The sequence below is a fragment of the Melopsittacus undulatus genome, chromosome 12 (assembly GCF_012275295.1).
Source record: "Melopsittacus undulatus isolate bMelUnd1 chromosome 12, bMelUnd1.mat.Z, whole genome shotgun sequence".
In the NCBI taxonomy this organism is placed as follows: Eukaryota; Metazoa; Chordata; class Aves; order Psittaciformes; family Psittaculidae; genus Melopsittacus; species Melopsittacus undulatus.
The window spans coordinates 10,158,491-10,446,848 of NC_047538.1; the positions used below are offsets into that span (position 1 = coordinate 10,158,491).

At 41.5% G+C, this 288,358-nt stretch overlaps 1 protein-coding gene across 1 annotated transcript; it reads left to right on the forward strand.

Moving 5' to 3' along the window:
• The first annotated feature begins 8,379 nt into the window (after positions 1 to 8,379).
• Positions 8,380 to 191,540, forward strand: MED13L (mediator complex subunit 13L). Its single transcript, XM_005147830.3, has 31 exons — positions 8,380 to 8,476; positions 27,929 to 28,166; positions 95,452 to 95,536; positions 100,133 to 100,216; positions 140,503 to 140,648; positions 141,942 to 142,136; positions 142,498 to 142,689; positions 147,005 to 147,167; positions 147,967 to 148,071; positions 150,947 to 151,675; positions 152,834 to 153,056; positions 153,939 to 154,044; positions 154,436 to 154,560; positions 155,937 to 156,036; positions 159,289 to 159,509; positions 162,643 to 162,848; positions 164,639 to 165,585; positions 166,575 to 166,754; positions 167,994 to 168,217; positions 168,821 to 169,013; positions 170,917 to 171,361; positions 172,811 to 173,030; positions 175,483 to 175,671; positions 177,605 to 177,828; positions 178,296 to 178,438; positions 179,006 to 179,164; positions 180,203 to 180,379; positions 182,548 to 182,702; positions 185,680 to 185,841; positions 187,761 to 187,873; positions 188,580 to 191,540. Exons 1-31 carry the CDS (start codon positions 8,405 to 8,407, stop codon positions 188,710 to 188,712), a joined length of 6,654 nt encoding a protein of 2,217 aa, XP_005147887.2. The 5' UTR covers positions 8,380 to 8,404; the 3' UTR covers positions 188,713 to 191,540.
• Positions 191,541 to 288,358: the final 96,818 nt, after the last annotated feature.

Below are 288,358 nucleotides of genomic sequence, written 5' to 3' on the forward strand. Positions count from 1 at the left end.
AATGTACAGTGAAATATTAAAGTTATCCTTTTCTTGCGAAGAATCTGCACCCTGGTTGCTAAAGGCATGAAGTTCTAGAGCTGTCATCTAGAAAGAGTTTCTCATACTTTTTCAGATAGTGGTATTTCATTCCATATATCCATCTAGGAATGCTCTAGCCAAGGCTTTGAGAGCATGGAGATTGTTCTGTCTTCTAAAGGATCCTGGTTTTCTTTCCTCCAACAGTGTGTGAAAGTACTTACACCAGAGCTCAATCAACCCCCCAAACAATGGTAAGGATGTGCTAAAGTCAACTCTCAAAGAACTTTTATGTGCTTATAACTGCAGGATCAGACCCCCTGTCATCAGTATAAAAGCCAAATAACCTGTAGCTGAGAGTTACCAGCTCCTTCTTCTAGATCATAGTGGTAACATAACATTTTAAATTCAAATCTGTTTGGGTTTTGCTTTAAGCTTCTTCATAGTGTTTCACTTTATAGGACTGTGGAATCTATTGGATGGACTTAAAACTGCAGCTGGGAAATGGCACAGTTTGCAACAGGAAGAACAATAACTACAGAAGAAAGGATTAGTATGAGCGGAGGAGAGCTGGAAGATAACAGAAGACAGAGAGAGCTACAGGCTCTAACGTGGTCAGTGATCACAGACCATAAACCATTGTTTTTATTTATCTTTTGTCACACAACTTGAGCATGACTTAAAAAAGTAAAGATTTCTTAGGACTTAGAAGAAGAACTTGATCTTTTCTCACCATAAAGCAAAATGACTTCAAAAAGAAATTTTGGAGTGATCTAGTTGATGTGCCATTTGCCCACACTTTATCTAGAAAGGCCACACTGTCCCTGGCAGAGATTTTCTGCTTTAATTTGGAGCTGCAAAGTAAACCTCGTCAGTTTGGCAGCAGAAATGCATCTATATTTCAAGGCAGTATTTTGCAATTCTTGTTTTTACAGCCATAAACACCTTCTAATGCCAAGGGGGAAGAGGACTTTAATCCAGATAAAATAAGATTCTTAAACACTGAAAACTCTACTCAGATTTATGAGGCAATTTGAATATTGGAGCTCCCATGCCAAGAGCTGCACATTCCACTTGTGCAGCATGGGGTGTTGCCCGACTGGCTGCTTCCAAGGTCACAGCACCTCGAGCTGCATCTCCCATCCAGAGTTACCCTCTAATCTGTTCCAATAAATAAACTTGGAGTTTTGTTCCCAGAATGTCTTTGCCAAATGTTATTTCCATATTTACTTTGCCTTTTAGCCTTAAATCTTTTCTTTTTTTTTCCCTCTTGTAGTATTTTTATCCTGTATCTTATTTAACACCTTTTAATAAGCTGAATTCTTACCAAGCGAGCACAACAACATCTGAAAGATGAAATCTATCTCTTTGATGGTATGAAACCATGACCCAACAGGCCTATCCTCTGCCTGGAGGGCTAGTAGGAGCTTCATGTTAGATTATTAAATCCTTCAGAAACTCAAGTATGTTTATTCATAATGCAAGGTATTGAGCCAACATCACAATTCTTCCCTCTTCTGAGTGCAAAAATAACTTACAATTAAAAAGCATTTGCTGTTTTGCTCTGCCTAAGTCCCTCTCCCCTTTTATTCCTGAAGAGTTTCAGTTGTCATTTGCTTCCTTCTGGTTTTCCAAGCAGCTCATTTGCTTTGGTTCTCTGGAGTATTTAAATGAGCATTTCTGTGTCTCACAGGAGCCAAGAGGGCATGCTGGTGCACAGAAGCACTCCTCACCTCCAACTGAAAATAAACATGCTCCCTTTGTCTCCCTTTGGTAGCTGCCTTTGCAAGAGTCTGCTGCCCAGCTGTACTGAGATTTAGACCTCGTACACCTTGAGTGCTCAAAGGTCTCTGTGGCACAGAGGGCCTTTAAAATGCACAAGTGAAAACTTGCTATCACAGCAATAGTGTTTGACTGTCAAATGGGACATCATCTACGGGACTGCCTAAAGCTTTAGTTTTGAATCTTATCTACTATGATTTTCAACAACTTTTCTTTTTAGCATTACATTTTCTTGAAAGTAACAGTTTGCATTTTGCTGTTTGCTTCATCCCTACCAGTTATACCTGAAATGTCATCTAAATATCACCATGATGTAGGAAAGAAATCAATCTACTCTGCTCCTGAACTGGTTTTATCCTCCCATCCACAGCCCCGTTTCTAGCAACCTTCCTTGTCTCTTTTGGAATTAGTTGCTGGCAATTTAAACTTGAAACAGGCAAATTTAGGCATCCTTTTTTCCTGACCCCCTCACACTTCTATCACTAGTAAAGGCACCATGCTACCAGTATTACTGTCTGTAACGAGTCAGGCACCTTTGACTCCTTCCTTCCTTTCACTGCTCATTCCTCTGTTCATACCACTCTCCACCACTCTCACTCAACTCCTGCTGCTACTTCATCCGTACAGTAAGAGGTGACCTTTTCTCTTTCTAGATGGCAAAAGACCTTGTATAGGCTCCTCTTACCTACCACTGCTTCCTTTCCTGCCTCTCTTCTGTCTTTTACGATCCAGAGAACAAGGAGCTACTGAGGTAATTTGTCTGTTTTTTGATAAAGATACAGGAGCACTTTTAGGTCCATTACAGCTTTACATCTGCTTCACCAGGGTAAGCTTAAACTTCTCATTCTTGTCATTATGACTCGCCTATTAACTTGAACTTTTTCTCTCTTCCCTTCCCTAATGATATGACCTGCAGTTGATCTAAGTCCTCTACAACAGTTTGCAGATTTCTTTCAATACTATCTTGTAGGTGGGAAAGCTTCCCCAAATCAGCCTTCCAGGTCATTAATCTTTCCTCAAACTGCTCCTTTATAGATATTGGTAATACAGTATTCATATGAGCAAATATAATAGTTTTCAGGGGATTTTTATGTGGGTAACTCTCAAGAGACACATTGAAACATTGACCTCTACCATGTGTGTGCTTTTCTGACCCCCACGTCCTGACCCTAAAACAGTTACGCCTTGTGAGAAGCTCCTTCCTCTAAGTGCTCGCAGTGACATCAACAGATGTCGTCAACTGAAGCTGTTTACTTGGGAAAGGCATTTGGAAATCCCTGCAGTGTAACTACAGTGGGCTCTGGCCTCACATCTGGCAGCAGCCTGCATTTGGTATCCTCTTCATCCTGAAAAGGAAAAGAAACAGAAACTTGGGGAAGTCCCAGCAGACACCTCCTGCTGCTGCTGTCAGGATGATGCTGAGATGCTGATGAATGATAGAGCTCTCAAAACCCCAGCTACCATCACCTGGGAAGGTTTGGAATCACATGGGCTGTGCTTGACTTGCTTTTGTGCACTATATAATAGTCCATGTTACTAATTTTGATTACAAATATCCTTGGTTTCTATAGCTATTTCTATAGTAAGGGACAGTGTAAACACATTACATGGGTCTCTTTTGCAGTATTATTTGATACTGAAGGTGAGCGAGGATGACTAATTCAAAAACCCACAATCTAATCACTAGCAGGGCTTAAACTATGGGCCTTACAAACAGGTCTTCTACTTATGTATCTATTTTCCTCTTCAATAGAATTACCCGTCCCTTCAGAAAATCAATATCCTATTTTAAAACTCAGGGAATTTGTTATCTTTACCAGGAATAAATAAGCTTACTAATGGAGCCATTGCTGTGTCTTAATAAAATGAAAATATTCGGTTACAGGCAATCTGTAGATTATCAGTGTTTAAAAAAACCCCTCACTAAACAGTATGGATTTAATGTGTGAAAATCTCTAGTCATGTTTTGTGTTAAAATTAGATGCTGTTTATTTCTTTATGCCAGTGAACTACTTTGGTTGTTTGGGATATTTTTGCCTCTTACATCTTCAGTTTGTGGAAGGAAAGGGTTTTAGTTTAAAACCAAAATGAGTTTTCATTTATAAACTTGACCAAAAAATGTAATTACTGGATGAATTAAAAAACACTTAAGAAATTAATGCAACAATATAAGAAATTAATGCAACGGCATGAGAAGCAGACAGTGAGAGCACTGGAAGCGCACATGAAATGGGGCTGTTCATCTGTACTGTAGTACAAGAACATGCAATAACAAAATACATAAATCATAGAATTATAGAATAATAAGGGTTGGAAAGGACCTTAAGATCATCCAGTTCCAACCCCCCTGCCATGGGCAGGGACAGCTCACACTAAACTGTACCACCCAAGGCTCGCTCTTTATCATAGATAAAGAACTTGCAAAGTTCTTCCAGTTTTATTAATCACCAATGAAATTGCTACCTTGAGTAGAATGCATTAAAGAGCAACTCAGGAGCAGGGGGTATTGTATTCTATTCATAATCTGGGGCTCAGATCATTCTCCTCCACCCTGTCCTTTCCCTTACTGGCAATTGTAGGCAACTGGGGAGGAAACTTTAGACACCAGTAAAAATGACACTAAATGAGATGCTGTGGCTAACTCAAACACATGGAAAAATTGGTTTTACCTAGCAATGAGATGCCTTTGACGTGAAATGTCAAACGCTGTTTTGTTTTGACAATAGCAGAACTTGGCTGAGTTCCACTTCTGCTACTGGTGGAAGAAAGGCCAAACTCTCCATGTGCAGAGCTGGAAGAGCCCTGTCTGAATCTGGTGCTCAACCCACTTGGATACCCCAAGTGAATATTCCTTTCGTGACTTGGAGGTACATGAAAGTAGAGCAAAGTGGTTGTACATGAAGACAGAATCAACCCAAGAAACTGCTTGGCATTCTAGCTTTGCTTTAGCCTCCTGACATCTTTGTTCCTCCCTCCATGTTTAGTTTGAAGCATAAGCAACACCTGCTGGTAAAAACACAGTCTAGGGAACTTCTGAGCCATCCTCCTGGCAGAACAGGTTTGATCATGACTGCAAGCCCTGAGTGAGTTGTTCTAGAATGCAATAACTGGCCTATCACCCTTTGGAATGATTTTGTAAGGGGAGGTAACCAGCTCCTTCCCAGAGTATGTACCAGCTCTGTGTGGTGAATGCTAAGTGGGATCCAGAGATCTCCAGGAGCCTGGAAACTCCGTTCTGCGTCTCAGCTTTGGAATTGCAGCTTCTCAGTCATATCATGATACATTGGCAGAATTAAGTAGGAAGTTCCTGTATATTGCTACTGTGGGAAAATGGTCATTTTGTTAAAGCACAAACCCCAATGTTATTGGTCATATTCATGGACTGATTCTTTAAAAGAAGTAGAAGACAACAGGGAACAAAGCTTGAATACCCTGAGCTGGGAAACACGTTCTGCCACATACCATCTAGGATGTGCATGAGGAAGTGTCACTTGTATGAGATATTTGTAAGTGGAACAATTTGTGTTTTAAATAACACTGTTGTCAGAGGACAGCCAGGGAGCTTTTCCTTTCTTACTGTGAGGTGAATGATTAGAGCGTAATGATTCCTCCTGCCTGTGATAACTGAACATAATATAACATCAAGTAACTGGCAAACCACTTGAGATGCCATCTGTTTTCAGTTTAAAACCAACATGAACTTTGCAATGCAGGGATGTGGTCAACACGTTTGACTGGTAGCCCTTCATGACTGCAAGCAGCAACTCCTCAGCTTCATTGACAGGTAATTTAATTGTACTAAAAGGTTTTTAATTTCAAGAATAGCTAATGCTTATGAGAAGCCTGGAGAACGGCACTCCTGACGAGTGTGAGCATATCGACATTTCTCCCCATGCAAACAGCTCTGAATCATGTGTTAGACCCCACATTTTTGTGAGAAAATTAAGCATAATAAGTCATCCCTACTTGGAAGACCCAGAAGAGGAATGCTGACAACTGGAAATACCAGTTGGAGGGTAAGCAGCATATGGAGGAAGCAGGAATTCTGCAGCGTCTAATTCTCAATTTCAAAATATTTCTATAATAAGAAAATATTTATCTATTTTTTTTTCATGATGGGGGATATTCCTTTATCCCAGAAATTGACTGGATACCTCCTCAAAGGTTTGTTGTACCCTGGTGTAGTGATCAGACAGACAGCTGGCACTGCAGTGTGTTTACGAAGAGCTTGGTTTGCTGCGGAAGGATGTGGGGTTTGGGTTGGTTAATACATACTGCTAGACACATTTCAAGTGTCAGATTGTGGTCTCTGTTTAGAAGACATGTTGACAAAAGGAAAGGGAGTAACATGGTCCAAAGCACTGCCCTGGCTGGGGATTGCCAGGCTGCAGCAATGGCAGTTTGGCTCCTTGGTGAGCTTTGGTCGTCGCTTTTACAGCATCTTCATGCTGCTTTGGTTCTCCTGGATGGACTGAAGGAGGGGGAAAGTCTCCCCTTGGGGTGAGTCCGGGCTTTACTTGGCCAAGCAATAGGTGTAAAAAACTAAGCAGTTTGAGGTTGTAACTGAAAGGGAATATTTGTGTTTGAAAACACTGTTCCTCCTACTGCTACCAGCCCAGTCTTTGCCAGACAGAATTCCTGCTCAGTGTGATGGGGAAGGGAATGGAGTGAATTAGTCAAATGAGGAGTGTGAGTGGTGAGAACACTGGTCGTGGCGGATGTTTTCTTTTGGCCCAAGTGCTAACTGTCACTCTGTGTATATAGTTCATGTAAATGCTGTGACCCTGGCTTGTGTTAGAGAGCTGGTGCTGTGAGGGAAGGCAGAGCAAATGCTGTTCAGTTGTTAGGATAAACGCTAATCTGAAATTACCACAAAGAAAAAAGTAAATTGCAGAAAAGCTGCCTGAATAAGATTAAAATCACGCAGGGAAAGCTGCGGCGGAGCACAGGCTTTCCCCACCGAATCAGATCACTGAGAACGTGAATTTCACAGCTGAACTGGAGCCGGATTGCTAAAGAATCTTCATCTTTAAGCAGCAAAGTTGGGACGTTTGCTTTGTGTCACCTGCGGAGCATCCTGTCAGCGAGCGGTGCCTGCTCCCAGGAGGAGGGCTGTGGGCAGGGGAAGCACCGGTCTGGTCCGGTACGGTTCCGTCTTTGAACGTGTTTAATGTTTACCTTTTCTTTCCTGTCTGTCCCTTCCTCTTCTCCCCACCGGCACTATGGATGGATGAATCTCACTCGTTTAACTCCAGTATTTTTGAGTTCCTTTCGTTCAACCCACCGCTGCCGGTGCTTGTGCGGCTGTTTCAGCCGATACCGGTGCGGAACCATCCGCGCTGTCGGTGTAGCCGTGTTCCAGGCGCTGTGCGGAGCTTGAACTCGACCTTTCAAGGGGCGCTCGGTGGGGCTGCCCCGCGGTTACATTGCGCAAACCGGCAGGTGCAGCGGGAGCACGGCCGCCGTGGGCAACGCGGGGAGAAGCGGAGGCGATAGCGGCGGCTACGGGGGGCCAGGACTGGTGACCTGGACAGGGAATGGGACCGGGATAGAGACCTGGATAAGGACTGGGACCAGCCCCGCCCCTCCAAGCCCCGCCCCGCCCCTCCAAGCCCCGCCCCACAGCAGCGCGCGCCCTCCCGCTCCCGCGCGCCCCCAGCGGCCCGGCGGGCGCCGCCGCGGCGGAGGGAGGGGCCTTGGGGAGGGGGAGCCCCAAAGCCGGGCCCCCGCCCTCCGCCTCGCGTCACGTGGTGTGCCGGCGGCCAATGGCGAGGCGAGCTGCTGCTGGCGGCCGCCATTGCTGTCAGAGTGGAGAGAGGCAGAGGCGGGTGTGTGAGGAGCAGCGGGTGAGCGGGGCCGCGGGGCGGGCAGCGCCGGGCGCGGCGGGGCGAGGACGGGCACGGACACCGCTCCCTCCCTGGGCCGGGGCTGCCGCCCGCCGCCCGCAGCGCCGGGAGCCCCGCACGGAGCGTAAACAAGGCAGCGGCGGCGGCAGCAGCAGCAGCAGCGGCAGCAGCAGGAGGAGGAGGAAAACACCATCCACCCACAGCCAGCGGCGGCAGCAGCGAGGGGCGGCCGGGCAGGGAGGGGAGGGGACGGCCTCCGCCGGCACGCGAGACAGCGCCCCCCGCCCGCCGCCGCCGCCACTGCCCGGGGCCGGGACCCTCCCCCGCCCCGCCCGTGCCCCGCGGGAGGAGACCCTCCCCTCTCCTTCCCCTCCGCCGCAACGTGTGCCCTGGCCGGGGGGGGGCCAAACCTGGACGCGGAAGGAGGGCCCCAGGCCCCCCCCCCCCGCTCCGTTCTTCTTGCTGAGGCGGCCTGGAGGACCGGAGGAGGCTCGTTCTGAGCGTGCTGAGGGGCTCGGACCGAGACGCCGCCGCTCCCCGCTGGACCGGGCCCCGCGGCGTGAGGAGCCCCCCTCCCGCCGGGCGCCCTCTGCCGGCTGCGCCGCCCCGACCCGCGAGCCCGTACCGGGACCCGCACCCGGAGCGCGGCGGCCGCCCCGTCCGACGGAGGCCCCTTGGAGCGGCTGCGGCTGCTCCCCCCGCGCCGCGCCCGTCTGCCCAGACATGCCCCGCTTTGGCGGCCGGGCTCGCCGAGGATCATGACCGCAGCGGCCAACTGGGTGGCGAACGGGGCCAGCCTGGAGGACTGCCACTCCAACCTCTTCTCGCTGGTGAGTGCCTGGGGGGAGGCGGCTTTACCGGCTGCGTGCAGCTGCCGGGGGCTTTATAGCCGGGGCCCGCGGGGCTGCTCCTCCGCTGGCCCCTCCCCCGGCCCGGCTCCCCGTGTTTATTTTCCTCTTTAACGTGGTTCGCCGCCAGTGTGTGCGGGGCTTGGGCTGTTGCGTTCCTCTGAGCCGGGGATCGCCTCTGGCGTCCCCCCCGCTGGTGCTGCCTGCTCATCCGACTGTCTTCCCTAGTAAACAGCATTCTCCCCGCCTCCCCTGGCACTCCGTGCCCTGCCTGCTTTGTGCCTACCCGACTGCGGGGTTTTTCTCTCCTTCCACAATGACAAACGCCATTTCAGCAGCGGTAGACAGTCATGTAGTGTGATTGTCTGTCGGACTTGGGCTCGGGGCTCTCCTGCCTGCACGTCAGTCGTTGTTACAGCGTGGTCTCGGCATCGATTGTACTTGGGGGCGAGAGGTAAAAAAAAAAACTCAAAACCTTTTAATTTTTGATTCTCTGAAGAAATCAGTGGTTGGAAATGTAGTGTGATGCAGAGCTTGTTTGCATAGATGCTGTCTGCCCATCTTCCTGGTGACTGACAACTTCCTACGCGTATCTTGTGGTTTGATGTTGTGGAAAGTACGGTATCAGTTTTGGCTAGCTATGGAGTTGTGATTTCAAACAAGAAAACAACTTGTTTCTGTGTAAGGGCAGAGTCGTTGGGAGATACTTTGCTTCAGTTTACCTGACACATACAGGGACGTTATCCCTTCCAGCAGGGCAGCAGCTGTGTGAGGGAGAGGACAAGTTGATCATCAAGAGCCTTATAAGTGCTCTGTGTGCAGGGATAATGTTGGAGGGAAGGAGGGACTTTTGTGGGGCATGGAATGGTACAGGTAGATCAAAAACTTGTAGTGCAAGTTTGTGGATAGTGCATGCATAGATACCCCCACCTTGCATCAGAGCTCTGCCAGTTGGAGGTGGGTGCATGTGTTGTGTTTTTTGTAACAGAAAGAAGGAGATCTGTTTTTACAGGAGTTCAGAGGGAAAAAAAGGTACTTAGAACTTGACCGTTTGTATTTTTAATTGTTTTATGCTTTTTAAACCTTTATTGTTGTATGTTTGTTATTTTGCCCTTTTGTTTGGTGTATTTTTATTATATGTATGTTTGGGTTTTATTATACCTTTTAAGAATCTGGGGCAAGAGCTGTAGTCACTGTTAGATACTGGCCTGGAGATTCCTCCTCTTCCATTAGAATAAATGCAGTTCATATTTGACTGTTCATTGAACTGTTACATTAGATAAAGCTGTATCTGTGCTTTTCTGCCTGATAGCATTTTGTCATAATTAGAAGTTGATAGCAGTGCTGTTTGTATTGAGGTACAGGAGTTGTTACAGTGATTATGCTGCTCTTAGTAAGAGAAATAAAGCAGTAAGTGTGAGGGAGACAATTGTCTTTGGCTGTCAGAGCAAGGGAGTGAGTGGCTTGTCCTTTACAGGAAGGTTGTGAAGTCCCCATTTATTAATGCAGAATTGAGTGGTGTGTTCTGGAGAAGTGAAACTCTCCATGCAGTTGCATCTGCAAGTCTGTCACTGGTAAAAATACTTGATGGTGTGGAGTGAGCATAAATCATACAGTGAAGTTGTTTCATAGCTGTTGTGGTTAGAGCTTCTTGTTATTTGTTCCTACCTTACCGAACCAGGGAAGTGTTACATTGGAACTGGGTGTGTAATATCATTGAAATAGGTTTAGCAAAATTCTTTTGCAAGTGGGTTTAATAATGAGTTTAATGTGCAACCCTTTCATCTCCCATGTAATTTAGTGGGAGGAATCCATACCTGTAATGTGGTGCTGTGTATGAAACTGTCGTGTTTTGTTGTGTTTTGGCTCTACTTGCAAAAAAAAAAGGCAACAAAATAGTTTTTAAATACAACAGGTATGTAATTTATTAGGTGATTTATTTTAGATGATGTTAGTATTTGTGAGGATTTATGCTCCAGTGACACATATTGAGAAAGGAAATAGTGAATGGGAATATGTGGCTAGCACCACTGACCCTGTCACCTCACCTTGTCATATTCCTCTCAGGATTTATGAAGTATTAGGGGTACAGTAGTCTGGATTACTAATGAGAGAGGCTGGTGCTGATCATTTCCTTTCTCAGTGTAACAAAACCAAAACCTGCACAAACTGAATCAACTGTTGCAGGGAATTCACTCAGTCTTTGGAAGTGAGGTGGATCACGAAGCTTTTAAACTCTTCTGCTATTAGAAGTTGACAGTTTTTTAGTCACAGGCTTTGTTTTGGGTGGGAATTGCAGATGTTCTTGACTGGAGGGTTACTGTTCTGAAGTAGCTGTGATCCACTGTGATTCTGTTTGGCTTTGGTTAAATGGTGCTTCTCCTCACAGCCATTCGTTTTGTTCCACAAGGAACACTATCTCCTCACCCCGGAGAAGCAGAGCTCTGCCTGTTGTGTTACTGAATTCACGTTGGTTTAATAGTTCATGACTTGGAGCTTATTTTCCTGCTGACTGTAGGCAGTCTTTAGAGAGTTGTCAGGCGCCACTGTTGCCTCTGAATCCTTTTACAGAAAATACTTCCTAAAAGCATTTTAGCAACCGATACTCTCTTATCAGTGATGTCCAGAAAGTGTTCTTTGCCTTCCCCTCACCTGGAATACTTAGAGTTCAATCTAAAGTTAAGGTTTTAAAGTTAGCTTGAAATATCCAGATGCTTAATGGGATCTTGCTTCCATAGCTGTGTTTCATGGAGTGTCCTTCTGGACTTAGAGATGCAAAGGGCTGTTGCTTGTGTTGTGCATTGCTCAGAACTGCAGTGGGAAGCCAGTGCTGTTCCAGAAAATGGGGTACTGTCTGTGTGCTCTGTCAGGGGAAGCTGCCACAGGCAGCTCGTAATATAAAGCATCAGTAGGATGTTATCGGGGCTATTTAGGCATTAGGCAGGAGTTCTTCCCTGTGAGGGTGCTGAGGCGCTGGCACAGGGTGCCCAGAGAAGCTGTGGCTGCCCCATCCCTGGCAGTGTTCAAGGGCAGGTTGGACACAGGGGCTTGGAGCAGCTGCTCCAGTGGAAGATTCCCTGCCCGTGGCAGGGGTTGGAGCTGGGTCACCTTTAAGGTCCCTTCCAACAGAAACCAGGCTGGGATTCTGTGATTCTACTTTGCCTGTTTGTCATCAGAATACAGCTCAGTTACAAACTTGCTTCTCCTGGCATGCTCAGCAGGTAACAGGCTTGCTCATTAAAACCACACTTCTATCTGAAATGGCTACATTTCTAGCACAGCGGTAGAAGCAAGTGTATCCATCCTGACTCTGTCCTTCCAGTAGTCAAAATGTCTGCTGTGGCTTCTGAAAAACAATGTCTGTTGATCAAAACAGTATTTAATAAGCAATTGTGGAGGGGCAGTTTTATTTAAATACTAATTAAGAGTTGTCTAATAACTATTTAGAGACAAAATGTTCTGAGGCGATATGCTTTGTATTAAAACTTCAGGCCCAGCTGGCAAACAGTCTTCCAGTGAATAATCCTGCATCATAGAAGTAGCCTTACTGAAATTAATTGGACTTTTCCTGTGAGTAAGGGTTAATCATATGATGGTGAGGGCTTTGTGAAATGTGGAGAAGCTTCCTCCACTGTCTGGCTTAGCTGCTGTGGTGGGAGCAAGGGCACGAGGCAGTCTCTGAAATTGGGATGAAGTTGCGTAACATTTCATATGCTGGAGCTGGAAAAATGAGTACAGCAAAGGGTGTCAGGAATGACCTAAAATTTGGAGTAGCTTGCATGTGGTGAAAGATGAGATACTGTAGGAGTCTTCAGCCTGGGAAAGACATGATTGTGTTCTTGGAGAGTGAGACCTATTTATAGAGGTCTTTACAGAAACTGGTGTGGAAGGTGTCGTGAGAACTTGTTTGAATGTGTTCTTACAGAAACCTGCTGCCAGGAAGGTCTGGTTAGTAGAAGTTCTGTCTTTGTTCCAGTTCATGTCAAAGGCAAATTTACAAACTGTAAAGGTCACTGCTGCTGTTAGTTCTTTCTGTTCACAAACAGGAGCAGAAGTTGTTGCCTTCCGTCAGTGAGTTTTGTTGCTGTTTTCAGAATGAAGCTGAAAGGAGTCAAGGAGGTGTGAGATAGCAGTGGAATTATGTTCTTAAAAGGTTTTTCATGGCAGTATGGAGTGAAGAATGCAGAGGGTGCTGCTGAGGTACCCTTTGGTGTTGCATAATTGTCGGTCAGGGACTTGGTTGGGCAATCGACCATTTACTATCAAATCCTGGAGTAGTAGTAAATTAACCAGTAGTTGTTCTTGCTTGTTGTATTTTCATAAGTGCAGTGCTCTGAGCAGTAGCTGTCACTTTGGCATGCAGGATGTTACCTCACTACGTAGTGTAGATACCTTGCTTGTTTGGAATTTTATGTAGGTGTGAATTTACATGGATATGTGTATATATATGCAAAAATGGAATTAACCTCTCAAGTTTTCTAAAAGTATTTGATCCTTTAGTTATCTTTATCCTCAATTTTATTAGGTAACAAGATAGTAGTAGAAAAATGACATTAGAAAGCTTGCTCGCTTCCTGCTAATAAAAGGTTATTTCAGGTTTTAAATCACCTCACAGTAGGTTTTTATGATGTCTTGTTGGAGTATTTGACAGTTTAATGGCATCTGCTTGGGTGTGAGCCTGAAGAAAATAGACCCAGATATGCTGAGAGGCTGGGTTGGAGCGACACTCAGAGAGCAGGCCCAGCCTTGTGGTGCAGTTAGTGGATCTGTGCTGGGGAGCTGACCTTTCTGAGCCACACAGAGAAATGGGATGGGGGGAATGATGCTCCCAGGTCAGGACAGAGCATGCTGAACAATCCCAGGCTAGCCACTGGGAAACACTGGAGTGAGGTTTCCTTCAAATCCCAGTGATCTCAATGTACCCATGCACTGGGGCCATGTATAATCCTGGGTAAGTACATCTTAATCATAATTTCCACTTGCTGTAATACTATAAAAAATCTGCATAGTCTTTGTGCAGTGTTGACATCATAACCCCAGTTCTCAAACCCCCAGGTTGAATTCATTTTGACTTTCTCCCCGCTTCTGCGAGCACTTGTGAAATTCCTGTGAAAGAGCAAAGAAAGAACTCTTTAATCCCATATGTGGACCTTTTTTTCTGTTATTTTCCTTCTTGATAATGCAATTCTTCTGAGCCCCATTCCTTCTTTGCCTTTTATTTTTCACTCGGCACTGACTGTCAGCTGATTCCAGTATGCACCAGGATCATCAAATTAGAAAGCAGTATCTCTTGAGTTTTGTTTTCCTAGTTATTCCTTTGTTCCTGTGGAAGGTTACTGGTTGATGTCCACAGTCTTATTGTGTTGCTGTCCTGCAAACCCTTTTCCCAAAGTTGTTTGTGGGATCCTGCAGACAACCTACTAATACTGAGTAAATAACTGGTTGCTCTTCACAGACTGGTGTTGGGAAGGCTTACAAGTGTAGTTTGATGTCCTTTCAAGTCCATGTGTGTTCATTTAGTATTCTTTGTTCTGTAGGTGAGTAGTGTACTTTGTGTAGAGTATCACAGTGGGATTTGTGAGTTGTTGGTGCTGTGGTAGAACAAATCATATGGAAAAAACTACTCCTGTCTAGAAGCAAGCTCTGCTTAGTATTCACTTGCCAGTGGCAAAAGTGCACAAGTGTTCTCAACCCAAGGTCCCAAATCAAATCCAGAAGCTTTGTTTATATGGTGTAGGTATTTACACAAGGGCATCCTTCTTCCTCAGAACAAGGTTTTTATACCACTTTCATTTTAAACTCTTAAGCTCTGCTTTAAAAATAGATCCTTTTTCCCTGAGTTTCCTGACATCAACTAAATTCCAAAGAGAAACCAGATAATAAAAATATCTTCTGCTCTAACAGGCCTCAAAATCTTACTAACCCATTACTTTAGGTTCCCCTTGCACCTAGCAGTGAAGGGATACCACAGGGATAACAGGGCTGTGATACTCAGAGTGACAGCTTGCATCAGCTCCTGCTGGGGCTGCAGCTCCTCACAGGCGTTCGCATTAGTCTGAGCACTGTACTGTAAAATGATAATGACATCTGAACATAAACCCCTTGAATAGCAGACAGTAAGTTCAACTTTTCACTTTAGGAGGGTTCTTAGCATTTTACTTGATGCGATGATGCCTGGTTTCTGGGTTTTGGTATCTCACAAGTTTGAAAGGTTTGAGCAGTCTTTCCCTTTGCTTGTGCTGTGAATTTGGATTCATTTTGGTAAATCCTGCCTTTCCCTACTGCAGTCTGTTAGCAACTGTTAGTTCTCATTGAGTCATGTGTGGCTGAATTCACTTGCCTGAGCAGAATTGCAGTAGTGTGTATGGAGATGTGACTGGAACTTCTAGTGGCATTCCCTCTTTTGTTTCTTTGAGACAGGACATTTTATTGTGTGTTGCTGTTGGATAAGGTGCCCCTAGGCAATATTTCCATGTATTTGACTAACACAGATGAGCTCAAACATACACAAAGGCCTTGTCCCTGTACTAAGAAATGTGTTTAATCAGCTTAGGAAAGCGGAGAGAAATGGTGAGTCTTCTAAAAATCATTTTTAGCATGAGATATGACACATATTTCTGTATCACTTCTTATTAGGCACTTTGCTTTCTTTAGCCAGCGCTGCAGTGTAATGAACTACTCTTGTATATGAGAAGAAAACAGTAATTACAGAGGAAAAGGTGTGGGGTTTTTTCCTTCTTTCATTTTTATCCATGCCTTGATGCCCCCCAAAAGATTTACAAGCTCACATCTAAGCCTGGATCATGGAACTGACCTAGTGAAAAGCTTTTCCCTCCTTCTCTCTCCTTTGTCAGCTCTGTGTGCCCCTTATTCCTCTCTTTCCCCACCAAGTTTTGGCAGCAGCATGGATTGAAGCGAGATCAAAGTGGCTGTGTAACCACAATCCATGTCTCGGAGAAGGAAATTCAAAGCTTATTCAGTACAACTTTGATTCATCTTTTAGCTTTAAAGAGCTATGCTGTGGTCAGTGCTTTGTTGTTTCCTCCTCTTATAGCTCCATATTTGCCCATAAAATAAAGTATTTTGTGAGAACAGAGGGTTGAAAACCAAACTGTTCTGTACCTACTGACCAGGCAGAGGCAACCTTCTGCTTTTTGGTGCGGAAGCATTCATAGCTGACAGGTATGAGGCATGAGTTTCAAAGTGTGGTGGTTTGTTACAGTATAAAACTATTATGTATGTTCTTACTGGACTCTGGTTTACTGAAGTTTTCCCGTCTAGTCTAGAAACTAAACTTGAAAGTCTGCAGTCTCCTAGTGTCATGTTTTTGAGTCTCATTTCATGCATCTCACTTGCACATGGACAATAAGGAGGTCACTGGTGACATGCAATGTGGCTTCACTAAGGGCAAATTGTGCCTGAGAATTTGGTGGCCTACTGCAACAGGGCTATGGTCTTGGTGGATAAGGGAAGAGTGAGTGACTCATGTCATCTACCTGGGCTTCTACAAGGCATTTAACATGACATCTTTGTCTCTAAACTGGAGAGGCATGGATCTGATGGGTGGACCACTTAGATAAGGAATTGGCTGGGAGGTCACGCTCAAAGAGTTGTGGTCAGCATCTCCATGGAGATGGAGAGGCCACTGAGATCCTGCAAGGGCTGGAGCAGCTCTGCTCTGGAGCCAGGCTGAGAGAGCTGGGCTGGGGCAGCCTGGACAAGAGAAGGCTCCTGAAGGGGAGACCTGAGAGCAGCTCCAGTGCCTAAAGGGGCTGCAGGAAACCTGGAGAGGGGCTTGGGACAAGGGCCTGTAGGGACAGGCCAAGGGGAATGGCTTTAACCTGACAGAACAGGGGAGACTGAGATGAGCTCTTAGGCAGAAGCTGTTCCCTGTGAGGGTGCTGAGGCGCTGGCACAGGGTGCCCAGAGAAGCTGTGGCTGCCCCATCCCTGGCAGTGTTCAAGGCCAGGTTGGACACAGGGGCTTGGAGCAGCTGCTCCAGTGGAAGGTGTCCCTGCCCGTGGCAGGGGTTGGGACTGGAGGAGCTCTAAGGTCCCTTGCAGCCAAACCAGGCTGGGATTTTGCTTATGTCCACAATCTTGAACTTGTAGGTGTTCTGGGTGAGTTATAAAATTAATTCCAGGAACACCTTGTAGTGACCTTGTCAAATATTTTTATACAAAACTAATTCCTTTGCTGACAGGACAGGTTACTTGGTTAAATTACCTTTTTCTGACTTGGCTGGATACCTTTTTAGCCCAGTGTTTCTGGATATTTAATTGCATGTGTATTTTAATAACATTTTATCTTGCGTGCTCTGTGAATTTCCATAATTTCCTTCTGGCAGGAGCTGCTGGATTCTTCTTGCAGGAATTACTGTAAGAAAGCTGGCAGAGTGGATCTACATGACCAGTCATGTCGTGGATTTATTTACTACTTTCTACATTAAGGAAGATTCATACAAAAGAACCTTCGGGTGGTGGTTTCTGCAAGGGCTGAGGGATTTTGGCAGCCTGCCTGTGCAGTTTGAGCTGTATCGGATGTCAGTGGTCAAGACAATGTTGATGTTAAAGAGCTAGGGCTGGCCGATGGTTCTTGTGCACTGTGCCCACCTTCCTAGCTTGGAGTCGGGGATGTGGGCCAGGGCCGCTCTGGGCAGGCAGGGATGGACACGTGGAAAAGGACAGCGTGAGCCATCGCTGGTATTCGCTGAGCAGCTCTGCTTATGTGTGGTGTACAGAAACGTTCTAGTGCTGAGCTCTTCAATGGTTTTGTGTGGAAGGGAAGAAAAGAAACTGCATTCTTTAACTCAGTGTGCCAAAGTTTACTCTGCTCGGGTTGTTACTTCCTCCAGCCTGTGCTCTCCCCCCTCTTATTTTTCCTGCCCATATGTCAGATTGCTCGGTTTGGGAAACATCTGATAGTTCATTGTATGACTCTGATGTTTGACATTTCCTTCCTCCTTCAGTTCAAAAACATATAAAAGTGCTAAAGCTGGGCAAAGAGAGAAGTGCGTTGTTTACTGCAGGTTTATTTTCATGTGTTGGATTACTTTGCTGTAAGAGGGGATTTATTTTGCTTTTTCAGTTTGGAAAATGAGCAGTTAGTTCTGCTTCTGTCTTTCCCAAGGCCAATCGTAAACCTCATCATTCACCCTGCTTTAGAACAAGGGAGGGATTCTTTGGCTAGCAAGTTGCCCCCTTCTCCGATTCCTTTTGTGTGCTACCTGAAATTGCAGTGGTAGCTTTAATTTTATGATCTGTTCTCAACCAGCTACTCAGAAGTTAAAATATAAATGATTCCCTATTGTAAAGAATCTATCTGAAGTGTGATGGAATTCAGAGGTACGTTGAAGCATGCTCTGTGAAATAGTGTCCATAGCCTGACCTGCAGGGTAGCTCACTACCTAAACACAGGGTTTGGTAAAATGAAAGAAGGTCTTTAATTCCTTTTGTCATTGATCATGGGGATGGCAGCAAAGTCGGACAAGCAACCTGCTTTAGTGGAAGGTGTCCTTGCCTGTGCAGGGGGTTGGAACTGGATGAGCTTTAAGGTCCCTTCTAGTCAAACCATTGCTTCTGTTGTATACAGCTTACAGTGGTGTGCATTCATTTCTGACATAGGTAAATATCATTTGGTTTCTTCCCTATAAAAACACCCAGACCAAATCAAACCCTACCATGTCTTGTTTGTAAATGCTTTTGTCTGTCTTGCCTTTTATTGGGTGGGTATATTCTCCAAGTATATAGATAGCTCTGGTGTAGTAGCATCATCTGACACCTAGATTCCTATGTATTTGATACCTGTTTTGTTGCTGAGGTTGGCGTTTCCTTCTCCTTTTCTCCTGTTTGGTGGTGAGACTCTAGCATGACATCTTCCCATTTCATGTGTCTGTCCTCGTGCACAAGCCAGTAAGTACAAGTGTGTGACAGTGCCTGAGTGTGGGAGCTGTGCTCGCCTGCTTATCTTGGAGGATGCTGCTGCCATCTTCGGTCCTTACATTTGTCTTTTGAATATTTTAGACCCAAAAGCATCTTCTGAAGGAAAGACTGAGGCTTCCAGCCATGCTTATCATGTCACCCTTTTACATCTCTGTCTGATGAACTTGGTTACAGCCTTTGCAGTGGGAGAGAGCTGACAAGCCAGGTGTTTATTTGGAACCATGTACTGAGATTTGCTGAATCAGTGAAGGGACTGGAGGTTTGCTAACCCAAGCCATTCACTGAAGGTGGAAGACAGTGATGTAACTCAAAGGTCTTCTCTCAAATTCCTTCTTTCGTTCTTTTTATTTTGTTGTTGTTTTATAATGACTTCTTTTAAGAGTTCCTGGAGTTGGTTGCGAATTACTGTTATTGTTTCATAGATGGATGTTTGCTACTGACTCCAGGCCTGAGAGTTTAGAGGGTGGGTGTTCATTGATGCTGCTCCTCATGTGCTGAGAAAGATTTCCAAGATGCCAGTTTGATACCTAGATAAACAACATGGCATGGAACAGAAGTCCATCAGCGTGTCCTGTCTCCATCATGGCCAGTGATGGTTTGACCTGCTGCGTTTCCGGCAGCATCTTGTATTACATGGCATTTTTATACTTGGGCAGTCCCCTAGAGGCTTGCTATAGCCTCTTCTAGCAGTGCTGCAGTCTTCTGGGAGAAGAACCCAAAGAATCTATTGCAAAAGTGCACTCTTCACAGTAAACATTAGCAGTCACCTGGAGAAAGACACAGGAGTAGGTCAAAGACTTAGTCATTACTCCCTTGAGTAGTCTCCAAGGTATGCTGGGTTTGCTTGAGAGATATTTTGAACTATGTAGGTATTTAACACACAGATTTTAAACTAGTACCCAACTCTTTATCCTGATACAAGGAGTTCAGTTCTAATATTGGGTCTGCATCCTGCACATTTACTTCGATATCTGGAAGACCCACCAGCAGCTCTTCTCTAGAGACCCTCATAGTTGCCCTCTCTTAGACTAGACAGTTTTAATCCTTGAGCACATTTTGTCCTATGGGATATATATTTTTGGACCATTCATGTAATGTTTCGGTTTTCTCTCCTTTTTGATGGGGTGATGCAGGTGAATCCTGATCTCCTAATGATCACTGTGTCACCTTCTGTTTCTTTGGTATGAATTTGTAGCACTGGGTTTTGTTTTGCCAGCCTGTTCTTGCAGCAGACTCTAGGAAGACACAGTATGTCAGTGTGTGCTCCTTTTCCTTCCTTCTTTTTCCTTCCTTCCCCTGTGTTTCATTTTAGTCTTCTACTACTTAACCTTGAAATTGTGTTCATGTTGGGTTATATACCAGCATTTTGGGCCCTTTTATCAGATTACTCTTTCTTTTATGCTTGCCACTGAAAACTTCTTTGTTGGGAGCTGCTGCATCTGCCAGAACTGTTGGAATTCGAATGTTAATATTTGAGTCCTTTTATATCTTCTACTGGATGATGGTCCTTAGTTGCCACTTCAAATAGTCTTCTGAGACTAGTCTGACTTTTGTTTCTTTGAAAGAATCTATTTGTCTTCTTGGCTGCCTCCTTATCCACAAAGGTGGAATCACAGTGTTGCCTGGGAGAGTGGAAAAAGGAGCTCATTTCTGTCAGTACTATGTACTTTCTAGGCATAGCAGCTCATGCTATTAGTTTGTGGCTTTTAGTAATGGTGTATATGGACTTCTATTATTTTAGAAGGATCTTGTTTTTCTGGTCCTCACTACTATTATGTAGTGTCTCAGATGTTTCCAGGTACACAGGTCCATCAGAAAAGATACCTGATAATAGGGTTTTGGTTACAGCTGCATCATTCACTGGTACTCGGCAACGATAAAAGATGACAAACAAAAGCCCTGATGCTGTTGCTAGTCACAAGCAGCTCTGAAGTAGTAGCATTTAGATAATGTGTTCCAGGGGGTCTGAAGTGAGAAGGCAGCATGGTATGGAGGGAAGGGATCGATCCAGCAGAAAGCCAGTTTGACCTCATGTGCTGCATGCAGGGTGTGCTCAGTGCTGGATTTGTGAATAAATGAACCACAAGAATCACAGAAAAGGTTTTTTATTTTAATTCTTCATTTTTACAAGGTTGTTTGTGTCTGTCAGTACCCCTTTTTTTTTTCCCAGCCACTTGACTGTGTGCTTATCCAGGGAAAGGATTAAAGTCCAACATGTCATTCTGCTGTTCATCAGTTGCATATTAAGAAAAATGATGCTCAGCTCTGCTGGTCGTTCACCTCTGTGGGGCTCTAAGCATGACACAGTTTTTCTGTTGGCCACATGAGGCCCATTTCATTGTTTTTTCCATGCTTGAATTTGGAATATGAAGTTTGAAGAACTTTGTTAGTGCAGTCACTGTCTGCCAGTAGCTTGGCCTCAGCTTCACATCAATTTGAAGCTGAGCCACAGCTCTTGGTGCACGATAAGACCTCTTCTCCCTGCCATATGGTTCTTCCCTTCTTAAGGGAAGGGATAAGCCCTGAGGGAAGGGAACACAAACCATTCCCTGCTTATTTGAGATGGGCAGGATGAAGAGGGGAATGTTAATGTGTAGTTTTGTAGGTTATCTGATTGCAGCAGTCTGCACAGGGTTGAGATGGTTTAAAAAGATGGACCAAAAAACAACCCAAGAGAGTTACAGATGTGGGAACACAAGGTCAGAGAATGGCTGCTGCTTCAGCCCTACTGTAGGAAGTTGTGCTATCCAAATAGAAACCTTTATCAGGGTGTAGGAAAGGTATTTAGCTATGAAGAAAACTTCTTAGTTAAGCAGTCCCTTCTGTTCCTCTATGTGTTTCTTGCCTCTCTGTCAATTCACTTGATGGGACTTGGGCAGATGTTGCTAAATACTTAATTTTAGTGGGAGCAGGGAACAAGAGCTGTTGTAAGCTGTTTGCCTCCCCTATAAGCACATACTGTTACAGGGTATTTCTCAGTCCTCCTGTATTTGTCCTTTTGTCCTTCCCAGTGAGGTGTATCAAGATGACATAAATTTTATCTGGGATTTAAGTGGCTGGAGTGGAGTGTGAAATGCTGTTTTGTTGCTGTGTGAGGACGTTGTAGTGAAATGAAACACTGCAACCAAAACAGATGGTGCTAATCTTGAGTCTGTCTGCAAGATCTTATAGCATTTAATTAAAATGGTGGTGTAATTCCCATGACACCTTTAACTACAGTTTAAATTCTTGGACTATGAACTAAGAGCTTTCTTATGCAGATTTTTACTCATGTGAGTAGTCCTTAGTATGAGTCTCCAGTGGCTTCAGAATAGCTACTTACTTGAATGAAGCTCTCTTAGATGAGACTCTATTAAAACTAGAAAATATATGGCATTTACATTTCTGATGTTTGAATTTGAAGCATAAATTGCAGACTAAAGATAACTTGACAACTACAGCATCCTAGAGAGAAGCAAACACAAATCTACATTACAGAAATGGCTTAGACTGCTCCTGACTTCAGAGGCTGGTGAATACAGGTACCCTGGGCACCTTAACATCTTCCCATTGGTTTGAAGGGCATATGATGAAAACAGTTTTATACTCCCTTTAGTTAACTGAAGCTGGCTTGTGGAAGTATCTGACTTAAGTGATGAGATGTGGCTAGTTTCTTACATTACTTGCTTCTTTTCCTAAGGGAGTTTGAAAAGCTCACATCTGAAGCAGTGCACACACCTGAATTTGAGTAGCACCTTTTGGACAGTTGGGAAGTGTTTTTTATATCAGGTTTATGATTTGGCTTGTTTCTGACAGGAGAAGTGAGAAAGGTAACTTGACCTGATCAGTGCCATGCTGGAAGTCTTTGAGAAAGGCAGGGCTGGAGCTGAGGGCCTGTGTGATGGATATCTTGGTCTCTGCTCATGAGACCTGTCGAGCCTTTTCTGTCGACTTTTTGCCTCTTTTTCAAGTATATCCTTCCTCTCTTGGAAGTAATTCTCCACACTCTGGGGCCTTGTTCTGTCTTAGCTTTTCTCACTTTCCTGTACTGCATGAAGCAGGAAAAATAACATGAGATGATATGATCTGAGCCATTCTTTTACATATAGAGAAGTAAAATAATAAATAGCTGCACTTGACACTTGGTGTGGCCAAATAATCTCCTCAAACTGCTGATGTCCTGCCTTTTTCTGGTTCTGCTGTGTCTGTATTCTTGTTTAATCCCTGCAAGGGAGCTTTGTGTATTAAAATGGGTTGAATTACTCAAGTTTTCTGGAGAAGTTAATTTACAATTGCCCAGTTCATTTCCTATACAACATATATATTCCAAAACCATTTGGTGGAGATGAGGAAAAGCTAAAAGAGGAGGTGGAAGATGTGTTTTGTTTGTGTTCCATCTGTGAGGACTGCAGATGAGGAAGATGGTCACAGTGGCTACACAGCACTAATTATATCTTCAGGCTTGCTGGGTTCATGCCAGAATCAAGTTGTGCGGTGTGAAGTGTTGCTGGGGAATTGTGATTTTTAGCATCCTAAACTCTGCCAAGTTGAATGGAGTGCTGTGAGGTCAGCATAAGACCCTTTCTGCCTGTCTAATACTCTGTTTTAAGCCTGAGGAGGGTGAAAGAATCAGAGCTTATAGTGTTTTCTCTCCTAGGAATTCACAGTTCTGGATGTTGTCCTGAAGTTAAACTGGTTACAGCCCTCAGCTATTGCGGCTACATGTGAAGGTGTCTGTATTTAGGGCAGCAGATTAATGGTTGTAAAAGAAAGTGCTAATTTGCTTTCTCTGTCTCTTCTTGCATGTGTGCATTGGTTTGAATGCTCATAGTTTGTTTCTCTGCAGAGTGTAATTGTGTTAAGACCCAGGAGAAGAGAACCCTGTGTTAGAGCTCCTTCTTGAAGGGCTGTGTATGACATTCTGTGGCCATGTTTTTGAATGGAAGCATTGGCCTGGGGATGTTTTCCCACTGATGACTATTTCTTAGGTGTGTTTTGGATGGTTTTGGACGCCTACATGGAATTTTGGCTTTGAATGTACTCTTGTACTCTGATGCCTGCTTTTGGATACATCAGAAATGGATCTTAATGTGTCCTGGGAATTTTACTATCTAAAGTTGAATGTTAGTAAAGATTTTGGGTATTACTGTTAGCCACAGAGATCTGATTTCTCTGTTTCCTTTCAGGCTTGGTCCAGTGCATTTAGAACAGGCAACGTACAAACAGTTTATTCTGTGCTCCAATTGCAGTTAACTGGATTTAGAAAAAAGTACTTTTAGAAAGTCCCTCTTATATGGAAAGTTGAACTCTTCACAGCATAGTCCTCCAAAACATATGTTTCCTATAAACCAAAGCAAGAATCTTTTGCTTAATCACAGAATCATTGAATCATAGTATAGTTTGGGTTGGAAGGGACCTTAAAGCTCATCCAGTTCCAAGCCCCGTCCAACCTGGCCTCAAATGTAGACAGGGATGGGATGGCCATGGCTTCTCTGGGCATTCTGTTTGAGGATGTCAGCACTCACAGTGTTAATGTAGGGTTTACTATTGTTGTTTAATCATAAGTGTTTGTAAATTCCTTTTTTTTTTGTCAGGCTTTTTGGTGTTAAGAAATTGTAGCAACCACAATAAGCCAAGACTATGCATATGGGAAAAGATGCAAGGGACACAGTAGATTACATCACCTGGCAAGAGGATTGCTTTGTTCTGCATTCATTTCTAAGCAGTTGTGAGTAAGCCAGCCTGTTTGTGGTGTTGTCCTGGGATTGGCAATGCTGGTTTCTATCTCGGTGAGCATTTCAGGCTGCTTTAAAACCAGTAGCCTTACCAAAAGGAGCAGCTCTGCCCTCCCTGACCTGCTTTGTTGTTCTGTCTTACTGGTGCAAGCATCTCTGTGGCTGTTTAATGAATGAGGTTTGGGGACTGATGTGAGAAGGGGAAATAAACCTGTTTTATATTAGCCTTCTGATGTCCAGTCAGTTAATCTCAGTCTGAATCTGTACAAGCAGCAGCACTCCTGCTGAGTGGGAGCGCTGGTTATGGCAGGAGTGAGTGATGGAGGGAAGGCAGGCCAGTCCAGGACTACTGTTGGCACGAGTGCTTGCCTGAGTTGGTTCGAAGTGTACATAGTGTACACTAACAACAGTCTCTGTGTGCAGTTTAATGTTCTGTTTTATCTGATGGGAGCTGTCACTGAAAGGCAAGATCCCACTCACTGCTCCGAGCTGTGTGTTCTCTCTCCAGCTCTTCTGCCTGCAGTGGTGAGTATGTGGCTGCAGGGGAAGCTGTCAGTGGGTTGATGATAAACACTTTCCTTTTTGTTTCTCATCTTTAACTTGGTGAACTGATTGATTCACCTGATGATAGCCTGATCGCTAGATGTGATGTTGGACTGGGAGATGGGAATGCATGGCTGGGGATGTGGAAGAGGCTCCTGTTCTGGTAGCAGCTTGTGTTCACTGCTGATTGAGCATAAATGAAACTGATTTTTAGGTCTTCAGTGCAGTCAGCAGAATCATAGGCTGTGGCTGTCTTGCCTGTAAAAACCCTGCTTTAGATTAAGACCTTTGAAAACTACTGATGGTTGTTTAAATAAATGGATTTAAAAATAATCCATGTGGATGTGGATAGTTTCCTTATAGTGTTAAATACTTTACATGAAGCATCTGTAGAGGCCTAGAATATACGTAAGTGTTCCTGATGCACTCATGTGTACTAATTCTGGACTCAGATTTTCTGAATTCAGTTTCAACATGAGGACTACATTGAGAAGTTCTAAGGGATTAGTATTGTTGCTTATCTATTAAATGTTTAAGCAGAAGCAGATGTAGAATCCCAGACTGGTTTGGGTTGGAAGGGCCCTTAAAGCTCATGCAGTTCCAACCCCTGCCATGGGCAGACACCTTCCACTAGAGCAGCTTGCTCCGTGCCCTGTCCAACCTGGCCTTGAATACTGCCAGGGATAGGGCATACTCCAACAAATGCACTGAGCCATATCTCTGCACCTTTGACTGGGAAATGATGTGAGAGGTCTAATTTTATCATGCTACTAAGTCCAAAATCCCCAGCACTTGTCTCACCTTTGTGTTGGGAGTCACTTTCTGGATGGGTGATCTGGACTGGTGATCCAGGTTAGCTCTGGTAGTTTGTCATTCCTCACAGACTGGAATTAGACACCCTAGAAGTTCATTAGTATAGAATTAAATTGGATGCATCTCTGATGATTTCCCTGTGCTTTTCTTGCCTATATTTCATCCATCATATGGATGGGCTATTACGGGTTGATACCTCAGAGCTGCCAGAAAGCTGCAAGAGCTTGTTTGCTGTTTGAGGCAGCTGATCTCTAGTTGTTGCTGTGTTCATCAAGTTGAGTAACCCTTTTTGTTCCACTGGGTTTTTTGGTTTTGTCTTTGTCATGCTCCTGTCCCACATGGAGACTTACCAGATGTTCCTAGTTGATTATGACATAAACATGTAACATGATTTTATTCCTAGGTTGCCTGTGCTGGCACTGATCTCTGGTGTTTCATTATTTTATCTCAAACTCTGCACGCTCCTTTCCCAAGCTATAGATACAGAAGCCTGTAGAACAGATGTACATGTTTTGAAGGAGCATGTGTAAGTACTTTCTCCTAGAGTATGATGTGCTGTGTGAGGTATTCCAGCAGCCTGCAGCAGCCTTTCCCTGTAGAGCTCAACTACTGTATTCCTGTGTGCCCAGTGAGGCCTCTTCAGAGGTCAGTTAAATAGGGAATCTGGATAATCAGTATTTGGTGAAATAGTCCTTGAGGTATGGGCACAGGAACATTAGTCATGGCCAGAACTCTGCTGTGCTGGGCAATCTGCTGGCCAAGAGAGAGGCAGAGTGAGGTGAAACTGTTTTAGGGGATACATTTATAAGAACAAACAAATACAGGTGTATTCTGCATGTGCTGTTGGTGTGTTGAACGTCACCTTTAGCTCCTCAGCAGTGAAGCAGGTAGCTCTTGAACAGGTAACAGCCTACTGCCAGTTACTGTAGTGAAGGCAAGTAGACTGTAGAGTTTAAACTTCTAAATTAATCAAGTTAGCAGACTTGAAAAGGGAGCTCCTTCTGTATGTGACACATAGGGTGTGTTTTGGAAAAGCAGTGACAGCCAGTAGGTTAAATGTCCTTGTGCAGATGATGCAAATGGGAGGAATCCGTGATGCTAGTCTCTTACTTTCTTTAGGAGTAAACATGCACTCTTTCTTGGTGGTACTTGGTGATTTTTCATGTTGTTGCTGTGGACCAGCTGGCTTTTCCTGCTGGCTTTTCTGCTTTAGAGCTGAGCACACTGGCTATTGCTGAGCAGCAAAGTGAGGGTGTGAATACTGCAAATGAAGCAGTAGAGGGAATAACAGGAGTGAGAACATAGTAACAAGGGTTAGAAACCAGAACACAAGCCCAGTGTGTACAAGGACTATAGACATACTGCTTTCTGTATCTGGTAATGATACTTATGCTAGCTAGACTAAAAGTCACATGGGTCTTCCCCCTTTTCTCTTGGGTAGGCTCTGAGAGCTGGTGGACGGATGATGAGGGTGAATTGGGAGTGGAGGTAAAGCTGGAGGTGAAACCAGGCAGGGGATATGAAGAGGGGGGCAAGGAAGAGAGTGATGGGCTGGTAATGGAAGTCGATGAAAAGGCAGAGACAGGGCATCACGGAGAAGAAGGGAAACGGGATGTGACAGCTGTGAGTATCTGCCATTTAAGGTGAAAAGCAACAAAATAAATTGGAACCATTGCTGACCTGGCTGTAGCTGCAGCTCTTTCATGGGTTCAGTACTTCATCAGCTTCTTCCTGACAATTCCTTGGTTCCACTGCACCTACACTCCTTCAGGTTTTGCAGCCTGGGTAGAAGAAAATCTTTCCCAAATATCTGAGTAGCCATTTTCCTGTTCCCATTCCCATTCCAGAGTTCTGTCTGCTTGAGACAGGAAACAGCAATGTTCCTTATTCTGCTTTAGTTCATTCGTGTAAAATAAAAAGTATGTCTGGTAAACCTAACAGGACAATGTGGAACTGGATTTCACCATTTGCACTAAGTCACTTGTTTTCTTACGTCCCAGAGTACTGTTTGTGACATTCAATTGGTCAGCTTTTAGCCTGATGCTGCACTCATCTGATCACCAAACAGCATGTAGGGAATGGGCCTTACTCCCTCTCTCTGTTGGCTTGTTTGTGTTGTTCCTTCTAATTTATAAGATTCCAATAAGATTACAGTAAGATCAGAAATGATTGAATCTGCTGGAAGTGAGTCAAACTGGGGTAAAATATCTAAATGCGTGGGTAAGGCAGGTTTGTTCTAACATTTTTGTTCCTTGGGGGTGGGGGGAAGAGGAAAATATGGGAATAGGAGTACTTGGGAACTGCAAGAATAGGGAAAAAGAGTAACTTTGGCTGCTTAGAGCTCAATTCTAGGAATTAAACAATGAAAATGAAACAAATCTGTACAATGAATACAACTCAAGGTGCTTTTTTTCTCCCCACAGGCTGAACTCACAGGCATCAAATGGCGTAGGTACAACTTCGAAGGTCATGGGGACTGTGGCCCTATCATTTCAGCCCCAGCACAGGATGATCCAATTCTGCTCAGCTTCATCCGCTGCTTGCAGGCCAACTTGCTCTGTGTGTGGCGCCGGGACGTCAAACCGGATTGTAAGGAGCTATGGATATTCTGGTGGGGAGATGAACCCAACCTTGTGGATGTGATACATCGTGAACTGCACAGTAAGTTACTGTCTTTGTTTCTTGATTTATTCGTATTTTTGTCCATTGAAGAAGGAACTTTGTCATTAAAGGCTGTAACTTGCTACCATGTGTGATTTTGTCAGTTTCTGTTTTAAGACCTAAAGGGGAAAAAAAAAACAGGTTGTAAATTGACTTTTCTGTTGCAAATGATCTGCAGATAAAGTGCAAGATGAAATGTGAAATGAACTTAGAGCTATACCTGGTATCATGACTTAGGTTTTTGTGGAGTCTCAGATGTGCTGTAAAAATCAGAGTAAATTCTAGTTCAAAGGATGATAATAATCAATGAATTCTAGCATAAGGTAGTAGTTGATGGGATAAAACCACTTTGCTGTGGAGTCATATGAATTCCGTGGCACCACAGGTACATCTGCAAGGCTGGAACTTGCCATGCTGGTGTTGCTACGGGATTTGACTGTAAATTCAGGCAAGTTGCAACAACTGAATGTAATAAAAGAAAGGAAGGAAGTGGAAGGTGGTACAAAGGTGTGGCAATGATAAGTTCATGTGATTCCAAGTTTTACACAACTTGGATGTCCTTGGTGTTTCCAGAGTATGTAGCCTTGGAATGATACAAAACTGTGTTGTGATCCTTTTTGGATTTGACTATGTCCATTATATATAAACATATTTTCACTGGTGTATTTTTTGCTGGGAGTAGACTATTTGTTTGTAGTGTTGCTGTATTAAACTGCATTAATTTTATCCTGTTTTACCTTTAGTATCTTGAGTAAAAGCAACTACAATTTGCTGATCTCGGAGTAACAATAATAGTAACTAATCCCCCCCCATCCAAATCAGTAATAAGGATCAGTTCCTTGGGGTTTGCAATCAGTTTTCATCCTGGTAGTCTTTAGACTTACTGGCTACTTGTGATAAATGTGCATTCCAGTTCAAAGATATAGGATACTGTATTTGTCAGATGTGCTTTAGCTGTCCTTTACCTTCCCACCTCTACCCCACACAGTTTTGCTCCTGGGTTACGGTGTGTTCATTTGCTTGGTTGTTATTCTGTTCTGACCACCTACAGACTTCATACTTCATGAATAGCAGATTGTTTATTAGGTAATGCACCCTGTGAAATCACAGATCTGCAACACTGTGTATCTTGAGGCGTATTTCATGCAGGTAGCTGTGTGATCATGTATAATTAAAGAGATGGCTCAGAAGTGCTGCACCAAACCATTCCACTAACATCCATTTTTTATGAGGCACCTGTTTTGAATGAAGGCATGGGTAATATTTCCACTTACCCAGCAAAGCTTTAATAACATGTGCTTTTCTCTTTGTGAGAGTTTATTTAATATTTCAAATGCAGTATATGGGACTTAAGTGTCTTTTTATTTGAGGGGAGTTGCAGGTGCTAGCTGTTTTCGGTTGGAAATTGATACAGCTTGTTTATATCTAATGTCTTGGTTACAACAATATGATGCTACTTCCAGTGGTAATGGTAAGGTGAAGCATTTAAATGTAAGAATAGCCGAACCTGCCTGAGTGTAGCATGGGACAGAGTATAGCAAGTGGAGGGTAGCAGCACTTTGATGCTATTTACTTATTATCCAATATTTTATGAAGCACTGGGGCTGGAGCCTTCAGTACAGTAACTTTTAAGTGGAATTAAATCTGAAAGCTGTCTGCAAGAGCACTGTTTTGCAAGTGTCAATAGCAGCAATATCACAAGCCTAGAAAACACTGAGCATGGTGTGTGTCACAGCACTATGGTGCAGCCGGCTGTACTGGAGAGACACATTTACCCTGGTACAATGGCAGTGTCACCGAGTGATCCCTATGTGCAGTGCTCCCTCAAATTAAACCTGTCTGGGAGGAAAAGATTGTACAGAGGGATGTGATGAGACAGAAAGTTGAGTTTGGAGGTGGAGAAAGGAGGACAACATGTAACACCTTAAAGGGAATGAAGTCCATAGTAGCTGGAAGCAGAAATATGCTCTTGCTAAGTGTCAGCACCCTGCAGAAATTTGGCAAGTTCTCTCCCTTTCTGTTCCCTTCCACTGAAGGCTTTGGAATTCCTTTGTAATGGGTATAAATCCCATGATGATAGGTTTACTTGCTCTATATTGAAAGCACATTGGAACGTTTGTAATGACTTATCAGATAATAGTTCAAAGAGGTGTAAATTGTTAGTGTTATAAATTTCACTGCTGATAGGGCTGCCTTGCTCTCTTCTTTTAGAGTTCAAACATCAATATTGACAAAGTATTGAACATCACATTCAGTCAGAATTGAGGCATTTATGTACATTGATTCCTTGAAATAGAGCAAAGGTCATAGTGTTCAAGGCTTCATGCAGCAGCAAGGCAAAAGAAGGCTGTTTTGCTTCTTATTGTATAAACAGATCACAGGACTGAAATGTTTGGTAGCTGAAATTAGTTTCCTGAGTTTACATGCTCCTGCAAATAGAGGGGACTTTGCATGTGGGCATAGGTACGTACTGAAGCATTAGTAACTTACTGTTCCCCAAGCCACCATAGTGGGTGTGGTTTGATGTACTCTGGTCATGGAATCAGCTGCATGGGCTGAAAGTCTGGTTTGTAGGAGCTGGCTTATTACTATAGTCAGTAGCTTATAGTTCAATGACCAGAGCTTTGGTTTTGTGTTTGTACTTGTAGTTAGGAGCACAAGTCCCAGAATTCTGACACTACAAATCCAAGCGGGAGACTTGAGTCTATCTGAAACATTTCCAGCTTGGTAGATCCTATCTCTGGAGATGTATGAGCTTTAGGGAATAACGGCTGTGGATAAGATCGTGGCTTCGCACCAATGTGAGGTTGCGCACAGTGGTTTGGATTTCTCTTTTCCTGCCTAGGACTTGGGCTTTAAAAGTGAATTTTTCATTAGGCTAATAAATATTTAGTGGCAGTTTAAATACAAGTCTTGATCTTTCATGCATTCAAGTAGAAATGAGAATTATTGCTTTTTTTCTGACTAACAGTCACTCAAATACTGTTGTATGACATCTAGTACTGCCGTTAAAGTGCAAACCGAGCCTTTTCCTTCAGAAGCACTACTTAGTTTTGCCTGGGAGCTGTGTGGGTTGCCTTATCTGAGAACATTCAAGATAGATGCTTTTGGAAACACCAGTCTGCCTTTAATAAAAGAATTGCAAACAGTCCTAGGGAAAACAACTCAGTAGTTATAAACAGGAGGTAGTAGGAACTGTTGTTTATGTAGTAGCTTTCCAAAACTGTGTAGATAATTAAATGCTGTCATGGGAGATTAAGTAAACCCAGTTATTTGCAGCACAGTTACAGCTCAGTTAGAAGCAGTCAGATCAGCTGGATGGCTGTGGCTTTCATAGGGCAACACGTACATACTCCGATAGTTCTTTTTCCTGCCAGCCTCAGCTGCTGTGCGCTGGTTTTATTCTGATTGGATTTTAAATGGACAGAAAGATAGAAGTTCTTTCTTCTGTCCCAAGTGGAATAACCCAACTGCCACGGGAGAAAATCCCAACCGAGTGGGAGGAAAATATGGAGTGGTTTAATGTGTTGGACAAAGTTGGGAGTGTTTTAGTTTGTTTTCTCAAGGGTAAATGCTATTTAATGACATGACTGCCTGAAGAGGCTTGATAAGTGTTCCAGCTGCTGTGGCACCTTAAAATAGGGTTTTGTAAATTCTACAGACAAAATGTTGTGGAGGGGAGGTCGTATCTTCCTGTTGGCAGGGTTTTTGACAGGGAAGCTGTAGATTTGCAAGTTGCAGTGATCTCATTTGCATTTGGTGGCCAGATACCATCTGGAGAACCATAGGGAATTTATACTTGACTCCTGGGTTTTTTTCTCCCCTCCCACCCCCTGCCTTGCACCCCAGGCATTCCAGGTAGGTTAGCAGCAGGTGATGCCTGTTCCTGACTTGCCTTTGCTTTTGCAAATAATCCCCACGTCTGACACTTAACCTTTTTGTCCTACAGTTTTGTCTATAAACTTGCAATCTGCTTATTGAGTTCATGGCAATATTCAGCTGCTTTGCATCTGTGGTACAGAACACTTGAATTACTAGGAATAATGCAGGGGTTATGATTTGTACTGCAACTGGGAATAGAGTTTTGATGACTGTAAGCATGACCCTGGAGGTGGACTCTGGAAGGCTGAAGGAATGTCAGACAGTATCTTCAAAATGAGTAAGGCTCTGGGCATACAAGGATGCAGATGATGCTGAGGCTCTGGCACAGGGTGCCCAGAGAAGCTGTGGCTGCCCCATCCCTGGCAGTGTTCAAGGCCAGGTTGGACACAGGGGCTTGGAGCAGCTGCTCCAGTGGAAGGGGTCCCTGTTTGTGGCAGGGGTTGGAGCTGGAGGAGCTTTAAGGTCCCTTCCAGCATAAATCAGTCTGTGAATCTATGATGCTATAACTTAACTGCTTGTTTGTCTGAAATCACTGATTCTGGTTGGTATTTGGGATTACAATCACATGTGCTCCTCTGAAGCTGTAAGGACAAGACAAATGAATATGAGGAACTTTAGCATCCATGAGGAAGCCCAGACACCCATCTGTGTCTTCCAGCCGTTGATGCTGGCCTAAGCAATGAGTGACAGGAAATGAAACCTCTGTATTGTGACAGGCTCTTCATCATATGGCTTGAAAATAGCAGCTGAACAGTACAAAGCTCCTTGAGAGAAAATAGACAACATTTTGCTATTCTTGGGACAGTCATCGTTAAAGTGCTGGTAAAATTGCAGTTCAGTCTTGAATCACTTTGACCTAAAATTCACTTTAAAGCCCTTTTGCCCTCAAACAGACCAGGTTGACAGTTCTTTCAGTGCGAAGGGCAAGTGCTATCTGTCAGGTTATGATTTATCTGTGAGCTGAATTCCTTTGAGCCAAACCCTTTGGATTTTATGTCTTGTCTGGCAGAGTGCACTTGATCCATTAACTGCTGGAGGTGCTTCCCCCCCAGAAATGCTTATACTCTTGGTACTATATTGCACATGGAACATCGGGTTTTTGAGGGAAGCTCTTCTGAAGAATAGATGAGCTTGGATTAGATCACTTAATTAAGGAACTCTGTCCTGAAATATTATTGTTCATGACATTCACAGCTTGGGAAGTTTAAAAATGCATTAAATATTGATCCGTGACAAGATAAACATGGAGCTGCAGTTCATTCCTGTGCCTCAACTCATGGCATATTGGGCTGATGCAGTTGTAATCCCACATGTGCTGATAAATGTTGAGAGGAAAAGGACTTTCCTGCAAGGACTTATTGTATGTTCCATGTTAGACCATGGAGTAGTGGCCCAGACTGAATTTCTCTATTGTTTCCCTACCTGCAAATAGCTGATTTTTCTGATTTTTGCTTAGAGCAAAGCAGAGCTTGTCAGCTATGTTCTCCAGGATGTTTCCTGAGAGGAGTAACTTCCCACATCTCCATTTAGGTGTTTTCATTACAGGCAGGTTGGGTTCTTGATGTTCACTTGCTAACCTCCAGATTTCAAAGTTTATTTTACCAGTTTAGTCTTCTAAATAAAGTATGTGTTTAACCTGTAAATGATGGTTTTCAATATTCATTAAGGAGTTAGAGAAAAATGATGAAAAACTTGAACTTTGAAAGAAATATGTAATTTCTATATTGTTCTGCTAATGTAAAAGAGGATGAAAATGGAGGAAAAAGTCCTTTACTTACAGCTTCAATTTGAAGCAGTCTATTTAAGGTTCTTTCAAGGTGCTGTGTTTGATTTACTGCAATTGTAAAGAGCTGGGAGCTCTTTCAGGAGATAGGAAATACGTTCTTAGCTGCTGTGTAGTGAGACATGTTAATTAAGGAAGACGATGTTCCTGTCTGCTACACCATATCTGAAATGTGTGAAGCAATGTGTAAAATCAAGAGTAAGCCCCCCTTCCTGTGCCATGGGTATACAAACTAACAGTGTTGCTTTTAATGAAGGTGCTCTTACATCTTCCCTTCTATTGTAAGATCATGAAAGTGGGGAAGAAGGGAGTGTTTTGCTGCCACAATTGCATTATGAGTGGCTTTGATACTTCCTTGAAATTACCAAAGGGTTATCTCCTTGTTTCCTGCTTTGATAGGCTTAGCTGAAGCGTGTGCAGGCATGGACTGTGTATTACAGCAACGTGCTTTATATACTCTAGAGAACTACATAAACCCCGTAACTATTGTCATGCTCAGCGTTGTTTAGAGTGAGGGCAGCTGATACAGGGGAAAGCAGTTCACAAAGAAGGAGTAAAAGGAGTCTCCCAGGAGCTGAAATGGAAGCCTTTCGGAAGGCTTTCAGTTCCAACAGAAGCTACGAATATCAAGCAGCTGAGTACCACTTATTAATAATTTGAAGGGAAATCTGAAAATGGTTAATTGCTGGTTCTTGTGTTACGAGTGGAATTAGCAAGTCGGGTCCTATGACAGAAGACTTTACTGGAATATTAAGTTACTGAAAAGTCTGTTTCTGGCTTGATTACTTTCAATAAGAGAAGTCATTTGCATTTTCTTAATTGCCTTGTAGAGATTATTTCCAAAGGCAGGAAAGCAAAGTTAAGTTTTTCCATTCTTTTGGCAAGAAGATGGGATTTAAAAGGGAATTCATACTGCCTCAGCTTGCAGAATTGGTCTGTGACCCTTATATTTGACACTGTTAATTGGTGGCCAGTGATTGCCAGGTGAAGTTTAGCTTCAACCAAATAAACTTCTTCTTTTCAGGAGGCATCTTAAATGAGGTTATTATGCCATCATTTGGGATTAAGGAATTGCTTCATGGGAAAATGCCAACTCCTTTTATACACATGGAGTTGACAAGAACCTTACTGTGTCTGGGCAAGATTTCCTCATTTTATTTTGTTTTCTTTCTAAAATAAATATTCTTCCCACCACCCGACTTCTTCCCTGGTTTTACTTGGAAAGTTCTTTGTGGCTCTGGACAATGTGGCTGTGAGTTGGTTAGGGTTTTGTTTAAAGAAAATCAAATCGGAGTCTCCATTTAGATGTCAGGTTGCACTTCCCTTTTCCATAAGTCTTCAGCAGTTTTTCTCTCAGCATTAACAGTGAATATCATTATTGAGAGCAGGCTCAGATGAATACATGTGGCATTCTTGAGTTCCTTATCAAATCTAGTCAGTGATGTGCCATTCTTTCGTACTGCATTTTGCTCCCTTTTTATACTCCTCAAAAGTCTAAAAGGTAACAAAAGTGACATCTACTTGGATATAAAACTATATGAAATCTAGTTTTCATATAGAAACATAGTGCTTTCTATTTTCTATTATGTTTATCTACCAAGAATTTACATTTTATGTCTTTTCATACTTGTAAATTTGAAGGGTTTACTACTAATTGCAACAAATTGCCTTCTGCAAACAGCCCGAAGGAAAGACCCTGATGGACGGTGAAGCCAAGAAATTCTCTACTGAGCACCATATCTTTTCCTTTTCATCTTCCTGCTTTCTAAGTATAAGCTTAGATCAATTGAAATAGTTGAAATGCTGAGTAATGAATCTCTAAGTTTTATTGGCCACCCAATAGTTATTGTTTTTCTGTTGTGGTTTTTGTGGCAAACACAAATGACATTCATTGTGTAACGTTAATAGCTGCTTTCTGTGGGGACTGTTACTGGTTCTATTGCAGAACCATTGTAATAAGCCTGGCTTAAGTCTGGACTTGATAGCAAACCACATAGGTTTAAGGTGCTGCACAAGTGGTAGTGCACAGAAGGGGCAGGAAATACAAACCAGGATTGTAATAGCTCAGAATCCATTCTGAATAAAAGCTAGAGTGAGGTATTATTAATTAATTGAGAGAACTATTGTATAAAATGTGCTTGGAATTAACTGGAGTGTTGAGCCCAAACTGAAGTCCAACTTCTGAATGTAAATAAAATTGATGTATTACCACAGGCAACTTGGTGAACCACGTAATGAGGTTTTTTTCCATGAAAAATGAGACATTCTGCTGCAGCTGCAGCGACGCAGCATGTAAAGGATTTATATTCCAGTTATAGGAGAATTAAACAGTCATTAAAAGGCTGTGTTTTTAAAAGTGCTGCTTGGGGGGGGGGATGTGAAAAAATCCAATCAGTAGCATTTATTTTTCAGCAGTGTGTTGGGCAATAGCATCCACAGTAGTTGATGTGTTTTGCTTCAGGGAATCTCTTTTTCTCCCAGTGCAATGAACTCAGTTAACAGTGTGAAGTAAATCTGAGTTAGCTTGAGGTGAAATCTGCATTAAAAGAGCTCATTCCCGATGTTGGTATTTTCATGTAATCCTGAGAACACAGAGGGAGCTTGGCTGGGGCATTTCATCTTCAAAAGCAGATGAAAAGCCACCCTCAAATAATAATGCTGAGAAATACAATTCACATCCAGTTGCACTTTGGTAATGCCATTTTTAGTGAATGAACTTCTAGTGACAAGCAGATGCTACTGAATTGCAAATAGGAAACACAGACACATGACTCTTGTGAAGTTAAGCCATAGTGTCTTTTCAGAGAGGTATGGTTTTCATTACATAAAAGTTACTTTCTGTATTTGAATGTTGCTCTAAAAGGTTATAAATCTGGATACAAAGTTCTTACACCCCAATTCTGAAACTAATTTAATCTTGAGTGGACTTATTATACACATGCACTTAGGTGATGATTTGCCGGTAATCTGCATTAGCAGAACATTGAACGTGTAGAATAGACGTAGGTATGGCAATGGTAAGATTTAATCTATGGTTCCATGTGTCGGGGATCAGCCATGAAACCTGAGCAGCAGCGTGGTACACTGAGAAGGAAGGGTTTGAAACATGAAGTCTGTTTCTTAATGCTCATTTGAAAGTCCAGGGGATGCTGAAGTTGGAATATGTCATCTCCAAGCCAGCATACCGTAAATATGTGACCAAGAAAATAGCATGGAGCAAAGAGAAGGATCAAGTGCCAGAGAATTGAGCTAGTAGTACATGAGTAGTACATAAAATTCAGCCTTGTTCTTAAGCTAGTCTTACTTCTGCTATTTGCCCGTGGGGATTATGGATTTCAGTAAGAAAAGGGAGGAGTTTTGCTGTTGCTTAAATATTAGTTTGTTGTCTAAAACACTCAAACAACTGTGTGTTGCAGTCACTCCGTAAGACCAGCTGAAACTGGAACTCCCAGGGAGACAGGCCTAAACTGAATTTGCTTCTGTACTTAACATGTAAGCAGTTTGAAGGAAAAGTGCATGCTAGATGAAAGGCACAGTACCAAAATGCTTCTGTGTTCTTCTGGATTCCAACCAGACTTCCAATTTTTGCCACTTTCATCTGAGCAGTCTAAGCTTAACTTGTAGCAAAGCCACCTATGATCAGTTTGATATTGGAAAATTGACTGGTGTGTTGTCTTTGGTTGTACAAATGCACCTCAGTTGTCTTTGTATTTCCTTAGAGCAAGCAGGGACAGGACAAGGGGAATGGCTTGAACCTGCCAGAACAGGGGAGACTGAGATGAGCTCTTAGGCAGAAGCTGTTCCCTGTGAGGGTGCTGAGGCGCTGGCACAGGGTGCCCAGAGAAGCTGTGTCTGCCCCATCCCTGGCAGTGTTCAAGGCCAGGTTGGACACAGGGGCTTGGAGCAGCTGCTGCAGTGGAAGGGGTCCCTGCCCGTGGCAGGGGTTGGAGCTGGAGAAGCTGCAAGGTCCCTTCCAACCAAACCAGCCTGGGATTCTGTGCAGGCTAGCACTTGAAATTTCTACAGAAATCTTCAGTGTTCCCATATTAAAGAGTACATACTGGGAAACCTGATCTCAGAAGGAAGAAAAGAAGGTGGCAGGTATCACAGTTTTTAAGCAGGACTCCAGGAAATAAATCTCTTTTTTCCAAGAAACCATTTCTTTTTCATAGTTCAACTTGTTCCATGACATTCTGGTTGCTCTGTCCTTTCTGAAAGATAAGTAACACCTTTTTTACAGCCAAAGGAAAATTCGCATCAGATGTGATGCAAGTATCATTGTACAGTGTTGGGTTTTTCCGTTACTTGGATGACTTTAAGAATTTCATTTGAATTCTTTCAAGTTTTCTAAAGAGATTTAAAGTATGGACATTTTTATTGTGTTGCCAGGAGGAACAGGAGGGCCCTGCAGTCTGATGTGTTTATGGGTCTGAAGGTTTGGGGATTGGAAGGAACTGACTGGGGCATGGAAGGTCAATTTCTGGGCCCCTTCCGAGTTCAGTAAAATTTATTCTATGCAATATTTTGCAATATATGTCAACAAAATTCACTGAAATCTGTTCTCAAAGGCAAATGAGAGGGAAGTGTGTGGGCCTTGTTTCCCCACTCATTTTTTTTTGCTCTTCTGTAGGAGAAGGATGCTGCTTCTGATAACATGATGCTGAGCAGTGTGATTCTAAAGCAAGTATGGCTTCTGTGTCCAGCTGGTGTTCTCTGCTGTGGTACAGCAATGAGTCAAATTTTGGGCTAGGTTGGGTTGGGATGGAATGATGAGAGCTTTACTTGAAAATCCTGCTCTTACCAGTGATATACCTGAATGTGCCTGGAAATTCTGCCACATTAAAAAGCTGCTTATCAAGAGGAATATGTGTTTGTGACAGAAGTTTTACACATTTGCTTTAATGTGCAATTGGCTTATTGAAAGACAATGTGTTATTTTTACTTTGGACTCACATTGTATTCTCAATAACTTGAAAACAACTTCAGGATTCTGCTGCCATCCTTCGCAGCCCTCAGCTCAGAGTCCAGGGCTGATTTTCTTTAAAAGCAAACATTTTGATGGCTGCTCTGTATTGGCAATTATAAAATGAGGTGTTTGTTACTGATGCAAAAGGAATAGCTGCAGTTGTTCAGAACCTGGTGGATCTTTCCTTGTCTGTGTGAGTAATAAGTGGAAAGAATACATATGCTGCGGCTCCTCAGTGGCTCGTGTGGGCAGTTACCTCCTTTTCGTGGTAAAAGTCACTTCAGAACAAATGGAAAATAGAAGTGGAAGAGCCTGGTACATTCTGCCTCCTGGGAAAAGGAAGTGCGCTTCCATTTCAAGCCTGACAAGCCATTTAAACCTTCAGGTCATTCACCTTTGTGTTGTGTATCGTGTTGAATGTTGCCATAGTCTTCATGTGGGGAACTCTACCTCTTTATGTATATTGGAGCATTATGTTACATATGCAGAAAGAATATATTTGGGGTGAAATGTTGTAATTCAGCAGTGTGAAAAAGGATTAAGTGAGGGGCTATGTTATTTAATAGGACGCACTAAAAGTGTGAAGTGTTATCCTGAAGTGATACCAGTGTTTTTGCTGCCTTTTATCTGCTGGTTCATTGGTGCTTCCAGCTTAAGTAAGATCCTTCAGTCTCCTCTTGTAGACTCTGCAGACACTTAGAGGTACAGCTTAGACTGAGAGAAGTTTAGAGTCTAAATGGAGCTGCTCCTGCTTGTCTGTTCCCTTTCCCATTCATGGGGAAATGATTTTTTCAGGAGCTGATAAGCAGGTAAGTTAAAGTTGAGAGTACTAGACAGCAATGTGTGCCAGTGATCTCCCTAGAGAGACTTTGTACCTGGAGAAGCTATCCATTGCAATGGGTAACATCTGGGCAGAAACCCAATGTCCCAAATGTGTGTAGAGTTCTTGCTCAGTGTTTTCATCCTCTTCTTCCTTTTTCCTAAACTAACCAGCCTGTAGTAAGCACTAATATTTGTATTATTAATTTGCTGTAAACCACAGTTAAGGCATGGAAAGTGGGAAGGAAAATGTTTTGCCTGTGAGACTGTTCCTGCTTAGTTTCAAAAGAAACACACCATGATGCTCAGATTCCTAATGCCTCCGTTGCTGGTACATGGCTTCCTGCCCATGGAAGTTTCTCAGTAAGCCCAAAAGTAAGCGGTGAGCAAACACTGCACATAGGCACTCTTCACTGTTTGCTTGTGTGTCCTGTCCAAGACAGCTGCCTCACCTCTGTGCCACGGAGCGATGATCCTTAACCTTTAGTATGGCTGATGTGTGTTTTAATAACTTCCCAAGTTAAAGTACTCAGATTCTTGTGTGTTAACAGCCTAGCCAAGAGATCACAATGCTTGTAGATACATTAAATATATACATGCATTTAAACCCCCCGTTACTGTCTTTGAGGAAGTAACTTTTGAACTGAATGGGAGCCTACATGAGTTCAGGTTTCATTTATTTATTTACTCCCAAAAGTAAACTTACCAGCAAACCTGTGTATTTATCCTCTAGGGTAGATGCTTGTTTGCTTTTTCTTTCTCTCCTGGGTAACTGAGTACATGTTATATCTTGTCTGTTAACATAATTGAGTAGGAGATAAAAACAAGTTCTTGGACTCCAAACTGGCCAAAATACAAACTCTGTGGGAGGGCCATAGTAGCTGTATTAAAAGGAAAAAAACAAGCCCATATGACCACTTGCTGTCTCTGTTGACCTTTTGCTCCCCTGTTCTCCCCAAATACCAGAAGACTTTTTAGTGTTTGCATCTGAATTTAATTGCTTGATTCAATTGACATGTAATCACTATGCTGAGAAAATAGAGACCTTGGATTACTCCTCTTTTGGAAAATCTATGATAGCTATTCATTATTAAAGATACCATTTTATATAGCTGAATGGTATATACAAGAAACATGATGCTGATTTAGCTAAAATACCAGAGGGATGTGGAAGGAGCTGCACACTGATAAGGCTGCATGATTCATTACAATGTTAGTTCTGAGGCTTTCATTGCTCAAAGTGCTGAGCTCTGTAGTTTTGTGCTGTCATTTGTCTTTGTTTTAATGGGATTAAGTAATTATGTGTGCATTTTCTTTGCACTAACTAGCCTGATAAAAGCATGCAAAACTGAATAGCCCATAAATTGTCAGCTCTTCTGTTCTCGAAAAAGTGCTTTGATTGCACTGCAGTTTTTAAATCTTGGGGCATATATTTAGATGACCTGCTGAGGTGAGTAAGACTATAGAAGCAGTTTATGTAACTAATTGACTGAGGGTCTTCCCTTGGGAATGTGGTTAATGGAATGCTTTCAGCCTGCAGTACTGAAGATGGAAAAGATGAATCCAGAGCGTTGTAAAGCCGAAGTAGCAGACATGTAACCTCAGGCAGTGTCAGAAGTGACTCTTCAGCTGGTCTCCCAAACAGTGGAATCACTCTTAATTGGAACTAATCATATTTGGTATTGACATTTGTACTTTGGCTATATCAGTGGTAGCTTCAGATAATTTCACTGCTCCTTTGCAAAATCCCTGTCTCTGTCCTGCAACTGTTAAGATGTTCACTAGCTTTTTGCTGGCTTGATACCTGAGTTTTGAGGGAGTAACTGCTGCTCATGTATCATATCATCTGAAAAGGGGAGTATGTTTGTTCAATGAAATCATCAGGTGTTTGGTACGTGATAGCATCAACCCCCTTGATTTTTTTATCCTTAGCTTATTCTTTCTGTATGGCATGTTTATGCAGTCAGTGGTATCTTTACTGTTAATTCAAATTAAATCTTGTTTTGAGAGTTTATGTGATCACATTAGTGAAGTGGTTGTGTTTGCTGCTTGTTTAAGTGCTGGTCTGGGGAAGCAGAGGTTTTGCTGTGTTCAAAATGCCAACTAGTAACTATGAAATACTGCTCTTTCATTCATTTGCAAGTGATCTGCATAGAAGAAGGTTTTGGTGCTATTATGTTGTCTCATTTCATGCTAGAAAACACTTGTGTTAATTGGCTGCAGTGTTGTCCATATGGGGCAGAGCTGTAGCTTTTCATTCCTCTCCTGGCTTGAAGTTGTGTTGTCAGCAGATCCAGTTCTGCTCGTCTGGAGTTTAACTATTCCACTTGACAGTGGGGCTTTGGAGTTTCGTGGAGTTGTGTCTCCCTAGTCCCAGGTAGCCACTGAAATTCACCTGTTCCTGTGCAGTCTGTCAGAAGGCTTCCTATGAGTGTCATTGTCAGCACTGCACATACTAAGTGGTTTTGGTTTAAGTACAACAGCATGACGGAAATGGACAACTTTCCCACCCCCTGTCTTGACATCTGTGGAGGAAAATAAACCAGTTCAGGCCACCTTGTTTGTCTGTCTTAAAAATAGGCTTGTTCATATCCTGGTTGCCTAATGGAATGGATAGGTTCTGCCTGAATGTTGAATCTCTCGTATTTGTATTTTAGCCTCATCTGGCTACTTACAGGGGTTAGTAAACTGTAAAGCCAAGCTGGATGTAACCAGGAACATGAAGCCAAGCCAAGGTGCCTGCTTTTGTATTTAACATTTCCCCCTTGCCACCCAATCTAAGTTTCGCCAGCACTTTAACTTGGGAAGTTACGGAGGATGTGTATCAAGGATGTGAGGCTGAGGAGGAGTCTGGTCTATGATCTCTTATACACTGTGATAAACAAGTAGGCAAGGCAAACGATAATGGAAAAATAAGGCTTGCTTGCTTGGTTATCACTTCACCTTGTCTTTCTGTGGTCTGGTAGCAGGGGCAAATTCGGAAGAGGAGGAGAGGTGTTGTGGAGCTGTTTAAAAATAGCAGCCACCCAGCTGTTGCTCACACCACTCCCAGCCTAAGTCTCCATGCTAATCCTTGTGTGGTTAAGCGTGTTGAAAGACCTCTACACAGTAATGCCTAAGGAAGATACCCCCCTGGGTGCATGTGATGCCACATCTAGGGTGAGATTATAAGGAAAGAAAATACAACTCTGAAATCCCACACACTGGAGCTTGTTAAAAGCCTTTGGGTATCTGTAGCTTGAAGAAAGTGGAAAGAGTTGTTTTGTATAAATAAATAAGAATACAGAGTGCCTTCAGTACAAAGACTCAGGTTTTATTTGCCATGGTTGTTGTCAATATGTAGCAAGCCACTTGTGAGTATTACCTCAGTCTGTCACTGTGATGTGTTAAGCATTTGCAGTTGTAAATCCTCATCATACGTCACAAATACAGGATTTTGCAACCAAATCAAAACATGGAGCAACTTTGGATTCACAAGGCTTTGTGCCATCTGCCATGACTTTGGTTGCAGTTTCTGGTCAGTGTATAAAGGGAGTTACAGAAATGTATGTACTCTGATAATGTTTACGTATTGATAGTTTATTTAATGGAGGCTTTGCACACATTTTGACTACCCAGTGCAGTGGCTGAGGGAAGAGAGTGAGACACCATGGAAGGGCTGGGGCACAGTCATCTTAAGCAGAATCCACATTACCAGAGCTTTGTGGAAGTAAGTTAAGTTTATCAGAGGTGATAAACTTAATCTATGTTAGTAATTCAGTGATATAAAGCAGTTCTGGAGGTCAGAGCAGTTGAGTTGGAGGTCCTGTAGCCCACACTGTATGAAGTTTGGGAGTTTGTTTGAGCTGGACCAGAAGCCCTTACCATGCACAGATACAAAATTAGTTTAAGTAATGAATCTGTGTTCAAAAATGGTGTAGATGAGACATGGCTTAGTGGTGGCCTTGGCAGTCCTGGAGTAAAGGTTGGATCTTAGAAGTCTTTCCTGTCCGAGCTGATTCTGTGATTAAGTTCAGACCCTCTTGTCCCATTTTGGCATTGGGGTCTATCTCAGCATGTGTGAAACAGATCTGGGCTTTGTTGCTGCCAAAAGGAACCTGATTTGCATATCTGGAGTTGGCAGAGTGATAAGATAATAGGTGACCAGAGGGCTCTGGTGTTTATGCTAAATACTGCAGTGGTAAGTTGGGTCATTATTTGTCTGGAGTGGGTGGATTGCATGGGTGGCACTAGTTCCTGTTCCTCAAGAGATAGTATTTGTCGTGACAACATGTACCTGTGTCGCATACATACATGAGCCTGTAAGAGAGTTGCTGCATCTTGGACTTTGTGTGCAGGTGAAGTCTGTTCATGGTGTGTACAATAAACCTGGTGACCCCAGGATGGGTTGGATTGATTGTATGTGTGTTATTGTGCAGGGTTGGTTTGTGGCTGCTTATGTAGGCTGCCAGATGTGTGGAAATAACATCCAAATGCTGGAAGTGCTCATGTTGCAGGCACAGCTGCTCGGTGTAATGAGGGAATGTGGGCACTGAAGGTGTGCAGATGGTTAGTGTGGAGGTGTTCCCTCCATCACACCACAGATGCTTCTCTACTCTTAACATCAAACTGTAACATCAACTCCCCTCTACTTCTAAAGTTACTAAATATTTTGATGGATTTTTATTAATAAAATAATTTAAATCAAACTTTAAATACATTTTTATTCAATATTAAAAAAAGGGCAATACTACTGAATTAAAATGTAAAGGATCTTATATGGTCAATTGAAGTAGAGTTGGGAAAAGCAGTTGTAAGGGCTTCTTGTCCTCTTGGATTTAGTTGTGTAAGTAATGTGGTAATGGTTTCATGTTGTTCTGGGTTCAAAGGAAAACATCAGCTTATGTGACTGACATAGTTTAGATGATTTTGCTGTTATATTTATATTAGCTGTCCCTTATATTTTTGTCAGGCAGAATGATTCCTTGCTAAATATTTGTGAAGGACTTCAAACTGCTGTGATTAGCTCTTTTCTTTTGAAAGAGTTAACAAATAGGGAAAGGCTTTGGGAGCGCTGAGTTTCTGGCAAGTACCCTCAGTACAGAGTGTACTGAACTGTAAATGTTGCAGAGTTAGCACAAACTGTCTGATAGAAAAAGCACGTTTTTGTTATAAACACTGGCTGCTGAGCAGAGCTGTTGGTCTTATGGAACAGCTTTAACCAGTGACTGTTGCTTTTGAGTGATATTAAATATTTGTCCTGTGGTGAATGTTGTCTTGGGAAAAATCACTGTTGATAACACAGAAACCAGTTGTTTATTATGCAGTATAAGTGCATTTGAACTTCCTTGGGTTTATCTAGACTGCTTCACTTTCATTTAGATGTTGTTTTGGGGGGTTGGAAAGGTTCTGGGTTTGGTTTAAGGTTTTTTTCCTTTAAAAAAAAGTATATTGGTGTCTTGTGACTTCAAAATGTTCTTTCTAAGCTTTGTCTTGTTTTCTTTCTGGCTTTGTATCCACACTTTGTCTGTTACTGTTCCAAGTGACAGGAGTTGCAACAGTAATGGCTAATATCAACTTCAGGAAGGATAAGGCAGTGGGAATGTGTAAACCTTTCCCAGCTTCAACTCTGTAGACCTATTCCCTAGAGTCCCACCCTGGGAATGATGGGCTGTACATTTACTCTGTAACTCTTTCCTATTAAATGCCATGAAGGTCTGACATGTAGCGTGTCTCTAAACACGGCCTTTGTGAATGTGTGTGCCTGTATTTCAGTAGCTAATGAGAGTCTGGAAAAATTGACTAAACCTCCTAAGCAAACACTATGAAGCAAGCAGAGATGAAGAATCAGGCTGCAACTGTGTGTAAAGAGCTATTCTGATCAATCTGATGGTGCCTGTAGCAGTGCTCACTAATGCTGTGTGTTACCTCATTTGAAGTCCTTTTGCACTTCTGTCGTTTGGTTGTTTTGTGGTTTTGTTGTTGTTGCTTTTTGTTTGTTTGGGGTTTTCTCATTATTATCATTATTATTCTGTGAGTGTCAGTGTCCTGCTTCCTGTTCTTGGAATTCTGTTATAGTGGGATGCTGTGCAGCCAAACCCTGTTAGAGTGAGGGAAGAATGAACTTGTTTCTTGCTGATAATCTATCCAGACACCAAGGGAAGAAAATATTGAAAGGAAACTTATTTGAACTGAACAGATTTTGATTGGAAAGTCAGGATTTCCACCACTAACAACCTGCTCTAGTGGAAGGTGTCCCTACCCATAGAAGGGAGTTGGTACTGAATGAGCTTTAAGGTACCTTCCAACCCAAACTGCTGTGTGATCCTGTGATTTGCAAATACAAGGCCAGAATGAAAGGAAGTTGGGAACTTGACAGCCTTCCTGTAAAATACATCCTTTTTCCTCTTCTCATGCTAAGTTTTGGGAGCCTCTGAGCCTTGCTTGGTTTTCCATGTGCACTTACCATGTCTAGACTTGTTGCTTATAGAACATCTGAATGTGCTTTGTCACTGGGTAAATGATTAGCAATGGGAGAACTTTAAACAAGAAGTGCTTTGGAATGTTAATTGTAAATCTAATGACTTCCTTTGAAAATGAACCTGAAGCAGAACTTAAGTAACTGTGATTATGAGGAAAGAAATGTGGGAGTACAAACTAGATGAAGCTTCTGATAGTTTAAAGGGGATCTGGTGATTTGGACATGGAGGGGGCTTTCCACTGGCAGTTTGGGGATATTTTGCAGTTTGTAATGGAACTGCTGCATGGGATAAGGTTTTGGAGCTGATGCATTCCTCAGAAATAGTTTTAGTTTCAAGGCTTGAGCTTTGGATAAGAATCTCTGTTAGGATAATTGAAGGAAATTCAGTTATGGATTACTGAGTCTTAGTAAAATATGTTGGCAGCAGTGGCTCTTGTATGTAAGTGGTTAGTTGTGTGAGTGTAGGTGGTTTAGAAATTCGTTACCTCTCATGACACCTTGTTCAAAATGCAAAAAGCTCCCCAGACCAACAGCAAACACTGTTCTTCCCCTGCCCCTGGCACACCTGGCTTTAAGTTCCCAGCTCCTATGTATTTTAAGTCTCTTCAATTTTAAGGCCACCATCATTTGATTTCAATTCTGACTGTGATTCTGTGTGTGGCTGTGAGAAACATCTCCCAGAAGAACAAAGGGAAACTATAAAGTTAATAATGAAGGTGAAAAATAAATAGTCTGAGCAGTGTGTTCTGTGAAAAACCTAAATTGTGTATTTTTACTCTAAATGCTTTTGTTTTGCTACTAATAATATTGATAGTCTCATTCGCTGTTTTCTAATATGGATGAGAAATGACACAAGTGAGGACTTGACAAAATAGATGAGCTATTCTGCCAGAACATCCCCAATATTGTATTTGTGTCTGTGAATTTGGGAAGTGAGGATTATTCTCCCTAGATAGAGTAGAACGTAAAACTTAGACTGGGGGGCAAATTGCTGGCTCATTCTTGGTGTGAGGATCTGGACTAGTGTGTGTTGGCACAAGCATGTAGTAAGAAGTGCTGGTAACCGAGAGGACTAAAGGTTTTTCTGACTTGGGTTTGAAATGACTCCTTTGAACCCCCTTTGAGTACTTGATACCTCAGAAAACCATGGTAGAAGTTCCCTTCACTCATTCTGCCCCAGCAAGCCACAAGAGATGCTTTAACCTACATGACATGTTTAGTAGCTGCCTTGCCAAAGAACCTTTCCCCTTTCAAACTGTAAATAGCTTTTCCTTTGGAAATAACAATCTTTTTATCTGCCTTGTGTTGTTCTCCACAGCTCATCCCTCATCTGAAGAAGTTTATTTTTTGTGAGGCTTTTCCAGATTTAGGAACTGCACTTGATGACTCGCAGTATTTTGGGGTTTTTCCTTTGCTTTATGCCAGGTATGAGCAGCTGTGTGCTTGGTAAGCAGCTTACTCCCTGCCTGTGCTTAAGCACTGCATTCTTCTCGCTGTGTTCTGGCTGAGAGGGGGGGAAATGCTGAATGTTTCTCCTGTTGGCTTTTTGTGCTCAGCCCACAAAAGCCAGTTCTACTGTTGTTGGAGCAGCCAGAATATTTAAATAGAGCATCGAGGTAAAAAAGAGGACTATGGAAGTGATTGTAAATAATCCTTTTTTCCCCTTCGTGTTCACTTTGTACATCATAATACTGGATAGCACTTGAGAAGTACAGAGGCAACAGAAAGCAGATGGTTACTATAGTTTCAGTGAATGTAGGCAGTTTTACTTGGCTGAAAGTATTTTCTAATTTCTCTTGTCTTGCCTGACGTTCTAGAAAGGCTTTTATAAACGCCTTGAAGCACCGACTGTTTTCATACAGCATTTGATCTTTTTTTACCTATAAAAGCGGAAGTGCTATCTCTGATGTTTTTAAATACATCCTTATGCTAACGGCTTTATTGCCACTGTGGTTTACTCATAACTGCCTTCAGTCCTTCTGAACAGCACAACTGGTTTCCTTACACTGTATCAGTCACAGTCCTCTTGTAGTAACTACCTCCCCCATCAGGTAAGAGGCAGCTGTAACTACAGGCCCAGTGTTACTCACTTGAACTTGAGAACAGAAGACAGCAGCCAGAGCTTCCCTGTGCTGAGGGGAGGTTGTGGTATGGGAAATGATAACCATCAGAACTGTGGAGGAAGTGATTAGATGGCGTTTCTATCCATCTACAGTATCTGTATGTCTGTGGTTATCTATTAAATTATAATGTTATTCATAGGATCAACCAGGTTGAAAAAGCCCTTTAAGCTCATCCAGTCCAACCATTCCCCAGCACTGCCAAGGCCACCACTAACCTATGGCACTGAGGGCCTTGTCTGTACCGTTTGTGAACACTTGCAGGGATGGTGACTGCAGTCCTGCCCTGGGCAGCCTGTTCCAATGCCTGAGCACCCTCTGGAGAAGGAATTGTTCCTTATCTCCAGTCCACAAACGCAGTACAAGGCCTGTTTTGTGGTTTAAGTTTGGTCAGATTTCTGCCCTAAGTTGCCCTTTGGAGATATTGTGCTGCTTTTACACACCCAGGGCCTTTTCCAAAACCTCTTGTCAGGAGTTTGGCACCAAGGGGCAAGGAGAAGGTGTTTTACAGGGCCTCTGACATCTCTGCAGATGTGAGGAGTCTGTAGGGTGGTGGGTTTTTGGGGGGGTTTATTTGCTCTCTCTGTTCCCAGACTCCTCTCATTGCCTGATAGCTACTCCTCTAACTAAATAACTCCAGAATAGTGTTTTCTGGCCCCAAGCCCACAACATTCTGTACGACAGAACATAGAGTAACATTTTACACGCTGTAGTAGTTGGCAGCCTCTCATGAAAGAGCTCTGTTGTGCAGAAGCCATACTCCAAATCAAAATATTTTTCAACTTTCTAAAAGCTTTCATTATAAGTTCAGGTGTTTCAGTCAGAAATGGTGTTTACTGTGGGATCAGGGAAGTGTTTCCTCTCTGGAATTGCTGAGATTCTTAGCTCATGGCTTAAATACTTACATTTGGGGAAGCAGAAACCCTTTGGCTGATCTTTTAGAGTTACTTTGGAGAGTATGTATATATACAAATATGTACACTTAATATATACAAACCCCAGCATTTGAATGGAACACGAAGCGCCTTCTCTGCTTCAAATTCAATTAGCAACTCAACAGCTTCATAAAGATACACAGGACTGTTTGCATTTAATGAGTATTTGATTGTGTTAAAGTGCACACGTGATAGGGATGTGAATGTGAATCCGGAACGTACTTGGAGTTTGCTGATAGCACCCTGTTCATACTGAATTATAAAGAGTGATCTTAGGATTTTTGTCCTGTACATGGTGACTTTGGTGTTTGTGAGGTGCTCATTTTGGCAGCATTCTTGGCTTCCTCCTGGCATGCAGAACTGAGGAGGAGTAAACAATCCCAACTATTTTAAACTACACTTAACATTTGGGTTTGAAGATTGAACGAAATTCAGCTTAAACTTCCTTTGTGCCAATGTTGGCTTAGGAAGGAAGAAAAGAATGGACCATTGCTGAAAAAGTGTGAAGAATCTGCTTCTTTTGCTCTATTGATACCACTCTGAGCTGATGGGATTTTATGGTAAGATTATCCCATATTTTAGGAAATAGCTATTTCCTTGGTTGGTATTACTGTGACTGTAGCAGTAGCTTTGCTTTAGAGAATGGTCTGTATTGTCTTCTATGCACTCTGTAGAATGCCTGTGTAATTTAGTGTTAAGCCACCTTGATCTCTGTATTTTCTTACTCTGTTAGAAAAGATGAAGCAACAGGAGCAGTCATAAATGTGGGAAAGGTTGCTGCTCCATAGGAGAACATAAGGTGGGAGCAGAGAATCACAGCAAGACAGACAGAAGCAGTGGGCTCACCAGCAAGGTCACACTGTCCCAGTAGTGGATCAGGAAAAACAGATGATCCATGAGGTGGTGATCAGCCAACAGTTCAGACCACCAGACAAATCCATAGTGATGGAGCAGCCTAGTGTTGAGCCAGGATCAGAACTGGAGCAGTACAACACCAGGCATAGGTAGGCACAGACCTACCTGTAGCTTAAGTTTAGCCTCCCACCCTTAGGCTCTGCCTGAGCTACAAGCAGCAGAAGGGTACAAGCCCCTGCTGAGGTTTCTTATGAAGCTTATGAGGCTTCTTATGAAGCCCAGGCAGGGGCCTGGGAGCTTTTGGTTTCATGCTTGGATGGCTGCACTGTCAGGGTTGGCCTGAGCTCAAGTATTTGAGCCCCTGGGAGCAGGGGGATTTGTTCAGGGATCTGACAGGTTTATGGAGGATCAAAGATCCATTTAATATCATTCAAGTGATAATGACCTAGCAAATATCTAGGGGAAGGATGCTAGAGGAGAGCAAGGGTACAGTGGAGTGTCCTCCAGTTAATCTCCAAAGTTCCAGCAACCTCCAACTTAATGATAGTTCATAGCCAGAGGCAGTTTCTTTATGTTTCAAGTCCTTGCTTGTTCTGCCCTCCCAAATTTCAGACCTATTTCTTGAAACCCCATTAACTGCTGACATTAACTGCACTCAGTTGTGAAGTGTTCCCCATCCGAACCAGCTTCTCCTTGAGTATACTGCCTGTAGGTTTGGCTGGGATCCCTCTCACCAGGGTGGTCTGAGTCACAGGTAGCTGTAGGAAAGAGAAGGTTCTGTCCCTCATTGCTTTGTGCTAGCAAAAATAGTTCAGTCATCTGTTGAACTAGATTGAGGAACTGGCTGGGATAAAATGGGAGGAGAGGGCCTGGACAACCGGATGGGGATCAGTTTTTGGGAAGAGTTGCTGTATTTTATCTTCTTTCATGTATGAATTGAAGGATGGAACTTTCAAGTTGCAGACCTTTTGCTGGTTGGTTTAATTTTTTTGTCCCCCCCCTGCTAAATACAGCTGAACCATGGAGAGAGAGAGGGTGATTGCAACCAAATCTGCCACCCTTGAACTGGGACTAATAAAGGTAGCATCTTTATGGCCTAATGTTTCTTTACTTAGATTCCTATTTCATATGTTTTGGCTATCTAGAAAGATTGCATTTATTTGCTAGACTCACAATTGTTCCTTTGCTTTGGGTCTTTTCACTTGGCTAAAATTTAAGTTAAAGAAGTGAAACAGAATTTTTAACCCTACAACTGATTCTATGTTAAATCTGTTTAAGGATTTACAAAATAAATCAAGTTCATTTAAACCTCTTTTGCCTTGAGGCTTTACCAGCTACATTTGTAACATTTACCCATTTCTGGCAGTCATGTCTTAGTACTACCAGTCTGCAAGTGTCTTTTATTTTGCATCTAATGATTTATATGGTGAATGAATGTATATGAATAATTGTGTCTGCTAATACAGTAGATAGGAAGCAACCATCTTCTCTGGGGCACTAGAGGCATGACCGGGGAGCTGGCAGGAGAACCAAAGCAGATGCATCTATGAAAGCCAATAGAAACCATTTTTTTGATGTAAAGAATCAGTGTTCAAGTCCCAGGCTGGAATGGGAAGATGTGGGGAGAACAAATGATGTTTCTGAACTGGGGAAAGGAGAAGACCCCGTTGTAGGTAAAAACCATTAGATTTTGGTGGTTGGCTTAAATTTTCCACCCACCCCTTCCCCTATCTCACAAAACTTGGGTTTAATAAATGCCTTTTATAGCTTTGGCTAGAAGCCACATGGACACTTCTAAAAGAAACTAGAGCCAGGACAGGAAAATCTCAATAAGGATTACTATTTCTAGTTAAAAGGTTAGTTAGGCTTGAGCACCACGCAGGCTTCACGCAATCTGTTGTGAGGAAAAGGAATGATTCAACAGTGTTTCCATTTAGGAAAGTTATTAACTATTCCTGGCCTGGTCCCTTCATCTGCAGGGAGCAGCTGTGCAAATGGAACAGGCAAAGCTTCAGCAGTTTATCTAAACCAGGTGGCATAAAAGTTACTGCAATCTGTAGAAGAGAATAAGCTTTGTCTCTAGGCAAGCAGATTGTTGCTGGCTTTATCTGTGACTGTGTTGCTGTAGACACTGATATCAGGTAGGTTCATGTATTCTGATAACTATCAGGGTTGGAACAGAGTCATGAAGCCTGTTAATAGCGAAACAACAGCATAAGGCTTCATCCCAGATGAAAATTTGATATGGCTGTTGAATAATAGACCTCAATAATTCTGCTTTAGCACCAGCCCTTTCTTTTGAGGGAATCTAAAGTCATTGATAATCAGAATTTGTTCTTTTACTTTAGAGATACTCAGACCTTATTCCTGGCAGGCTGGGGCAGGGTGGAGAAGGAAAGGCTAATGTGACTATGGCTGTGTAATGCTGTGTGGGAACTACACTTAAACCTTGCCAGCCTGGCTTAGAGTTGTACACCCCAGTCCTAATGCACAGAAATGAATCAAATGTGTTTAGTCTGCTTGAGCAACCAGCATTCCTGGGGTCAAATAAAAATTCTCCATGAAGCAGATGGAGCACTTCAGCCTCCAATGGGCCAGCTCGCTCCTGCCTTCTACATTGAATTTATTGGTGTAACTGCTGTTCAAAAAGGACAAAAAGAGAAAAGGAAATGAATAGGTATTAACTAGATTGATAAAAAGCCAAGACACTGAAATAACACTGCTTTGTTTGTATCATGGTACCCAGAAGGAAAAAGATTATTGAGGGAAAGTCTAACATCTGCAGGAGCTTCAGCTTTTTTCCTACTTAGCTGTGCAATGGCCATGTTCACACCCTAATTTTAACCTCTTATAGGGTGACACAGGATTTTCCCTATTATTAAAGCCTGGAAGACTTTGATTTTTATTAACATAAGAGGGAATAATTTCAAGATACTGTAGTGTATGTATATTGGTCTTTTAATACACATATATTAAATAGATAGTTGTATATATATTTATAAACATAATATAAACGTATGACATGAAAATAACTTGCTGCAGGAAAAAATCCCCAGGACACCCAATTATTTCCAATATCTACTGCTATAATTTAGTAGGGGAAACTGTACGCCAGGCCCTGTCTGATGTGAATGCTCTGCCTCTCCCAGAGTCTACCCTTTAAAGATCTGTGATTTGAAAACTGAAACCATTTTAAAAGCTATTTTGCTTCCCATGTCAGAGGAGGTTTAAAGCTGTGCAGGGATTGGGGTGTTTAAGAGGCTGTCATTGCCTGTAATTTTTGGAGTGTCTATTCGTAAAAACCATTTTATGGTATAATCCTTTTTTTAGATTTAAATTATATTCAGAACAGGTTTAGAGATGCAGAATACTCAGTGTACTTTTCTGATCACTTTCTGTGTTCATCTAATTGGTGCTAGGAAATCAGTATCAGAATATAAATGAAAGAGCCAAATAAGCTGGTGTTTCTCCCCCTGACTTCTTGAACATCAGCTGCACAAATGCAAGGGTAGGGTTTATGTACTGCCTCAGAGCTGTGAACAGTTCAGGTTTAGCAGGGAGAATACTTTGAAAGGAAAGTTGCTAAACCCTGTTGGGGTTTGTGTTTCTGCTTTGCCACCTAACAGCAGTTCTTCCTGCTCACTAGCTCAGTCTCACCTGTGAGAGGCACAGGTAGATGCAAGAGAAATCTCTCCGCTTCCCATATTTCTAAGCCCTTGGCTTTCTCTCACTAAGACTTCCTGGGTTTTGCATGGGATTCAGTGCATGCTGCCTTGTGTAATAATAATTGTGAACTTCCCCTTTGGTTTTCTGTTGGTTTTTTTTTAGATTTCTGTGACTCCATCACCTCTGGATTGCTTTTACATCTTCATCTGACTGTCTTTACTGTTGCTTACTATGAATTACAGAATTCATAGAAGCAAATAGAGCTGAGCAGTCTAGGAAAGTGATCAAACATGAGTTGATTTATGATATTTTTTTACCTTACTATTTTTCCTAAACTTCCACTTTCTTCAATGAAAATGTGTGTGAATTATTCACAAACAGATGAAAAATACAGATTGTGCTGCTTAAAACTCTGAATTGCCAAAACAGCGTTGGACTTTCAAATACACTTTGCAGTCAGAAGAGCCCTACCTCCTGGTGACCTTATTATTTAGCATCTTCTCCCCGCCAAGGGCAGCCCAAGTCATTTTCTCTGCAGACAAAGCACAAAACCTTGTATTTAAGAAAAATCCTCTTGTTGAAGCCCAAAAGTTACCTTTTAAAGAAAAGCTATAATAGTGAAAACCAATTTCCTTTACCTTTGGTTCCATTAGATGAAAGTCTTTACTTCAGCCCAGGTTTTCCTGCTGTGTTATTCTGTGCTCTCTGTTATTCAAAGTATTATTACTGTAGGTAAATTGCATCCTGTTCTCGCATGTGAGGATTAAGCTGATGAAGGTGTTTGGGACTTCAGTTCATAGGGGAACTTTTTTTTTCCCCTGTAATAAAATCATTGGCCACCCCTGAAGGCCTTTTTCAAAGCTCACCAGAAATGTGAGCATTAAAATATTCCCACTTTTATGGAGTGGACTAATGGATGTTTCCTCATCCCACACCAAAAGAGAGATGATGGTTGGATATTGTTCAAGAAGTTGCTTTCAAGTATTGAGCCTGGCAGGAGATTATTTACAGTGAGAAGCTGGTAGCAATAAATACCCTGCTGCATTCCCACTGCTCCTCTGCGTTTGTGTTTGTGTGTCTCGGCATTGTTCAGCTTCCCTGACACTTCTGAAATGAAAAGGAATTCCTTGGGCAGCATAAATATTGACTTCTCTCAGGATGAAATATTGTATATTGGTTTTCCAGCTGATCCTCACAACTTCTGTGGTCTTCATCCTGTTCCACAGCCCCTGTGATGTGCACTTCAAGCAAACCTGTTGCTGCTCAGCGGCTGCTGCTGTTTGGATCTGGGTTGCTAATAAATATTCCATCAGCACTGTCTGATTGTACTGTGGTCTCAAAGAATGTTCTGGCAGCTTTCCCTGTCCTCATGACTGTTTCTTCCCTTCAGTAAATTTGATCAACCCTCTAAACTGCTTTAGAAAGAGTTTTCCTGGTTGTTTTATTGCTTTGAATGTATTAAATATGTATTTTGTCACGCTGTTGTTCCCAATTTGCCTTTCATCTGAGCCTACAGTACTCTCCAGCGTGTACCCCCCGAGCTCTAACCCTGCTGTTAGCCTGGTCTTTATTTTCCAGTGCTGATGAAGTGAGGTTACCCAGACAGAAAACCAGCTTTGGTGAGTGCTTTCTGTTTGCCTTACCCCGAGTTTACAGGTTTCCCATCAGTAAGAGGTGATACACTCCAATGCTAAATTTCTATTTGTTATTGCAGGGATTGGAACACATATTGCTTAAGCATGGGCTGCTTTGTAGATCTGTTTATGTAGTTTAGTGTGTGTGGGGATTCTGTTGGCTGCTGGTGCTCCTCACCTAACGCAGGGCACAGTTGATGCACTTTCTCTCTATATCCTAACTGGGTATTTGTTTTCCCTGTTGGGTTGCATGCTGAGGGAGGGAAGAACTCTGTCAGCTGTACAAATATTTGACTGTACTTTGAGAATATGTTTGTTTGTTTAAGCTCAGAAATACTGTCAGCAGAAAAAACCCGAGTGGAAGCTGGTGAGCGCTAGTGATCTAATGTGGTGTGCAGTCACATTAGGGAGCTTTATTTGTGTTAAGTGAGGCCAAAACTCTACGTTATTTAGCTTATGAAGTTTGTAGATCCTATTAAAAGGTCTGCTTTATTTCAGCACTTTGGTTTGGAAACACATTAATGTGTTAGTGTTAGAATGAGATAAATGTATTTGATTGGTACAGGATGACAGTTATTGCAGGGAGGCTGGGGTTGGTGTCTTTGAACAGACAAATACACAAGGTCTGTGGGGTTTGTTAGGGTCTCCTCTTTCCTGTGACATGGCTCCATCTCTGTTCTGAATCCCCTGGCCACAGAGCCATGTAGAATAGATTCAGTTCCTGGCAGCAGTAGGACTTCTGACTTTTAGTGTGATGGAGCTGGTGGAAAACTGCTGCTGAGGAGTGCAGGTGCTGCGCTGGGCTCAAGGTGTGTGCCCGGGTCCACTGATGTGTTTGTGGGTAGGGATTCTGGACTGGGAAGTGTGGGAATTTTTGAGTCTTTGTTTGATCCAAGCTCACTGAAGTGCTGCCGCTCGCTGCCTCAGTGAAGCAGAGGGAGATTCCACATCCTCTGGCATGTCTTCCAGGGAGGAATTGACACTCCTGAAGTGAGCCCAGGCTGAAATGGCAGCAGCTTTATTTGCAGTTCCAGTAATCTGTAGTAATCTCTGGATTATGGAATCACCATATTCGTCTGAAGTGGACTCAGCTTTCAGCATTTAACTACTACCTGGTAACTTGTAGTGGGTGATTAATACCCTGAATCTATTGGGTGTTAGGGATCCCTGCCTCCCTAATCTCCATTACTTTAAAGGGTAGGAGAACTGATTCTGTATATAACATCAGTCTCCATAGGTTTCCTACTACTGCTGGCACTTGCTAGTCTCTTAGGGCTCCTGTATTTAATCTGTTAATTCTCAGTTAGCTGGTACTTAGCACTGTATCTACCTATGTAGTGCACATATATATATATATATATATATATACATACACACACCTATATAGCAGTCTTTCTACCTAATGAAGACTGAGCTACCTGGGTGAGCTGTCTGATGCACTTAAAATGCCAACAGGCAGGGATTTATTAAAAGCTCTCTTTAAAAACGAGGTAAAAATAAAGAGTAAACCCTCAAAATAGAAATTCTTTGATCATAGTCATTGTTTGAGGTTACACCTCGCTGCAGCTCACATGTATAAATCCAGAGATAGCATGTAAGGGAAAACTGGATGAGAACATGCTACTTAAAACAAGAAAAATATGTTGGTACTTGTATTCTAATAACACTTGTGAGTTCAGCCTCGGCAGTAAAGCCTCAGGGATGGTGTAAGGCACTCTACTAAAAAGGAATTAATACAGTCTTTGTACTGAATAACAGCCTCTAGAATTGCATTAAATGGTTTTTTTTGTAATCTGCATAATTCCTGTGTTAGATTGATCTTGTATTCTTGGCCAAGAATTAACGACACTGATTTGAAGGGATTCACTCAATAGAGTAGATACCTGATAGTAGTGGTTATAGGTGCACGAATTGTGATTTGCCCACCAATTTTGGATAACATCTGATGGCAGACTTTTTGAGTAGTTGTTTTTCCCCTCTAGGACAACACACATTGGTGGGTCGCTGATGCTGTAAACTGTTCTGAAATGCATCTTATCCAAAAGGCACTGCCAGGTCACCGTCAGAACAAGAGCATTGGCATAAATAGCTACTTCTTGATGTAAATGGAGTCATTTGAAATTCAGTTCAAAGGATGCCCTGGATGTTAATGGTCAGGGCAGCACTAGGTAACTTTTTTTTGAGACTATATTTATTGAATAAGCATTCGTTACCTGCTTTTCACTAGGTATTCTCACTGTTTATTGTATTCAAACCATTACAAGTGTTCTCTGAGGAATCCCTTCATTAGCTCAGACCAAGTAATATCATCTTACATGGGATGAATTTGGCTCATAATTATAAATGAAATTGCCGAGATTTGGAGTGTTTTGGCCAAGGTGAGACCAAGATGTGATCACCACACCTGCTCAAGGACTTCTCGGGCAGACAGTTACCAATTATTGGGCTTAATGGGATCACTTTAGTAGAGTGAACAGTAAGTGCAAACATCTGGAACTCATTCCCTTCACAGCCCATGTCAGGTTTATTTGAGTGTATCAGTTGTGAACCACTTCCATTGGCACTAGTGCTGTGACTTTGCTTTTGTTTATTATTTTCTGCTCTTTCCAGCCTTCTCTTATTGTTCTGGGCCAGATGTGGGATTAGATACACATATTTTTATCAAAGCTGTGTGGAACATTCTTGCCTCACTGAAAGTCCATCAGGCTAACTCCTTGCTGATCACTGAAGTGCAATGCTTTTCTTACAGTTAAATGGTGTTGTCCATACTTCCATGCAGGCCCAAAGCTTACTCTCACACATAACACACTAGTTAATAAATATATGCCCCGTTCAGGAAGGGACATTAAAAAATCAGGATTATTTATTTCTAAATTATTGTTCCTTTCTTATGAAGGGATGACACAGTCTCACATTCTCATTCACGATGAGGCATTCCTGGAAGCTGTCATCAGTCAGATATTTTGGATGCAAACCAAACTGATGACCTTTCTCAAAAATGAGTCTTTGTGGAAGCAGAGGTGTTGGTGAATGAGATTCGTAGTTATGGCGTTGGTTTTTGTAATTCTTTCTTATTTTAAAGAGGACAGATTAACTAGAAACCAGAGGGCTTGTAAGGAACGTTCTTCGATCCAAGTATCTGAGATCAGCATAACCTCAGAGGTATTCTTTACATCTTGGATAGCTTTGATCGGGAAAATGAAAGACAATTGTGTTGTTACCCCTTAGTTCCCACTTGCATTTCCCAAGCATCTGCAAAACCTTCACCAATATAAAGACATGCAGTGCCATTTAGGCAATCCATACTAATCAGGGCTCCTGCCAGGTTTCTGTTCCTAAAACCCTTTCAGACTTGGTGGCATCTTTGCTCTGAACATCATCTCCTGTCTCAGTCTGAAGAGTGCTGTGCTAGTAAGTCTGCCTCTCTTGCAGAGATAATTTCAGTTGAAATCATACTTAATGAAGCTTTTTCTATATTGACATTGGCAGTGGTAACACTAATGCTGAGCTCAGTATGAACCTGTGTTTGGGCTGGCATTAGAGGTAATGATCTGCATTTGGCTTCTATGCCAGAAAGACTTGTTCTCACAAGGCTGGAGGATGCCAGCAGGCTTTCGAGGCAGGTAGGAGTTGCAGGCAGGTACACTGGGTTTTGAAGCAGTCATTGGATTGGAAAGCTTTTAGAGTTCCTGAGTGCAGAGAGGCTTCAGAATAGTGCAAGGTTTCACCTAACATGTCAGTGGGTGAATCCCATCATTGGGGAAAGCCCTTAGGAATGGCACTGCTTTCCTGCTGTGACTTCACTAGTTAACACAGAAATACCCTCTTTGTCTTCTGTTCTGAGGTGATTAAAAAGTAAAGCTAATTAATTTGCTGTTTGTTTTAAATGTATTAATTCTACATCCCTTCTCCCCCTCCAGTGCTCCCTAATTTCATGTTGCTCACACCATTTAATTGCCTTTTTAGTTTGCTGCTGACACAAACTTGCATTTGAAGAATGAAAAAGGCAGCTTTCTGTGTAGAGCAAACTCAGTTTTGCACTACTGGAATGGCAATCCAGAGCTTCAGTGGAAGGATTTGACAGGATTAAACACTGCTGGCTGAGGTGCAAATTCATTAGCTAAACTGCCCTTAGTGTGACACAGAATAACCTATTATTCAATGCAGTCTTGGCAGTGCTTTATTTGGGAGCTGTTACTTTATTTTTATTGCACTGAGCTCACGTTGTCTGGTGAGTGTTACTTAAGGGTTTTCAGCATGGCAAATTGCTTCCCTGGCCCTGAGAGCAGGATCTGTAGCTCCTGTTGCCAGGATTCCTGTCCCAATTTCTTGAAACTCAGAAATTCTGCTGCCATTATTTGGCTGCAAAAAAAACCCCAAATATAATCCTGGGGATGAAAGTGGGTACACTGTTATTTCACTGTAGGTTTCCAGGAGAAGCCACATATTGAACTGTTATACTATTTCATAATATATAAACTATTGGTTTATTATGCCCCATTCCTGGCAGTGTTCAAGGCCAGGCTTGGATGGGGCTTGGAGCAACCTACTCTAGTGGAAGGTATCCCTGTGGGAGGGGGTTGGAATTGGATGAGCTGGAAGGCCCCTTCTGACCCAAACTACTCTGTCTAACCTGGCCTTGAGCACTGTCAGGGATAGGGAAGAGCTTCTGCCTAAGATCTCATCTCAGTCTCCCCTCTGGCAGGTTCAAACCATTCCCTTTGGCCTGTCCCTACAGGCCCTTGTCAGAAACTCCTCTCCAGCTTTCTTGCCAGTCCCTTTAGGTATTGGAAGGTTGAGTAAGATACCCTAGTCCTTTTTTATGCGCTCTTCTATTTTACTAGGTTATCTGCGGTGCTTCGAAGAGTGGAAATGCATCAGTAACACTCGTTTAGTTTTTTCCCGTCCACTGGCACATCACAGATGAATCTAAATCTCTTGTGGGTTTAGGGTTAGCAAGAGAAAAGTGTTCATAGAAACATCATTTGTCTGAAGGATGCCTATGTATTCCCAAGCTGTTGATTGAATAATGTTTGTGGGGGGGAAAATGAAATGGCTTACCTGTAATAAATGCAATGATATCATTTACTAGGCATATTTTAGGTGTTGCTCAGTGCTAAAACTGAAAAGCTGAGTTTGAACAGGCGTGGACTTGATTAAAACAGTTGGATCATCTTTCAGAGCTAGCAGATACTGGTCATGTGTAGGTGGACGCTTTAAAATGTAAATCAGGGTAAAATGAGCTGTTAAAAGCATACTGTGAGTAGGTTTTGTTGGATTTGTTTGTGATCAAATAATGCAGGCAGGGATTTGTCAAACATGAGAAGCAAAAATTCCTTCTTTATGGGTAGGTTTTTGATAAGCAACAACAAAGAAACATCTACTCACATCTAAGCCTCCCCCTCCTGGAGCTTTCCATATTGCACACCTGTAGTTCAGTCAGAGCTGTAATCCAGCACAGGTATCCATATGGAAACCAAATCATGTTTTAAAGGCTGAGGGGGAAGGAAAACAGTTTTGCATTTTGTTTCTCCTCATGAAAAGTCAAGTTTTATGTGCAATGATCTCACAGTTAGGGAAGAAGCCACGTTGAGAGGGGGCTTGGATTTCATAATGAAGCTGTTTAGTTACTTGACTTTCTCCCACCTTTGTGGGCTCAGGGTGGGAGAGTTTTAAGGTATTTAGTATTTGTTAGACTGACTGTCATTAATGGTGTTGCCTGTTAGTCAGTGCTTCTAGATCAAATTTGCGGGTTTCCCAGTAGCTGTACTTAGTGCTTTAGAAAAGGGGAATGAGGTGACGCTAAGGATAAAACCTTAGTCAGTCTTGAAACAGTATCATTGGTTAGGTAAGAGGTAGTAAGGTGTAGTAAGGCTGGTACTGAAGCACTCTTGGAAAACCTGCACGTGTTGAGCTGAACAATAACCCAAATATCTCTGCTGTAATATTAGCTATTAAAGGAGACTTGAGTGTTCTTAGGAGCATTGTATGTTCACGTGCTCATACAGGAGATGATGTGCTTCATATGGAGTTGAAATAACTGCTTGCAGTGCTTTGTCTTAGAAGAGGTGTACACTTGTTACTTGTTAAAGGGTTTCCAGTGACCTTACTTGAGTGGCTGCCAATAAATCTTGATTTGGGGGCTTTTGTTACCGCAAGGATTCTATTTTTTTGGTGGCAAATAGTGGTAATTTGTGAATGTCAGGTGTTAATGGTCACCTGTGTCGCTGCTTCTCTTTATGAACCTCTGTTTACAGACACTCTTTATGTGGTTCTTTTAAAACTATGTTTTATTAGAATAGTCACAGCATTTCAAAGAGTTTCTTGCCAAGATGGGATTGATCTTCTGCTCTGCTGTACCATGTCAGCTGCAGTAATTCAGACACCCTTGGCTGCTTCTGTTTCAAACTAACTTAGCAAAGCTTCCGTTTTCCACAGTGTGTTTGCAAATACTGGTTTGTGTTGAACAAACACCATAATTGCATTGGGTAGTGGGTTTTTGACAGAACTCTCCATGAAACAATTGAGGAAGGGGTGAAAGTTGGAGTATTCATGCTGTCCAGAGCAAGCAGTTCCCTGTGAATTGCAATCGAATGGAAAGAGTATCTGAGTTCCATGAACTGTTTTGAGAAGTCAAGCTAAAAATCTCTTCCAACCTGTAATAATAATCTAATAATAACATTAAAGCACAGTGTAATAATTTCATTTTTATTGAAATTCTCTATAGCAGGTGTTGCTTTGTGCACAAGAGTAATTCCTGCATAGTAATCCAGCTTTAATGTTCTCCTGATAAAGAGCCTTTTTATAGGTGCATCAACTGAACTCTTTGCTCCTGGGTTGTATCTTGTTTGCTTTATCCACTACTGCTTAAGCGCATCTTTTTGGGTCTCCAAGTTTCAGAAGTGTTTTTGTCTCCCTGACAAAAGAATCAAGACATGAGCATTTGCATTTTCTATTTAAACAATAGGAATGTGACTGCAGACAGGAAAATATTAAAGCATCACAGAATCATTAAATGCCTCTTTTGTTGTCAGGGCAGACTATGTGGAAGTGTTAGAAACTCTGCCTTTCCTAGCAGGGCTGGTTTGTGTATGATTTCTGTCTGTGCCATAGACAGTGCAAGATAAAGTAGTTCATGAACTGTACAAAATGCCATCATTCTTCTGGCTTTGTGCTTCTGGGCACAAAATGCTTCTTTTTCATACATCTGCAGTGGAGCCTGTTGAGTTTGGAACTGCCAGGTCTGCTTTCCTGTTTGCTGCTACCTGATCTGGGAACTGGAGTCAGGACTTGTGGAGAAAGCAACTTGTGTTCCCTTATGTAGCTCTTAATGGAGATGTAAGCTTCCCAGTGCTTGATGATCAAAGTTCTTCTGCCTGTCTTAGTGTCTGATAGTTTTAGGGAATGTGTATTTGGATCAGTCAAGGTTGAGTTTCTTCTCCAGTGAGCCCTGGAATTCCAGTAACTCATTTCTCAAGTAGCAGAGGCTGCACAGCACAGCATCCTTTGCAGTCCTTGTCCTGTAGCTAATCACTGCTTTAAATATTTCTTCCTTGAAAGCTTAAATCTTCATGTGTGAAATTTGGTTGGTTCATAGCAACGTACTAAAGAAACTTCTGCAGCTGTGGGCTTTGCTGTTTTGAGATGTCCTTTGCCCATTCCATTGACTTGTACTTGACTGCTGAGGTTTGGATACACACGTTGAGCTAATGCAGGACTGGTGAAAATGATTTCTAATGTTGTAGCTATCATACCCTGCTTCTCTGGGGTAAAGCCGTAGTAGCAGTTTTTCAGTGTAAGTATGATACCTTCCAGTAAACTGGTGGTCTGTAACCTCACTTCCACCTTCTTCTGTTTGTGGCCTTATAGAGAATGACAAAGGAGATGCATGGAATGTACTCAAACAATAGAAGACCCTGAAGGCATTCATTTATTCATTGGTGATTTATGGGCTTGGAAACAAAGGTCTCACCTGCCTCCAGAAGTGAAAGAAAACAAAATGCACACAAGAGCCAGAAAGCAAACAGCAGCATATTCCTGCTTTGAAATCAAGTTACAAATCAAGAAAACAAACCATTTAGCACTAATCTATACAATGGAGTTTCAGCCATTCCTAGATAGCCCATTTATTATGCTTCTGTTGTTGTTCTTGTGCTCTTATTTATTATGCTCTATGAATCAGTGCAAAAATTATTTTCTCTTTGTGGATTTTTTTATTAAGCTGCTAGAATCTATTTTTTTTCCTTTTCTCCCAAAATTTCTTAGGACAAGAAGACTTTAACTTGTTGGTTTGGTTGAGTTTGAGCTTGTTTTGTGGCACAAGTGCACCAGCCTTTCCACTTCTTTGTCCTTCTTTAGGCAGTGCTTAAAAAAGTAAACCTGTTATTGTTTGGAGTGTTGGAGCTGGGGGGGGGGGGGGTATTTCTGGCAGAGAATGGGCCTCCTCCACCAGCCTGCATCTGCTGCTCTGGAGCTGTTTCCTGTCGAAGGCCTGATCCGTGAGCTCCTTCCTCCCTGGTCCTTGGGGAATTCAGGGAATGGGAACTATTGCCAGAGTCCGCATGACAGGCAACATGAAATAGATGCAAACAAATCCATCAGCCAATGCAAGTAGTACTTGCACACTGTATTAAGAGCCACCCTCATAGCTGGCTGAGCTACCAGGCAGGTAGATTACCTGATCACTGAGGAAGAAGAGGCACATTGTGATTCCCAGTTCTGTTAGCATCCCAGATGAGGGATCTGGAGCTCCTCCCATATGAAGACAGGCTGAGAACACTGGGGCTGTTCAGCCGGGAGAAGAGAAGCTGCGTGGAGACCTCAGAGCAGCTTCCAGTGTCTGAAGGGAGCTACAATGATGCTGGAGAGGGGCTCTTCATTAGGGACTGCAATGATAGGACAAGGGGTGATGGGTTCAGACTGAAACAGGGGAAGTTCAGGTTAGATCTAAGGAAGAACTACTTCCTTATGTCTAGGTGAGGCGCTGGCACAGGGTGCCCAGAGAAGCTGTGGCTGCCCCATCCCTGGTAGTGTTCAAGGCCAGGTTGGACACAGGGGCTTGGAGCAGCTGCTCCAGTGGAAGGGGTCCCTGCCTGTGGTAGGGGTTGGAACTGAATGAGCTTTAAGCTCCCTTCCAACCCAAACCATTCTATGATTCAGAAAGCCTGGTTACAGCACAGCTGCAGTTCACTGCAGGTACTGAATTTGTAGTATTGATGTGCTGCAGTTTAGGTACTGAAAAGTGTTAGTAATGTGGTGCAACATGTAGGTGGGAGCTCCATGGGAAGATCTGAACCAGGCTTTATTCTCAGGCTTGAAGCTGTAAGAAGCAGCTGAGGACAGGGACCCCTGCCACAATGCGTGGATGTGCAGCCTCTGTGACAGTGGGAAATACAAGGGAAGGGGGGTTAAAGCATCTAGAATAGAAAAATAACTGTCATAGGAAATGATTGTACTATCCAGTTGCTTGGAGCAGCTTCAGCTGGCTTTGCCCAGCTGTGTTACCTTCAGCATGGAGCACCACTCTCATACCTGCTCTTCTTGAATGGCTCTGGCAGGTTTTTTTCTCTTCCTTTCTTCTGCAGCAACATGTGGTTCTAATATAATGGAGGATCAAGCTGAATGCTTCAGAGCTCTACACTGGTACAAATCCCTTAAGAAATTTCCACTGTTCCATAAGAAAATGTTTGTCTGGTTTAATACAAAACTTGAAGAGGAATTTTTCGGTAATCAAATCCTGACGGATAAATCTGAGAGTCAGGATAGTCCTGTTCTGTGTGAGCTATTTTTACTGGTTATTCTTCCAGGAATTAGGCAATGATTATTACTCATTATGGGAAGGTCTTTCCATAGCCAAAAAAAAATTATAGTATGTATTTTTACTGTAATTCTGAGATAATAAATCTCTTACTGGACTTTTTTTTGCCTAAATTAGGAATAACGGGCTGTGGTGGTACTTGTCCTTTTAATGATCCCTAAAAAGGTTGTACATGGAATGAGGACATCCCTAAGAGGTGCACTGGCCATCTGAACTGGTGCACTTGTGTATGGTAAGCATTTTGTGTGGAAAGCAATAGGCTGGAGCTAGAAGTGTTGTAAATGATTCCCAACATGAAAAAGCCATTAAATACAATGACTGTGTGAGAAATGTGGCACTATTCTTGGCTCTCTCCTGTTCTGCAGACTTCCATATAGACAGGACAGACGTCTATTGCTGTTTTCAAGAGGCCATTTGCTGGTCTTTGTCAAAAGGAGAAGCCTTCTTTTCCTCCTTTCCTCCTTTCCTCCTTTCCTCCTTTCCTCCTTTCCTCCTTTCCTCCTTTCCTCCTTTCCTCCTTTCCTCCTTTCCTCCTTTCCTCCTTTCCTCCTTTCCTCCTTTCCTCCTTTCCTCCTTTCCTCCTTTCCTCCTTTCCTCCTTTCCTCCTTTCCTCCTTTCCTCCTTTCCTCCTTTCCTCCTTTCCTCCTTTCCTCCTTCCCTCCTTCCCTCCTTCCCTCCTTCCCTCCTTCCCTCCTTCCCTCCTTCCCTCCTTCCCTCCTTCCCTCCTTCCCTCCTTCCCTCCTTCCCTCCTTCCCTCCTTCCCTCCTTCCCTCCTTCCCTCCTTCCCTCCTTCCCTCCTTCCCTCCCATTTTTCTTAAGCAAAAGCTCTCCAGGCCCTGTGAATTATTAAGACCTGTTAGCACAGTTGCTCTTTCTTTAGGAAATTGGCTGTCAGAAGGAGCAAGAGAGCTCTTAGAAGTCTCTTTGCTTTTGATGAAGTGGAACAGTTGGATCGGGAACAGATTCCAGATTTTATGTGACAGTTCCTCATTTCTACACAACCTGTGTGATCAGAACAGATTCCCTGGTCTTCCCATGCATATGCGTATGGAAATGTAAGAATTTGCCCTTGTCACAGGCATTGTGTGTGTCTATGCCCACAAACACAAAATGAGGTTCTCTTTGCTTTGAGCGCAAAATGTTCAAAAGTGTATGTGGAGATGGATTTCATACCGGCTGTTTTCTTCCTAAGTGGAATCAACAGTGATATGATAAATATTGCATCACTCAGTGAAACCTAATTTGGATTTGCTACCTATGAGTAATGTTAAATAGTTCATATCCTTTAAATCCTGGTTTTGAAAATAATCTTTGGAAGAATTGAAATACACAGCTTGCTTTCTAGACCTAGGCAAGCACATGGAATCATAGAATGGTTTGGGTTGGAAGGGACCTTAAAGCTCGTCCAATCCCAACCCCTGCCACGGGCAGGGATACCTTCCACTAGAGCAGCTTGCTCCAAGCCCTGTCCAACCTGACCTTGAACACTGCCAGGGATGGGGCATTTGCATATTCCTTGGGCAGCTTGTTTCAGTCTTTCTGTTTTCTTTATCTTCTCTGAGAAGAGGATTTCTCCTCAACAAGTCTACCTTGTCCGTCAGCTATGGACAAATGGATGCACTCGATTCAGTCTTCTGTTGAGCTTGTTTGCAATGTACTGTCTGTGGGACATTCAGGTCTGGGAAGGTGATGAATACATATTTCAGTGGAAAGCTTCTTTTTGCTACATGTTTGAAAGTTTATCTCTTCATGAAGCAGGTTTTCAGCTCTGAGGATTTTCCTGTAGTAGCTGACTCCTAAAGAAACAAGAGTTCTGTGAACTGAAAAATCCAGTTTGCTATTGAGAGCAGTTTGAACATTCATCGGTGGTGATGCATTGTGCTCTGACCCCTTTCCATATCCTGAAAAGCATTTAGTTACCATTCTGTAACACAGCCTTAAAAGAAGAATACAGTATTTGCCATCTCTCAGTCCTTTCACACTTGTTTCCTTCCTTTTTCATGGACCAGAGTTGCTCTCTGTTTGAATTTCGAGTTGTAATTTCCTGAAATAGAGCAGTCAAGCCTCAAGATGATGTAAATTGAACAAAAAGAGTATTTGTAGGTTGAATTGTACAAAAGACATCAGAATTCAAAGACTTGGGGCATTGACAACCTTCTGTATCTAACTGCATGAGCCAGTCCTGGGCTGTCTTGTGGATTTGACACAATCATTGCCTGATGGGGATGTGTGTGCTGTGCTGAAACTTTTCCTGTCCAAGAATGTATGCTGTAGCTGCTTGTAGGTGCCTGCTGCCTTCCTTTTCTGTCTTGTAATACAGACATCAGAATATTCTGTGAGTTTCTAATGGTACTTACTAAAGATGCAAGAAGTCATTGAGGGGATCTTATTCTTGCTGAAGGTGTGCTGGTGGCCTGGGTGAGATCCTGGGCCTGGCTATGCAGAGGAACCCATTCACCTAGAAATCACATTGTAGAAAATGGGAGGAAGTTGGTAAAAGGGAGTGAATAATTGGTGAGATAGAATCAAGCCTTTTTTCATAGCGTGTTATCTGCTTCCTCTGTTAGGAAAATATTTCCTCCAAATTATCATCACGTAAAGGTCCATGGTGTGACTTTGAGCTCTGAAACTCAAGGCTGCTGCTGGGGAAGTTGCTAATTAGGCAGAAATGGGATTTAACCTGCTTTATCTTAAAAGGCCAGTTCATCCTGTTGTATCTACACTCAGTCCTGCGAGCACAGGAGTAGTATCTTTTTAATGCACAAAGTCTTGGCTTTGTTGTGGTGAACAATATTTTCACCCATTTCCATGGGCCAGAACTTGTTCCTTCTTTTCAGAGCATTGAGTATCCGAGGAAAAGCTCCAGAATGCTTCCTTGGCACACATCTTTGTGTTGAAAACTTCTTGAAATTGGTAAAGAAGTGGGGCTGGGTTTCTGTAATAGCAGCCCCAGAATTTAAATGAAGGCAAGAGTAAATAAAGCCATATTTATGTATTAATAAAACTGGATCTGCAGCTACCCAAAACATAAAGGTTTTGGAAAGGCCCAGCAAAAGCTACACCAGGCAAGGTGAAAGGTTTCCCATGAAGTAACATTGCAATTGCCAAAGCAAGAGGACTGATCAGTGAATGGCATGTTTATGTTGGAGAAGCAGGAGAAGTGATCAGAGAAGTCGGGTCAGGAAAACTGGAGCCGCGATCAGAATAAACTTTGGAATGGAGCCGAAAGAAAACCTCAGAAACTGTTTAGATCATTTGTTGTGTGGAGGGAAACTTGGAGCTGTGACCAGAAATGCTATTTCTTGCTGTTTAATTTCAGCTCTGTTCAAGTAACTGGAAAGAATCGAAGGATGTAGCTTTAATCTCAGTGAATAAATCTCTGAAGATGGTGTGCCTTGATTTCATTCTGGTAGACAGTGTGCTTTTGGGGAAAAGCATACAAATAAAGCTCGACTCGAGCTTCGGCTCCATATTGCTGTGATGGATTGAATAGGAAAGCTCTTGTTCAATTCTGTGGTTATTTGTATATCCTTTTGTGCCTTGAGGAAGTTGGCATGGTTTGTTGGGTAAAGCAGAAGATGGAAACCCAAGGAAATGTTGGGTTTCATTGTTGGCCACTTCCCAGGAGGAGCTGGGGCATCTTGCAGTCTTCCTGGGGTTTACGTTCTTGCTCACAACTAAAAACCAAAACTCAAGATGCTTTCTTCCTTCCAGGAGGGCTGTTTCAAAGCTTTGATGTCCTTCTGAAGCCATTTGAAGGACTGTGTATGTGAAAGCATTAGTAACATGTAGAGCTAAACCATTACAAATAAAAAGGGTTAAAAGATGATTATTTTATGTAGGTGTAGTGTTTTGAGTTCAAATCAGATGACCTTATAAGTGGGTAAGGGCAACAACCATCTAAGCAAGAAGGATATTTTACTCTGTGGTGTGACCCACAGAACAGCTCCAAACAGTTCTGAAACCTTCAGCAGTATTATATGTTGAGTAATAATAGTAATTAAAGTCCCTTTACTTCCATTAATGCATTGATAGTCTTCCAGAAAACTCTGAGGGGTGGTACCATGAGTAGTGTTTAAAGTGGAATTTCCATTCCAAGAGCACAGAACACAGTAAATACATGTAGTATTTAATATGAGCCCTTCCCCCTCTGTTTCAGCTTTCTTGACCAATTCTGTGTCCCAGAATGAGTTTTTCATTATAACATTGTGAAACTCCACTGAAATATAGTAAAATGTGAGTGCTGTGCCTGGTTTTTGGACCCAAAGGCAGGGCAAAACTGGAAATGTAAATGTGGGTAATAACCCCCCTCAATCTTACCCTTAGAAGAATTTGGATGTACACAGTGGCAGGAGGTCATGGTGATGATTTACACGTTGCTTATTTATCTTACTCTTTCCTTTAGGTAAGCTTTAAATGAGGTACATAGGGAATATTTCTTCTATAGATGAGACACATGTGCTTGTTTTATGACCCAGGGGTAGTGTCTACACTAAGTGCTCCTTTGATTATAGAAAAGGATGTGAAGACCTCATGAGTTAAAATAAGGAGTAGAAAACACCGAGTAAATACAATGGCAAACCCTCAAAATAATAGATGAATAACATAAATCTCAGCTCATTGACTAGTCCATGCCTATGTAAATGACAGGTTTGAGAGCAATGGTGAAAGGGTGAAGTTATAAACTCATGAGCAATTATTTTCTTGCTCTAATTTACCATCACCTGAGACTTGGGTAAAACTCTTTGGTTGATGTCACCTGGTTGGTGAAGTGAAGTGGCCTTTGGTGTCATTGTAGGTGGAATTGTTGCATGTTTGCCTGACAGCCACCCGAAGTGCAAGCAGTTGGTGTTCTCTTAAGGTTCAGCAAAGAAAATGCATGGTTCAAGAGGTGAAACCAAGATGTAGAATGTAGTTATGTTTTTAAAGGATCACTGGCTGTAACTGGGTTGCTGACAGGTAGAAAAGAGAATGATAACACAAAGTCTTTGTAAATGTAGCTTTTGATTTGCACCATGTGGGAAGGAGCATCTCTGCTGCTGCCTTCTACGAGCTTGCTTTCTTACATTTAGTAGTGAGAAACATTATTTTATCAGTGCCTTCTTTCTCTAAACAACAGATCAGTGTAAATTAATCACAGTTAATGGTTGCTTCTGAAGAAAGCACTTCTAGGATGTATGGCTTTGTGTGTTTAATATGTTGATGCTTCTTGTCGAATAGACTTCCTCATACTGTGTGTTCTGTCAGTAATGGAAGATGAGAGCGTAAGGGAATTAAATATCCATTTATTCAGTGCCTTATTGTTTCTCTGTTTCATCCTTGAAAACCTCTTACAGATTAATTAATGGATGACAAACATCTCGGCTTCACATATCCATCTGAAACCCTGGATCTTGGAGCTCATCATAAATTTGTTATTACAGTAGCAGTAAAAGATAAGAAATAATGCAGAAGTAACAAAAGCCCCCAGTTCTCCAGCCTAATATTGATGAAGGGACAAAGCATTGTTCTGAAGCTGTGATATTCCTTTACTAATGTGGAGTTTAGCTTTCAGTCATGGTCATGGCAGCAACCATGTGCAGGGATTTCCAGGAGGAAGGCAAGGTAAAGGGGGGAGAGTGGCTGGTTCTTTTGTTTTGTCCTTGTAACAGCAGCAACACAGTTTGTTCTTACAAAGCACTACAAAATGTCATCACAGCAAATGTCCTTTTCAGGCCTCTGTGGATTCTGTGGGGAAATGTTATTTATGCATTGCAGCTTTTGGCCACTGGGACGGGGTTACAGTTTTACATAGTCAGGCCGTTGTTCTTAAGCACTTGAGGCTATACTGAGACCCAGCGTGGTGTTTGTAATTATTGTGTGTGTTACATGTGTAGATTGTTTAGATGTTTTAGACAGGGACATGTTGTTTATGGCATGTGAACTCTGCAATCATGTACATTGCAGAAACTCTGTTTAAACAATAATTAATCATGCAGTTTCTTGCCTGTTTCCAGAAATATTTCCCCTTTAGCCTGTACTGTGAGTGGTACTGGCAATCTTGGGTGCTCTTTACTCTAGGAAACACTTCCAGCTCTGTTTTGGGGATCATCTTGATTTGAATTTGATCCGTTTCCAAAAGAAACAGCTAATGCAATCCCCCTTGCCTCCAGATGTGCTCTTCTGCCCCCATCGTTGTCATTGGTAGTGATTTCAAGGTCTGGGTGGTTATGGGCTGTGAGAGAAGCTGGAAAATAGTTTGGGGAAAAGATGGGAATGACAGAATGGAGGAGAAATAGGGGGAGGAACAAATGAGAGAGGGGTCAGGCTGTAGAAGCCAGGGAGCAGATGTGCCACGCAGTGATAAAAATTCATAGCCAGCCTGTGTTGTGGCATGGATATTAAGCTGTAAAGTTGTAGAGCTTGAAACACCCTACGGGCAACCTGTGTCAGTGTCCTACAACTCTCATAGGGAAGATTTAGGTTAGATATAAGGAGGAAGCTGTTCCCTGTGAGGGTGCTGAGGCGCTGGCACAGGGTGCACAGAGAAGCTGTGGCTGCCCCATCCCTGGCAGTGTTCAAGGCCAGGTTGGACACAGGGGCTTGGAGTAGCTGCTCCTGTGGAAGGGGTCCCTGCCTGTGGCAGGGGTTGGAGCTGGAGGAGCTTTAAGGTCCCTTCCAACACAAACCAGGCTGGGAGTCTATGAATAAGGGTTCCTGGAGGGCTGGGTGCTGTGCAGGGTCTCTCACTCAGCAGTGATGTGTCCTGGCTGCAGAGCATGGCTGAGCTGTCCCCTGAAGAGCTGAGTAAGCACAGCTTGGTCACGTTCCCATATGCATGAGGCTAAGGCATGTCTCCGAAATATTCAGTCATAACTTTAGCACAGATTAAATCAGCAGCTGATCACAGTGCACACCTCTACTGAGGTACACAATTTCTCTGCTCACAGGGTGGCATTGGGAGCTGCCATTATCAGATTGTGTGCCCACATGAAGGCGGAGATGAATTCTGTTCACTAGGAATCTGTTGTTATTGCTCCTGATCTACAAGCTAGCTACAGCTGGGGGGTTTTACAGCCTCTGGAAGAGAGCCAGAACAGGAATGGGCAACATTAGCTCTGTGGTTATACAGTCGAGCATTGGCTTTCTGTCTAATTTGTCAGAGAGCGTGTAGCTGGATTTAGGGTGTATCTGAAATTCATGGAAGGAATTTAGCACTGGAGATGTAAAGCACCTGATGATAGGACATGTTTTAGAGTGTTTTCATAAGAGAGGAGCTATTTTCCTTTCTCTGGCATAAGCAGAGACCTGACTCTTGTAATTATGTTTTTGAGGCTTATTTTCATGGCCATTCCCTTCAAGGTTTGAAACAATTGGTGGTGCTTTGTGCAGAATTGTCACTCACCACGCGTCTGAAGTGCTCTAAACTGAATTTTTTGACACCTTTGTGGCTCCGTGAATGAGGACTGGTTTTCTGCCTGACAAAAAGCCCCTCTGCTCTAGCAGTAACTACACAGGTACTTGGGTCTGTTTTGGGTGTCGGGTGTTGTGGATGCCGTGGTGTACAAGCGATGACCAGCAGCGGAGAGCTCAGCAGTTGACAGTGCTTCTGGCTCCTGTCACTTGTTGCAGTCAAACTGGAATCTGTTCTTTAACCACACAAAACCTTTAGTCCTGATTTTTCTGAATGATCCCATCATGTCTTTAATGACTTCAGTCTGTTACGTGTGTGTTTGTCATGGATGGGAAAGACTGGGGGGGGATATTCCTTTTTAAGATGAATGAACGCATGCTGTTTGGTCTTCATGGATGATAGTGCTAAAGCACAAATATTGAATTACTTAAAAGCATCACTTTGCAAATAAGAAGAAAAGGAATAAAAGACAGGATTTTTCATTTCTGTTTATTCTTAGTCTTATCCATTGCTTCCTGTCTTTTTTTTTGTCTCCTAAAGGAATGTCTTGTACAGTAAGCTTTGTTTTCTACATCTTGATTATTTCCTTGAACAGTTACCCTAAGGAGAAAATACTCCATTGCTTTTATTGAAAAACAAACCCCAAACCACACCACCAACAGAAACCCCACCTAAAGAAACCCTTCTCAAACCAAAGCCCCACAAAAACCCTCTCACAAATCACAAGGCAAAACCAAGCCAAACTGTTTTGATTTGAAGCATTAGGTTCTATTTCCTTGTGGCTCTAGCTTAAAGACGTTGATGGATCGGGATAGCCAATGTGGGTTTGGGGGAACTGGCAGCATAAGATTTCCCAGTATTTTCTTGGAAACCATATTGTCTGCTCATAAATGTTACAGTATTTAAACCCCGTTTTGGTTTACTTTACTCTCCCTCCTCAGATGTGGGTATTTTGCTGCACACTAAATGCAAGCTTGTATAAAAACCCTGCTTTTGAATTCTAAAGAGTTATAAAGGTCTTTTTCAACAAGGCAACCATTGCAGATCAGTCTTAACCCAGATATTTCAACTGTGATTTGGTTTGAGAGGAGCAGTTCTGTGAATGCTAACAGAAAATACATCATCCCTCTGGGCAGATGCCATTAAATAAACATGTGTTCACTACTACATAAGAACATTATTTTTTCTAATGTGGCATATGCATGACAAGCACAGAAGGCTGAACTGTCAAACTTGAAAAAAATATCTGTATAGCTAATTCTGTGCTTGCTCTTAAACTGGCTTTTGCATATGCTGCAAGTGTTGTTTTTCTGCATAATATCTTTCCCTTTTGCTTTTAAATATCCATTATAATACTGGGGCTATAATAAGCCGTGAAGTAATAGAACATTACTGAACACCTTTCAGGGAAGAGATTTAAAAGCGAATACATGCTGGTATAACTTAGATGGTATTAAAACACCTGACACATGTCAATAGAATTTGTGATTAATTTGGTTTTATTGAGTAGTTTTGGAGAACTTTCTCTTCTTCAGACATTTTGAATAGGCTGAAGAGAATGGAACAGGCAAAAAAATCCTGCCTGCTTCTGTGAAGATGAGCTCAGTTGAACTGCATCATGGAGAATGTAAATTCTCATCTTTGTCACCCATCTTTAAAGGGAAGTTCTGCAGGTGTGAGAGTAAAATGCATTTTACTGGGCATAATGATTAAAATAAGAAAATAACCCCCCCTGTCTTTTAAAATGAAACCTTCAGATTTCTCCTGTAGATCTCCTGGCCTGAATAAAGAAGACAGAAGGAGTGGGAGGTTTGCTGGATAGAAAGACATCATGTTCTAATAACTAATAAACCCATCCTAACTCTAAACCCAGGCTTTTTAATTATCCTCTATGAAGGGTATCCGCAGCCTGCCAGAGTGAGAACAGTGCAGGAATTCCTCATGGTTAAAGAATCACATTCTCCTAGTTTAACTTCTGAAAATGGGCTGCTCCCCACTCAGAGTTCCTGGGTTAAGCTGTTGTGTTGTGCATACTGATGAAGGTATGTGGTAGTGCTCTGCTGCAATGTGTTTATAATGTTAATGCTGCAGAAGTGGTGTGATTTATACTGAAATTCCTGAGATTAAAGCTCCCGTTTATTTCAGCTGCATGGATAAGGCCGGTTGCAGGTGGTGTTTTTCTGATACTGTTCTGTTCTGGAGTTTTCTTACTTGGGTTCTGGAGGAAATGAGAGATCTTATTTCTTTCTCCTCCTCCTCTGAGTCCTTTGAGTCAAAATGAGGGTAACTGTAGAACGTGGGAAGGTTTGAGCTTGGAGCACCCACAGGATGATGTTGGGATGCTGAACCCGGGGGTTTATCCTGCCAGGAGGCGATGAAGGAGCCCTGTGAAGGTTGTGTTCTGCGCTTGTGCCTTATACCTCACCTCCTCTTGCCACCCCCTTCAAACTTACTTTCTCTGGTGAAGCCAAATGTAACATTTACTGTGGGCCCGTGGGAATAAGAACCCTTACTATGAACATAAGTGCAAGAAATGTGTTTGACTTGAGTGTTTCCTCAAGGGAATAGGGGTAGGGAATTGAAGGATAGGGAATAGGTTAGCTGGACTGTTCTGTAAGCTGTGAGAAGCTGGTAGATACCTGAGTACTTGAGAAAAGCTAAGAGAGGCAAGTGGTTCCAGAAGAAATTCTGCATGAGATGTGGAAAGTTTTTGTTGCTTCCAGACTTTTTGTTTATTAATTCCTTTTTTTGTCATTTAGAATATAGTTTGCTTTGTGTCCTTGAACTAGCAACCTCTTGGATACAAAGTTCAGCAGCAAATAGTAGTTTTGTCTGGTTTTTGGATGGAGAGAGAATGAGGGGGTTCAGTGTGTCCTGAGAAATGGTCAGGATTAGTTTGTGGAATTAGGCGGGCCAGAGACCTCAGAAAGCTTGGTACAGGACATGCGCTTTCTGCTGACAGCTGCCGATAAATGTCGTGAGGTCTCTGCAGGTGATGGCCTGTGTGAGCTCCTGGGATCACAACATGGAGCACCTCTGCTCGGGCAGTTCAAGAGGAACAAGGCCAAAGGGAATGGCTTGAACCTGCCAGAACAGGGGAGACTGAGCTGAGCTCTTAGGCAGAAGCTGTTCTCTGTGAGGGTGCTGAGGCGCTGGCACAGGGTGCCCAGAGAAGCTGTGGCTGCCCCATCCCTGGCAGTGTTCAAGGCCAGTTTGGACACAGGGGCTTGGAGCAGCTGCTCCAGTGGAAGGGGTCCCTGCCTGTGGCAGGGGTTGGAGCTGGAGGAGTTCTTTCCAACCAAAACCAGGCTGGGATTCTAAGTGTTTACTAAAAATGATGTGTAAAAATAAATACAGCACATTGTCCCTCTGTTCAGGTACTTGTCAAGAGTCCCACTTATAAAATTCACTGCATCTTTTTGATAAATGAAAACTCAGTGCTCATTGATATTCTAGATATGGTACTTTTCAATGGTTTAGAAAATGGAAGCTTGATAATGATAATGCTGAGAATTGTCAGAGAATCTGTATGTTAGAGATTCCTCTCAGTGGTAATCACAGAGCCTACTTAACTAACTCCATATGGCCAAAAGCATGGAGTCAGCTTTTAAGTGGGACAAGGAGTGTTGGAGTCCTAATGAAATATGCAATAATCACCAGGGCTGTGTGAGCTCTTTACATTATTTCACACTGCTGCTTGGAAACAAAGAGCAGGATGTGGCACATTTAGTGCTTTCCCCTTGAGGATCAGTTGGAGTAAAGTTCATTTTTTAATTCAAAAGGCAAGGGAAGCTGTTACAGAATTGAAGATGTGGATACAGCCCAGATAAGCTATAAATAACTGATCCTTGAATGGCAAAACCTCTCTAATAGTCATGAAAAGATAAATGTACACCCCTCAAACAGGCATATTCATCCTAATCCTCCTCTCTGGTGCCCAGTTTGTATAGCCAATGGTATGGGTAGATTTGAAGGAGGTGTTGAAATTTCTCCTGTCTCTAGCTGATGAGCATACCAAACTGTTACACACACTGAGACTTCCCGATGTCCAAACTCATCTTGTTTCAGGAATCTAGAAGCCTGAAATAGGTGAGTAGGTCTGTATTCTGTGAAGGTGCTTCTTGGGCCGTATGCCACGGGCAAGGGAAGGGTATTCCCATACTTTCTGACTGGTGAGTCTGTAGTTCTCAACCAGTTCTTTAATCTCATGGAAGGACGGTTCTTGTCAGCAACCTGCAGTGGGATCCTTCTGACACATCTGCCATTCTTGGTGACATTGGCTGCTACCATGTGTTTGTAGCTGTTAAGAAGATGCTCAGCACAGCTAAGGCACATGTGCTTCTGCAGGGGCTTCCTGGCTAGAAATACCATACCAGGGAGGGACTACAGGGCAAGGGTTCTTTTTGGGCACAACTCCCAGAGTGAAAATGTTGCTGTTGCATTGGGGCTGTATTTCAACCTGGATGGATAGGGAATTGCTTTGGAGCTTCTTCCATCCTATTCCCTTCTGTGGATTAAAACGTATTCTGGGATCCGCTGGGTAGCACGCCAGCACCAAATGAACAGCTTCCACTGACAAGCCTTTGTGCTCCAAGGTTTTGCTGTGCACTTGTTTGATGTGGGTATCTGGGAGTTTGGAAGCTGTTGTTCCTGAGCATTCTGAGTTTGTGATATGTTATGTGCGTCCCCTTCCCCCCCCCCCCCCCCCTTTTTTTTTTCTTCCTCCTTTTTTCTGTTTTTCTTATTAATTTAATTTTTTAATACTTCTTTTTCTCCTCCTCCTTTTCTTTCCTTTCCCTGTCCCATTTTAAACTCAGTTCTGTGTTAAAATGTGCCTGTGGAGCTTCCTGTAATATTTTATTGAGCAATGAATATATCTGAAATTTGATTTAGTGGGTTTTGAAGGATGTTGAAGAATAAGACCCTTTTAATTTATATATACACACACACATGCATATATCTTCCTTGATACACCAAAGTAAGGGTTTATGAAAGAGCTATGGGATGATGCCTGTCCCTTCCATTTCTCTTTCCTAATTTATAGTTTAAAAATGAGCCAAATAAAAAGTTAATTCCTATTTTTTCATTAGTTGAGTTTGCATGGATTTGATTCTGTAACTTTTACCAAAGTAGCTTATTGACAAGTACTTATCTGCACTCTGTAGCATCTCCTGTCCTTCTGTAAGCTCTGCTTTCAGTGTTCTCTTCGTGTATTCAGCAAAGCGTGTGAAGATCCCATCCTTTGGCATGTCGCTGGAGCACATACCTAAACCCTTCTCTCAGTTACTATGGAATTTCATACTGGTTTGGAATGGGGTCTGTCATTCAGGAATACTGCTCCTGCCCCATAGGCAGGGGTGGGCTGGGAGTGGTTCAGGACGCAGTCACTGATGTTTGGAACCAATCGCTTGGATGTAAGAGTTGCTGAGAATTAAGCAAGCAGTAGGTTCAATGAAACTTCCATGAATCTTGCCTGCACTCATTTTGTCATCCTCCTTCCTTACTGGTTTGGTGTTGGGGAGCAATCTCTCCTGACAGATGCCGTGCACTGTTCTGAATGCAACTTCAGCTGTGGAGTCTGATCCTGGACTCCTGACACAGAAATAGTGCAGAGGGTATGTGTCTGTCTGTCTTGAGAGGCTAAAATGGTGATTTAATCTCTTTCTATTTCATGAACATCTGCCTCTGGTATAATCCTTTAATATTAATGTTCATATATTGTATGAGGGTTTTTTTTCCCTAAATCTCTCTGATGTAAATTAATATCTGCACATTGATGTTGTTAATCTAAGGTGTCCTTGGCTGAGGATACATGGCAGGGAGAAGGTGTAGTCATCTCTATAGTTCTGTGCTTCTGCAGCGGTTGGAATAAGGAGAAGCTGTCAGTTAATGAGGATCTTAGCACTACCAACGTAATGAAGTGTGAGTCTGAGGACAGCTTACGAGCTTGCTATGTATGTGGAAGTGCTAAACGTTGTCTTTAACCTTGTCCTCAAAGCCAGCAGATGCAGCAGTACATGTCTGAGAGAAGCATGTTGTAGTAGTGCTGGCTGAATGCAGTGAGCAGGAGGAAATGATGCAATAACTTCTAAGTCTTTTGGTCTAGATTGTACCTGATGTCATGATAAAACACGTTTTAAAATACAGAGACCAAGAGGAAGCTGAGTGGGGTAGATTTTCTTTCCTGAAATGCAGAGTAATTATAGCATTGCAATGGTAATGTTCTGTCAAAAGAAAAGACATTCAAAATGGGCTTTGTGAAATGCAAAAGCTGACAGCAGTGAGAACAAGTATCCATTGCCTTGCAGACTTACTGAGAATCCTTTGGGAGTTTGTTGGGAATGAGAAGAATTTTAGGTATAAGCCACTGCTTACCAATCTCGCTTTCCCATTGCGGTGTGAATCTCTTGCTGCGTGCTGAAAGATCTGGTGGAAATGAGCTACTTGTTAAATAATTTGTCTGTCTCTTGCTGTTCTGTCTTGGAAAAGATCCTCTTGTAGGGTGGAATTATGTCTTGGGAATTATTTCTTACACATAACTTGATTGATGTAAATATTGCATAAATGATAAACATCAATAAATTACCCCCACTGACCTGATTTTTATTCCTGTCTGAAGTCACAGGTAAACCCCACCACTTTGATGGCTGAAAGTAAGTTCTGGAGATAAATGCCGGCAGTACTGACCTTTATCTAAAACAGAGGTGGTGCAATTACTTAGACAGTAGATCCCCTCTTATACTTGTTAGGAGAAGCTGCATATTGACAAGTTGAATGTGCTAATGCTTCAGTGTAATAAGGAATTGAACCCCAAAGTGCCACAGAACATAGATATTGGTTATTATTTGTGAAATAAAGATGTGTTTTGCTTCTTGTGATAGTTTCTGCAGAGCACTGGGTCAGTCTTTGTCTGCAGAATTAATTGTATGGGAAATCAGTGCCATGATTATATTGAAAGCTGATTCCAAGAGATACCCAACCAATGTGGCACTGATGATGGTAAATTGAGGGGCCAAGTACAGCTGGGTTGCAGATAGAGCTGGGATCAGACAAGAAGGAGCACAAAGATTGATGCAGTGGATGTTTTTTATGTAAGACAGCTTAAGATGCTCAGAGCAATTACATCTAGAGTTATTAAACTGGGATTATCTCCCTATTTGCTACCCGCTTGAAACAGCCTAGATATGCTTTGTAGAAACTTAAATGTATTACGTCTGGATTTTTATGCCAGCAAAATAATATATGGAGGAATTGTGATGTTTGGTGCTTAAACGCAGGGGACTCTTGCAGGCTGTAATGGGTATCAAAGAAACAAGGAAGGCTACAGGAAAATGAATGAAACTGTCAGTACCATCAGGCACTGATCTGTTGGGTACATTTGATCATTGCTTTTGATCAGGATAAATGCTATATAATTTAGCAAATTTCCACCAGGATATGTTTCCAGCTTGTTCATATCCTGCTTGGGGAAGAAGGGAGAAGGAAAGCACAGCCCAGCCCTTATAGGGATTTTCAGTTGGAAGTTTCATTTGCTGTCAGATTACATTTAAATGGTACAAGCTAATGCAATTCTTTGGCCCAGGGAGCTCAGGCTGAGCAGGGCTGCCAGCTGGAGGTGGGATTCCAGAGGGGGATTTCTCATTGTTAATTTGCAGCTTAAACTTGAGCACTGTGATTTCTATTTAGCAATGCAGGAGCGTGTATGTGGTTTGTGGTAGTTGGGAGCTGCTTTTTCCAGCCCTAGCGTGACAAAGTCAATTAAATATGGCTTTTCTGCGCCTGTTGGAAGTAGGTGAGAACTTGTGTGTGGTTGTAGGCGTTCTGAAGTGGAGGATTTATCGTATCTGTACAATCAGCTTGTTTTTGCTTGCATGAAGAACAACCACAGCTCTTGCTGCGTCTTTTGGGTATATAGCTGCATGTGTGCTTACTTTCTGACACAAATTGTTGACAGAAAGGTAAAATTAGGATGTCCATTATAGTATCTAAATGTTAAAACAGCCTGACAACACATTTCTTCTCCCCCTCCTGCACTGTATTTGATAAAGATCCCATGGATTCCCTGTCACACGCAGTCAGGCTCCTGCAATTCCTTGTTACATTTCAGGAGTGGCCGCTGGGTGGGTTTGATGTACATGGGAGGAGGCTGTGGCCTGAGGCAAGCACAAAAGGACGAAACACTTCACTGCTGTGCAAGTGCTGGCTGAAGCTAATGCACAGTGACGTGGGCTGCATGGTCAGCCAGAACTGGGATTCAGCTCAGGGCGCATGGGGATTGCTGGGATCACAGTGTCAGCTTGGATTTCAATTAAGTCTTCCCAAAGAGTTCTGTGCGTAGGTCCTTCTGCTTGACAGCAAAGGTCTTTCTTCTGGGATGCATAAATATACAGTTGTAATTTAGCAAAATGCTAGGAAAAATGTAGGTAAACTGAGCTATAATCTTAGAGCTGTGTTTTTAAATAGGATTACATTTAAATAAAATAAACCCTCAATTTTTTGTATTTTTTAATGCATATAGAATGAGTCTGATTTGGGTTGGAAGGGGACCTTAAAGCTCCTCCAGCTCCAACCCCTGCCACGGGCAGGGACCCCTTCCACTGGAGCAGCTGCTCCAAGCCCCTGTGTCCAACCTGGCCTTGAACACTGCCAGGGATGGGGCAGCCACAGCTTCTCTGGGCACCCTGTGCCAGCGCCTCAGCACCCTCACAGGGAACAGCTTCTGCCTAAGAGCTCAGCTCAGTCTCCCCTGCTCTGGCAGGTTAAAGCCATTCCTCTTGACCTGTCCCTACAGGCACTCATCCAAAGCCCCTCTTCAGGTTTCATGTAGCCCCTTTAGGCACCGGGAGCTGCTCTAAGGTCCCCTGGAGCCTTCGACACATCAAGCTGGAGGCTGGCATGTGGAGGATAACACACCCTGTTCCCCAATTATTTTCTTGCTGTGACACTTCTTTTCCTCTGTCTGGTTTCCAATATCCAGAGGAAGACATCGACCAGGATGATGTCAGCTTGTGGCTGGTTTGCCCTTTAAGCTACTGAATTAAAAATAGGCATGGAAACACTGTAGGTGACCCTTTGTGAACAGATATTCCAGAACACCTCATGCATGTGTGTATCTGCTGTAACTGATGCTGATGCAACCACAGAGAAATGCAGCTTGCTTGGAGCAATTGTGCTTTCAGTGTAATGGGAGGGTTATTGTTTGTCATTCATTGTAGTAGTAGTAGCAGACCTTGTAAGCAAGGGAATTAAACAGGTTGAGACAAGGAGTCAGAACATCTTCCAAACATTGTGAAGCTCAGTCTCTTTTAAAAATATATTAAGGAACTCTTGATTTTCTATTTGGTCAGCCCTTCAGTAGCCATCTGAGTGTCAGAGATTGGAATGGCAAGTGCTTCTTTTCCTTTATATTATTCTCTTTATATGTGCTTCTTCCCCCCAGATAGGTGAGGGCACAGCAACAAAAAGGAATTTAATGAATTACAGTTGAAAGCCAAGTAGTGACAGACTTGGAGGAAAGCTGAAGACTCCTCATTATGTTGAATGGGAAAGCAGAAGAGGGAAAGTCCTCTTCAGTTGTGAAAGATGAGATCTGTTCTGTTGTCTGAACTTGCTGGGTCAATGTTGGGTGGCTGATTTGAATGGGAGGACTTGTATTTTCTCCATTTCATATGCAGTTCAGGTAGGTTTGAAAAGGGGAAGAGCACTTTACACAGTGTTTAAAGTAGTATGTGAGTTACTCATCACTGAGCTGGTAGACTTGGGTAGAGGTGCCACTTGATCTCTGAAACCTAGATCAGGGTTGAGGTGTTTTCAGTTGTTTGAGCTGATAAAGGGAATACTCTGTAGTGGTGGACAAAGAACTTGGTTTCACAGCAGGCTGGGAGCATCACAGTAGTAGAGTGGGTAAGACAGGTAAGAACTCTCCTTGCAATAGTGCTGCCTCCATCTTTGGGTGGATGTTTGGTGTCTTGGTGCCTGTGAAGGCAGGAAATGGGTAGATGTTGATCCCTGCCTCATGTGAACGGTCTGATTCGTCGGCAGGTCTGGGCAGGCAGAAGTGCCCATTCATTCCCCAGTTGCTGTGGGTCTTTTGAGTTAATTAAATACACTTTCAGAAAAGCTGAACTGTTGGGAAAAAGATTAAACAAGACAGTTTTAACTAATTGAAAATGAGAGAAATGCTGGATTCTCCTCATTCTGAAAGCTGTAAATTGGCTGTGAACACTGGGTGTGCTTTATAGTATATGGCACTTCAAATTAAACTAAATTACTCTTCTCTCTTTGGGTATATCTACAGATAAAGCAGACTAACCTATTATAATCTTAACTACTTCTTAATAGGCAAAAGCAGGTTTTGTTGCTACTTATTCCTGGAGTCCTTAGAGAGCAGAAGTTCAGAACTGTGTGTAAGTAATAATTTATAAGGGGAAATCACAACCCGGTTTAGAAATGAAGTACTTGCAATTGCCACTTGCTGAGGTGTTCCATGTGCAGTCAGTGGAATTGGCAAGACCAGAAGTAGCTGGAATAGAAGGAAAAGGAGGTAAGAGTCGTGTAGACATTGCTGTGATGGGTCATCGCTGCCTGATATGTGAGGTGAGAGTTCAGAAGCAACGAAGATGTTTTCAACCAGGGTGAAAAGCTAAATCACAGAAGAGCTGTTACAGTAGTTGCTGAGGAGGTTACAATCTAAGAAAATAAGAATAAAACCAGCTAATTTGTATTATGTTAATTACTTATATAGAGAAATATCCAACAACACCAAAAATACAAATTGTGGTGGGTTTTTTCTGTTTGTGATTTGTACAACAGTTGCTGATTCCTTGATGTGCTTTCTTAGATGAGTTCCTATTCTTGTCCTGCTTACCAGACCCTTCATTTTGTGCCTGCAATGAAGATGTAAGGATTTATGACATCACGTCAATATCCATGGCAACAGGCTGCAGAGTGAACAACATTTGCATTGCAGAATCAGTGGTGCGGGAGAGGGCTCCTGTTGAAACACAGGGATGTGAAATAGCTCCAACAGTGAACGCAGGAGGTGCCTCGGAAGGGGGGTTGTTTTATAGATGTGTTCTCTCAAATTTCATAAACAGGAGCCTCAAAGGAGCTCCAAGTACAAAGAAGTGGGAAGTTGTGTCACTTTTTTGATAGAATAGAAAGTCATTGTCTTTTTCTGAGCTGTTCCTGTCTGTGCTTCTCATCCAGGGATCATTCTCAGTTGGGTCTTCTGTCTGCAGTAACTCTCCTGGAAGAGATCCTTATGGAACAAGACTTGTTTTAAGTTAATAATTGTTACCTTAGGGTCATATTTGGTGGTTCCAGGTAAAGTCTGGATGCACAGGTTGTTTCTGTGCATGGAGTTCTAGGATGGCTCTCCTGTCCTTCACTAACGTTTTTCCATCCCCACTGTTGTACATCATGTTGTGTCATCTTCATTCTATTTCTTTTCCCTGTTTATAAATGAGAATATGCTGATTAGGAAATGGCTTTTCTGTCCTCTTCTAGAAGAGCACCTGCAGTCTTCCCTGCTTGAAGAGGCAGATTGGCATAGGTTGGTTAAGGAAGGAAGGGCAGTTGTGTTCCGGTGATGAGTTTTTAGGATCATGGATTGCGGCCATGTGGTGCCTGTACCCCTGCTGTGCCTGGCCAGCCATACCAACCAGTGTGTGCTGGGCTTCTCTGGTAGCTCTGTGAAGGGGGAGGAGGAATCTGAGCACATCCACAGATACCGATTTTATAGCTGAAGGTTCCAGTGTTGAAGGATGCTGCCAACACAGTCATTATAGTAAAAGGTAGTGCTAGTGAAGCTCAGCATTACAAAACACCACCTCAGTGTAGCCCAGTCCCTGATCATTGTGGCAGCCAGATTAAGTGTGGCCGTAAAACCTCAGAATCATAGAATTATTTGGATTGAAGGGACCTTAACGGTGACCCAGCTCCAACCCCTACCACGGGCAGGGACCCCTTCCACTGGAGCAGCTGTTCCAAGCCCCTGTGTCCAACCTGGCCTTGAACACTGCCAGGGATGGGGCAGCCACAGCTTCTCTGGGCACCCTGTGCCAGCACCTCAGCACCCTCACAGGGAACAGCTTCTGCCTAAGAGCTCATCTCAGTCTCCCCTGTTCTGGCAGGTTCAAGCCATTCCCCTTGGCCTGTCCCTACAGGCCCTTGTCCCAAGCCACTCTCCAGGTTTCCTGCAGCCCCTTTAGGCACTGGAGCTGCTCTCAGGTCTCCCCTTCAGGAGCCTTCTCTTGTCCAGGCTGCCCCAGCCCAGCTCTCTCAGCCTGGCTCCAGAGCAGAGCTGCTCCAGCCCTCGCAGCAGCTCCATGGCCTCCTCTGCACTCGCTCCAACAGCTCCAGGTCCCTCTTGTGCTGCTGCCCCAGAGCTGGATCAGGGCTGCAGGGGGGGTCTCCCCAGAGCACAGCAGAGGGGCAGGATCCCCTCCCTGAGCTGCTGCTCATGCTCTGGGGGTGCAGCCCAGCACATGGGGGGGTTCTGGGCTCAAGCATAAAGATTAGGAAACTTTCCAGGAAAAACTGAATGTATGGAACAGTATTAGGTAGAAATCAAAGATAACTGAAGTCTGTGAGTTTCAGTTCAAACAACAGAACTAATGGACACAGAGATTTTCAAAGGTCTGATTTAGCCTTTCTCAAGGTATTATTACACAGATTGAAATACGGGACACTGATTCGATTATTTTTCAAGGAAGTTATTCCGCTTTTTAAGTTGTTTCATATTGAGGATTTTACTTTAAAAGCAGGAACTGTTCCTACTCAAACCTGCCCTATTCTAATGTGTTTATGATTGAATGTGGTCTTTCTTTTTTCTCCGGAAGGTTTATTTTTAGCATGTGTGATCTTGTAGCCTTTTCTTAATCTGAAAACCAGACCCTAGTGCTCAGCGCAGCCCGGCTCCATGCGGCTCCCTCTGCTGGCAGGCTCTCGGGAGATGACCAAGGTATATTGCCAACCTGCTCCACGTTCTGCTTCCCAAATATCAGGCCACTTCCTTGGTGGAACTCAAAGCCCAGAGGTGTTTCTCAAAAGCTGATATTTCACTTCTGTGTCACTTTAAATAGTGGCAAACACCGGGATTTGCTTGCAGAGGAGCACTGAGTATTGTCATGTGCTACATAGGGAGCACTGAAATCCAGTCAAGAACAAACAAAATGGGACAACTGGGGGTGTCTTGTCTCTGAAGTCTTTTCTAGGCTTGTATTTTGTGGCTTTGAAAGTCTCCTATTCTCTAAGAAAGACGTGTATATGAGGGAAATGGGTTACATGTCACTTGTTGAAAGGACTTCTTTAAGGCTCTTCTTTATACCTACATTTTAAGACGTGTTTTGAATTCTTTTCCCAAAACCTAGTAGCAGAACTGAGAGGCTGGAAGCTTCCCTGTCGTTTTAAGAACGCAGAACTTCATTTGCAAATCTGACCATACACATTTTTGCAGTGATATTCATTACTGCCGAAGCCTGACCCTCTGCTTTGAAAGGTGTGTATAAGCATTATAAGCTGAAATTTATTGCTTACTCAAAAAACCTGCCAGCAATATTACATTGGGTTCTTCCTATTGCTTCTACTTCCTATTTGAAGTTGGGTGATTGGTAGGTGGGGTTTGATATGGCTTCAACGTGTGTTCCAGCAAGTTTTTTTTGTAAAGGAATCGCAGGGTCAGTTTTGTAGATCACTTCTGTGTAAAATATTACAATGAGTTCCATTGGGGAAGTAGGAACACAAGCAGTAAAAGAAGCTCTAAAACATTGTTTTCAAGCAATGGATGAACTGGAAGCCAAGTTTGCTCAAGTCTCTTTCTAGTTTTCAAAAAGAAGCCATGAAAAGAATTTACCTAATATGTTCCACATAGAATGGAATTAGTTCACACCTACAACCTTTAGCAGTTACGTGCTTGTGGTACATGATGTATGTTTAAAATGGGAGGCTGCTGTAAAAGTATGTCCTGTATTCCTTAGTTAAATCACAATATTGTGTTCTCGCAATATGGGATTACAAGCGGGTTAAGGAAAGGAAGGCTTTCCACTGAAAATTGGTATTTGTATAACCATGAGGTTGGGAAAAATAAATAAAGGAAAAGAAGAAAATAGAAGTCTGGGGGCTGTGAGTAATGACGTGGTACCAGGAGGAAGTGTGAACTGAGAGCAAATAGCACAACTCTTAATTTGTACACACTAGAGTAAACCCCAGCTTTAGCAATGGAAAACCAAATATTTACTTGGTCAAATAAGCCTGGCACTGAGATTGAAATATTGTGGGGTTTTGTTCAACACAGTACAGCCTAACTGGTGGAAGGAAGATTCATGGAGAGACCAGGCAATGGGACACCCTTGAGTTTCTCTAGAAACGTGCCTTTGGATAGGATGGAGATCTTGTCTGTCTTACATTTCTGATCTGAACAGATCAATTAAAAACTGTGCCAGCCTGCAAGCACATTGGAAAGCAGCAAATAAGAATGGAAGAAGCTGGCTTTCTCCAAGATGATTATATTTTTCCTGTCTGTTACTGTGCTCATTGTGTAACCGAATGCATTAGCCTCCACGAAATGTAAGAAATGAAAGGCAGCAAGAAGCAGTTTCATTGTTAGCACTCCAGGCATGTCTAATGAATCGTGTTTCCATGTTCTCTTGGTCACGCTGCGCAGTGCCTGTAGCCAGGGCTGAGCCTCCTGAAAATGCTCCCCAGGAAGCTTGCAGGAGTGCATTGGTCCCGGCTGTGGGGCAGGCAGGGAGCTGCTGGGCGTCCCACTCTCCCTGCAGCCACAGGGGTGATGGCTCAGCAGCGCTGGTGAGTGGAAGGTTTCTCAGGGTCTTCCTCCGCAGAACTGCAGTGTGAAATGGAATCATCTGTCTTGAGCTGTGCAGTTGTTTCTAAGGCAAACCTGTGTTTGAGATGAGGGGAGAAAGCATTGCATTTCCGCTTGCCAAATGATGCGTCTGTATTTCAGGGGTGACGTCTTGCATACCTTAAAAATGAGGAAAGACTTTTGGTTCCTTTCACTTTCCAAGTATGGATTAATATGAACTGCATTTTTCCTAAGAACAAGCCTTGTGTTATGCTGGTGATGGCTGAATTTGCTCTAATGTCTCTTAAGAGACTCGTTGCCCTCGTACATTCTGTAACTGCCAACAGAGCTCCTTGTCTGTAGGGGATGGGGAAGTATGCTCACCATGCTATTGCTGAAAAACAACATTCCTGTTTAGAGGAGAAAGATAAAAGTCCACATTCTCATAGTGTTATCAGTGCAGAGAGGAAGATCTTACTGATGCAGATATAATTCTGTAGTTCTATTTTATCTGAACCTAGGAAGATCAAAAGGCAGAAGCAAGGGGGGGGGGGATATGTTTGCAGAATGAGGGTTGCACTGGATGAAAGTCCTGTGTAGTCTGTGAAAATAAAAGGAAATGAAGAGAACTTGGACATTTGGAAGGGGAAATAAGAGAGCAAATCAAGTTTGCAGAGTAGAAATTGCTTCCTGGGATTAGGAAAGCACAGGAATACTTAAGAAAAACTTTGTTGCCTCCAGTATTTTTGGGTTACTTTACGTTCTTCTGAGAAACTCTTTATTTAATGCTGTTACACTGAAGAGTTGAAGAGGGAAATGAGATGAAACAGAAAGTGAAAAGTTCAGACATGTGGGAGGAAACGCTAGAAGCTCCCAGGAGAAAACATAAGCAAGTACTTCTTTACTGTGTGTCATCCTTATCCCTGAAGGAGCCACTTCAGAGGAAGAGGGGGGAAGTCTTCCAAACTCATAGTCCATTTCCACTATGGTCAGGGTAATGCTTTTCATTTATAGGAAATATCCTCTGCAAAGAAATAGCGAATGGTTTTGAACGAAAACTGCTGAGTACAAACAGCCAGTGGGACAAATGGCACAGTGTAAATCAGGGATTTGAGGGAATTTTCTGGCACATGAGAGCAGGTTTTGCACTGCAGACAACTTCCCGCTTCACTTTAGGAAACAGTGGAAACCACATAAAAATTTTGCCATATTTATGTTTGTTTTCCCATTTCTTGGGACAGAGCTGGTGATTGTGGAAAGCATTCAAAGCAAAAACCACACACCAAACTTAACTGGTTGGTTTGGAATCTCATATCTCTGAAGCGACCTGCTCAGCTCTGGCATAGCTGATGCTGCATTCCTACATTGAAAGCAGACTTGAGCTACAATTACCCAGCAATGTTTGTACTGATTTCATAGATATAGTTTTGGTTAAGTTAGATATCACCCTGGATTTTTGAAATAGTTTGAACTTCTATAGCAGCAGAAGTGGTCACATACTTTGTGTGACCAGTTTGTTCCTGGTGCCCTTTGAAACACTGTGTAGTTAACTGAGATAATCCTAGAGTTGTAATGCTTTGGGTTGGAAGGGACTTTAAAGCTCCTCCAGTTCCAACCCCTGCCATGGGCAGGGACCCCTTCCACTGGAGCAGCTGCTCCAAACCCCTGTGTCCAACCTGGCCTTGAACACTGCCAGGGATGGGGCAGCCACAGCTTCTCTGGGCACCCTGTGCCAGCGCCTCAGCACCCTCACAGGGAAGAGCTTCTGCCTAAGAGCTCATCTCAGTCTTCCCTGTGGTAGGGTAAAGCCATTCCTCCTTGTTCTTTCCCACAGGCCTGTTTGGTGCTGTGGTATTAGAGTGGGAAGGCAAAAGCAATTGTGCGGGTGTGAAGGAATATGAGAGTATGGGCCAGGAAGAGGGATGAAATTGTAACATTTAATGTCAATTTTATGAAAACAATTTTGTACCTTACCGGGAGTGAGGAAGAGATGAAAGTAATACTTTAAGTAATGTGAGAATAATCTTAAGTGCAGATAGTTACCTACCATCTGTTTTTCAATAAATAGCTATTATGCTAATTTGTTTCAATGCACGGAATTAAAGCCTGTAGTATTCCTGTGATACCCAACAGCTGCTGCTTTTGAAGGTTTTATTTATCTTTCTGAAGTGCTGCAATTTTAGTTTCATAGTCAACTCTGCTCTGAAGTGTCAGGTTTTGTATAGGAAATGGTGCTCCATTGAAATGCAAACTTGGGTTGTGTCTGAACAGCAATCTTCAGCAATAGTCCTCATCAATAGTCTGATTTCCCTGGAAGCCTGGTGCTGTTAGGGATACCTTGGAAGGATGTTGATTGTCAATGCTTGTAGTCTCTGATTGCAAATAAATGAACATGAATGGATCAAATGGTGAACGTCTCTATCAGTTCTGTTCTGGCTGATGAGTTGACTTGGGAGAGGGAGAACCAAGATGAATTCTCAATACTGTAAGAGTAAGAAGTCCAATTTCCCTACAATCATAACCAGTGCAAGGAAATTAGATCTCTAAGTGGGTTGAATCTGATTTAGTAATAAGTCAATTTAATCACTAATGACTTCAAACGCAGATTTTACAAGGTGATCAATGGCATTGTAACAATGATCGATCAGGAGCATTGAGTTTAATTGGATTTTTATGGTTATAATATAGTTTTTCAGAATTAATGTACCATTGCATTGCTTTGTTACTCTTTTAACTCAATTTTTTAGAAGAAATGATGCTTCAAAATGCTAGTTGGCCTTTGAAATATTGTTTTTTAGGCCACATTAATAAAAATTAAACTGAGAAGTTAAATGCTGGCTTTTAGTAATTGAATTTCTGATTTTAGACGAGTTATTTGGCTGTGTGTTTTTCAAAACTGGATCTATGCAGGGAGAAACCCCCCCATTGTTCATGTTTCACAGTAACAAGCACACACAATATCAAAGAGTAAGAAGGAGCATCTACTGCTCTGAATATGAATCTTGAGTAGCCATGTACCTCCCCTTCCTCAGCAGTTTGACATAGTAATCTGCCCTCCAAGTAATCTCCGTGTCCCATGTGTCCTGCTTTAATCTGTCGGTATTTCTGCAGTGTGCAGCAAGAAATTGATTTTCAGTAATTTTAATGGCTGAATAACTGGTCCTGTCCCAGAGTGTTTTTTCGTGTTTGCAGTGGCCGATGTGGTAACTGAAGTCAGTGTTCTGGATAATGGGTTTCATTAGTTTTGATGCCTGAGGTAAAAAAACAGTAGGTGGGAATAAAGGCTTGGTTTTGATGTCTAGACGTTCATTTCAGCTGTTGCTGCAATATGATACATTAAAAGGAAATATGTAACATAGCTCTGAGGAAATATGTATTCTTTGAAACTAATTCTACTTTTAAACTGCAGAAGGCGGCGTGACCTGAATTATTAATGTGGTTGTGGCTGTGCTTCTTAAAGGTACCACTCTCTCTGCAGTGCCAGCACAGTCTCAACTCGCCTCCTCTCCTTCCTCCCTATGTTTCTTTTAAGTAAAATATGTCAGTTTGGTCACTGAAGCAGAACAGAGATCTTATTATCTTTCCAGTATCTCTGCTGGGAGACCTAAAATTATTGAAGTATTTGCTTTGATATTTGGCTATGACTTCTCCCCTTGAAATTTTTATAATGGTTCTTTTTTATTTGAGAACATGGCTGGCTTCATAAAAATTGTTGGACACTTTGAAGACCTTAATATCTCTGACTTGAAGATAAAACCAGACCCCAAGCCAACTAAGCTGCTCATTAAGGGTGTTTAAATTATAAATGTCCAGAGTAAGGCTCAGTTATTGTAGTTACCTTCTATTCTTTTAACATCTGATCTGCAAAAATAAACTTAAAAATGAGCACAAATGGTCTATTCCTTTTTTTGAACCTGTGAAAGCTGAATGTGAACAAACATTTAAAACTTTGATCTGTGAAGGGTAAAGACGATTCCCATTCTGTATGGAGACTAGCAGTGAGATTTAGCACCGCAGTTGTAATCCAGGACAAGAAGTGTCAAATACACCGTTTCTCTTCTGGGGTTTTATTTCTGCCAACAGTATCTTGGCAATGAGACAATGAAAAGTATTTTCTCTGTGGCTGGTTTTTTTTGCAAGTGAAGCACGCTGCATTGTATTCTTCAGGTGCTCTGGCCAAAAGGCTTTTTACCTTATTCCTGTACACACTTGCAGGTTGGACAATGGTAGCAGGTAGTCAGCTGTAGCAGTATTTGGAATACACAGTGCCCTGTCGGCCTACACAGAAGTATTTTATTGCCATTGGATCTGTTAAAGTACTGCTTTGGTGGTTTATTAGTGTTCTATGAAAATTTAAAGGACTCTTTGTAGTTTCACTTTCTTAATTCTTACACATTGAAACAATGATGCCTCTTCAGATAAATAAATTGAATATTCTTGGACAAAGCTCAAATAGTTTTTCTTTAAGAAAAATTATCTTTTTCCCCTTTTGAAAGATACTGAAAATTTCGCAGTTCCTTTTGGATCTGTATGCTGCTTTAGTGCTCTTTATCTGCAGTGGATTTAAAGAGCATATAATGGAATGATAAAGTAATGATAAACAAGTTAGAGTGTCTCAAGTGAGCAGTTTATAGAATTACAGTTAATGGCAGAGATGATGTGACCTTATCTTCCTGGTTTTCTCCAAGAATCCAGATTCTCAGACACACGGTATTATCAGGCTTAGCTGCTTGTTTTGAGAGGTTGATTTCATTGGAAAAGAACACAAACAACAAAACCCAACAAAACCCAAAACATACAACAAAACACACATAGTATTTGCTTGGTTTGGGGCAGTGGCAAAGTTATCCCTCTATTTGCAGGACATACAGTGAGAAGAGGACAAACTGCCTGTTTTACAAGTAAATAAATGCTACTCACAGTTGTTATCCTTGACTACTCTGACATGTTCACCTGCTTAGGAAAGGTAGCATATACAGAGAAATATATATATATACACAGAGAGACAGAGTTACAGATACCTGTCTACATAAATCTGTCACAACAGAGGATCAGTAGATATCACAGATCACATTAAGTGAGAAGGAGGTTGGACTCCTGGAGGTCATCCAGTCTGACACTATTCAGCATGGGACTGTGCAAACAATAGGTGGGATTGGTGATGGCTTTGTCAACCCAGGTCCTAGGAAGCAGTGACCCATGGTTTTGTCCCATCTGCCTTGCTGCCTCTCCACAACTCCTGTCCTCCTCTCTTACTTCATGGAGGAAAAAGGAGTTACCTGCTCTGTCGTACTCTTTCTCTGACTAAAATTCAGTCTTCATTCTTCACTTACAAGGTTTCTGGTTTTGAAGATGGATTTCACAGCTGTTGTGTAGTGTCCAATTTGTTTGCTATAAAGAGGAATATTTCAACTAGAGTAACAGAAAATAACTTCAGGACAGGATGTAAGTGCTTGGCATAGGAATGTTTCTGAACCTGTGCAGCACCTGCTTTCTGTTAGCTCTGCACCTGAAAATGCTGTCAGGCAGCATGGAGAGGCTGATGAGAGCTTGAGTTGAAAGCCTTGAGCATCACAAATTATTATACAGGGACTGACAATTATTTACTGACTTCTATAAAGAATTTAACATATTTTTTGAAATACAGCATCTAGTTACACTGTCTGTGCAGGGAGTTTGGCAAATCACAGGGATAGTCTCATCTCTAGTGTTTTACCAAGTTTTGTTACTGGTCACCATTTGAAATTGTAACTTGCTCCAGTTATTTAAGCTGTTTTCTTTTGGAGACTGGATCAGAAAGCCAAAGAGCAGAGAGGAAGTGAAATGCTGCGGTTCTTATGCCCATTTTTACTGCAACAGCCATATATACACCCTTTCAAATAGTACATTTTTAGTAGGATCAAGAAGTATTATAGGTAAATACAGTAAGAATAGTGCATTAATACGTCTGGGAATCAAAGACATTATTACAGGAAAATGGTTATGAAGTTACCTTGTGATATCCTTAAGAGTTAAATTTATGTGTAATTTATGAATGCAGAGTAATAAGAAACCAATTTGGTAAATTAAAATATTTGAGGGATGATACCACTTGAGACTTTGCCCTTTTCCCTGTCCCACTCAACTACTACTCCTCAATCAGCCTGATCTTATTAGCACACTTGACCCTAGAGACATACCTATGAGAACGTGCACTGTGAGGTTAACTTTGCTTTTTCCTGCTTTTCCTAGGCTTTGGGACACAGTCCCTTGCATAGTCACCAGAGTGCAGGATAACTGTGTGTTGGGAAGAGTGCTGCCTCTTTCCATTCCCTCATTTTCAGCCCCTCCTGCTGGGATCCATTGACCTTTCAAGTTTCACCTGTCTCAGTGTGTGTGTGAGAGTCATAGGATGGTAAATCCCAAAGTGGAGCTGTGCCGGTCTCAGCTAGCAGGGCAAAAGAATAGATTCTTTCAGTGCCTGAAGAATTTGGTCCCGTGAGTTTGTTGTTGTGCATACGTGGGAGCAGGTAGTGAGTTACAATTGAGAACATCAGAACTGGCAGTGAGAAGTTTCCTGTAAAATCATGAAATAGATTCTTGCCTCTTGTGTTTTGCATGAAGTTCCTAATGCAGGGACAGTACTGGCTCTTGGCATGGATGTGTTGTTGGGATTAGAGTGAAACCCAAGAAGGGCTCAGTGCAGTGTAATAGTGAATTTCTTTTGACTTCTACCGATTGTGTCAGCTTTGTGACTGTCTAAAATGTTGTTGTTTTATTTGCGTCAGGGTGAACTCAAGTGTGATCTCTCATACTGTAACATAGAACTGTTTACACGTCTGAGAATTGTGGAGTGTTGGAAGTGCAAGACTGTAGCAGTCTTACAGCTTACAGGCTTCAGCTGAACTATATAGGATTTATACAAAACACTTCTAAAAATGCATGGAGATTCTGAAGTTTCTTAGGAATACTGTTTTAACCATGCAAACTAAGGCCATGTGAGGTTCTATCTAGTAAGCAGCTATGGCACATTGCTGTCAGTAAGGTTTTGCAAGCATTAAAGGGCCTTTAATGGTTTTACAGGGAAAGAGATTTGGCTCATGCTAGTGCCCCAAAGCACAAGTCTGCCTTTTCAGTCTTCTGAGAAGGCAACTGTGCTATTTGATAAGGTGATTTAGGTACTAAAGCCCTGGCTTTTTTGTTCTTTAAAGGAGAGAGACTCCATTACCAGTATTAGCATATCACAACAGTACTCGTTCATAAAATGTGCCTCTTCTTGTTTGAGGTTCTATGACTTACGATTACTGGGAGAAGCAGCAGAATGATGAACAATGCTAGGGTTTGAGGCTTTGAAGCTGCTGTTGAAGACTGCTGGCAGTAATAGTATCTTTCATACAGCAGAAACCCCTCAGAAGCTTTACTTTAAACTTGATTGTAGAGTAAACTATACTTAGATAATAATCTCTGCATGATAGACATGCTGTTGGAAGGTTTCATCCTTTAAATTGGCCAAGGAGGGGTGTTAAGTATTCAGTCCTTAACATGCTGTAGAATTTTATGTTTGCATTTCTAAAGATCCGCAGAGTATTCCTGTAAAGTTGACATGACAGAACTCAATTAACGAATTCTTACTCCATGACAAAGTTGTTTAATCATCTGTTTTTACTCTGCGGCTGAGATTGCATCTTCTGGCTGAATAAGATTTAGGATCTGGCACAGGAGTGCCAAAAACAGTTTTACTCTTGGTAATTTTAGCATCCAGAAGCAATGGAGTGAGGACAGCAGAGGGTCAATATAGTTGCTTACCACTGTTTAAGTTACGTGAATTGATCTTGCACCTTTAATGATTCACTTTGGTTCTTGATTGTCTGCATCTGGGGGTAAGTTTTAAAGGCTCTCTCATCTGTCATGGCAAAGAATGATCATGAATTCCTTACCCCCTTACTTGAATACAGAATGCTACAAGCAAATGTGTTTGGGTTTATGCTTTTGTGTTTTCTTGTTTGGCTTCTTCAGCAAGGGAAGACCAAAGCTACTTTGGCAGTAGGTAATAGTTGAAACTGTTTCATGAAACATGCTGCTGTTGAAAACTAAACCTGTTGGAGTTGTGTTTTATACAACTGTTTGTATTTCCCTATTCTGAGCATGTTGACATTTTGTGTTTTTGTAGTGGTGGAGGAAGGACTGTGGGAGAATGGACTTTCCTATGAGTGTAGGACCCTGCTCTTCAAAGCAATTCATAATCTTCTGGAAAGGTAAGAAAAAACTCCATTGCACTCAAATATTTCATTTTGGTATTTAAAATACTGTGAGATACCTACACAGCATTTATATTTTATTGATTTTAAGCCCTGTTTTCCAAGAGGTAGAACTTTAGTGCAAGAGAGGCAGGATAGGGATGGATCTCTTAAGTTGCCGACTTTGATGATGTATCATAAAATGTGGTGCAGACTAATTCAATGCTAATACAATGAATAATGTCAGTGTATATTTCTGGTGCATTCTTGCTCAGGAGCTGTTTCAACAGCAAACAAAAGTGTTCACCTTCTTGAGATGCTTATAGAGAATATGCTTAAAGAGAATGATTGTATCTGACCTCCAACAGCTTAGATGAGGTTAAATAGTATCTTAACAGATAACATTAAATGCTTTAGTTACAGGCATGTTACGATTTAACTAAATTTGTCTACAATATTCAAGTGAAACTTAACAGTTCCTGATTCTGACAAGCCTTATGTATGCTGGAATAACTTTCTTTTGTCCTGATCATACATACACATGTATGTATCTGTGACTTGAATGCAGAGTTATTATGTGATTAGTTAATACACTTCCAACTTAATCCAGCTATCGGCTGTTAATCTTACTGAAGATTATCTTGTCCTTAGGCCTTCAGTGTATGACATTGCGTCTTCCGCTACTGCATTTTATTCCTTCTCTCTTACTTCAGGTCATCATCACCTGCATGTATTATATTTCAGGTTTATTAGGCTATTCCCACATTTTCTGCATTTATAGCAGCAACAACACACAGTGCACCTCACCTGTACCTCGTGATACATTTATTTTACAACATGGAATATTGTCTCTTTCAGAAAATAAACTAATTGTAAACCGTTTTATCTTGTCTCAGTACTGCATTTGCTTTGCTGGAGATTTACTAGTAATCATGTTTGCATTATGCTCCCGAGGCGGTGTTTCCATGAATGTTACAACTGTCCCCTTGGCTGTTACTTACCTGTCTGTATCTGCTAGCAAGTGATGTGCACAGGTACAAGGAATAGTTATTTGCTATTTCCTATCTCTTCTGCCTTTTTAGGGGATTTTTTTACATAAGCAATAGGCTGCTTAGAGCAAGTAACAATATAAAGATGAAATTTCACGTCCAGAATTTACACTGGTTGTGTTGTAGCAGTATAAAAGGGAATTTAAAGTGTTTATCAATGCGTGCTACTCAGCCAGATGACTTGAAGTATGACTCCTATCGTGAATATTTTTATTCACTGGAACTCTTTAAGCTTGTGAAGCAAACCTGTAATTATTATTTTATCTTAATAACTCAATTGAAAACAATTGCCGGGGTCAGCAGAATGGGTCTGTGCTGCTCTGACTGACAAGACTTCAGAGCCCTTCCTTTCAGCGATAGTCTTTGACTGTCAAGGTGACAGGTCACGATCAAGTTGACTGAGGATGGTGGTTTGTCAGGTATCTCCAATTAGCTACCTCATCCTTACACAGCATCACCTGGGTTAGGAAAGACCTTTAAGATCAAGTCCAACCTTTACCCTGGGGCTGCCAAGTCTTCCACTAAACCAGCGTATATAGCTGGGTTTAAGCTAATTAACTCTTTTCTTTGATTTATTTATTTATTGTTTGCCACAGCAAATCTTAGAAATGATGCTGTTAAAAACCCATTTTATCCTCTGTTTACGTAAAGCTCGATCAATAAAGAAGCCTCGAATTTCTTTTTGATCGTAGCAGAAAGTGACAGCGCTGTTGCCTGTACTTGAAATTTTGTGGGTTTTTTTAAAATTACTAATTTCCTTTTAAAAATTGTTATTTTTTATAGCTATATGCCTGAAATAGTGGAGGTTTTTTTAATCATTAATTTCCTTTTTAAAATGGTTATTTTTTATAGCTATATACCTGAAATTTTGTGGGTTTTTTTAATTATTAATTTCCTTTTTTAAATGGTCATGCTTTATAGCTATATTTTTGTTTATTGTCAGTGAAGGGCTGGTTCTCTCCTCCCGCACCCCGCCTTGCCCCCGTCACGGTCTCGTCGCTGTGACCAGCCATGGCTGTGTGCCGCTCCGCTCACACAGCGCCCGCCGCCCTCTTGAGGGACGGGAGGCAGGAGGCCGCTCGCCGCCTCGGGCCGGTCAGAACCGGCTGCAGCCGGCTCCGCCACGCAGCCGCTCTCCCGCCAGGCGGAGGAGCCGTGCCTGAGGGGGAGAGCACGAAGGAAGAGCTGCTGAGGCAGAAAGGAAATGGCGGCGGGGAGAGCTGTGGTGGAGGTGACCGCACACCCCCTACTCCTCCACATCACATCAGTGAGTGAAGGCAGGGGAGCTGTGACCAGGGAGAAGGGAAGTGTTGGGCTTCAGTTATCCCTGGGAAGGGCAAAAAAGGGTATTCAGTGTTCTGGTTTTTACCCCTCAGTACCCAAATGAGTGATCAGAAGTTTGTGTTAATTTTCAATATAGAAAATCTTAGAAATTCTGAGGGAACAATACTCAAAATATTATGGTATTATTTCATAATCATTACTGTGCCTTTATCAGGTGTACTTTTTTTCCCAGAAAATACAGAAGTGTGAGGGTTTGTGGCAGGGAAGTGCTTTAACAGCTTTCCTGTGCTGCTCGGGCAGAACACGGCACTGGGCTTGAACTGGAGAACCAAGCTGGGGAGCTCAGAGGTTTTGATGTCCTTATTTCATATGGCTAAATAGCTGCTTTTAAGCGTGTGCTCATTTGGGCTTTTGTGACCTTTTATTCAAGTTCATTGTCCAGCTTTCTCTGTGGGACAAGTTACCATTGAGTGCTTACAGAGCAAAAATAATGCCATACGGTCATGAATTGTTCACTCAGCCAAATCCTTAAGATCCATGCTTCTGCAGTCGTGTTTCCCACTTCTTATGCATTACACTTAAGCAACCTGTGATTTAGTTTAGCGTGTGAGGGTTGGCTGATTTTTAAGGCCGAGTTTACCCATTTTTTCCCTAGGAAAGCAGCATTAGTTTGAGGCAGTTAAACCTGCCATAGTGAGCCATAACGATGAGTCTGTGTGTGTGTGATGGAGGAGAGTTGATTGTATTCATTACTAGAATGGATTATTTTCTTTAGGGATCTGATATGAACTTCACAGGCTTCCTTTTGTTTGTATAAAGTGCACTGACACTGACAGGCTTTCTCTGATAGCAAGTATTTCCTAGGGAAACAGTTGCTGAAGCATGCTTCTTGTTTTCCCACCAGCACAAGAGCAGCGTCTTTAGGTCTCTGCTGGTTTAGCTTTCATACTCAGTTTAAGATCCTGGTATATTCAGCTGAGCTGGATGGTTTTCTATTTTTGCTTTAATTGAGAAAGAATTTTCTTCAGCCTAGCTTTGACTTTGGAAAACCCTGCCAAGTTTATACAGAAGAATTAGGAGCATATGAGGATCTGTGTTGTCCACTTCCTATCTATGTTCTAGGTATGCTTTTGAAGTATAGATCAGACAGTTTTTCTAAACCTTGCAGAATGTACTTTCCCAGAAGGTTTCATGTGATTTTTAATCTTGTTTTGTTTTGACTACTCTCTAGCAACTGCTATAGAAATAAACCATTGGAAAACTTTGAAGAATGGAGTAGTTCTTTATCTGAATAAAGAAATACTGATTAGACCTGTATAGGCAAAGCTCATCCATTGCTCATAATTGTAAATAAACCACTAGCAACAAAGGACCAGTTTTTCAGAATTTTGGAAACATAATATTTACCTTGCAGAAAAATATTCCTTCATAACAAATTTGTGTATGTGATCCCTTAGGCAGCATGTTCAACTGCATGTTTAATGTACAAAGCATACTTAAATTGTGTTGGCATATGGCTAGTGTGATTCATCTCTACAGGTGGACTTAGAGAGGCATCCAGCGTTCCTTAACTTGTCAGCCTAAATTGGGTATTGATCACTGCATCCTCACTGTTAGGCTTTTTCTTTTAAAGCCAGGGAATATACAGTTTCTATAAAGAAATTGTGCATTTCTGAGGGGACCACAGAAAATGGGTAGCTTACTACTCTAAATTTAGTTGTGTGGGAGGATGTTTGTTGAAGTTTTCCAAGAGAAGAAATGGTGATTATGGAAGTTTTAACACCTGAGATCATGCTGTGGATCATGTGAAAGAAAAATGGTTCATTGTTAATAATTTACTACAATTTCCTGTCATTCATCTACTATATGATTCCATACCAAAAATACAGGAATGCATATTTTTATCACAAATTCTGAGAGAAACACTGTATATAGGAAGGAATTCATTCTATGGTTTGTCTTTGTTCCCAAAGCATAGGATGATGGATCATTCAGCAAAAAGAGTAGCATGGAGCAGAAAAGATTCGGTCAGAGAAACAGGGAAAAATGCATCTGTAATGATCAGCATCAGGAACAGCCTTGCAGAATTGGACAGTGATTCTCTATGACTAGTGTGGGAAAACAGAAAGTGTCCAATTTACATGGAACCCAAAAGCCACAAAGCTGATTTCAATATGATGGAAATTCAACTGCTTAATCCCTTCAATGTACTGTCTTCAAAGACTGCTTTTAATTATGTCCAAAGACGTAACTAGTAACTGTTGTTGTAAATATTTTTTAGGTGCTTGATGGATAAAAACTTCGTGAGAATTGGAAAATGGTTCATAAGACCCTATGACAAGGATGAGAAGCCCGTTAATAAAAGGTAAGGGGATCTCTGCATCAACTATTGTTCCTATCAGTGTTGTCAGTGTTAGTACATGATGGTAACTTGATGCTGTATCTTAGTGGTATTTTTTCCACTTTTACCATGTAGCAAGTAAAATAACACACAATATTTCTGCACATCAGTAAAACATAGAAAGCAATTTACCAATTATTGCTGGTCTTACTATGATAATTTAAGATAAGAAGGTGAGGTTGGTATTTATCCCCTAACTCCACAGGAATACCACTTTTTTTTAATATCTTTTGAATACTGTCAGTGTGTTTCTGTTGTTATACACCAGAATTCCAGATAATTATAACAAATTATTTGAATTTCTGGACACTTAACCCCAATCTGACATTTAAGCAGTAAAATAACTGGTGTATAGATTTATTTATTTATTTCCTTTAAAGATGCCAGCCTTGATACACAGCTTGTACTCATTAGGCAGGATGTCAAATCAGACCTTTGTGTCTGATTAATGCGCTTCTTTTGCAGCAGGATCACCACGGAAAAGGGCTAGCTAGTCTCCACTTGCTCATTGCTATTTCCTCTCCTAGCTCTAAAGGTTACAATGTTCTCACATCTTCTGGTACTTGCATTTATAGTCATCCGCTAAGCAAGTTCTGTCAAAAATAATCTGAGTTAAGCTGAAACACAGATTTTCTAGTGGGAATCATTTTGACAGAACTGGGTTAGGAAGTGACTAAACATGCAGTTATGCTGGAAGATTTGAAGGTAATGAGCAAGTGGAGATGAAGTGGGGTGGCAACTTCTTCATCCAGCGTAGCTGCAGTCACAGTGGTATGTCTCATGGCAGCATTAGGTGCTGGTAGAAATCATTCTGTAGATAATATATACATTCTCCTTTTCATCTCTTTATCTCACTGCATTGTCTTGGAGCAGAGATGCCTTTCCTCTGTTACAAGGTAATGCTACAAACAGTTCAATGCTTCAGACTTTGTGTTAAGCAGGTGCTTCTAAACAGCAGTTACTTTGAAGATAGAATGCAGTAATTAAACACTGTTGTTTTTTTTTTCCTAAAACCAGAAAGGGGAAAAAAACTAAGCATGGGGAAATCTCTTTTTTTTCGCTACTTACTCTTTGTGGCCAAGTAGACTTACACTATGTATGTGTAACCTTTGATTTCACATCGATCTAATGGTAGGAAGCCAATGGAAGATCCAGGTTTCTCCATACCTTTCTCTATCCAAGGTATATATAACCATCTTCTCCCTGTGTGTTTTCTCTGCTGCTTTTCTGATCATGCCAAGATCTAGTTGAATTTTCTGAAAGATGAATTCCTTGAAGTGACAATAAGAAATGGTGCCTTTTCCAGCTTCTGGAAAAGGGAGACAGCTCCTTTCAGCAAAAGCTATTTGTTATATCAGTTTTACTGCAGCTTTAGTGCTCAGATTAAATGTGTTTGTGAGTCTCATGTCTGTTCTTGGTGGGTATCAATTTAAGAAGTGGATTATCTGATACAGTAGATGGTGTCTGTCAAAACCAGCAGCATTTGCTGGCATGAATTACTTCAGAATTCTTGCAGATTTTTAGGTTCTGTTCTTAGTTCTCGGTGTGTGTAACATCAAGTCAGTTGTACAGTCTCTGGGGGATAATTATGTTTGTAAATATATGCACAAACATACCTGGTCTGGAAAATGTAATAAATGAATTTGTCTTGAACTGAAATTGTATTTGAAGTATTCCTGTATATAAGACTGAGGTTTTTATTGAGAATTTTAAGGTTGAAGGGTAGACTCTTAATTTAAAGAAGATAATGTTTGTTGGTGGTTTGTGGGGGTTGTTAGCTTGTGTTTGGGGGTATTTTGAGGGTTTTTTTTACTTGTTTTTTTTTTTTTAGTAAAGTAATTGTCACTATAAATCCTACTATTTTAAAAACATTTATTTAGCTATGACATAGTTTGAGATAGTTTTCATGGGTTTTATCAGGTTGCTAATTTTTCTGCTGTAAATATTTCATTGGATTTAACTAATCTTACTGAAAGCTGATGGTAGAGGCTGCACAAGTTGACAGTAAATTCAGCTGCAGATCGTAGCAGCAAATAGTTGGAGGCTTTGGGGACTTATTTCTCCAGACATTTTTTATTTAATCTTTTAAGCTTGCTTTCTCAGTATAGCACAAAAAGGTATCTTTACATAAATGAAATTATTAACATTAATGCCATATAAATTCTTTGTGAAACTCTTGCTCTAAGCTGTGGATAAAGCAATAAGGGGTAGTTGCAGGAAGAAGAGGCCAGCTGGGAGTGTTTAGGTATTTTAGCACTGTGGGTAGTGCCTTCATAACCAAAACCAGTGATGTTTTTAAAAATAGTACCTAAACCCATGTTAATTTATAAAAACCCACAAATAAGTTGCATGTATGTACAGTGATTAGGTTCAAGTCTGGGACTGTTCTCCTTGAGTGGGGAAAGATATGGATAGATTGATCAATAGATATAGATATATATCTTCCTTCAGTGGAGGAAAAACTGAGGAGGTGGTATTGTGGCAAGGAAATGCAAATAGTTATAAATCCTGCTTTGATACTTGCGGCAAAGTTAAGTCACCTCAGACTTCCAGTGTCTCGAGTTACTAACTTCGTTTCAGGAATATACTGAAAAGTCTTGCACTGTGCGTAAATAAACAGGAAAGGAGTGAAAACTCACGTGGTGGGCTTTTGAGGTGTAAGTTCATTCATGGCCTGTGAGTTTTGTGAATGGCATTAAAGGAGAAGGACAGGGAGGTCTGTGATTTTTAGAATGAAGTCAAAGATGAAGTGGAGCATGGCAGTGGCCATGACCTAGTTACTGCTGAGGTGTGAAAAGAAGGCCTGAGAACACTGGATGACCTTCTGAGGCAGTATTAGAAACACCATGCAAGAAGAGCTTTTCAGGTCCTTTAGGGAGGAGTGAGGAACAGCAGAGGGAGTTAGACAGATCCGTGTGCTGTTTTGTTTTGCTTACAGCGTGAGCCAGATGCTTTTGACAGGAAATTTAGCACAGAATTTGTGGATTTTCTTTCCTCAGTGTCTTTAATATTATGTGTCACTTACTAAATAATTCTTCACGGTTTATTGTCCGTTGTACAGCAGTGCGTGTCTAAAATAGGTTTCAATACTGCTGCTGGAAAATGGCAAACGTGCTTTTTTATCTGCACAACTTCCTAAAGGAGATTTGTGCATTTGCAGTGTACAGAATTTGATAAAGGGCATCATAGTACCTTCCACTGTGCAGTAAAAATTCTTCACAGTCTTGTTCAGGATCAATTTCAAAGTTTTACGCATGGATTTTTCGTTTCAGAAAGCACCACCATAAAATGCTGAACATCTTACTGGTAAAAAAAATAATGGCCATCATATGCAAGAAACTTTGCTAATTATTTTAGTGATTGTTTTCTTGGCATGTAGGAGGAAACTGGGGGGAGAAAATCAGTTTGTTTGGATGTATATGGCAAACTGAACACAAGTTAAGCTGTCTTTAATTTGCTTAAATGTAAAGAACATGTAGAGAAAATGGTTTGTAGATTAAATAACTGATGGGTCATCTCTTTCTGGGAAGTCTGCTAGAGTTTTTTATTCTTAAGAAGAAAAAATATTCCAGCAGTGAAATATTTTGCAATAGATATATTTTTGTTACTAGCTGAGCAGACAGATTGCTAGGATTGGTGTCTAGATAGTCACCTTACCCTCTGTGCACTTGAAACAGTGCAGATGGAAGAGTGAAATTGCAGTTAGGCTGCAATGAAATAAGACTTTTATAATTGCAGTTTCCAAACAGATTTCTGTTTACTGCTGTCCTATAAGACAGTTGATGATAACCTTGTATGATGCAGATAGAATATAGAAATTTCTGAGTTATGAATGCATGGGCTGTATGTATTTTGGTAAGTACAGTATTGTAAGGATTCATGTTAATGCTTCCCCCCTCAGATCTCATCCCTCAACTTTTGCTGCTGTTAGAGGTCAGTCAGTATATCCATAGCTAGGTTTGCTCAATAGCTGTGTTCATTTCTTCACAAGCGTCAAAATTGAGCATTAATCAGAGCCATCAAAACCTGAAGAGGTGGACTTTTTAAGCACTACTTCTCTTTGAGAACCTGGAAATTATAATTTCCTTCAGTTCCTTGGGAGTAGTCATAGGACTTAGCCAATGAATGTCTAGATCAGGATACCAAAATTGACATTCAGCATTGTTGCAAGCAACATTTCAAACTGCATTCCCTTTCTGCATGTTAGGAACTGTGGTCAGTCAGTATCTTCATAGGAAAAGATGGAATTGGATGAGTCCTAGAGAAGAACTGCGGTTCTGTGCCAGAAGGAATTGGGAAGTTGTGGAACTTCTGAGGCTGGAGCACCTTGTCTGAATGTGATAGGTGGTTTGGTCCTGACACATGCCATTACATAGATAATGTCTTTTGGCAAATGGTAATGGGGATTTTCATCACATGATGAACATAATTCATTTGGAGCTTGGTGGTAAAACAAGTGTAAGTGATCTGTTTAAAAAGATTTGGATTTCTGAGCTGAGAAATGGTAACTGATGGTGCAATGCCTGAGTTTAAAACTGGAGGGTTTTATTTTCTGGAATTTGAGAAAAATAAGCCCTGTATTTTTTTTTTTTTAATTCTGCAAGTTTGTGTACTTATGTTTTAACCATGTTTTAAAAAATTCAATAACATAATTGTATGAGTTTGAAATTGGTATCTTGGTAGTATTATGTATGTGCAGTGTTGCCAACTAACCATCATAAATGAGGAATGAATAGGAAGGGAAATAGTAAAAATCAATCTGATTTAATTTTAAATAATGTGTGCTTATTCCTGACCCATCGAAATAATTGTGTCTGAAGTAATAAGAAATACACAGTGTATTTTTCAATAATTCTTCCTACCTCTGTAAAAATAAGCTTTTCTACTGCAGTTTAAGAAGCTTAGTTCCCAGGCAAATATTTTCCTATTTTGAGGTGTAAATTCTGTAACATCATACTCATCTTTTCTGAGTTTATTCTCAGTCTTACTTAATGGCTTCAGTAAAATCATACATGTTATAGCTGTGGTTGGTTGGACTTTTGGTGTTTGCTTTTGGGGGGTAATTTTTATGTTGTTGGGCACTTTTGTTTTTAATTGGTAATCTGGTTTGTTTTGAAGCTGCCTTAATGCTCTCCTATTCTGACATACTGGGTGCTGTACCCAATGGATAGGGTCCCCATTCATGTTTTAGCAGAAGGAATAGCTATAAAACAGATTATAAAGTATCACATGCGTGTTTCAGCAAAAGCTGGCATCATTATTATCTGTATACTTATATTCATAAATGTTTCAAGTAGTATAATTATACTCAAGTATATTAATATGGCTAATAGAATGTATTTTTGTTTTATAGATAGAAGACAGTAAAACATTATTAATAACTTTGTGTTTATTTAAGGATATAATTAAGGTGATTTGCGAAAATGCTATTCAAGGACTACTATTTTAATTATTATTATCTATGGTGGACATATGCTGCTGGTGGTCTCGGGTCACTTTGTCTCATTCCAAGAATCTTGTATGTAAAATTCTTGATTGAAAATGTTAGCACACTGTGCAGAAAAACAGCATTTTGGATTGAAGGTCTTAATATTCATGTGCTTCATTACCAGATAAGCTGCGAATTAAGGAGTGTTCTATATTCAATGGTCTGATGTCAGTATTTTCTAAAAGATTATAAGAACTCTCACAGAGCTGTAAAATTTTCATTGACTATATTAAATATATGACCCAGTTTGCATTACTTCTGCACAGCTCTACATTATGGTATGTAGCTACAGCTGTTAATTTTTTTGGCTGTCCTTCAGTAAGTGAAGCAGGAAACAGCTACCACTGAAGACATGATAATGACCCAACCTTATCATCTTCCTTTTTTGGGAGCTAGAGTGTTAAAAAGACAGTGGCAAAGCAACCCCAGGCACCGATTCTTCAGATTCCTTGACTCTTACCAATCAAGCTAATGTCCTGTGCACAGCAGAAGGGCTCTCTGTGTGGGGTCATCTCTAGGATATCACTGGAGCAGCGCTTCTAGTCTGCTGCATATACCCACTTGAGCTAATTCAGTGATGCTGTGGAGTATCTTACACAGCTGTTTGCTGAGTGCATGGAACTGAGCCGGACAGCTAAGATAAACCATAAAGGATGTTGGTAGATGTCCTGTTAGCTGTTCTGTCCTCTGATACTTTTGTTGGTAGACATGAGTTTTAAATTCCTTCTTTGAAAGTATACCTTTGTTTTGGTAACAGAAGTTCTATTATCGCAATGACCTCTCTCTGTGGATGCAGCATTATCTCAAAATGGGTCTCCTGCTGGTGTCTATGTGTCCCTGGCAGCCACAGTGTAGATGGTGGGTCCCTCATGTCATACTGAAATTTCAAAAGGTGGGCAGGATGGTGTGAGTAGGAGGGTATGCAGCAGAATTGGCCTGGCGGAATCTTGTGAAAGTGTGTTTGTAAGCTCCAGTTATTTGGCTTCTAGTGAGCTTCCACACAGAAACTATTGACCAACATCTACCAATTTGAAATGAATTGTTAGAATTTTTATCCCTTTCTGTCTTGAGAAAGAAAAAGACCATCTGCCCACTGCCTTTTAAAGCACTATTCCTGTTCTGTACTTGAGCCAGCAGAAATATTCAAGGTGCTGTCACAGAGCTACTCAAAGCTTTCATGAGTTTGTCATTTGTGAGAAGCCTGAGACTTTGCATTGCCTTTTTACTTCTGAAATACTCTGAAGCTATCTGTTTTCAGTGTATAACTGCCATTTCCTTGTAGGAACTTGGGGAAGCCAGGATATAGGGGATATGTACTGGTATATGTGTATCTCCATGTGCAGCCAGTCACACATTCAGGTCTCCTCCTTCCCCATTTTGGGGGATATAAGGGCATATATTGTTGTGGATTCTAGTTTATAATGCAAATCAGTTACTGCCATTATTTTGAAGTAAATGATCTTTTTTCTGATTTAATAAATGTAAATGAGCAAATACATGAAGCTGCTCTTGTCATCTTTAACTTCAGGACTTTGTAAAACCTTCTTTTGCAGTTACTATTTGCTGACAACATTTATGTTATATACAAATATTTGTATGCCTAAGGTTACTGGAATGTCTACATATATTCAAAATATTTACATTATTTAATGTCATTTCAGACATGACATTTTTTTAGACTTCTGTAACTGTTTAAAAATACAGTTATTTAAACAGTTTAAATATTTTGAACTGGGGTTACACAGATGGCAAATAGCTCAAGAACATCAGAGTTGTGTATTTCTGTTGTCCATTTATTTTCTTTGTGCCTTACTTTTATTTCTGTAGTTTAGAAGTGAGTTAGTATCTTCATTAAGTGGTTTTGGATACACTTGTGTCAGGCACTTGAACTCCAATAATGACATAGGAAGCCTGCTTTAATCAGGACTTGGTGACCAATTAGTGAAGTCCTGCTAATGTTTAAGCTCCTTTTCTCATTATACACTCGTTATTGGCACTGTATATAAAGGATAAACTAAGTGCCCTGATGTGCTGTTAATTAGATTTGTCAGGACTCCCAGTTGCACTGTCTGCCAAACACAAGTGTTGTCACTTACTGTATCAGGAATGGATTGACTTGAGGGCTTTTGTAGATATTTAGAGGACCTTAGATTTGAATACTTATGTTGCAACTGTAATTGTAGTTGCAGCTATAGCTCTGCTTATTGAACTGCAAGAGCCATAAATGAGACAGCAGCTTTCTTGAATTTCTGAAAATCAGCCTGGGTTCTGTGCTTAAACAGATGTAAAATCCTAGTAGGCAGTGTGTAGCCTTCTGAGTTCTGCAAAAACAGAACTATAGGATTTGTTTTCAGTCCTGCTCAAAAATAAGTGCACTTCCTCATATTCCCAGATAAAATTGGTGCCTAAAGCCAAAAATATCTTAAATCCTTCTCCAAAAATAGAAAACTTCAGTTAAAAGCAATTCCAATTAATTTCAGTCAACAGTAATACCTTTTTCATTTATTTTCCTGACACCTTTATTCCTTTTTAAAATAACTTCATCTTGAAATGCAACTCTCAGAGTAGAGTTATCTGGGTTATTGCCTCTGAAAGTCTGTTTTTCAAGACTTACATCCACTTAAAAAAATTTTTCTAACCATTATTGCCTGAAGACTCAGACTAAAATTAAATTGTGGTGCAGTGTTTGATTATTGGGTTGTGGGTTTTTTTTCCCCTTTTAGCCAATATGGAACTGTTTCATTCTGTTTTTTCTGTCTGCTATTACAACTTTTCAAGCATTAATGCTAATTGTAACTGGCAGAAATCACAATTCAGACTCTTTTCTCCTTTCTGTCCCCTTCTTTCCCCATCTTTATCTTCCTCTCAATCTGATTGGGTTGCACATACTGTAGTGAGTTCTCTGGAACACGAGCTGCAGCAGTGTGCCAGGACAGTTCTGTGCAGCTCAGTAGTCTATAGAACAAGTACTTTAAAGCATTGCAAAATACTGTCATCTTTGTGCAATCCCACACTATCCGTTAGGCATTGTGCAATCAGGTGCTTGTCTAAGAAATCATCAGATGATGTGATGATATAAATGGACTGTTCTGTGAGTAATATATCAAACAAGTTATGGAAATGCTTATTATTAAAATATAATTGGCTGGGCCATGTGTAAAGTTGAAGAGAAAACTGAATTAGTCTTGTGAATGCTTTTAAGTGTTTTGGCTTATTAAGTTTTCAGATTTAGTATAAAAACAGTTTTAAACAAGCTTGGTTTTGGTATTAATTTATTACTAGTTTAGAAGATAGCAAACTTGAACACTTTATATATCCTGTATGGTGTAAATAATGCCATATAACTCATTTATTCTGTGTAAGACTAGTAAGGTAAACCTATGTTCTTCCTTTTAATAATGATGTAGTGAGCTGTAGGCCATCCTTTTCATGAACATTGCTGAGGACCAGTCTGGTGTTGTACAGTAATTACAGAGTGGATCTCTGAGCTTTGATTTACTTGGCAACTGAGTAAAGCAGAGCAAGTTCTAAAGTATGGCTCCAGTCCATTTTGAAAGTACAAAAGTATAATATGTGCTGAGGTTTCCAGGGTACTTCTCTTCACCTTAATCCTTTCTATTTGCTTCTGAGGGTTTTTTCTTTTCTCCTACATAATCATTGTAACTGAACTCTATTTTAAGCTCAGTAATATTTATATTCAAACCTGTCTATAATGGGAGGAGCTGCAGTTAGAACAGTTATGCTTCGTGATACAAAATGTATAGACTTTGATTATTCAAGTGTATTAAGAAGCCACTGCTTTTTATTCTTCGGTGCTTTCTCTGTATTGTAGCAAGAAGTATTGACTGGTAGACTGGTTGTGAGGCGCTGGCACAGGTTGCCCAGAGAAGCTGTGGCTGCCCCGTCCCTGGCAGTGTTCAAGGCCAGGTTGGACACAGGGGCTTGGAGCAAGCTCCTCTAGTGGAAGGTGTCCCTGCCCATGGCAGGGATTGGAACTGGATGAGCTTTAAAGGTCCCTTCCAACTCAAACTAGGATGTGATTCTGTGACTTCTCATCTTTGAAAAATCTCATGTTTGAAAATGTCTAGCTTTTTCATTGAGTGAGGCAGGATGTGGTCTAAGCTGGAGGCAGGGTGAAAAGCACATGTGGAGCAGGTCATTTCTCAATCACAAGTGCTGGGCAACTTTCAAGTGTTCCTGGTTTGACAGAGAAGTGACTTTATGCACTTGAGAAGTTGAGAAATCCTGGACAGGTGAGCAAACACTGGGTCCAAGTTTTGAAAAAGAGAACTGGACGCACTTGCGGTGTTTGGGTCCGAGCTGAGTAGGTTCCCTCCAGGTTGGATATATCCACTTACATAGCACTCTTGCTTCTGGCTTACAGTGTAGGCAGTCATCTCTTTCACACTGATCATAGCAGATATTATCTTTATGTTTTCTTTCTGAAAAGTCAGTAAATAATAAAAATACATGTGATAAATGAGACTGAATTTAGTCTCTCTAGACTTTACCCTGACAATACAACTAAGACCGAGTAATTAATTACTACGGAGTAAACCTGTTTTCCAGGTGCTCAGTACCAGCTCATCTCCAAGTATGGACAAACTCATCTTCTCTCCCAATAATATGCTACATACTGCCATCTACTGACATGACGTTTTGTCATTGCAACAGGGGATGATGGATCGTGGCTTTCCCCTGTGGTAAAATGTGTGGTCCATGCTGCTGTGCTGTATTTACACCTCTGCAGATTTGTCATTACATTACTTGCATGTGGATACTCTTCTTCAGGATTTATTGTGCTACTTTTGGATTAGCTTATAGCCATTACAAAGAATTTGTGTGAAACTGCTTCAGTCAGTTTTTTGGTCAGGGTTCCTCACCCCAGGGTGTTGCAGGTAAAGTGTACTCTGATCTTAAATCACTCCTGTGGCCAAGGCTTTGATCGTTGGTGGTCTGTAAGAAAAAATCCCAATCATTCCTCATGCATCACTGGGTTTAATGGTATCTGTGTGAACCTCTTCTGTCTGTGACTTTCAAGATACTTTCTTCCTACATGAGTAGACTTCCCCCTTTTCTCTCCACACTTTCTTTTTGGCTTGTTGTTCAAGTTTTCTGTGGATTCCTGAGAGCCGGTCCAGATTTGGACTGAAAAGCAGTTTCCTTCAGGTATCTTGTGTCACGATTGCCATCTTTAAGTCAGCAATGCATTACTAGATGCCAGAATATTTGGGGAAATTGAAATTTGCATGAACAGCAATTGTCCTCTCCTGATTTTCTATAAGCCTCTCCATTCCATGAGATATGGAAGCCACCACCTTGTAGGTAGCCATATGAATCATTCAAGGACTTTGAAAATATGGTCTCATGATTCATAAGATTAATGTGTCAGTTTCCCAAAGGCCACTCTGGCTGCAGCCTGAACAGGACTGTAAGGAGAAGAATCTTAGGACAAGGTAGGTGATTATTCAGGGGTAGGGTGAATTTCCAACTAGAGAAGGGGATTTTCTGTCATCTGTGAGGAAAGCAAGATGCAAAAACTGCTTGGGGAGATCTCCTCTTTCTTTAATCTCACCATATTACCAGTTGTTAGCAACATGGGAGCTGCAAGTGTGTTTTGGAGGATGATGTCAGTGCATTTAATTATATAATTTCCATCTGTTGATCTGAAGGAAGAACATGAAATATCTTTCTTTCCTTTTTGAAGGCTTCAACAGCCTAATGTGTGGAATTGGGTGTCTAATGTATGGAATTACCTTTTAACTAGTCTTTAGATTACATGGAAACATTGTGTGTGTGCACACAGTGTTGTTTAAACCACGTGATGATCTGATGTTTTGAAGAACAGTTTCTTAGCACAGAGGCATACAGTGGAATTACTTATTGTACCACCCAGGTCCTAGAAAAAAAAATTATTTAGAAAGGAGGGAAAATGTTGCCTGAAGAGTTTCAGATCCTGTCTGCTCTGGACACAGCCATGAGACAGATAATGGCATTTAACCAGGTAAGATAAAAAGCAGTGTAGCATAGTCACTGTGGATGTTGCACAAAGCTGTCTGCTATTATGTGCTTCTAGTTTTTCAAGAGAAAAATATCCAGATACTCCTCTTAAATAATTCCTTAACTTAAAAATTGTCTTCAGGAGTGGTCAAAAGTGGAGCAGCTTTGGGAAGTTGCTAAGGTCATGCCAAGAACACAGTTATTTTTCTGTACACTTGGTCAGCTTCCTGCTGAGTTTGGCAATACAACTTGACATATTTTTGTGTTTAACAACTGTTGATGAATTTTTCTTTTGTGAGTTTAATTGAGTTTGAACCCACACTGAATTTTAGCATGCACAAATGCTATGGTAATTAATACCATAGCTCATCTATGCAGTGGGTGGAAAAAAGTCTGGGGCTTTTGTTTTAGTTTTTCATTCATTAGTGTACTGGTAGGTCTTTTACTTCCTGTATGAAGGAGAGAATGTAACTGTCTATATCCTTTTTTGTCTTAATCCTTTTGGGTTTAGCACACATCTGCTCTCTCCCTGTTTAGTTCATCTCCTTCACAGTGAAGACTCCTTAAGTCTTTAGCTGTTCTCTGTATGGAAACCATTCCATATTTCTTCCCTTTCTTCTTACCTCCTTGTGCATCTCTTCCTTCTACCATCATTGCTTGAGGTGGAGGAGATTCAGAATAGCACCTGGTTATATGCAAATACTTAATGTGTTTCTAGGCTGTTGCAATCATATCTTTTGTTCTTCATCCTTTTCCAAATTCTGAACATTGCTGTGGTTTCTGTTTGGGATTTTTTTGTTATTTCTGAACTGGTGTACCTCTGTAGAAATGTTTCAAGAACTTCTTTCCTGGCTAGTAATATCTTGTTCAAAGCCGGAATTCCTAATCAACAAGTATAATTTGTTTGGTTTTAGTTCATCCTCCTGTACCTTTTCTGTATGTTTATCTATATTGAATTTTGTTTGTGGGTTTTGTTGTTTGGGTTTTCCCCCTCGTCTAGTCACTAACTTTTGTGGCGTTGCACTGCAGTTCTTTGCCTTGAGTTCTGGTTTTCATGTGTTTTCAGTATCACAGAAGTAGCAGAATTTGCTGTCGTGCTCTTCACACTCTTCCTCTGAATGTCATTATTTAGCCTTAATAATGGTGATATTTCTTCTAATTTGAAGTTAAGTCAAGGACTGTCTCAACACTGGGAAGAAATCGAAGGAGGCCAAGTGATCTCAGAAGAGGTACTTAAGTAGTTGTAGTGTTTGTATAAATGAGAACACTGAAAGAACTAATCTACCCCCATAGACCTGTTTGATACAGTTTAATCCAAACCTGTAGGATCTTTATTAATCATAAAAATCAGTAGAGAAATAAATACCTTCCAGGTAGAAGTCACCATAGAAAAGAATCTTTTAAATTAAAGAATTAAGTACTGTAAAACTGTTGATTGAGAAATTCTGCTCTCCAGTGGCTGTAATTACCCATTCCCCCCCCAGATATCACAATTTTATTTACAGGACATAACACTAATACTGTTAATGGGACTAAATCTCTCTTCTAGTGAATGACACAAAGCAGTATAGCTTTAAGTAATAAATAGCAGGATTTTCTATTGTGCTTAATTTTTCTTAAGGCCACTATTCTTGCAGAGGAGGTTAACATTCAGTCATGCCACACAAACAGTGGTAATTTCAGATGTATACTCATTTCCCCTTTCTGTGGCATTTATGATCTTTGAACATTCATTTTGGATATAAATGACTGGTTGAAGAGTATAAAGAGAAAAATCTATTTAATGTTCTAAATTTGAATGATTGCTTTGTATGAGTGGAGATGATTTTGAGTTGAAAAATAAACTAGTCAGTCCTTGTACAATACACTTCCCTAACAGATGTGGGAATAGGAGTGTTAGTTTGGTGAACTTGTTTTGTTCAAGTTGAAAACTGTAAACTGCTCTTTTGAGACTGGACTGACTTTGGTTTTTGGCATAGTTTTTGATGAAAGTTCTTTTGATTACGTATTCATTTTTAAGAACAGCTTCATATACTGCAGCTTTGTAATTTATGTGGTATTACAGAACAAATCCAACCCTCCTGGAGAACAGATGGCCCAAGAAACTCTTCCCCAAACCTCCATTCTTAGTTTAGAATCTATTTCTGGTACAGTGCACTCAACAGCAACAAAATATTAAAAATAGCATTGCTTTATTTTAGACTCTCCTAGTACCTTTCTGCTTTCTGACAGCATGCTTTATGCTACTTACACACTTGCAGGATCTGTCTACTACTTGGAGTTGGACTTTCGTTTTTCTGCTTCTGTTTTGGTGTGGACTGCTTTAATAAAGCTGAGCATACACTTCCCTTGATGCCAAACTCAATAAATGAAACTCAGAACATGTTTGGAGCCAGGGGCCTATTGTTCTTTGTTTACTGCATCCTGTTACAAGAGGTTTTGAGATACAGTTGTTTCTTGTTTTAAAAATTTCAGAGCTTGTTCAGTAATATTTTAATGCAAAGTTTGTAATTTGAGGTACTAATCTGGACCAAAGTCTTTTAAAAATCGTTCTATAAACGTTAACAAACAATTAGAATCACAATGGGAATCGAGTGCTTATGCACTTGGCAATGTTACAGTGGTTCCACCTGTCTTTACACTTTGCAGACATATACTTTACTGAAATTCTGCTCCTTTGTTTTGAACAGTACTAAGCTGACTTTAGGGATGCGATTTTACTATTAGCTTTTAAATGTTATTACTTTTTATAAAGGTCTTTCTAAAAGGCAGGCAAATGAATTTTTGCATACTGTCCTGGTAACATATTAAAGCAAATAGATTAAAGCAGTTTATAGCCAGAAGTATGCTGGAAATGTAAACATCTATTAAGCAAGAAAATGGTGTGGTTAGTTACACACACACAAAACAACTAGGAGATCAGAGAGAGCCAGCCTTATTTGTTAAACAGTCAGATGGCACTGCAGAATAAGAAGATCAATGTCATGCTGCCAAAGGCAAGCAGATTGCCAGCTGAGCTGTGTAAAGGCTCTCTTCTACTCTGCTGCAGTCTGTAAGATAATTTTCCATTGTATTTAAAAATCTTGAGGAACTTGTTTTTGGGGGCAGTTAATAGCATCTGTGTGATTTAACATGCAGGTAGCTACTTGTAGGGTTTTCAGACATGTTTAGGCACCTCCGCTACATTCATTTAAGTTGGAGTTTGGCATTATTTGCTGCTTGAAGATCCTGTTTGGTGTCTTTTTCTGACTTAGAGAAATCAATTACTTTCAAAATTCCGCTCTGAATTTAGTTAGTGACGTAAGTCCTGTGTTCAGAAGTGAGTAAAGAACTTTAAATCCAACTGAAGGTTTTGAGATTTAGTATTTTAAGTGCCTGAGTGTTTTTTGAAGGACTTCAGCCTTTTATGGGAAAGTTTTATATGAAAGCTTCAATTTTGTCACTTACTCGTGTCAGTCTCCAGCAGTTTCTGTTAAATGTGGAAGTTTTTCCATCTTTTTTTGAGAGTGGTAATTGAAATACGTATTTGTTAAAATATTTAGTCATGGACAGAATGAATTAGCTTTGCATTCGTATGGCTCTGTGTGTGCTCATCATCTCCGAATACAGGTTTTATGCACATAGGTTCTGTCAGCATGCTGGAGAGTACAGTTCCTGAGCAAGCCCTCAGGTGACACACTGCTCTTCCTGCCTTGCTTTGTTTTCAAACAATTCTGGAGCATCTGTCATTGTTTCACACAATTTCCTGTAAAGCTGCCTGTGGCAGTTGCACTCATTCTTTATTACCCTAGGGCTTTGCTAGCTGTAAAATAATGTATCTGCCTACCTACTAGCCTAATACTCAGCCTTCCCTGGAGAAGCGGGAGTGGAAAACTGGTTTTACTTTATTTTTTTTGCTGACCATGCAAACTTGACCCTGTCTGAGAAGCTTTTATCTGTGTTGTCAGTGAAGTAGAAGGGAATTCCTATGATAATGGATTTTCTAGCTACTAGATGGCCTTTTTTATGTAGCAAAGAATGGCACTGAGCAAATTACATGAAAGTTTCTGCCGTAATACATATGACACATCTGTATGTGATTATCTTTTTAAGAACCCCTTGGTTTGTTGCTTTGTTTATTAGTTTAAAGACTCCTTATATGCTAAAATAAACTGTAAAACTGGTACAAAAGTGATGCCTACAGTTGCCCACACTCTGCTTGTAGGACCGTTACAACATATGCACCCACATTCCATCATCTTTACACGCCTATAGGTAGATCTGTGTTGCCACTGTTCTTTTTAACTAGTTTCTGGGTTTTTTTTTTTTGTCTGGAAAATAATTTTCAGATGTTTTCAGTGAAAAACTGAAATTCATATGGAGAGCTGTTCTTTTATAGTTGAATACATGCTTTTTATATAGAATTTTTTCTTAAACAGCAGTTTGACTTAATTTGAATTTCCTAAGTCAAATGGTATTGCTTACAGATCAATATGTGGTAAACACTTCACTACTAGTTAATTTTGCATGTGAACAGTTCCACTGGGATTACGTATAACACCTTATAAAGGTATGTCTGAAGAACTGAATTACTTCTATATGTGCTGGTTCTGGAAAATCCCAGCCATGGCTCTACTATACTGGAATGCCCTAGAACTCAAAGTTACCTAAACCAGCCACGCAAACCCAAAATACAACAAAGAAACCATACTAAAAAGTAAAAAACACAGAGCAAAGGAATACTTAACCACTGTTTGGTTATTTTTCTTCCAAATTAGTTACTTGCAAATAAAACCATGTTAATATAGGTTTGACCTATCATGAGGTAAGCCTCATGAGTAATGATAAGGAAAATAAACTACTGAGAGTAATGGTGAGGAAACAGGGGTTTGTGGGTGAGTTTGTCACTGGGAGCATAAGTAGCAGACATCTGTGGTATAGAAAGCAGAAGTGCCCTGAACCAGGCTAATAATGAGATGAGAAATACATTTTCAATGTTTCAGTTACAACATCATGTAAGAAGTATTGTATATGATGTGTGCTCATTTAACAGTGCTCTGACTCCTTTATCTGCAGTTTGATTACTGCAAGTTCTTATTTAAAAAACACTTGAGCTGCACATAATGTCAGAATCTCACATTCCATTGAAGCCATTGTAACCACATGATTGTTTAATGTTATGTCCTGACTTCCTTGTCTGGCTGCATTAGGATACAGTCTTCATTTGTACATTCCAAACTCATGAGCAGCTTCAAAGAGATTCTTTACCCAACCAAATAGCCTGCCAGTGATAGTTCAGCTTTCTGATCTGAACATGGAATCAAAATCTCCTTTTTAAATTGAGCAACTTCTTTGGACCGTTTCCTGAAGTAGGTATTAGCTATGTTTGGAATATAACGTTGTATAATACACCGTAAAGACTTAACCAGCATATAAGCTGCCTAATTCACTCCTGGACTTTCCACTTGCAAAGCAGTTCAGCAGTCCTGAACGTGTATTAATAAAACCCTTTTGTATGTGCCAAAACACATAAACCCAGGAATTACCATTCAATCATAGAATGTGTTGTGTTAGAAAGGACCTTAAAGGTCACTTGCTTCCAACTGGATGAAATTGTGTATTCATGTTACATACTCATGTTATACTATCTTATGCTAGATGCTTATTATTGACATGGTTTTGTGATTAATTTGCTAATTGTATACCAGTCATTTACCTATACAATATTAAAACTTTCCCAACATGACGTTAGGTTCCAACACTGTGTGTTTGGCTATACTTACAAGATGAAGGTTGTTTGCTGCTTCGTCCCTCCTCCCTCTGACCTTTAGATTTTGTACAAGTGATTATTTGAGATGGTAATACATGGGTGAATATGTATCTCTGTGTGAGAGTTTAGAAATATCATAGAAACCCAGAATGGATTGGGTTGGAAGGGACCTTAAAGCTCACCCAATTCCAACCCCCTGCCATGGGCAGGGACGCTTCACCCTTGTCCAGGGCTCTGTCTGACCTGGGCTTGAACACTGCCAGGGATGGAGCATTTACCACTTCTCTGGGCAACCTGTGCCAGCGCTTCACCACTCTCACAGTAAAGATTTTTTTCCCCCTATATCTAACTTGAATTCACTGTTATGTTATTTCTTTATTCTAATTAAGATTTGATTTTGTGGGATTACTATGTTGGCAGAGTGCATGCAGCATAGCTTGTTTTTCAAGATGCACTTGAAAATATAGTCATATTTTTAGGACCTTAATTTTAGATGTGCATTTTCTGACCAGGTAATTTAAGAATTTAAGTCAATATTTAGATTTTTCTTGTTTCCACTTGCTCTGACCTAGTCTTCATAGTAGCATTTTAAGAAAAACCTTGATTAAAATTTTGCCTTTCAACAGTACCATTATGAAAACATTAGCAAATGGTTGAAAAGTGTTAGCAGAGCTGTTCCACCCAAGTCATTTCAATAGTGGGAGAGTGTTTGTTGTTGAAAATAAGAAAGGAATGCAGGTAGTCTCATTCTTTGCCAAGGATTACTCTGATGCCGGGTTCATATTATATATCTGCATCTTCAGAAGAAGGTATACTGTAGAATTAGTTTATCATCTGTCAAAATCCCATTGTGGTAGGCTAATTAATCAAAACACAGCAGCCACCTTACCAGTGAAGGCTGAGATAACACAAGAGGAAGTGGCTGAAGCAGCGTAAACCAGCTGGGATCTGGAGCTGATCTCCAAGAGATGGCAATCTGACCACCTTCAAGGCGTAAGACTTGCTGGGATCATCTGTGTAATAATTTGCCCATATGTGTTAAGCTGCAAACTGGAAGACAAAACTAACAAGAACAAGGCAAGACAAGGATTTACTCTTTCTTTGTAACACACTGTAGCCTTTACTGGGTCACTCTTGATATGTTTAGTAGCTCACTGTGTGGAAGGCAGCAGTGTGAAATAGTGCTGTACTCAACAGCTGGAGCTTCTAGGTTCAGTTAGTGATGAAATGGATCTGGATTCTGACAAGGTGTATCTGTTGCTAAAATTCTTTACCCTTCTCTCAAGAGGAGCTTGCTACAGGAAACTCACCTGCATGGAACACCAGTCACCATCCCATTCCACTGCTGGGAACAGGACCTTTCCTCTGGAGTGTGGAGTAGCAGGCCTTGCAATGAACCCAAGTGTCACCAGGGGTTAGGTACGGTGTGTCTGGCAGGAAGTTCTGGTGTCGTCATCTCGGATTGCAGGAATTAGTGAAGTTTATATTCTCCTGTCAAGTGTTGTCAATGAAGCCAACCAAATTCCAGGAAGTGGTTGAATTCAACTTAATTTTAACTGTTCTTGGTTTTACTTACAATTTTACTTTATTCTGAGGAGAATCTACTTAAAATACCGAGATTGAAAGTGGAAACTAACAGAAGAATTACTCATTATTCAGGTTTATACCATTTTTCTTTTTTTTTTTTTATTTTTTTTTCGCTGCTGGTCTGAAAAAGGAATGATACTGCCCTGAGGTACAAGGTGAGAACGCATGAAGGGTAATCCTAAATCTTTTGTGACTATTCCTAATGCTTTTCTGTTGCTATCCTTTTTCAACCCAGGCCACTTAATTCCATGTGAGAAGGATGTTGTCTTTTATCTGTGTTACAGACAGAGAATATAAAGGTGTAGTAGAAAGTTGTCTTACATAGGCTGACAGAACTAAATGTAAGCTTTGTTTTCATCCTGCCCTGTGGCAGAAAAGGGTCAAATCATGTTAGCATTTACACCAAGCTAAATACCACTGTGGAGCAGTAACTTTCTAGGAGTCTAGAGCTCATTATGGTTTGTATGTGCCTTCCTGGTGCCAAATTTGGTTTCTTCATGGTTTATATGTGCCTTCCTGGTGCCAAATTTGGTTTCTTCAGCTCAATGGTTGCAGTCTGTGCTTATAGAAAGAAAGAAATAATAAAGAAATTATTTTCTTCAAGTGACCTAAATTATTCTCCTTCTCCCTGAACTCAGCTACATGTTACTCTGTGCCCATGCAACATTAATAGGATCAGATAATATCGAAGACTTGTGTTTTTTCATAATTATCTGTTTAACCTTGTGACTGAGGGTAATGTATCTTCTCCATCTGTTACTAATTCAGATGAAGCAAAACTAGTTTGGCTGTGTGGAGGCTGTTGGCTTAAATGCTGATGAATAAGCCATAGATAATGTAATTAACTGACTTTGTGTCAGTTTGAAAGGTAAAAATGGCTCCTGATGCAAGACACCAGTATGAATTCTAGGTCAGGAATTTCCAAACCTACATTAATTCTGTAAGATGTTTTGCAGTCATTGTATGAAGGAATTCTGTAGCTGCTGTTTCAAGTTCCATGTTCTGAAACTCATCACTGCACTTCACACTGATGAGCAGACTGGGGAAAGAAGCCAAGAAATTAATGGACCATAGAAACTAAATTACCCTTTCAACCCTGAAGGAAGTCTTCCCTCGCACTCAACTCATGCATTGATCCTAACACAGGGCAGACAGAACCTGCTGGAGCCATTTGACAGTGATGTCTTGCCTTGGTATTAAATCTGCAGAGTTTGTGCAAAACCAGACTGTGTTTTGTTTTTAAATAATTTTCCTAGATTTTTTTTTTTTTTAACATCCACATGAAATGTAATTTGGCATCTATCTGAAGTGATTTGTTCGATGGTTTGGGTTTTTGGGTTTCCTTCTGCTCTTGAATTCCCATGGCTGCAGGAAAATTGAAATCCTTTCTGCTTTCTGAAGAAAGGATTAGAAATTGAAATTCTAGGGCTAGCTTGGATTGGAATTGTGCTACTTACTATCAGCCTTTGTTATGTTATAGAAGAACAAATTGCGAGGAAAAACAGAGTTAACTACAGAGTTCTCATGAGAAACATGTTTTTAGATACTTTAAGAATCTTGGTATTGTTTGCCTAAGAAAAAATAAAGCCGTATGGAATCCAGCCTGTAATTAGTTTCATATGGTTCAATTCTTTGGCAACAATTGTAGTATGTATGCTGCACTAGTCCATATGTGGGCATCAGTAGCTAGATACAATACTAGCTGTTAGTTGCAGCAGGGCACTGTCATTGCCAGTTTTGCCCTTACTGATCATTCCTTTAAATCATTATATGTCTTACTCCAGTGATTTTGTACTGCAAAGAGATGTTACTCTCCTCCTGAAAACCAGACAGACCTGGTATTTTACAGCTAGTTACATATTTGGTTTTTCACTTAGGTGACCTTATTCTGACAGTTCACATGTACTCTAGCCAGTGATTATATGTATACTTTTACAGGCAGGTGTTTTAAAAGATGAATATGGGTGCCCTGTTTTCAGCAGTCACTGTGGATGTGTAATGGCAAAGATGGGTTTTCAATACTTGGACTTCACCGTTCCCCCTTCTAAATGTTGGCTGCAGCCACTTGGCTGTTTGGACTACTGAAAAATATTTCTCTGCTTAGAGTTTGTGAAGAAATGAACCACCAAACCTAATGCTGGTACAGCATAAATTTTCAAGAATTATTGTATTCCAGGGTTTAAAGCAGTTCTCAGGTAATCATAAAGGCAAAAGATAACTCTCGGGTCATACAGATCCATCTCCAGCAGGGCTTTTGTCAGTGTAGTTACAGATGGGAGGAGCAGAAAGGATTAGCTTTATTCTTTATGCCAGCAAGTGTTTTGAAGTGTCAGCTATATTTCATTGGGGTTTTTACACCTGAAAATGCCTGCCCCATCCCTGGCAGTGTTCAAGGCCACGTTGGATAGGGTTTGGAGGAAGCTGCTCTAATGGAAAGTGTCCCTGCCCATGGCAGGGGCTTGGAACTGGATGAGCTTTAAGGTCCATTCTGACCTTAACCATTCTAGGATTCTGTGAAAATAATCTCTTAAGTGTTCCATGATTTTTTCAGCTTAAGTAACTGTGTTTATTTTCTTGGTGTTTGGGTTTTGTGTGTATGATTTGATTTGTTTGCTTGTTTTTCCCAAGAGGAAGCTGGCAAAATGGGTTGGGAGAGCCATCTAGATATCTTGAGTGAGGCGAGCTATTTCTAATTCTCTTTAACTCTTCAAGATATTCTTAGGAGTACCAGAAAGAGCAGCTTCCCTTTAAGTTTGGTGGAGGACAAGTTGTGTGATTGAAATAAGAAGAATGATGTTATGTTCCATTGCTAAATGCTAAAACCGCCTTGCAGAAGGATATGTACAACATGTAGCTGGCAATTGTTGGCCACTGCATCGCTGCCAACCTCTCAAACTTATGCAGTACTTTTGCTGGGATGAAGCAACAGCAGAGTCAGGCAGGGTTTTGGGTACAGGTCTCACTTAGAAACTCACTGCTGGTGGGACAAACATAATTCTTACATATGAATGTGTAAATGTGCTTTCACAAACATACAATTTCATATTTATTGCTGCACTGTTTCTTCCTTGAAGTGGATACTTGCTAAAAGTTATATTCACATGAAATACAAATGTGTAGCTTTTAATGTGATGTTAGAGATCTATGTGATGCACACACTGACAGAAGCACATGGTCTCATTACTGATAATCCTTGCAAGTTGCTGGTTGTCTAAACATAAAATGTTCACAACTTCTGTCACTTAAGTATTATTGGCTGGTGTAGCAAAAAACCAAACACTCTGAACATTAATTTTACACTTAGTTATTACACAAGGACTGTGTAGAACTCTCTATTCCAGGGAAGCGTTTGTCTCTGAAAGCCTGTCTTAACTAACAGTGACTTCAAGAGGGGAAAAACCAGTCTACCAAATGTGTAAGGAAGGTGGGGACTTTGATCCTTACAGGCTATTGAAGTACCTCTTGTTAGTGCCTCTTGAGAATTCAGGAGGGGTGTGTTGGGGATGGGGCTTTTTTTTTTCTCTTTTTGAAGTTTGAGCAATTCCTGTCAAATTGTGCTGCTGATGGTATGAGCAGAAGAACATTTAATAACTTAAAACTGCTGAAATACTGCTTTTGATGGTTTGGAGTTTGATGAACAAGACTGACATGGGGTATGGTTGAGGTAAGACGTGGCTTATGTTCCAGGTGTTTGGGATGTGATACACCCTACTGCCACTTAGTGAATGTGTAGAGTAACACTGTAGCAGTTGCTATAGTAGCAGGGTGTAAGTGGTAAAGATTGTGATGTCCCCAGCACAGCATTGCCCCTTTTCCCTCTCAGGTTGATAATGGAGTGAATTTGCAGGTATTTTTAAACAACATTGTGTGGCTCCATTCTGTGCCAATTTTGTGCAAGCAATTAACTCTTGTATTTTAGACTTAAATTATGGAATGAAGTGCAAGTGTGGGCTTAACCTTTTTGCTATTCTCTTGGTACATGGACATGTCCATAGGCCAGATCTGTCATCTGATGACAGTAAGGTCAGCAAAGTTCTTAAGACAGAATAAAGGAACCTGGTAATTTCTTTTCTGTGCAACGTATGTATTGCTGTCTGTAAATAGTGGTGTATCCCAGTCTCAGGACCTTCTGTAACACCTGACAACAGTCTCATTTTACAGTGGAATGTTTTAATAGGTCACTAAGCATTGACAAAGGAGGCTTGCGTTGTCCTCAGCTACATCACGTGGGTAACCTGGCTATTGAGGAAATCATACGCCCTAGAGGAAAAAGTCAAATAATTTGCATGTTCTTTACTCCTTTCATTAATTTTCAATCTTGTATTACCAACCTGTCCCACACAAAAGACCACAATTTATAACATTTGCTCTGACTTCCCTCTTCTGCTCACATGTATTTATGTGTCTTTTTTTCTACAACAGTTGAATGTATCTCATGCAGTGGTTGATTGTGGTAAAACAAAGGATCTTGATAAAAGTCTATGTGCAGACAGCTATTTAAGTGTGTGATGGGAGACTGACATCTCTGTGGGAACATCATTAGGATTATGCAGCCCTGTTGTACTTGCATCTTCGAAACCTTCTCGTGTTTCCTGATGGCAATCACACTTGTGAACAATCCCACCATTTACCAGAATCTTTTCAAAAGGAAGTGACTCCTCCCTTTATAGGGCACATAAACACAATATTGTGGAGACTCTGCCTGTCTTCAGATGCCAGGGGTGAAAAAAAAAGAGCAGTTCTACCAAGAAATTCCTGTTTTCTGCTGCTAGGTCCCTTTCCTTTTGGAGCAGAGAGGTACCGGGTTAGAACATAAGCTATAACTGCTGAGATGTGGTGGATCCAGGCAGCCTAAGGTTGATAGGGAGCTCTGGAGAAGAGACTGAGTCCTGGGTGAGGCTGCACATTGCATGAAATAATTGTCCACACCACAGAGGGAAAGATGTTCCCACACAGAGACTAAAGTTTGAAGAGGCAACAGAGGCTCTTGCTGATGTTGTGTTAGAATTCCCTGGTTGGGATCATCTTCAATCATTCTGTTCAGTATCTTGGGTTTTTTCCAGTTGCCTGCTTTTTACCACAGCACTGTCTTTTCCATGGTAATAAAGGTGCTGGGAAGATGTGCAGGAGTGATTCCTGAACCATTCCAGGAATTCTGAACTGCCAACAAAGAAAAATATTGTCTGGCTGCCTTGCTTATTCCAAGCTGCAGTGAAACAGCAAGTCACAACAGGATAAAGCATAAAACATCAGCTATTCCTTGAGGATTCAGACACTTGCTTCATGTGGCTTGCAGAATTGTGAAGCTTAACCAACCCAGTAGAGGAATGGATGTTTTAGCTCCTTTTCTGTTGGTTCCATTTTAACAGTTATGGTATGAGACATTTTCTGTAGGCTAGACTGAAAAAAACTTGGGATCCTGAAGCTGCAGACTATACTGAGGGATTTTGATGTGATTGCAGTCTAACTCATTTCCCTTCTCCAACGTTGACTGGTAACACCTGTGTTTTCCCTGTTTCTGGATTCTTCAGGAACAGGATGGTAATGGCAATAGCATGGACTTGAGTTTTAATGGTTTTGGCTGGCTTTCAAGTTGCCAGGAAGGGGGAGGAGGAACCAGGATGGGGAAGTGGTTATTTATTCTTTTCCTCACCCTATAATTCAGTCAAAATTTAACAGTATTTGAGTGAAAGCATGAAGAGAATGTTTCTGACCTTGAGGAAAATCCTGCCAAATCTCAGTGACCTGTTAGAAATAATGAAGTCTTGGGAGTTTTCAGGAAAATTTTGTGAACCTTGTGCAATTTAAATGCTCCATCAATATATGTAGTTATGGCTACTTTATAAAAGCTTACATGTAGAGTTTATGGAGTTCAGCTTTTCCTTTCATTTAAATTCCCTCTCACTGTTTAACTGGTGAGGCTGGTTTGAAGATCAGGGCAAACTGCATGTGTTTCCCCCCCCCCCCCCCCCCCCCCACATGCTACCTATATGTGGGTTTGTATTGGAGCTCATGTTGAATTGCATGTGCACAGAACTCCACACAGTACCTATACACGTGAGAGCAGGGTGCTTTCTGTGTGCTAACTGATAGACTAATCAGATCTTCAAATAATTTCTTTCATTTTGTTTCCAGTTTTGGATTGTAGCTGGTTTTCAGAGCATTGTTTTTCACTTGCAAACAAACGTGTGCCCTCACAGACCTAGCCAAAAGCTTCAACCATTTTGTTTCTCTACGTGGGTGAGAATTCAGTGCAAAATTGACCATTGCAGTACATTCCTGCTGAAGGAATTGTTTGACCTGGCAGTGGTCCTGTCAGCAGTATAGATGGCAACATAGGCCAAGACACAGATGCTGGGGCTTAGAGCCTGAGCTGCTCAGGGTTCAAGAAATGATCCTGCTTTTCCTTTCTCTCATGGTCATTTCATTTTGGAGTGTCCCATCGTGAATGGCTGCTGTTCACAAGAGCTTTCTGTGTGGTTCAGCACAATCTGCAGCACCAGTTGTAGTTCCACTCTTGCCAAAGCACTGAACTGGTATGCCAGGCATTTATAGAAAATACTTCTTGCCACAGAAGTGGGTTTGTGTGTGTGATGTTTTTCTTTTCATTTTAACAGCAGTTTCAAATGGAAACTTGTGGTTAATTCAAAGGAAAAAACTAAGGAGGAAATAATTTATCTCAGAAGATTACTTGGTGGAACTGAAAACAGGAAATCTTGCTTTTAGTGTGATCGAATAATTGTTTCTCCTCATTATTTTCTTTAATTGTGTTTATGGAACAGACTTTCTGCAGTTTCAGATAATGTGTTCATCATACTTCTGTGTAAGTGTTTAAAATACAAGAAATATTGGACTGATGTACAGAAATAATATTTTCATTTAGTTTCTATTAATTTGAGTGCTATGTGGCTTCAGAACATGTTTTTAAAGACACTTTCTTTGGAATATTATTTCTTTTCAAACTCTGTTTGCTTGGGCAGCTTAAAACAAGGGTGAATTCCTTGACTCATGTTCAAATTTACCTTTTTGTTTGAACAGAGAAATCCTGCCTTCATTTCAGTTTGTGGGAAAGTAGAATGTCCTACCAGTTCTGACATTGATGAGATTGGGAGGGTTTTTAATAGGCCAAAAACTTAATGGGTTTTTTTTCCCCCGTGTTAAGATCGTGTTGCTGGAGTTTGGGATGATGTCCAGTGCCTCTGTAACCCATCTGAGTAATGACTGCCTTGGCTAACAGATCCATCTTTCCCTATCTTTGATATGAAATTACTTTCCTGTACTTTGTGAACAAACGAAGTTACAGTCTTCGTAAAGTCATTTGAAGCAATACAGTGTGACTGAGTTTGTTGAACTAGGTATGTGTGCTTGGCAAGGAGAAATGAAATCTGTCTTACAGCAAGAGGAATCCTACAAGGAAGGTGGTTATTACAGAACCTGAAATTTGGGGTTTTCAAGTCAAGAAATGAGATGGAAGATGTTACCTTCCAGAATTAATTCAGGTATTAACTTACATCTAGGGAAGATGGAAGAGCAGAGGACTAAAGTGATATAGAGCCTGCAGAGCTGAGAAGAGAGGAGCAAGCGGTGGGTAGATGAGGTCTAGAAACTAAAGAAAGTAGTTACCTGGGACCTGTAATTGTCACTGGGAAAAAAAATTCACTTGGAAGCTGGAGCACAAGAGAACAGACTGAATATGGTTGACTGAGTTGGGAGTCTTCAAGACCCTGTGTCCCTGCTGATGCAGTTCTTTCTCTGTTTCTCAATGTGATTTGTGTGCCACCTGTTTCAAGTGCATTCACTCTCCAGGGACATCAGATGGGAGTCAACATGCAGGAGTTAAATTATTTGGAGAGGATTCAGGGATTGAGTTAAATGTACAGGGATTCATTGCTCTCCAAATGAGTTAAACTGTATTTTCCAAATGCAGAGATCATAAACTGATGCATTTGTCATGACTTCAGTGTTTTCTACATGTTGCTTAGTATTGTTTTGAATGATAAAATGTATTCCATTAATTGTGATCATACTGCATAATGGGCACATGTGAAAGAACTTCATGCAACTCCAACATGCTACAGCTGATAGCGGCACAAATTTTAATCTATTTTGGTAGGTATTTACATATTTTTATAGTCTCTTTTGCAAACAGTCCAGCAAAGGGGAACAAACTTCCTCCAAGACCGCGCTGTAAAATTAATGAGGTTCATGTCTCTGAAAAACATGGGTCCATTCTGTGTAATTTAATAGAAGGGTTAAGGACATCAAATACTCCATGCTTGGTACTTGACCGAGATGTGTAGTACAAAGAAATGCAGAGGGATTTAGGTACTTTGCTTTTTGGTTTGGGCTTTTTTTTCATTCTTTTAAGATATAGTTGAGCTTGGTTTGGGTTTTTTTCGTTCCAGGGACACAGAAAGGCATTCATTTTACAGTAGTGCTGTGCCCCTGCCAAACTTAGAGTTTAGCTCAAGTCCTAGGAGTATTAGAGCTCTCCATTAAGATTCATATCTCTTCATGTTCTGTAATTTAAATACTGGGTTATTATCATAGGTGTATAATCATATAAAAGTTTCAGAAGATTTGTGTTGGAGGAGGAATGAACATAGAGGTGAATCAAGTCTTCCAGCACTTGCAAATCCTGTTTCCAGCTGTCAGTTTCAAATTGATCCAAGATGTTCAGAAGTGCCTTAGATTGCCTGTTGTAAGAGCAAGGCTGCCGCTTCAGTAGCGAGCTCCCAGTGCTGAGGTTTATTTGCCAGGAAAACTAGAAATTGACTCATACTGGCAGATGGGTTCATGGGTTTAATACCTGACAACTTTAGTTGTGTGAATCTAGAACATTAAACTCATGATACAATGCTTTTTACTTTACTTTTCCCTGGAAATTCCCACATTAAGGAGCTGTTTGAAACACAAATCAAAACTGCATTAATGGCTTTTAGATTTTTGAGAATAATGTTCTTCCTCTTCTTTCTATGGTGAAGGAACTGAGTAACCACATTTCCCTGCTGATGTACTTGCTTTGTGACTGAAACCAATAAATGTAATTTCATCTTCAGTGAACTTAATGACAACAAAATATGGGCTTATGTCCCTTCTTCCCGGTTTGCCATATTTTTTTCCAAGCATACCCTTTCTGAATGGCCTTAATCTAATATAATGCTACTTTGGATAATAGCATCCAGCTTTCATGGGGGTGAGGGGAAGAAGGTTGCATTAACCGACATTAGCAGACAGCAAAAATAAGCGTGTGTTCCGAGGCCTTGCTAAGAGGAGGAGTGGCATTTGATATGCTGTGGGTTTATTTTTATAACTTCTATGTCAAAAGTATGCCATGTATTTGTGGTCTCGTATCTTAACTGTGGTGACAGAGCCTGAGTGCAAGTCTGGAGAGCATCTCTGTGACTGAGTAAGTCATTTAAATGGAGATACTGCAAATTGAATGTAGTGTCTATTAACTTGTGAATTGCTATGGATTGGTATTACCATGCCAGGGCTTCTTCCATTAGTCAGAAAGCAATGAGAAAGAAGACTGCATGCTTTTCAGGAAATCATGTTCTGATAAGAAACATTCGTTTTTTTCTTTTATGAAATCTCAGTTTTCATTATTTGTGAGCCCTGTCTTTGGGATTTCTGTACAATGGTCTTATAAACTGTGGAGATTTTGGACAAAATAACTGTAAAGCTGCACACCAGCTGTTCATGTACAGAAACACATGATGCAAGCAGGACTGCTTAAGTGGTAGTGGCTTACTATCTACTTCATTTCTCTCATGCTGTTAGCAATCTGAGAATCATCTTCTGTTCACTTACGTCCCCTTATATTTATACCTTCTAGTTAGGGTTGTTGCAGAGTTGTTGACAACTGGTTTTGTCCTCATGTTTTCCAGCTTAGGTTTCTCCAGCCTTGTCTGAACAGTACTGGGGTGGAGGTTTGAACTTGATGTTCCCAACTGAGGAAGTGTTGGTTCCTGAAAAACTCTGAGCTTGTGTTATTTGTACCAAGAGGGCTACATGTGTTTTAAAAACTAATGTGGGGTTTGAGACTTTGCATCCACAGTTATACAGTAGCCCTGTAAAAATGCATACAGTAATGCTGATCTGAGTTTTCAAGTTGCAAGGGTAGTGACAGGAATAATTTCTTACAAGTTTCTGTTGAGATCAAAGCCATTTTAAGGCAAAACAGAAGATGAAACTTTTTAGCTTCCAGAGCTTCTTGTGACATAACCATCTAGGCAGAATTGAGGTAATTTTTGATGTTTTCTTATGGAAGAAATTAGGATCATAGAATAGTTTGGGCTGGAAGGGACCTTCAAAGCTCATCTAGTCCAGCCCCTTGTAATAGCAGGGACATCTTCCACTAGATGAGGTTTCTCAGAACCACATCCTGATGTCAGTGTTAACAGATTTGTGTATTATCCCATGTGTATAGTCTTCTCAAAAATATGCATGTTTGAATCTAGTCCAGAGCAAAGATGTGGTGACAAACTTATCTGTGGCTTTGAGTGAACCTCTGCCACAAGGATATAGGAAAGAATTGTCTCACACAGTTACTGTGGGACTGAGAATGACTTGTGGATTTACTCCTAGAGTGATACTATGAAAATTCAGCTCCTAATGTGGTTTGATCCTCTTACATACCTGTGCATTAAATACTCTTTGTTTAGAAGATGGACATGATTGTATCACTAATTTGAGTTATCCCAATAGTGCAGTTAGAGTGTAATAGTGAAACTATAGAAACGTAATTTGCAGTGTTCTTATTTTCATTACCCAGGCTTTACAGACTGACTTGTTCAATACATGCTAGTGCCTGTCATATTTCAAATGTCAAACTTCTCAACATTTCCCTTGCCCTTTTCCCCTTCTCCAGAGGGGAAGGAGAACTCTCTTTCCCTGGGGAAGAGCTCTGGCAGAGCATGGGTGGCATGGTGGGTTGGCAGAAGGGACAGTTCAGCAGCCCACTGATCACCAGCGTGCAACAGCTTCTAATTCTAGAGCAGCATGACACAAATAGTAATGGAAATGAGGAATTTTTTGTCCACTTTATGATTGCTGAAAGTGTCTTTACAGCAGTAAGGGGAAGCCCCTTTTTCCAGAACTTCAGCTATATGTGGGTCTGTGACCCACATTGTGCAAGCATGCCAGTTGATGATACTAATACAGCTCACTTTGTGACATGAAGTAACTGATAGCTGTATCATCTGAGATAAAATTACCAAGGAAAGCTTAAATGAAGGAGAGCCAGGGTTTAAACTTCGCAGTATTGAGCTGTTAAGGAAAGGTCAGTTTATGCCTTAGGCTGAAAAAATGGAATAGTTGGTTGGCGAACCTCCATCAGTGCCAGTCAGGCTTGTTCCAGAGTTTAGTTATTAATATTCAAAAGGAATGTTTTCAGTCCTGATCTCCAGAGCACAACTGCTCATGACAGTTCTGAGGTGATTTTATGCCCGTATGGTATTTTCTAAAATGTGAAGACTAACAGCACAGAAAGAGGGCTTTCTTTGGAGATACCACACATAACTTAACGTGTAACTTTTTCATGTGCCATGAATAAGTTATGTGTCACATTGAGTATATAGGCTCATCTGGCTGCAATCCTTTTTTTAAAGATTATTAGATCTTGTATGGAAATTGCTTTTCCAAAGGAGTCCATTTCAAACAATGTGTGAAAACACAGCACTTCAGACAAGGAGAGAGAGATGTCAGAAGAGTGATAACAGCAGGGATTTCACAGGCTTTATAGGCAATTCCTCCTGATGTTGGTATTTTGAGTATGCTAAAGCAAAAAAAAAAATAGCATCCCCTCTGACAAGTTTCTACTTAACTGTAATTCGTTTTGTAGTTATTACCAGCAGGTGCTATTGGGTTTAGGATAACAGATAATACAGGTACAGATATGAGCAAGTCCCTGATTTCTGGTAAGGTTGTATATCTGAAGAAGCTCATAATTTCAGCTAAAAATGTGTGTTCATTAACCTGAATGTACCTTTAATAACTTTCATGTTTCTTCTTTTTTTATCCTGTATTACAATAGAAATACAGTCACAGTTCTTGTGTTTCCCAAACAGGGCAGGATCCAGTGTCTGATCACAAAGAATTTATATTCATAATGAATAGGGCAAACTTCCAGAATAATTTTTTTGGTACTGACATTTTAAATAAATCAAAATAGTTGTAGTTCTGTATCAGCACAATTCTGAAGTGTAGCACAAATGTTAAAACCCATAAATGCATTCAGTAATCATTAGTGCCTCGAGCTGCACAGTGTGGTATAGTGCTGACTACACCACTTCCCATCTGCTCCTAAGGGCAGGCTGTTGTTTGGGATTTAATTGCAAAAATTTTGTTTTTTGGGTGCCTGAGACCTGTTTTATTTTTTTCTGGTATTGATTAGATGGAGTAAAAACTGTGTTTTTTTAAAAAACCTGTAATTTAGCACAAAATTTAGGTGGTTTTGTTATTGAGGAAAACTGTTTCTCTGTTTCTCTGCCCTTCTCTGCAGGCAGTTTGTTTTCTAACCTGAAGTATCTGAAATGTTCTTGAGTATTAGTAGAAAGATGAACGCTCTTCACCTATTTATTAGTACTCTTTGGATTCCTGTAGTGTTGTCTACAGGTGACATCCTGTCACAGAGAGGCATCATGTCCCATTTGCAGAGCAGGAATCACGTCAAGTTGTTTAGAATGGATTGTGCTTCTAGTAATGGAGTGTTAACCCCTCTGATTTTAACTGGTTAATATTTGTATTAGCAGATGGATTGACCAAGGTTCTTGTGCCATCATATTTGGTATGAGGACAAACATCCTTGATCCAGAGGCATTTCACCCTTCCTTGTTACTCCATGTTTGGTGTGAATGAATATGAAGAGTGGAATTTGTCTCTGGATGTAATGGAAAGAAATACATTGTGTTTGTCATGGCAGCCTGCTGCCTAATTTAATTATTCAGGGATGTTGGGTCATTTTGGCTTATTTCTTTTATAGCTATCAACAGTCTAGGAATTACTTCAGTTCATCCTAGGAATTACTTCAATTCATCCTAAAAATAATGAGAAGCAAATTTTGGATCAGAACAGCATATTTTGACAAGCCACATTCTATACCAGTGTGCAGCTATTAATAAATCAATAAATTTCCATGTTCAACATGCAGCACTTCTTAAATATAGAAAAATAAGGGATTTATTGCGAATATTTATGGGAGATTTTCACCTGTTATGATGTAGTATTTCATTGAGGCTCACAGGAATAGAACTGCTACTTGAGTTTTACGTGTAGGAAAATCTCACAATGCCAGTGCACTGGAGGAGCTAAGTATGCATTTTAATCCATTAATAAAAAAAACAAGCTAAATATTAACCACTGCTTTAATGTATTGCAAAAATGTACTTATTTCTTTCTAGATGTAATTCTCAGGGAAAGAATGAGATTACTTTTACTGTAGAACATGTTGCTCCCTGCAGAAGTCATCTGGCAAAAGCTCAGTGATCTTTCCTGAAGTGAAAACCTCTCCTAAGGTTAAGCACTGTCACAGTGTAATTTACTTACAATGTGTAAACTCTGTTGTATTGTCCTGGGTACAGTCCAGTCCATCTTTAAGGTCATTAAAAATCCAAACATGGAACTAACTTATTCTAAGAGATCACAAACAGCCAGTGCAGGAAGCTCAGAGCAGTTTGTACTGTGCTCATACTGAAGGTTATTACGTATGTTGTACGTGGACAAAAGGTACTTTTCTCCAGCAAAGACTTGAAGTGGCTCTTGTACATACAGAGGCTCCAATATAATTACTCTTCAAAATGTTAGCTAATGTGATGTGCAGCAGTTTCCCCTTGACTTCCTGGAGGTGTTCATATTGCTGTTAGCCCTGTCACACTGCTGATTGATGTATCCATTTGAAGTCTAAACTCCAGCATCCCTCCAGGCTAGCAGGTCATCTTGTGCATACATTTATACATAGGGAAGAATAGAATGCTGGTAGAGATGGCATCAAGGAATGAATCTCAATAGTGAGGCCTATATTAGCCTTGGCAAGAGGTTGTGGTGGTGACAACTGAGGAAGTGTTGAGATAATAAGTCTGTAACACAGAAAGTGTTTAGATAATGTTATCTAAATGCTGGCTGCATTGTGAAACTGTTATCTTAGTACTTACTCCACCACTGGAAAACACTAAAGGTAATTAATATTTAGACTGAGTTGCTGTGAGCACATCTCATTCCGTCAGAATATGTGAGATAACATAATGAGTTATAAAACGCGATCATTAAATGGCCTGGGTACTTCTGGTAACTGGTGTTGTTTTCTCCCATCTTTTTGTTTGGGTGGGGGGCAACAAGGGGGAGGGAGAGAGAAACAGAGACAACAAAAGAAAGAGGAAAGGTATAATTGCTAGAGCAGTGTGATTTAATCTGCATTTTGTATTCTTCTTCTCTGCCACACAAAAATATGTGACTTTGGGCAGAAAGGGCTACAGAAACACAGATTATTTTCCTTGTATATCCAGGTTTTTCCCTGTTATCAGTTTCCCTTATTCACGGGCAACAGTGTGTCACATGAGGAAAAGATGTTTTAAGTCCTGTGATAGAGTGAAATGGCCACAGCACATGGTTTCAGCTGGGTCTTCATTAGCCTTCAAAGAAGCTCCTGCTGAAGGGACTCTCCAGCTCTAACATATAGCACATGCTGGATGCAGCTGGGCAGCAGGTCTTCAGTGACCAGTGGTTAAGCACCGAATAGGCTCTAAGTTGTTTGACATATTTGAGTATAGGCCTACATCTGGGCCCATAGCAGAGAGGAAACAACTATGTGAGATTCATGCCCAGTACAGGAATGTGGACAGCTTTGTGCTGGCTGTTGTTTGTTGCAAGGCTCTTGTATCTAGAAAACTCTGGAATTGCCTCATGTCTGGAAATGCTTTACCTGTTTGGCTTAGCTGTGGTTTCTGTAGAAACTGTTACTCATTCATTTGCCATGTTTCTTGAACATATATTGTGAACTACTGAAGTTGAACTTCTGAATAACTTTGTCTTTTTTCAGCTTGGGCAACATTCAGATTCCATCTGGTAGACAGAGAATATGTTATGGGTTACTTGCAAGCATGAGAAATGCCACATAAATGTTTTGTCTCTCAGACTGTGTCTGTACTACTAAGTGGACCAGATAAGTTATGATCTCCAGAAGTGGTGTGCAGTTATCCAGACTGCTTTATGTTACATGCTACCTACTTGGCTTTGAGCAGTGGCAGCTAGCACTCTTCCAAAGCAATGCCCAGGATAGGTCCTGGGGATAGAACAGCCAAGGACTGCTTCCAGCTAGTGCCTCTCTTTTTGGGATGGAGAGGTTTTACCATCAGATTTTGGGAAGAAAATTTAGACATTAGGAAGAAGTTCTTCACTGTGAGGGTGCTGAGGCCCTGGCACAGGGTGCCCAGAGAATCTGTGGGTACCCCATCCCTGGCAGTGTTTAAGGCCAGGTTGAATGGGGCTGGGAGCAAGCTGCTCTAGTGGCAAGGGGTTGGAACTGGATGAGCTTTAAGGTACCTTCCAATACAGACCATTGTGTGATTCTATGATATGAATGTGGAATTTCTCCTAAGGACCAGAAAAATGTGTCCTGGTGTTTTGTATTTGCTGCTACTAATCTCAGTTTCCAGGTCCTCTTCTGCTCTCTTGGTACATGTGAAGAAGTTTTTTTTTTGCTAACACAGCTGCCTGGCAGGTCCCTGTAGTTCCTAAATTGAACCATCTTATGTCCTGGAGATCTGGGCATGAGGAGGGTGCAACATTTCTCTCATTTAAGGAAAATTGATCGGTCACTGTGTTGGACCAGAGGGTCTGACTTCTGTAAAATCAAAGCAGAAAGCTTTTCTTCTCTCCTCCCATTACATTCACCTTTGGTTGTTGTGGGAGCTTTTCAAATTCAAGCTTCATTGAGGATGTTTATTTCCAGATTCTTTAAAAAGAGGCAGTTTTCATGCTGGGCTATGAATTTACTCTTACCTCTTCAAGAGGGTCATGGGCTGTAGGTGTGTCCAGATGCTGCCATCTCCTGTCCAGACCACCACTGTGACCTGCTGAGAGCTGTTCTGGGGCTTTAGACAAATTTAAAGGACATTATTATGCTCCCAATTATTCTCATGTTCCAAATCTGTGCAGAGCTTTTTCATGCCCTGTTACAGTCTGTTAAGTGATCAGTGTCATTGGTATGACTGTTTTCCTAATGCACGTGGGTTACTGATGCCTCTTTCTGAGATCAGACTTGATAAAGCTGTTTCAGGGTAAGTGAGTTGGGGGCTTTCAGATCCCAACCCTAATTTTCAGGGGAATTAGAACAGCAATCCAATTTATTGGTCATGAAATAGAATTAATTGTACTCAGTCAGTGGCTTTATGAGCAATTGTTTTAAAGGAGAGATGCCAGCAGCCTGGTGCAGAGCAAGGGATCTCAAGCTCCTCTGTAGAAAAATAAGTATTGAAATAAGTATTTAAACCATCCTTGAAATTGTTCTAAAACGAGGATGAATGTTACAAGTATGGGATTTTCAAGTTTTCACCAGTTTCTTCTAAGTAACATTTAGTGTCAGTACTGTTTGCGTTGCACTTTCTGGGTGTGTGAGTTGGTTGAGTGAAACTCAGCTTAGAAACTGCACACTGCAGAGCAGCAAGTGCTTCTCAGAGTATAAAAGTCCTTTTCAATGAGTGATTTAAAAACAGTAAAATAATAATGGGAACATTCGTATCATAAACTTGGTTTCGGCCTATCCCTCTAATACAGAAAATAATCCGTGATGATCTTCCTAGTTATTCTGTGATTCTTTTTGGTGTCTTCTCCCCATCCCACAGTAATTGTTAATGGCATTTTTAAATTAATGCTTTCCTGAAGTAGTTAATTTGCATATTTATTACCCAAAAGGAGGTATTTTGAAATCTCTTACAAGGTACAGTTTTACTGCACCTTGACATAGGCACACATTTAGTACATGCATTCAAATCTCAGTTATGAATTGCATTATTTGTGTGGAAATCATCTCTTTAGCTTGAAGGCAAGCTAGTGCAGATTCCATTGGGTATTTGTATAAAGCTACTAAAAAATGGAATGAATACATGGATTCATCAGATGTTCTCCTTTCTCTGCCAATGTTGTGCAGTTTAAACATGGTCATGTTTTCATAATCCTCATCTGATTTTTATAGATAGGTAAATTTAATGTAATGTCACTTCCTTTAAGTCATTTATAGTAAGTGAGGGATTGGTGTTTGTTCATAAAGGTTATGGGAGGTCCTAAACATTATATTGACAAGGTGTTCAGCTGCATTTTTAGGCATCTCAAAGGTTATTTAAGGTAATGAAGATCCCAAAGGAGACATTTGAAAGACACTTGTCAGCAAGTGATCATGTGCCAAACCAAAGGTTTGATTAATGTAAATACTCTTTATTTGAGGATTTTTCTGTTTTATGGGCAAAAAAATACCTGAAATACTTAGGAGAAGGACATAGATCTTAGCTTTAGTTACGAAAGATTCTGACATTGGCTATTTCTTTTCCTTATCAGTTCCCCTCCTTGTAAAACGTAGGGTTCTAAACACCAAGAACACATTTAAAATAAAATGAAGGGAAATAGCACAGTGTATTTGTCACTGTGTATTTGAGGAGTGAATTTGTGTTTTTCTTTGTATTTCTATTAATAAAAGCCTTTTATATAATTAATTCTTTTAGTTTTAGCACAAAAGTCTCAGTGAATATAGTGGAAATATTTATGAAAGTATATGCTCAAGTGTTCTGCTGGCTCAAGAGTGTTCAGCATTTTCCAGACCTTGGCCTTAGCTGTAGTTGGAAATAACATATGTTCTCTATATATTCTATTTGGGAAGGTGACATCCATCAGTCACCTGTAATGGAAAGAAAGGTTTCTGAAAAGGTACCTATATAAACAGACAAGAATGCCTGTGTAATATAAATACAAGAGGTATAAAATAGGATGAAAAGAGATATAAAATAGGATGAAAAGAGAGTTATAAAATAGGATTAAAATGATAGGTTTTACTTAGGTTTGTGTTCACATTTCCTGATGGAAAACTGCTTGCAGCTGCCACTGTCTCTGGTGGCACTGTTTGTATGCTTGAAACAAAAACCAAGCAAAGGGAAAAATTAAAAGCCTCAAGCCCTAAATGCTAGGTAGCTAAATTAATCCATCTGTAGTGTATGTCATGCTAAGTTCATGGGTATGTGGCTGAGCAGTGGAAGTAGTTTGGAAGCCATTTCACATGCCTCTCTGGTGATTTCTGAGAGTTTGATTTCAGAGAGATAAGAAAGAGTACAGCAATGGGGAAGTTTAACAACCTGGAGAGATAGTGGAGTGGCTGCACAAAAGCCTGTCAGCTTCAGGGTTTGAACTAGGTTGAAATAAATTTAAATAAGATAATAAAAAAAGAACAGTCTGAAGATGGTGCATTTTAGAAACTCCAGCCTGATCTGAATTTTGTGTTTAGCTTTTCATGGGGCCATTGGTAGCACAAAGAGTCATAGGTCTCTTAAGAAAACTGGATGCTGATAAAAACCCTATTGGAAGACTCTAGTGAGGACCTGAACAATTCCTATAATTTGGAACTTTACTTTGAAGTATGTAGGTCTTGCTGCAGAGTTAGAGCTAAGTGCCTATTAAAAGTAAAGCCTCAGTGTTCAGTCTGCTCCTGCAGGCTGACTGGCTTTAGCTCAGTGAGTTTTCTTCTACTTGTACTATACTGGGAGATCTGTCTCCTATTTGGAACAAGAATGATTTCTGCAGCTTGGTATTTCAGGAATTGTGTGAAATGGACTAAAGACAGGAATGTCAGGAGGCTGGGATGTACATGCCTGAGTAGAATACATCACCCAGTGTGCTGATGCTGTTTGCTTGAAACGAAACTCATATTTGTTAGTAGAGTAAACATTTTACTGGGAATCTGCCAGAAGCCTATTGGGAATGTAGGAAGTCTCCAGGCCTTGATCTTGATTATTTTTGGTCTTGAAAGTTGAGCTCAGAGCAGTGGCTCTGGAACCAGAGGGAGTATAAAGGCTGTGTAGCTGTTTCTTCTCTTGGCTGGTTGGAGGGCACACAGGAGAAGGCCTGGGGCAGGGCAGGGTTTGCTTTTTGTTGTACTATATGGACTTAGTACATGTGTTCTGAAGCAAAAGAGTTGATTGACTGACATCTTTTGGTTCTCTTTCCATAGCTAAGTGTGATTTACTTTGGATCTAGTGCTAGAAATGATCCCTCTTTCCTCAACAAAGTATTTATTGCTGGCCATGAGTAGTAACAGTCATTGCTGTTATTTTTTAATCCATCATAATTGCAGGAAAATAAAATGGGCCAGTACTGTATTTGAATATCTTTTTGCCTGTAATTAGTTGTAAATACATTTAGTTTTCCAAACTTAATGCTTAATTTTGGTGTTAGCCGATTCTCAGATGATAAAGTAGGTGAAATGCATTCCATTCCCTGCAAAACCAAATTAATCTTTCTCTTTTAAACTCTGATTTTGTCTGTTTCTTACTCTCACAGTGTTATGGGTACTTGTGAATGTTGCATAAGATTGGGTGTGATTTGTTCATACCAGGCCACTTTACAAGAGACTTGAATGAGACCTGGGTGGTCCCAAGTGGCTGGGTTTAGAGTCAGGTCAATAGAAGCAAGTGAGATGTTCACAGTCAAACCCTTGCAGAACCAGGAGAATTTCTATGTAACATCCTAAAACCAGGAGTTGCAAATGCCTGCTTTACTAATAGCTTTGTTCCCTGCTTCAGAAAGGCTGACCTGCTGTATGCTGAACACTGCTTGATTTTAGACCACATTTCTCATGCTTTTTTTATTTATTAAGACCTTCTTTTATATTAAGGGCTATTACCCTCTGTAAGGAAACTAATGGGGTTTGATGAAATAATTGGGCTTTGCTTTTATTTTTGTATTTCTTGTATGTGCGGAAATCTATTGTTCAATTTATTTAACTTTTAGATGAATTGCTTTGTTTTTTTCTTTGGGGCAAGACAGGTGCATGGAAATACCTGTGACATACTGATTTACCCATGGCAGACAGTGATCCAGTTGTGTCCCATGGCACCAAGGAGGTTAGGTGGTTACTTACCATATAAGTATGCTTTTCTCTCTGTATTTTCCTCAGCTGACCATTGTGTTCAGTTTTTGTGGTAGTATTTGAGGCTCACAGAAGAGTAACTTGTAGTGCAGGACAAAAAGTTGTTCTACACAGTGTGTAGAATCAGTCAGAAATTCAGTGAGATTAAACCAGTTTCCTATTCTAGCCCACCAGTGGCTTTGTTCATAACTAGCTGACAGTAGCAGAGCAGCTGATTGACTTCAGTACTGAAATGCAATTGTTATAGTTGCCTGTGTGTTCTCTTTTTGGTGAGGGTAGTTCAGAGCTGTCTTTAGAATCCAGGTTACATTATGGGTGGCCTGGTGCCAAAGCCAACAGCTCTAAAACTATGCCCAGCTCTTGTATTGGACAGAAAAAATGCTGAAGAATTACTGCTTCAGCTCTGTGAATTTTTACTTGATTAAAATGATGATAAAAAGTTTGAATGTTCTTTGTTTTCTTCTTTCTTGTGGCTTTGTGGCAAGGAATATTTAAGCAAATAGCTTTGATGGGAGGTCATTCTCTGGATAGAATGAAGTGGGAACATTTTAAATTCCATTCATTTCAAATTAAGTTTGATTGTCAGTGGCAAATCCATGGTTCAGTTTAGACCATTGTCAACTATTTGTAATATTCATGTGCTTTTGTTTTCTTAAATGGAAATTCTCATGAGATGTTAGAGAAAAATCTTTCCTATTCATTTTTTATTTCTTTTCAGCTAGTACTCATTGAGAGTGAATTTTGAAGAATTTCTCAAAAGCCCTATTTTTACTACTTGAATCCTGGTTAAAATCCCATTTGTAATCATATTAATCAAAACAGGTACCTTAAGGGGGCCTACAGGAAACCTGGAGAGGGACTTTGTATAAGGGTCTGCAGGGACAGGACAAGGGCAAATGGCTTTAACCTGATAGAGGGGAGACTGAGAAGGCCAAGTTGGACAGGGCTTAGAGCAACCTGCTCTAGTGGAAGGTGTCCCTGCCTGTGGCAGGGGCTTGGAACTGAGTGAGCTTTTAGGTCCCTTCCAAGCTAAACCATTCCAGGATTCTATGATTCTGTTAAGTAGGAAAACAAACCTTTGAGGTAGTTGCCAGCATGGTCAAACAGCTGTCTGGTGGCTGGTCATTCTATTGTATATGGATAGTAATCGATAGTCACTGAACCTGTACGTAGTAGGCACAAGTGATAAAACAGAAGAGTATATATATTTGGCCTCCAAGGCTGTGGAATCACTATCTCCTATAAGTTCATTAACATGCTAATGAATGTCTTTCTCATTTGTCTTCCCCCTCTTCCAGTGAACATTTGTCGTGTGCCTTCACATTCTTTCTCCATGGGGAAAGCAATGTGTGCACAAGCGTGGAGATTGCTCAGCACCAGCCAATCTACCTGATAAATGAAGAGCATATCCATATGGCCCAGTCCTCACCATCACCATTCCAAGGTAAGGGAGCTGGATTTGCAACTTCATGTGCTTAACCTCACTTATGCATGGCAAGGTCTTCTCTCCTGGTGGTGTTATCTTCAGAGGAGAATAAAGTAAGACTAAGTAGTTATTCAGACAGGTTAAATTCTGTTCAGGAAGTTGTGGACATAAGGGAGATGTTGTTAAGACTTCAGTCAGCCATATGGGAATGAGAATTTTCCAGAGCTTTCTATTCATTACTTGGACTAAAGGTACTTGGAGCTAATAAATAAACCAGAAATTATCACTTTTATTTAAAAAGACTTGCTACTTAAGGGAGTCCACTTATTTGACTTTGTTACACAGTGTCTAGGTCAGTGGGCTCAGATCTAGAACTTCAGTGCTACATGAATATAAATGCAGAGCTCCTAATTCAGGAGTGCTTTTCAATCGAGACTGACAAATCTTCTGTTTTTAAAAGAGGTGTGTGTGTGAAACAATGAAAAACTGTAAGTATCTGTGACTGTTTGGCAGTGTGAGAAATGAGGGGTTTACAGAATTAACAGCCTATTCATAATGTAATTGTTATGTGATTCTCTGTGTCAAAAAAATTTAAGAATATTTGAGTCATTGAGTTACACTGTCTTCAGTTCAGACTGAAATTAAAATTTCAAAGCAATTAAAGGAAGAAATCTTTATAAAATCAAGCATACACCCAGAGACTTATAAAATGAGCATTTATAGAGATGTCAATTTATAGAAGCTTTATTAAAAAACAGTTTGTTTCTAGATACAAAGTTTTGACAGAGGCTCAGACACTTGATTCATAGAAGGTTTGATTTCAGTGAGCTAAATTCATTACTCTCTCAAATCAAATGTGACTAAAAGCAAAATTGAATATGAATGGAAATACATGTTGAGCAATGAGTCCTCCTGATTTGACATGACTGTAGTTGTCTGTATATACTGTTACCTCTCCTTCTTAATGCTGAGAAATCTCAAGCACCATATGCTCCTGGTAAAATTCCTCCTGTTGAATATCTGCCTCTGTTACTTCCATGTGTGGTCATCCCTTTGCTGTTTCAGTACAATTGGATGAGCTGATTGTGGAAACTATTAATCTCAACTGCAGAAAGGTGTGGGTATAGCTCTGTGAGGGTGGCTGTACTGGAACGTGGCTTTAAACTCAAACCCGATTTTGCAGTAGCTTTCCCCTGAAGACAGATCCTTAAATAGGATGTGGATGGAACAGTGACTCAGGCTGGAGGGGTAGAGACTCAGTAATCCATAGTTTAAATAAACCTACTGGAGGAACTGTTTCTTACTTTGCAGTGTTGGTGAGTCCTTATGGTTTAAATGGTACACTCACGGGCCAGTCATACAAGATGTCAGACCCAGCAACTCGGAAGTTGATGGAGGAATGGCAGTATTTCTATCCTATGGTGCTGAAGAAAAAAGAAGGCATGAAAGAGGAAGAGGAGCTGGGATATGACAATGATTTCCCTGTGGCAGTTGAAGTCATTGTTGGTAAGTTTCAGTATTGTGCCTGAAGGGTTATTTTCTTCAAAATCTAATTAATCAGAGAGAGCCATTGTAATTTTCCTATATCCTATTGTAGCTCTCCTGACACTGGAACATCTGACTAGTTATCTTGCCTCAAGCTTCTGTACTCCCTGTATCCCACATGCTATTATTCACAGTATTAGGCTCCTTTTTTCAGCTCTGTACTGGTTACAGAGGGTTATATGTACATTAGTATGTGAAATTTCTTAGCTGTTTATATTTCAGGTAATAAGTTTTGTCTAATTGATATTGGAAATAGGTTGAAGTAGCTTGAGCTGCTGCATTACCAGGTATATTTCAGATTTTATTATCTTTTCCTTTGTAGGTGGTGTGAGGATGGTATATCCTTCAGCCTTTGTTCTCATCTCCCAGAGTGACATTCCCATGTCACAGAATACTGCCAGTACTGGAGGCCATATAAATGTGGGACAGCAGGGGCTTGGAAGCATGAAAGATCCTGCTAGTACCTGTGGGATGCCGCTTACTCCACCCACTTCTCCAGAGCAGGCTGTTATGGGTAAGCAAGTGAGGAGGCTGGAGTCAGTTTTACATAGCTCATGATAAGTGAGGGTAAGTATGAACAGTAGCAGATTAAAGAAAGGCAATAGAGAGAAAGTTAGAAGAGGACTTCTTCTGTAGGTCTGTTAAAAGAATGCAAATGCTTCAAACACCCCTGAAGAAGACACATCTTTACAAAACTTTGTGAATTCAGTTAAACTCCATTTTCAATAGATGCATTATTTTTGTGCAGTGGTGTCAACACCTGAGAGGCTGGATTCTGGCAGTGGTTTAGAAGGGTTAGTGTTTATTTTCTTGCATTGGGATGGGAGGTAGGGTGTTGATTCATTGTGGTTAAAGAGTACAGTGAACATATAGGAGTATGTTCTCTTTTTGTAAAGAGCTAGAAATACAGCACTTAACTAAGAATTCTTGTTGGTATAAGGATTTGCAAATGTTAGGTGTTCTTTTTGCCCATCACAGTCAGTTTTTAATTAAGGGCCATTCAAAAGAAATATATAAGTCACTGGAACTGGTAGGAAGGAGCTGGGCTTCCCAAATGAGGCCTGCACAGGCTTGCATCATACACAGATGGCGAACAGCGATGCATGATATTTGCAAGTGAGATGTATGTTTTGTCTGGATGGAGTATGCCCCTTTCAAGATCCGTGGTAGTTCTAATCTCACTGGATCCATGGTAGTTCTATTCTCAGAAGCCACCCAAATGCTTGCTCTGTGAGATACTAGATCCTTAATATCCTTTGTTGAAATGAATATTCATGTCCTGTTGCTGTTTAGACATTGCAGTAAATATCTAAAACCTGTCATCACCTGGAACACAGACAAGACTGTGATTAGTTGCTGTCTGTGTGGTTGTGCTGTAACAAATTCAGGACTGCAATTTCAAATGAGAACTAAGGAACAGAGGAGTGAAATGTTTGTTTGAGTGCAAACTTCTGAGATAAGTAGTTAAAAAAAAGGGAAAACGCATGATGTAGAAAAAAGAAATTAAGTTATTTTTTCCCTTTCTCAAAAACTGTTTTTAGGCATGTTTACAACTTTTCTGTGTATATTGTCTTCTGAACTTGCTCTTTCCAGACTTGCCAGTTGTTAATAGAATTACAAGACAGCTGAAGCTGGAAGGGACCTCTGGAGATTGTCTTATCCGAGCAGGGTCAGGTAGAGCAGGTTGCTCACACATTGTCCAATTAGGTTTTGAAAGACTCCAAGGACAGAGACTGCACAACCTCTCTGGGCAAGTGGAGCCAACGGCTGACCACCTTCACAGGAAGAAGTTCTTTCTTATGTTTAAATGAAATTTCCTGTATTTCATTTTATGCCCATCACCTCTTATCCTTTCACTGAACACCACTGGTTATGTTCTCTGTGTTCTCCCTGTTAAGTATTTGTATACATTGATAAGATTCCACCCCTAGATTTCTCATGCTCTCCTTGTAACCTTTATTGATAGTAATTTTGCAAATACTGGCATGTTTTATGCTTTGTAGATGCCTGTTAACTGACCGTGCCAGTTCACGGGAGATTCTCTGACTTGAGTCACATGAGCAAAGTCATTAGAGATCACTCACCACTAGGCAACTTCTGACCACTCACATTAGAAACCACTCACCACTGGACAACCACCTTCTGCTTGAACTTGGACAGATGGGGATAAAAGATCCTTATTAGAGCCTCACTGAGGTCCAAGGAGCCAGCAAACTCACTTAGCCTTTATTAGATAGTTCTGTCACATTGAGAAAGTCAATCTTTCTTAGCAGTAATTACTGCTAATAATATAAAATGTGAGATTTAAATTCACTTTGAATAATGTTTTTTTTTCCAACTCAACTGATAGTTACAATAAGCAAGAAGCTTTTCAGTAGCTACCTGAAGCAAGATAGCTTGAATGAACCACCAGGCCAAATGAACAGACTTGTAAATAGCAATCCCTGATGAAGTATTGATGCATATTGTAATGTGCTATTGTATTTTTAAATTCTTCAGATCCCTGTTAAACTTGTACAATATCACAAGGGGATTCTATTTTAGAATATTTATAAACTAGTAATATCTAAACAGTGTTCATATTGTTCAGTCTGGCAGGCACAGTTTGTGTTTGATCTCTGCCGTTGTTTGAGGACAACATGAAATAGGATCAGAGGGGTGCCTCTTCAGCCAACAATGAAAGGATTCCTTTCTATTATATTGGGCATCATTTTCAAAGGCCTTGAAAAGTTGGAGAAATGTAATGGAAAACCATGTCATGCAGTTCAGAATCTGTAAATGGGATACATAAGCTGGATTAGTCTTAGGCAGATGAATGATACTTCAGTCCTGCCCTATACTAGTAAAAATGTGGCTGTAGTACCATCACTGGTTCTGAACACTCAAGGATGTGGACAAATTGGATGGAGTCCAGAAAACTGCAGTGGGAATGATTATAGATGTTCCAAACAGGACCTACAGAAAAGATGGGAAGAATTGAGATTGTTTAGTCTAGAGGAAAGAAATTTGAAGGAGAAATGGTAGAATAGTCTTCAGAGACATAACAGGGGAAAAAGAATAATTTGTCTGCAACCAACATGTAACGAACCAAAACTGGAGCAAAGCAAAACTCGGCTAAACATGAGGGAAAATTTGCTCTGAGGAATAATAATGACACATTAGAATAAGCTGACTGGTTGGAAGTTACAGCATGTCCATTAGCAGAGAGGTGGGTGGGTTCTTGAGGGTTTCCTAGGGGTTTGTTGGGGTGTGTGTTTTAAAGAACAGGTTAGTGAGATACGTTGATCCAGCTTTGAAGTAGGGGATGAGCTAGGTGGTGATCTCTTCAGGTCAACCATATTTTCTGTGATTGTGTCTCAAGTACACAACAAAACAAATTGCTGCTGGAAGCAGGGAATTATTAATGTGTAAAAAGAGACTGGATTGTGAAGTGACCTCTGATGAGGGGCTGCTTGTGTCCTCCAGTTTATACCATTCCATGGCATAGCTATTTGTGTGTGTTCCAGTATCCTGTCAGTGATTTTCATTTATAAAAATCTGTGTGTGAGTACAAAATGTTTTGGCCTGCTGTGAGGTTCTGTTTCACGTTATGGCATGTACTGCTGTACTGTATAGTATAAACAGATTGCAGAGTTTTGGAAAACAATAGTTAATGCACTCTAATGTAACTTGAAAGCTCTCCTAGCTCCTTGGTTATCCTTTCATACCTCCTAGCCTCCCCTTTCCATCACACCTTTTTTGTTCCCTGGCAGTTGTGACTCTCTTGCCTCTGATGCGTGCCATGTATATATATGTGTGTGTGTTGGACTTGGGTTTGGTTATATACCCACATTCCTCTCTCCCAAACAAGACCAGATTTGCTAATTCAGAATTTTGACCTGGGTTGTTTTTTTTTTTTTGATCATCTGTCAAGTTCATAATATTACAGAACATTTGAAAGCCAGTGAAAGAAATTTAGAGCTTTGACTGGAGAAGAAAATACACAAGCACGAAGACTCAAAGACAGAGGGTTGGGCAGCTTGCACGCAATTCTAAAAGTTGTGTTTTGAAAGTCACCTAATCAAAATCAGCAGAATTACCCTATTAGTTGCAGTGATGTAGAGCACTGAATCCTTTCAGCCTTTCATTCTTAAAGCTTCTTAAATAGTGACAAGCAGGAGGACAAAGTGTTCTGTACACTGATTTGACCTTGTTAAAATGCGGCATATCCTTCCTTACTGTTCCATCCAGAGCAGTGTTGCTCAGCCACCAGGCCAAATGAACCTAAAGCTCCCTCTGCTGTTGTAGTTTGAGTCTGTAAAGATGAATCTTAACATTTCAGTTATTCTAAAACAAAACCACATTTCATAAAGAAAAAGAAACATCTGCTGGTGGCATTTCTGCAGCACAGATGGAAAGAAATGAAGTGCAGAATGTAAATCAGAACTTTCAGGCTATTAACATGTTGAAGTAATATCTTCATTTGCTATCTCTTTGATAATCATACAGCATTACTGAGAACTTCTCATATTATGTTAATAGTATACACTAATAAACTGTTGCAGAACTTCTGTATTAGTATACATCTCAACTGTAAGATTTCACCAACGCATGTTTTGATTCTGGTATTTCAATTCAAGCATACTATAAAGAAATAGCATCACACTAATCCACTTATTTTTTCAGTGAGGTTTTATCTTGAGTATTAAGAACTGATTCTTGCTTTAAAATAGTTTACAGAAATTATTGAATTTCTTAATATATAGCAGGCAAAGTTTTTTTTCAGGAAAAAAATATCAAATGTGAGTATAAAGATAAGCTGTAACATCAATGCTTTATTTATATTGCAGGAGAAAGTGGATGCTCTCAGAGCAATATCAGCCATTCAGCTGTACAGGAGGGGACAGTTAGTGTGCACAGTCCAAAGAAATCAGGCAAGATTACTCCAAAATTTCACAATCACATGGTTCACCGTGTCTGGAAGGAGTGCATTCTCAACAGGTCACAATCCAAGTAAGGCAGCAGTCCTGATGGCTTGTTATAACAAACACAGAATATATATAATTAACATCCTAACAGTTTTGCTTTAGATAATGTTATTCCTCACAGAATTCTTTGGCCACTAATCAAAGCTAATGATGCAGAACAGATTATCAAAGAAAATTTGTTCCTGCATTCAGCTGAAAACTCCTGACACTTAACATTGTATTTGCAGTTGTGTATCTTAATTGTGACAGTCTTTGATGTCACAAATCTATCAAATGCGCCTTTAGCTAGCTGCTGTCAGATTTATTGATTGCAGTTTCTAGCTCTAATTGTTGTTATGAGACTGAAAGTTGGGTGACTGAAGGACAAGTAGGATGTATTTCATAGTTAGAACTTTAAGGGTAATAATAATTGGAAAGCGCTTTACATGTTAGGCTAAAATTCCAGTCAACAAGGATATGGTGAATTCATGTTGTTAGTATCGTAGGCCTTCATTACTGGAGATTTAAAGTGTATGAAAGCTCTATTTTTCACTATTCTCATGTAATTTCCTCATTGGATATGTCAGAAGAATTTCCAGATGCAGTTGAAATTGCTTGTCCCTTGCTGCTTGTGCTCAAACTCCAGACAGAGGTATCTGACATAGAGCTGGTATCATCCTCCCATAGAAATCCGACTGTAAGTTTTAAGGAGTAGTAAAGGGAACTACTGTTAAATACAGAATTCTGTTTCGTGATGTATTTAAGGAGAACAGATGCGCATTTATGCATATGCTTTTTTAAAATGTTAGTAGTGATAACAACTAAAATAATTTTATCTTCTTCAGGAGGAATCAAATCACAACTGCAAATATGGAAGAGGAAGTTCCTAACAATGCTGTTTCGTGGGATTTTGTGGATCCAGTCCAAAGAGTCAGTTGTTCTTGTTCCAGGTGAGCTTTGACGAAAGTAAGCATTTATCATATTGGAAGAGCCCCGTTTAATTTGACACAGGTACACTTACAAAAGGGAGTTATGTTTTAGCTGAGAGAAGAGGGAACTCTGATATCAAAACTCTGATCATCACTCATGTTCAGGTGGATCAATGCACACCTTGTATCATTGTCACTTGCAGTAGTTGAGTGGAAAAATTATTCTAGGCTAGAGAATGTGGGTAGAATCACTCAAACATTCCTTGTTCGTAATGAACTCATCCTTCAAGCTTTTCAGAGATGTGAGCTTTCAAGTTTGGAGTGATAAGACTCACGATGAAGAGGGACAGAAGCTGCCTAAGTTTCCAAGCATCGTGATTGAGGGATAGTGCTACTGTCTCTGGAGGAAAAGGAAAAATAGGCCCAAGAATCACTTTACTCCATGTCTGCCATGACTCATGACACCAAAAGCTACCCAAGGGAATGTAAAACCTTTGCAGCATGGTCACTGTCTCCTGATCAAAAAGAAATCACAGCTTATTGCACAAACACTTCAAGAGTGTATTAAATTATCTGTCATGTTTGATGAATGCTTAAAGTTCCAGGGTGTTCAGCCTGGAGACTGTGCTAAATCCAGAGCGAAAGTGTTACTCTCTTGCAGCTCTTTACATTAGACATATATTATATATACATTATATATCTGATTATAAGTTGCTTGTATGGATACACTCAAGACTGTGGAACAGATAAGTGTTTTCTCAAGGTGTCAAGTGTTTCCTGTGGAAAACTGAGGTCAAGCTTTGCCTGGAAAGGATGGGAGACCAGTAGTGGACAATGGAAAGCTGGCTCTACAGAGAGGTTCAGCTGCATTTGCAATTTCACACCATCTTTTCATACCTCTAGTGATAACTACATCATGCTTGAGTTAGTAAATACAGCAACTGGGAAATTAAAACATTATCCATGAAATTAAAACAGTGCCTGATTTCAAACTGCAATAAGAACTTTCTGTATAGCTGCAGAAACCAGGCAGTGACGGTGATACAGCTACAGTCATGATGGTGCCCATTCTGTGTATTGTATAGATGAGAGTATGAATGTCAAGATAAGATCATAAAAATCAGCCTTAAAGGGTTGCTGGTACTCTGCACCAAATTCAATCTTCTGTATTCCCAGCTTTGTGTGTTGAAGAACAGAATGTCTAAAATAATTTCCTGCAGTCGGTTAAAATACAGTGAATGATGGAGAATTGAGTCAGTTAATGTTACAAGAACATGCTTAAGGCAAATCTGCAGTTACTAAGGCATTAGCTCCACATCATGGGTGATTGCAGCTAAAGACCATCTGCTGCAGCAGAGAATTGGCAACATGTCCTGATAACAGCACAGCCCACAAAGACAGCCAGGACAATGCTACACAACATGGTGGTTACAGGAAAATGATACAGCAAGTACAAGAAGTTGCATTTGTACTGTTTGACAGCCCCTGTATTTTATAAAACTTGGATATTTTCATAACAAAGTCATAAAAGCAGAATTGCCTTTTTTCAGTTTAGTAGTCCACTTGTGATAATGTAGCTTTTCTATGTGAGCAAAAGCACATTATATGGTTTGAAATGTATTGTTACTGCCCTAGATATTGTAGTTTATAAACAATAATAGGGATGGAATGATTTCTTTTCAAATGGTATTTCACTTCAAACAGGTGTAAATATTAAGCACAGTAAGTCATAGCTTAAAAAAGCTAAAAGTTGTTTAGACAACTGAATAAAAGAACCCCAAACAACAAAAATGAGCAATAAAAATATGGAGGCTTAGATGTTCCTGTTAAGTCCTTGGGGATTATAAAATCATAAATGGTTTGGGTGGGAAGGAATCCTTAAGCTTATCCATTTCCAAACCCCTGTCATGGGAAGGGACCCCTTCCACTAGAGCAGCTTGCTCCAAGCCCCCTGTGTCAAACCTGGCCTTGAACACTGCCAGGGATGAGGCAGCCACAGCTTCTCTGGGCACCCTGTGCCAGCGCCTCAGCACCCTCACAGGGAAGAGCTTCTGCCTGAGAGCTCATCTCAAGCTCCCTCTGGTAGATTAAAGCCATTCCCCTTGTCCTGTCCCTAGAGACCCATCAGCCACATGATGAAAACACAGCTTAGCAGTATCTGAAATACTGAATTTTAGTCCTGTGCTTCCCAGTCTCAAAGATACTGGGTGCAAATTGAAAAGAAGCCCTATTAAAATATGAAGCCAGTAATAAGTTTGCATGTTAATGTCTTGGTTTTGTTTGGTTTGTTTTGAATATTTTAAAATACTTTTTCATGCTTTCTTCATCAGTTGGTAGTTGTATTCTTTTGGTTTGGTTTTGGTTTGGGGATAAAGTTGCTCTTATGTTTCCTTACCTGATAAGGAGGAGGGAGCTGCCATGAAAGCATCCTGCTATGCACTGAGTGTGTGAACCTAACAAAAATGACTCTCATCTCTATCTTTTGTAACAGATGCTCCAGAGTGTGCCAGAGTAGTGGGGTCGGTCCACAGCAGTCATTTTATCTGCAAGACTGGTTTCTTTAGGGTAATAAAAGCAACAGGAGCTTGGATTGTTTTGTTATATTACATTCCATTGGAACAGTCCTAAGCTTTTATAAACAATAGATCTTTCTTTTGTAAGCTGTTTTATGGAGACTGTCTTTATCCATATTATATTGGGCAGAGAAACTGCAGCTGAGTTGGCTTCACTGACCTGGTCCAGATCCTGGGCCCATTCCAGAATCTGCTAGAACAACAGGAATAGACATAAGATTTCTCAATGCTGTTGTGGTGTTTTTGTTTTGTTTTGATTTGTTTCCATTAACTCAGGTAACTGTCTAAACTGTGCAGTGACTTGTTTCTGTGTCTGCTTTCAGGCACAAGGTTTTCAAACAGCGTTGTGCTGCTGGCTCCAACCGTCCCCCAACGATAAATCAGCCAGGATTCAGCGTGGGAACATCATCCTCCTCATCATTGCCACCTCCTGCCTCTTCGAAGCACAAAACAACAGAGAGACAGGAAAAAGGAGATAAACTGCAAAAAAGGCCTATGATGCCATTTCACCATCGGCCCTCTGTGACTGAAGAGCTATGCATGGAGCAGGACACATCAGGGCAGAAGCTGGGATTAGCAGGAATGGAGCCCTCTTTAGAAGTCCCTAATTCCAGAAAATATGAGAAGCCGCTATCTATACCTGCTAGAAATCCAAGCAAGCAAATGAATATGAATCCTATGGATTCACCCCATTCCCCTACTTCCCCTCTGCCTCCCACACTCAGCCCCCAGCCAAGAGGTCAGGAAGCAGAGAACCTGGACCCGCCTTCTGTACCCGTAAACCCAGCACTCTATGGCAGTGGGCTGGAGCTTCAGCCATTGCCCACCTTAGATGATAGGACAGTCCTTGTTGGCCAGAGGTTACCTCTCATGGCAGAGGTCAGTGAGACAGCATTATACTGTGGGATAATTCAGAACAATGAGTCACTAGATATGTGGAGGACCTACAATGTCCCGTCCAGTGATGATCCAGAGTTCAGGCCGCCAGATCTTCCATGTGAGAGGTATGATGCCAAGATGGAAATCAACTCGGACAGCACTGCATTGAAGAGGTGAGAATGCCAGCTGATCTGAGGGGGTGATTTCCAAGCATGGCCAAACTCTGTTTTCAGTTGAAACTAAAACAAGTAGATAACATTAAATGCTTAAATAGAAATATGCTATTACAATGTGTCTTACTTTTTTCATATCTGCCTTTCTGTTGGACATGATGAGAACTAATTGATCTTTTTGTAACCTATAACACAGTCATTTAAGCAAATATAAGGTTTTTATTAAGCTTATGTCTTTTGGCCATTTAAAAAAAAAAGAGCACCTGTGTTTAGTTATGCAGCCTTCCAGATACATAAATGCTTGGTTTGAGGGAAATTCTGTTACTAGCACTGTAGAGGCACTTCAGTGTGGCTTGTCCAGTGGTGTATGCTGATACTGCACATGGAATAATACTACTTCTTTGGAAACCCACTGTGAGTATTTGAAACTGATGGAAGTTTTACTGTTAACTTCAGTCTTGGTAGGATGGAAAACAAGAACCCCAATGGGCCCTCTGGTCTGTGCACAGAAAAGGGCAAATTCTAATCTTTTATAAATGTTACATTAGGAAAACTACAGTGAACAGAGTTTTCCTCGGTGAAAAACATGAACTGCCTAAATTGAAGGAATTTTAGCTGTCTCTTCATTGTTTTTTTAAAGATGGATTTATTTTTTCATTCAAATGTATGTATTTATAACTTTAGCATGAGAATTTGAATTCATTTTACACCAGCCTAAAAGTTACTTTGGCATTCTGACATTGCAGAGAAAAAAATGCATTTCAGAGAGTAGTTAATGAAAATGGATCAGCTAAAATTAGTTAAGGAAAAAGGTCTGAGTCATGACAACCTTGCTTTTGTGATTACAGTGGAGTTTGCTGGGCTGAAAAGCTGATGCATGCTTCAAAGTGTTTTGATTGATGTAGTGACAAGATTAATACTTGCTCATTGTTCCAAAGTAGTTCTTAATACAGTAAGCTATTTAATACCAAATATAGGCAAATGCATCGTTTATTTGAGGAAAGAACATACTCCTCTTGGATTAAGGAGGATGGAGTGGGCTGTCTTGGTGTATGGCAGCTACAGATCTTAAGAGCTGTTGTTTTTCCTTGCTGTAAACACCTTGCTGGTGTTTGTTTTGTTTCATGATGACTTTTGCTTCTTTATTTTCACTTTCAGGCTCTTAGCACAACCTAATAAACGGCTTAAAATTTTGGAAGAGCAGAAGCCAGTGCAGCCATTGAACTATCTTGACCCCTTGCCTCTAATACAACAACCTGGAGAAGGCTGGGGAGATGCGAGTGATCCTTACACTTTTGAAGATGGTGATATCAAGTACAGCTTCACTGGCAATAAAAAATGCAAACTTGGGGCTGAGAAAGATCCTCAGAAAAAGAGCAAGGTAACATGGAAATCCAGAGTCTTTATTGTTAATGTTCTTTTTGGACTTACTGTAGCACAGGATTTGCTCTGCAGCTCTCAGAAAGAAACAAGCCTATTCCACAGATCAGAATCGGAAATGATGTGTTTCTGCCCTGCACTGGCTCACAGGCATATCATAGTTTTGAACTGGTATTTGCTGGTATCCTTCTCAACCTGTTTGCTTATGAAGACACTGTTGTGGCAAGGAATGCTTCCTGCTTATGTATATTCAGCTTGACCAGCAGTAGGTGCCAGATTTAAGCTAAGAAATAAAATTCTGAGCCTTGTACAGATGAAAGAACTTAATGGTCTTTTTTGTTTTCCTTGCTTGACACATCACTTCACTGCAAAACTCAGATCTCTTCTCTTGGGCAAAATTAACATAGCCTTCTGCTGAGAGGATTGGTGGCAAAGAGACTGTACTGGCTTTAAACATTTCCTTAGAGGGGTTCTTCCACATGTGAAAGAAAGCACTTTGATCACTGTTCTTAGGTCATCACCTGCTCCATATGCATGATCCTTATGTATCTTAGCCAGTCTGGAGGTCACTCACTTGTTCGTATGCGGTAACCACCACACTTCAAATGGATGTTTCCTGAAGAAATGGAGGTGGCCAGTTCTATGTGCTGGCTATCAAAGTTGACTGATGTGTATGGAATCCTTTGTAAATAGTGCACAGAGTTACTCCATAGTTCTCTGATATGTAGATAAACAGCAGACAACTGTGTTCTTTTCGCTTCTTAATTATTTTTTTGCTTCTCAAAGCATTTAATCCAGAGCCCTGAGCGTGGCTTGACATAGGAAAACAGTTGTTTGATAAATAGTTTAATGCCTAGTAAAAACATTTGGACTTTTTTTATAGTCAGAAGATGGAATTGGTACCAAGGAGATCCCCACGACGGGTCATTCTACACCAGTTCCTGATGGAAAAGATGCCATGTCTATTTTCAGCTCTGCTCCCAAGGCTGGTGAGTAAAAGCTCTTCAATTCAATCCTCAAAACAAAACTGTTCAAAACTACCTAATAAAGTCTGAAAGGAAAAATCACATACTGAATATTTTACTTTAACATCAGGGCTACAGCTCCTGGGATAGGAAAAAAAAACCCCTGATTCTACTTGTCCTTTTTCTAATAACATAATTACTTTAAAATTTTTAAGAACACTGCAGTTGAGCAGTAGCTGCCTTCATTCTTTCCTGATAGACCTGCAAAGCAGCTTCTAGGCTGCACCATAGAAGAGGGGGCTTAGTGATTCTTCCTTGTCCCCTGTTTAGAGTGAGAACTCAAACTGAGAAAAAGCATTCATGTGTTTCTCAAATTTGCTCCCATTTTTCTTGTTTTTCCCTTTCTTTTTGACAGACACCCGGCAGGACAATGCTGCAGGCCGCGTAGGCTCTGGTAGCCTCACACAGGTGACAGATCTGGCTCCATCACTTCATGATTTAGATAATATCTTTGATAACTCAGATGAAGATGAGCTTGGTGTAAGTCTTTGTAGGACTGAGCATTCTGTAGAGTTAAACCTTAGTCAAGAAAAGAGGGGGAGCAGGATTTAATCCCGGGGGGGAACGATTCTCCCTAATAGATAGGAGAGAGTTTCCAGGTAGGCAGGCTTGGATTTTAACTAGGAAGAAGTGCTAGCAAGGAGAGGTATCCTTTCAGGAGATCTATCAAAGTGAGAAATCATCACTGTGTATGTATAATTCAGGAATATATCATGTAGGTTATATCAAAGCTTGTGTTGTCTGGCAGTTTTTCAGTCTTGAGGGAACCTGTATACAGCTACCTTGCTGATTCAGGCATTGCTTTGGCAGGCTGTACGAATACTGCCACAGGTAAAGCTTCATAAATGCATTACATCTAGTTTCATGTCCTTTGCTTTTGTCAGTATTTTGTGTTCTCTTGAGAGTTACAGAGTCATTAACCAATGATTTGTTCTTTTACCTTGTCTGAGAAGCTACCCAAAGAAAAATAAATTCAACCTTACTGAGTTTCAGTAATTCTCTGAGGCATGTTTCTTTCTATTCCTACAGCAGTTTATTTCAGTGCAAAGAGGAATAGTTGCTGAATATTAGGAAATATAGAGGGCAAAGCAAGTTTACATCAGTTACTAGGGAAAAAAACCTGAGACACACAGAAAGGCAAAGATTAGAAGAATTGCTATATTTAAGCTTAATCTAATATAGCCACAACCATACAGAGATGATCCTATACTGACTGATAGTAGATACTAGTGTTTAAAAGTCTGATGGCTGCTTCTGGGCGGTACTTTTCAAGTACACCAAGTTATTTACCAATTCACCCTGTTCAGTGGTTCCACCCGAACTACACTTCAGATGTTGCAGTTCATATGCAAATCTGCTAAAGGACTGTCAAATTACCTTTTTCTGTCAAGTTGGCCTGGCTAGACCTAATGTTCTTCTGCCGTAAAACCTGCATATGTTGAGCTGTCCCTGAGGTGATGCTTTATGGCATTCTTACTCTGTGTTATGTTTTCATTGTTATCTCAGAATAGTCTGAACATGGAAGCAAGTAAGGTAGTCAAATTAATTTCAAGCTGAGTGTTTGTGATAACATCTTCAAGACAACTTGTGTGTCTATAGATACATATGCTTATATGTACGTATCTATATGGGAAGGTATAGACAGGCAAATATTTCAGACACTTGGTTTTGTTTTGTTGTAGTGTTGAAAGAGAGGAAAAAGAAATCCAGACTCCTTTGGGGGGAGTGGATGGGAAAAAGAAAGCACACTTTTTTCTTGTGAGATCTCATTCAGAAAGTTTTCAGGATCTTTAATAGCTTCTGAATTCCAGTATGTTGTGTATTTTTAGCATGGTATGTGATCATTCTGCTTTTAGGCTGTATCACCAGCTCTTCGGTCATCGAAACTGCCCACAGTGGGGTCTGAGGAGCGCCCCGTAGGGAAGGATGGCAGGACAGCAGTACCTTACCCACCGAGTAAGTAGCAACTGATTACCATCAAATCTCCTTACAGCTACCATACTGCCTTTACAGAGGAGGCTTGAAATGTCACTATTTTAGGATTAAGAGGTAGTGTGCTTATTTTGTTCTGTAACTACCAAATGCCAATATTAAGAGGATAAGCAGATACTAATGAAAACAATGCATAGTAATAGACACATGCATTTTTAATATGCCTACTGAGATTTGAGATACTCTTCTTTGACATTACTATCTTAGATTGGAAGTATGGGAGAGATTTGTTACAAAGCTTCATTTAGAAGCTATCCCCTCTATTCTCAACTCACTGTTTAATCTCAGTTAGTCCTTACCCCATTACTATATCCCTATTTAAGTACAAATCATTCTTCTTTTTAAGCAATTCAAAATATTTAAAGCCCTGACTTACCAATTAGCCGTTATGGTGCAATCTGTCTTGGAAGAAAATTGCATTAAGCATTTGACAAATTCAGACTAAAATCACCTTCAGGGTTTAATCTAGATGTGGAAGTGCATGATTAAAATGGCAAGGAATGTGCCAACAACTATTGGGAATGATGACTTTTACTCTCTGAGATATAGGGGCTTTCTTGCACCAGAAAGGAGGTTGTAGTGAGGTGGGGATGAGTGTCTTCTTCCAAGTAACAAGCAATAGGACAAGAGGAAACGGCCTTAACATGCACCAGTGGAGGTTTAGATTGGATATTAGGAAAAACTTCTTTCCCTAAAGGGTGATCAAGCACTGGAACAGGCTGCCCAGCACAGTGATGGAGTCACCATCCCTGGAGTTATTTAAAAGATGTGTAGATACGGTGCTAAGGGACATGGTTCAAGTGGTGGCCTTGGAAGTGCTGGGTTAACAGTTGGACTTGATCTTAAAGGTCTTTTCTAACCTAAACAAATCTGTGATTCTGTTTCTGTAGGTGGCATTTCTCTCAAGGTGCAAGAGAACTGTGTTTGTGTTTGTGCATGTGTATGAGCGGGAGTTGGAAGATGTTGTTTTGGTATAGTACTAACTAATCAAGTTATGAATTACAAATGGCTTAGTGGTGAGGAGGAAGAAGGTTTGATTTTTGTGGCCATTATAAGCAGAAATCCAATCTCTCTGCAAATCATTCCTTAATGCCTTCTCATTAACTTCAGCTGGTAATGAGAACAAATAGAGGGGAAGAAAAAAAAACAGGCTGAAGAAGATGAGTCAGAGTTTTATGGACCCATAAAAGCTCTGCTGATTTACTCAAATGTAGAAGCCTGAAGTATACAGAGATTGGATTTTGACAGGTTTAGTTGATCCATAGCTTTCTGAAATATGCAAAGCTTTCTCAGGCATGACACACATGAAAATGAATAATGATAGTTAGCCTGTTGCTGGAGGGTTGGGGGATTTTGTGTAATTAAACTTTGTTATGAATCTGCACTGCAGAATTTTGCTAACTGGAGTGAATGTGAGTGTGCGAAATGATAAACTATAGAGCTGTGTGGAATGAGTTCACTACATACACTCCACTTCTGCTTTGTAGCTGTCACCTTGACACCAGCTGTTGAGGCATAACAGTATCTGCAGGGATCTGAAATGCCTTGTACATCATAATAAATTTCTACTGACCACATTTCATTTTAACCTTCCTTCCTGTCCCCCTTTCTCCAATTTCTAAAGCACACTTCTCTTTGTTGAAAAACAGAGACAGTAGCTAATCCAGCTGGCATCCTGCTGGTTGTATTTCATAATAGCATAGGGTAGAAAATAGGTTTTTTCCATTCTACTGAACCGCTTCTCAACATTAATTTGTCCTATATCAAGAAAAGACTAAGGTCTTTTAAATACAAAGACTGGGGGGGAAGAATTAAGTGGGAATAATTCATGGTCCATTATTCTCCAGGTTGCAAAAGACTTTGTTCAGCTTAGACTGTTATTACCAACAGAACTCCATTTTGAAAGGACTTCACCTCTTTGAGTTAAAGAATTAAATAGACTGGCTATCTCACCTCTGTGCTCTAAAGAGAGGTTTGGGCTCTGTTAAGGTAGGGTGGAGATGCATTTTGAGGCTGCAGCATCCTACAAAATATACACTATCAGTGTGTGTATTCATATACTACCTATAACTTGAATCCCACCACTTCTTTTTCAGTTAGTTTTTGACAGTAGTATGTTGCACCATTTGGATTTCCACAACGTGGTGTTTAGCAGTCAGAAACCCATCTGTATGTATTAATGAAGTTTCCATAATCTTGAGGCTGCAAATGTTAATGAGTACAAGTAGGTCCTTGTGTCCTGTCAGCTTGGGCTGGCTGTACATCTAGGAATGGAAATGGAATTGAGCATTCAGTCTGGCAGAAATATTAAAAAAGAGACACCTATGGGAATTCACCCTCCTCTCATTTGATTATTTTAATGGTGAATTCACCAGAGTGATGGTTATGTCCAGTGAGTATCTATCCCAGTTCAAGTCAGGAAAAGATGTATTCTGAACTGGAAGCAAAATAAATACAGAAACTAGTAGCTGGAGAGAAAATACATTACTTTATTCTGATTCTTGTTTGATTGCATTATACTCTGTAAAGCTTTTCTATTGGGGTTGGGTTTTTTCCTTAACACCACCATATGATGGATGATTACATGATGTTCACTTACTGAGAAGTAATTTTGGGATTTTCCTGGCTTAATGTCTTGTGATGCATAATGATACTTATGTGGCTTCCCCTGACACTTGGCACTTCTGGATGCCTGGCAGTGTGATTCTTAAACAAAATTGCCTGTGTTTGTGTTAGCAACGGGAGCTTTCCTTCAGGAGTTCTGTCACTGTGGACCAAATGAGGCTACAGTGACTATGGCAGTGGAAAAATGGAGCTAAGTGCACACTAATTCCAAAAGCCTCCTGGTTTAGGGCTTGGTATCGGCTCTAAAACGGGGAAGAAACTTCTCTGTGTCTCCTTAGTAACAGTTGCTGGGGTGACCTCTGCATTAATGTCACTAATCTCTTCTATTATGAAATATTACTTTGTTGCTCTTAAAACTGTATCTGCCAGTTTGGTGTTTCTGCTTGCAAAGTATCCCTAGGAATTTCTGGAACTTATCCTTAGGAGTTAACTTTTCATCTAGGTTTATACTGGTGTCAGAGCTCTAGTAAGGCTAGGTTTTAACTGATGAAATAAGAGCTGGTATTGAGTCAGTCTCTTCTGTTCTGTTGGATTTCCTATTGAAGAATGTGTATTTGAATGATTAACAGTGCATCATTTTATCATATTTAGCTGTGGCAGATCTCCAAAGGATGTTCCCAACACCACCTTCTCTAGAACAACACCCTGCCTTCTCCCCAGTAATGAGTTATAAAGATGGGATAAGTTCAGAGACTGTGACTACCTTGGGAATGATGGAAAGTCCTATGGTCAACATGGTTCCAACACAGCTTGCGGAGTTTAAAATGGAGGTGGAAGATGGATTAGGTAGCCCTAAACCTGAAGAAATTAAGGTAACATGTCAAAAGATGTGATGTTCTTTTAATCTCATCTCTGTGTGGTTTGATTTTGGTAAGCAAGTCACATGTAGTGTGTATAGCAGACTACTTTAACAGATGGGAGCTGGAGCCATGTAAAGTACCTGTCAACCTTTAGCTGGGGAAAAAAAAATATCTTCTAGTAAAAAAGCTTTTGAATTGTTTCTCTGATTTTAACTGGGTATTTTTCTTCTGGTAATTTTATGTGTGTAATATTTCTGGGTGTTCTCAGGAACCAAACAATGTTATATGTGAAATGAGCCCCTGTGCCTAACAGAAATAATGTACATATCTGAAAACCTAACATACTTGTGACTAAGTAGCTGTTATATGGTTGATTTCTTCAGATAATTTCTCTGTAGCACCCTTTATGCATAGGCTCCCCTTGCTGCCAGGCTCTGGGGATGCAGCTAGGATAAAGTCATGCATGTAGAAAGGCTGCCTTTTTCTCTCTGAAATGTTGCCTTTTTTGGTTAGGGTTGAAAATCTCTGAGAAAGCCCAGGGGTTGAACTTGCTCTGTTTCTTCTTCAGCTGATGTTACTTCACAAGTTTTAAGGCCAGATGGGACCATTCTTATCTGACTTTCTGTATAACACAGGTCAGGTAATGTCACATAGTTACTCCTCTATTGAGTCCTGTAGTGTATCTAAGAACTATTTTTAAATGGGGACTCTGCTGCTGGGTACTAGTACTCACCCTCCCGGCTTTACATATCAAGATGTATCCATTTCTCCATAGCATCACATAAAGGACTTGACATAAGCACCAAGTATACATTGATTTGTATGTCATTGTTCCATCTTTAGCACAGGTTAAGAGGTAGGATAAAACCATTCTGCCTGCTTGTGTGTATTCTGCATTACTTAAATTGTTGGGCCAGTTTCCGTCACTTCAAGTCAGAGGTTGTCGTTCCCATATTTCCACGCATATAGCTTGAAGGGGGAGGTATTTAAAATTGCACATTTCCTTGTAGAAATAACACCTGACTTTGTTCTGCAGTGAGCTTGCTGGAGCACAGGTAATAAAAAGGAAGATACAAACTATAGCTCTGTCTTCCTGGTAGTCCCCAACCCTTGATTTCTTCTCCTTCAGGCCCACCCTGTCCCTAATCTGCCACAGCCTGTTCATTCTGTTTCAGCAGCCATTTCTCTCCCCCGCACCACCTCCTTCCCTCTTATTTTGTGCTCCTGTGAATGTTGGAATTAACTGGAGGCTTATTTTTAAGCATCTGCATTGCTGAGAGCACTGTGCACAGAAAGCTGCAGCACTTGCAGTTGCATGGTCAAAAAGTGGTTGTGTATTAATATGAGAACACCAACAGGTACATATATCTTAGTGGAAATGATTTAGTCAGCTGGAGATTAGTGAATTCTCCTACATGCAGTAGCAGTGTACCTTAGGCAGACTGAAAGTGAAGCAGAGGCACTCCGCAGGGTGCCTTTCTTCATGACAGCATCTGCTTTGTCCCTGGGAGAGCAGAAGTCCCTGTCCCCACACAGCAGCTTCTTGCATTCAGGGATTCTGTCTCCATGTTACACTGAAGCATCTCAGAGCAGGCTCTGGAGTTATCAGTTCACTGGGCTCTGGAGTTACCAGCTCACTGGCTGGAGTTGCCAGCTCAGCTGGTGCCTGTGAAGGAGCTGAGCTGGACTCTATTGAGAAAAAGACATTGAAAAGTGGGCAGGAGTTGGCTATCAGTGTGCCCCTGGTGAACAGGGATAACCACCGGAAAGCTTGGCATGTCTGTGCTGCTGCTGGGAGATAATTCTTCCTTCTAACTTCTGAGAGGCTTTGCTGAAGTACAGCTGTCCATTTGCTTTATGTAGTTTGTGTATCTACCAATTCTTCTGCCATTATAAAAGTTTAAAGTGAGTTTTATGTAAGATTTGTAAGACTTTGCCTTGCCATGAACCCTGCTGGCTTTTGTCTTCTGTTTGTGCCTTGAACTATTGATTTAGGACTAGGATGACTTGGCCTGAAATGAAAATCTGTACTGGGATTTGTTGAGCTGAAAGATTTGGAGCAGGAGCAGATTTTAGGACATCATTGATACTGAAGATATTTTAATCTCCCTCACAACCATTTCAGGAGTATTAAAATACATGGTTTAATTCTGCCTGATAACATCTCCAGCAGCACAGTTTACTTGCTTTTAAGTGTGTCACACCTGCTCATATACACCAGCGGGGTAAACAAGCACCCAAACCCATTGCTAGCCATTTTGGGAACATGGAAGTAGATTGCTTGTGCTGAATATTCAGCAGCTGAAGGTAGTAATCCACACATTCCTCATCACCAAATGCTTTACAAGGTGTAAGGGTAAAACTGCAAAGATCTAATGAGATGTTAAATACTGACATTCTGAGAGTCTGCTGTTAACTGTTTTAATCGTGGGTTTGACTTTGCAGTTGTGCCTCAAAAGGACTAGCTCTTTTCTTCTGAAAGAAACCTGGTCTAGCTCTAGAAACTCTGGCTGAAGTTCTTGTCATCATTCCTGCAAACAAACATGATGGTCAATGGAAGTCCAGTTTGACTGCACTTCATTTATATTTATATTTCTATTTAATACTACATTTACTAGATTGTTAAGTATTTGGCATGTGTTTAGTGTCCACTGTTCCTACTTGGAATATAATAACCCCCAGCAGGGGGGTTGTTCAGAGAGGCTGATTTAGGCCACCTGAGGTGTCTTCACACCATGACAGCCTATCTCTCCATTGTCAGTATAGAATTTATGCAACGATCAGTCGTTGAAGTGCCTAAATTAGGTGCTCAATGATAGGTAGTATGCAAATGTCATAGTACACTATTCAGACGTAGCTCATCTTAAATGAGTCTAATTGTGAAATCTACTGCCACTGTAGCTGTACAGCATCTCAGGATGATAAGGAGCCTCAGCTGAGTTTCCTTTGAAGGAACTGCTCTTGAATGTTTTGTAGAATATTTTTATTCATAGGGATATGTATATATTCATATGCTTAATTTTGAAAACAAAAAGCATTTGTAGTGGGTTCAAACAGTACAATAGGTTTTAATTACAAATGAATATGCAAATATCAAGCACAACCTCACTGTGTTGTTGTAAACATTGTCACTTGGGTGTTACAGGATTTTTCCTACGTGCACAAAGTTCCATCATTTCAACCGTTCGTGGGCTCCTCCGTCTTTGCTCCCCTGAAGATCCTGCCCAGCCAGTGCCTGCTACCTCTGAAGATCCCAGATGCCTGTGTGTTCAGGCCGTCCTGGGCTGTTCCTCCCAAAATTGAACAGCTTCCTTTGCCACCTGCAGCCACTTTCATTAGAGATGGCTACAAGTGAGTACAGTCGTGTAGGAAATGAATTTGTTTATGGAAGAAATTAATTGCTGGAGACTTTGAAAGCTGTCAAGAATTGGCACCATTCAGTTAATAAAGCTGCAGTGATAGTACAATTCTGCACTGAGTACATTTCTAGAGAAAGCAGCCTGTATCTTTAAATCAGTCTGTAAATCCTTTAAATCAGTCCTTCTCCAGCTCCAAGGACCCTTCAGTGCTCTCAAAAGAATTGCAAAAAAAGAAATTGTAAACCCTTGATAGTGCCTAGGGAGTGTAATTGAATTCCCAGGTTTTCTTGAATAGTAACTGATTCACCAGGCCTGAGCTGGTTATTAATTTCAGGTATTTGCTGGGGAAAAAAAAACCCTTGCGTTTTCCATATAATCCAATTAGAGTGGAGATTATTCCTGCAGGCTTCCGACAGAGTGTTGATTGCCAATCAAGGTTTCTAGGTCACCTTTTGTTATCAGTCTGAGGTATTCAGTGTGTTTCAGATTCATAACTCCTGCAAACCTTTGTTCATGGGTTTTTTTTCCCTCTTTCGCTTTGAGTTGTACATACATCTGTTCAAGGTGATTAACTGATTCTGAGAAGTAAGGACTTTGCTATTTTCCTTTCTAAGTCCCTACTGATATGTGAGCATTAAAGTAGTACTCCTTTTAAATAGCACACAAAATACACAGGAAGAACAGACAAACATGAGGAAAACCTCTTTCTCTCCTTTATCAAGAGACTTTCTTACACTTTTTCTTACTCCAATATGAAATGAATTCAAGAAAAGTGAGCAGCTTATTAGCAACTTAGAAAGAGAAAAGTTAAGTAAAGCTCTTAGTCTTTTGCTTGTCCCCATATTCCCTGTTTCTTGATACGAGTCATTCAAAGACTGATCTCATGGGAAGGTACAAACTGTTCTTTGGTCACTTGAATTTGGCAGAAAATGACAAAAAACAGGTAATAAAACCCCAGCTGTGACAGTGGATAACCCAGAAATATGTTTCTTAGTTTTACTGGACTAAGAGTTTGTGACGGATATGTCATGTTGTGCTGGAGACTGTAATCCTAAATGAGTATTTGATTTGTAGTGTCTGGAATACTGTTGCCAGTTGCATACCACCATGAGGCGTGTATGTGCCACATGCATGACTTGACAGTGATTTAAAGTCATGGTTTCTAGAGTCAAGTAAGACTTTTTGCCCAAGAAAGTTCTGAATGCTCCATCCCTGGCAGTGTTCAAGGCCAGGTTGGACAGAGCCTTGGGTGGCATGGTTTAGTGTGAGGTGTCCCTGCCCATGGCAGGAGGATTGGAACTGGATGATTTTAAGGTCCTTTCCAACCCTGACTATTCTATGAATCTATGATTCAATGCCTCTGAAGTATTTTCTTTATCTCCACTGATGTTTTATCTTTTCACAGATAATTGTGTTTCAAACAACAACTACAATTCTCTTTTCCCTAAAAGAGTTGCAAACATCATAAAGGTTTAAGTTGATAATTCATGTAGAGACTCTTCTCAAAAGCATTTGAGTTTTAGGCCATGGGCTCATCTGTAAGAGGGCAAAGTGCCTGAGATGGCACCTTTTTATTAGGGTAGTAAGAAACAGCGGTGTTCATTCTGAGAATTTCAGTTTGAGAGACAGGTTATGAGCAGAGGGTGTGTTCTCTCTTTGCTACAGTTACAGTGAATCCTTTCTGTTTTCACCCTCTGCTTGTATTTAAAAGTTGTCAAAATAAGTCTTCACAACCACCCAGTTTGTGATGGCGTTTGGTTGCTTCTCATTTATTTCTTGCAGCAATGTGCCTAGTGTTGGAAGTTTGGCCGACCAAGACTATCTTCAGATGAACACTCCTCAGATGAATACACCAGTGACACTAAACAGTACTGCTCCAGCCAGCAACAGTGGCGCAGGAGTTCTGCCGTCACCAGCAACTCCCCGCTTCTCTGTCCCTACCCCTCGCACGCCCAGGACCCCAAGGACTCCTAGAGGTGGGGGTACTGCGAGTGGTCAAGGATCTGTAAAATATGACAGCACAGATCAAGGTTCACCTGCTTCTACCCCTTCTACGACACGACCGCTGAACTCAGTGGAGCCAGGCACTGTCCAGCCCATCCCGGAAGCCCACAGCCTCTATGTCACCTTGATTCTCTCAGACTCCGTGTTGAACATCTTCAAGGACCGTAACTTTGACAGTTGTTGTATATGCGCCTGTAATATGAATATTAAAGGTGCAGATGTTGGCTTATACATCCCGGATTCATCCAATGAGGATCAGTACCGGTGCACCTGTGGCTTTAGCGCTATTATGAACCGCAAACTTGGTTACAACTCCGGGCTCTTCATTGAGGATGAGCTGGATATTTTTGGCAAGACCTCAGACATTGGCCAGGCTGCAGAAAGACGACTGATGATATGTCAGAGCAACCTGATCTCTCAGATGGGTGAGGGAGCCAGAAAAACCCAGGAACCTCCAATGAGCCTCCTCCTCCTCCTCCAGAATCAGCACACACAGCCCTTCACATCGCTGAGCTGCTTGGATTATATGTCCTCCAACAACCGTCAGACGCTCCCGTGCATGAACTGGAGCTATGACAGGCTGCAGGCAGACAGCAATGACTCCTGGGTAGAATGCTTCAATGCCCTGGAGCAAGGCAGGCAGTATGTGGACAACCCCACTGGTGGAAAAGTGGATGAAGCCCTCGTGAGAAGTGCCACTGTACATTCTTGGCCTCACAGCAATGGTATGGGTCCAAACAGATTTATGTCTTTTCTTTGAATTTTCTCATGACTTCTATGAATTTGTTCAAAACTTCACAATCATGAGCCACTTCGTCTTATGTGAGAGATGATATGCATAGAAATATTCATAGAATCCCAGCTTGGTTTGGATGGGAAGGGACCTTAAAGCTCCTCCAGCTCCAACCCCTGCCACGGGCAGGGACCCCTTCCACTGGAGCAGCTGCTCCAGGCCCGTGTCCAGCCTGGCCTTGAACACTGCCAGGGATGGGGCAGCCACAGCTTCTCTGGGCACCCTGTGCCAGCGCCTCAGCACCCTCACAGGGAAGAGCTTCTGCCTAAGAGCTCATCTTAATCTTCCCTCTGGCAGGTTAAAGCCATTCCCCTTATCCTGCCCCTACAGGCCTTTGTCCAAAGCCCCTCTCCTGATACCTTATCAGCCCCTTTAGGTACTGAAAGTCTGCTTTAAGCCCTTTATTCTAGAAATAAAGTAGGATTCTGAAAGCTTTATACATTACAACTCAAGATAATCTGGTTGTCCTTAGACTTTGTGGTCTAAATTCTGAAAGAGCCTGTGGATGTTTCTAAGTCTGCAGCAGAGGTGCAAAACTAATTCAAGTATTGGGGGAAGGCAGAATTATGGCCCCTATGTTTTTTTGAGAAGTCAGCAGAAAACAAATGCTTTGTATGAGTGTGTCACCAAGAAAAATAAAAGTGATTTTATAATGAAACATCACATGCTGAAGATGTTCTGGCTTCTTACAGTCTGAGCTGGACAGCAGCAGCAGCAGTGAAAGGTATGTGCAAAGGACTGTGAGGAGAGCTTTATTTTCAGGCAGTGCCTCAGTAAATGCCATTAAGCTAATTAGAACTGTGCACATCTGGGCATTGTGAGAGCAGTATGAAAGAACAATAAACCAGAAATGGTTGCCACCTCCAAATAATCATTCCCTTCCCTCACTGAAAATGACTGCTGCTCCTTTGTCATTTGCAGTCCTGGATATCAGCATGCTCTCCTCTCAGGACGTGGTGCGTATGCTGCTGTCCCTGCAGCCCTTCCTCCAGGATGCCATCCAGAAGAAGCGAACTGGAAGGACCTGGGAGAACATCCAGCATGTGCAGGGACCACTCACCTGGCAGCAGTTCCATAAGATGGCAGGACGGGGAACCTATGGTACATACATTGTGGTGTATGCCAATAGTTCAAATGGAAGCATGGTTTTCTAGAAAGGCACTTCCTTATGGAAAAACATTGGAACAGATGGGCTCTTTGTATCTACTGGGGGCAGGGGATGGTTCTTCACATGGCTTTAGAATGCATTTGCAGCATACCTCTGCACACTAGAGTGGAGGCTTCACCCTCCCTGACTGACACCTACTTACAAGTGCAGAAATGCTGGGTGAGTATCAAGCTCCCCACCTGAGCCTGGCGTTTGGCCTGTGCTGAAGCTCCTGGTGTATAAATCACATGCAGAGCTCTTGAAATTGTACCAAATCACAGTGGGGAAGAGGGGCCTTGAGCTATAGAAAGAGGGTAACACAACATGTGGGTATACTTTCTCCACAGAGAGGTTTGCTTGTTCTAAGTTTTCCCATAGACTTAATAAGAACTTTCAGTTTTAAGTGTATCATGGTTATAAGTGACTCCTCTGGAAAATGCAAATGGCAAAATAGGTTTTGTGGTTAAATGTGTATTTCTCACCTATGATTTATCTCAGTCTAAACCAATGCAGTCTTGCTTAGAGGTTGATGGCAACCCTCCCTGCTGGGCCAGTGAGTGCTTCAGGCCTCTTCTTACAGAGAGGAGCAGGAGGCAGTTTATACAATTACAATAACTTTGCTATGTATATACACCTAGGAATAAGTTTCTAAATGTTTTACTGTGTAACTTTGCACAGCCAGGTGGAGGTAGATGAAAAAGTGTAAAATCAGGTTTTATGTATTCATGTTACTACTTTTGATTGAGTGAGATGTGGTTATGGTTATGACAAAGGAAAACCACAAGATTAAGCCTCAGGAAGGCCAATACCTGTATTTACAGTACACTGCAAGATGGTTTACTGTGACTTTTTAGGGAAGCTTAAATGGTAGATGAGCTTGGATCAGCTCTCTCTGCTTTGGCCAACTGAGCTTTGATTTTATGACTCTTTTAGGCACAGTATAAATCTTTCTTCTACTTTCTTAAATACTTTTTTCCCCAAGAAAAAGGACTGGGGGAGAACATGGTTTATCAGGCACAATCCAGCCTTGATCTGTTTCCATTCTATGGTCAGACTTCTGGGATGCTCAGGATCTCAAGGGATGGCTGATTCCCAATATTCCCATAAGAGAACCCACTGCTGGTACATCAGAGAACCCACTGCAGTTAAACCACTTCTTTTAACACTTCTTTTTTTTTTTTTTCTCTTTGAAGGCTCTGAGGAATCTCCTGAGCCTCTTCCAATCCCGACTTTACTAGTGGGTTATGACAAGGACTTCCTGACAATTTCTCCATTCTCCTTGCCATTCTGGGAGAGGCTGTTGCTAGACCCTTATGGGGGCCATCGGGATGTCGCCTATATCGTGGTGTGTCCAGAAAATGAGGCCTTGCTCGATGGAGCCAAAACTTTCTTCAGGGACTTGAGTGCTGTATATGAGGTTGGAAAGACAAACCACATTGAATTATTGCTTCTTAAGTGTCATTTCTGTTCTGCTGCATGCTTGTTGGGATAAATCTGTGGGGTTAAAAGTAACAATTGTTTGAATAAGGATTTATTTCATTTTGAGGACTTTCTGGATTTTTACATTCTGAGAGTACCCTCTAATTGAGTTGTGCTGTGATTTTCTGCAGATTTCTGGGCATTTGTTGCCATCTGCTCATTACAGTACACAATCTCTTATGTTACCAAGGGTGTAACACCAATATTAATACACTTGCAACCTAACACATGAAGGCCAGACCAAACCTAAAGACTGAGGAGGAGACTAAAGAATTGGTTCTTTCTTGTAATTGCTAGACTGGAGTTAAAACCATTCCCTCCTTTATCATGCACATTGCGTACTACTGAATTGTAAGATCACCTTGTGGCCTTGCTTTTGCTGTAAGTACAGTTCTAGTCAACAGACAAATGTAGCCTTTTGGTTTTATATTTGTTAAGGAGCCACCAGATTTGTGCTGGTAGCTTTATACCACAAACCAGATTGCAGAGCATGCTCAGGTACTCAGCATCTAGTTACAAGCATCTCTTCTTTCCTCAACAGATGTGTAGACTTGGCCAGCACAAACCAATCTGCAAAGTGTTACGTGATGGGATTATGAGGGTGGGGAAGAACGTGGCACAGAAGCTAACGGATGAGCTCGTCAGCGAATGGTTCAACCAGCCTTGGGGCACTGAGGAGTGTGACAATCATTCCAGACTCAAACTTTATGCGCAAGTTTGCCGGCATCACCTAGGTAAGGCTCCTGTGGTTTCTGTAGGTGCTGTAGAGGTTCCTTGCTCCACTTTATCAGGGATATCTCCTGATGGAAATGGGGCTTTTTCTTAATGTAGAGATTATGATCTGTTCAAAGATAAAGAAGGTACTATGAGGCTTTATCTTAGTTTCTTAATCCATGATACATTTGTCTACTCTCAAAGGTTTCCTGTTGTTCAGCAGTAAGGTGATTATATCAGGGATCCAAAAGCCAATGCTTACCTTATTAGTAGAGGCAGTTTGGTGTAAGATACTTGTATGTCCCAAAGATGTTCCACACAAATATGCATCGGTGTGTTTTGTATGTATCAGCATGCTGGAGTTAGTGCCTTGAAGCGTAACACGTATTTATTTGAGAGGCGAGTTCACTAAAACTCTGCGAAGGAGTAGTGAGTTAACAGAGGTAAAAAAGTAATAGCATCCTTGATGAGTGGGGCCTGAATCTGTGAGGTGCAGGCACTTGGAACCACATTACCCCAAAGGCCTGGTCTCCTCTGGACTACCTGTAGGCTTATTTCCATCCTGAAACAGTGACTCCGTTTAAAAGATTAGTCTTCTGGTTTTGTTATGGCAACCTGCTGTATTTGTTCTATTAGAACATCAGGTGTACTGGTTTGGTGAGGGAGAGTAGAATCTGAGTATATGGGAGGGTATAAAGTTTGCTGGGGCAGTATCAGAAGACAGGTCCTGGCTGAGCCTAGCTGAATCACTGGGCTAACATTGCTCCCAGATTTCACCTGGGTAGAGACATGGCTGTTTGTTCCAGAGCGGATCCAAATGCAACATAACTGTTGTGTGTGTAACTGAGAAATGGGATCTTGACACAAGACCATCCAGAACATCACTGGAAACATCTGCTGAGACAGTGCTGCTCACTGCTGGCACACACTGACCACGTAAAGGCTTCATGCTTCATCTGAAGGGTGCAAACTATGTTTTTGTTTAAAAATAGCCAGGAAGTTTTAAGTAGTTTCTTGGAAGGTGCTTCCTGCCTTTGCTCTGAGCAAGGTGTGAGAGTTCTGAAGTCTGTTACTGTGAGGACTGATGATCTGATTTTGGTCAGAAGTCTGAACATGGGAGTTAGCTGGGCAGTTCTACAGCCTGTAGAATGCTTGTGCATCCTTTGAGGAATGTTTGACAGAACAGGCTGGGACTCGTCTATCACAAATGACGCTGTAACTCATTCAGTCTGCTTTTAGTTTTAATTTCCCACATAACTGGAAAAGAGAAATTGCTACAGCACTGCTTAACATAAATACCCCAGGCTCTCATGCAGAGGTGTAGCATGTGCAGGGCTGGTTGAGGAGCTGGGTGCTCAATTCGCACCTAAGGCATCTGGCAGGAGCAGTGTTGGGAACTTCCCCTGCTGATGATTTACCACCTCTGAGACTAAACAAATAATAAATATTAATTTACTTACATTTTATTCACTTATTACATTAAAACTATCAATGTGGTAAATTTTTTTCTGACACTGAGGAGCAGAAATGACTGTATTCAAGTTTGTCGTTACTGTAGCTCAGGTAAAAAGAACTTCCAGATTTTGAGTCAGACAGTGACTGTAGTAGATTGCAGAGCTGAAGACTGTATAAAGCTGCTGTTATCATAACCCAGTCTAGCCAGAGATCGTGACATGTCAGTACCAACTCCGATTCACAAAGCTCCACAAAGTCATTCCTGGTTTTAAAGACTTTTGATCTGTATCAGATACTGAAGAATTATGCCAAAGTAAATCCTTGTAATGGAGCTTATATTCAGGTACCATTTGTGTACTCTTAGAATATTCTAAAAGTGCAAAAAATAGTGTGTGACTTTATGGTTAATGCCATTCACTTTGATTGGACAGACTGCCATTCATCTTTCCTCTTCATCTGCTATTCCAGCACCTTACTTAGCCACTCTGCAGCTTGACAGCAGCTTGTTGCTACCACCCAAGTACCAAACCCCAGCGCCAGCAAGCCAGGCACCAACAGCACCGGGGAGCACTGGACCTGTCCCCTCAAACTCAACGTGTCTCTCAGCTGCTGGGGCACCCTCAACAGGCAACTCCTTTAACTCCACACCCAGTGGTGGCACGAGTAGCCTTCCCGCAGGAAGCACTTCATCCTCTGGATCCTCAGTGCCACAGCTGTCAGCATCTTCAGCAACACCTGGCATTAACCAGATGACCACTACCTCTACTCCAGGGTTTAGTGGGAACATTGGGTCAGGACAAAACACCAGCACTGGGGGAAACACAGCAGAGCGCTCGCAAGGAAGCACAGGTCCTGGAGGAGATGCAGAATCGGGTCAAAATGCACCACAGCAGCAACAGGAAGGACAGGAAGGGTAAGTGACTTCAGTGCTCAAATGACTCCAAGTACGTCTAGTTAAATCCACTGTTATCCTGGTTCCATACAACCTATAATCTCTAATCCTTATGTAAATCCTAGAGAGGACCTTTTGAGATGTGCAGGGCTAGAAGCCAGATGTAAATGGAGCAGGACCTGGTTTTATATGTCTCTAGCAGTTACGGATAAAGGGGAGGTGGAAAAAACAAACCTCCCTTTTGTGTAACAAGCAGCAAAGCTTGATTCAAGTGCATGATGGTGATCGTGGTGTGGCCATTGTGTTTGAGGTGCCTTAGGATGTCCCACCTGGTATTTGCAGTACAAGTAAAACATGAGGTGTGTCTGAGGCTCTGTGCCCTATCTGCTCACTAGGCCTCACTGGTCAGGTGCTGCAGGACTTTTCCTGTGGCACTGAATGCCTCTTGCATGGGCAACACCATCACACCTCTGCCAGCAGCAGACACAAAATGCAAGCCATGGCTTTGTTTCCATGTGCCTGCATTGCTGGTGTTGCTTTGCAAGCAGGTGCACTGTCAGGTCAGGAAATGGGGTTTTATTGCTGTTCCTTTAAAATAAGCTGCAGCAGCACAACTTATTTAAAGACTTAATTATAAATAGTCCATTAAACATAAACATTAGGAAAATACTTTTTAACATCTTATGTAAGTAACTTCCTGAGTCAGCATGTTTTTCATTACTCTTATAATAATGCATATTACTAAGAGCCATGATATATGTTAGGGAGTTCCTCTATCTTAAGTGAAAAGCCCACATCCTGTTGTAGTTGGGGTTATCCTTCAGACATCTGTTTGCTGGCTCTCTGCAGAACAGTACTTGAGCCCCTGCAGTATGGTTTCTGACAAAGAAACTCTGAGCTGCTTGTGATCACTTACAGATGTTGAGCCTCCCACTCGTGGTTAAGGCATGGAGAATTTTATCAACCAAAAATGTGCAGTTGCTCCTTCCATTACCAATGGAACTTCACTGTAACTGAACAGGGGACTTGAGTCTCCATGAATGTTACTTCGGCACTCCTCAGTTCTCAGTCCTTTCTCTCCCCCTTTTACTTGTCCTGAAAGAAAACCCTAAACAGCCCCCAAAACCAGCATGCACATTATTGAAAGGAATAGTAGTAAGCTAATAGTAGTCAACTTTCCTATATTCTTCAGACATAATCTATTCTGCTTGTATAAAATGAGATTACATTAGACTTTATGGTAGGTGTCTTTAAAGCATAATAACTGGTATTTTGGGTTAAGAACAGCTGTGAGTAGAAGTCATCTCCCCTCAATCAGTTTTGTCTCGTGGTGTTTACTTTTTCTTCTGAACATAAGGATCACTACATTCTCCTCCTTTTCCTCCTCTGCTCTGGCCTTGCACAGCTTTACAGCAAACAGTAGCGAACAGTTGTAACTTGCTTTAACTCTAACATCCTGTGTCCCTCCAGTGTTACTGAGAGGGAGAGGATTGGGATTCCCACTGAGCCGGAGTCTGCAGACAGCAATGCCTATCCTCCTGCTGTTGTCATCTACATGGTGGATCCTTTCACCTACACTGCAGACGAAGAATCTGCCTCAACCAACTTCTGGCTGTTAAGTTTAATGAGATGCTACACAGAAATGTTGGATAACTTGCCTGAGAACATGAGGAATTCTTTCATTCTCCAGGTAATTCTACCTTACTTTGTATCTTCAAACTGAAAAGTCATTCTATCACAGCAGGCTTTTGATACCTACTCTGTATTGGAGATACAGAATGGAAGATAATATATAAATATATAAAATAATGTATAAAATTCAGGTGATGTTTACAGATTATTTTGTTGACAGTACAAGTCTGTATATTAGAAAACCACCTGCTTTTTTGTTTTGATGAGGAAACTAATGTAAGGCAGCCATGGTATTGTGCATCAAATCTGTTCTAGCAACCATATATGCTGGATGCTTCCTTAAGGGGGATTATAGTTACTTAAGTTGCAACTTGGGTTGCCCTTGCCAAAAATGCCCAGTTGCTCCTTTGATTACTTTGCATGTTGAGTTGTTTGCTTTTGCTATGCTCTTGATTTATACTGTTTAATCCAAAAGAAATGTGCAACCAGACATTTAGTGTATAATTTAAGTATTGTATTGTTGTTATCTGCTTCTTAAAAATAATTCACCATGTAACTTGGCATATAATAATAGTTACTTACTATGGAATTACTTAAGAATTGGATTTGTGCAGTCAGAAGCAGAGCTTGGCCTCTTGCCCAGACTGCCTGTTTTCCATGCCTCTTCATCACAGTGGCTCAGTAAAGAAGTGGGGGAAAAGGGGAGGCCAGAGATTGAACCATGTGTGTATGTGTGCAACACACACAAGAAGCAGCACATGAATGATGTCTGTATGTTTTCTTCATGTGTGTTGAACTTGGCTTAAACACAGTTTATAAGGGAAAAATAAGGAATTGGAAGTGTCTCAAATCTGGCATGGAATATGTTTGTCATTTCTCGTAATCTTCACCTTATCATTCCCTGAAGTGGTCGGGGAATCTGTCACCAAACTATTTCAGTGTTGGGGATGAAGTGGAAATCAGATTCACAAATTCATATTGTGACAGACTGCAAGAATTCGATTGATTCAGACCTGAAGATGCAAAAAACAAAACAGCCCCTGATGTTGCCATGGCTGAAATACAAGACCATGCAAACTGCATGTAGAAACTGTATCTCAGTCTATGCAAGACAACTGATGTGCTTCCCAACTCAAAATACTGTTTATTTCCTGAGCACTTCCCCTTGGTTTGTCAAAATATGGGCCGTTTTGCCACTTCATGTCAAAATCTTAGACATTTTTCGGCAAGTAAAGGTAACATGAGCTAGTCACCAGCGCAGTGTTCCCACAGCTGTGCCATAGTATACACACACACTGTTATTCCAAAACAAATCAAACCCAAATGTTTACGGACTTATTTCAACTCATACATAGTGAGGGAAAGCCCAGCTTCTGAAAATCTTGGGCAAAGAACTTGTCCTTAAAAACACATGGTCAAGTTTAGTAACTACAATGTGTGACCAAAGCTCCAATGGTTCAAGCAAGAGCCACAGATCAGTGAAACTTTTGTGATGCTTCAGTTTTATTACTACTGAAAATATAAGTTAGAAGAATCTGTGTGGGTCTCACAGCATTGGCTGCATCGTAAGGATCTTGTACTGATGGTTTCTGCTCCAAAGATGGCACTGTTTAAAAGAAAAGACAAAACACTCCATAAATCATAATAGAACCTTAATTCTACTCTCTGACATGTCCTCCGTGGGTGACAGGGTGGTGCTGGCTGCCAGAGGACCAGCAAGCAAGTGCTAATTCTAACCACAAGCTGTGGAACCCAACCTGCCTGAGCGCAGAGTTAAGCCCACCCAGATGACGGAGCAAAGGTGTCTGCAAATGCAGATGGGGATCGGAAGAATGAGATTAAAAAAAATCGAAGGTGTTTGAATACAGGGATTTTAATTAAAATATATTAAAATATCCCCTCCTTTTTTTTAGAGTATTGCTTTTAAAAGCCACTGGTAGTTACTTCTTGGAGTACACTGTGAAAGTTACATATGTCATTAATGATGTGCCCTTCCCAAAATGAAGGATGAATGAGAAAGTGGACTTCAGAAAAGTAACACTTGACTGGGTAAAACAGTCTGCTCCCTTTGTGGAGATGATGGGGTTTGTCATTCAATGATGATCATGTCACAGAAAGTGACACTCACTTGGAGTTTCTGCTCCACTGTTTGTCAGCTGCTACAGATGTATTATACACTTTACAGTTACTCTTGTGCTGTAAGGAGATTCTTCCATTATATTGGGTGGTCAGAGTCTCAGTTTTGAGAGATTTTACAGCCTTAAATACATCAGCAGAGTGGGAACTGAAGGTTTATGTCAAGGAACACAGTCGCTGGCTGTTGTGGGTGTTCACGCAAGAGGGTGGTAGCCCCGGTAGGAAGCTACAGGTACTGTAATGCAAAGACACCACATACAAAGTGCCGTGTGGTTGTGAAATGACTATTGAATGTGTGAGTCTGGCTTGATATTAAATGAATAGCTCCTCGAAGATGTTCAGTCATATTTTTTTTGTTTATGCAACTTGTACAGATTGTGCCTTGCCAGTACATGCTGCAGACAATGAAGGATGAACAGGTTTTCTACATTCAGCACTTGAAGTCGCTGGCTTTTTCAGTGTACTGCCAATGCAGGAGGCCACTGCCCACCCAGATTCACATCAAGTCTCTCACAGGCTTTGGACCAGCTGCCAGCATTGAGATGACCCTCAAAAACCCAGAGGTTAGTACTGGAGTCAAGAAGTGAAAGCTTGGTAATAATCTGTAACCCCTTCTCTCCAATACTACAAAAAGAGGAGAGAAAATACTTTTAGGAATATTTCTTCAAAGTATAGAAGACATAACATAAAAGGAGAAGGTAATCTAGTACTTAATAGAAAATAGTGAGAACAGTGGCAGACTACTTGCTTTCAAAACATTTTAAGCTTCTGGTTTTGAGTCATAAAGTAAAAGGGTAAAAGATCATGTGGAATCAGATCCTGAGACACTGTCATCTCAGTCTGTAGTAGTCCTATTAAGAAAGTGTTTATGTCCAACCTTTATTTATATACACATATATATGAAATTAGTTCCTGCACCTAATTACAGATATTATATTAATTCCCTGAGGTACTGGAGAATTCCCCCTCTTTCCGTGGGATTCTTAATCTGCCATCTCTTTTTTAAACAGCAAATACTCAAGCCCTGTTTGTGGGTTTACAGGGATTTCAAAGGAAGAGTAATCCATTGTAATTTCCATGGATGTTTTTCATTCTTTGAAAGATAAGGATGATTAGATTTAATGGACCAACTAAACACTTAAACACTTACGTTGAGATAAAGACATGCTTGTTAGGATTTAAGCCCCTTGATTCAGAACCATCATAAACCCAACCTATCACCACATTTCATTACTCACGTAAAGCCCTAAGCTCTCACTGGGATTTCCTAAAAGCAGTATCAACTCCGGCATCTCCTCTTCATGTTCTCTCCTCACCCTTCCCTCAAAAAGGTACATGTTCAGCAGGACGGATTTTGAAGCAAATTGAAGTCATACTTCAAGCTATTTATGTGTAAGGGGAAGAGCAATAAATTTGCAAGATGCCTGCAAACATCTCTCTTACTTTACTTAATGTTCCTGCACTGCTGCCAGGGGAGTATACTTGTGGGAAGTGACCTGGGCAAAAAAAAGGAGTCCCCTCCATGTCTCTTAGCAAAGCAGGTTAACTTGGACTTTGCATTTCGTGTTTAATTTCCTTTTCAGAACAGTTTCCACAAGCAGCTTGCACTTAGCATACTTCATTAACCAGATCTTAATTTTCTGCATTGTCCATGTGTTGCTCACAGTCTGCACCGCACTTCCCAGCTTTGGCTCAACAATTAATACCCCGTCCAGTTCTAAATTACTGAGTCTGTCTGGTCAGGCCCTTCATGGTTTTATTTCTTAGGGGAGTTACAAAGCAAAGGTGGGTTTGGGGCTTTGTGGAAGAAACCCTGAAGGTCCTGTTGGGCAGATGAGTGTGAGGTAGCAAGGTGCCCCTGCAGCAAAGAAGGCCCACAGCAGGCAGCTGCAGTAGGAAGGGTGCTGACAGAGCAAGGAACGTGAATGTTCTCTGCAGCACTGGTTAGGCCTCACCTGGGATATACTGGGTCTGGTTCTGGGCTCCTCAGTACAAGAAACATGGCCATACCAGAGCAAATCCAGCAAAGGGTCACTAAGATGATGAAGGGATGGGAGCACCTGGCAACTGAGGTAATGCTGAGAGAGCTGCAGTGTCCTACCAGGAGGGCTCTGATGAATGTACACAAACACCTGCTGGGAGGGAGAGAAGATGATGGAGCCAGGCTCTGCTCAGTGGTATCCAATGGTGGGACAAGAGGCAAGTGGGCACACACTGACGTACAAGAAATTCTGTTTAAATGAAGAAACACAAGACAACTTATCTACTGTAGGGGTGACTCAGCACTGGATCTCATTGCCCAGGCGGGTGAGCATCTCCAGCATGGGAGTGTGGAGTGCATCAGTTTCAGCCAACAGAAATGGTTGTTATAACCCTTTCCCACTCCCTCTCTTGACTGTGAATGCCTTGATTTATCATTTCCTGTACTCACATCTGTGTTTGTGTGTTTCATGCATTAAATAGTTATTGATCTACCTGCCGATGACTTTCTTACAGAGGCCCAGCCCAATCCAGCTATACTCACCTCCGTTCATACTGGCACCCATCAAAGACAAACAGACAGAGCTGGGAGAAACATTTGGAGAGGCCAGTCAGAAATACAACGTGCTCTTTGTGGGCTATTGTCTGTCTCACGATCAGCGTTGGCTTCTGGCATCCTGCACTGACCTCCATGGTGAACTATTGGAAACCTGCATAGTTAATATAGATCTACCAAACAGGTAAAACCCTTTAGCTTTTATATTACATCTAGGACTATCATTGTCATCCCTCACTCCTCAGGCTCTTGCACATCCCTTCTAATAATATTTCCTGCTGAGTGATCATGATAATGTTACAGTAGTAACATTTCAGTTGACATTTTCATAACTAAAAACTGCAGAGGAAATAAGATATTATGTTACACTTGGTTTACAAATCCTACCTGTAATTCTTACCTTCAAGAACAACCAGTATGTTGCTCAGCATATTGACACCTGTTGCATGTCACTGCAGTAATAGTACTGACAGCAGGCACATATTTTTTCTGCTTCTTGTTGGTAAAAGGTGAGTTGGGCACTTCCCAGGACTGTCAGGACTCCTGCAGAGGGCAAGCAGTGAAATAATTCTAGGGAACAGAACTCTGAACATGGTCTTGGATTCAGTTCTCACTGTTGGGTTTGGGTTTTTTGTCTTCCTCAACCTCCAGGTCGAGGAGGAGCAAGCTGTCTGCACGGAAGATCGGGCTGCAGAAGCTGTGGGAGTGGTGTGTTGGGATCGTGCAGATGACATCCCTGCCATGGAGAGTTGTCATCGGGCGGCTTGGCCGCCTGGGCCACGGGGAGCTGAAAGGTAGGAAGTGTCAGCACTGCCCCTTGTCCTGGCTTGCAATGGAGACGTGGCCCTAGTGCACAAGCTGAATGACTCACAGACCTGATCATGGGCCTTTAAAACCAGAATGCTGAGAGTGATAATCCCACCCCGATGGCAGAAACAATTTGCTTCTTTCTACACTGGGTTTGACATCTTTCCTCATGTCCTGCAGGTGTTGTGTAGGTTAACTAGAATTTGCACGGTGTACTTCCAAGTGGGTTTTGTCACATTAGGGCAAAGATCTAAACAGTAGTCACCCTGTCACAAAATAGAAACAGGATTCAGTTCTGATTCCAAAACTCTGCCCATTGCCCTATTTCACACCAGATCAGTACCTCCTCTAGCTACAGATGGGATAAAAGACCCATTCTTAAAGACACACATCCTCTTCAGGATGTGGCTGAATAATCAGGTAACTCATGGGATACAAACAAACCCCATGGAGCAGGCACAGAATACCCAGATTGCAGGGCCCTGTGCGGCAAGTGTTACTAATGCATTACTACTTGCACTGTTTGGTTCTATCATAATGTTTATTCCTTTCAGACTGGAGTATCCTCCTTGGGGAATGTTCCCTGCAGACAATCAGCAAACAACTGAAGGAGGTGTGCCGCATGTGCGGCATCTCGTCAGCAGATTCCCCTTCCATCCTCAGTGCCTGCCTCGTCGCTATGGAGCCACAGGGATCATTTGTTGTGATGCCAGGTAAGTTTTATCCAACTGTTTATTTTCCATACTTTTCACAGAAGCACATTAACTTGGGGAGACTTTTGTGTCCAACAGGAAGTCCTGGACTGCCATGGCTAAACGTGGTAGAAAACAGGTTAAGCTGGCAGAATTCCCCAGAATGCCATGAAGAGAAACTATGCTGGGAGTGTAGCTCCTAGGAAAAGGAGTACTGCATGTACTGTTCCTGTCAAAGCAATGGGCTCCTCCTGGAAGGGGTCACGTCTCTGGGGAGATCAGTCTCTGTCACCTGACTGTGATGATGTAGTCATGAGGCAAGAATGACTGCAGCCTCTCTAAGAGTCCACAGTGTGAAAGAGTAGGAGTCTGTGCTGATGGGAGTAAGGATAGATCTGCTTGCTTTTCCAGATGTGTTTATTCCAGATATAATTAAGGTATTTAGAAAGTTCTATTATAAGCAGCAGTCCACAGAATTGAGTTGAAATATATTCAAATTTTGGGGTTCCTTTTACTTATTTGTTGCATTATGTATGCATGTGCTTTTAAATGTACATGGTGACTTACCCTTGCCAACTACTCTGGGGCTTTTTTAAGTTTAGAAATAAAAGAATACTCCCTGAAGCAGAATTAAGCAAGCTTGAACATGACTCACCAAGTTGAATAATTTTCAAAGCAGAGATTTTGTAATGTGAGAAAATAGATGGCAAGTTTTGCTATCCTCATGTCAACTGCAGTAGGGTATATTTCATAATTACACAGATGTCTGTGTCAAAATAAACTTCATTTACTCATTTAACAGGGAAGTCATTGGTTCAGGGCAGCAGAATGAAAGGCAAGGTGAGGCATTGTACAGGAATTCACACAGCTCAACATTACCTGTACAACTTGTGGTCTTGATTTCAAGCTCCTCAAGTAACTTGTTTTAAGATAAGAACCCTCAAACGTGTATTAGTTTGCAAGCCCAGATTAGGTGCACAGAAATGTAACTTGAACACAGAGCACCTATTCTGAAGGTGATGGAAATGAATGTCTCTGCTGTCGCTTCTGTTCTGGTAGATGCTGTCACTATGGGCTCTGTGTTTGGCCGGAGCACCGCACTGAATCTGCAGTCATCTCAGCTGAACACCCCGCAGGATGCCTCCTGCACACACATCCTGGTTTTCCCAACCTCCGCTACTATCCAGGTAGCACCAGCAAATTACCCCAATGAGGATGGATTCAGTCCTACTAATGGTAAGTAAGCAGTGGCTCATGTAAGAGCTGAGATACTCACCAGTGCTCCGTGGGCTATTGAGAACATAAGCAGAGTTGCACCAGGCTTGAATAAAAGGCCTGAGTGAACCAGTGTTCTCCCATAGACACCATAGCACCCAGTTGAACTTGAAGAGTATACCCCTGTGCTTTACAGTTACAGGACAAGGTTTTTCTGAGGTCTGTTTTTGGGGAATTGTGCTGATTTATTCCATAAGGAATATGGACCGGTCAGTGTACAAAAAGGCACAGACTTAGAAATGCTTTTTCTTGTTGTTGTGACTTGGGTCAGGTCACATAAGGTTTATAGTAGTGGTGCACTTGATGCATGTTGGGTAAGCAGCTTGTGGTTTGGAGTCTGAATCTTCTAAAGCAGGCAGAGCAGACCAACCTGAGAACTCTCAGTGTTAGCTTGTGCTTTTGCAAGCGTATGCAGCCCTGTAGTTTGTATCAGCAAGACTCTGGGTACTATTCTATATCTTTCTTTCCTAACTCGGTTTGCCATAAGTCCTTAAAAATTACTATAAAATAAATTAAACCAAGAGTAACCACAAACACTTCCAGCAGAAGTATTTTGTGCAGAGGGAAATTACAGTGTAGAGAGGAAGAAAGGCCCACTATTTTTAAGGAAAGAGTCTGCTTTGATGTGTTCCTGCTGGAATTCCAGTGGGCCTCACAGCAGGGAAGTTACCCCTCCCCACACTGCAGCAGCTGTCCTCTGCAGGCCCCAGAGCCCTGCTGAGTGCTGTGCTGACAAATATTTAACCTGCATTAACCTGCCCTGGAGTGCTCCAGATGCTAATGAGCACCAGGGACCAGAGCTGGCGCTTCCAAAAGGGTGTTAGATTTAATTTTCTTAACTCTCTTCTACTTAATGATTAAACCGCTTCCTATGCTATTAGCCATCTCATTTATGCTTTGGAGGCTAAGCAGAGCATGACATTAGTTCTGTCTTGTTTACTGAGGTTGTAGGACAGAAGTTAATGGACTTGAGTTAATTCATTGCTCTTGCAATGAATTGTTTCTCTTTAGAAGATTCAGAAGAACAACCACCTGCGCATTTCCACCCTGGGCCTTCAGGTGAAATCAGTTCAACACAGACGTGGCCTTTCCCTTTTCATGCAGGGTGAATGCTTTTTCAAGAGAAATGATTTCAATATGTAGAATTGCAGAGCTCTTATTGAGGGCTCCATGTGTCTTAGCATAAATTTTGCTGCAGTTCTAATTAGTCCAGCTAATTTAGATGGCTCACACTGTCCCTTTCTGTGTCCTGAAGTGTACTTCAAATGTTATACTGCTTAAATGCCTTTGCCTGCTGAAAAATTTGGATATGGAAAAAACCCTATAAACCATATCGTGATGCTTGTAAGTTTTTGCTGTGTTTTAATGTCTTAGCTTTCCATCATGTAAATCACTTGTGGTGGCATAACCAGTGTTGCAAATGCCTGAGAGATGGAATGTGCTGCTCACAGAATGCAAACACATTTTCACTGTATCTTTACATCGCTCCCATGTATTAACATAAACCAAATAAAACCAGCAAATGATGGTAATACAACTCTATTTAATTCCTGAGATGAAAGTAAAACATTAAAAGCTGCATTATAGGAAATCCTGATACAGTATCTGAAATAATCATGGAACTCCACAGCCTGGGAGCAGGGGCCTTGCTGCCTTTATGGATCCTGTGAGCAATGCCCCTGAAGCTGCTGGGATTGCTCCAGGATACTTGGAGCCAAGTGCCAAAGCCTGAAGAGCAGCACATGCTGTGAACAGCACACCTTGCTTTGTTTGGTGGATTTCAAGTGTGTAGTGAATGGATTTCTGAGACCAGCTGCAGAGAAGGGTCATTTTTTCTGTTGTGAACATCCATTTGGATTTGATGAAGCTGCTAGGACAGGGTTTGTGTTCATCTCTGACCATTGTTCAGCTTCATTATTTCAAAAGATGTCTGCCAACATTTCCTTTCAAGTGTGTGTGGTTGCAGGGAATTGAACAGTCAGGTGCTTGTCTCTGCTTCCATCTGCCTCAGCAGAATGTTAAAAAAGTATGATAATGAATTAAAGGGAGTGCTCCTAAATCCCAAAAATCTCTTGACAAAAATGAGTGCAGCAGCACATTGGGAATAATTCCTTTCTTTTCCTTTCCAGATGACATGTTTGACCTCCCATTCCCAGATGACATGGACAATGATATTAGAATTTTAATAACAGGGAATCTTCACTCTTCACCAAATTCCTCCCCGGTTCCTTCCCCTGGATCACCATCTGGCATTGGAGTGGGATCTCACTTCCAGCACAGTAGGGTAAGGCTGGAGCACTTTAGGGCACAGGCTACTGGAAATACAAGGCAAAAAAAGAGCCAAATCCTTCAACAAAACCTTTTTTCCTGTAGATTCTCAAACATAATCAGGTCAATAGCAGCAGAAATTACTGTTACTACTGAAGGTGGTGGTTTAATACTGTTGTAGAAGATGCCTCTGCCTTGGCTCTTTACATCTCTGAAGTTAATTGTTAGTGTAAAGATCATTGAAAGCAAGAGAGGAGAGAGAAGCTTTATTTTTGTGTGGCCCTGTATAAGTCTGTACTCATCCAAGTTTTTTCTGGGAAAGCACATGGAATGTCCCTGGCACAAAGTGACAAGTCTTTGAGAGAAAGGCAGATGGCAGCTCTGTTCATGGGAATTTCTGGGGGGGCAGAAGGGAGCTAATTCTGGTGGTAATAACCCTTGCTAACAGGGACTCCCCAGGTGCTGTGGGTGCTTATGCAAATGTTGCTTGCTCAGTAAAACTTAGCCCAGAGCATACAGGGCTTGTAAGTTACTTTTGTTTGAAGTGGCTTTTGTAAAGTTGGTTCCAACACCAGAAATTACATAAAATGCAAATTCTTTTGGGTAATTCAAGGTATTTTTTTGAATCAGCATTAGCACACCTTGGATCATGTTTGATGGAACTCTTACTCATCCACGTAATTGTGAAAGAGACTTGGCTGTACACAAGTGATTTCCATCATAAGTGTGGAGAGAAGTATGATGCTTCAGAATTCCGTGTGGAGAAGTTTTATTCTAGAAGTAGTACATTTAAGGCAGTAGTATATTGCTTCTTTACTAAATAACACAGTATTTTATTAAAGAAACAGGCTGACTTGTATACAGGAAACAGATAACAGATAAAAGTTACATATAAATCTGTATAATACACGTAACTGGATCTTGTGGCTGTCCCTTGTGGCTTTAACTGTAAAACTGCTATGAAAGCAAGTACCAAACAGATACTTACAGGAAGTATTCCTACAGCTGAGCTCTGTGGTGCTTCATTCAGCCTCTGTAACACAGCACTGCATTTTTCTAAATGTAAGGAAGATCTTAAGAGAAGAATTCTCACTCCCTGAAAAGGACTCACTAAATGGAGTTAGTTCCCCACCTGGAAGGAAAAAGTCCTCAGCCCCAGAAATGCTAACACTGTGTTTTGTGATCTTAGTACGCAACCATCTTTCCTTATGTTGATATTCCAACCCACTTTTCAAAGGGTACACAATTGCACATCGCTGTCACTTGGTTATTTCAAACTGGTATGTGGCAAATTAAATGTTCTAAATGCTGTTACTAAGCCCTCCAGCCATAAATCACAATTCATCACTCATTACAACTTCTCTTTCTCATTGAGTTCATTCAACCATCTCTATTCTATACCGCTTTCAGGGATCTGTTTACAGAACTTACTCTCTGTGGAACTCCATCCAAGTGGCTTTAAGAACAGCACTGGAAGGTTAATGACCAAAGAGCTTAGAGGCCTGGACAAGCCATTTCTAGACAGTCCTGTCAGAGTAATTCAGTTTAACCATTAACGAGGGCCTGGTAATTGCTGTGTAATTTTTGGGTTTACAAAAGCAGCAGCGTGTGATCATTACCTCGTGGGTCGGGGAAGGTCGCGCCTCCGTCCATGTAACCTGTAATTGATTGCTGCGGTTCAGCGCTGCGTGTCCTCAGTGCTCAGCAGGCATTTGGCTGCCTGGCTCCTGAGCCGGCTGAGCTGCAGCTTCCCCTGCCTTTATGGGGTGTTTAACTGCCTTGGATTCCTGGTCGAGGTATTGCTGCTGGAGAAGGACCTGCTTGAAAGACTAGTGTGGTTAAGCCAGTTTCTATATAGTGGAGTCTTTTAACCTGTTGACTTAGAAGATGTTTATGGGTTAAAGGAGCTGCTGTTCCAGTTCTTCTGAGATAAGTTACAAGCTAAAATAGTTGACAGGCATCTTTGGGGCTTTTCCTTTATGAATCATAGAATGGTTTGGGTTGGAAAAGACCTTAAGATCATCCACTGCCAACCCCCTGCCATGGGCAGGGACACCTCACACTAGACCATGTCACCCAGGGCTCTGTCCAACCTGGCCTTGAACACTGCCAGAGATGGAGCAAAATAATAAAGGGTGTTTCCAAAAAAACCCAAATGTGTTTAAAATAGGAATGTCCTCTAGAAGGGTAACAGCAAGCACCCCTTCTGGTAGGTGAGGAGATCCTGGCAGGCTTGGTGCTGTGGTTCAGGATAGGTGAAGCTGTGTGCAGATACACACGGGATGGGGTAAACAGGCTCACAGCGCCATGGGTTGCTACCCACCAGCCATGGGTATGGAAGGTTCAGGTAAGTTTTACTCCAGAAATCAAATCACATACATGCTGGTAAGCAGCAACTCAAGACTGATTCATTTAGTTTTACAGCTGGTCTCGTTTAACTCTCTTCCCTCTAAATAATGTTTTCTTGCATAATGAGAATATGAGTAATGAATACTGCAAAAAATACAGTACATGGATAAATGACTGAGTGACACAAGCTGTAAAGCAGGACAGTTGCTTCCTTTCCCCCCACACTTCCCCTGTGCAGTAGTACAAATAAAACCAAAGCACAGCACCTTGTGTCCACAGCAAGGAGCAGCAAGTGTACCCTGGTTTTATTAAGCTCTCAATGTAAGTAACTGCAAAAGCAAACACAACCAAACTAACAAAGATGCAGACGCTCTCTGTTCTTCCGTATTTGAGTGTGTAACACATCCTGCCACAAGCTGAAAGACCATCTAAAGGGATTCTGGAACACAAGCCTGGGGAGCCCAGCTACAGGGGAAAAAGGAAGGGATTAGACAACTTCAACTAAGATTCATGAATGATTAAAGGACAGCTCATTAAGAACAGAACTGATTTAAATACTGAGTAATTAGTAAACAAAATCGATGTTGTTGGAGTGGGATGTATAACATGGAAGTAACAACCTGCCTTCCCAACTCTCCTTTCAGAGCCAAGGGGAACGTCTCCTTTCCAGAGAAGCCCCTGAAGAACTGAAGCAGCAGCCTCTTGCTCTTGGATACTTTGTATCAACTGCCAAAGCTGAGAATCTTCCGCAGTGGTTCTGGTCATCCTGTCCTCAGGCCCAAAACCAGTGTCCGCTCTTCCTGAAGGTCTGTCTTGGTATCTTTTCACAGGAGAAAGACAATTAGAATTCCACTAATATGCTGTGAGTTTTCTTCCAAAATGCTAGCTTTGCATGTTACCGCAGCTGCGACAGTTCTGGAAATGGAAATGCAATTTCAGGTTTGAATGTACTTGGGCTATTAAAACATAATTCCCTGTTGCTAAAGGCCCTTACCTGAAAATGGAATAGTTTGACAGCTTCTAAGCACAGAATCATCCCAGCTGTGTCTGGTATTATGGAGGTATCCTAGTTTTCATTTTCAGTCAGCCTATGACAGAAGAGATCTCTTCTGCCATAACCCAGTTGTGACACAGAGTAAAAGTGAGTAGCAGCTCCAGACATTTACTCTACATGTCTATTTCCCCAGTTGTAAAAGTGGCACAGTGGAGTCTGTCGTGTCAGAGGGAAGCCGATAACCTCCATTGCAGAAATGCAAGTGTTTGTGACATGTATACAGCAGAATTGATTCAAGTACTAGAGAGTCACTGATCCTTCTAGAGTGTCATACAGCTGCTTATTTGAATGAAGCCAAAAAGTGACTAGTGAGCATGGAAAGGTGAAAAACCTGCCTTGAATAGCATCACGTGTAGAATAATCAAGTTAGTGCCACTTTACACATTCCCAGCATGAGTAACAAATACTAAATGTTTTTGTGAGTCTCAAGTGAATTCCCGTATCCGTGTCTCTGAGGCAGTCAGCAGTGAAGGTGTCTGTGTCTCAGTTCTTTCCTCCTGCAGAAAAAGCAATGTTGGGACTGATGTTAACAATGACTTGCAGTGGGCATTGCAGGATGCATAGCACCTCCACCAGCAAACAGTGAACCTTACTCGTTACTCTGTGCTCTTCAGGCATAGATTTCCCTGTGTGCTTTTCTTTCAACTGACAAAACAGAGATCTCAAAATAATACACAAAATAAGCCACCGTGGTTTTGGAGCTAGAGATGAAGTTTTATGATAAACTAAAAACTACCTTTTTTTGTGAATGAGTAATCCAGAGAGCATGTTTCAGTTCCAGCAGTAAAACACAGCAGAGCTCCAGGCAATGTTAGGAATTCCTCTGTAAGCTTGTACTCCATTTGCACAAGAGCAGGAGCCGTCACCCTTCCTTGCCCCACCACCCCAGCCCAGCTCAATGGGGTTCTCATATCTAGGCTGAATGAAATACTTAATGTGACTGGGAACATGCTGGTTTGGTTTGGACAGGGAGCAGGGATCTGTCTCTGTTACACTACACAGTGCTGTGATCAGGAAACTTGCACGGCACGTGAGGCATAGAGACTGAAGTCATCTTTGATTTGGATGAAGTACTTTTATGCTGAAGTACATAATCTCTAATGTGCGTGCCATAATTGGAGGACTATTAAAAGAGGTAGTGCCTTGGCAGGCTGTGTGGTGTATCCAGCTGCCCATGGAAAGGCTTACATGGTTGCTCAAGACCAAGAAGAAATCCCTTTCCTGCTCCTGTGTAAACTAATGCAGGAGCCCTGCTCCAGCAGAAAAGGAAGGCAGGCAGAAAGTGTGCCAGCAGTGAGCAGCAGTGTGTGGTCTGCTCAGACACCCACCTCCACATGCTCCTCTGTCACTGGCTTCTACTGCAGAGTTTGGTAGTGCAGTACCAAAAGACCCTCTGACACTTTCCAAGTGTTTCCCCTCATCACTTCTCCGCTGGCTAACATCTAGAACAGAATTCAGTGTTCTTTTGTAAAGATCCTTGATTATAGTCAGAAAGAAAAGTGAGTTTGTTCAAAAAATCTAATCATTATGGAACCTGGTCATACACATGGTCATGGTGGGGTCAATGCAGAATCACCAACTTGCCGTGGTGTCCTGAGACAACTCAGAATGTATTTGTTCGGTGTGAATCTTGCTCTGTGAAGTTAATCTGTGCTCTTTTCCTCTACACAGGCCTCACTACATCACCATATCTCTGTAGCGCAGACAGATGAGCTTCTACCTGCCAGAAATTCTCAGCGAGTTCCTCACCCCCTTGACTCTAAAACTACATCAGATGTCTTGAGGTAACGCCTCTTAAGATTTGCATTTCCTCCCTAAGGTTCTGGGGATTGAGCTGAGGAATTCCAGAGGGACCTTTCATCTCCCAGTGTTGTGTTTACTGAGTGGGCTAATCTGGCCTGTGCCAGACATTGTTTTTACTGATCAAACCAAACTGACTTACAGAAGGAGATAACAGTATTTTTCTGATACTGGTATCTTAGGAACTGGGATAGAAAGGAAATATTCTTCCTGAGTTAATACAGTGTTGTGTTTGCCTCCATCCCATGTGTTCAGGACTGAAAGAACTATGAGGCAGCAGGCAGGGAGCAAACATGCACTCAACCAAGAAATGAGCATCAAGAAGTGTGATCAAATGCTGGCACAGGTTGCCCAGAGAGTCTTTAGACATGCTCAGGACTCAAGACCTCGAAGACAGTGGGATTTGAACCTCTGTAATTCCATAATCTCAGCTATGTGCTGGGGAGGGCCTACACTTGAACAGCTTCATTCAAGTTCACACATCTTAAACCTAAAAATTCCTGCTTCCCATTCTCCCCTTATCAGGGAGTTTCCTCCTGTGCCAGCCCTGCCAGCATTAGTCCAGCCAGGCAGTCCTCATGACTCTGTCTCTGGAAGGAACCAGAGACACTTCCAAGATAATCAGTAGAGAAGCCAAGAGGGGAAACAGGAAATGATTCCAGTTTCATGTCTCTGTGTTCCTCTCTGCAGGTTCGTTTTGGAGCAGTACAATGCACTGTCCTGGCTTACATGTAACCCTGCCACTCAGGATCGCAGCTCCTGCCTTCCTGTCCACTTCGTGGTGCTCACTCAATTGTACAACGCCATCATGAATATACTCTAATAGATAGAAAAGCACTTGTTCTTCTGGCTTCTTCTCCCCTCGACCTGAGAAACGTGCCACAATCTGCAAAGATCCCAATTCTGCTTCTCTTCAGACCAGTCCTGTGCTGTGCTTCTGTTCCTCCAAGAGCACATGTGAATTCTGCAGTGTTCAAAACTCAAGTACCCATTAACATCTCTGGCAGCTTCAGTCCAAAATCTGGGAACATCCAAGAACAGTGAACACAGTAACCTCAAGCCAGTGTTAGTTTGGTGGCCCAGTAACTACTGGTCAGTGTGATGCTTTTCTTTTTGATACTTTATTTTTTTAAGGAAGACTTACAGTGTCTTTTTGCATTGGGAACTCTGAGAAACAACCAAGAGCAGTTTCAGCCCTGCAAGGAAAAATACCTTGTAGTGACCAGTTTGGGTTGTCCACAGCTTGTTTTGTTGTTTGATCATCGTCAACTGGGACTTTGCAGGAGGAACAGAACAAAAACCACCAAACCAAACCCCACACAGTTGTAGTCTCATATAAATATTGGAGTTTTCTGTCTACCTGGAGTTCCTGTCAGAGTGGATTGGGATGAATGCATGCATTTGTTACCTGTCCATGTAGATATGAATGGTCTGGAGATACTTTATTTATTTTGAGGTTTGGGGAGGGGAGGGATTAAATTATAAAGGACCAGGAACAGTCGAATCTCTTGAAAATCCAGCTCCTTTCCACTGTAGGGTTATTTATCTACAGACCTCTCACTCTTCTGACCTAGAAATCAAACCTGAAGCTCGTCCCAACCCGAGCTGGGCAGGGACACGCAGTCTGGGAAGGGCACCCTTGTGTCCTAAGGACTTCTCACCTGCACTCAGCCTGCTTAAAGCACGAGACGGCCAGTGTTCAATGAAGGATAACACTACCTAATGGAAGAGAGTGAGTGAGTGAGAGGTAGGGAGGAAAAATACTTTAAAGCCCGCTGTGAGGGCCCACGGAAAGTGGTAAATGAATCTATTGTAGAGCTATGATTGAAATATATTTCCAGTGAATTTAGTGATGTTAGAAAAGTATTTACTGAAACCCAAGTCGCCCTTGAGCTGGGGCAGGCTCGTCCATGTACATATCCAAAAACGATGGTTTTTGTTTACACGAAATCAGTTCCAAATCTGGTGTATTTTTTCTGACTATAGGAATATTATTTCAAAGAAATAATTTTTAAAAATTATATCATTAAATTAGTACTTGAAGTTCTACCACTGTGGTGGCAAAGTGACTTTGTTTAGGAAAATGATTGCCATTGTAAAGGTTAATGGCTAATTGAAGTATTTTTATGACTCCTTCATTCCAGGCTTCAAGGGGTTTCTATTTAAACTCCATTTTCTAATGTTTGTTGTTGCACTGTGCAGCGGGCAGGGGCTGCCTCAGGAGGGGTCGGGCACTTTGATCAGGCTCTGTGACCTTGGTGTCTATCTGTGGAGAAAAACCCACCAATTTTAAAGTTCTTCCAAAAGACTTTCATGTTCTGGTTTAAAAAAAAAAAAAAGGAAAAAAAAAAGGAAAATCTATGATTTTAAAAAGTATTTTTCTTGAGATAATGTAACATTTAAAGCAAATTATATAAAAAAAAAAAACACAATGGCTTGTGTCATGAGAAGGTGGAGGCAGAGACGTGACCTGTAAATGGATGATGTTGTTCTCTGCGCCACCCCTCCCATGTGGGTATCCTCTTTGCAATGTATAGGTGAAAAAAGACAAACCTGATAGCAAAGCATTTGTATCTAATGTGTACAGTGTAAAATTGACTTTAAAAATATTGCAGGACTATTTTTTCTTAATCAGAAAAGAAAATTCTCAAGGCCTTTTGAAGAGCATAAAAAGATGAAGATTGTAAACTTGTATAAACAGATTTAACTTGGGGAGGACGAACTGTAAAGTAGCCATTTGTAATCTTTTACCATTCGGGGGTTCTTTGTTCCCAGGATTCATCGGAACTTTGGATTATTCTTATTTTTGGTTATTCTTTTTAACGGGGCCGTTTTTATCCGGGGGCGTTTCTGCCCCAGCAAACCTGGTTCTAAGCAAAACTGCAAACCGCAACCAAGGGCAGCGAGAGGAGAAGTTTTCATCTGGTGTCTTTTTATTTAATGTTTTTAAGTTAAGAGAAGCTGGTGACATATTTATACGTTTTTGTGCAAAAGAAATGAATGGCAATAGATTTTAAAGAAAAAAAAACCTTATGTACTTCAGTGTGAAAAGTTCTGTATAATATTTCCCTTAAATATGCATTATTTTCCTTGTGAGTTTTTTACTGACTTCAGCTGAAATGTAAAGCCCCGGCTTTCCTACAGAGTGCAGAAAGGTATTTTATTTTCCTGGTTTTCTTTCTACCTTTGGAAATTCCTGCCTAAATCCGAGTTATTAGAACTCTTATTATTACAGTTGTTTGAGCTACCGGGCGGGGGGGTCCAGCATGCTTGGATGTATATTTCCGAACCTTTTTTAACTGTAAAAGCTGTACATTTCTGGGGAGTTCTGACTTTCTCTCTCTTTATTTTGGTTTTGGTTTGGGTTTTTGGTTGGTTTTTTGTTTGTTTTATTTTTTTTTTCTCGGAGCATTTTGCAGTGAAGCTTCTTTTCTATCCAGGCGACAATTTGAGAGAAAACAGCAAAAAAAAATGTGAAGTTCATTTTAGATCTGCAGTTATCGCTGGTACAATACACTAAAAACAGACTTTGATAAAAGAAACAATAATAATAAAGACCTCCATTTTAAATGTCATTCATATATACCTTGTGGATGAGAGCTATATACTTTTACACACTTTTTTAGATGAATAAATTATTGAATTACTGAAGCTCTTGGTGGAGTTTTCTTCTTCCAAGGATTTGCTTTAACTCTCAAGTTCCTGCAGTGCAGGTTCTGCGTGGTGCGAATGGAACTGAAAATCTCTGTAATAGGCATTTACTTTTGAGACAGGCGCTGCTGCCCTCCCTGAACTAACCTGGTTCCTGCCTTCTCCGTGTGCTGCCTGGTGGGAAAGCCACAGCTTCATCAGGCCCCTTTTCACATGGGAACATGGGAAGGTCCACACGCAGCAGGACTGTCCAGGACTTTCCAGTGGAAGTACAAGCAAAATGGAAGAGTCACGCTATTGAAAATCACTTTTGTTGGGAGAGTTTTGGTGCCACCAATGGAACATCTGAGGTGAACAGGTAGAATTCTGCCCAGGGGAGTGGGTGGAAGCAACCTGGTGTAATCTGGTGCCGTGGTGGTTCTCGCAGAGCTTCCCAGTCACAGCTTGAGAGCTCTGTCTGCAGGTAAGTGTTTAGGGGAGATCTCAGGGGGGATCAGTCCCCCTGCAGCAGGGTGAGACACAAGTGCAGTGCGTTGGCCCCAGATTAAAGAGGAACATGAAACCAGATCTGCTGCTTCGGGCTGCTCAGTGGAGCTGCAGAACCCCAATCCTGGACAAGCTGAAGACTCATTTGGACAGGTCCTTGAGCAGCCTGATTGAACCCTACCTGCTTTGAGCCAGAGCCCTTCGAACATTCTCTATGTAGCAGGTTCATTTCAAAATACTGATGTGCAAGAAACTGATAAACAGCCAGACCCTTTCACAGTGTCAGACCTGAACAAGACCTTAGGTCCATTTTGTATTCTTCTCCCATAGAAAAAGTTTAGACAGAACTTGGAATCTTCAGGGAATATATATGTTGCTGTTTAAGCCCAGCTGGCAACCCAGAGCCACGCAGCTGCTCCCACAGGGATGGGGAGGAGAATTGAAAGAATGTAACTGCCATGGGTTGAGATAAGAACAGTCCAGTAACTAAGGTATAACACAAATCACTGCTGCTACCACCAATAATGATAAGGGAAATAACTAGGGAGGAGAATACAACAGCTCACCACCTGCTGACCGACACCCAGCCTGACTGAGCAGTGATCTAGCCCTTCCCAGGTAACTGCCCCAGTTTACATCTTGGCCATGATGTCCCATGGGATGGAATACCTCTTTGGCTAGTTTGGGTCAGGTGTCCTGTCTCTGCTTCCTCCCAGCTTCTCCTCCTCCCTGGCAGAACGTGAGACTTGGAAAGTCCTTGGTCAGACTAAACATTACTGAGCAACCACTAAAACCATTGGTGTTATCAGTGCTGTTCCCAGGCTGAAAGTCAAAAACGGCACTGCACCAGCTACTAAGAAGAAGAAAAAATGACTGCTACTGCTGAACCAAGGACAATATTCTGTGCCTAAAGAATTGACAGCTCTGTGCCCTCCCTAAGCATATTTGAAATACCCCAGCCCTTACTTTACTCTTAAACAAGCAAAACAAGCAGCAAACTACAACCATCCTTTGTGCTCCATCAGCCCTGACTCACCTGTGCCTCTGGTGGTAGCCATCTATCATCAGTAGTGGTGATGGCCAACATGAGGTGAGAGTTTCTGCAGACCCCAGCTGCTCTCAGAACCAATGGCTGTAGGCGGCTTCTTGCAGGAAGCACTGAAAGAACCAAAAGCTAGGAAGAAATGGAGTCTGCACTTGCATCCAGTCACAGCTCCCTCTTATCAAGGAATTGCCACTCAGTTTTATGGCTGCTTTACTGGGGATTTCCTACACACAGTCCTGCATTCAGTTATAAAAAGTCTTTATGGTTTTGCCCTTTTTTTTTAATCTTTCAAGCTTTCATCTTTATTTCACTTTGCTATTGATAGATCTGTAATAAATGACATGGTAGAATTAACTTGTACAAGGTCTCACAGCATAGTTCCACTTCAGCCTTCCATTGAGTGCTCTAAATGCATGGAATTACTGCAGAGCACTGTTTTTACATGAAGAGCACTTTGTGGCTAATTCATTGGCTTTGAAGACAAAAGCCACAATTAAATATGCTGTTCCATGAGGACTGTAAAGCAGGATTGAATGAAAACACTAAAATCTCCTCTGATGTGTAACAACAACGTGTAATACTTGACACATGGGTGCAGTGCTGGGGTCTCTTACTACCAATGAAGAGGAAGGTTGTAAAGAAGAGGCTGACACAAAATTGCTTTTCCTTTTCCAGCTGCCATTTCTGGTTTTGGCAGAACATTGTGGCCACCTGAAAGCAGTTGGAGCACATGGAGAAAGCATCGGGAGCCCCATGAGTAAACATCAGGTTTATGGGCAGTAGTGGAAATGGAACCAGCCCCGAGATCCCCAAACAGGAAATCTTTGGTCTTCTGCAACAAAGAGTGTTTATAGAATGATGCTGCTTCCACTTCCCTATTTTGAAACTGAACCTTAACACTTTAACAAATATTTATGTGGACAGAGACCCTGCTTTAAGCTTAACTGACTCTACAAGGTATCAAAGCTGCATCCCAGGGGGCTTGCATGGGATATATAAACCTCAGGGCTATTTTAGTGAACATAAAATACTCTTCTACACTGAGACAAGACAACACCAACTTGTGTGCTGCCACTGAGAGAGCTGCAGAACCCAGACCTGGGACCCTCAGTGCAATGTCAGCCCTTGTTCTGGTTCTAGGCTGGGACTTGCCAGCCGTGCTATAAGCATTTATACTGATTTATAACTAAATTTGTATAAGCCATAAAGGTTCATACATGTTCATTTGTCTGTATAAGCATTTGCTCTTGTGCTGCAAGACCTACTTCTTAAAACCTGTCAGAATCATGATACCAGTATGAAACCAAAACCAAATGAGAAAGTATTGAGCACCAAAGCCGAAGAGCCAGCACGGACACTGCAACTGCTGGGACTTAACAGAACCACAGATCTTCTGTGGTCTTGCAACACAAACCAAGGGCAGCCCTGCCAGAGCTCACGGGGGCCCCCATGGCTGGGGGAATGGGAAAAGGAATTCCTGGCCCCTGGTGCTGTTAACACCATGGCTTGATCTCCTCCTCTGCTGTTACATCCAGCAGCGTGGCCTCTGTCCTGCTGCCCGTGCCCCTGCTGTGTGACAGACATTTCACCTGCTCCTGTGGGAGAGTTGTTATCTGCACCCCAACATCCCCCTATGGCACAGGCAAGAATTCTCCCTCCAGCTGGAGCCTGTTCAAAGACTCAGGCCAGCTGAGAGCTGATTCAGGCCACGTGGCACCACAGCAGGGCTGAGGCCTTCACAAATGGCATTTATTTTCCTCACACAGTAAAGGAGACGTGTGTTTAACCCTGTCCCACCAGTCCCACGTGCTCTTTGATTTCATTTCAATCTTATGCCGTTGGGAAAGTGTCAAACTGGTCCAAATGTGGGGACAAACACCACTGAGAACTGCATCACTGCGACCTCGAGCTGAGAACTTCCTGCCAGCTGATTCTGACACCCACAATCCCAATTCAAAAGGCACACACACAACCCCCTCCCTGCACAGAAAGCTCCTAGGATCCAGCAATTCCATAAAACTGAATCCTCCAGATAGAAAAAAATAGAAAATCATTCACATTTTAACTTTTCAGTTAGGTGAATCACAGAATGGTTTGGGTTGAAGGGACCTTAAAGCTCATGAGGTTCCAACCCCTGCCACAGGCAGGGACCCCTTCCACTGGAGCAGCTGCTCCAGGCCCCTGTGTCCAACCTGGCCTTGAACACTGCCAGGGATGGGGCAGCCACAGCTTCTCTGGGCACCCTGTGCCAGCGCCTCAGCACCCTCACAGGGAACAGCTTCTGCCTAAGAGCTCATCTCAGTCTGCTTTAAAAGTCTTGTTTAATCAACTGTGCTTTAGTTCTCTGTGATTCCTGCTGGTGGCAGCTGTGACATGTCGGTGATTCACACCTCACCCACTTTGTGTGCCGGGCTGTCTCCAGTATGAACAATCGGCCGTCAGGTCCCGTGGCTTCCAGCAGGGGTCACGGTTTGATGGCAAATGGAACTACAGATTCCTCTTGGAACAGCCGTTAAAACCCAAACTGAGCTACACACGGATCATTAAAGGTCAAACACACGAGCAGGTGGGTTCAGTGGTCAAAAGGCTCCTTCCGTGCTTGTAATCAGCGTCGGTGGTAATTTCATTAGTGCCTGGGGAAAAGGCAAGTGGGAGAGAAGCAGGTGATGGGGCAAAGTGCGTATGGCAGGGGGAGGCTGTTAATCCCTGCAGGGTAATGGTGCAGAGAAGTGCTAAAGGAGAGGTGCTGGGAGCGGGTCTCCAAGCCACCGGGTTAAGCAGCATTTTAGAGTTAAAAGTAATTGCCCTGGTGTTGCTTTCCCTGTTTGAAAGCTGGGAAGGCTGCAGTGACACACACCAGTGCACAACTTGGTCAAGCAACAGACAGGAGAGAAGGAAGAAACCTGAATGGGAATAGGCAGCATCCAGCCTGGTCTCAAGGGTGACTTTAAACGGGGAGTCCAGGTTGAAACAAGCCATGCTTCAGAGCAGATCTGTCCTGTCAAGATCCACATTGTCCTCTAGTGCAGCAGAATGCCAGCAGGAGACAGGACATCCCTGCTTTGCTGCTAGCAGGGGAACTGGAGATTCTCCCATCACATGTTTGCCTTTCTCTTAGCACTTTTGTTTCTGAGGTTGGGCCTTTCACACTACTGAAACGTTGCACCTATGTAAAAGAACGATTCTCCCTCTGGCACACTCAAGTGAACAGAAACACTTTGCCACCAAGGTGGCAAAACCTTCCCTGCCTAAGCAGTTTCAGTTGGAAGCAGGAAGAACATAGAGAGGGAAAGATGAGCAAAGGAGAGGGGTGGCTTAAAACAGGCAGAAGGTGAATTTAAATGTTTCAGCAGCTAACCCAAGAACTGGCTCCATTGCATCAGCTGGGAGGTAGATGTCATTGTCCCAGCACACCTCTGCTTTGGTACACTATTAAAGCAGCTTGGATTGGAATCTTCTGTCCATACAGGCAATGCAAACCTTGGTGCAGTGCTATGGGGTGACCTCTGTTACTTTTGCAAGCTTGTGTCTGCAGAGTTCTCCAATTACTTTATTACTTTTAATGTTACTTGTAACATTTTCATCCAATGTCATTGCAGAGGAAAACCCAAAAGCAAAATCTCAGGGCAAATGAGAAACACAGAAACTGGGCTTTATTCTTGTGCACACCCTGAGAACACAGCGGTTCAGCTCAGCCTGGTGACCCCACAGGGACTTGCACACCCCGACCAGCACACCCATGTACCCATGAAGCAGCCAAGCTCCACTCCAAACTGCGCTTGTCCTCTGCAGGAGCCAGGCAGAGAGACCCAGCCCCACTCCCTCCTTCCCTCCTCTGATGGTTCTGGAGGGGACCCCCTGCTCCCTGCCCCACAGCCCCAGCCAGGCTTTGTCCCTCTGGCCCCTTCCTTCCTGGTGACACTTGGCAAGAGCAGGGCAGTGCTGTGCTGTCCCCATGGCACAGCTCTGCCACTAAAGCAGCTCCAGGGGATGCCATTGGCAGCCCATGGCACTGGTGGAGCTGAGGGGTGCTGGCACAGAGCATTAATGCATAATCCCAGTATGCCTGAGGCCAAGTGGTAATGGAATGGAACTGCTGCTCTAGTTCCTGGGCAGCAACTGTCCCCCAGCTCAGCCTCTGAAACCATCATTTCAAGTTATGAAGTCTACAGTTATACAGAAGAGCTCCAGGTTTAGGCAGCAGGTAAGGGAGGCATGCTACGAGCATTGCAATGGGAGGAAAGAGCTAAGCTCTATTTCTACACCTGCCAAAACTCATGTGTGACACTGGGCAAATGGTTGGCTTGGTTACTCCTTGTCTGTGCAAGAACCAGGATACTGATCCACCCATCTGGAACTGAGTCACTGTAAGGGAAAGACCCTCAGACAGAAGAATGCAGAGCAAAGTGTACGTAATAGAGGAAGAGGATATAAAATGATTCAGGCCAATGGAAGCTGAAACTTCCTTCAAAGACTTACAGAAAGAACCCAGAATGTTGAACAATTATTCAATAACATGTCAAGGAATTCACAGTAAGAAACAAACAAACAAACTGATGCCAAACAGATGCAGAATTGCCTCTAAAGTAGGATACAGCCTTAGGGTATAAGATAAATAAGGAAGTCACATTCAAAGGGTCTCATGTTCACTGTAGGTATTTCCATGAATAAAAGTAGCACAGTGCTTTTGAGAAGTTAGAGTGAGGGGAAGAGAATAAACCAGAACTCACAGTCAAGCTGCTGCATACACACCTTTGCCTATGCCTTCACCTTGGTGTGTTCCTGGAGCCACCCAGTCATAGGCTGCAATAGAACTGAGAGGAGAACAAATCCTATCAAAGATGTGCTGGTTTGGGCTGGAACAAGGTTAATTTTCTTCACAGTAACTGGTAAGGGCTGGAAACAGGGTTCATGATAAAGGGATGTTTTCCTCACTGCTTACACAGAACCTTTTGTGTTCTTCACCCCACCAGCGAGGAGGCTGGGCAGGCACTAGCAGTTGAGGACACAGCCAGGACAGCTGACCCCAACTGACCCAAGGGATACCCCAGACCATGGGACATCATCCTCGGTGTATAAAGCTGCCCTGATTCAAGGTAAAGTCTGGGGAAATACAGAGACCCAGTGGCTTCAGGGGTTGGGAGCAGGCAGGTGCCGCAGCTTCACTTCCTTCTCTCAGCTGTGTGATAACTTTCTGGCTGCACACAGGTAGAAGGGCCTGTGTTGCACCAGGGTTTGTTACTAACTCCTCTCTCAGGCCCAACCCTTGTCTAAAAGCTTGTCTGAGACATCAGCATCGTAAACACCCCATCAGTGCTGTGTGCAACCTGCCTGTGGCCAGCACCGGGGATGTGTCCATCTGGAATCTAGCCCTGGCATGGATCAAAGTCACAGAGGGCCTGTCCCAGGACACTGGGGAGACTCTGCTGTGGGGAGTGGAGGTCTGTGATAGCCCTTAGCCCTTGAGCAGGCCTGGCTGTCAGCAGGCCAAAGTCTCTGCCCATGAATTATGCTCTGGCTGGTGGATGAGGCATAGAGGAGAAAATCCTCTTGCAAAGGGCACTTGCTCATCTTTGACCAGAGGAAACATGTTAAAACACTTAACACAATCAAAGCTGAAGCTTCCAGCAAGGAGCAAGGATCCACTGAAAAAGAAAAGTTTGGGCTCTAGCAATTAATGCAAGCAGGAAGCAGAGGAGCAGAGATTCAGCAGCTGGCTGCACTATGGACCAAATCAGAGCAGAGATGGGACAGGGAAAAGAGATCTTCACCTACGAAAGGGCTGCTTTGTTCCTCTCATATCTTGTGTCAAGGAATTGGAGAAGGAGCTCTGAAATCCAGGACAACTTAGAGCCACATGCCCTGCTTGACTGATAGAAAGAACTGCAAGCTATAAATGTACTACATCCATAACACACATCTGCCTAACCATGCACATCTGCACATGCACATCTACAGTGTGTTCAGGGCTTACACAGCAGTGCACAGGCCTGGACTCAATTCTGAACATCTCCAAAGAGATGTGGGGTTTGCACTGAGCAGAGCAGCCCAGAGGAAGGGATGTTCTTTAGAGCCAGTGCCTGCTGGGTTCCCACACAGCAAGCTGGCTGTGGTCTGATTACCAGCTTCAGAGCAGTGGGGCACTGATACCCTTGGACTCTGCACAGTTTGAATTACTCCAACACCTCCTTTTGGCTTCAGGACTTCGGATATAAATCATAAAGGGGCTGAGGAATGCCAAGCTCACACCCTGCTCCCCCTGATGGCTCAAGGACATGGGCATAGTGTCTTTGGTTCCAACGAAGACCTTGCAGTTGGGCCTGGCTCTCAAAAAATGACCCTCTTTTCCCAGAGAGTTTCACTCTGGCAGAACTTGGCCCTCAACACACACAGTTTGCTATATAGTGCTTGTCTGGATGCATTTGGACCAGTTCTGATTCTCTGCCCCCTTCTCCTCTCCTTGCTTTCCAAAAAGCCTCCACAACTGTTTACTTTGGAAATGCCTACAAGGAAAAAAACCCTTCGTCTCAACGAAAAGGCAAAATCCATTAGGAAAAGGCATCTGAGTGCTAAAAGGCCCCTAATCAGTGGAAAGTTTAAAGAGCACCGCACTGAGAGAGGCTGCGGTGCCTTTCCAACACCTTCACAGCAATGTGTGAGGCTACAGCATGTCAAAGTGAAGCCCCAAACACAGGCACTCTGCCAAAGAACTGCTTTCTTGGGGCTGAGGAGAGTCTGTATGTCCAGGGAGGTGCTGGGAGAGGGCTGCTTATGTGGAAACAACTGCATCAGAGCAAACAACTGCAATCACATTACAAGATTTCCCCTTAGAGCCTTGGCTGCTCTGCTCAGGGAAGAGGTGAAATGAGAGGTTTATTTACAGCTCAGAATTACACCCTCACCAAAGCAGGAACTTACATTTTAAGGGCCAGTGCGAGACAAAGTAGGGGGACCTGGGGCAGAAAGGCAGGGCTAGAAGAGGAACTGGTGTGGTGGAGGAAGAAATGCCCTCAAAACTTCCTTGTCTTCCTTGATGTCTGTATATATTCAGCCAACAGCTGGAGAAAGCAGGGAATATTGTTCAGGGTAAAATGCAGCTGCCCAAGAAACACCTTTCAGCTACGGATCCTGAAGTGAGAAGTGAGTGTTCACTTTAGCTTTAGGAAGTACCTAATGCTCCAGTCTCTGGGTTCTGCTTTGGGTTACAGAACCCTCTATATCTCAGTCCACCACCATCAAACATTTCACAAGGCCACCAAATCCCAGATTTCAGATCACCATACAGCAGTCCATTGCTCTTTTCAGTTCCCCTATGAAGAAGAAAGAAGCATGTTTTTTTTTCAGGAAGCCATCTATGAACTAGGATGTTTTAAGCTAGGTAGAACAGGCAGGATTAGGGTTATTCCCTTCTTAATCTTGTACAGTTTTTAATCCAGCATGTAAGGAAACTCAGATATGATTTAGGCTCTAGAAAGTCTGTGTCATTCAACACTGCACTCCAAAGGTGAGCTTACAGCTCAGGAAAAGCTCTCCAAGCTGATTGATTGTGTATTGCCAGCTCAGCACAAGCTTGTCTTCAACTGCAGACAAGCACACTGTGCCTAGAGCCTAAACCCCTGCCCTGACATCTCTCAGGATCTGTGCTTTCTAGCTGAAAATAGCTCAGTATATCTACAGAATGTCCAGTACGGGGTCAGCAATACAGGCCAGCCCTTATCTGCATGCCATAGCAAGGGCAGCAGTTTCAAATTGCTGCAGGTAGAATATACTTTTGGAAGGTGTTTTGATTATTGAAACTAAAACCTTTCATTTTCCACAGAGGAGAAAAAGGAGTGAGTGAAGGGCTTGGGCTGGTTCAAGACCAGGCTGGACACAGGGGCTTGGAGCAGCTGGTCCAGTGGAAGGCGGCCCTGCCCGTGGCAGGGGGTCAGAACTGGAGGAGCTTTAAAGTCCCTTCCCAAACCAACCCATTCTATGCCTGGTGGTACAGTGTACTGAGTGTACTGTTATAGCAAATGTGATCTCCTGCTCAAGATGAAGAATAGGTGATCAAATTTGGCGACTTGAGGCAGACACAACGTGGAGACACAAAAGAACAGAACATTTTCATACAACATTTTGAGCTATTCTTTCTTCCCCATAAACCATGTAGACCCCTGACACTCCATACAAAATCCTAACAAAATCCTAGCCTATAAAGTGTCAATATTTTAAATTATGTTGGTCTGTGTATAAAGCCATATGTATGCAAAAATCCCGTGTTGTAAAAAGCTTTCAGAGTCTGGGGTTCTGAACAGGAACAAATTTGCTTCCTCCTCAGACCTCCATGGAAACTTCCAATGAAGGGAACTTCATTGTCCCATGTGGTTTGGGGCTATTCAGAATATCTTAGTGTCAGGTTTTAAGTTTTGCATTCATATAGAAAAGCCAAAACATATTTTTGGTGCTCTAAGAAGTCTTCCCATAACTCCAATTTTATCACAGAATAAAATTGTACTGGAACACCCTAAACTGAGAAAACCAAGGGATTTCAGACAAGTATCTGTCACACAATGAAGATTTAATCACCAAACCCTAGCTAAGATCCATTCAGCTCGGAATCATAGAACCTTAGGATGGTTTGGATTGGAAAGGACCTTAACATCACCTAATTCCAAGCCCCTACCATGGGCAGGGAATGACTCAAATACAAATCCTGGAGCATAAACTGAGTTTCCCTTCGAGCAAATTCAACCTGGAAGTCAATAAAAACTGGAAGAACAAAAGCTGCTGTGTCCTGTAGCCGGTGAGGTAAGAATTCCCTTGTGCTGATAAACCCTTCATGTATGTGTTGCTATGTTGGTGTTTTTTCTGCTGTTCTATATGATTATTTGGTTTGGGTATTTTATTGGGAAGGACACATCAGACAGAAATGTGGCAGGTTTGCTTTCTCACAGGGAGCTGTGTAATGATTGTAAAGGTATACCTGGTTACTAATAGCTTGTTCCTTCCTGGTTAGGAGCCTGGTTTGGTTTGGTCGTTAGGCACCTCTAAGAGACAGCTCTAGAAAGAGCCATTACCCTCAAACAGGCAGAAGCAGCAGGTAGGGATGAATTGCCTTTCAGTTAAGGGATTCTGCTTGTTGGAAGAGCAATAGAACCATCCTGCCTCCTGAAGCAGGGATGGCCCAGCCTGGGCTCTCCCAGGAAGTCCTGCAATGATGACACTGTGTAGCTATGTTGTTATATTAGAACGTATCTGGGCAAGGCTCAAGCACTTCAGTTACCTTCCCACTGGAGAACTTGATTCATTCAGGATTTTCACCTGTCTTTACTAAACCCAAATTACCACCTTTCTCCTTGCTAACCAATCCCACACAGCCTTGTGGGTATCCATAGGTACATATACAAACAGCTGCTTCCACCCCAGTGATTTAAACCTTTTTTGAGGCTTTCAGGTTTAGGCTGTGGGGTTTTTATTGTTTTTTTAAAAAGCAGTTTGAAGCTTTCTAAACAGTCCCCATTTAAGGAACTACTGCTACTCCCTGGGATTAGTTTCCAGCTACAGTGGCCTTCAAGGTAAGAAGAATTCTCTTGTGCTGATAAACTTCTGGTGTATGCGTTTCTATGGGGTGGGGTTTTTTTTGCTGTTCTGCATGGTCATTTGTTTTGGGTGGTTTCATACAGACAAAGCTGTAGCAGGTTTGCTTTCTCCTAGGGAGCTCTATGAGGGTTGTAAAGCTATGCCTGGTTTGCTGCTAGCTTGTTGCTTCCTGGTTAGGAGCTTGATTCGGTTTGGACCACTACTGTCTGTTTCTTAGTTTAAGACTCTTTTTTTGATGTAAAATGATGTCTGAATGGCGAGCCTTCAGCTCATGTGGGCTTACAGAAATGATCTTTGCTTGTGAATATCTGGAAGTAAGCAGTTCCTCTGCCCTCCATGTTGTTTGCTTACAAAGGTATTGTCATATTTTCAAGGACTCCTAATGGGTTTATAAGTAGAACAATCTTGGAAACCTCTCCCTGAATTCTGATGGAGGAATTAAGAATAACAGTAACCTGATTTGTTGACTGGTCTTTTTGTGTAGAGATGTCTTGCAACTCTTTGCCATGGTCTGCTCTTCTCGTGTCTTCTGTGTGTCAGCAGTGAATCCCCATCTTCTGTTTAGCTGCCACAAATGCACTGCTTCTCCTTTCCCCAAACTGACAACGAGCTTTTGCTTACCAGCTGCCTTGTATCTCAGTGCTAGCACTTGAAAGTTTTAAAGCTTTCTGCCTGGGCTTGTGACTGCTGCTCCTATGTGTTTGTCTAAAGCATGAACGGAAAGGTTGCAGTGACAGCACAGGGGATGCAACAGCTCAGGCTGAGTGGTCCTGCCACCTTACATTTGCAAGCTCTTTCTTCTTTCCTACCTCAGATGAAAAACAAGGTGTGGTGAGTCTGGCCTTCTGGGGCTACCTAAAGTATAGTGTCTGGGCTCTCTCCTGGTGAGCTAATGGGTTATTTTTGCCTTGTGTTGCCTGTTTTTAGGACACACACTTGTCTATCTGGGTTGCAACACTTTGACTATGTGGTTTGGGTTTGAGTTTGACTGCAAATGTGGTCAGGTTTTAAGCTGAGTTAGGCTGTAGTATCTGCTTATATTCTTTCAACAGGAACTTGAAAAATGTTCTGTATTGTCTACACTCTGCTTTTACAATCGATATCAGTTATTACTCTAATTTCCATATGGAAAAAATAGTCAGGTCCCCTGATTGGACCCCTTAAAAATGGGAAATATTTTGAATCGTACAGTGGGCATCTAGTCTCTAAATGACAGTTATTTCACAGCCTTTTATAGTCCCTTCCAGTCAGGATCTTGAAAGCAATCTAAGATGAGAACTGAAGCCCATGAGCATCATTCTCTAATACAACAGTGATCCTAACATCTCTCTAAGCAATAAACTGAGGCACATGAAATGGAACTGGTTTTGCAAGAGTTCAGCACTGATGACCTAAACTTTGATTCACAGACTTATACTCCTGAGTACCCTTCTCTGCCCTTTCTTCATATTTTCACCTGTAAGATAGTCAGCTCTTGGGGAGAAGTATTTGTTCTTCATCATTCATGGACTGATATTTCAATCCGGTTAAAAGCCTGCTGCCAAGAAGGACTTGCTAAAGAACTGTCAATGCTCTTAGTGACAACAGTGTTACCTGGATGGCAGGGACTCAGGAGTGAGAGAAGCCAACTGTCAGTTGCATGACAGGAAGTCTCCTTTCCTACTTACCATCTCTTCTCTGGTGCTACCTTGATTTTGAGAGCTAACCACCTTCCTTCTCATCAGCACTTAGCATTCTATACTGAAGACCATATGGAGGGATGTATAAAAGGAGATAAATTATATCCTAGGTAGAATTGATGGGGTGAAATCTGGGGGAGTGGAGCCAGAGAAGTTGTGTTTCCCCTCCCCACTTTTCTATTTTGAAGTTTCAATGTTGTTTGACTCCTGACTTGCCTCTGAGCAGGACCAAAGTTTTGCTTTCCCTCACAAGCTGGGAGCGGATAGCCACACTGTTCCAAACACCACCCCTGCAGCAAGCAGCTCTCCCAGCCAAGTCAGCTTGAGAATGTGTCACTTTGCAGAGGGCCTCTCTTGTCTCTTGGGCAGCAAGAGTCTGGGAGCCTGAGCCATTTGTGCCTCAGGTATGGCTTTGGAAGACCCAGGGTCATAAAAGCCATTCTAAATGGGCACTTTACTGACATCGCTCACCTTTAATGGCCTTTTTGTGAAGTTACAGCTTGGCTTTTAGGCCCTTTTTGCAATTCATCACTTAATCCATACATGCTACCTTGGCCAAGAGCAGGACAATGGGGCCCACTGTGTCTGGTTTTGTTATAGAGCAGCCAGAGTGGCTTTTAACTAAAACAATATATCTGAAGGAGAAAAATGTAATCACCTTGAATTCCCAACTGATTCAACTTACTTATGGCAGCTTTGCAGACACTGTGTGCAATCAATGAAATCAAAACTGAAGCCATGTAAGTATGGCAGAAAGAAGGAAGAATGTATGTGCCTTTGCATGTATAAAATATAGCGGAGGAAGTGCAGGGAAGAAGGAAACAACTGTACTTGCAGCTAGGTCTGGAAAAAGACCATTTATCTGTGATATGAAATCTTTCATGATTAAATATAAAGGTATATTACCTTGGCAAGGAAGTACTGTTACACAGCCTTGAAATCAGCTGGAGGCCCTTCTAAAGGGGCTTTCAAAAATCATGTGTCTTCTGGGACACATCAATCCTGTAATCCATTTGTCAGTTCCTTTTAGGAACTCGAGGTGAAAAGAAGGTAAAACTGATCCCCCCACCAGTCTCTTAATGCCCAAAGGATATGTGGTTTGCCCAGGGTGCCTTGGTGACAAAGAAGAAACAGCCCAAACCCTGCCAACAAGTTTGGAATGCATCAAACTAACTTGTCTACCTCACCTACTAAAGCAGATACAAATCTAAGAGGCAGATGCACACTCTGGTGTGGGGGGGGAAAGGAAGGATTCCTCCTCTAGGCACCAAGGAAATATGCAGCTTTCCTTCTGGCACTACTGTCAATCTTGAGATGACCCCTAACCCACAGGAGTGAGTACTTCACCAAGGTCTACTTGTGATCCCTCACATGTTTCCTCTTTCCAGGGTGCTGACTATTGTTAATCCAGTGGGAGCAGGGACACGTAATACTGGGAAGGTTTGGACTTCAGTTTTTTGTAGGCTTCTGTGTGGTGGAGAATGAGTATCTATCTCAGGAGGCCTGATAACTCCACTTCAAAGTGGGACACTCAAATGAGACCGTTTGGCAAGGAGTAACCTTTATTTTCCCCAACCTTGAGCTGTCAAATTAAGAGCTGAGGTTTTCAAATGAGATGACATTTTTTGGCTTAGGTTCCAGTGAAGCTAATGTGGAAAGCTACACATCTCTGGAGGCTTTGACATGCAATTCAAAAGACTCAAAGCATCTAGAAAGCTGGTAGGGAACACTATACCCTTTAGTGGAATTCATCCCACTTTAATTTCACTCTCGGTACCTAATGTAAAGCCACAAATTTGTCAACCAAGTAAGTTTGTGGCCACTCCAACACTTTATAGAGTAGCAGCCATTGACCTCAGTTAATTTTCACTCAGCAGTTGATCCCTTTCTACACTTAGTTATTCCACCCACATCCTGATTTTTATCAGGCCTTCAGTCTCCCAGAGAATCTCCTCAGACAGGGAAGCAGGACACATTTTCCCCCTTAACTTAAATGTGTAACAGAAACCAAAGCAGGCAACAAGAACTTGGCATTTGGCTGTTGAGACTGAAGCTTGAGTGACTGTGTGCTGTAGGCCTCTTGAAGCATTAGCTCCATTTGCTCTTTGTCTCCTAGACCCCCATACCTGCCTGCCATTTAGCTGCCTCTGAAGGCTGGCCAAAGGACATCAGATCAAATAATAAAAGCCACATTGAAGCAGTGTTTCAGCTGAAAACAGTATGAGTGGAGGCGAGATGGGGATTGGAAAAGGCTCCCTATAAAAGAACCCACACATACATGCGAGAAGGTCATTAACTCGTGCCTTGTGCTATCTTTGCAGGCTCTGCTCCCTCTCTCTCAATTATTACATCAGAAGGAAATGAGAGAGCACTTTGCCAAATACTAATGGACTTGATGTTTTCATAATCTCAAGTGCACAACAATCAGAGCTGTTTATTTTCCAAAGAAGATGGGAACCAGGGGAGGAGGATGAAGACTGTGCCATTCTGTTAAGGAGGGAGGGGGGAGGAAAAAGCCATTTTAGGGAAGGGCTGAGACTGGAAAACAAGCATCTAGGAGCACTCTTGCACTTACAGCTCTAACACTGGGTTCTGGGGGAAAAGGTAACAAGAGCAGGTATTTACAGTCCTGTAGACAGTGTTCCTGTGCTGCTCACTACACAGCAGCTGACTGCATGTGTGCAAGTTTGCAAAACACTTTAAAATCCCAGTTCAGTTTGAATTAAGAGTCTTTAGTCTGCTTTTTGTGATACTGCCACTAATGATACTGCTACATTTGTTTCTGAAGAGTAGCAAGAACCATTCCTGAATGGAATGTGGTGCTGAGGAGACATGAGAGGATATAACTGAGATGACAGAAGAGGTCTCTGCAGTGGCATGAAGTCAGTTCTGTTTCCTGTTGTCAGTATGTAATTTCCCCAACACTAGGGAGCTGAAACTTGCATGAAATTCCAGGTCTTGTACAGAGAAAACTTAGCAGGATACTTGGGCATCCTTAGATCTGTGCTGGTGTACAAATACTGAAGCTTCTCCAGTCAGCTAGGACTGAGGCTTCTAAGCACTGTAGTTACCAGGCTGTTCATCTGGTGGACCTGCAGAGAGAGCTTGAGTCCCATTGGTGGTGTATAACTTGGGAGCTATGGAAGGCATTTGCTTTTGCTAAGTGTCATCTCTAGGAAGATAAAGACACTGCTTTTCCTTGCTGCTCAGACTTTGGAAGGGTCTGCCTTTGACAGAGGTCTTAAATTCTCTGTCCCCATAAGTGTAACACACACCAGTAATAGGAATGTGTAGGCAGGGGCTGGTAGGGAAATAACTTACCCACTCAGATCAAAAGAGAATTTTCAGAGGGTCCCCCAGCAGCACCTTGCACTCTCATAGATTACCTTCCAGAGGTCATAACCAGAACAAAGGTTTTGCATGATTTCAGAGGGTCTTTGGCCTGAACTAGGATTTAACAACTTTCCTAGTGTGTGCATGTACTTACCTGTACCTGTGATCAGCTCTCAGGACCTGCTTGGGTTCATCCACACGGGTACATGTTCTGGACAATTTTGCAGTGGGACAAGAAGTGATGGGTCTCTTCATTACCACTGTTCAAGCAGTTTCTCTCCACTGCCTTAGCAGTTAGATTCCAGTTGTTTTACACAGAAAAGAGCTTGTGATCTGTCTTCTACAAGGTGTATGGAAGATCACTGATGGTAAAGCAAAGGATTTCCTGGGCCGCTTTTCCGAAGCCCGAGTTAAACGGATGTCAAGCAGGAATGAAGAAAAGGGTATTTGAGCGGTGGATCCGAGCCGAGGACCGCGGGCAGCTCCGGCAGCTCCCGGGAGGTGTCGCCGCAGCCCAAGGCTGGAGCGCGGTCGCGCTGGTGTCCGGGGAAAGCACCGCGGGGCTCTGCCCACCCCGGGATGTCTGAAAGGGGCCTGTGGGACACCCGAACCTCGGGCACTGGAGCCAGGCTGCCCGCGGTGCCTCCCCGGGGATGCTCCTCACCGCAGCAGGTTGAAGCTCCCCGTGCAAACCTCTCATTTGCACATTGCAAATGTCAGTGCCTCTGATGAGCACACAGGGATAGGCCAGGGCTGAAGGTGTGGGTCCCTACCTGCCCACTGCTGAACCTGCTGCCAGGTGGGCTGCGTTTTGTGTGGCATCCTTTGTGTTAAAGCCTGATAAATGTTCAAATACAGGGGTTTTAGACTCAGTCTGACAAAAGACTGAGATTTAGTGTACAGGTGAGATCCATTACAGATCTGGTTTGCTCTTATTAAAGCAGACACAAATTTAAAGAACACTTTCCCTGAGGACACAGTTGTCTTGGAATCATGGGACTGAGTCGTGAGAGGGGAAGGCAGTGGTGGGATCCTGGGGACCATGTCAATAACTCCATAATCTTCAGGTGTCATGAGTGTCATTAGAGTCACTAACAAATCTGTTGCACCATTTGCTGTTGATGCTCTCGTTTTGTTGTATTTGGAACTACAGGACCCAGTAGCACAGATCCTCAGGGCTGGTTGTTCCTGTACCTTTTTTAGAGTACAAATTGGGCAGCAGTGGATAGTCCAGAGTAGTAATTTATAACCATGCACGTCAGATTGAGAGGTTTTTGTGTATGCTTCTATGCAGGGGGATAACCATCGCTTCCTACCTCAGCTCTTCATGTATACCAGCAGCTTATAATTACTGTTGGGGATATAAAGCATGTTTAGAGCTTGATACTAACATATTAACTGTCTATGCCATTATGATGCCTGCATCAAAGTTAAACTGTGTATAGGAATAGTGAATGTGGATGAACTACCTGGTCAGAAAACAGGAACATCCCAGACTGCAGAGACCATACTTGGAGGAAGGAAGACTTCAAAAAACCAAAATTCAACCGAACTCCTAAAACATGGAGTAATCCCTCAAATCCTTTGAAGTTGATGGTTGGAAATGTACCCAAATAATGTTGTGAGTAGAAAGTCCATCCTCCAAGAGAAAACAGATGGGGATGCTTTGTGGCCCATGCAGATCTTCCCTGTGTAGTCACTATTGCACTACTCATTGGAATTTCATGGAAATCTCTAATTCAATAAAAGCAACTTTCTCTTGCCATTTGCTAGAGTGCTCCTTCAATCAGAGCCAAGGGTTTCTGAACAATTCCCACAAAAAATGTGTGTTACTGAAAAGGAGAGGCAGATGGCACCATCAAGGGCTGGGCAGTAGCCTTACAAGCAGGTATGCTCATGTCTAGCTGGTACTGGTTCCACACACCCCCATTCCCTATCTGTTGCGCTGCTGTATTGTTCTCTCCCTGTTCTTGTTTCAAGCAACCCAGCAAGGTTATATGGGGTTTCCCATCAATCTCTAACAATGCATTTCAGTCCTTGATACCTACTGGTGGCCTACTGAGACATCAAAGCACCTTGTTTACTGTTTTCAAATTCCTTCTCCTAAGTATTTCTAGATGCAACACTTGTGTTTTAGCTCTGAGGTTTCTACTAACTTTGCCCTCCTTGTTTCCTCCCTTATGTATTTAAGTACATAGATCAGGCAGGTACTTGTCTCATTTTAAGCAGTGGCCAAGGGCTATTTAATGATTTGAGTTTATACAAATCACTGCCTGCCTAAGGAACTAAGTACCTGTGATACATGGGAAAGCACACATTTTTCTGTTAGAAACAGGTCTGGTTTTAAAAACTAATTTATGTTCATCCAGGACTTTCCTCAGTGATGACCAGATGAAAGCTGCTCAGTCCAAAGCCATCTCCCTGCTGTCAGAATTTTCCTTCCCTTTTCAACAACTGTCTGGACAGAGTGTGGGAGGAGTGTGTTAGTTCCTGGTTTAATGTTGGGGTGGAGGGGGATTCAGAATCAACAGTGAGGGACAGGAGTAGCCTTGTGGTTCAAAGCTTTTTTTATCTTCAGCTACACTGGATCATAGTGAGTTTTATACATGGTAGAATCTCCTTCCTACAGCTCCTCCTGGCTGGAGTACTTGAGTTACTGAGCTATTACTGCCCCTTACTTGGGACCATCATGTAGCCCTTCCAACCTTGCTTACACTGCTGTTTTTAATACTACATGCTCCCCACTACAGAGGGGTGTGGAACAGGATGCCCTGGATTGACCAAATATACAGGTTTCAATGCTGGTGACAAAATATTTGCAAGCAGCCCACACAATTTGTTTTGGCATTAAATGATTCCTCACTCAATTGGTTAAGTATTTATACTGACAAAACCTCTGTTTAGCACATTATTAAGCACTGCAGAATCCTTATCTTTAGCATGTATGTACCTCAGAGTTAAAAGTGTCCACTCTGCTTGCTGAGGCTCATCATGCTGTGTTCTGTGGTTCCACTTGTGGTCCCCCTGCATGTTAGGACTAGATACAAGCCTGGGTCTGTGGGGAGCCCTGGAGAAAGAAGATAAGAGTTGATCCAGCTGTGAGATGTTCAAGTTGTTCTTATAAATTACTCCTTACAGTCTGGAAAACTGAAAGTATGGTGCCTTAGAACAGGAATGGCCTATTAGCAAATCTTACTCCCAGCAGAGGGGGAAAAAATGTTTTAAGAAGTCAACCTTCCCCTGTAAGCTTTGGAGCCTGATGGGTTTTCATTCATTTCTCTTTACTGAAGCTCTAATTCTCGCTTAATAACACCCACAGTAATACTGTTTCTCTCTTAGAGTGTAAAAGTGAAGATCTAGTAAAGAAGTGTTGATATCTAAATGTTTAAAAGGAAAATGTGTGATAGAAGAGATGTAAGTAAATATTCCACTGACTTTTGACAGCTTTGGAACAGTGTTGTTCAGCTGCAGCATCACCCATCAGAACAAAATAGCTGAAGGTCACATTTTCAGCTTCCCAGAGCACTTGAATGTAGGGCAAGTGTTATGGGGACAGATCCAGGTCTGCTTCTCTGCGTGGCATTCTTCCTTTTGTGCATCACCATGGTAAGCAGTGAGGGTTGCCAGGAGCCTGGATGCATTGTTTGTCTCACTCCCTCATCCGCTCTCCCCCTCCTGCACCAAATGCTTTCTCAGTGATTAGTTACTGAGTAGAAGGGGCTCCAGTTACCACGCAGCCTGCCATCTCCCCCTGTTTTATTGGAACTAATATCCCACCTGCAATGATAAGCTTTAAAGTTGTTTAATCTCCCAGCTTAGCCATGGTGTTTTAATATTTTAAAATGGTTGTTTCAGAAAAAGGGGGATTTAAACAGGTTTTGAATAAATAATAAAAGCCCTTCTCACAGGTTGCAATGCAGGCCGGGAGGCATGAGCCATTTTCATCAGGTCAGGTTTCACCTTGGGTTATCCCAAGGTGGCCTGACTTTGTGGCTCCGGATTTACAATGAAACAGTCAGATGCAAAGCAGTTTATGGAGGAGAAACTGCTTTAATAATGCATTTCCTGCTCAGCAAACAGCAGATACAATGACATTCACAGGGAATGGGAAAGGGAACAAAACCTCTCCAAAAAGGAACCAGTTTCTCCCTAGAGTTTAATAAATTTTTTGCTCCTTTAATGTATTTGGGGGAGATAAAGGTTGACCTAAGAGACATCAGAATGCACAGCTTGTGGTGAGAAATTAGATCAGTTTGTAACATCTTGCACCTGATAACTTGAAGCCCCATCTGCATTGTTTCAAATGTAAAGAAAGGGAAATGGGTTCTCATTTCATGGTGAGATTTCACTGGCATAAACACAAGACCCACCCTCTGGAATAAGGTGGATAAAGTGCATGGTGCTGTTACAGAGAACACCTTAGCCTCCCACTCCTTGCTCCCTGGACTGGGAATGCTGTATTCAGCCTCAAGAAGAGGACTGCTCCTGACTTCTCTGAACCAGATCAAAGCCATAATACTAGATGTTCCCAAGAAAGAGACTTGTCCTCTTAGTTCCTACCACTAGTACATCTTTGGGCTTACAGAAGCACATGTGCATGGTTGGGAGTGTAAAGCCTTGAAGACTCGGCAAGACTTTGATAGCTTTGCTCAAGACACTTCTTGCTTCTCAAGCACACTTAGGCACAACTTGTGTTGAAGTGTAGTTAAAGCATGGTGAAAAAGCAGAGGTGGCTTACCTGGTTTTATAAAAGCAAAAGCATGTCTGAAAGCAGTCAACTGATCTATAGCTCAGTTTCAGAAGACCCCAAGCAGCACCAACAGGATGACCTTAGTGCTGTGCAGCTCTTGTGGTTGCAGAGAGGTTAAGGTGGGCATAGAGCTGTTACATAAACACTGGCTGTGAGTTCTGTTCTGGGAACACGGTAATTTTGTGTCCTGTTTGTCAGTCAGACCAGAGGGGAACTCTGCTGCAGTCAGCTTCAAGTGAAGGGTGAGGCAGCATGTCTCAAAAATGGGTCTTGCCAAGCCCTGAGCTAATGCTTGTAGAGATGAATTTGGAAGTGTAACTCGTAAACCAGCTATAACTAGGTGAGTTGACCATATGACCCCAGGTGGCCTCCTCAGTAACCTGGCTGAGATAAAAAGGTGGACGCATAAGTCACTTTGGGGTAGCAATAAGGATAGTGAAGATGATAAAATGTTCATTGGTGTGTAAAACCCTCTCATAGCAAAAAGTACTTTTGAGCTCCTCCAGGAAGCTCTTATGGACAAAGCAGCAAATAAGAACAATTTACTTCGCAGCATATAATCTTGTTTCCAGTATTCCTACCTATTCAATGTAACCACAGGGCAAAACCATGTAAAATCCAGATGAGATTTGGTACATAGATAACACCTAACAAACTGCTGCCTCCACTGCACCCTCTATTTGAGAGAAAAGAGACTGTTTCAGTATGATTTTAAAAGCACTATTCTAGTTCTGCATCACCTTAATATAGTGAAGTATTATCCCTATCTTTTAGCAATGCCACAGAAGTCAAGTAATGACTTGCTACACATCCAGCTAACTTTGTGAAAAGCCCTGTGGGCAGAACCTAAATACCCTGAACTGCACTGTTTTGCCTCAACATAAAAGCATCCTTCCTCACCAAAACCAAACCAACACCACACCTAAATTCTTTGTGGAAAAGATGTGGTATTCCAGGCTGAAGGGAATGTATAAATTTTAAAGAAAGATTTTAAAAGGAAGAGTGGGATAACAGTGAAATTGGTGAATTGGTGGACTGAACAAAACAGTGAATTTGTCTCCTAAAACAAAGGTAGGGAAAAAAAAAGCTGAATAGAATATGTCAATGAAAATATAGGCATAGGATAGTTTACTTTGAGGATGGTAAGGGAGGGAGGCTTAAAAGATCAATACTGAAGTAGAATTTGAGCTGCAGCACAGCCAAATATCCTTCCATTGGTCAAGAATATTACCTGAGAGCCATCTATATCTTTGGCCATCTCATATATACAGAAAAAGTAATTTCCACAAGGGCCCTGTAGTAACTAAAGAATTAGTTTATGAGTTCATTGAATATCAGTTTTTATTTGGGGGTCCAGAAGGGCAAACACGCAGGTAATTGAAACCTATGAGTTTAAGAATGAGCTGAAGTCTAGTTCTAGTAAAAGAAATGTCTGGCTAAGTGATATGCACTGCACTAAATCAGACAACAGGTCAGGAAAGCTCTCTCTGTAGTTGATCTGACACTAGATACCTGTATGAATACTGATCAGCTCAGTAATCGCCACTAAAGCAGGCCTGATCATGTTTATTACATGTGACACTTCAAGGCTATTCCAAGGCAAACTTTCAGGCAACAGTCATAGGCTGCCACAGTGCTTCGATGTTTCTACCAAGTGGGGTTTTTCAACCAGCATGTGTTCTTTCACAAGGGTTTATGTTTAGGTTTTCACATATAATAACTGCAGTTGTTGGTTTCAGGTTATACAAATAAAGACAGTGGGATGAGTTAAAAAATAGTTGGACCTCTCCGTGCTTTGTCCCAGCCTGTGCATCTCCTTCAATGAGCTCTGCCCTGTTACATACACTTTTCCCTTTCAACACTTAGTAGTGTCAAGTAAGATTTTTCTCTTGTCTTAGCTCTACTCAGAATGCTTTGTCCAGAAGAAATCTTAACTGGCATTCCAAGAAAGTAAGCTACTGTCTTATACCCTGCCTTAGCCTTACCACAGCATCAAGGAGGAAACTGTGTGCTGATGAAGGAACAGTGATCTTAATACCATAGGGAGAACTTCTCGAAGCAGCAGAAGTCCCCTCTGTTTCTCTGCAAAGAGATAGTTAAGCCTACAAAGAAGGGCAGCACCAAAGGCGCTGAGAGAGAGAGGTGGCCATCCCATGCAAACTGGGGCTTCCTGAGTACTAATTCAAGATCAAGATTGTTGGTCTTTTTGGAGGAAATAAACCAGATAACACTATTATTTTTGTCTGATTAAGTATGTGTCAAATACCATGCTATAGATGTTAGCACAGGAGAGAAATACTTGACAGAAGTGTGGTTAATGCAGTGTTGCATGTTATACCATAATTGGATTCTTTCCTTCTTGCTGTAACTTGGCAGATTGAAAAATGATTAGCTAAACCTCATGCTGTGGCAGGAGGATTGATGCTATTCCTTAACAAAACAGGGAGAGTAACTTTCAGGATCTTGAGTGTATATCAAATTCCTGCTGTGTTTCAAGATTCTAGTACATTGCCAAGTTCAGTTAAAATCAAATTGCTGAATTATGCAGCACAAATAACAACACTGTAGGACAATCATGGGTAAATATCACTTCTGAGGCCTGTGATGCTCACGTGTTTGGTTTCACAGGGTGTTTCTGTCTTGGCTTTAACAGGCAGGGGCTGTACACCAAGGAAATCAGTTGTGTGACAAGGATCTGACTGCAAAATAAATGCTACTGATAAGTGAATACACATGGCAATTCCACTTTCTGGACATGTAAAGAAAAGGACTTTCTATGCATGCCAAACCCCTAAACATGAAAGCACTCCTGTGGGGCTGGTGGAAGGTTATCTGAGCATGTGACATCTCCCCCAGTAAAGTCACTGTGTGACACTCCCATGACTTCTGAGAAAGCAAGAGATGGGCAGAGGAATGGATGGAGCAGTGATTTGTCAGTATGTCACATTGCTGCCAGGCTGAGGAACACAATTCTACTCTGATCCTCCTCCTTTTGGTGCTGCTGAGTACAGTGTCTTTCACACTGGGCTATGAATGACACTCTGTGTCCTATGTAGAGGAAATAAACAGTAAGTACTCCTGAGTAACGTGTGTGTTGTATCAGCAATGGTTGAAATTTCTTTGGGTGGTACTTTCTTTCTTGCTGAGAGTGGAAAATCCAATGAATGCAGATCTAGCTCTAGAAAACAGGGGTCACTTAAACTTGGAAAAACTGTAATTTGCACAAGTGGGTCTAGAATGCTACTAGTCTGGTTTGTAAACAGCAAAGGAGCCAGCGACTGAACATGACTCAAACCAGGAAAGAAGCAAACCCAATGGAAATAGCCATTTGTGAAGCAGTAATTACTCCTTGTGTAAGTGAAAGGAAAGGTCACTGGAAGAAAGCAATGTCTAGAATTAGAGAAGTGTTTAGTTCTGTTCAGTGCAGTACTATGGCAGATGGTTTTGGCAGTAAATGTAATTTAGGGGTACTTAGGCATGGCCTTGAGTGCTGCTTTCAGTTATGCAAGTGAACTGTGTGTGGGGCAGCAGTATAGACTGAATCACAAAGATTTTTTTGAACCAGGAAAACATATCTGCTTCAGCTGATCATTTAGCTCTCTGAGCCCCTGTACAGCTATAACAGCTGATTTCTAGCAAATCGGAGAAGTAGCCGGGAGTAATGGGATGGGGGATGCTAGGGAAAGAACTACTTCAGAGGAGCTTACTGCTGATGGAAGGATATTGTGGACATACCCTTTAAATTTTTAACAATCCGATCTGCAAATCTCCTATTTCTGAGTAAATCATACTCACAAAAAGATCCTTTGTTGACTGATTGTTGACTTCAAACAAACCCCAAAAATCTAGTTTGTAACAAAACCAGCAAAGACTTAAATTTCTGCATTAAAGAAGCATCGTGGTCAAAAGACTTCATATTTAAAAACACCTTAGAAATGCAACAACATTTTGTGCAGATGAATTTAGCCTATTGCCCTCCCTGTACTAGGATCTGCATTGTATCTGTGAAGAAAGCAGCCAGTTGCTCCCTGCCAGCCCCCAGTGTCCTCAGGTGCAGGACATGCATATAATTTGCTCTTGTACCTCAATGAAGTGAGCAAGCAGCAAAATAGAGGAAATTAATTTCTCTTGTTCCTTTTTTCCTCTGTCCTATTTTTTTACAAGAGCCTTTTAAAAATGTTGCTTACTATATGATTATGCACAGCAGGGGTTTGTAACAACCTCATCTTAACTCAACTACCTCTGCCCTTGCTGTGGAATGATTGGTTGCCTTGGCAATCTTCTACATGCGGTGCTCAGGAGCTACAATTATAGTGCTCTTCTCAGTAGTGATCCTCTTAGTTCCTTTTCTTAGAAGTCCACGACCAGGAGATACAAAAAGATTTCTATAATGGATTTTATTGTTCCAGCCCTCTGCCTCCTGCAATGCTGAAGGGAGCAAATCTTCTCCAGCTAAACCTGCTTGCTTGGCAGAGAGGAGAAAAACCTTCAGTTTGCATGGGATGAAGTACTGGGTTAGCTGAATGTCACAACCTGATAAGTTAAGTCACTTGAGGTGGTAACTCTGAGGAGCATACAAACCCCAAGGACTAGAGCAACAGCCTCTTGGGCCATTCTGCAGTGAAAGTAACTATGAAGGCAGAATTGTTTTCTGTTGCATTGGAAAGACTTTGGACCACGTGCTTACTTTGAAAGTAAAATGATGGCAACTTTAACTGCTGGCTCTGAAAACTCAAGATAAATCAGAATTATAGAATGGTTTGGGTTGAGAGGACACCTCTCATCCAGCTCATCCAGTTCCAACCACCTGTCCCATGGGCAGGGACACCTTCCACTGGAGCAGCTTGCTCCAAGCTCCTGTGTCCAGCCTGGTCTTGAACACTGCCAGGGATAGTGCAGCCACAGCTTCTCTGGGCACCCTGTGCCAGTACCTCAGCACCCACACAAGGAAGAACTTCTGCCTTTTAAATGCATATGGACTGTAGCTCATACTGAAATGGGAGGGCCAATTGCTTCAAGCCCTTATCAGTTTAATTTTTATAGGCCAAATTGTGTGCTAAACCACACCAGTTGCATGTTATCTGTGGACAGTGGTGATGGGCAGGAGTGAGACCTGTGTCAGCTCTGCCAAGAGGCAGAGACACTAACATCCAGTGAACTGTTTTTCTTGATGGTACTTGCTCTGCTGGGTGAACATGGGCTTTTAAAGTAAATAAAGACACATTCTGCCCCTGCAATTGGATGTATTTGGTAACAGAATGGGAGCTAAGCATCAAGTAAGCTTTTGCATAGTAAATAGCTATTCTGGAGCAATCTGAGGACTGAAATGAGGTTAGTTCTATCTCTAGATGGATGTGCAAAAGGGTCATATTTCTATCAACGTGCTGAAACTGTGTTGTGGGTCTCCATTTGTGAAGTGTGAGTATTTGAGGAAAGACAAGTGTTCAGTTACTGCTGATATCAGAGAAGCTGCTTTTGCCATGCACATGCTGGGGGGTGTCAGGACAGAAATGTCTAATTGCAGCTGGCATTTTGGACACTTTCAGTGCCTGTGCCAGTGGGCACTTGGCTGACAAACAACATCCATTCTGACACGAGCAACACAAAAACTGCAGAGGACACTAAAATGCTGACTGCTGGTTCAACAATGAACAAATGACAAAAGGAATCCTGAAGCCTAAAGAGTTCAGTTCTTCAAACTGCTGCACCACAGCTTTAAAAAAGGAACATCTCTTTGCATCTTTGCACACATGGGTCTCTTCTTCCTCTTTTTCTTACCCTCTGCTGCAAGTGTGGGCAGAGCTGCTGCTTTGAGCCAAGAGGGCAGCCACCAGCAGCTGGCTGAGATGCCAGTGTTGATTAAAGTCTTCATCCTCAGGTGCTGCTCGGATACAAGGAAGGGTGAGAAATGCCACACATGAATGCCATGGAAACAGTGCAATCTTTCAATCACTAATACTGAGCACTTCCAGGCAGATGGCATAAATACTTAGTATACATGGAACAAATTCAGATCTGACTTGAAGGAACAAAACTTCACTGTCAGAAGTTATTGCTTGAAGAATTGTAGTTCTTGCTTCATGAAGAATATAAGAACCAGCACATTGTATATTAGTCTTTTGGTACCCACCTGAAAGGTCCCTCCTCTCAAATGGGTGTGCAGTAGTGGGGAAGAAAAGTGGCAGGCTGTTCCTACAGAACTAAATGCATTAATGCTTCTCAAAGTTTGGGAGAAATCATAAGTGCTACTCTTGCACTGATAGTCCAGATGCATGACAGTGAGTCTGCCACTCTCTTGCAAGTCACTGTAGCAAAGTGACTTTGTGTTAGAAGAGGAGCCTTGGTGTGGTATTCAGTAAGACAGCTGCTTCTGTGTGATGTTCAGCCCATACTGAGATGCTCTGCGGAGAAGCCCTTTACTAGGTTCATTCTAGCAGATGCACGTGGCCTTTCTAAGGCTTGGTTGGGTGATGTTTTCAGATACAGACCCATATCTTCAAAAGCAGAACTCTGCAGTAACAGTTGTCACCAAATAGAAGGTGCTAATTTCAAAAGGGGAGCTCTTTTCCTTATTCAGGTTTTAGCTTTATCAAGAAATACGAGTTGTCCCTATTTCCCTGTGCAATTTTCAATACAACTTGAGAAGCTCAATCCCATCCTGCTCTGACAACCCAGATAGCTACTTTTTGCTGAACACCTTCAGACTTTATAGTTCCAGTAGCTGGAGTTGAGTACTTGACTAGCTCTTCTGGGTATTTTAAGGGCTGGTTTTTTAGGGGGGTTAATCTGGATTATTCATCAACTACATGACAATAATTTGCTTGTTTCTAATGTGACTGAGGCAGGTGGTTGAACATGGACTCCAATTCTTGGTTTGTTTGGGGGTTTTAATATTTGCCTTTGTATTTCTGGTTGGGTTTTCATTATAACTTTAAACTCCACTGGGAAAATGTAATCCAAAAATACTCTCTTTATATTGTTCTGAGCAGGAATTAATCACAAAGCAAGGAGTCCAAGTTACTTGCTTTCAAGTCTGCTCTTATAAATAACTGCATAAGCACTTGCCAAGGGTAGTCAGATTGATAGACATAGGGTAGAACATTTCTGCTCAGACTCCCCCAACGCAGTTTCCTTTGTGGTTATGCAGTTTTTGATTCCTAGACTAGCCATCTCTTTTCCAATGATCATTTCCTTGAAAGTTGGAAACTGGTATCTGGAGGAGTTCACCAGTATGATGAATATGAGACAAACTGTTCTTTATGGTCACAGTATTGTGCGGTTCACAGTCCTCCAAACCTGTCACTCAGTGCCACTGTTGCTGCGTCAGGCAAGGTTAATCCTGCTGCTTGGGATTTCAGGATTTATCAGATTTCCCTTACACTGTATACCAAATCTAGAACTGTATTTTTGAGTGATTTATAAAATACATCAAACAAACTCTCTGTAATGAGCACAGGCACCTTACATGGTTTTCTATGTATGACATTTGGGTTAGTTGCCTTTTAGACTTTTGAACATTACCAGCTCTTAAATATAAGTTTAAATCTTGAGTTTGGCTGAGTTTATTACACTGGCCTCCCTGTGCTTGGCTGGTAGTAACATTTGTCTAACACTGTTCACCTGCACACTTCAAGGTGCTTTACAAATATTGTATTCATTTCTGCCCTCAAGTTTCAGGAAACGGAGTCACTCATCCAAGTCATAGCTGGTAGCATTTTCTTCCTACATACTGGTATACATCTGTGTTTTCTGCTTCTACACAACAAGAGTATGTCAATATCAAGTTCACTCTTACTTCAGCCATATGCTAATTCCAAAGCTTGAAAACATAACTAAATGGCAAAACCCAGATTTGTGCTGGATGCTAAGTGGCACAAGCCAAAGTTCACTCAAGACAATTGGAAAGCATCTCACAGGCTTCAAGAGTTACTTACTGAAAGAGTTTTCAGCATAAGGGCTTTTATTATTATTACTATTACTTACTATTACTTCAGGATCAGGTTTCCTGGCTTCAGAAAGAAAACAAATGGAGAGCTATTAATCTGGTCTGCTTTGTGAAGTTTCACAGTGTATCAGTAATGTATTTACCCATTTCAGATTACACAAAGTCTCTAGATCTTCAGTCAAACAGCAAACACAATACACAGGTACTCTTGACTTTCTTGGTACCAGCACACTCTGCAGCCAGTTGTGAACTCCATGTTTGCTTTCCTTCCAGGAGCAATCCAATAGAACAGTTGGAGCAGATCTCTGCTTCAGAAAGAGCTCAAGCTTGTATTTGGTTGAACAAGGAGTAACATTAATCAACCACTCCGCTGCAGCCATCTTCAGGGCAGAAAGTGGCAGCCAATTTAACGTGATGGAGTAATGTTAAGCCACAGTTCAGGACAGAGAGGAAACAATGATTTATCCGTTGACAATTCAATGAGACATTAACAAAGAGAATATAATTGCAGCTGGAATTTGGATGGGATGTCAGGACTGGTACCCCTGTATTTGCAAAGAGTGCTGCAGAATGTTTAGTAACCATGCCACCCCCTGAATGCCATGCTCTGTGTGCACTAGAATCATAGAATCATAGAATAGTTAGGATTGCAAAGGACCTCAAGATCACCTAGTTCCAACCCCCCTGTCATGGGCAGGAACACCTCACACTAAACCATATCACCCAAGGCTTCATCCAACCTGGTCCTGAACACTGCCAGGGATGGAGCATTCACTACCTCCCTGGGCAACCCATTCTAGTGCCTCACTACCCTAACAGGAAAGAATTTCTTCCTTATATCCAGTCTAAACCTCTGCTGTTTAAGTTTCAACCCGTTACCCCTTGTCCTATCACTACAGTAGCTGCAATACTTGGGAGCTCTTAGTCTTGATTGCTCTGTAATTCTGCAGAAAATGTATGGAATTTGACAAGATTGCTTCTTGAGATGGCATGCAAGCTACAACTGCACTTAAGTAAATCACAAAGAATCTCTGCATCTTTACCTTTTTGCCCTTTTCTTTTGCTTCTGCTTGCTGTGCAGTCAAAGGAAACAGCTTTTTATGTGAATGATGATTAATAAGCAGCCCTGTTGAAGGCTGCTGGTGCTGGTGTTAAGAACAGGCTCCTTTAATAGACACTTTAAAATGTGTTCTAACGTGAAAATGATAGGCTGTCAGATCACCATTCAGGTGTACAGCAAGATAATAACATGCATTTGAGAAAAATGATAAGGTAAAATACACACTTTTACAGTATGAAGATTAATAGTGAAATACACACTTGCCTGCCTCAGTGTGAAGTAAGAGAGGGAAATAAGGGAAAATATCCATTTAGAGTGGAATTAGGAGCAGCCTAGACATCTCCATTGCCTTATGCTTGAAATAGCATCAACTGGACGTGCCTGACCTGCCGTATTTTGTGTTTGAATTAAAGATATAAAGTATTTGCAGCATCTGTTTATTGGCTGTTATCTAAATCTTTCCACAAGGGTGAAAGCCCCTCAAGACAGGACTTTTTCCTTTTGGCTATAGCTTCAGTCTGCAAGCTTTCAGGCAGGGACAGGATGAAATCTTCTTGAAACCAGCACAATTAATGGAAAGCTATTAATGAAAACAAAGCAGCAGGATGTCTGGTTTGCTTGATCAATGCCCCAAAATCACTTTTCTTATTTGTGTAGAACCTTGACAATTAGTAACTGAAGTTGTGGGGTGGTGAAAGGACAGTTGTCTCTTTCTCTTTTGGAAGTACACCACAGCCCCCTTCCCTGATCATTAGGTTGACCTTTGAAGAACAAAGGGCCTGAGCATTTGAAGTTTAACCTTAGACATGCAGAGTGAATAACTAGTATTTTCCTATTCCTGTTAATATTGCCATTTTCAAGGGTCTGATAAATGTCAAGTCTTTATAAAATGTTTTGATGTTCAGTTCTTACTTTAATCTTTGTGCCCCAAAAAAGCATTCAGAACATTTCCCAGCATAGCATGGGAGACCAATCACAGAGTGTCAGTCCTTCAAAGAGTTAAGAGAGAAATGAACTCTGAGACTGTTGCTGATGTACTGAAAAGCCAAGGAGAACTTCCTGTACTGATTTTAAGACATCTCATGATGTCTTAGTTAAGATAACCTGAGTGGTTTGCAGTGGATCTTCATTACTTGTGTTTCAATGAGAAGGGCATATGCACTGCAGAGAGCTAGTGAAACCATCGGGAAAGTGTCACTTTCAGTTAAGGATGTGTATGCACTGATGGCCCTCAACCTGAACTAGAGCCAAAATTAAGCAAGCCTTCAGAGATGTACTTCAGTTGTATGCTGGACTGTCACATAAAGGCTTGACCCATGATCTAACACCTATGGACTTCTTAACATTTAAGGTTACTCTAATTCTCCAGCTTCTTAAATATTGACCAAAATGGATGTTCAGAAGTGGATCCCAATGTTTTAAGTAGCATTAAGTACAGATGGACTAATCGGGCTAAACCAGGGCTAGATTAACATACCCCAGCTATGTGTATCTGAACCCAGATCCTGCACTTGCAGCTCAGGAATGGGAATTCTGGTTACATTCAGCTACCGTTTTGTATTTAAACACAGAATCACAACCACTGAGAAGGAGACTGGTACTTTCTTCTTAGAGATATCTTCTTTGATTTTTAAAAGTTTCTGAGGATTCTGAACTGCATGTTTGGAATTCAGAAAATCAGGATTGTGTCTACTCTTTCCAGAAAACCTGGCTTCCTTTGAGTATGTTCTGAATGTTCTTATGCATTGATCCCAGATTGGAAGGCTTGTGTCCTGTTTCAAATAGGTAAGAGATGTTCCTTCATCTGTCTCAGGAAGGGAAAAAATTAAACAAAAAAGTAATGCCCAGAATGTCAGTTTGAACCATGCAGGAAACTTTCCTCACCTGAGTAGATTGCCCTAGGGAGACAGGGTAGATACCCTATGTGGAGTTCTTCCAAGCTCTTCAAACCAAGCATCAAAGAAGCAACCTTCTGGCTTAGAGGTGAGAAAAAGCTGCCCTGAGGCACAGCTCCTGTGTCAGGCAGATAGCAATGAGCTTGTAAAACAATATTTGAAAAGATAAAAAAGAACAGAGGGGAAAAGATAGAGATTCTTAGTAGCTACAAAGTGAGGCTTTTCAATCATGGTCTGTGACACAGAACAGCACTATTTGGACAATAAATCACTGTGGCCCACTGAGAAACCTGTGTTGATAAAAGACTCTGACAGGCCAGGTAAGAGGTTCAGGGTGGCTTGCAGGGAAAATCTTTCATTCCAAACTCACACACCAGACCAGCAGAGGCAGGAGGAGCAGGTACAGGCAGGCAGTCCTGAACAGGAGGGTGAAATAGGATTTCAGCTCATTCTTTCTACAAAGATGATAGGAAAGCCCCTCTCTGATGCTTTTATTTGGGGAGACAGAGAGCTGCCTTAAGATTAAGATTCTTACCTATGTCATGTTCCCATCAGCTCCTGGGTCTAGTGACAAAACCCTAAATGACAGGGTAGCAAAGCAGATCTATCAGTTTTGGGTATCCAGCATCACTGGTTTGATGGCAGCTATAGGTATGGCTGTGGAAGGTACTTGCAAATCACACAGCTGGATGGTTGTTTAAAAGCCTTGGAGAAAGAAAATAAGGTACATATGAGCTGGACAGACCTGAGTAAGATAAGTGAGCTCAGTCAGGATACAAAGACATTGAGACCCTCCATGCCTTTGCAGCACAGCTAGCAGAATATGAATGACCTTATAGCATTGTGCATTTCTTGTAAAATGCGCACTTTGAACCTGCTTACTTTATAGTTGCACAAATATCACATTCTTTCCCTTCCTTTTCCCTTCCCATCCTTGACCTTATGCACTTTAGTCTTGCCCCGATAGCAAGAGGGAGTTTAATGTGGTGTAACTTACAGCTCTTAGAGGTAAAGAGGAGGGAGGCAGATTGAAGGAAAAGCAGCTAATTGAAGAGTTTAAGCACTTTTCTCTCAATTCATCAAACACTGCAGGTATAATATTTCACTGTTCTGCAGGACGTGTGGGAGATGTTTGAAACACCTGAATTGAAGAGGTGATTAGAAAGGAAAGTAACAAGGAAAGGTTTAAGAAAAGCTTAGGGAGATGTTTTTGTTCCTTTCTTAATGGAGAGACAGATATGGAAAATTACACTTAGTCCTTACACATATCCTTCCACATATGGAAAATTACACTTAGTTAGATACTAACTTTGATATACACCTTCACATTATTCTATTCTAACTACACCTGCTTTCCAGGGCTGCTCCATAGCATTAGTGTAGAATCATCCCGACACTTTCATATTCCTCCTATTTCCCAGTGTCCCTCTTATGTTCCATCCCTCTTAAGTTTCAGTGATGTAGACATAAGGACTGGGTGATGAGAAAAAGCCCTCCCATGCAGTAGTTTCCCTTGGGCTATTTCTGCCAGTCCTGTAAGGTTCTATTGTGCCAACAGAGCAGCAGAGAGGCTCAAAATGCAGCAAAGATTGTATCTCTGACATTTCAAGCTGTTATAAGTTTCTCACTGAAGTTACTCTGTGATATCTAAAAGTATATTTGAGATTTACCTTCCACTAGTTGTCTTTGTGATCAACACTTGCCTAGAAACATCTTGCTGTGTCCTGTTTGTTACATTTTACTACTAGTCCAGCTGACTTGGCATTCACATCCTAAGCTTCAATTTACTTGTGACCTGTGTTAGTACATTTGAGGGAATGGGGAGGGGGAATACAGACATAAGTGAAGCACTCGACTGTGCTATGAATAAGCAAAAATATGTTTAGAAAGAATTAAAGGAAAGGGGTGCAACAAAAAAGCAACAAACAGCTGGAGTCACTTTTCCTTGTGTACTATGGAAAGCTTGAAAGGGGAATTCCAGCTCCTGCCATTCTAAATAAATCGCTAAGAGCAAGGAGGTAGTAACTAGTTAGACACGGGACTTTCCACAGAAGAAAAGTATCCTGTTATATCACTGAGAAACATTCTAACCTGAGGCAACTGATCTTAACAGTTCAGTGTCTTAAATTTAGGGAGAGAGAAAAGAACAATGATAGCACTTGCTCTTCATTGAGGCACTTGCCTCGAGAGGCCTCTCAATTCTCCTTTAGATGAACAAAGTCACTGTCCTTCTGTCAAGCGCTTATGTGCAACACAGCTCCATAAACTTCACTGACTGAGACTATTTGTAAATCTTCTCACTGGAGAGACAGTGTCTTGGAGCCACTATCAAATCACGCAAGTAGAGTCATATTAGATTAGATCACAGCTAAATCTATCCCAGCATCCTGTCTGTTACACTGGCCATTAGCAGATGCAAATAGAAAGCTTATAAGAAACAAGGCAAGGAAGCATAAACTAATCTTGTATCAACTCAGTCCTCCCAGGAGTTAGGGATGTTACCGATAGATGGCTAATGCTCTCATAACAGGTTTTCACCTGAGTGAAGGCCACATTTCTTACCTCCTCCATCTCTGCTTTGAAACTGACACCTCGCAATCAAGATCTATGCAGAAAAATGCATCTGTAATGGATTAAGGTAAGAGAATTTCTCAGCAAAATTCTGATGTGACAAAAAATTAATGTTGAAATGACAAGAGCTTCAACTGAAGGGAAGGATTAAAACACAGTTAAGATTTTGAAGGGAGGGATTAACACAGCTGAGATCTTGACAAAGTCTTCATCCTTGTAACTAATACCTTGGCTTAAGCAGTCATTCACTTCTTAACCCTGTATCTTGCATCTTCCTTATGAAAGCACTGACAGGAGGCTGTTAGATATCTGGGGAAAGAGATGCTCTTGATGACTCAGGTTTAATTCTGTTTTATTCTTATTAAATTAAACATTAAGCCCTGGCACAAGAGAGACTAACTTTAGTCCATTGTTCAGGCAATCAGAGGTTAGATGTGGGCTCAGTTAACCTCTGATACAACGGGGGAATGAAACTGGGCCTTCTAAGTTCTTTGGTGGAAGCTTTCAAGAAGAGATTATAAGCAAAGGAGTGTTGGTAAGAGCTTTTATGAACATCAATGGCAAAGTCTGTTTTGTTTTGAGTTGGACTGTTTCTTTTTTAATTCTATAGAGAACTTTCTGCTTCCTTTTAGTAACAAAATCAACAACTTAGTGTAATCTGAGCCGGGTTTCTTATAACTTGAGTTGGATGTCAGACACACACATACACACACCAGCCTCACACTAACCCCCCTTGAATCAAGAGGCTTAGCTGTGGGAGATCCTGTCTTTCCTAACAGAAGCTGAAGGGCATGAACACCTCTCAGCTGGTAGTTTAGCTGTTTCCTACTAAGAGAGATGAGTGGTAAACATGTTTGTGTTTTCCTAACCTAGAATGTATTTTCATGAATAGATAGCAAAATGTCCAGATAAAATGCTTCTCTTTTTAAAGATCAAATCCAGTGAAGCTGGAGGATGACATGTTTAGAAATTCCTTAAGCATTCATGTGATGTTCTTGTATAGATGGTATCATACAGAACAGGATTTCAGAGTTCATATTCCAGGCACCCTCACTCCTAGGGATAACTTGCATAAGGGTGAGTGGCTCCATACACTAAAGCTATTTTATTCCTTCTGTTTAGACTAAAAGAGTTCTGTGTCATTGAGTTTGGCTTCTACCTTCTTTAGAAGGTGCTGAGTAAATAGCTGGAACCATGTATGATAACAAAGACAAGTTACAGAATGTTAATACTTGACCTCTGATAAACAATGGTACAGTATTTAATATATATGGTATTTAATACATGTAGATGTTTCTAGCAAGCTACAGCCAGGTCCTTTTCATTTGCAAACTGTATGACAATACTACAAAGGAATGGAGGCTTCAACCATGGGAAATTATGTCCTTCTGGTTGAAGATGCTCAGGAAAAGCCAACTCTGCACAGACTATTTTCAAACAGATGCTTCAAACTGCAAATGGGAGGTGCTTCAGGAAGTCTTGTTAGGTTCTTACTTAAAAATCTGGGTACCAGGCACACCCTGCATTTCTAAATCAGGTCTGGGAATTTCTTATTCTACCTTCATCTTCTGAACAGTAACAATTTAACTCTGAACTAGAATATGTCTCTACATAATATGTCTCTCCTCCTCCTCCTTCCTTTCCATATCTAGATAGAGCTAAAGGACCAAATGAAGTGCCATTACAATACCAAAAATGTAATGCAATCAAAAATTAAATACTTCAATGTTCCAATGACAGAACAAAATATCATGTTCCTACTCTTTCCTCTAGCATTGCTGTTATCTTCTTCCTCCATAACCTCCTGCTTGCCCCACAAAATGGTTCAACATCAATAAATTGCAATGTGGAACTGAGTACATGGCCATCCAGGCCACAGCCCAAAGGACAAGCACAGGGGAAAGCAAATAGACTACATTAATCGAAAAAAAAAAAAAAAAAACAAAAACCAAGGATTCTCTTGTATTTTCCCTCATCCTGGTCAGTACCTCAGAGATCTTTGTTTTAATGGCATTATTCTACCTAGAAAAGTGGAATTTATGCATGACCACCAGGCTACAGAGCACAAGCTACTACTGTTGATCCTTTTTAAAACACACAGAAATACAGGTGGATCACACTGTTATAACTGTGGGTAAATAATGCCATGCTTCAGGCTTTGTACTTGGGTGTTTTCTCTTTTAAAAGAGAAGAGAGAATTTTTCATGTAGCTACCTCACCATCAGTTACTGGAACCTACTTGCCAATTATCATCCAATGTGGGAGGTCCTTATTGCAGAAAAGGAGCATGATTGTAGGCAGTGGGGGAGCCTAATCTCTAAAACTGTCCAACCTATGTGTGCACTCAGCAATGTATCATTTTTGTGTACCAGTATGAGTCTCTTTTACAAGAACATATCCACTTACTGTCCTGCACACCCTGAGAGTTAAGAACAGGTATAGCAGAAAGTCCTCTTCAAGCCTTTCCCAGGTCAGAATGTAGAGCCCTGCGGCAGCTCTGACCTGCCTCACCACAGTGCAGATATTCTGCTGTTCTGACAGGCTGGCAGTTCATCACCCAGATGAAAGCCTCTGATCTCCCCTGCTTGTCAGCAGAGCTGTCACAGGTGACATTCTGCAGATTTCCAAAGGCAGGTGAATTACAGAGTCAAACATCACTTGGGGGCAGAGGCAGAGAGGAGGGCAGGGAGTTTACAGTTATTTAAGTCTTCAAGATGTCTCAGGCATGGTACTTGGTGCTTCTGTCTGTCTCATGCCCATGACTGCTGCAAGAGGCCTAAGGGACACTTCCTGGAATTCTTCAGATTGTCAGGGACCTGCTGCTCAGCCAATGGGCTGCATATGGATTGGAGGTAGAGATTTAAGCCCTGTATTGAGCCATATTCAAGACTTTTAGACTTCCAACAGGAAGCAGGGCCTCCAGAGCCCCAAACCTTTACTTCCTTATACATGAAACTTTACTTTTTCATGAAGTCTTATGTTCCAAAGTAGTTAGGAATCTTATGAGACTGGAAACATGAATCCTGTATATCCTGTGCAGAGCCCTGATACAGGGGTCTGAATCTGATGGTAATTCCAATGCTGCAGTCCAGCAGGGAAAGTCAAGGGTCAAAATGCACTACTCACACACAGAGTATGCCACAATATACACTGTGTATACTTGTGTGATTCTAGTTGTCCTACCCTTAATTTCTTCTTCCTAGTCTCTTCAACCTCGGTGCTAAAACTTACTTTAGTTGTAAGGAAAATAGTGGTGAAATTCATCCAAATAGATCAGTTCAGAAACCCTCACTAAGTATTGGTACAGGAACTGTCTCTTCAGTAATGGAGCCATGGTTTTAACTCTGTGAAAAAAATTTTGTTCTAACAGATCTGTTGTCCAAAGCATTTGCTAATTACACTTTCATTGTTGTGTATGTTTTTTTATTGCTTTGGGCAGCAAAGCGTCAAAGATACAGGCATCATTCCCCAGTATTTCTGAGCTCTGCCACTTATCCCAGCCAGACCTGCCTGACAGGATAGTGGGATATGCCCAAAGATAACTCTAGTACACTGGTCCTAACATTTGTGTGAACGTGGTCTCTACCTTACTAATGTCATCAAGGTGTCTCAAAGGAAAATAAAGTTGAACTAAAGCAGCTAGGGTCATCTCATGAGCTCCTGTGAATGCTGAGGAAAGGAACACTGATGTTAAATGTGCAAGCACTTCATTTTCTTCACATTTATTTAATCTGTTCTATATTGGGAATGAACTGTCCAACTGAATTATCTCTAAATGACAGCATAAATGGTTGTAGATTAGGAACGGTGTGTGAAATAGCATCTTCAAAGTTGCTATTTCCCCAGTGTCCCCCATATGGGCACATGATGAATCCCCATCACAAAACATACCATTCTACTAAATGTTTATATATAAAAGAATTGGCATAGAATAATTTGTATTTTATGGAAGACAAGATTGTGTTTCTCACAGGCACCACTACCAAATGCTAGAGATAAAGATGAAATACAATAGAAACTGATAGGATTAGTTGCTCTTAAAAAGAATTCTTTGTAATTGTGACAAGTTAGAGAATAGCTGAAAGATGAGTTCAGACAGGACATAAGGAAAAATATATCAAAACAGGGACATATGCAGGGAGAGTTTTGCCAGTTGCACAGCTATGCCTGAGTTCTTTACACACAGTCTAAGCTACTTTAGAGTTTGTATGATGGCTTTTTACACACATGGGAGCAAACAATATGCTTGGTTCTGACAAGACACCATAGAGGGCTGCTTTCTCACCAACACCCATGTAAACTTCTAAATAGCTGTATAGCGTGAAAATGTGCTGAAACCCTCCCCAGTTTTCACATCCCAGCCCATCGGGAGGGTCACAACGAAGCCTCATGATGAGTGGCTACAGTGCATCTGGAAGGGGTGTCTGGTTTCTGAGCTGTGAGGCAGAAGCGGGACCCCAAGGGAAGGCTCTGTCCCTGACCCCCTTTGCCCTCCCTTGTTCTGATCTTTATTGGGCCGTCTGCCTCGTAGCATCAAAGGCAAAAGCAGGCCCGTGATTTGTCCTACAACAGCTCTATAAAAACCATAATTGCCCAATAACCCTCTGTCTGCAAAGCAAGCCATCTTCCTGTTTCTTCTCTCATAAAGACTATTTGACAAGCCTGTTCCATCAGCTTATAAAAACCTAGAAATAGTTGCCCTCCCTGGAAAGAAACTTTGGAGAAAAACAGAAAAGAAACTTTTGTCTTACACATATATGTAGAGTGTGTGTGTATGTATACATATACACACACATACACTAATATTTCCACAACAAGTAAAATATGTAAACCACTTATGATAACATGACAAGCAGAAGAATTATTCCTTCTTAAAATCAGGATGTAAGCACTACATTTTGAATTTATAAGGTCAGAAACGTTCTTCACTTTGAACAAAAGTGAGGTGCAGAAAGTGCTGCAGAACTAGAAGGGGATGATCTAAAAGTGATACAGTAAGAATTATTCTGAATATCCTGTTATTCTGAAGTTGCATGTGATCAGAGACAATTCTGGTTTATAATTCTCTTTTTTTAAAGAGCTTCTTTCACCCCCTCATGACACTGCAGCTAAATTCACCAGCAGAAGTGATCCTTCAGCCTTCTCTTCAATAAGGATGCTAATATAAAGTCCACTCACCTTCTGATTAGTGTAGGGAGTAGCTCATTTGGGTGACATTCTGTCCTCAAGCATGCTTGAGAAAATACAGAGAAACTCCACATTAAAATTGGGATAAATCTAGATCACTGTGTTTCAGTCACTATAAAGTAATCCTAAGTAATCCTTTGCCAGAATAATCTTGTTCTGACAAAAAGGTTTTAAAAAGAGCAGTTATCCAACAACTTGTTTGACTGTTACAGGTTTCAGTTTAAATATTTCACACAGATACACAGTTAAGATTTGATCTGTGGTGCTGAGACACTCCTGGCAAATGTAAGACTTCTTAGTTTATTTTCAATCCAAACTAGTTACTTTGATTATATCGGAGAACAACTGCCCTGGGATCTGTTCCTCTCAATTGATGTCAAATAGCGATTCCTCTACTAACATTAGTAGATAAAGGATCAGGCTCTTCAAAACTAAAGAAACAATTTATGACTACTGCAATAGGCCAAGTATTGAAGTGTTTGTTATTACACATAGAAGACTGTCCTTGAAGTCAATAAGAGCCTCAATGAGAAAGGGAGGTGGTGGTGAGGCTGGTGGTGAAGGTGGAAGGGAAGATACAAATTTTGGATTCTACTGTTCTAAATCCATGGATGATTCAGAACACTCTGATTTCACACTGTGTATTTGTGGCCTAGGATTTGATTTTATAATTCTATGTAAGCAAAAACACCCACTCCAAATCTGGGACAATGTTAAAACCAGGAACCCTAAGGTACCTTTGTAGATGAGTCTGCTCTGAGAGGATGCCAGAAGTCATTTTGCTGCTCATTTTACAGCTAAGGCTTTTTACAGTCTGGGTCTAAACTCTGGGTCTGAACTTGACTTCTAACTTCTGTGACAATCTGAAGTGTCTGAAAAACTTTTCACCTAATGTGACTGAGACTTTTCCCAGCATTACTGGTAAACTGTATCTTAAAGATACTGAACAACCATGTATCTAGATTTCCAAGTCCCAGCATACAGCACTGTTTACTACTTCATTAGTACTATCTATCAATAATCTGGTGTCCTTCAGGACCAGCATCACACCTCAGCTACATGTGCAACGGAAGCCAGGGCTGGTATTCATTCAGCTACTTTGAATGTGCCTGTTCCAACTTAGTTTGGTCATCAGATTTAAGAAAGTTGATGCAGTATCACTTAAATTCAGTCTTGGCATAACTTCAGTGTTCATTTTGACAGAAATTAAGTTCAACAGACAGAGGATCTTGAGAAATGTGGTGGATGAATAATAATGAATAGTTCCTTGGACTGTTGTTGTAAGTTCTCCTGTGGCAGCTAGCCTGAAGTCAGTTCAGCTCATGTGATTCAACCTGTTTTAAAGCATTGACAAAACTGGGATCGTCCATTGGTCTTACTACAATCCACAGCTGTAATGTTGAACAATGCCAGCAGCTGGAATTTGAAAGCTTCAAGTAACAAGTATTCATGTCACACAGGATATCTCTTCATATATTTTTCTAGCTTTTATCAGTCTTGTCTAGAAATGAAGTATTTCATTTCCATTCAGTTATCTGTTGTCTGATTTGTATTCATGTAACTAATTGTCTCTGTGGGAGTGAATGTTAATTATGATTATCTATCTTCAGATTTGTATACAGCTGCCAGTTGCTGCTGGATAACAGTATGGTTCCAACATTCATTCTCGTGATTTCTTATCATGCACTGATTCATCTCTGCTTAGTGGCCTCCTTTGATTGAATAACTGAGTTGTAAAGAACCATTTCCCAAGTGTTCTCTATTTTCTTTTCATTCTTTCTGTTCATCACAAGGCCAGTGCATCTTGAAGTGGGACTGTGCTCTGCACCTCCCCAGTAGATACTGCTGGAACTTCTCAGCAGTTACACTCCTGAAGCATCTTCTACCCCCTCTCCAGGTTCTTTCCCTCTGTATCTAATGGAGAAGCCAAATTTCTGCATCTTTTCACAAATGGCAAAGATTTCATCTCCCAGCAGCTACATTCAGAGTGACATCCCTGGGGTGGGCATCACTGTCTATGGCCAAAAGCAATCCAGCTGGCTTGTCTTATAATGTGAGATGATACAGGAGTCCTTGATGTCTCAGACACTGTAAAGTCAGCCTTAAAGAACTGAACCAACTCTAAAAGTACAAAACAAGATAAGAGCTGATCATCTGAAGTCCGTGTCTCTCTCTTTCTCCTTATGTTTCAACTCTTCTCACCAGTCCTCTTAGTGCTTCTCTCTATCTTCTCCCTGACTGGCTTGTTCCCTCTTACTTCATCTAAGTGGTGAACACAAATACTCTTAAAACACTCTCAGATTTAACGTATACATATTGAGTGAATACTGGGCTCACCCTCTGATGAGAAGGTGTATTTCTGATCAAGGAAGACTTCAGGCAGGGTCTTAAGCACAACTCATCTAGAATAGTGGACAGATAGTGGTTAGTCACATAACTTAGTCATCTCAGTCTTATTCTACACACTTCCTAGCCTAGGAATTCCTTCTTCCTTGTGTCTACCAGTAGTCTTGTCTTCTTTTCAGGAGGCTACTCCTCCCGCTCAATTTGCCTTGGGGACTCCCTGACGATTTATTCTTCTCTTTGCAGAGGAAACCTCTCAGCAGCATAGCTAGCCTAGCTTCTGTAGAGCTGCTCCTTCCCCAGTCTTGCTGTAGCCCCATATTCCTCCTACAAATGGCACGCCAGCCTAAGGAGTCAATTGCTAGCACAGATACCTCCACCTGGGGGAAGCAGAGAACCACAAAGAGCTCCTCACTTTTGAAAGGTTCCCAAGTACTCTTCTGCTTCAGACAGAAAGTTAGCTCCTAAATATGCATGATCACACTCTGAGCTTAACAGTTGTGCCAGGTTCAACACCAATGTTGAACAACCAGAACTCGGCCTAAGACTTGTTATGGGCAGGAGTTCCCATCTGAAAGAGGCACTGTGTTGACTTGTGTTGTCCTATGTTCTGACTACAGCTGGACTGGCACCACCTTTGGGAAGCCTGATAAATTTATGAGTTCATGTGCACTTCCTCCATAAACAACTTTTCCATGTAAACACCAAGTTCTGTTTGTGTTTAAACCTCATACCTCCAATCTATCTATCTTAATTGTTTGTCCCAAGGAAGAATGGGACCAAAGGTGGGGTTTCTCCTTGTAACTGTACATGACTTTGGGATCGGTGCAATACAGTGGGGTTATAAAAAGCAAATGGCATGATGCTGTATAGTTTCATTGCTCTTGAAGTTGGAATATTAAGTTTGTCTGTGCCACCAATCTGCAATGCATGTATTCTCTTAGTGAAGGTTGTGTTACATACATGTTTACTACAGTATGATTCCTAATTCTATAGTATTGGAGAAGAAAAAAATTAGTATACCATTTCTAATAATATATACTATTACCATGTAGTATTTATGCAGTTCAATGTATTGACTGTTTACGGCTGGACTTGATCTTTAAGGTCTTTTCTAACCTAGCTGATTCTATGATTCTATGAGGAAAGCAGAAAGGTACTGGATATAACACCATGGCAGGCTAAATTTTGGACAAAAAAATGGAAATGTCTGCTCTTAAAAAAGTGAATCAGTACTGAACAAAGTCCATGCTGAGCAGCAGAAACCTATTTTATTTAGTCTCCTCCAAAGATGTTTAGTGTAGCTAAAAAATAACCTGCCTTGAGACACTGAAAATCTGAGTTGGCTCATCTGATATTCAGATCTGTGGCCCAAAGCCTGCCAGCCCAGTGCAAGACTCTCTGCTCAGCAATTGTTCTGCAAAGTTTAAAATGAAGGTCTTGATCCTGCTTAGGAAATCTGCATGGTATAAAGTTGAGCTAAACCAGAGCCTTGTTAAACAACATAAGGCTCAGTGCTGGATTGGAAGCTTGCTCATGCTGTATGGAACTGAGACTTAAAGTAGAAGCAGGTAAAAAAAGCTTGGAAGAGCAAAGCTTTCCTCTAGCTCCATCACTCAGGCTCTTACATGTTGAAAAATAAACAGCCCCCAACTTTTACAGCAGCAGGACTTGGAGTGCACTATCGGGAAAACCACTAAACCTTTGAAGGAGGTACCTTTGGCAATATTTTATAGACACTCATCTCCCTAGCAGTAAAGCCAGTGCTGGAGAGAGACATCTTTAACAAATAAATAATAGTTTATGAAGTCACTTGTCTCCACAGCAGGAAATAAAGTAGGGGGTGGGCAAGGAGGGTGGTAGGGTGACAAAGGAAGCGAAACACAAAACGTTACCCTCACAACCCCTCTGCTCCACCAGGGCTGTATTTATTTAAACCACTCTTCTCCTAAGACAGATGGAAAAAATAATTAAACCAGCCACCCAGCCCTGTTATTAAAGCCCTTTGTGACCACCAGGGATACGATTAACCGGGCCACCATAAAAATCCAGTCCCCTTCCCTCAAAATAAAGAGCAAAACACGAGCAAGAGTGAGACATGGAGCAGGGCAGGAAGGAAATTAAGAACCTGCCTCCAGGGAGGTGAGAATATATTTTTTAGAGTACCTGCTGGAAAATCTGACAAGAGAATCCTGGTAAAGGATAAGTATTCAGTTTATCTCAATGAGGCCTTGAGGGCTCGAGGAAAAGAATCTTGCTCTTAGACAATGAACTTGGCATAGAGATGCTGTGTGGAACTGCCATAGCAGAGTAAGGACAATACAGAGCCTTTTGTAAGGACATAATGTCTTATACAAGTTGTCCCAAACTTTCCAAGTTTTTGCAGCTTGATCAAATCTGTCCCTTGTGCAGTCATGGAGACAGTTCATGATAGGCAGCTCATCCATTCTTTTTGTATAATTCAGTTGACTTTTCTGCTGTGTGCCTCCTGCTGCTTCAAGGCATTCCATGCCTACAGAAGGCCAAAAGCTCCCCTCCAAATATCTGTCTTCATTTATACAATGCAACGGCAGGCCGGAGTTCTACAGTTGATTACATGGCACCATGGCAAATTTAGGTACGTGGATCCTATTCTCCCCTTTACTAATACCCTTTCATTGTCACTGGCACCTTAGTTTTCAGTCCAAACCAACCTCCCCTTCCACAAGATCAGAGGCATGCAGGACAAACAGCCTTCATCTCCTTTGACTCTTCTGTGATGTCTTAAACTCTACTGTCCTGCCTGTCATCGGAACTGTAGGAAAACAAAGAGATCTTAAACCTATCGGTGCCTATTCGTATGCATTCTCATGGGCACAGTGGCTATAAAACCACATGAAATCAACCAGCTGATTACTACGAAGAGTAGGCTTTATGTCTAGAACACTGCACTTAGAGGAGGAGTCTGTATGGGAGTCATCACTGTACTTAGATACTGACTTTGCTGTGTTATTACCACTTTAGTAATAAACTTACCCTTTCTGAATGTGTGTCTACTGACATTTGCTCCTCACTGCAGCACTTCATTTGTTAAGGTTACCCCTGGGCGAGAGGAGATCAACCAGAATCACTATGTAGAAGGCTTTTCATCACAGCAGTCTGACTAAAAACTGTTGTGAACAGTGCCTACCAGTGCATAATGGTGACAAGAAGCCGTGCCAAATGTGGCAGCCTAGAACAAGTAGCTGCCAGGATAAACTGATAGTCATCTCTATGGTGTAAGATTTGTCAGCTTCTCAAACCAAAGATTCCCATTCCATGATTGCCAAGGAAGCCCTTTGCACATTGTCATCCTTGTACAGTATATAAGGAGCTACTGAAAACGCTTTTAGTATCTTGTAAGAACACATTTACAGAAAATATTCCTCAGTGATACTTAAAATGACCTGGAAAAATGGATGACTGGTTTTCTTACCTTGTATTACCCACAGATATTAATGTTCTTATTCTCTTTCCCTTAGGGAAAACAGGAGACCTTACTGGCTTAGACATATGTTGCTACTATGGAGCAAGCTTGTGATTAGTATTCCATGTGCTATGATAGATGTTGGCTGTAGGAGGATAACTGATACCAGCTCAAGTAAAGAACTAACAAAGTCACTTATTGTATGGACAAAATGTCTCCACTGAGTTGCCACAGTGATAACTGATTATAGTGTTCTGTAAATAGAGAGAAGAGATACTTGGAGTATATGCAAGTGGAACATACAGCCCAGACAGACCATTTGCTATGGAGAAAAGGACTTCAATAGGGGACCTTTTTGAAGAAAAAAGGGAAGAACAATATTAGCAGTGCATAGGTCAAAATCTCACCTACTCCCTTACTAAAATGAAGTTTAGAGTCTGTTAGAAAAGCTGAACAAGCTTCATAAGCACTACACTAATGGTATGTATAATAATAGATAACTTGGGCTTTGATAACTAGACTATTACATTTGATTGCCCATGCTAGGGAGGCTTAGACTAGTAGAGTGTGGTTCAGCAAAGGGGCACTGAGTGGGGAACTTGTGATTGCATTTATTGCTGGGTCAGCAACTGAAGTGTTTTGAGACTGTGAGTAAATCACTTTGTCCCTCTCTATGAAATGATGAGGCAAATGGGCTTCCTTTGTAAGACATATATTGAGAAATATTGATAAAAAGTGTTAAAATGAGAGATGAATATTATTGTATAGCTGAGATTGGATTTAAAGCATTACAGGAGCATACAGTCTAGGTGGAAATGGGAATATCTGCTAAGTGAGCTGCATGTGAAAGTCTCATAAAAGTATCTCTCATGACTATGCAGAGATGACAGCATTCTAATTTTAATGTCCTGTCTGGATGGCTGCTGTACAGCCACGTGCATTCTGTTCAGTAAAGTTTATGTCCACAGAGCTGTTCTAATGTCTAGCTATGTCTAACCTATCTAAATAGTTATAATTTATATGCATTGTATCACATCCTCAGCAGGGATCACTAGTCAACATCTGAGCCTTAGCATGTGAGGGAGGAACTGCCCTTGCCAGAATTTCAGCTTATGGTCGTTGGCAGTCAAAGGATTTCTCTCCTGCTGCTCTGACAACCAATCTGTCCATCTGGCAAGCAGTTATTAGAGTTGTGGGCTGGCCCTGCTCACTGGCGTTGTATCATCACTTGTAGCATTCATCCCCCTGCTTGTGGGGATAGATCTCAAAAGAGAGATTTTGAGGGTTTTAATCAATTTCCTGTGTTCTGCCCATCAACAGTGTCTTCATTTCCTGCCACTTTATAAAACAGGGTTAAGTTACAGTCACAGGCTTGTTCTGGGTTTTTCTAAATAATCCCACAGAGCTGCTTCAAGTTTACACTCATCTGGGATCCTGCTGCAAAGACTATGGGGATTGATGGGAATCTTCACCAGACTTTATATCAGGTCTCCCAGCTCTGATCCTATGTTGTTCAAATATACCAAAATTTTACCATTGGCTTGAATAGAAGCAGGCATAAAAACCTAATGCAGCAGCAGCTCAGCCTTCACCATGTACATTGTTTGTGGGCAGGAAAAAATTATCAGGGCAGTTGGAAAACTGCTGTCTTTGTAATCCTGTACTGAATGAATATCATACATTCTGCATTTCAGTAACTTCATTTAATATTCAACTAAGAGCTAGTGGGTGCTGCTTTGTTTCATTGTGAAAAAAATTCAATTTTGAAGTCTATGCATAGAAAATAAGTTAATGTGTACATGAAGACTTTCAGTATATGGCTCTTACAGAGGCATTTCTGATGATCTGGAGTTTGGCTTCTATGGAACAAAACTATGGCTAAGATTTTAGTCTCAGGACTGAAGTATGCTTACACTAGTTATAGCTTGGAGAGTTATGAGGGATTTGACTGGGATGTTAAGCTCATGTGCATTTGAAATCAGAGCATTTATTGCTCTGATTTCTATGACTTAAAATGGGCTTCTAGAATAAGTTTCCACATTTATTTATTGACATGAATTTCCTTGACAGCTTTATCTCACTGAAACCCAGGTCATAGAATCATAGAATCACAGAATGGTTTGGGTTGGAAAGGACCTTAAGATCACCCAGTTTCAACAGGGACACCTCAAACTAGACCACGTTGCCTAAGGATCTGTGATCCATCTATGCACAGGGTATTGTGTTTAAAGGCATCCCCTGATATGACAACTATGCCTTCGGTTTTTAAGAAGGTTTGGTGGCCTTTCTTTTCTGTGTTATTTGGTAGGCGAATAATGAGATACTGAAAGCAGACAATTCAAACTAGCACATACTTTAACCAGTGATGGAATCATGGGTGATACTGGGGAATTAGTGTGGTAAAACCTGTGCTGGTCTACATAACAGAAAATCACTAAATAAGAGTTTCTCAACATGAAAAGCAAGTGATTACAGCACTGTGAATGCATCTACATTAATGCCAATGTCATTTAAATAAAATATCCTAGTGAGGACTTCTATTTTTATATTATAGTGCAGTGGGATTGCTCATACTCAGGCAAGCTTAAAACATTTTGATGCTGTCACCATCATCTCTTTCTCAACTATTACATATAATTTTGTTCTTTAGCCTATTCCTGACAGACAACTCAAGGAGATGGCTTGAATGTGTCAGGAAAGAATCTTTCTAGGAACTGATATTTAACCATGATTTTCTGCTCACATCAACTAGCCATTTGTCCATGAATTCCTGATAGCTTTTCACAACATACTCTAACTTGAATTTAACATTCTTTCCTCTTCATTTTTTGTATCATCTTTGGGAATTATATCAAAACTAACATGGCTGGGATCCCAGTTTTCTTTAGAGAGAATGTGATGACCACAGATGTCTGCTTTGGTGTAAATATTCCAGCTCTTCAGGAAAACAAGTGTTAGAACGCAGGAAATCCTGGGAAAAAAAAAAAGTTTTTTTATGGACTTCTGGAAACTTGGGGCACATTTAATCAGCTCTCAGGCATGAGGGGACACAAAAGTATTCCTTCTGCTTTCAAAATACTGTGCATGGTCAGGAGTTCTAAACCCCATTGTAAAACATTACTGTGATGAATCAATACTGGTGTTCCATTTGAGTGAAAAATACATTATCTGGCATATTAATAAGGATTTCAGGCAGAGCAGCCTACTTAGAACATCTATTTATGTATCCATCTACTTTATAGCATAATAATAAACTGAAATAATAAACAGCATGTGAAAATGGATTCTAGGAACCCGATCAAATATGTATTTAGCTCAACATACTCTTTCCATTGGCTTCAGTAGTAACCATTGTACATGTTGTAGTGCTAAGGAGTATTGAAATTAAGAGATATGATAAAAAAGAGGAATTTGTCACTGGAGAGGATGCTGACATTTATTCAACACACAGAAATCCTTAAACTCTCCAAGACTCAAGGTAACATGTTCCTCCTTTCATTATGGCTGTAGTTTAATTTAAAGTGGCTGTGATACACTGAAGCACTTAACCCTGTACTTGACTCTATGGAAGATCTTAAAGCACACTACAGTCAAATTAGGTCTGTGCTTAAATTCTTTAGCTGCACAGCGGCAGATTTAAATTCATAAGCACCAAAATCTACTACACAAACAGATGTCTAAAGGCAAACTGCTAACATAAAACTAATTATCTTTTGATATTTTCCAAACAAATATCATGGACAAAGAGCATGTAAAGTGAAGCACTCAGATGATGTGAAATAAATCATGGTTGCCTCTGTACAACTGCACCTATAACAGTGTACTCAGCCACAGATGGATTTACGACAAAGCTGCTGCCAGACACTGTGCTGGTTTTCCTACAGTTTTTACCACTTCTTGTTTAAGCAAATATCCTAAATGAGTGAAAAATCCAGGAAAATTCTGTTTGGATTAGGAACTCAGGGATAAAAAGGTATGGGAATTTGAAGAAAATGAAGCTCAGAACCTAAGATGAAGATAGTTTATACAAAGTACTTTTGTAATTCAATAACTGTGATTGTGCAGCAGTCTGATTCTCACCACTTTTTCCTCCATAACTGTCTAGAAAACAGTAACTACTCCTATCTCCTGGTTTGGATATGTAGATCTTACACTGTCTTTTGGCTTATTACTGGGAAAAACTTCAGACAAAATTATTCTAGCAACAGTTCAAGGACAAAATGCGTGTTTGGATTTGGACTGATTTTTTTTGGAAGGAGCATGGAGAAAGAAACGATGATTTTGATTTAGTTCATCACAAGAATAGGCAGGTCTTCATAAAACTTTTATTCAGCCTTATCTTGAGAGAAACCCCAAGATCTGTTAAAGGGCAGTGTTGGTAGCTCCTGGCCCTCCTTATGCCTAGTGTCTGAAATTGCAGCTCCCAGTAATCACTGTGTGAGACGAACATAAGAATCAGTGGAATATGTGATCGATTTCTCCACAGAATTCCTAAAAAGGATTTGTAATTTAGTTGCACTGATAACCCGGGGATGGACAAGGTTAACAGGACCAACAAAATAAAGATGAAGAAAGGGAAGAAGAAAAGGGAAATAATTTTACATCTAGAAGGAAAGAAAAGGCTGTAACTTAAATCTTCTGTTTAAAGATCTTGCTTTGGTTACTAGAACCATAAGAGGCATGATGTGATAGCAGGTTTATTCATTTCTAATTATGGACATGGCTTAATCTGCAAGTCTTCCTCCCCCTCTGCTAACTGCCCACCCTCCCCTTTTTCCTCCTGTCCCCTGGGGCAGCACTGTGGTAGGGCTCAATCACTCTTTTATTAGTTGTGATATACTGTGGCTAATTCCCTTAATCTGGACCTTGCTTTCCTATAAAGCCCAGACCTCAGGTATTGAATTTCCCTGATCAAAGTGCAAGCAGTGTGGGACACAGCAATCTCCACTAAACAGGGGAGCTTGGGAAAGCTCGTAAATGGAGTAAAAGAAATACACATACACACACACACTCACAAGATGGTGCAATCAATTGGTAGAACAATCACGTGTGAAATATTACTGGCTCCTTAAAGTGCTGGTTCTGGGATTTACTGCAGTGTATTAATCTGCTATGCTTAATGCATTGACCTTTCCCCCCTAGCAATTCAGTAGACGGTGCTTGAATTGCCAGAAGCTAATACAATGGATTAGGAGCAGAAAGAACCCACCATATTGAAGTGCCACGGCAGCACTAAACCATTTGACCAGCAACTTCTCCATCTTTCTTAATAGATAGTGCCAGACAATGTGGCTACCACAGAAAGGCCTGTATTGACAGCAGAATTTCTGGAAAAGGAGATAGTGGAATAAAGGTTTGTTATAAAACAATAGAGAAGGGCAGTCTTGTGATTGAGTCACAAGACAGGGATTTAAAAGAATTTGGTTTATTCCATGCAGTCATCACCTCCTTGTGTGTAACCTTAGGCAAGACAATTCACTTCTCAGCATTGTGTCTTTCCTATCTGTAAAACTGGGATTATAGTGCTTACCTGACTTTCTCAAGGGCTGTGGGAAGGTTTTGTTCATTGGCATTTAAAAGACATTTTAGGATCACAGGGTTGAAAGTGTTACATATTCGTGCGAAATAGTATGATATTCAATTCATAAAATGTCCATCTAGATGGAGAATGGAAAAGAACCTCCCTTCATACGTATACCAGTGAACCAAATCATTAATATAAAGCCTTTCTTTTGAAGGTATTGTGTTCACTTGAACCAAAGTTAGCTTAAATCTAAAAATAAGTGCTATGCAGACTTGCAGAAACATGTAGAATAAATGATATGGAGGGCAATGTGTATCTATAATGGTGAGATAATCAAATGTCCTTTTCCTGTTTCCTTGGCTATTCAAAATCTCTACATTTCATGTACAAAACCCCATAAGAATTCAATTTCCAGTGTTAACTCTTCAATGTCATCTTTAACTATACCATATAATTTAACAAAAGGTTATACAGAGCTACTGAATTTGAGAAGAGTGTCCAAAAACCTCGTAAAGGAGATTATTCTAAGTAATTGCTATCAAATACTATTAAATCTGAAGAGCGTTAAGCCCCCTCCACCCGTCTGCACAGGCACTCTCATTTAGGATTAAAGGGACCTTTAGTTGATTTGGTTTACTTCAATACAAAATAAATGAGATTGACCTGAATTAAGGCCTCTTCAATACTCAGGAAGTGTCTACACAGGGATTTATTGTGTTTTAATTGTCCACTTCAAAAGTTAATTTGGAGACTTTTCCTGACATCCTCAGGAGCTACACAAAGTATGTGTGTCATATCTGTACAGTGGGGCACAACTTAGAGTGCAGGGCTTTGAAGATTACATTCAGCATTAACCACTTCAGTGAGCTGAATGGTGCTGTGTCCTCCTCAGAACTAGAATATACTTACAATGATGAATAATGGTAGGATTGGCTTCATCAAACTTTGGTTATCTAAAGTTAGATCTCCTGTCTGAGTTTGTTGCATCTACTCATTCAACAGAAACATGTGCAACCCTAGAAGATAACAAAGCCGCCATGGTCTGCATCTCTGAGGTTGCTGTTATATGTTGCCTTAAGTCAACATGAGAGGAGACTGTCCCCAAAAAGTTCACCTCCTATTCTCTTGTCCCTAGCAGGATGCTTCACCATGCCAGCAAGCATTCATACAGCTGCGTAACAAATCGAGTCCAGAAACAGATCCAGCTAAAACCAACTCTGAACAATAACAACAACAAGAGAGAAAAAGATTAGTTACAGAAGAGTCAATGCATGATGACTTAGGCAGACTTCAATTGTTTGTGCAACCATGGCCTAAAAGGAGCAGGATTAATTGTTTTCCAGAGATTTCTTTCACTTTACCAATTATACAAGCTTTGCAAGCTTGTTTATAGCAAACACCTAATGTAAGACAATTGAAGAGAAAGAAATCTAACCCCAAGAAATCATACCTCTGCAAGCTCCTGGGAATGGAATTAGGTCTGATTTTCTGAGCAATATTTGTACCCCATTCCTTGTGGTTAAGAGTCTTTTCTTCAATTTTTCACAGCAGGTGCTGGCAAAGACAGTTGGAAGCTGCCTTTTAAGTGCCAAATTTATAGGACCTTAAAGGGACCTTGAAGGGTTAGTACCTTTAGTACCTTAAAAGGTCTTCAGAAGCACTAAGAGCCCATCCTGTGAAAACCATCCCTCATGTAGGCCACTCAGAAGTGCTTAATAGCTTTGAAATTCTTGGCCCTATCTGAAAGGAGTTACATTCATGTAAACTAATGTTTTAATAATAAGACAATGCATATATATTTTAATCCAGCCACATGAATATTAGGAAACAATCTTTATCTGTGTGGCAATGATCATGCGACACGTTTTGGATAACACACTGTCCATTTCAAGAACATCCTGACTCAAATCATTGCAGCCAAAAGGCCCGAGTGCTCAATTTGAATGGCTTTGAAACCAGAGCCCTTCAAACCATAATTCAAGGATTTGGGAATACTAAAGGCCAGAAGAGATAAATGGCCTCACACCAAGGAGGGATCTGAGCAGAAGGGATGTCACAGGGCCACAAGGGACAGTTGGGAATTTGCCCTGGTGGGTTGTGGGCCCTACTGCTGGCAGCCTGACATCAGCCACTTGGAATGCCAGTAATATAACACCCCGGCGACACTCGGGGCTCCTGCCGTACAGCTTTATTGCCCTGCTTCCACTCTCTCTGGTTTATATCGGATTGTGTTTTCCAAAGACAGGCAATAAAGAGGGGAGGAGGGGAAAGGGGATTTATAGCCTGCTAAACTAAACTTCCCTGGGCTTGCTGTCCTCTGTCCCAGCCCTCCTTTTGCTGCCCTGACTGGTGTGGAGGAACAGGGCTTATAGCAAGGTCTTAGGGTGTGAAGGACAAGGCTTGTCAGAGACTACTTGGGTTGTCTTCTTGGGAGGTCAGAGAGCATACACCGGTCATCTACCAACTCAGTTGCTTCAATGCACCAGGCACTGCACCATGCTGGTATGGAAAAGCACACAGGTCTTTTCATTTGCTAATAATCTTGAGCCTGGTCTCAAATGGCATACTTAAAATTTGCCACACAAGGCTCTTGCTGTTCCTGGAACAAGTTAAGACTCACAAAAGTCTTAGTACTTCTGCTTCTGTGAAGCAGTTGTCATGGTCTCTCCCTTAACAGACTTAATATGAAGGTTTGACTTGCTGTATGTGTGATTTCAAGCATGGTACCATGTGGCCTGGGATCTTTATCATATAGATAGAACCAAGGTGGAAGCTATTAGAACATAAAGATGAAACAGCTGGTCCTGACGAGGACCTCCAGAACACCACTGTGCCACTGGTTGTGGCACACTCTGCCACTGAGGATGGGGAAGGATCTGGGTCAGGAAGAACCATTTCCACACAGCAAATACTTGGTGAAATGCTCAACTAAGGCATAAATCCCTAAAAGAAAAATTTTGTTGTTTTTTGTTTTTTTTTTTTAACCTGAGAGGGCTACTCAGTGGAATACTCCTGAAACTCCTGCTGTTGACAGTTTTTAAAACATCCAGTTTCTACCAGTATTTTCTGGGAGACAGGATAAATAAATGGAGCTCTTCCCTACTGGGGAAAGTATGGTGTAGGGCTGACAGAGAATGCATGCAAAGCAACTTTGTGAAACAAGTCACTGCATTCAGATAAGTGTGGCAGGTAAGTGGGGAGATGGACAAACAGCAGTAAAATGCAAGCACATGCCACAACATAAACAGCGACATTCGTGTGCCTTAAACAGTGAAATCAGTGTGCTCTGCTGTCCTGTGATAAAACTGTTGGGTGTTTCTCAACTGCCTGTCATGGACAGACATTTTAAAGCAGCTCTTACTAGGGTGATATCACAATGCCAGGTCCTTCCCTCAGATCTCTCATTCATGGCTTCCCAATCACCTCCACCTCTGGCAGCTGCCCTGGCTGTGGTGGGTAAAGTGAACACACGAGTGTAGGAACACCATGGAGTGGAAGGCACTGCCTCGGCTTCTCTGGTGGTGCAGTTCAGCTGCACACCCCATGGCATGCCGATGACACCAATCAAAGAACCACCCAACTTTAGGTTAGCAAGTTTGTTTTGCCTTTTTAACCTTCCCTCATGAACTAAAATGATGTTGTGCTATTAACTGTGTTATTAAAAGCCACACAATGGACATGGAAGTTCACTCTCCATGGGATTTTGCAGTATTGCATGTATTACTTTTAGGGAGAACTTGGTTTCGACTCAGTATGAAGACTGCTGTATGCAACATGTAAAAAAGAATGGGGGGAATTTGTCTGGATACTGGTTACTTTTCCCATTGTATTTGCAAGCTGAGGCTCTGTTTTCTCACAGGAAGTAGGTGAATTGTTCCAACTTCAGCTTTTCTGAGGTAGCAATTCCTTGTAAATGGTCTCCCTACAGGTCTTGAAAGGAAAACACTACTCAGGTCAGGTCCTTGTGTTTTTATACTTCCTTATGATCCATTATAAGGAGAAAAAAATACCCAACAGGGTGAGGGAGGGGAAGGAAAACTTGCATATTATGTACTTATTTCTCTACACCTGTGTACCTACACTACTCCCTTTTCTTCTTGCTTACTAGCCTAGAAGTTTGTGAATCTTTGCTTCTGCCCAGCTATCATCTGCCTGAGAGGCCAAAGTCATCATGATGGCATTTCACTATATGGATTCAGAGATAGTGAGGAAAGAGCAAGATTGTCTATATTCAAAGATACTTCTTTTGCAGATGATGGAGTGGCATTCAGGAAGCTTATGGTACTGAATTAAGTGGAATGTTCTGTGTGAGGGCAACTTGGAGAGGGAAATCATCATCTGTTAGGAAGCAACAGAGAAATACACAAAACACCTGAACATCCTGCAGAACCCACTACTCTACTTGACTGTCCTTCCTGACTTCAAACCCTGTGGGATGACATGGGAGCAAATGCACTACTTCATTTCAGCAGCATGTGATTGCATTTAAAATACAGCAATTGTATTATAGGTGCACATGAAACTATGAGCAATAAGTTGCTCCTGAACAGCTGCAGGGCTCTGGAGACTCTACCAAACACAGTTTTCCACTAAGTAAATTAAATGTCCAAAGGTATTTAAGTTGGGAGGGATCTATTTTGTGCTGCTATGGAGAGTAGTAAGAGACCTCAGATGTTGTTAGACACTGAAACTAATCAATATTCATATCAAAATCCAAGCTTCACAAAATTTCAGGGAATGCAACTCTGATGTTTGCTATGTTGCATCACGCATATGAAAGGCTTGAAACTGCATCCAAAACTCAAAAATTCAGTGAAACACAAGCTGAGTATCTAGGATAGGGTCTACATTTTGTTGCAATGATAGGTCATGCTAAATGCAAATGTGCCCCTTACAAATTAATCTCTGCAGACAATTTCCTTTGTTTTGCAGATTGGTAAGCAAAGATAACACTGAAATAATTCCAGCTTCTTTTAGAAGAGGTACAGCATAAATTGGCTAAGGATTCACTTTTTCACTTGTTAGTTCCTGGAAGAACAAGTAACTACTCTGGACGCTTCTAACTAAATGGGCATTGCTCTATTATTCAGCCTTAACACATCTATTCAGGTCTCCTTACATTCAGAGGAACAGCAAGAGATAAAGGCACCATTTATACTCCAGAATTACAGGCTAAGTCTAAGTGGGAGTTTTGCATCTCTGTCACTGATCATCTCCATGGGAATTCATTTTACTGTTTATAAGAATGCGAGTGCTCTCCTGGTTTTCAAACATTACTATGGCTTTCTTTTATTCTCATGCAAGTTTCATATTCAACTTCCTATTTCTTCTCAAAAATTTCTCTTAACACAGACCTCTGCAGACACTTGACAAGCACACTGCTCTTTAAGCCATTAAGGAATCTCAAACTTATCTTGAACGTTTCCATGATTCCAGGCCTAGCCTGGCAATACATGAGTTACAGCACTATGACCTGCCAGGTTTTCAGTATGTAAATCCAATATAAACATTTCTCCCACCTTCATGTTTTTACTTCCTGAGTGCCCTGCATTGTATCTAATGCATTTAACAATTACTACATCTGAACTAGTTCTGGTGGAATAATGAAAACAAATCCTGGATCCACCTCCTCCTCTATTTGTGCTGTTTATTAACCCAAGGTGATTTAGGACGTCCTTGAGTCTTACAGCAATTGAAATTTATACTGGGAGCTGTGTGCTCTGGGACATGTGGAAGAGGTTATTTATTCCAAAGAGCCATCCAGCAATGATGATGTCATATATAAAATACCATATCAACTCTGTTTGCTACCAAATCACTGCCTCAAGTTTCCTATATGTGGTGGCACCTGCTGATAAACAGGGTGCATGTATATGATCAGCATATATATTACTTCATTTTTATAAATACTTTATATTAGTTTTCATCCTTTTCTTTCTGGCCTTCTTTAAATGCCTGTTAGTAAACTGTTGCAGTTTTATTTGCAATAGGCAAAGATCTACGGTAAACAAGTTCCATCTCAGTCTAAATGCAGCTCACTCATGGAAAGCTAAACCCCCAGGCAGCTCTTTGACTGCTTCATTTGCATGTACAATAACAAATGTCAGAGTTGTGAATGAAGTGATCCACAATGACAATATATTTCCGTAGCCCCTTATTCAGATGTTTGAGTTTGAAAAAATTCTGCCTCAGTAGCTGGCATTACTGAGGCCTTTTTCAGAGCTGTTTCAAAAATTCATGGCTTCCTCCTGAGACTACCAGTATTCTGACTTTACTCGTGGTTTTGAGGCAACATGCACTGGTAAAAACTGTCTAAGGTAACAAGTAGATATGTTTACTTCACTATGGCTTGTTACAACTTGTTGCTGGGAAGGCTAAATATCCTGCTGGAAAAATGCTGTAGGACCGTGCATTGCTGTGTTAAAATGCATATGATTACTGAAGGTGCCATTTTTAATCATGGCACCTTCACTCTTGATTCCTGACTCAAAGAATCACTCTTGGCATGTGATTCAGCAAGAACTAAAAAGCTATGGGGAAGATTCTTTCTGACTTTGAGTACTAAGTTAGATCCTTTATAGTACTGAGCTATTTGTAAGTGGATTGTGACATTCTGAAATATCATATTATGCATTATTACTTGTAGATGTTGGTGTGTAATATTCCTCACTGTAAATAATTCATAACTTCATAATATGCTGTGAATAACCCATCTGCAAATCCACCCAAAGTGGGTTAGTTACAGGACTCAGGTGATGCGAATACCATACCCTCACTGGTGACTGAACAGCACATTCCAAGTCTGTTATGAACAACTGTACCATTCAGTGTGAGCTTTCTGCAAATATTCAGATATTAAATTCTCCCTCTGTAACTACAGTGCTATATAAGTTGAACATTCACTTGCCTACAGAGTATCCTGCTATGATTAAGTCCATAATTCTTTCAAAATTCTAGGATATGTTTGTAGAAATATTATTCAACACGTAGTTATAATAAGTACAGGAGTGGGGTTTGCTGCTGGAGAGGTGGTTAGAATATTATTGGGATATAATGAGAGTAATAGGTGTGAAATAGTTATTTGCTACCTGGGAGCTTGGGGAGGAAAGAAGATAACAAGTGTAAAGAGGGACCACACTTTCAGTGTAAGGGTGAGGAGGGCACTTTGTGGAGTAGTCTGAAGGAGAATAGTCTGCACTGGGTGCGAACACACGTATTTTCTTGTATGACATCCTGAAGGCAGAAGTGATACCACTAGTCTTTGTATAATTCTATTTTAATTTACACCAATCTTTCTCTTATATCTCTTTCACTAGGATGCTAAAGGCAGTCACTCCTTCTAAGCAAGCACATGCTTTTAACATGGTCTTCCCCACACTTTTCTTTGGAAGATCTTACCATTTTTTTCACCTCAAAATGCATTACTTCCTAACATTTGCTTTTTTTCCATTCCCTTAACTTCAAACAAAAAGAGCATATTATGTCCCTGTAATAGTATAACATCACCTCTAGGGAAGAGTTTGGCTCTCAGGTGTTTCTCTCCTACTTTAATTCTTCTCTTTATAGATTTCCCCTATGCCAGTTCCTCATCTGTTACTCCTTCTCTTGCATTCACTTTTTATTCCCTTCATGGATCAGAATCTTTCCTATATCTGCTACAGCCTTCTTAAGGCGTCCGTGTATGGTTAAAGGCTCCTATTAACAACAGAGATTGTTTGTATGACCTAATTAGATTTCCACAGAGACAGCCTTAATAGGCCCTTTTGGTTTTTTGGATTGTCCGCAAAGTAATAGCGCAATGGCAGTGTTCATTTTGCTTGGCTGTATCAGGCCATATATCACGTCCTTTTCCTTCCAGTCCTTCAAATAAGCTTGTCTCATTCTTATTTTGGTTTCAAATTGTAGATTATAAATTTCACTTCTCTCCACTTTTCCTCTATAATTTGACCCCCAGCTGTTGAAACTACTTCAAGTGATTCCCCCTGCCCCAGCATCCACCCCCATTGCTAAGGGTTTCATATGAAAGTCAGCCCCAGCTTTAGGAACAAATGACGTCCCCCAGACCAGCTGTGTCTAATAAAAACCCAGCCTCCAACTCTCACTTCCCTTCCTCAAAAGGATAAAACTGATTTGAAAGTGCTGACGATAAGATACATGGGAATACAAAATCTCCTTCAGTCAACAAACCAAAGCTGTGCACTCTGACATCATTATATCCTAAAGAAACGATACTGTCAGTTCCTCCACTGACCTATAACTAGAAGTTATTATGCTTGTCCTATAGAAAGGATATTTGTTCTTTTAATTTAGCCTTGTTTAGTCTGGCTAGAGCTATTTTCATTCCTGAAGTGCCATAATGAACAATTGAAAATATGCATTCCCCTCTAGGCTCCATTAAAATCAATAGGTGTTGTGGAAAGCACTTACTGGTACTGGATGACCACTGGAAAACAACATTATAGTAACACTATGGAGTACCTAAACCAGGACAACAAGAGGACGTTCCATCAGAAATGGCCCTGTGGTGCCTGTTGTACATGCAGACAGGACTGGTAGGTGGCATGAGCCTACAGTACTTACATGCTGCATGTCTGGGCAGGTAGACTCAAGTTGGCCTCTATGACCAAGTACAGCTGGATCAGACAGCAGATGTTTCAAGTCGCTCCATTGCCTGGGCTGCCTAAAAAGAGAGCAGAGATGATCCTTATGGCTGAGTGTTCAAAAATCTTCAGTTTCCCTGTCTTTTCATATCATCAGCCAAAGCAAGGTATTCTGTAATGCTTAGTGCTGCAGACAAAAACACGAACTCGGATCTTTGTTAGTTTTGTTGCCCACTGGAGTTTTATTCTGTTCAGCATCTCTTAGCTTCTCTAAAAAACCTGCATCCCTCCCTCTTTTCACCATTTTCTCTATTCTACCTGGGTGGCTTTGGGTATGTCTCTAGACATGTTCGATTGAGAACATTTTATGGAACTCTCACATGTAACATATTATTTAATAAGATTTCTAGTATACCTGAGTCTTGGTCAATTTAGAGATACCACACTCTTTTTTAGTTACATTTTATCTTTCAATTCCCAAGTCAAGCCAGCAGATAAGGTTGGTCTGAGAAAAATAGTCCAGAATCTTTTTTAACTTCAGAAGAGGTTTCTTGTTTCAACTATGGAACGAGGAGACTTAACTGCAAATTTAATGCCTTTGTTACTAATATACAGTGTGAAAATTTTGATGACCAGAAGGAATAAATATATCAATGCTCTATTCAAATTCTGAATGAAGGCTGCTCTTTCCCATTCCCACATTTCATTAGAGGTATGATTCTGTAGATGGAACCCTTCCCTGTAACTGAAAACTGCTTCATTTCAATGAATTCAGTGGGAGCCAAGGTCACTTATCACCTTCCAGAGAGTTCTGAAGATGTTATACACATGAACTCTTAATTATACACAAGTGAACAGCCTAAGCAAGACAGCTGGCAAATCACAGGCATTCTCCCACCTGCTAACCCACACCCATGTTTCACGTAGTGAGGTTCAGCAACTCTGGAGAGAGAATATCAACTTGGTTTTGTCCTGGAACTGCTGCCTGCAGAGTATGTTGTACAATGTAATTACAAGTGACTGTAATAATAGGGCCTCTGTACGTTCTATTGGAAGACAGTTTCACATCTCATCATTAAGAAATGTTTCTGGTGCTCAGCTAAAACAAAGAAAATATCCTCTCATTAATCAGAACTGCAGTCTTGCTTTAGTTTGCTGTGTCATTCTACGTGACTCTGGATCTTCTTTGGAGGATACAAACCTGCAGTGATGTAGAATAACCCTGTGACAAGGAAAGCAGTACTGTACATGCTAGATGAAATAAGGTACAGGGACCTGTAGTTATCATTGAAAATCTGCAGAAATGAGTAACTCCTATAGATGACTGCAAAATGAAGTATGTTGACACAATATTTCACTATCTTCTGTTCCAGTGCCTACCACATCTCTTTCCCCCTTATTGCCTCAAAAAGCCCTCTCTTTTCTGTTGTTGAAATCAGCCCCCTGGATCTAGTAGGGAATTCCCTCCCATGCAAGGAGGACTCACAGCTGAAGAGGTTTCACAAATCAGCCTCTCTGCTTTGTGGTAGCTCACTGCTAATCTGATTTAGTGAAGTACAAGGATTTGATATTATGGTACAGAAAATGAATGTGAGAAGTTGTTCTTTGCAACAGACCCTTCCACAGAGGAAGTCTGAGGGTTAATCCTATATACCTAAGACAGCAGAACAATCACATTTCAACTGATAAGCAGTATTTTCTGCTGCTGTGTAGAGAGGCAGCTTTTGGTAGCGGGCATTTTAAGTTTTTTTGTTAAATTCCAGAACAGTTTATGGTGTAATTGGCTTCCAAAACATTTGCAAGCCATGGTACCTCAAACAGGACAATAGTATGCAATGCATGTGTAATCTTCTGCACCCCAAAACCTGGGTATCTCAACTTGTTTTCAAGGTCAGCTACTTCACATATCTGTATCCTTTGAGAACTCTGCACTGAAGTCTCTTAATATAGAATGGTTAATATTTATCTTTGGTCTACATCAACTCATCCAAACCAGTGGTTGGAACACTAAGCTTAATAGGAACCTGCTTTCAAACAACTCACCCGTACCACACAGGATTTTCATGTCTCAAGCACTAGATTAAAAAGAAAAGTAAGTTCTACCCCACAATATTCTAAATCAATCCCTTGGTGCAGACGCTGCACAGCAGCTTTACCTCTTCCTGGGAGCGATATCAGTGATGCTGCCATGGCAGCTGCTGGCACATCGTGGCATAATGTTAAACACAGGAAAGATGTCTGGAATTTCTAATGAGAGAATCTGTAAACCTTTTAATGATTATCCACTGCAACACACAGTATCACTGATCAATGGACAGTGAGTTATTCAATACAGAGCAAGACATGTGAAAATAAGCTTCACAACAATGGGAACCCCAGGGAGAACTTTTCCGTTTTCAGGATATTGCCTCAATTACCTCTTGTGGTTTTTGCTCTATTTCATTACAGCACACAGTACATGCTGATTTTAGTCCTATGAAATTATTTTGTGAGGAATCACCTTGATACTTTCCCCTTCCCCTCTCAGTTTTCATCTTTATTGCTGTCTGAATGCTCAAGTCTTTGACTCACCAGTGCAGATGAGGTGGAACCTCCCACAACAGGAACAGAAACCAGGGCCTTTCATGGTTAACAAAATTATTTGGCTCACTCTAAGCCAGAAGTGAGTTTAAAAATGCCATAAAGCTGGTTTTGCTTTTTTGAGAAGGAATTGATCCCTATTCTTCTCCAGTGGACAGCAATAGAGCTGTCAGTAAAGTGAATGCACCTTTCCTGGCTGCACCCATGAGTTGGGCCACTGATAGAGCACAATACTGATAGATCCATCCTCATCCCTAGCTGAGTATGATCCAGTATTATCCTTTTACAGGATCCAATACCATCAATCAACAGAATGACACTTGGGATTTCCCTTTCGCCACACACAAACATCAACACGACTTCCCCTGCCTCTGCAGCCTCCTTCCCTCCCCTCATGGTGCCCTGCACAGAGCCGGGCACAAGGCTACACAGAAACAGAACAACCCTCCCCGGTGCAAGCCCCCATCCTGCCTGCGGTATCCCTGACATGGGAATGGGCACAGGGACAAGTCAACTGCTGAAGTGGTCCTGAACCTACCTTGAACTGCTCTGGTTTGCCCCTCTCAGCGGGGTCTGCTCCTTCTCTGGCGGGGTCAAACCCGCCCGCACCGGATGAGGGCGGTTTAGGCGCTCCTTAGGCGCGAAGCTGCACGCGGAGGGGCGGAGGGATACAGAGGCGGGAAGTAGCGGTGAGGCGGTGAGCGCGGCAGGGCACAGCAGACGGGACGGAGGCCGTGGATGGGAGATGCTGCGGTGCCCTCGGGGGCTGAGGCCCACTGGTGGGTGCGGAGGGGCATCCTGTGAGCGAGGAATGGAGAACACGCCAGTAAATTCAAGGCAAATGTGTTTTTTGTGCGTTTGTTGTCCCTGAGGTGTGTGTCACTGATGACCTGAAGCTTTTGGTTGTGCTACCTTAGAATCAAAAATTAAGCATTTTTTTTGTTTGTTTGTTTCAATGAAAATCCTGAAGGTATTTTTTCCTCAAAGTCTATTTTTCCGTATTATATTTATATTTCATTTGATGGTATTCATTCAAACGCTATTTTTATCTTGAAATGTATTCAGCAGATCCAAACCTTTGGGATAAGGTTGGACTTGATGGTCTTAAAGGTCTTTTCCCAACCTGGTTGATCCTTTCAGCCATGTTTTCCTTCCCAATTCTCCTCTTTGTCATCTGCATGCTGGGACAAAATAACTGGAGGGCTGGAGCCTTTGGGAGCACATGGCCACTGCTCTCAGGGGGTATGCACAATCATGTGTATATTCTTAATGTGGCTGTTTAACTCCCATTATAGGGTTGCACAGTGCTTTTCAAGGCTCTGAGGTCTGTGAGACCTGGTTTGAAATGAATATTTCTGAAGATGAAACATGAAACAGTGGGAGGCAGATGAGAGAAGCACAGCTCTGATGAGAAGATGGAGGGCTTGGGTGAGCCAGGTGTGACTGAACACTTTTATTTATAGGAGTAGCCTCACACTCTTATCACGGAATCTTTTTGAATCCCAGCTGAAGTAACATCTCCCTTCTATCTAAATTACCTGCCATTTCAACTGTAAATGAAGTTTGGGTGGGTGTTTATGCATTAGCTACAAAGGATTTGCCACTATAAATAACCTAATACAATAGTAACACTGAATCTTCTGAGTGGAGCCGTAGCTGCTGTTTTAAGAGTCATGTGTCAGCATAGCTTATAAGGATTTCCTCCCCAAGGTAAACTGTATAAGCAAAATGATGGTTGGTTGTTTGGGGGCTTTTTACTCTTAAATTTATCTATATTAAGGTTGCTAGATAACTGCCTCTACACCTAACCAATACCAGTATTCTCAAGCAACTTCTAAGTTTAGGCATTATCTTAGTTTTCAGCCCTAAACTATGATTGTGTTCAGTGCTAGCTATGCAAGTGATCAGAAGATGTTGTTTTGGAAAGCTGAATTAATCTCCTCTTGATAGAAATGAGAACTTTTGATTGAACTGTATGATAGTATGATACCCAGTTGCAAACAGGAATGAAAGCTGAAAGCCCAGTGTTTCTTGTGGTTCCATTATCAACTGGTTTTTGGTTGAGTTGTTACAAAAGGAACCAAAACTTATACATGGAAATTGTTACAGTTCTCTTTTTTGCCTTAGTATTTGGTGTTTCTCTAAGTTGTTATATTGACTGACATTAATTTAAATTTTGATTCAGACATAGTTGCAAGCTGTGTGAGTTGCTTTAAAGAAAGGATTAAAAAGATGGTGGAAGTGGGCCCAAATGCTTGCCACTCTGTAACTAATATTCCTCCTTTATTCCTATCCTCAAGGTGGGAAATACTGAGGAAAGTAAATACATTAGTAGTGTAAGTGTGAACAGTGTGAAGAGCAGCCCTTGTTTAGGTCCTCTGGACACCACTGGGAAGCATTCCAAACAAAAGGATAACGCAAATGGTTGACAAGGTTCAAATGGCATCTCCAAATGAAGGCAAACTCACTTGTTAATAGGGAAGTGCCTGCTGGTTTCAGCTTAGTCTATAGCTGAGCATGATGGCTGTGTTCTGGCAATCTCTCTGGAAGAGCTTGATGTTGATTCAGGCTGGTGCCACATGGCTCTTCCTGTGAACCATGTGGCTGTCATCCTGCCATGTGGCTGCATCTCCTGCCATGAATGCCTCAGAGTAGAATAGGTCCTGTGTGCTCCTGAGCAGGCACTGCTGTTGTGCCGAGGCAATCACAGTGCCCTACAGAGACTTGCATGTTCTCCTGATTATCCAGCACACTTAAACTTGAGTTATAAGGGTGACCCCAGCCAGTTGGCTGAAAAAATATATTTGACATCATTGAAAATGTATGCTGCTGCTGAAGCATGGATTTTAATTTGAGGAAAACATCGGCCATAATCTAGCATACATTAAAAAATATATCTTTATATTTCCATATGGGTCACGTTAAGGAAAATATTAAAAAAAAAAAAAAAAGCCAACCCTATTATATGAAGTCTCATTAAAACAGCCTGGAAAAGTTTAGCCAATTTACAGGCTATACATCTTAATCTCCCCAAATTACAGGAACGATAGAAAAAACTAGTGGTTGAGAGGGAAAGCGAGACCAGCAGAACCTGGCTGGGGGCCAAACAATGGATCAAGTAGCCCGTGCTTTCACTTGGCTGCTACCCCTTGTTATTTAAAGAAAAAAAAAAAAAGGATTTTCAAAGAAAGGCCTGGAAATGGCAAAGCATGGAAGGTACTTCCTTCTCTAGATGCAGACTAAGCCCAAAGGTTGGTTATTTTAGCATGGCTTCTCGCCCCAGCTCTCTAATGGCCAGAAGAGATTTCTGAGAATTCCTGAGAGAAAATGAAGTATCTGCAATTCTATTCTAGGGTAAAATTGGAGGGAAGAAAAAAGGGGGAGGTAGCCTGGCATGGGATGAGAATTGGACCCATGCATTGGTAATAAGCCAGAGAATCTCTTACAGCTGAAGGGAAGAAGGTAATAATAGCACTTTTTTTCTGCTTGGGTGACTGGCTGCATTTTTCCTTCTATAACTGTTAGCAGGCAGGTGTTTTAAGCACTCACTGTACCATCCTGAACAGTGTCTGCCAGGGTTGGAATGGATACAGAGATGCTAAAGAATGTGTAGACCAAATGGTCAGAGGCAAAAGGAAGGAAACAGATATTAAATGGCAGAGACGTAATTGTCACCACTAAATTCGGTGCTGAATGTGTGAAAAACTACCTGGTTAACTGCTTTTGCTGCCGATCCACTGTGCTGCAGGGCTCTACTCCAGTGGCAAAACAGGCTATGTGAAGGGAGCATGGAAAAGTTGGGGAAAATCATTGTTGCCTCTTGTGTTGGTCTAAGAGAACAGACACTGCAGAAAGCATTAGAAGGAGATGAAGTGTCTTGATGTGAATTAGTGAATCTGTTAAGAGCCAGCAAGGGGAGCAAACCTGATTAGCAGAAAGACAAGGAGAAAAACTACAAGATCTTGAGTGTCTGCTGTTAACTAAAGCCAAGGCTGGCTTAACGTGTGCATCTGTGAAGAGCGTAGGGTAGAGTAGGTGGACTATGACTACTGGAAAGGTATTAAGTTGATCTAAAAGAAACATTTTGGTTTTGTAGTATTTTTATATTGAATAAGAACTCACCATTGCTGCTCGGACTAAAAATTTATGGCAGAAATTGGTGGTGGTTTCCCCTTGTAGGTCTGATAACAGTTGACCACCCTCATCTCCTAGAAAGCCTAGAAAGCACACTGGTGCTCTTTGGCTACTGAGGTAGATGGATGTGCTCACTGTTTACCTTGTTGCCCTTTCAAGATGAATGTGTTTGTGCTGATATTAACCTGCTCTGCATTTATTTATTAAGCAAATCACAGATGACTGACAAAGCACTTCTATACTTTCTGGGGAAGGCTTTGTCTCACCAGACTGTCTATTTTATGCTTTAGGTCAGGGTATTTACTGCAGAGGAAGTTGCCGGAGATAAGTATTTTCTGTGCTCCAGAAGGCAGCCTTTCACTATGGTATTCCATGATCTGGATCTTGAAATCTTCTGCTACTGCTTTCTTGTTCTTCAAGCCCTCTGGCCAGGGATTGCCCCATTATCAATGTAACAACCAAAGGGAGGGGTTATACTTTTTGTGTGGCCAGCTCTGGCTTGTTCCAGGAGTTCCCTGCAAACTTGTTTGGTTGAGGGAACTTACAGCTTGGCAAGTGGGTTGCACAGACTGCTTTCTTGTGTATTTGAAACTGTATTTTGCATGTGTGTATGTCTGTTTGCCATGCCCTACCTATTTCTTCTTTTGCATAGTACTTTGAAACATTGCCCGCAGGGGCTAAGGCATTTTGTGTGCCTTCGATGTGTAATGGGTCTTTACAGTATGTGCATGTAGTAATGTTAATATGGACGTGTATTGAAGGCAAGTTTATTAATACAAATAGAGATAATGGCCTTGGCAATATCTTGAAGCATCCTGCTCCATTAAATTATAGACTTTGTGGAGACAAAGAGATTAGGGAGAGCAAGGGAGATTATTTCACAAAACAAAATATTGTAATTTGTTAGTTTTAAAAACATTGCAGAATTTGGTGGGAAAAATTAAAGGTCTTTTATATGCTGAAGCTCCTACAGCTAGACTTGATGAATGGCTAGCTCCGCCTTACTAGTTTGTGTCCAAGAAGCCACAAAGCAATCTATATTTGTACAGTCCTATTGTTAAAAACATTTGCAAGGGTTCAGTGACACATTTGGGAAAACCCCACAGTTCCTGGCTTTGTAGAGGTCTGTTAGGATAAGTACTAGTGCATATTTTCTCCTGATCAATTAATCAGGAAAAAATTACTTTTTTTCATCTCTGTTTTTGTCCATGGCTTGTCTGCAAACAGACCATAGAAATACCAATTATTCAACATCTGTGGATTCCTTTTATCATCTTAAATGCAAATTCTTTGAGACAGGGCCATGACTTCTTATAACTTCCTACTGTGCTTGATATAGTGACATCTTAGTCTGGACTGAATTTGTTTGTCTGGGCAGTGCTTTTCCTGTATATAATAATTTATCTTCAATAGAGATTTTTGGGCCACTTTATGTGTTCCTCATATAATCCATCATTTGAGCTTTTCTTTTGTTGGAGTAAATGTCTGTGATTTTGCCAATGTTAGCACTGGATTTTCATGACTTCTCTCAGTTCCTCCAGCTGTTCATATTCACATTACACAACCCTACTACGGGCTTAGTGACTTTCATTTGAACCTAGCTCCTAACACCTCCTCTCAGGTAGACTCACAGACATCATAGATTCCTACTGATGTAATTTGCTTTTAATAGTTCATTTTACTTCTCATTTCCATTCCTCCAAATGTGTCTGAATATCTGACACATGCATATGTCTGGTCAAGGTCTTCTGACAGAAGGAAAAAACTTACTTGTTTATTAACATCTGCACTCAAAAGCTAATGCTTCTGTGATGTATTTCTCTAAGCCACCAGGGAGAGGTGTGACACTATTTATCTTGTTTTCTTCCATTTTAACTTTCTTTTTCTGTTTGGTTGTTTTTTGTTAGAAGCATTCATAGCGCAGCATGGATAGCTGGTTGAGAGAGATGCTAGGGAATAAGAAGCCCCTGATATTCTCCACCAAAATACTGCAAGTCCATTCTCAGGTATGGAGCATCTGGGATGTAGCCTTCCTCCGGTGGTACATGACTGAGACAGTAAAATTGGTAGTACCAGTCCAGAGCTGCTATTATCCAGGTATGACGTCTCGGTGAATGCAGATGTATGCGGTGGCAGATATCTCTGCAGTTTCAGAAGAAATCTGCATATAGGCTTCACTGTAGTATCTCTGGTATTTTATGCCAATGTCAGATCTTACACCTTTTGCTAATTAGGACGTGGATCACTGACATTTATCCTGCCTAATATTTGAGTAGTTAAGTACTAGAGCTTGCTGATTTGCTGACTCAAAATGGGAAGGTGAGGCAGTACTTCCTTTGTCTGTGATGTCCCCTGGGTTTCAGGGAAAGTAGCTTTCCTAAGCACAAAAGATTCTCTAGAGTGTGCGTGGCAGGATTTTACAGATAGGTCACGAAGACTGAAATACTGATCATCTACTGAAAATCAGTGTAAGGTGGATAGCTGTCATACTGGTTTTTGGAAGGTTCTAGTCATGAGTCAGATTAAGGAAGAATCAGGACAATGCTATCTGCTCAGCATTCAGGGATCTCGGAGGAACAGGAAAGTTCTTTATCATTTGCAGGTTAGCTTTGGCTCTAAAGCATAGCCACAGGAGGAGGAAAGTGATGGAAGAAGAAAGAAGCACACACACACTAGGTGGTATTACATTAGTGGTTGTATATCAGCAGGTTTGGAGGGATGAATTCAAGCTTGGGACTTAGGAAGTATGGCATCTGATCCTGCCTGGCCACCTGCTCCACATATGACATGGAACAAATCCCTTTACTTTTTACTTTCCATTCTTCCAACACTAGAATAGACATACTTTCCCAAGCAATGTCTGTTCATTCAAACAAAACAACAGAGAACTCTTATATATTAGATTCTTGCTACTTTAATCGTCCCATATTCCTTTTCAGAAGATTTGGGCCCTTTAAAGCTCTTTGTTTGTGTTGTGAAGCTCTTTTGGTGTATATGAATCTCTGAAGAACAGCTGTTATTGTTAACCTTCTGCTTGTGTTCTTCTTTCACACCATAAATGTGTAATGGTGCACCCGTCTCGGAGCAGCATGGGTTTGTAAGAAGCAGAGACTAGCTACACCAAGGCATTTTAGTTTTTTATTTGTACTTCATTAATATAAATGGAAACTTTTATTACAGAACATTGGTTCTTACTAGTACAGTGCTCTCATTTTATCTTATTAGGAGCTCCTGAAGTCTTCTGTCATACTGATACTAACTACTCTTTTTCCCATATTAAATATAATAGCAAGATGTTCTAGACTGCATTTATATGCATGATTCTGCTGCTTGAATATATAGGAAACAAGACCTGTAAAAGCTAGTGTGTATACATAGGTGTATGTGCATACTATGAAAGGGTAAGTTTTGAAGTTTTAGAATTCTTTCTTGTATATATTAGCTACTAAGTAGGCATAAATTTACTGTGCATACTCTGCATGAAAATCCAAATACTCTTTAATGGGAATCTTGACTATTCTCTGAGACCAGAAGTTGAAAAGGGAAGGAATGCTTGTTTAAACTGCTATTTGGATGCAGAGCCTATTTCTTGGGGCAGCATTTTCCTGAGCAGGAAGTTTGAAAGATTTTACTGATTGACCAGATTTAGAAGAACCGGCATGCTTTCATAAAATTATGAAATGGGTTAGGTTGGAAGGGACCTTAAAGCTCATCTAGTTCCAGACCTCTGCCAAGGGCAGGAACACCTTCCGTAGATAAGGTTGCTCCAAGCCCCATCCAATCAGGCCTTAAACACTGCCAAGGGATAAGGCAACTCCTCAGGGCAACTTGTGCAAGTACCTCACCGGGAAGAACTTCTCCCTAAGATCTTCCCTCTGTCAGTTTAAAGCTACTCCCCTTGTCTATCATTACCTGCTCTTATAAAATTCCCTTTCCCTCTTGTGTGAGAAGGAAGCTCATTAGTTCCCTGAGATGGGCCTGTGTCTTTAAGAGTACAAATAAAGAGAATAATACCACAACATGGTTGTGCTTACATTGATATTGTTCTCTTCTACAATGGAGATCAACATACGTCATTCGGGCACAGCTCAGCATATTAAGGCAGGCAGAGAGTACATAAACATTTGATTTTCCTTCTATCTTTACCTCTGTCCTGGAGAGACCACATGCAAGTGGAGTTTAAGGCTGGTAACTCAGTAAAATCTGATCTAATTTCTGCTCTGCTTCTAATCCATGTGTCTTTGTATGGTTCAGTCATCACGATTCTAGCTTTGCTGCTAGGTGGAGCACTGTGACTGCTGATCAAGTAGCACATGAGTAGGGTGCGAGAGCACTTGGGTCATCTTCTCTGTTTCTGTCTGACAAGGGTGAATGGCAGTCCCTGGGCCCTTTCTCCAGAAACTGGTAATATGTGAAAATTCAAACATAAAGTTTTAAAAGAGCCTCACCTTGAGAGATCTAAAGCTGCCCATCTTAACAAATCATCTGTATTTCAACTGGGGATTGTACTTCATGATGTATTTGATATCCCTGTTACCACTTTGAGATTTGTGTGTAACAGAGATATGTATTTGGCATTTTTTTGTCCATTTTGCTTCTTACCAGCCTGCTTATCTGTAACTGCTGCCCACCTATTCTTTCAAGTCAAGAGGCATAGAAGAAGGAAAGAATCTCATTCTGAAAAATGCTGTATACTCTGTTCTAGGGAAACCCCTTTGTTGCTAAAAATATGATGTGCTGGTTTCAAGAAAAAAAGAATTTCCTTTTCACACTTTCAGTTTTATGGGTTTGGAGAGGTTCTCTCTTTCACCAACAATTATTACTTAACAATTATTACTTAACAATTATTAATAGGGTAAAAATTAAATTCAGAATTTAAGTATCTTTCAGTGGACTTCTGTATGCCTTAAACACGTGGACATGTGTTTGACCCTCTCATTACATCCTACATCCTTCTCTGAATCTCTGTCTTGCTTCTCTATAATATAAAGCACTCCAGGGGCAGAAGCTACTGCATGTTTGCACAATGTCCACTGATACCAGACACTCTTCTTCAAAGCTGTTGGATTCTTCTATCATGTTGCTATACGGCACTTTCTGAACATTTAGCAGCTCTCTGAGATAACACTGCTTAAGCACTAGGTTCATGCACATTCACATCTGAAACAGTTGGATAGGCCTTCCACTGTACCTAAATTGGCAAGACTCCTAGGACCAGTGCTAAATGGAGACAAAAGCAACTCTATCTGTCACGTGGAATAATGGAATAACCTTAGCTAGCACTGCAAGAAAGCAGGTAGAGAATGTCTTAGTGTTGTGTTAATGCTGGGAAGTTAGCAGGAGTCAGGCATACAGCTCCTGAGAGCTTCTGGAAAGCAAGAGGAGTGAGTTTGCTTTCTTCCTTTTTTCCTTTTTTTGTCAAAGTTTAAGTTGATTCTCTCCCCTACTCTATTGCCCCCCTTCCCCCTCTGCTCCCTAAGCCTGCTTTTGATTTGGTTTTATTGGCTAGTGAAAGGAATCATTTACTAGTCAAGGGCCAAGCAGTGACAAAGGAATGCAGGTAAATTAGTTTCAGTTCCTATTTCTCCCCGTCTTCCTCCTTTGGAATTTGAGCTTTAGAAAATAAAGTCTTTTTACCAATACCACCCCTCCCTCCCCAGCCTTTTTCTAAAAGCATTTCCACCCCACCTTCCAAACCTCTCTTTCAAGAATTAATTCTTGTAACTAAGAAAAACCCCATTAAATACCTAAAATGTCAAGGTGTACAACACATTTGGTGAAATCAAACTGAAATGCATTTTTTTTTTCCCCTTAAAAAAACCCAAAACTTTTTGCGTGCAGCTTAAAAATGCAGGAATAAATTGTGTCATAAAGGTTGTTTTAATGAATAACTATGTACACACTGGGAAGTTTTACATGCACATATATCATGCTTCAAATGCTAAAATATAGTTAAAGTTTAAACATTTTGCTGAAGAAAATATGCAAAAGAACTTGCAGAGAATCAACATGGAGAAAACCTGTATGTTCAGTCTTTCATCACTCAGTGTTATTGAAGTATTAAGCACTAAACTTATAGTAACAGCATTCAAACTGCCCTATTTTTCTGGTTTGTTTTTTTTCCCTTTGAAGCTTGCTGTCTTTTGGACAGTTTGTTTCAGATGTACCTGGATGTTTCTCTGACTGCACGCTTATGCAAAAGTCTGTAGAGAATTGAGGCTGCCTTTTTTTGCATTGCATTGGTGCTTTTGGTAAATAATGTAATCCAAAATGCTACGTGATATTGAAGAATGCAAGGCATTAATGACAGCAAATGATTTATTTCTCTTTGGTAGCTATTCCTGTTAGTTATTTCCACATTCTTAGCATGGAAATCATGGTCTGTCCTTTATTTTTTTTTTTAATACACCAAAACTTTGCTTATTCAATCTTTTAATTTTCTTCATAATTAGATACAATTTGTGCACAACACAAACTCTGAAAACAAAAGAACTCAGTTTTGCCTAAACAACAATAAGGTTTTGGACACCAGCTGGAAGAAGCCAGGAAATGTAAGTTAAGGCTGATATTCCCCACTTGCCTTGTACTATTGTAAGTGTGTTTTGTGGGGGAAAAGCACAATGATGAGAGAGGTAAGAACAGCGTCAGCCCTAACACTGCATTTCCGGGCTTTTGTTGATTTCTGTCACAGCCTTTATGAAATTATCTTGAATTTCCTCAAAAAGGGGGGCAAATAAATTTTCCAGAAGACTGTAGTGTATACAAACATAATTTATGTGTGCAGGCAGAACATCAGCTATTGGCGAAGTAGAATCTGAATTTGGGAAGGATTTCTTAGGAAAATCTCCTGCTGTATTCGGCTGTGTTTAAGTAAAGCTACTTCAGTTTGTCATTTCCAACCAGTATTTAAATGACTGTTGGAGACCGAAGAATTCCTTCTCCCAGTATCATTTATTCAAACACATGCTAAAGGTGGTTTTTACAGATGCCATCTAGGAATCAGTATCTTAGTGTGCTTCTACTCAGAAGTAGAGCCACTGAGTGAGTTTCTTGTCTCACGGCAGATTTAGGAAGTACAGAACGTGCTTGGAAATTGTGTAGTCAGGCAGAATCTGATCAGAATACGATCTGTTGTCTCCTCACCTGAACAGTGATTAGGTTAGATCCAGATGCTGTTGTAGTCAGCTGAAGGTGTGTGTAAGAGATGAAGGTCTTGCGCAAGAATGGAAGGACTGGATGAACAAGATGCTTGTTCCTTGCTTGGTGTGAAAGAAAACTGTAGCTTGTACTCTCAAGGTGATTAACATTTGTGTATGTGCATACCTATGCGACTGATAAATGACAGTGGGTTTTATCTAACACAGCTGGCTTTTTTCCTTCTTTGTGGTATACACACAGGCTCATGTTCTGAGATATTATTATTATTATTATTATTATTATTATTATTATTATTATTATTATTATTATTGTTGTTGTTGTTGTTGTTATCCAGGTGAGTTTGATACACTTTATGTAAGCATTTTGAAATACTATTAGATGTATAGAATGAATTTTTAATTTTTCTCTAAGTATATACAGAGGAGGAAAAAATTTATCAAAAATCCTAGATCACACAAAATATTCAAGTAACTTAAGAATTCTTGAGCCTGGTGTTCCCTTTCAATTGAAAATAAATAGATGTGTCCTAGGAATCTAAAGCTTTGAGCAGTCATGTTTCCTTCTGAACTTCTGTCTAGTTTTGCTTGAAAGGATGATTTGGGAAGGAAGAGTTTACACAATATTAAGACAAACGGTGGAGGCAATAACAGTGAAAATATAGAACAACAAAAATTGTGGGATATATTGTCCCAAATCTGTGATTAGTTATACATCTTAAAATGTTCAGACATCACAGTGAAGTCTTTCTGCTCCTATAGCAGTTTTTATCAGATGAGCAAAAGATGATGTGAAGATCTTTTGATCCCCAAAACACCATTACTAGTTTTCTGGTTTGCATCCCCCAAGAAATCTTGGGTAGTGAATTTTGTCTTCATGAAACTATAATAGACTGGATCCTTACATTCTGCTGCACTTCAGACATATTTATTATACAAAAAGCAACTAAATTTCATTAATTTGAAAGCAAATAGAAATCTCATTGTGTAATAAAACTCACTACATGATTATCAGATTTTCGCTTGGTGCATCTTAAAAAATGATTGCATACAATATAAATTATTGTCTACAAACGCAACAGACTTTTCTTTACATGCTGAACACTTTCCCTGCTTAAGTATGAGACCATTACACATAAGAGTTAAAAAAAAAACCTGTGAGAAACCTCTTATAATGATGATTAAACTATCAGGAAAAAAACTTTGTTCATGATGACTTTACATAACCCAAAGTGTGCTTACACCTCGGCAGCCTAGACCTGCGGGAGATGAAAATCCCTCGGAAGTTGAGGCCAGACCCCAAATAAAGTGTGGCAGAGTTGGGGTTTTAACGTCCTGAAACAACCAGGGCGTTATTTCTGCCCCCTCCCCTCCGCAGCCCCTCTCTGAGCAGCGGAGGGCCCGAGAGCGTTTGAAAACGCCGGTTCCCTCCGCAGGGCCAGCGCGCCTCCAGGGGGCGCTGTGACACCGTGAACCTCCCAGAGCCGCCGCGACTGCAGCCGCCTCTGAGCAACAAGCGAATAATGGCACTTTGAAATCCTTTTTTGTCTTCAGATGTTCCAAAGCAGTATTCCAGCAAAGGAAATGAAAAAGGGAAACTGAACGAGCTTCTCCCCCCGCTCTCTCTGGTTTCTATTTGTAATACTTTATTTCTACAACAAGCATAAACCACTAGAAAGGCAGAAAACAAAATATGAATTTTTCCTTCTTTTCACTGGGAACCTTGGTATAAACTCTGTCGAAAAAAAATGAATTCTGGACTGTATTAGATGGCCTCTTTCTGGTTTCTTGTTAATTTTTAATTTTTTATGTATTTTATTTATTCTTCTGTTCTGTTCACTGAGCTGTTTGCATTTGAATTTTGGAGGAGGAGGAGAAGAAACAATGTGTGGTAGAAAACATACACAGTCATTACCATCCGGACTAAGCTCGGGGCAGTAATTGGTGGCATAAAATCGTTATGTTTCATGTCAAAATATTTCCAAACAGGGCAGAAAGTTGTACTGGATTTAGGAGTAAGCAGCAGCATATATCAGAAATGATAGATTTCTATAGGAAAAGTGTGGAATATTCTACAGGAAAAAAAGGAAATTCCAAATATGATAAACATTAAATTTCCATCAAACATTACCTTAGATTCTGAAAACAAATAATAAATGTAATAAAAGAACTGTAGTTGATGGATACATTTAATTAGGGTTTATTTACCATGGGCTATATAAACACTTTTGTTTCTATAAGGGGAAGGATTTGTATCTGCAAGTTCTGCCTTGAACATTTCAAGTTAAAAACAAATGTTTTAAGAAAAGAAACTAACATAAAACAGCCCAGTGTTGGCTTTTGTGTCTTTGTAAATGTCTGTGGCGGTTTCTCCTTGTCTGAAGGAAAGAGCCATTCATTAAATTAAAAGTGAACCAGTTAAACTGGACCTTTCATTGAAGAAAGTCTCCCAGTGATCCGTGCTTTATTTGGTGGATTGTCTTACAACACAAATAAACCAAGGGTTTTTTTTATCTTGGGATCTAAAAATACTAGAAAGAAAGGAAATCTAAGCAAGGCAGAAAATACTAGGAAATAATTTCCTATTAAACAGACCCTCTGCCTCCATATATCTCAAATCATGAAAGTACACAGGAGAGAAGGGCTCATATTCCTTTCTCTCTCAGGTTAAAAGCCAGTGACAGAGGAAATCAGATTCAAAGGTATCCTCAGTGTTTGCAGTGTTCAAAAATAGATAGCAAGAAATACACACTAAAAATCCATCACAACTGTTTGCTGGCAGCTAACTACTAAATGCAGATGATGTTGCTGTCTCTAAAAACAGTTGAAACAAGCTAGGATTCTACATGCATAAATATGCTTCAAAAAGACATAGATATGTAGGGCAAGTTCAGAATACTTTTTTTTTAACCCTGAACAATGTACTTCAGCCTTTATTTGGATATTTGTTTTGCTGATTTAAAACAAATTCACACTTCACATTTCACATTCTCCTTTGCTTTTATGCATAGCATTCCAAATCCTGCTTAGGAGCAGTGTGTGATAACAGACAACAAAGAAACTAATAGAGTTTGGAAGAACAATTACTGTAAAAGAAGCCAAGCAGTTTGAAGAATATTGTTTTACTGCATTTTTCTGCTGCAGTTGAACTCGTGGTGGGTTTATTTGTGTTTTTATTTTCGGGAGACGTTTACATGGAGTTTTTCCAGGATGAAACTGTTTTTTATCATTGCGTATTTAATGAAAAATGAGCAGGGGAATGTATTCTGAAGCGCAGAGCTGAAACTCAAAATAAAATGGAGTCTTATACTCTGAAATGGCATGAATGCAGAGCTGATTCAATTTGGGAAGGCTGCTGCTGGCTTGACATAATTTGTATTTTTGGACAGTGAATCTCAGACACTATAAAGGACTCAAAAATGTCCTGAAAAGTCTCTTGACATTCATGCTGATGAGCACCCAAAAGGCACTAATTCCTTCTCCATGTTACACACAAGCACATACATCTTCTGTGAGCACTAAAAATAGATTGATTTGCCTTTTATCTTCACTTGTCAGCACTACCCATCCATAAATATAGCACATCTCATAAAGTCTTTTGCACCCGCAATAAGCCTCTAATTAATACTGCATATAATTCCATAACATTTATTATTAATAAGTATTAATACAACTTTTAAAAAATATAGAGCTATTCTCAGGATTATGTCTGGGATGAGGGGATGTAAAAAGACAACTGCATTTCTTGTTTTCTTGGCATCAAAATGAAACAAGCCTTAATGAAATTAAGCTAAATGAAACTAAATGAACTCTCCACCAAGATGTTTTAATAACCATATTACTTTTGTGTGCATGTGATTCTTTTTAGTGAAAGAGGCATAATTGTACTGATGGTGCAAAAAAAATTTGCTATCAAAACCTACTATTGTGAGTAGTGTGTTTAAGTTATAAACTCCCCCCCCCCCCCCCCCCCCCCCCCGCATATATTCCTATGCACTTGTGATAGAAAGTATTTGCAAGTTTAACCTCTTGTAGATTCATGGATCTTCCTCTCAGGCAATGCAAAAAGGAATCAGTCAGGACAGAAAGGGCTATCAGACAAGTGAGTGAGAGGGAGCACAGTGGGCCTAGGAACAGTCTAAATCTGCGTGTTTGAGAAGTTACTGATATAAGATACTGTGCACAGGTGGGGAAGAGGGAAAATTTCTGTTCTCTTTTTCTTACCTTCCCAGAAAGCTGCTGGAATTCTGTGATGTTTAATGCTGGGAATTTTCAGGTACTGCTAGGTCTTCTCCGAATGAAAGGGGTATGGAATGCGGCAGCTTTCTGCTTACAGCTGCTCAGCCATCGTGGGAGTTGTTGCTTCCTGAGAGTTCCTCCCTGAGAAGGTACCGTAGTCACTCTGTATAGGATAGGGTTAAATAAGATACCTTCGGTCATTCACTACTAAAATGTAGCTAATTCTAGGATAAAATGTGGAAGTTACCACTGAACTGGAAGAATTTATAATAGTTCAAAGACTTACTTCTCAATCCTTACCTTTTATGGGACTTGCAGTGCAATTCAATGCTAAAAGTTGTAATGAAGTGGGAAAAGAGAATCTCTAGAAATAATTTATAAAATGAGTTCATACTGAGGACTTACCTCAAAAATTCTGGCCCAGTAAAAGTTGGAAGCAAAACTAATACTAGCCAGCCCTAAATCAGACTAATTTGTTCTGTTTTACACAAAAAACCAACATGAATTTCTGACTGTCATCCAATGTTAGGAGAGCAGATTTTCTGAAGGCTTCAGTTCTCACCTGGGCAAATAAAAAAGGATTCCAAATATTTATTCCATCCAGAATGCACCCAGGTGGGTTTAGCTCACTCAAATGACCCAAGCCTCAGTGACAGCTCAGCCATCCTGAAAATCTGGCCACTTGTGCAAAATGGAGTAGAATACAAGCAGGTTTACTTTTGACAAAACAGTACATAAGGACCATCTAGTCCTGGACTGCCGAGTGTTTCTTTTTTCAAAGGGGTGATTATTTGTAATCTGTGGTGTATAACTCTAAGTGGAGGCTACTGTATGTGTGATTTGTCCAGAAATGTTGTTTATAAATAGAAAGGAAATTTGTGCTCTGCCTGTTTGCCCAGGATTTCCTGACATTCAACAGCCCTGCTGGAATTTGAGTTTTGCTGTGGTTGCTGAATGCTTGCAGGTATCAGAGGTGCAAGCTGCTGTGTTGTACTCCACGTAGCATGCACTATACTGCATGCTTCATCCGAGTAGACATAGTAAAGCCAACATGCAAGCACTGACTGCGCATGCTTGCAATTGATTGTGGAGGACATCCAGATTCCTTGCAGAGTCACTCTGCACAGAAGTTTAGCAGCCCTTTCTGTCCAACAGACCTTACTGTGAGCAGTTTACGGTGTTAGTAAGTGAAATTTTCCAAATCCTTTGCACACTTGAACTTCAGGCAGTTTCCTCATCCTAATTAAAGCTGCTGAGTGGGAGTGCACCAATCCTCTCCTGGCATATGAGTGTTATTTTCCGAGTGATACAGATGAGAGCGGTTTGGTGTAGCTTAATAATAGTTGTGCTTTGAAGAAATGTTTGGTTTATACAGTTAAAAAGGAAAAATTGTTTTGGGTTGTAAAGGCCTAAAGGGCATAATCTGTACTATCTGATCCATTTGCCTTACAAGCTACTACACTGAAGCACAAAACAGCCACTTGATTTCTTAAGCACCTGAAGAGGAGGAGAGGCAGGGAGCTTGAGGGTGGAGGAGAGGGGAGCAAACAAGCCTTGGCCAAAGTTTTCACAACAGAAGTCTCATTGTTTCAATTTAGGAATGGGCACATGTGTAAAAGTTGCATTTTTTTCCAGCATTTCCATTCGCACATTTAAATTGTGGTTGTTGGAAATTGTGTTACAGAGAGGAAAGTACTTTTCATAAGCTCTTGGAGAATAGTGAGGGAAACAAAATAAGAAACAAAAAGCTTTTTCCTGATTTCCCCCCCTCCTTCTTCAAAGTCACCTAAAAATGAGGGGATTAACTATTACGAATCAATAGGAGGCACTTTTGAAAGAGGAAGCATTGCCATCCAGATATAAGGGAAATGAAGTGTTTATTGGAACAAAAATATCCTCTTTGTTCAAATGTTACTTCATTGAATTGTGTATTCCCCTCTGAAGAGCATGAAAAGCAATTGAAGAAAATGTTTTATGCCACTTTTCCTTTCTTTCACCACTCATGTCTTTCTTTACATCTTCCTGTTTCACTTTCTTTTCTGTGTGTCCATCTTTCTCATTAAATTACTAGTGCTTTTCTAATTAATGCCAGTTTAATTTCATGTTTAATGAAGCTGTGTCTGTGTGGGGCATTTAATTTCTTTTTGTGATTCTGGCCTGACCATTGAGATTAGCAGCATCTGCACAAAACTGCAAAGTCCCTTGGGGCACACAGCACCAACCAGCTCCTTTTTTGCAAAAGGCAAGTGACTGGTATGTAGGATTAGTCGAAAGTATCGTCTTCATAATGTGACTATAACTGTTTACCTGGCAACTTTCTGAATCCATTGATATCTGTTCACTTTCTTCTGAATTATTAAAGAAGATGCAGTTAGAGGCAGTATTATTGTACTATAGGTACAGATTGAGCTAGGAAAACTATTTTTAAGACAATTGATAGTGCTGGCAAATTTTGTCTATAAATGTTCCATCAGCATTTATATAATTACACTTGTATTGGAAAATACTAACAAATGTTGCATATGAATATACCCCAGCTTTTGGGTTCTTGACAGATAGTTTTCAGACACCTTTTTTTTTTTTCCTTGAGTACTCACAATTCTTTTATGCACTTGATCATGTAGATCACGAGTGTGTTTTGTTTTGTTCTGTTTTAGTTACATAGCTCAGTGTCAGAAAAGCCTTATCAGTAAGGCTACATGGACAAAACAGACTTGTTCTTTTATTATAATTTTATATTTTATTATATTTATATGTAAGATATTTTGTTATGTGCATAACTCCTCATATAATTTTCCTAACTCACAAGCACAGTTTTTTCTAGCAGAAAATACGTTTGTGAGAATGGACTGCACTGGTAGCATTGACTGCCGAAATGGCTTTGTGGTCGATTCTTTCTTTCCTGGGGATCAGCTTGTATTCGCGTCCCCCAAGAAGCAATGCAGCTCAGAGTGGTCTTACAAACGGTCCTTCCTGTTTTTCAGGAGCACTAAGGAAGCATAATGCTCACTTTTAAGGTATCAGTGAAGGACATACTCCATGAAATTTTGGGGCACAAGTGTGAATTGGCCTCACAGCAGCAGTGCTCTGCAAAGTCTCCCTGACCAGCATGAAGCAGCAGGCTGCAGCGTGTTCCCTGTGTGTCACGGGAGTGAAGGAGTGGTGGTTGGTAAGAGATTCTGAGTGTCAGCACTGAAACGGTCGGCATTACCAGATCTATTCAGAGAAGCTGGGCTACAGTGAGCCGGTATCTGAAGCAAGCAGGTAACTTCTGCAAAGCAAATGCAAGCAGTCTCATGACTGTTAAAAAGAACATGGCACAGGTCTTGGTGCTGTCCTGTAAACATGCAGTTACTGGTATGAGATAGACCTGGGTGTTAGTTGTTTCAAATCATATTATGCCTTTCTTGTGTATTTGTTGTTAGAGTGAGATTGCAAAGGCAGTATCACTTCCAGATGTGTGATGAACTCTTGTCTGTCATTATCTAGCTCCTAATTGCTTTATGGCTCCTCCTGCCCTGCTATCCTTATGCTGCCTAGCTTATCCTCAGCTGGCACCATCTTCCATCATTTAGATGAAGACAGAACATTACTAAGGAGCACCATCATAGTTTTCCTGAGAAACTCTGCATTGAAGCAGAAATTATTTAGGGGACAGTTTAATTCTGGAGTTTGCTTTTATTTCAGGAGAAAGACTTGCAACAAGATTATGTCTTTTTACATGGTAATGTGCAAGAAGAGGATGCAGATTAGAGTGTTTAAGGGAAACTAAGAAAAAGTACATACTTTGAGACACATATATGTACTTCTTATATGACTCTCACCCATTGCTTCATACAACCGCTATTTACATTTGGAACTAGTGGTTTCTTAAATGCTCAGAGCCCACAATTGAGCCCAGATTTCCAAAAGTGCTTGGCACCCAGCAGTTCTCACTGAGACATTTTTATGGCCAGATAATCAAAATTGCTCAGCATGGTGGAAGCGAGGGGGTTTTGAAAATCTAGCCACTTATTTTAATGCCCAAATGGAGGCTGGGTTCTTCAGGAAAGCTGGTTCATATATTACAGTCCCAGTGACTGTGTATCAATCCTGTAAGTGCATTTTTTTCTCTTACAGGCATGCAGTCTATCATATATGTGCCCTTCAAACACTTTCCTACTCTTTCTTCCATATAAATTGTAATTACATTAGTTTCATTGAATTTGGAAAGTTGTTGGTACCATACAAAAGAATCAAAGTTCAAATGAAAATCAGATCCAGTAATTATATGATTTTTCTACAAGCACTTTTCTTTTCAGGCTTGACTTGGAAATGAAATAAAGAGACACCCGTTTCCAGGTTAGGAAACAAACAAAACCAAATTGAAAGGGGTGAGGGTTGCTTAGCTGAACTGCTTCTTATAAAGCAGTTTGACAGCTGAAAAGAAAAACATTGAGGTAACTTGTAAAGTGAATAAGCTTTTAGCTGTTACATTTGCAATTTTCTGCATATGTTGCCTATCCTACTGAGCAGAGAGACTTGGTTGTACATAGCACGCCAGTAATAATAGTCAGCGTTTACTTTGTACTGTGAAGACATTAACTAACCAGCCTAACACCCCTGCAAGGTAAGGAAATAGCATGACTGCCACCTTGCCTCTGGCAGAGCAAACACCCTAGCAGAGGTTAAAGTCAAGGTTTGCCAAGAGAGTTGCCGGTTGTGTTGTTCCTCTCTCATCTCTCCTAACAGTTGCAGAACCACTTCTTGGTGTCCCAGAAGACGTGTTTTCTCTGCATTGTTCCAAGAACCTGACCCTTTATGAACAAACACGCTGCACCATTTGTGATAACAAAGGATTGTTATGAGTGTTTCATGATGGTCAGGGTATTTCACATCTGTTCACGAAAGGTTTTACTCAGGTAATTTTTTGACATGAATGGCAATTCATATACTTCTTAGAATTTCAAGTAAGTGCAATTAATTTCAGTCTCTATACCTCAAAGTCATTTGGAAGTAGGCATAGGGAAGGTAAACATATCTCATGCGCTGGAGGGTGGGATATGTGGATGCAGAGTCAGCAGAAGCCACGACTGAGACAAAGAAAGGTGGGAGATCCTGGTTTTGTGGAACCCATATTATGTGACCCTCCTTATTCCTCGTGCTGGCATTAGCTGTGAGAAGCTCAGCAGTCTCTGTGGGAATTGAACTGGCACCCAGGAGTCTTGTAACACACAGCTGTTTCTGAAGGCTCTAATGTCAGACCTCTGTGGGTAAAGGAAAGCATTGCAAGACTTGGTTCTCTAGCTGAGGGAATTATTCCCGCTTCACTTGCTGCTCAGTAAATAGACCATATTATCAGAGTAAGTCATACTAGCAGAATGCCTGAATAAGAATCAGACTGCAGTGCATTCACCTATGGACTTTCAGTTCTATGTAACTTCTGTCGGAGCAACATGGTTCCTTCCTAGCTACTGTCTAGAAACTGACCTTTTCTGAGCTAATGGTTGAGTAGGGCTGCATTTTCAAAAGCCCCTAAGTCATCTCACCTCATGACTCCTCTGTGCTGTTACCAGGAGTGACACAGATACTTGTCTGTGAGTCCCATTAAAAGGCAGCAGATGGACCCCCAATTCTTTGTGTATAATCAGGTACCTACTTCTCACTGATTTCTGTAGAAACAGATTGATATTCTTATATACTGGACTATGGCATATCTGAATTAATAGAGAGGTTTTAAAGTTCCCCTCAAGCCCAGTTTTCCTCACCGTGTGCACTCTACACCTCATAGTTTGACCACTAGCCTTTCTCTTAGAAAGGCCTGAAAACTCTCTGGAACTTCTTTTCACAAGGTTTTTGGTACACATTTTCCTGGGAAAGAAATTACCTCGGGATCATCCAACTCCTCTTTGTTCTTCCACGGTGAAACATATTTGTCCGCTTTCCTCTCTCTATCACTTGTAAGCAGTAAAGTTGTGACAAGCTTGGGAGAAGTGGATTGTTTGCGAACCTACACATATCTAAAAGGATTTGTTTTAGCTAATAGTAAGCAATAATGTGAGTAGCTTTAAGGAAAAGATAGATAAGAAACTGTTTGCGTGGGGGGGGGTTGATGAATTCAAAAGGAATTTGTCTTTTAATTGCTTTGCTCTTTTTGAAAACATATGCATAAGTCTTTCCTTCAAACAAAAGGAATTCAAGCTCTTTGGACAAAGAGGTCTCCGAATTACTTGAGGCATTATGACACTAACTGATTGCAAGTCGTTCTGTTGCTGGATCACCTTCCTTAAACAGTCTTGTTAAAAACCTTTGCCAAAAATTGTATTTGAGGCTGGCTTAAAATGGAGATAAATGAACCTTTTCATCTGCTTTCTTCTAGCAACAAGTGCTAGCTTAAAAGTAAGGTGCTGAAAAGGATGAAATAAATGCTATGTCTGTACACTTCTTTTTAATAGCATTACTGGTAGTGGCTGGCACCCCAATATGTTAAAATGCTTTGTGCTGTATGCTATAAAATAATGGTTTGAGAAATGTTTATTCTGTAAGTTTGTATTCCTCCTTTATGGGAGTGCTTATGATGTCTCTCTTCCAGGGTAGGCTGTTTAAAATCTAGTCCTTCTCTACTCGCCCTCTTTCCCACTAGGTTTGGGTATCCTGACTGGGCTTGGAGTGGCTCTCACAAAATCTGGGAACTCTGGTTCCACAGTTCCTCTTTCTCATGCAGTTTAATTTCTAGAATTGGGGGATATTTGTTACACTGTTTAGTATTGCAGGCCCATTCTTCTGACTGCTGATGGGACCAATTGTTTGCAAAGTAGCTCTGATTCTTCAGTTCCTCATACCAAGTGCTCAAGAAAAAGAGCAGTCCCTGGGACAAAGCAAGGACAGAATTATCTGTCTTTAGAAAGGATGGGTCCAGACGGTCCATACAGTTCAACACGTCAGATGACTATGAAAAACAATGTTGTTTTTTTGCTTTCAGCAACTGTAATATTCTTTCCTGTTGGGAATGTTTTCCTTCCAAAACTAAAGATTTTGCTGATTGTCCTGCCCTCCCTTCTTGTTTGGTTATTGTTTTCCCAATTGAATCAGTCTATTTGATCACCTGAACTTTTTGTTATTACTTTCAGTGAAAGATGAGGCTTCAGATTGGGCCACTTGGTAGTAGATGAGTATTGGAGACCCCGGATATGATTAGCAGGGGTAGGCGGTCCAGAAAACCCATGAAAAACATCGTAGTGTTTATTTGACAGGTAAACACACTTGTGAGCAAATACACTGCTTACTAGCAATTGCTGTCATTAAAAGAAGACCTCAAACAATGGCCTCTTCCTTGGAGGTCATTAAAAATCCATTGGCAGCTGCATGCAGCTTAAATTTACAACCTGAGCTCTTGTGATCTGCCTCCTTTTGCCCTTGTAATTCCCACTGGAGAATTACTCACTTTCTTATCAAAGCTGTTTAATACCCCTCGTGGGCTACAGTACAGACAGCAGTTCTTGGTGGAAAGAGCAGTACAGTAGTACTGTCCACCTTCATGCTCTTATTTCCAGCTCCCCTTGCACCGGTGTCCTGTTTTCTTTGTCCTTTTCCTATTGCTAGTTTAAGCAAGGAGCAGAAGACTGAGTTAGGTAATGAGATTGCTGCTGAAGCCCCAAGCTCAGATCTTTCAATATATATAACTTTCATGTTATTTCAGTTATGAATTTGTCTTGTGTATAGGTTTTATGCAGTAGGAATTATTTAATTGTGCTGCAGGGTATGCAGACCAAATAATTTTAAGTCCACATGAGCTACTGTCATCTCTTCTGGCTTGATGAGAAAAGGTGATGTTTGCATCTGCCTTAGTGTTATTAAATCTGTCAGTATTTGGGGTGTGTCATATTCTGGAATTTCATTAAAACCTTGTCATTAGCTGAAAGGTTGAATTTCTAGTCTTCATCATTGGACAGAATAGCCTAAAAGTGAGTGCCCTAAGCACCGAGAAAAAAAGAAGACAAATAAGCATAGTCCGTGCTTTGTTCTTTGTTGGAATCCAAAGTTACTGGTTCATGGAAGAAGCATGTGTCTACTTTATAACCCTTCACAGAGCACTCTGTGTTGTGCTGCTTGCAAGCCCAGCGTCAACCACTGTGAAATGAGTCCTTTCTGCTGTTGAATGAACGTACCAAGGCTGCCTGATGTTTCACTTACCATGTAGCATCACAGGCCGTGCTGCTCCAGCAGAGCATACTTAAGCCTTTTGTTGCAGCAAAATACACACCTGCCAATAATAACATGAAGGTTTACCAGCCAGTAGTTCTCCCAACAGTGCTTCTGCCCTCCCACATCCCAACCAAAGAATGTTTGTGTGTCACTGCCAATTTCTGCCAACGGATACAAGCAGTGGGGAATGCAGGAACTGCCACTACAGTTTCCAGATGAACAACATATTTTGGCCAAAGAGAAATCCCTAATCCTTAAGAAACAAAGATTCCATTTTCACGGAAATCAGTCCAATGGGAAGGGAATGACAAGGAGCTGTAATTCAGATTCAATGGGATGTATATAAGGTAAGCCAAAACAGTTTCTCAGCAGAAGGCAGGTCTGTGATCTTAGTCCCATTAGGACACATCTGGAATGTTGCCAGTCACTGCATTGGAATTGCTGTGGATTTACATGAGACTGACATCAGAATCTGGCTCATAGGAGCAGCTCATCTGACTTTCCTTGCCGGTAGCTGAGGTTACTGTGTACCCCTCACTGAGAGCACATCCAGGTTTTGAGATGAGGCATGTTTCCAACCGCAGCATCTCTTCCAAATTTTCTTTGGAGGGCAGTCAGCATCTGCTTTAAGGACATTTAGCAACTTTCCAAGTAGAAAGAGTTCACAGGCAAGGCAACAGTATGTTACAGTGCAAGCCACCAGCCTACTGGAAATGACACATCTGTTGAGGAGTGCAAAAGATTTTCTTGCTCCGGAACTTGGGAATGTCTTCACTGCTCGAGTAAGATCCTCAAGATAGAAATAACATATAATACAACTGTTACTTTCTCACTGATCCCACAAAGTACAGATCTGTGGAGTGTATCTTGAGCTAGAGGGTTATTTTCTATTTAAGAATATTCTTCCTGTTATAGTTTCTATACTTGGTAAGCAAACATAAGGAGGATATCCAGGATTTAAAACACTTGGTGAGGGAATGACAACCATGTGGTTGTTTTATTGTGTCCCACTCATTTTTCAAGCTACTGCATAATCTTTAGTGGAAACCCCAAATGAATTTGTTTGATTAATTAATGGGTCTCTTCCTTAGCATGCACAGTTTGTTGTTAATGGAGCTATAATAAGGCTGTGTTGAGTTGTACCGTGAATCCAACTCTTTGAGGTAAAGAACTATAAAGTATTTAGTATTCTCTGTGGGTATACAGAATTAAATACTGTGCATGGAGGGGGTATGGTATCCATAAGTGAGGGTTTTATTGCAGGGGGGAGCCCCTAACCCTCTTCCTGGTCAAAAAGAGACGTTCTGGGGAACTCCCTTCTTACTCTACCTTTAAATATTCACTAGCTCTTTCTGTGGTTTATAATGTATGGTGAATATTGTGCTGGGTAAAAACCAACCAGCTTTATGTCTTTTCTTTTTCAGAGTAATTTAAGATCTAAAGTTCTGGCCTGGCTGAGGGGAGTAGCTTGAGAAAGGACACCTGTAACACCAGAGCGGAGCCGGGGGAGATCAGCGTCCAGAAGCCTCACCACAGAGTGACAAGAGCCACTGAGGAGGGAGCCTCAAGTCCTCGACAGGACTTGCCCAAGAGCTCAGCTACCTGAGGAGGTGACTCACCGGGGGCAGAGACAGGAGGAGTGGCACCAACTGTGAGTGGTTAAAATCTGCCCATGGAACACGGTGACCAGAGCAGGCAACCAGAGTGGGCAAACAGCGGGTCGAGGCAGTTTGCACAGCAGTTCGTGCGGGCAGGCGAGCGGGATGGTGAGCACTCACCATATGAGCAGGGTCCGGTCTGGGAGCAATGCCCTGGCCACCCCGGTGGTGGCCAGCGTAGGCACCCAGACAGAGCCAGTAAGTGGGGAGGCTGCGGTGCAGAGCTTGGAGTGTAGAGAGTGCCTGCACTGGTCTGGTGAGGGAAAGGTGCAGAATGGGCAGGGCTGCACTCGCTGCTCCCTGGTGCAAGTCCTCCTCCAGCAGGTGGCTGAGCTACAGGATGCTGTCAGTAAGCTGCAAGATGTCAGGGAAGCTGAGAAGAAGCAGGACTGCTTGCTCCAGGCCCAAAGAGCACAGGGGCCTCAAGCTTCCCCTCTAGCTCATGGAGGAAAGAAGGAGGCTGTTGTTCAGGGAAGCTGGGAATTAGTAACAAAATAAACCAACAAAAGGAGGAAGAGTGCAATTAAGAGCAAGGGGCTTCCTCCTAAATCTGCTGTACCCACCCAGAGCCGCTTTGCTGTCCTGCAGAGGGCTGATGAGGAAATGCACTTGCATCAGAAACAGTCGGCTGGTGCACTGGTACAGAAGATCTCTACTGGAGCCACCAGGAAAAAGCGGAGGGTTGTAGTAGTAGGGGACTCTGCCTTGAAAGGGACAGAAGCGCTCATCTGCGGGCCTGACCCGGTTGCAAGGGAGGTGTGTTTCCTACCTGGGGCACGGATCAGGGATGTTGTGGAGAGGCTGCCTGCTCTAGTAAGTCCCACGGACTATTACCTGCTTCTAGTGATACATGTGGGTGCTAGGGATATAGATAGTAGTAGCCTGAGGAGTATAAAGAAGGACTACAGAGCTCTGGGAGAGGTGGTCAGGGGTTCTGGAGCTCAGATAGTCTTTTTGACAATTCTCCAAGACACAGGGGAGGACCTTCAAAGGCAAGGGGGATTGGACACGTTAATAAATAGTTAAAAGGGTGGTGTCATAGTCAAGGGTTTGGGTGTCTTGGACATGGGGCCCACATTTGTAGGCCAGGCCTACTGGGGTCTGGTGGAACTGCTCTGATAAAGAAAGGGAAGAGTGGCTTTGCTGGGAGGCTTGCCAGACTTGTCAAGGATGCTTTAAACTAGTTGTGTTGGGGGAGGGGAGCATCATTCCATCCCAGCACACCCAGTCAGTTGCCAGCACCTATAATAAATACTCTGAGCAATGCAGTAATATTCTAGCTGCTCCAGCCACTGAGCTGGCTTCATTTGGAGCTCGGATCTGATGCCCCTATACAAATGCCCGTAGCATGGGGAATAAACAAGAGGAATTAGAGATGTGGGCACATCTACAGGGCTATGATATAATAGGCATCACCGAAACATGGTGGGATGGCTCCTTTGACTGGAGTGTTGGAATGGAAGGTTACAGGCTTTTTAGAAAAGACAGGCCCGGTAGGAGGGGAGGGGGAGTTGCCCTTTATGTTAAGGATAGGCTGGAGAGTATGGAACTCTGCCTGGGGACAGGTGATCAGTTAACAGAAAGTTTGTGGGTCAGGGTTAAGGGGAAATAGGTGATGGGACACGTTACTGTGGGGATCTGTTACAGACCACCTGATCAAGAGGAACCTGTGGATAAAGAACTCTACAGACAAATAGGAAAAGCCTCACACTCACAGGCCCTTGTTCTCATGGGGGACTTCAAACACCCTGACATCTGCTGGGGCGATGGTACGGCCCGGCACAAGCAATCCAGGAGGTTTCTCGATTGTGTGGAAGACAACTTCCTTCTGCAAGCAGTAAAGGAGCCGACGAGGAGAGGTGCCCTGCTTGACCTCGTGCTCACCAACAGGGAAGGGCTCGTTGGAAATGTGACTCTCCAGGGAAGTATTGGATGCAATGATCACAAGATGGTCGAATTTGAGGTCCAAGAGAGCAGACTTTGGCCTCTTCAGGAACCTGCTTAGTCAGGTTCCATGGGATATAGCCCTAGAGGGCAAGGGGGCCCAAGACTCTTGGTTAATATTCAAGGATCACCTGCTACAAGGTCAGGAGTGTTGCATCCTGACTAGAAGGAAGTGCAGCAGGAGGGTCAGGAGACCTCCTTGGATGGATAAGGAGCTGCTGAGAAAAATTCACAGGAAAAAAGAGGCTTATAAAAGGTAGAAGCAAGAACAGGTGGCCTGGGATGAATACAGGGATGTTGTCAGGGTAGTTAGGGACCAAGTTAGGAAAGCTAAGGCCCAATTGGAGCTAAACTTGGCAAGGGATGTTAAAGATAATAGGAAGGGATTTTATAGGTTTGTAGCAGCTAAAAAACAGACTAAGGACAATGTAGGCCCCCTCCGGAAACTTTCGGGAGAACTGGCTACACAGGACTTGGAGAAGGCTGAGGTTCTGAATGGCTTCTTTGCCACGGTCTTCACTGGCAAAGGCTCTGACCACAGCACCTGAGTCTTGGAAGGCGGACGCAGGGACTGTGAAAACCTAGACCTTGGGCCCACTGTACATGAGGATCTGGTTCGAGACCATCTTAAGAACCTGAATGTACACAAGTCCATGGGCCCTGATGAAATCCATCCATGGGTCCTGAAGGAGCTGGCGAATGAAGTTGCAAAGCCACAGGCCATCATATTTGAAAAATCATGGCAGACAGGTGAAGTTCCTGATGACTGGAAAAAGGGAAATATAACCCCCATTTTCAAGAAGGGGAAAATGGATGACCTGGGGAATTACAGACCAGTCAGTCTCACCTCTGTGCCTGGCAAAATCTGGGAGCAGATTCTTTTGGAAGGCATGCTAGGGCACATGAAAAAGAGAAATGTGCTTGGTGACAGCCAGCATGGCTTTAGTAGGGGAAAATCCTGCCTGACCAATTTGGTGGCCTTCTATGACGGGGCTACAAAAGTGATGGACGGGGTGGAGCAGTTGACGTCATCTACCTGGACTTGTGCAAAGCGTTCGACACTGTCCCACATGACATCCTTGTCTCTAAATTGGAGTGTCATCAATTTGATAGATGGAGCACTCGGTGGATAAAGAACTGGCTGGATGGTCGCACTCAGAGAGTTGTGGTCAACGGTTCAATGTCCGGCTGGAGACCAGTAACGAGTGGTGTCCCTCAGGGATTGGTGTTGGGACCTGTCTTGTTTAATATCTTTGTCACTGACATGGACAATGGAATTGAGTGTGCCCTCAGCAAGTTTGCCGATGACACCAAGCTGTGTGGTTCTGTTGATACGCTAGAGGGAAGGAATGCCATTCAGAGGGACCTTGACACACTTGTGAGGTGGGCTGATGCCAACCTCATGAAGTTTAACCATGCCAAGTGCAAGGTCCTACACCTGGGTGGGAGCAATCCCAGGCACAGCTACAGTTTGGGCAAAAAGGAAATTCATGGTAGTCCTACAGAGAAGGACTTGGGGGTGTTAGTCAATGAGAAAATGAACATGAGCCAGCAGTGTGCACTCACAGCCCAGAAAGCCAACCGTATCATGGGCTGCATCAAAAGAAGTGTGACCAGCAGGTCGAAGGAGGTGATTCTGCCCCTCTACTCTGCTCTTGTGAGACCTCACCTGGAGCATTGTGTGCAGTTCTGGTGTCCTCAACATAAAAAGGACATGGAACTGTTGGAACAAGTCCAGAGGAGGCCACGAGGATGATCAGGGGACTGGAGCACCTCCCATATGAAGACAGGCTGAGAAAGTTGGGGCTGTTCAGCCTGGAGAAGAGAAGGCTGCGTGGAGACCTCAGAGCAGCCTTCCAGTATCTGAAGGGGGCCTACAGGGATGCTGGGGAGGGACAATTCATTAGGGACTGTAGTGACAGGACAAGGGGTAACGGGTTGAAACTGAAACAGCAGAGGTTTAGACTGGATATAAGGAAGAAATTCTTTACTGCTAGGGTGGTGAGGTACTGGAATGGGTTGCCCAGGGAGGTAGTGAATGCTCCATCCCTGGCAGTGTTCAAGACCAGGTTGGATGAAGCCTTGGGTGATATGGTTTAGTGTGAGGTGTCCGTGCCCATGGCAGGGGGGTTGGAACTAGGTGATCTTGAGGTCCTTTCCAATCCTAACTATTCTATGATTCTATGATTCTAAGCTTTGGTTAAAAATAATCTTGCAGTATCTGTAGTCTTGTAATGAGAAAGTAGCTGAAGGTTTTTACCCATTATGTGAACTGATGCTTGAATTTAAAGCTCAGGGAAGAACCAGGAATGTGAAACACTGGGAAATACAAGGATGAATCACTGGAAATGGCACCCCCACTCCATCCCAAATAGTTTAGAATCACAGAAACCCTTAGAAAACGTTTAGAATCATAGAATCAACCAGTTTGGAGAAGACCTTGAAGATCACAAAGTCCAACCATTATGTTTCTGACATTCCTTTTTGTTTTTCACTGTCTTCTTTGAGTATTTCATTCTAAACCACCATCCTTCCCTGTATGCTCCACATCCTGTGTGGTAGGATGGAGTTTCTTACTTGTTACTATTAAGAAGTCTGCATTAGCCATGTGCGGTGATGCCATCTGTAAGTCATGCAGGTCTCCTTAAGTTTTCAGAAACTTCTTGCTATTTAGAAGTGTGTTCATTTCAATGGAAAGGCAGATGTTAGTAACATCCCTATTGCAACATAAGGGCAATTTATATAATAGCTTGAAATAAGTAACCTTTATCTGAGAAATGTAATAGTTCATATTTAGGTGTAGATGCAGCCACTGGATGGAGAGGGCATAACTGCCCTTTAAAGATGGTATTAATCCATGCAGCATTAGAATAGAAGTATATTCACATCTGGGGCTTCACCATCAAGTTCTATTGCTTTATATAATTTCATTTATTTTAAAGTTCAGTTATTGTGGCAAGTTGGGTTTTTCTGGTAGTGTTGCTTTTCCATGTCCAAATCTCACTAGTTGTGTGAGTTGTCATATGGGTGACATTCCCAGCTGTCCATATACATCCTGCTGGATTTTGTGGATGGGCACTTCTCTATGGTGTAGATGTTTAGCAAATAGAACAGAAGAGACTGTTTTAGTTGGAAGTGATCTACAATGATTGTCTGGTCCAACTGCCTGGCCACTTCAGAGCTGCCTAGGGCTGAACCTAAGTTAAGGCATGCTAAGGGCATTGTCCAGAAGCCTCTTTAACACTGTGGAAACATACCGCCTCTGTAAAGAAATGCTTCCTAGACTCCTTATAAATGCTTGCAAAGTACTTATTGCCTCTTCTCTTTCGGGCTTCTTGTTTCCTGTATACTCTTTTTTTATTTCTCTAGCAATTGAACAGATAATAGAGCTGCTTCCAAACCTCTAGTAAGAGTTTGCAATGTAAAAACAAAGGTCAGAACATCACTGGAGTATACTGAGAACTTGAACAGAATTTTGGACCTTCTCTCTTTCAAACAAGCAGTCAGCCTTTGAACATCATGTTTCTTTGCAATGTTTAAGGGAAATCTCAATCAGATAGAACTTAGAGGCCCTTCACATTTGGAGATAAAAGTTGATTGTCATGTAAATTCCAATACAAATAGGACTCTTTATTTGTGCTTCTGCTTTGCTTAGATTACCATTTGCAACCTTTTATAGCAAAATTATTTGAACCATTCTATTTGTTTAGAGTGCACTAATCTGCATAGTATCAGTTCTAAATAGGAGATTCAGTAGGTTTGGATAGTTGGGTAATTGTCATCTCTAGTAGGCATTATAAACACAGAGTAATGCAATCAAATACCAATCTGCCCTACAAGTATTACAAGAGAGTAATGGAGACTTTCAACATTTAGAGGAGATCCACTGATAGTGTATTTGAAAACTTGAATCGAAGGCTGTGATGCAAATCAGGTAATGAGCAGAGGTACAGAACCGTGCTACTTCATCCTTCACAATGCCATGAACTCAGTTGAGTTTCACATCCTTGACATTGCCCTGTGGAAGGTTTGGTAACCTCAATGTCAGCGAGATGGTTGTGCTACAGAAATTCCTGTAGACTGGGTGAGAAGATCCTGTAGTGGTTAACATGTACAGAACTCAGATCTAAGTTTAGCAAGAGTCCACAGCACACCAAGTTCGGATGACTCCTGAACTGTGTAGTTCTTAACATGTTTTTGTAACTAAATTAAAAGTAGCTTGACTAGACCTGGACAGTTATTAGCTCCACTGCCCACACGAAAGGGATAGAGGAAATGGAGTAGGCACTCAGCTGTTTGCACTTCTTAGAAAAGAGGTTGGTGTTGGTATAAGGAGTAGAACACTTGGCCTTCCCTCCCCCTGCATCATGACCACTTTTCCTTTGCAAAGCTTTTATATAGAGCACAAGGACCTATAAATAAAAAGGGAGCCTATAAATAAATACAGCTGTGAGCCGACAAAGGCTTCTGACAAATGATGTTTATTGAATTTCTCACGTGTGGTCCACTTTGAAACCAACCATGGGGCTTGCTAAGGTTTTGAAAGTATACTTTGTGCCCAAGCCTGGCATTCCCTCTGTTAGCAGAATAGGGAGCTCTCTGGCTAGGTGAATAAAAGAGTAATGGGTAAAAGAGGATTTTTTTCAGTGAAGTTAAGCTTATGGCATTAACTTTAGACAAATCAATCCAAGATCTACTGCCTATTGTTTACATGAGAGGGTTTATGAGAGAAAACAATCATATCATTGCAAAGTGCTGGCTGAAACATGACCCCCCAATAATTAATCCTCATGTCATTGGCCCATAAATGCAGTAATCCATATCTAGATTTAAGTACATTTTGTTGTAGCATTCAAAAACTGTAGCCGATGATGGAGGTGGGTATGGCCTGTTGTGGTAGGTGTTGGATGGACAAGAAGAGGGAATCCTCAGTCTTGAAGAGTTTGAAGTCTTCCACCTGAGCAGAAGCTCCAGGTCTACTGGATGCATGGAATTGGTTGGATCTGACCCATAGCCACCGTGGGAGCTCTATTCAGGTAAATTGACAAAGCATTAATTACTTCAAAGAAGAGCTAATGAGGCAGTAAACCACAAGGGTGAAACTCAAATGCTTTATGGTACCATTAGTAGACTGAAATGGAATTATAATTAGAGCAGGGCAAACGATTCATAATCCACAATTTATCCAATGGATTTAGTGCTTGTTTCTGTTCATGAATTATGCACAAGTAGACATATTTTAGGAATGTATTCATTGTTCAAAATTGCTCAGCAACCAGTTCATATGGAGATGTTTCTGCCAATAGGAGCAGCCTTGTACAGTTTGCATCTGGTTTCTCTTTTCTTGAGGACTTCTTGCATGTATTTGTGCTCTCTAGTGGGTCATTGAAATACTGTGGGGTTTCTCCTTCCTGGAATTTTGTGGAAAAGAACGTTAATAGTTCTGGGGTATGTAGCAGTTACCTAAATTTGCTGGAGAAACCTTTCTTCATCTTCAGGGATGAGTTGTTTTGCTTGAGGAGTGGTCCTTTTGCAAATAGTTCAGCAGTATAGAAGGAACCTCAGCAATACTTGCTCAAGCATCTATCCAAAAAATGAATGAAACTTGTGTGTCCAAATAGAAGCATGGCTCAGAAAGGATGATAAAGGCTCAGGAGAGCTTTGATCCACTGCTTGAATCGTGAATTAGGAATAATTCAGAATAATTTAACCATGTGTTTGAATGGCAGTCTTATCCCAGGCTTTGAGACAGTGTGGGGTTGAGTTCATAAAATTCCTCTTGGAGTTCTTCCAGGTTGCATAAAATATCTGTATCCTATAAGGGATGATCCTCTGTCAAGGGCTATCTTTCCCATTTCTTCTATGACTAACTTGGAATTATTTATACAGGGGGAAAATGTTGTTGAGAGGGGTCTGATGTTTGGCCATGACACAGTACATCCTCTGACGCTCCTTGTCCCTGGATGATGTGGTTATGTCCTTCTCTTGCTGCACACACAGTAGTGTGTAGCAGGCTGTATTGGTGACATCTGGCTCTCTTTCAGTCCAAAAAAACACAGGTAGTGCTTCTGGGCACAGAGTCCCTAGACTATCCATTAAGATGTTCTGGTGTGTCAGCCTCTCAGTTGGAACGTCTTGCGGCTATTCTTTTTCCATTACAGTCCTGTTCTCTTCTATGCAGATCTCCTTAGAAGAGACAGAATTAAGCCACAAACCTTTATGTTATTCTAAGCTGCCACACACACAAGCCTGTTCGTCAGGCATTTCCTTGTGTATATCTGAAGTGATTGACAAGCTTAGTTCCTTGGAGTGGAGATGCTTTGTGCTGCCCAGTGGTTGTCTGGCCTCACGTTTGCCTTCCTGAATAAATCATGCATTCTCCTTTATGTATGACATGTTTAGTTCCATGATTTAAGAGCTTTAACATTTAGCTCTTGTTTGTTCTTGCTTTTGTTAATAACTAATCATGAATTATCCATGAATGGGCTAATTAAGCATTAACCATATATTATATACCAACCAAAGAATCACATCTTCTGCAGACATATATGTAGGTAGTATCTTCTTGAAATATCCCAGGGCTAGGAATGTCTGCATGTATTAGTGAAGAACTTGCAAATTCTGGCCTGCAGGGTAGTCACAGCATAACTCAAAAATCAAAACAAGTCATACATGGAGCAAATGCCTTGCAGGGAAGAAAGTCAGGATCCAAATGATGCCAATGGTGAACTACAGATCAAGAATCTGGTAATGTATTATCCTTTCAGAAAGGACAGTATTACTGGAACTTGTTTTGGGGTTTAATGTAAAACTTTGAAGCTCAGGTAGAATGCAATATGGACCAGAAAGACTGCCCGTGTGCTGTGAGATTGTTTTGTGAGATTACAGTACTATGACCTTATTATAAAACAGGCAGAAAGAGACTTCTTAGCAGTTTGGGTGGGTTATATTCTGGGTACCTGTTAGCACTGTTGTGCCATGGTAGCTTAAGATTCCTGTATGAAGAGCAGCAATGTTGGGAAATCATTAGTGTAGAGTGGAAATGAACAGAACCTCAAGGAAAGAGTCTTAGGTGTGGCCTACATAAAGACTGAGCCAAATACCTGTGTTTGCAAGTACCACAGAACAAGAATTGGTGCTGGTGACAGAAATGTCAGTAACATCAACAGTAATTCTTTGATGTTCTTAAATGAACATTGTGCCAAACTAATTCTGTTTCTGCTGCCTGGCCACAGTGGTTCTTCTCTCCCAAGAAGTTGGCAGCATCTCTTCAGCCTGCCCTCATCTTCAAACCTTTTCTCAGGTAGCTGATACATGCTGGGCTTCTTGGTCTAGTAGATCTTGTGAGTCTCAGAGGTTTCTAGCTGCTAAACTCCACACCAACAGCATTGCATGCTCTATCCCCACTTCAGACCTTCTCTATCTAATTTTGTACATGACCCAGCAAAACTCTGGTCCAACCCTGAGTCAGTGCACAAGA

Excerpts from the sequence above, each read along its gene's own strand:
- MED13L (XM_005147830.3), top strand. The coding sequence starts at position 8,405 with ATGACCGCAGCGGCCAACTGGGTGGCGAACGGGGCCAGCCTGGAGGAC. Across the intron at positions 162,849-164,638 it reads TTCATTAGAGATGGCTACAA|CAATGTGCCTAGTGTTGGAA; the intron begins GTGAGTACAGTC and ends TATTTCTTGCAG. Across the intron at positions 178,439-179,005 it reads GGGCCACGGGGAGCTGAAAG|ACTGGAGTATCCTCCTTGGG; the intron begins GTAGGAAGTGTC and ends TATTCCTTTCAG.